This window comes from Salminus brasiliensis, chromosome 7 (genome assembly GCF_030463535.1).
Source record: "Salminus brasiliensis chromosome 7, fSalBra1.hap2, whole genome shotgun sequence".
In the NCBI taxonomy this organism is placed as follows: domain Eukaryota; kingdom Metazoa; phylum Chordata; class Actinopteri; order Characiformes; family Bryconidae; genus Salminus; species Salminus brasiliensis.
In genome coordinates, this window is record NC_132884.1 from 3,057,253 (window position 1) to 3,291,329 (window position 234,077).

At 43.4% G+C, this 234,077-nt stretch overlaps 14 protein-coding genes and 3 long non-coding RNA genes across 36 annotated transcripts; 12 read left to right on the forward strand and 5 right to left on the reverse strand.

Annotated features, from left to right (window-relative positions):
* Window positions 1–25,500: 25,500 nt before the first annotated feature.
* psmd12 (proteasome 26S subunit, non-ATPase 12) lies at window positions 25,501–32,605 on the reverse strand. The gene is made up of 11 exons (XM_072683441.1): window positions 32,178–32,605; window positions 31,160–31,219; window positions 30,937–31,065; window positions 29,663–29,770; window positions 29,318–29,422; window positions 28,693–28,842; window positions 28,238–28,372; window positions 27,573–27,685; window positions 27,078–27,252; window positions 26,442–26,519; window positions 25,501–26,345 (listed from the first exon to the last, which is right to left on the reverse strand). Exons 1-11 carry the CDS (start codon window positions 32,283–32,285, stop codon window positions 26,136–26,138), a joined length of 1,371 nt encoding a protein of 456 aa, XP_072539542.1. The 5' UTR covers window positions 32,286–32,605; the 3' UTR covers window positions 25,501–26,135.
* A 970-nt stretch (window positions 32,606–33,575) lies between these two features.
* Window positions 33,576–55,604, forward strand: ppp1r12c (protein phosphatase 1, regulatory subunit 12C). Its single transcript, XM_072683440.1, has 20 exons — window positions 33,576–34,170; window positions 36,874–37,048; window positions 38,074–38,204; window positions 38,851–38,969; window positions 40,836–40,995; window positions 42,263–42,407; window positions 44,164–44,238; window positions 44,953–45,032; window positions 45,874–45,986; window positions 46,565–46,632; window positions 46,810–46,940; window positions 47,539–47,626; window positions 48,114–48,228; window positions 50,261–50,373; window positions 50,883–50,932; window positions 51,051–51,102; window positions 51,654–51,758; window positions 52,627–52,677; window positions 53,101–53,151; window positions 53,912–55,604. The coding sequence occupies exons 1-20, from the start codon at window positions 33,965–33,967 to the stop codon at window positions 53,996–53,998; spliced, it is 2,115 nt and encodes a 704-aa protein (XP_072539541.1). The 5' UTR covers window positions 33,576–33,964; the 3' UTR covers window positions 53,999–55,604.
* Window positions 55,605–56,638: 1,034 nt separating this feature from the next.
* Window positions 56,639–60,249, forward strand: c7h22orf23 (chromosome 7 C22orf23 homolog). The gene is made up of 6 exons (XM_072683444.1): window positions 56,639–56,849; window positions 56,968–57,030; window positions 57,414–57,593; window positions 58,306–58,437; window positions 58,601–58,701; window positions 59,262–60,249. Exons 1-6 carry the CDS (start codon window positions 56,756–56,758, stop codon window positions 59,391–59,393), a joined length of 702 nt encoding a protein of 233 aa, XP_072539545.1. The 5' UTR covers window positions 56,639–56,755; the 3' UTR covers window positions 59,394–60,249.
* Window positions 59,510–85,914, reverse strand: micall1a (MICAL-like 1a). 2 transcript variants are annotated; one of them, XM_072683443.1, is made up of 16 exons: window positions 85,177–85,914; window positions 76,830–76,878; window positions 74,369–74,510; window positions 73,287–73,387; window positions 71,773–71,897; window positions 69,985–70,598; window positions 68,838–68,901; window positions 68,278–68,687; window positions 66,747–67,117; window positions 65,717–65,851; window positions 64,510–64,636; window positions 63,919–64,009; window positions 63,331–63,404; window positions 62,600–62,714; window positions 62,428–62,474; window positions 59,510–62,337 (listed from the first exon to the last, which is right to left on the reverse strand). In XM_072683443.1, the coding sequence occupies exons 1-16, from the start codon at window positions 85,317–85,319 to the stop codon at window positions 62,198–62,200; spliced, it is 2,748 nt and encodes a 915-aa protein (XP_072539544.1). In that variant the 5' UTR covers window positions 85,320–85,914; the 3' UTR covers window positions 59,510–62,197. The 2 variants fall into 2 exon arrangements, with proteins under 2 accessions (XP_072539544.1, XP_072539543.1); XM_072683442.1 differs by having other exon boundaries at window positions 66,747–67,159.
* A 3,060-nt stretch (window positions 85,915–88,974) lies between these two features.
* gga1 (golgi-associated, gamma adaptin ear containing, ARF binding protein 1) lies at window positions 88,975–100,705 on the forward strand. Its single transcript, XM_072683447.1, has 17 exons — window positions 88,975–89,057; window positions 90,338–90,422; window positions 90,823–90,898; window positions 91,743–91,841; window positions 92,662–92,785; window positions 93,051–93,151; window positions 94,213–94,293; window positions 94,573–94,710; window positions 94,821–94,902; window positions 95,692–95,802; window positions 95,920–96,057; window positions 96,192–96,268; window positions 96,719–96,903; window positions 96,992–97,224; window positions 97,321–97,490; window positions 98,576–98,686; window positions 98,796–100,705. The coding sequence occupies exons 1-17, from the start codon at window positions 89,015–89,017 to the stop codon at window positions 98,904–98,906; spliced, it is 1,965 nt and encodes a 654-aa protein (XP_072539548.1). The 5' UTR covers window positions 88,975–89,014; the 3' UTR covers window positions 98,907–100,705.
* Window positions 100,706–100,793: 88 nt separating this feature from the next.
* On the reverse strand, window positions 100,794–112,646 carry ddx17 (DEAD-box helicase 17). The gene is made up of 13 exons (XM_072683445.1): window positions 112,184–112,646; window positions 110,456–110,612; window positions 109,844–109,940; window positions 109,451–109,584; window positions 109,197–109,262; window positions 108,671–108,812; window positions 108,432–108,592; window positions 108,098–108,270; window positions 107,027–107,137; window positions 106,331–106,392; window positions 106,012–106,071; window positions 102,198–102,428; window positions 100,794–102,011 (listed from the first exon to the last, which is right to left on the reverse strand). The coding sequence occupies exons 1-13, from the start codon at window positions 112,237–112,239 to the stop codon at window positions 101,464–101,466; spliced, it is 1,998 nt and encodes a 665-aa protein (XP_072539546.1). The 5' UTR covers window positions 112,240–112,646; the 3' UTR covers window positions 100,794–101,463.
* Window positions 112,647–113,881: 1,235 nt separating this feature from the next.
* Window positions 113,882–120,080, forward strand: ntan1 (N-terminal asparagine amidase). 4 transcript variants are annotated; one of them, XM_072683450.1, is made up of 10 exons: window positions 113,882–114,099; window positions 114,184–114,286; window positions 114,378–114,443; window positions 115,777–115,885; window positions 116,789–116,862; window positions 116,960–117,013; window positions 117,114–117,167; window positions 117,669–117,766; window positions 117,912–118,025; window positions 119,479–120,080. In XM_072683450.1, exons 1-10 carry the CDS (start codon window positions 114,019–114,021, stop codon window positions 119,647–119,649), a joined length of 924 nt encoding a protein of 307 aa, XP_072539551.1. In that variant the 5' UTR covers window positions 113,882–114,018; the 3' UTR covers window positions 119,650–120,080. The 4 variants fall into 4 exon arrangements, with proteins under 4 accessions (XP_072539551.1, XP_072539552.1, XP_072539549.1 ...); XM_072683451.1 differs by lacking the exon at window positions 114,378–114,443; XM_072683449.1 differs by lacking the exon at window positions 113,882–114,099 and having other exon boundaries at window positions 114,255–114,286; window positions 114,378–115,885.
* A 1,385-nt stretch (window positions 120,081–121,465) lies between these two features.
* On the forward strand, window positions 121,466–123,980 carry LOC140559325 (uncharacterized). The gene is made up of 3 exons (XR_011979881.1): window positions 121,466–121,517; window positions 122,312–122,516; window positions 122,983–123,980. It is a non-coding gene; the product is annotated as an uncharacterized lncRNA (long non-coding RNA).
* Window positions 123,981–126,076: 2,096 nt separating this feature from the next.
* Window positions 126,077–130,453, forward strand: LOC140559326 (uncharacterized). The gene is made up of 3 exons (XR_011979882.1): window positions 126,077–126,128; window positions 128,382–128,607; window positions 128,791–130,453. It is a non-coding gene; the product is annotated as an uncharacterized lncRNA (long non-coding RNA).
* A 371-nt stretch (window positions 130,454–130,824) lies between these two features.
* Window positions 130,825–138,202, forward strand: LOC140559804 (GTPase IMAP family member 9-like). 8 transcript variants are annotated; one of them, XR_011979914.1, is made up of 5 exons: window positions 130,825–131,130; window positions 132,169–132,284; window positions 132,396–133,151; window positions 133,351–135,261; window positions 136,691–138,202. XR_011979914.1 is itself a non-coding variant. In XM_072683452.1 (4 exons), exons 2-4 carry the CDS (start codon window positions 132,254–132,256, stop codon window positions 133,638–133,640), a joined length of 1,077 nt encoding a protein of 358 aa, XP_072539553.1. In that variant the 5' UTR covers window positions 130,825–131,130; window positions 132,169–132,253; the 3' UTR covers window positions 133,641–135,600. The 8 variants fall into 8 exon arrangements, 2 of the variants coding, with proteins under 2 accessions (XP_072539553.1, XP_072539555.1); XR_011979918.1 differs by having other exon boundaries at window positions 133,351–134,721; XR_011979919.1 differs by having other exon boundaries at window positions 133,351–134,117.
* A 1,197-nt stretch (window positions 138,203–139,399) lies between these two features.
* On the forward strand, window positions 139,400–141,371 carry LOC140559327 (uncharacterized). The gene is made up of 2 exons (XR_011979883.1): window positions 139,400–139,758; window positions 139,860–141,371. It is a non-coding gene; the product is annotated as an uncharacterized lncRNA (long non-coding RNA).
* A 2,113-nt stretch (window positions 141,372–143,484) lies between these two features.
* LOC140559329 (GTPase IMAP family member 9-like) lies at window positions 143,485–146,859 on the forward strand. 3 transcript variants are annotated; one of them, XM_072682807.1, is made up of 4 exons: window positions 143,485–143,555; window positions 144,087–144,209; window positions 145,166–145,915; window positions 146,115–146,859. In XM_072682807.1, the coding sequence occupies exons 2-4, from the start codon at window positions 144,173–144,175 to the stop codon at window positions 146,402–146,404; spliced, it is 1,077 nt and encodes a 358-aa protein (XP_072538908.1). In that variant the 5' UTR covers window positions 143,485–143,555; window positions 144,087–144,172; the 3' UTR covers window positions 146,405–146,859. The 3 variants fall into 3 exon arrangements, with proteins under 3 accessions (XP_072538908.1, XP_072538906.1, XP_072538907.1); XM_072682805.1 differs by lacking the exons at window positions 143,485–143,555; window positions 144,087–144,209 and adding an exon at window positions 144,373–144,544; XM_072682806.1 differs by lacking the exons at window positions 143,485–143,555; window positions 144,087–144,209 and adding an exon at window positions 144,373–144,544 and having other exon boundaries at window positions 145,166–145,903.
* Window positions 146,860–147,618: 759 nt separating this feature from the next.
* On the forward strand, window positions 147,619–151,466 carry LOC140559812 (mpv17-like protein). The gene is made up of 4 exons (XM_072683467.1): window positions 147,619–148,151; window positions 149,765–149,835; window positions 150,015–150,044; window positions 150,368–151,466. The coding sequence occupies exons 1-4, from the start codon at window positions 147,845–147,847 to the stop codon at window positions 150,551–150,553; spliced, it is 594 nt and encodes a 197-aa protein (XP_072539568.1). The 5' UTR covers window positions 147,619–147,844; the 3' UTR covers window positions 150,554–151,466.
* Window positions 151,467–152,336: 870 nt separating this feature from the next.
* On the forward strand, window positions 152,337–176,796 carry bmerb1 (bMERB domain containing 1). 2 transcript variants are annotated; one of them, XM_072683464.1, is made up of 6 exons: window positions 152,337–152,582; window positions 162,862–162,985; window positions 167,831–167,904; window positions 170,059–170,173; window positions 171,180–171,262; window positions 172,882–176,796. In XM_072683464.1, the coding sequence occupies exons 1-6, from the start codon at window positions 152,495–152,497 to the stop codon at window positions 172,998–173,000; spliced, it is 603 nt and encodes a 200-aa protein (XP_072539565.1). In that variant the 5' UTR covers window positions 152,337–152,494; the 3' UTR covers window positions 173,001–176,796. The 2 variants fall into 2 exon arrangements, with proteins under 2 accessions (XP_072539565.1, XP_072539566.1); XM_072683465.1 differs by having other exon boundaries at window positions 162,865–162,985.
* LOC140559808 (meiosis regulator and mRNA stability factor 1) lies at window positions 174,741–197,887 on the reverse strand. 2 transcript variants are annotated; one of them, XM_072683462.1, is made up of 27 exons: window positions 197,701–197,887; window positions 195,493–195,704; window positions 195,016–195,210; window positions 194,416–194,841; window positions 193,814–193,985; window positions 193,259–193,473; window positions 193,042–193,159; window positions 192,233–192,405; window positions 191,334–191,807; window positions 190,203–190,354; window positions 189,817–189,957; window positions 189,294–189,483; window positions 188,719–188,897; window positions 188,183–188,263; window positions 187,457–187,693; window positions 187,241–187,360; window positions 186,918–187,099; window positions 185,255–185,475; window positions 185,000–185,142; window positions 184,607–184,740; window positions 184,230–184,432; window positions 183,643–183,870; window positions 183,194–183,427; window positions 182,594–182,818; window positions 182,210–182,270; window positions 181,405–181,503; window positions 174,741–181,079 (listed from the first exon to the last, which is right to left on the reverse strand). In XM_072683462.1, the coding sequence occupies exons 2-27, from the start codon at window positions 195,643–195,645 to the stop codon at window positions 180,583–180,585; spliced, it is 5,253 nt and encodes a 1,750-aa protein (XP_072539563.1). In that variant the 5' UTR covers window positions 195,646–195,704; window positions 197,701–197,887; the 3' UTR covers window positions 174,741–180,582. The 2 variants fall into 2 exon arrangements, with proteins under 2 accessions (XP_072539563.1, XP_072539562.1); XM_072683461.1 differs by having other exon boundaries at window positions 194,416–195,210.
* A 1,533-nt stretch (window positions 197,888–199,420) lies between these two features.
* Window positions 199,421–208,622, reverse strand: LOC140559807 (uncharacterized). 2 transcript variants are annotated; one of them, XM_072683459.1, is made up of 3 exons: window positions 208,503–208,622; window positions 203,745–203,846; window positions 199,421–202,901 (listed from the first exon to the last, which is right to left on the reverse strand). In XM_072683459.1, exons 1-3 carry the CDS (start codon window positions 208,615–208,617, stop codon window positions 201,985–201,987), a joined length of 1,134 nt encoding a protein of 377 aa, XP_072539560.1. In that variant the 5' UTR covers window positions 208,618–208,622; the 3' UTR covers window positions 199,421–201,984. The 2 variants fall into 2 exon arrangements, with proteins under 2 accessions (XP_072539560.1, XP_072539561.1); XM_072683460.1 differs by lacking the exon at window positions 208,503–208,622 and adding an exon at window positions 204,374–204,468 and having other exon boundaries at window positions 203,745–203,904.
* On the forward strand, window positions 208,059–229,910 carry smarca4b (SWI/SNF related BAF chromatin remodeling complex subunit ATPase 4b). 4 transcript variants are annotated; one of them, XM_072683455.1, is made up of 33 exons: window positions 208,059–208,303; window positions 211,023–211,258; window positions 211,353–211,485; window positions 211,931–212,359; window positions 212,620–212,739; window positions 213,969–214,236; window positions 214,334–214,460; window positions 215,136–215,309; window positions 215,446–215,619; window positions 216,480–216,701; window positions 217,029–217,159; window positions 217,527–217,581; window positions 217,838–217,947; window positions 219,039–219,186; window positions 219,397–219,560; window positions 219,853–219,919; window positions 220,206–220,316; window positions 221,000–221,242; window positions 221,356–221,469; window positions 221,567–221,674; window positions 221,897–221,983; window positions 222,364–222,410; window positions 222,500–222,666; window positions 222,923–223,086; window positions 223,243–223,470; window positions 224,234–224,311; window positions 224,456–224,674; window positions 224,805–225,061; window positions 225,743–225,851; window positions 226,438–226,539; window positions 226,648–226,780; window positions 227,040–227,176; window positions 227,995–229,910. In XM_072683455.1, exons 2-33 carry the CDS (start codon window positions 211,037–211,039, stop codon window positions 228,031–228,033), a joined length of 4,887 nt encoding a protein of 1,628 aa, XP_072539556.1. In that variant the 5' UTR covers window positions 208,059–208,303; window positions 211,023–211,036; the 3' UTR covers window positions 228,034–229,910. The 4 variants fall into 4 exon arrangements, with proteins under 4 accessions (XP_072539556.1, XP_072539557.1, XP_072539558.1 ...); XM_072683456.1 differs by having other exon boundaries at window positions 225,746–225,851; XM_072683457.1 differs by having other exon boundaries at window positions 212,641–212,739.
* The last annotated feature ends 4,167 nt before the right edge of the window (window positions 229,911–234,077 follow it).

Below are 234,077 nucleotides of genomic sequence, written 5' to 3' on the forward strand. Positions count from 1 at the left end.
TTAAACAGTAAAATATCAAGACATAAAGAAAAGTTGGAATAAAAAATATTTAAAAAGCATTTTGAAAAGCAGATTAATTTAAATACAAAATAAAAATAATAATAGTTACCACTGTCCCACTGGAGGGCAGCCATTACTGAACAAAATTGTACTTTACCATGATAAAAAGCCCCTAGGTGTAAGTATTGTGTGTGGATACCCTGTGATGGACTGGCCCCCTGTTAAGGGGTATGCCAGCCTTGTGCCCAGTGATTCTGGGTATAGGCTCCAGACCCACAGTTACCAGAAAGCAGTGGATGAGAGGACGGATGGATGGTGTATAAATAAAGCACTGAAGAGGCATCATATGGCTGCAGCATTAAATTTGATGATTTTGCAACAACACCATGGCGTGTGTTCGAATCCCAAAGGACAGCTACACGGTACTTCTCTCATGAGGCCGAGCAGTCCTGAAGACGAGGTCTCACATGGGGCTTTACTGGAGAGAGACTGTTAATCTGCTGCTTTCCAGGAAAGCAAGCACATGTTTAATTTTGTGCATCCTTTTTAGCTTGGTGTCCCCAGATCCTTAGAAGCTGAGATCTGTCATTTTTCTTATTGACATGTGTCATTAAATAGAGACTTAGTCTAGAGGTGATGGACTACATTTACACTGGACATGGCCTGACCTTTTCTGTAGCTCATAAAACTAAAATGTGGGTCATTTCAATGGGCTGCAAAGCAAAACTGGGAAGTTTATGGTTTTATGTAACACACCGACCCACCGCCACATAAGAGCCTATTTTCCTCATCATTTGTAACACTTTCTAATTGTATCAGACACAGACGTAAGATGGTTCAGGTTGATTCATACGCCACCCACTGTGTATTTTACAGCACATACGATGGCTAATTCTAGTTGAGGGTGTTGCCTGCTGCTCACATCTTCCCTGACACTCATCAAGGAGAAGCACTCACACAAATATACTGCATGTGCTACATATGGATATAGATTTACAGTGGATTTTGCCCCTTGCATATTTTCTCTATTATTGCATATTTGCCACACTGTTGAATGATTATTAATAATAATGATTGTAATACTGTGGGGGAGACTTCAAGAATTCATGGTTCAATCCATAACAGTGCATTGCCAAGGTCCCAAGGCAGCATCCCCACACTATTGCACTACCACCACAATGTTTGAATGCTGGAATCGGGTTATGCAGCAGGACAATGATCCACAACAGAAAAGCAAATCCATATGCTTACAGCTGAAAAGAAGGTAAATGAGTGTTTTTGAGTTCCAGCCAAAGGACAGATGAACAGATGGTGCATTTTAGAATGATCTGATACAGAAAAACAATCATATTTTCTTTAATAATAGATGTCAAGGACCAGATCCAGCAAACCCCACAGCATGGCACTACCACCACCATGTTTGAATGTTGGTATGGAGGTACTGCCACTGCTGGTAGACCCGTATGACCGTATGCTTCCATCCACCTGCAGATTCAGCTACTTCCTTCACACTACAGCCCTTGGCCACGGCCAAATGCAATCCCTCCTTTAGCCAATCATTAACATCAGCTTTGCAACCCATTTTCCATGCATCCAACGAGACACTCACTGCACTGTACCACCTCTTCTTAATCTATAAATCCCATCACACACCCCACAGGTATTCATAGCCTGATCATCCTTGTGCAGCACCATCTGCAGGAGCCTGAAGTTACCACCACCTCAAACAGGCAACTCCTTTTTTTCGTCCAGGTATTTAAGAAAATGTTACAAAAAGTACATTTCTAATTCTAACCCTAATCTTAAGATTTGCCAGCTTCCTGCTATTGCAGATGGAAAGATATTTGGCTGGAATCTGCAAACCAAGAATCTGCAAACTTCTAATGAAAACACAGACACACTATAGCCGACTAGGCCTGGTGTCCCCAATCCTAGAACAAGAGATCGAGGACGCAAAGAGCAGACACTGACTCAAGTGACATTTAGCATCTTCATTTACAGCTGTGTTTGTGTGTGTATGATGGGGGAGGGTGTGGTAAGGGGGTAATTGATTCGTAGTGACATGGAAAATGCTATTTTTAGTTCCTTTAGACCCCAGTTTGAGCACAATCACCCGTCAACATGGCTACGTCCTAGAATACCTTGGGGAAAATGTTCAATAGCGCTAACTCGCCCCAATTAAACCTGTGCTTGTGCAAGTGTCTGGCCACGCTAGTCCTAAAATAAACGGCCTTACAGCCTACGCACCACCTCTTATCTCCATCACGTCGCCCCTGTGCGGGAGAAAATGGTGGACGACGGTGCAGTTATCTGTTTAATATGATCATAACACACCCTGTTCCCTGTCATTAGCGAGTCGGCGAAGGGTGAAATCAGCGAGACTCCACCACAAAAAGCATCCCACGACGTGACACGAGGAGACAGGGAAAGGGGGGAAGGGAAAAGATGCAAGAAAACAAGCTGGGATTTACATGATGGTGCTGCTGCCGAGGAATTTGCGTTTTAGCACAGTTAACACAAATGCTGTTCTCACCCTTTCTAGACACTCTGAACACAGGGTGTTGACTTGCAGATCAGCTGCTGCAGTGAAAGTAGTAGAAACTAACTTACTTTTGGAGCTGAGGAGCTGAAAAAAGGGAGGGGCTACCATACCAATATAAGCTCAGTAAGGATGCCAGGAACTGTTGTCATCTTTTAATAACTTTGAGCCAAACAATCTGACCATGCATTGCTGCTCCAGAGTTAATATACCTGTGAACAGACATTTCATGGGTGTAGAACTTGCTTCCTGTGACCAATAGGCTACTAAGAATGAGTCCTACCTGGGGCCTGCCCTACCTCGGTTGCAGCCTAGGCTTTGGAATGCAGCTAATGTGTGACGAACGTCGGAATAAACGCTGACATGATCAGGACTAATTTTTCACATCCCAAAAAGAGGACCGAAGACTTGAGCAAAGTACAAATATCCCAGGGTAATCCTTAATTTATAAAGTTCAAACACTCTTGGTGATTTGCATATTACAATCAGAATCAGGTTTATTGGCCAAGTATGTTGGCCAATTCCACACACAAGGAATTGGTTCCGGCTGTTAGTGACTCTCAAGTGTTAACAATATAAAGCTACATATAATTTATAGGCAATACACAATACACAATATACAGAGAACAAATGAACAGATTCATTAACGGCCACATTAATGGCACCACAACCCCACCCCCTAGCCCACCGTCCTCCGTGTGTAGACACCCTCAGGCATTGACCAGCCTGAAAAATGCAAATTGTTTTGGAAATTTCATTTTGATTTTCAGGTATATGACAGATAGGGGTCTGGTCTCCATGGTGACAGAGAATGTGATGTTTAGTTCACATGATTTAGTAGTCTATACCATTTATATTTTAATTATTTATACATTTCTTGTATGACAGGAAACAACTGTCTAAGGCTATTGGCAAGTTGATGGATCTGCTTATAAAGGCTTTGAATCGGCGCCCTAAATATACGTATATACACATAATATGTGTAGAGAGTGAACAAACAGTGCAGGCTGATCTGTTGTACACACGGATGTTCCAGTCCCTTCTCTGGGATTTGCTCATGGCGTCTGTCTTTAGCCCCAAACTTCCATAAGTAGCCTGGTTGGGGTCTCTTTGGGCCTGGACCACACCGAGCGCTCTGCACATAATCCAAGGGCTGAGACAGACTGCCGTCTCCATGGCTACCACCAAGTTGCAGTTAGGATAAGTGAGTGTTGATGTATGTGTGTGTGTGTGTGTGTGTATGTGTGTGTGTGTGCATTTGTGGCTCACAAGAACTCAGTGACTCTTACCACTCTCTCTTTTTGAGAGAGATTTGAGATTAGCCGTTTGAGGCGCTAGAGGATTCTTGTTCTTCTGTTGCCAAGAAATATCCTGGCTCCAAATCCTCCCCTGCCAAAAAGCTATGCCAAAAAGCTACAGGTTGTCACAGGAATACAGCAACATGACAAAAATGATGAATGAAAGCCAGTTGGAATTGGTTAGCATGATGGAATTTGCATAATGCAGCATTATTTGCATTTTGCTGCTAATTGCTAATTGACTGCGAATAGCTTTTAGATTACCTGAATGTTTCCGGGGTTATTACATATTGTGTTGTATTATCATACCATCATCTCCAAATATCCACAGTATTTTAGCTGAGTGGGTGAAAAGGGTTCTTGGGGTTGAAATGTGCAGTTTGAAGGGACGACATGTGACAAAAAGGCTACAGGCAGTAGTTTAAGGATAGCCCTTCAGCCTAAAAGCCTAAAATGATCCACAAAAACCGTCTGGATCCAGTTAGTACGAATTCCACCATGCTAACGTGTTACAACAGTGATAACTTGTGTTGTAAAGTTGTTTGGCAACAAATTAGCATACTTTGTCCTTAATTGGGGCCTTTAAAAGGGCCCAATCCACGGTTCTTGCAGAGCATTGTTGTCTTTGTGGCCCAAAAACAGTCAAAACCAACCATAACTCATTTCATATGATTATTTTCCAACCTCTCTTGATGCCTTAGAACAGTGCTTCCCATTCCTGGTCCTGGTGGACCCCCTGTCTTGCATATTGTAGCGGGTTCCTGCTCCAACACACTGTCTACAACTTAGGAAGGGCTTGTTAATTAGCTAGATCAGGTGTTTAGGGGTCCTCCAGGACCAGGGCTGGGTATCACTGCCTTAGAATACAACACACTATTTATGTTTATGTGCCTTTAAAGCAGAATTATAAGACAATTAGCTTCTGAGCTTGTCGCTGAATGCAATCAAATCCTCATAGCACTACTCCGTTACGCCAAAATCGAGTAAAAAGTCTTAATTCCTGGACAATAGTTACTTCAACAAAAGCAGGATAAACACTTTATTAATTGTGTTTGTTTTTAGAAGAAATGAAGAATGAGCAGGTGCCCCAATACTTTTGTCTATATAGTGTATATTTTCATCATATGGGCCCTTTGAGTTGACAATATGGGCTATGTGACATTACAAGTGTGTTATTTCTTTATGGAAAGCAGCTTCAAATGCATAAAGACATACAGAATGGAGGCACTTTCAACAAAGAGAAGAAGAGGAAGATGGGGGGCATAAGAGGGGGGTGGTCTCACACAGTGCCCTGAGCAGTGTGTATGTGTGTGTGTTTGTGAATCCAATGAAGGAGGAGGGATAAGACATTTCAGTGAGTGTGTGTATCTCTCTGTGTGTGTGAGAGAGAGTGTGGCTAGCCTGTGGCTTAAGCTAGGCCTGGCAGGGAAGATCCTCCCCCACTGGGTCACTTCCTCTGTACAGCTGGCACGCTGACTGAGTGCCCTCCTTAACACACACACACACTCACACACACACACACACACTCACACACACACACACACATACATACATATTCATACATACACACACATACATACTAACAAAGAAGCCTGATGATAATCTGACACATTAGCTTGAGATCACACACTGCCATTAGCAGCTAATGAACTCGTGAGCGGCTGCATATGGTCAGAGCAAGTGCGAGGTGATGAAGCAGGGATTAAGGGTATTAACGATGCTTTTCCCATAAGTATGATATTTCACAAGTACAATAAAATGTTGTACAAACACTTGTTAGCTTCATTAGTATTACACTGGAGCCACAAGGCTAATGCGGCTGTAAACCTGATATGAGTTCCCTGTTAAAAAAAAAGAAAAGTTGGTCAAGCTGGTTAAGATGGTTGACCAGCTTGGCCTGATTAAGTATGTTATCATTGGAGTTTAATGGTTTAGCTGGTCTACCAGCATGAACAACATAAGGTGGCGTAAACGTCCACTACTCAACAGAGCAGGCTCTTATTATTGGTCATGAAACATTCTCTCTGTGTACTGCACAAGGGCAACTGCACCATCTGCTACCCAGTTTCCTCCACAGTAGTTGGAGCAGTAGTCTGAGGGCAGTCCTGCGTCCAATAGAACCAGCTAAATCAGTAGCCATCCTTCGGCCCGGTTGTTTAGCGTTCCTGCTCACTGGCTAGCAATGACGTAATCTTCAGAGCACCTAATTAATAAAGAAGAGCTGTTGTCATTGCAGTTGAGGTAGAGAGGAGCCAGGAACTGAACATGTGAACTGAACCCTGTGTTCCTAATTTCCCATTGTGGAGGTTGTCTACCCTAGAACATCTTCACCAAGCTGGTCAACCATTATTACCAAGCTTAATGACTAGCATGACCATGCATGAGCACCATGACCACACTGGTGGACCAGCTTGACAACCAGCTTGGAGAACTTGGAGAAGCTGTTTTACCAGTAAGAGGTAGGTTCTTTTGAATGACCAGCTTTTCAACCACCTTGGCCATCACAGACCAGCTTAGTTCTTCGAAAGCAACTCTGAATCTCGGACCGGGCACCAGTTCATCACAGGTTACAGCACACACCCATTCGCTCACACACTCACAGCTAGGCGTGATTTAGCATAGCCAATTCACCTAGCATGTGAAACCAGAGCATCCAGAGGAGCATCCAGATGAAAGCTCCCATGGACATGAGAAGAACACACCAAGGCCCTCACAGACTGGAGCGAGGATCGAACCCATAACCCCAGGTCATTGGCGCTAGGTGGTTTTACCCAGTTGATACCCTTCAAGCTAACAGCATGCCTAAACCATCCCACACTTGCCTCAAAAAAACAGATCAGCATGGATTTTGTGCCTATTTTTATAAACAACAGGATGGCTCAATCTCAAATGGCTCTCTAGTCTCTACGAGTGTCCTACAGTCTCACAAGTCTCACACTGTCCCTCAGTAGGTGGTCTTTTTCGAGGATGAAACAAGGTTCTGTAAAAAACACAGCCTTCAAAAATCACAAACACACAAACAGTGGTCTTGCACCAGCATTAAGACATTTCGAGTCTGGGAGCAACAGTGAGGCCATACAGATCCCGTATGGTTGAATGGCTTAGTTAATGGGAAGTTAATGAGAAGGCCATAAGTACAGCTCACTGTGAGGCTACCGCATTACCCTCTGTGGTTCCGAGGCTCCTGAACGCAGCACACTTGGTGTTCATTAGTAAGGCAGGTTTTCTTCATTAGTCAAGCTACGATGTGGTTTAAAGGACCTGTATTGCGACCCTAGCTTATATTGAATAAAATAGCATGATATGTGCAGTATGGATTGTTACAATTGTCAAATGTACAATTCAATTCATTTAGTCTATGTTTGAAAAGTAAATGTCCACATGAAAACCCTAGTGGGAGCCTGCCAGCACAGCAGGGGGCGCTAACAGATCGCAAAGTTTGACATCAGATTGTCTGGGTCTGGGTCCAGGTGTCTGGAATGATGATGGGGCTCCATCCAATACTTTTGATGAGCAGGTATCCCAACCTATTGTTCATGTAGTGTATGATCACCTATACAGCTCACAATTTGGTACCGCCAATTAACCTCACCCATTCATAACGCTTCCTAGCACTGGCAGAGCTCCCGACACTAGGTAGGGTAAGGACTTAACACGTGTCTCCTCTAATACATGTGAAGCCAGCCACCGCTTCTTTTCGAACTGCCACTATTGCGGCATCCTTGGACCGTCGACACGTTCAGAGGAAATCGCCAGGTCCCCAGTTCCACCACAGCAGCCATAAGACGCCTGTGCCGGCCAACATTGCTTAAGAGTAATGAGGGCTGTGCTCTCTCTGACTCCGGATGCTGATGGCAAGGCAGCATGCTACTAATATTGCCAAGGTTGCTGGTTTGATCCCTATGAGTGCCTATGAGGGCTTTTGGGCAGCTGTGGCCTAAACCTCGGCATTGGAAGGTTGCTGGTTCAACCCCTAAACCAGCAGGAAGTGAGGGCAAGGGGATTGAGGGAACAGTGCATTCTCCTCCCTCAATTGTTATGGCTGAGGTGCCCTTGAGTAAGGCGCTGGGCGCTGAGGTGGATGCCACACTTGTGTGTGTGTGTGTGTGTATTGCCATGGATGGAAAAAATGCAGACGCTAAATTCCATTGTACTGCTGTGCAGTGGCAAATGATGCTTGACATGATATATGCTCCACTGCTATAATGAGAAGGTCAGATGGTGGATGTTGAGAGACTGGCCTCCCACTGGTCATTGTTTGAGGACCCATTTGGACATGTTAAGGGTTTAACCTGTATGTGTCTTTATGGCATTTTGAGCACGTTAGCAGTAGGCGTGATCTTGTTAGGGGTTTAGGAGCATAGCTCTGTTGCCGTGTTGCTTATGGGGTACAGACAAGAGCCATAAATGATGCCTATATTGAGGTGAGAGGACATAAAATACACAAATACCTGTTTAAGGGGAGAACAAAAGGAAGAACTGTAGGTCATAGCATGACATGACATGACTGATATATTCTACAGCCATGATGTGCCTCATATGACCATATGTCATATGAGATGTTATATATGAGCTTATATATGAGCGAACAGCAGAGTCACAGTAAGACACTGTTCAGTAAACATGGAGATTGATTCATCAAACTTTTTAAGCTCACTTTTTGAGAAGTGTTCTGTCTAACTAACCTAAATTGGATGGGACGTAATTAGGCCTTAAAATCTTGGAACAACATTAGTCACTGTCACTCTCTCACAGCAAATAGTGTTTGGTAAGGTTCACTTTCAGGTTGAGCTAAGATTTCCCTGGGGAAAGTCAGAAATAGGTGTTTCTCTTAATGAGCAGATCAGTCAGAAATGCGGGACTGGCCAGAAGAAGCCGAGGCCAGAAGTCAATGACCATCTTAACATCTAGCGGAGGCTGCTTTTAAAGGTATCTGCTCTTCAAAGCTTAAACCAAAAGCATGCACATTGTCATTCTTCAGGGAAATGAAGTCTTACAGGGAAGAGGTGTGGCCAGGTCCCAGGTGGTCCCAGGTGTGGCCAGGTGTGGGTTAGAGGGTTAAAAAGCCCCCCAGCGTTGAGCTGTGGAGCAGTGGAAACTGTGTTCTCCAGAAGGATGGTGATTATCCAGGCCTGTTCACCCCTGGAGTTAATGATAAGTTATGAGAGTGAAGAATGGAAACTTGGACCCCCAGCTGCTCCTAGTCATTTAGAGGGTTAAATTTTTATTACCATATTTTTTATGCTTATGAAACTGAAGAGATTTACTTCTGACTTTTGAAATGATTAGCAATTTACTGTTATTTAAGCTTTGATTCGAGCCAGCAATGTTAGGCCTCAGGCGGTGGTTCTACGAGCCTATTTATCCTGTTATTGTTCTGAGCCCTCCACGGCAAAATCATCACTGACTTCATTTGAGTCATATTTCATGGAGTAGATGTGACAGATTTCCCTGTAGGACTTCATTTAACACTGGCTTGTATTAGTCAGTAATCCAGTCAATTACTCTATTCATTTTCCAGTCTATGAACATGTATTGTAACATAGAAACGTCATTATATTTGTTTTGATATTTCAGTGTATTTAATGAAGACATTAAGGCATTGCATTATGGACTACTGAAGCCAAGTAACCAAGCTGAGTGAGTATCAGAACACAGCCGAGCTAACACACAAAGCAGCAAACATTGCAGACCACATTTAACCATGCCCACAAGTACAGCAGTCGGAAAGCTAAGGGAATACCGTCCAACGTGATGGAGCTTTCAGCCCTAGATAAGCAGCTCTTTCCCGATGGGTTTCCACTTTGAGCTTCACAGTGCACTTCTGTACAGGAATTCAAGGCTCTCTCAGCTGGTGCTAGTGCAGAAGCTACCTACACAATGATGGCAAGGTTAATGTGGAATTCAGCCCACCAACCAGAATGATGGTTGGTGCTCCATCCAGTACTTTTGGGGTGAGTTGGTTGGGGATGAGGTGTGGCGGTGATTATGCAGCATCCATCATCCAACATCATGACCTCAATAACGCTCTTGTCATTGACTGCACTCAAGCCTTCTTCTCTGGACAGTAGAGACAGTTACTCCAACAAAAGCAGGATCAGCTCTTTTCAATACCCTTGATTTCAGAAGAAACAATGAATTAGCATGCGTCTCAATACTTTTGTCCATTAAGTGTAGCTTTGAAAGAACAGTTTCAAACATGGGAATAAAAGTTAATGACCTCTTGGCACTATAATCTGTTTAGAAATATCATAATATCATGAATTTTGAAAAAATATATATATATTGTAGTAATAATGCGTTGTTGTTTCAAGCCACTTCTCTTCAGACTGCGTGTCTTGCCCTTGAAGCAAGCTCTCATTATGTCTTCTCCCTGTGGCCCTGGTGCTTCGATGGCACAGCTAAACAATGGCCCTTAATGAGTAAGAGAAAAGAGAGGGAGAGATCTGGAAAATGTGACTTATGGGAAAATAAACAATGATAATGAAAATCAGTAATTGTGTGTCAGAGGCTTCCTTCCAGCAACCTTGGGAGATTCTGTCCGGGAACACAGCAATAAAAAACACACTCCTAGATGATTTAACGGCTACTGGATAATCACTGTACGACAGGCAGTTCCAGCCATGTTTCTACCTGTTGTAAAAATTACCTTCCTGCTTGCTTTGAGAAGCAAATGGGTCCACTTGTTCACATGTAGCGCGTAGTTTGTGCTTTACCTTTGCATACTGCAGTTGGCTGATCATTCTCAAAAGGCCCTAGTACGGAGCCCTGATGCACTACTATACCACAAATTACTTAATAGGCCTGTACCTAAAGAACCCTTGTTCCTGAAGAATGCTTTATTTGAGAAGAAATTGGGTCCACTTGATCACATAAAGCATGTGGTTTCCAGATTCAATTGGCTGATAGTTCTCAGGAGGCCCTAGTTATATTATATTATCATACACACACACACACATCACTCACTAGGCTTAAAAACAATGTTCCTGCCTGCTTTTTCTCAGAAGGCCCTAGCATGGAGCCCTGATGCACTATTAGACCACACACCACTCAATAGGCCTGTTCCTAAATAACACATAACAATAATGCTGCTGCTTGCTATGAAAAGCAAACGGGCCCACCTGTTTACATGTAGCATGTGGTTTGCATCACATACTGTGCAAAAAAGATCATTCTTGGAAGGCCTTAGCATGGAGCCCTGATGCACTATTATTATGCACATTTCTCTCACTAGGCCTGTTCCTAAAGAAAGCCAAGGCCTATAAATAATGTTCCTGCTTGCTTTGAGAAGCAAATGGGTCCATTTGATCACATGTAGTGGGTACTTTGCATTACATGCCATATGTTTCACATATTCATAAGATGAACTGGGACAGGAGCGAGGAAGTGCTTTTTGATTTGAGTCAAAATCAATTATTAATCAAATCACCAAGCAAAGGAATCACATTTTTTCAGGTTCTTTTCCACAGGTAGCACAGGAAGTGACTGTATACACTGTGTAAAGTCTGTAATGACAAAAGAGTTTAATCTAACTTTTATAAGAATTTAAGAAATGAAGACCCAAAATTTCCATTAGTCTCTTGCTTTTTTGTTTGTCCTTGAAACTGTTGCAGTCATTTTTTCAGTTGGGGCGGAATTGGATTTGCGGTTTAATTCCCCCCACCCCCACCCCCCTCCTCATTTCCCACCTCAGCCTCCAGCTTGCGCCCACATTTCCTATGCCCTTTCATCCTTCCCAATGTTCAGTGCAGCGCTTCAGCTTTTTTTTTTACATTTGATATAGAGCGGGGCATTTTAGCGGCTTCACGCCAGCAGCTGAGAGGAGCTACTGCTGTGATCGTGAAAGAGAGAGAGAGATCGGGGGGTGGGAGGAACGAGTTTTCAGCTGGAGAGAAGCCTCCAAAGATATCTGTGTAATCTCAATATGAGACGTTGAGATATCTGTGTTTATTTGGGGTCTTGTCGAGGAAAATGCGTTCTAGCACTCTGCAATCGCATCTGCACTTTCCAATAGATCCGAACGGATGAAAAGCTAAAAGACCAGATGGTATGGGATAGTAGTCTGTTCACCATGCGTACTTTTGAAGTGCATGGCACCGCAGAGTCCGTGGAGAGCATAAGAATTCAGAAATGCGCTCTCTTCGTCTGGCTCTGTGTCCTGGGGCTTCTCCTTTCTATGCTGTTGGATGAAGCTGCTTTGACTGGACAGAAGTGGGGCACCTTTAGGTGTTACAAAGGGTTCTTGGAGGGACGCCATAGAAGAACCACCTTTGGTTCCATGAAGAACCATGTTTGGAGGAATTGTTGGTGGACCTTTATTCACTGGACTCCATACATGTCACTTGAACTTTGCAGCTACTGTTTTTTGGTTGTTTTTTTGCAGCTACCTAGGTGCTAGATAGCGTGTCAGTGAGGTGGAGTGATACTTGCAGAGATTTGCTTGGAGTACCATTAGTGGGAAATCTTGGCACCTCTGCAATCAGATCTAACTGTGGTAGATTAGTGCATCAAGGGTCCATACTAGGCCCTTCAGTCTTCAGAATGATCAACCAATTGTGTCCACTCCGAACACAATACGTACGTACAGATACTTTATGTAATGCTAATGCTAAATGCTACATGTGGGCTCATTTGCTTCTCAAAGGAAGCAGAACGCATTAGCCTTCTATAAAAGACAGGGCAGCCGCCGCGACGGAAATGTGTATAATAGTAGCGCATCAGGGATCCATGCTAGGGCCTCTTTTTTTTTGGCATATTTAATTGGCATATTTAATGAGGTATATATAACATAGCACCTAGTTTCCATCCAATGATTAGCCATATGCTGTGTGTAATGCCAAACACACACTACTTCTCAAAGCTTCTGAAAGGAAGCAGGAACATCATTTTTTGGGGGCTTTTTGCCAAAGTGAGAGCAGGCATATTGAGTTAGGTGCGTGTAATGGTGCCTCAGGGATCCATCCTAGGCCCTTCTGAGAATTATCGGCCAATTGTTTCTCATCCGTATCTGCTGTCAGTCATTTGCCTAATGGCTGGTAAGTGCTTGGGAGGTAGAGAGAGTAGGAAGGACAGGAGCTATTTAGTTGCAGAGCAAATCAAAAGCGCACACACACTTTTGCTCACACACACACACACACACACACACAGAGTGACTTCAGAAAGCACATCACCACCAGACATAAAGACAACAGAAGTGAAACGGGAACGTGAGGCGTGCATGATAAGCAATTGGCTTCTCGCTGCAAACAAGATCGGCGGGCTCCCAGAAGCCTTGTTTAAAGCGGGTTTTCATCAGCGCAGAGTGCGGAGATGAAACAGGGCCTAACGATGTAAAGTGCAGTGGAGAAACAGATGGTGTTCCTAAGCAACAGACAAACCTCTCCGTCGACACATTAAAGCCGGTTATTAGTACACGCTGACAAATTGTTTTGTTTTCACTGTCTCTTTATGGGGCTGAAATGAGCTCTTCCCCGACAGGGCGTCCCGCACTCCCGCTACGAAAAGCATGGGAAAAGTTTCAGCCTGATCAAAGCAGGATTAAGCTCACAACAGTCAACGAATAAATGAGAAGAAAAGCATGCCATTGTTTTACACTCAGCATGACCTACAAGTGCGTTGCCTTACCAATCACCGGATATCTCGATTTGAGTGAAATCGGCTAAATGGAACACCGACCAGCCATAACATTAAAACCACCTGCTTAATTGCACATGGTCCCCTTTGTGTCGTCAAAACAGCTCTGATTCGTCGAGGTATGGACTCCACAAGGTATGTTCTGTGGGATCTGGCACCAAAATGTGGTTAGCAGCAGATCCATGAGGTGGGACCGCCATTAGCATCAATGAGCCATGGCCGCCCCCGGCCCTATCGCTGCAGCAATTTTGATAGGTACTGACCATTGCATTGCTTTGATGTTTAGCCATCGTCTAGCCATCACAATTATGGCTCTCAGATTCTTACGCTTGTTCATTTTTCCTGCTTTCAAGAACTGACTGTTCACTTGCTGCCTTATACAGTATGTAGCTGCCACCCCACTGACACCAGATAATCAATAATGTTCTTCACCTCACAGCATCAGTGGTTTTAATGTTATGGCTGATATGGTGTATGAAGGCAACATCAATGAGCAGCAGAAGCATGGGGATATTCCTCCTCCTCCTCCTTCTTCTTCTTTCTCTATCATACCCGGTCTGGTTGGGCTTTGTACCTGAGATGAAACGGTTGGTCTCGTGGTTTTAACCCAGCAGGCCTTGCTGCTAGGAAACAGTCTGCTGGAACAGGGAGAGAGAGAGAGAGACAGAGAGAGAGAGAAAGAGAGAGAGAGAGAGAGAGATGAAAAGGGGTTTGAATGTTCATCTGTAAGAAAAACAAACCAAAGAGCATGAAACAAACCCAGAACCGACTGTGCTTTGATCTCTCAGACAAAGACAGTTTAACATACCTCACACTCTTTAAGATTAAGAAGAACAACTTCTGGTGTCCTAAAGAACCGTTTAATTAATGTGAGAATGAAAAATGGGGCAGTGGTGGCTCAGCGGTTAGAGCTCTGGGCTATTGATGAAAGGGTTGTGGGTTCGATACCCCGGCTCTGCAAACTGCCACTGTTGGGCCCTTGAGCAAAGCCCTTCACCTTCTCTGCTCCCCAGGTGCTGGAGTTGGCTGCCCACCACTTTGGGTGTGTGTGTTCACTGCCTCTAGTTCACGTGTGTGTGCAAGCGTGGCCTGTGTGTATGTGTGTGAGCGTTCACCCTGAGGTACCCAGCTGGCGCACAGCTCCCACTTGCTTACTGCCTACTTTTCCCAAGAGAACGGTCATGTTAGCAAGGGACAAAAGACAGCCTAACACAGCGAGATTCCTTATTTTACAGTAGCCCTGTACTGTTTTCGAGGCTGACTGCTTTCCCACTGTGACATTTTGGGTCATCTGGCATGACGTCCTTCACCACCAGAGAACTACTGAGCCAACTGGCCCGACTGGGTGAGAAGTGAATCATTCGACTCTCTCGAATCGCTTGATCCGTCTCATTTGAGAGTGCAGCTTATTGTGTGACACTGGCTTCAGCAGAGCGCCGAGAGGGTGTTATTGTCAGGCAAGGCGTCAAATTGGGTAAACTTTAATATAAAAAAAAGAAAGAAAAGAAATGGCATTCGGGACGCCTGATAAGACGCAGATTAAATCGGACAGGCTGGAGTCAAAGAAAACAACAACCCCTGTGGCCCACGCCCATGTCGGCTGACACCATTTGAATGTTAACCCACGCTGCAATATGAGGAGATAAAAGATTGGGGGCTGAGATGATCGCTCCTGATTGGCTGGATCCTCGCCCATAGAGTGACTCCCCTCATTTATTATAAACCGAGGCTGCTTTCAACATTACATTACATGCATCGAAAGCTATAACTCAATTACATTTATTTTTGGGGGGTTGGCATTCGAGGCTGCTTCAGATTGCATCTGCTTTTAAAACAAATTCATTATTTAATTCTCCCGTCTGTTTAATATTTAACACTCGTATTAGGAAAAGCAATGTTTCAATGCAATTAATATTGCATCCGTCTGCATTTTTCGCCATAGTTTCACTTCATCATGTATAGCCATTCATTGCATGAACAATACACATTTTTAAAAGGCCTGTAAGGAGGCTGAGCTTTTGCATATTTAATGCCTTGAAAGCTTTGAATGTTCCATCATTACTTTATTGTCACCCACCATATAGGAACACACTTCCACTGCTCCACAGCTCAATGCTGGGGGGGGTTGGCCCGAGTGGTCCAGCAGACTAAGGCTCCATGACTATTATCAGAGGATCGACTATGATCAGAGGATCGAGTGGACCAGCAGACTAAGGCTCCATGACTATGATCAGAGGGTTGCTGGTTCAAATCCCCAGTCATGCAAGTAGCCATTGGCAGCCAAGGCCCTTGGGTAGATGGTAGATGGTGCTCTTTCCCCAAATCGCTTCACTGTGGTGCTGGTGCATTGGAGCTGGGTATGCGGTGCTTCCCTCCAGGTGTGTTGGTTGATTCAGCAGGAGTTTGGAAAATGAGCGACTTGTTGGTCCGCCCTCAATACAGTGTCGGGGGCATTGTGTGCGATGGGAGGTGTACATATGGGTTGGGTAATTGGTGGTCAAAACTGGGGAGAAAATGGGAGGAAAATCTGCTAAAAATGGAGTTATGTAATAATAAAAGTTTGGGAGAAGGACCACGCCCAAACTCCTCCCCTCCATTTCTACACACTATAAAACCGTTCCTCTCCCTTCTCGTTCTCATGACGAAAACTTGCACCCCTGCTCCTCCTGATCATCCAATCATACTCAACCTCTACCTGGCAAGGGGGGTCTGGGTTCGGGTCCCATCAGCTCAAAGCCCCCCAGCCCCCCAGAACTCCAGCCCAAATTTCTCGAGTTCTCCTCCTTGCCTCAGTTAGCGTGGTCTGCATTCGCAAATTTGTATTTAAAAAATGATGTCAGCAAAGGGTGCAACATAAAGTAGCTGAATGCAATAATAAGGGGTGTCCATAAACATTTGGACATGGTGTACGATATATTGCCTACCTCCACACCCCACCATTTTCTCCAATCCTTCCTTTCTGGTGCCCAATGCTCTTCAATATCTAAACCCAATCCATGTAATATATGAATTTATTCGTTTACTTACTGAAAATGCATAGCAGTTGAAGTCAGTGCAAGTGTGAACCTGTTCCATGAGAGCAGCTTCGGGAATTCAGGAATTCAAATTCAGGACACGACGTCAGTGCTGCGCCACCCTGGTGGCATTTCCTTCCCCATTTCTGCTGTGTGTAACCTGACCTTAACCTTTCGGCAGCATCATCTCACCATCTAACCTGCTGCCTCCAAGTTTTTATGCCTTTCCTAGAGTCCTTCGCCAGGCCGCGGCCCCCCGCTCCTGGCAAGGCCAGGCTAAAGGTCAGGTCTGTGCCGCAGGGCAGTAAAAGCCAAGCCTGGGATACCCTGGGGCTGTGGAGCTGGGACAGCATGGCATTTGTCCATCTAACACTTAAACAGACATGCTGTAAGAAAGACATCTTCACTAACTGGCCACTTTATTAGAAACACTCCAGCGCCTCGTAGCTCCGCCATGTTGGTGTTCAGTAATAGTTGTCACCACCCGAATAATATCTAGTCAACAGCAGACCTGTGGTCAGAACCTGACCAGTGATGAATGGATTAGACGGGAGACCATGAATAGACAATGTCCTTCAGAATGTCCTTCAGGAACCAGGTGTCGCCATGACAACACCACAAATATAGCCATTTTTACTATCCAAAAAAAATCCTGAGTGAACATGCACATATCTTTTAGGGACTACTTTTTGCCACATAACACGCCGTGTGACACACAGTGTCCCTGAGCCAAGAACAGGCCACATTTTAGGCCGAGACTTTCTCAGATTGATTGGAAAGTAATATCTCAACCATCGGACAGCACCCTCAGAACCTTCTGTGACATCTCTGTAGCTTTTAGAGGCAATAAACAGCTTCAGACGTTCTATTCACCACCATATTGAACAATTCTGACTCGGAAAGATCCTCTAGAACAGGGCCTTTATCACCAAACCCGCCTGAATGTACATGTGAAATATTTAACGATCCAGAAATGAGACGTTTCAGATCCACATTGACACAAAACCGGCCAGCGTTTCTGAATCTGTGTGGACCGTTGGGTTTAGTTAGCAAGCTGCAGTGCTCCAATTCAATTTTCTTTTGATTTTCCTCACCTGATTGGATTTTCCGTTTGAGCTATTATCGTGTAATCCAATAGGTGAACATGTTCTAAGATGAGATTGAAAACATCAGACATCAGTAATGTGAAAAGAATTAGATTTGGCTGCCTGTTTAGGTTTCCGAGGGTCCAGCGAACACCTGTGGGAAGCGGCTGAAGAATGTTAGCTATCTGCCGGGGCACGTCGCCGAGGGCAATCCGAGGTTTTGGGGGGGGGGTGTACGTGTGGGTAGATGGCAGTTTATCCTTGCACACTTGCAGAGAATAACAAGTCTGCCAGCATCAGAATCCTCATTAGAGCTTTGGTCGGAATCGAGGCGAATCAATTCGTCTCCGGCGGGGTGGAGGAAACCAGCCTGGCTCCGTTATTTCTTTATTTCTGCCTGCTTTGTTGTCTCTATTTGCTCAGAGAGTGTAAGGGATCAATGAGACGCTGGCGGCTGACTTAGAGAGGGTTGCAGCTCCAGTCAGGGAAATAAATTCCTTACCACACTAGCATAGCAATAAGCTAGCATGGCTAGCATCTCTGATCAGGTGCTTTGCTTCTTTCTCCAGGATACGAGAGGCCAAAGGGAGGGATCTGTGCGTTTGGCTCAAACCTACAGCAATTGATTATTCGTCTGCGTGGAAACTGGAGGTCGCTATAGCCCAATGATCCACGTAATAGCTTTGATTTTAGATCTGCTCGGAGATCGCTCAGAATGACTGATGATTAAAATGAACATCATTGTGTTCTAGCTCATTAAGCCAACAGCCATTATTGACCATTAATGACATATTGCAATACGTGTTACGACCTCAAACAAACAGTAATATTAACTTATTTGAGTCTTTATTGGATCAAGGCCCCTTAACAGTGCTGGATCAATGAACCCAGCTCTGTGCTATGGCTTCTATGGCCATACTTGTATGACTGTCCTCCCCTCTTATATATTCTCAGGCCTAGCTCCTCAGCTGCTGCTCTGCAGACTGTTACTGAAGTCTAATTCATCCCACAATGCCAGTGGGGTAGAACACACCAATTCATTAATTTCTCATCCGACAGCAGCTGCTCTCATTGGCTTGCAGTGGATTAGCATTGAGTCGATCAGCCATGGGTTCCAACCTCAGCTGGGAAGAAAACAACACTAACCTGCTACCACATGCTACAATGTCTACAAAAGTCACAGAAGCTATAATATGCTATGATTTTTATTTACTATTTAACCCTTTTTTATTAGAAACCGTGGTTCTGATTCTGAGAATTTTGGTCCATTTTTGCACTTAAACAAGAGGGGCGCTGTCATTAATACACATGAACTCATTAGCACATTATCATTTAGCATAATACAGTTGAATAATGATTTTATTTTTACTGAAAACATAGTAATTCAGTTTCACCTGAGAATTTTTGTGCACCTTTAAGACTGACATATGTAAATGACTTCGGTTCTGATTGGCCGATCTGTATTGAGAGCAATGTGAATGGGCGAAGCTGGGCTGTTGGAGGCTGAATAGGGTGGATATACTAGGTAAATATGTTGGGGCAGTTTTGTGACATTACAAAAATGATGAATTCAGAACAAGCTTAGCTGTAGATTTTTACGTTGACATTGTCAAAACGTTAGATCAACCCCCATGACGTTTCCTAGAATATGGGCCCTTCAGAAAAGTGATACCTGCACAAACATGGAAACAACAGTCCGCAGGTTGCTGCTGATCCTCTGCTCTGTTCTGACGTCCGAATCCTGAGCAGATTAAAAAATTTCAAGGTTGCGTCCGTAATTTTCAGCGGCCTGATTAAGACGGACGTTTAGAGGCGGCAGGATTAACCTTGACTTCTGCTGCTTGTCTATAAAGATTAGCGCCTGACCACGGCCACGTGTCAGCCTGCAAAAGTGACATCCATCCAGACGAGGTAATTACAAACCTGGCTCCGAACTGCTTTGAAGTCGCAGAGAGGGAATGAGCAGGCCGCCTTCCAACACACACACACACACACACACACTAACCTTACAAACTTCCAGACTGCTGGCGCAAGCAAAAGAGCCGAAGAGTTTAGTTTAAAAAGACAGAGAAGCGAACAGTTAGGCCAGAAGTGGTGGAGGAAAGTGAAGGAGAAGAAACCTCTACCTGAAAAACAAACACAGCGTCATTAGAGCTTATTAAGGTCATTGACCTACTGTAAGGCCAAATGCCCTGCTCATCCCGTGTCCCCACTTTACCCTATACACTGGAACAATGTTATGAGGATTTGATTGCATTCAGCCCAAGAGAGACAGTCAGTAAGGTCAGGTCCTGATGTGAGATGATCAGTTCGCAACCCAACCCAAAAGCATTGGATGGAGCTCCATCATCAGTCCAGAGAACACTGGACTCCACTGCTCCACAGCCCAATGCGGCAGGGGCCCTCCAACCCACATTATGGTGACCTTAGCATCATGTGTTGCACCCTAGAGCCTGTTTACAACTGGCCACTTCATGGGACTAGTATCTGGATTGTTTCCTGGTAGGATTGTAAGCCACATGCGTTCACACTGGGTAGTCAAATGCATCTCTGATTGGTCAGAATCTGATCTGAAATCTGATCACTGTGTGGGACAAAATATGCACCGTCTCAGATCGGAAGTGGTTCGAGTGATCGGATTTGGATCTGGTTTAAATGAGTCTTGGGTGAGTTTACACCTGCATGTTTATGAGGATTGGCCTTGAATTAGAGTGGTTTGATGAGAAATGCTCAGTTCTAGGGACATTTATAGAGTCAGAATTGGTTGAAGGTTTAAGTAGGCTGAAAGTAGAGCTTTAGGGTGGACAGAGGAACGTTCTGATGGTGATATCAAACCTGACAGAGGAAAGAAAGAGGCCAGAACACTGGCCATGCCAGACACAAGGGGCTAGAAGGGAGAGAGAAAGAAAGAGAGAGCGAGAGAGGGGGGGGGGGCAGCAGGTGGCTCTCCTATAAACCACAACAACACAAAAAAAAAAGAAAAAAAGATTTCAATTCTAAAACACATTTCCATCCCAGGCGTTCCCCCGGGTCTCCTCCACATGATGCATTATTAAGCGGAGATAAGCGTGTCCCCACCAGGACCACTCCTTTTAGCCTTTCTCCCAGCCAGTCACACACACACCCTCCCTTACACACACACTCAGAGAGACACAGAGGGAGAGAGAGAAGGGACTAGACTGAAAGAGAGAGACATGGTGAGAGATAGAGAGACATAGAGACACAGAAAGACAGACTAGACTGAAAGAGAGAGACACGGTGAGAGATAGAGAGACATAGAGACACAGAAAGACAGACTAGACTGAAAGAGAGAGACACTGAGACAGAGAAAAAGACAGCGAGAGACATACAGGCAGAGAAAGAGAAAACACTGAGGCATGGATAGAAAGACATTGCGAAACAGAGAGGGAGAGAGACAGGGAGAGAGACATACAGGTAGAAAGAGGCTAGACTGGAAAAGAGAGAGAGACAGAGAAAGAGACTATACTAAGAGAAAGAGAGAGACTGAGTGAGAGACAGAAAGAGACAGAGAGACAGAGAGACATAAAGAGGAGCGAGGGATGGAGACAGAAACAGTGAAAGGGAGACTAGACTGAAAAACATATAGAGAGAGACAGAGAGAGAGACATAAAGGCAGAGAGAGGCTAGATTGAAAGAGAGAGAGAGAGAGAGAGGGTGAGAGAGAGAGAGTGAGAGAGAGAGAGACAGAGAGAGAGGGTGAGAGAGAGAGAGAGAGAGAGGGTGAGAGTGAGAGAGAGAGAGGGTAAGAGTGAGACAGAGTGAGAGAGGGTGAGAGAGAGAGAGAGAGAGAGAGAGGGTGAGAGTGAGAAAGAGACAGAGAGAGAGGGTGAGAGAGAGAGAGAGAGAGAGAGAGAGAGAGGGTGAGAGTGAGAGAGACAGAGAGAGAGGGTAAGAGTGAGACAGAGAGAGAAAGAGGGTGAGAGTGAGTGAGTGAGAGAGAGAGAGAGAGAGAGAGAGGGTGAGAGAGGGTGAGAGTGAGAGAGACAGAGAGAGAGGGTGAGAGAGAGAGAGAGAGAGAGAGAGGGTGAGAGAGACAGAGAGAGAGGGTAAGAGTGAGACAGAGAGAGAAAGAGGGTGAGAGTGAGTGAGTGAGTGAGAGAGAGAGAGAGGGTGAGAGAGAGGGTGAGAGAGGGTGAGAGTGAGAGAGACAGAGAGAGAGGGTAAGAGTGAGACAGAGAGAGAAAGAGGGTGAGAGTGAGTGAGTGTGAGAGAGAGAGAGAGAGAGAGAGAGAGGGTGAGAGAGAGAGAGAGAGTGAGAGAGAGAGAGAGTGAGAGAGAGAGAGAGAGAGAGGGTGAGAGTGTGAGAGAGAGAGAGAGAGAGAGAGAGTGAGACAGAGTGAGAGGGTGAGAGTGTGAGAGAGAGAGAGAGAGAGAGGGTGAGAGTGAGAGAGAGAGAGAGTGAGAGAGAGAGAGAGGGTCACAGATTGAATCCAGCGGTTAAAACACGTCACTTAGTGCAAAACCAAACACACAGAAAACCACTTATTTCACGAATCGAGACGAGCAAATCAGGGCGAAGTGGAGCTGAAGAGCACTAAAGCCCCCCGATGAAAGACTAAATTAAGACACTAATGTATTTGCACAGATAGAAAATCGCTTGTTGAAATGAAGAAGCTCAATTTCATGTTTCAAGCCTTTTCTGTTACTGCGTTTAGAAAGGCTGTTTAATTGACATACATAATTATTAAATACAGAGCGTCACAACCATGACATCTAGTGGCCAACCAACGACATGACAAGCAAACTGTCTTACATATGAACAACAGAGGCCTATATATATATAATATATCACAAAAAACCTCTGACACTCTCACAGGTTGCACAAAACAACATGACCTGGTCATTTTAAGGGCTGGATGTCCTTTATCTCACGCACTGATGCATAAAGCACCTTAATGCACCATAAAGGAGCATTCAGGCCACAATTAAGAAATGAACCATCGCCACATCTGTGCTAACCATGCCTGCTCACCTCCTACAGTGGTGTGATGATCTCCTGAACATGCCTTCCCAGTTTAACGGCTAAACCCCTTCTGATGATGTATGTTGATGGTGGGAGGAGCTTTTGGATGCAATGTTTTTTGGGGGGGGGGGTCTGTTTGATCTGGTTTAGCTGTACAATACAGATATTAGCCATAAAGCACTTTATTAGGAACATTATTCTAATACTGGGTAGGGCCTCATTTTGCTCTCAGCCTCATTTCTTGATGGCAAGGATGGCACGAGATGTTTCCGACGTTCCTTTGAGTTCTACTCGATTCTGATCCAGTGGGTGGGAAGAACCAGCACTGAAGAGCACTGAAGAGCTCATTGAGGCATGTTCATAAAAGCCAGTTTAAGGCTGGTTTTGCTTTGGGACATAGTGCATCATCATGAAGATGGGTGGGTAAACTGGTCATGAAGGGATGCACCTCACCATTACACCACCACCACCTCCCCCAGACGATTCTAAGGACCTGTGACTGACCCAGTGTAATATCTTTTCATAGGGCCCTAATTCTCTGGCAGGGCCCCTGGACAGAGACATCTGTTAGCTGGTGTGGTGGAGCCGGGAGCCTTTACATGTATCGCAGGTATGTACCCTTCTAGTGTCGTGAGCATTGCTAGTGCCAGGGGGAGTTGGAGAATGGGTGGGTTAATTGGCAAAACCTGATTGGGAGGAAAAAAAAGGGAAAAATGTGACAATAAATAAATATATGGACGTTGCTGTCCAATGAAAACCATGTATCTCCAAAAAGGTGACAACTTTGAGTTTTGAATGGATGGATGTAAAATAAGAGCCTATTCCAAGTAATTTAGAGCATTTCTATTGGATAATTCATCCAGATGTATTTACATATTACACAGGGCTGCAGCTACAGTTCAAATGATGGAGAAACTAAAAACGACAAAAAAAAGAGATTACATGGTTTTCATTGCACAATCTATATATATATATATATATATATATATATATATATATATATATATATATATATATATATAATCAATTTCAGCCTTCCAGCTTTCCATTGTCCACTTTTGTCCACACCTGTGCCCACTGCACCCCCACTGTAAAGAAAGCTAAACAAGTGAGGAGTGTTTGAGGGGCGAATCTTTTGCATAGAGCCTCAAAAAGTCCATCAAAGCTGCAAAAAGCAAAAGTACCACAGTCTGGGTGTGACCCAGTGTTCCTGTCTTTCTGTACTAGTAGAGCGAGACTCAGTTTTATTACAAACACGTCTGTTCGCAGCACAAGAGGTGTTACAGGGCTTGTTTAATAAAGCGAGAGAGTGCAGACGCACTTCATCAGCACCTTTGGGGCTCAGACATGCTGCGCTTCTTCGCTAAGACTCAGTAAATTAAACACATTTTCTTTTATCACCTGCTGGATTTGAAGAATCTGTGCAAGGCAGCACATTCCTGCAGCTGGACTGAACAGCAGGTGACCCTAATTCTAATCTACAGGGCTGCCTCTTGCTATAAGCAGCAGGAGCAACCACACGGGGTCCCTGAGCCAGCAGAAGGACAGGTTGGAGCCGACAGAACGGCTACAGTAACTCAGATATCCACTCTGTACACCTGCAGTGAGCGGAAAAGCATCTCAGACTGCACAAGACCACCTCCATCCTTGAGGAGGGTGGGCTACAACAGCAGAAGGCTACTTCAGGATCCACTTCTTTCATCCAAGAACAGAAAGCTGAGGCTGCAGTGGAGATCGGTGGAGATCAGCACAGCCTCACCAACACTGGACAGTTAAAGACTGGAGAATCGGGGCGTGCTCTGGTGAATCCCAATTCCTGCAGTCCAGGCTGGTGGAGGTGGTGGTGTGACGGTGTGGGGAACGTTGTCTTGGCACACTCTGGGTCTATTAATACAGATCAGTGGCCGCCTGAATGCCACCGATATTTGAGTATTGTTGCTGACCATGTGCGTTTTTCCATAACCACAGCTTTCCCACCCATCTTCCAACGGCTACGTCCAGCATGATGATGTCAAACTGGTTTCATGACCATGACAATGAGCTCAGTGCTCTTCAGAGCTGGTTCGTCCCTGGATCTGATTCCAGTAGTACACCTGTGGGATGTGGAAGGACTGGAGATTTGCAGTATTAAAGAAAAAAGTGCAGGTCAGCATGGTCCAGAAATTTTTCCAACATCTTGTGGAACCCATGCCATGAAGACAATGTTCGGTGTCCTGGCATCAAGGTGGTGGCACAAACGTCCTCTGGTATTCGCTCACTGTCTTCAGATGCATATAACAGCAAAAAATGTAAAGGCACCTAAAAAGTGATCCATCACCACCCTCTAGTGGTCATTTCTGGAAAAGCTCTGATGTGATTTATGTGACTGACAATAATCCAGAATGAAAAATGAACAAAATTATTATTGTTTTTTTTTTTATATTATCAAGCATAACGCAACTACTACATATACTCCGATCAGCTGTAACCACATTAAAACCACATACCTAATGTGTTGATACCCCTCGTGCTGCTGAGACAACTCTGACCAGTCCAGGCATGGACTCCACAAGACCTCTGAAGGCATCCTGTGGTATCTTACACCTTACACATCTTACAAGATCCTTTAAGTCCTGTATGTTGTGAGGTGGGGCCTCCGTATGCATCAGTGAGCCTTGGGCACCCATGACCCGCTCAAAGGTCTGTGGTTGTCCTTCCTTTTGGGAGCACTTTCGATACTTCAGGTACTGACCACTGCTTACCCAGGGATGATGTGTTGGAGATGTTCTGACCCAGTCGTCTAGCCACCGCCCAGCTTCCAACTCATCAAGAATTGAAGTTTCCTCACTTGCCAGTGGTTTTAATGTTACGACTGATGTATGAACAAAAAGCCATGTCTATTTAAATAGGTCATTTTCCAGCCTATGTGAAGAATTTGTAGTGGAATATTAAATGACAGACACTGATCTCTTCAAAAAAAAAATTTTATGTGTACATTGCAAAAAGACTCTGAACATGTTACCAAGCATGAAGCAACAGTTGCATACAGCGATAGTAATAATTTTCCATTTATATACCAAGGCCATGAACCTGCACGTGAGGTGAACACTGAAATGAACTCCCTACCTATACAGTGCTGTCAGAGGCTCCATCCTGGAACATGGACTGAAAAGGAGAACCACTTTAAACAATTCAGCTCACTCCCAGGCCTAATTTGCACCCAGTGTGGTGTTTATGAAGTATCCAATACCTCAGCACTGATTTAAGATTCTGCTAATAAAGATCCTGGTCTCACCGACTGATCCTAGACCCACTATCAATTTAGTCCAAGTCCAAAGCTCAGTTCTGTTCAATAACAGCCAAAAGATCTACGAAAGAACACCTGACACCTGGTCCCAGGTACAGCTTACTGTCTGAAACCATGGGAGGGACTGTTATTTTTTTTATTTGTCGGGGCATCTACCAAAGACAAGACAAATTTGCTTATTCCACCCCGGGATGATGAAGTGGAGAGAAAAAAAAACAAAAAACAAAAACAAAAATATGTAAATTATTCAATCAGTGAAATCCCAAGCTAAAGACCAACCCCTGCAAGCGTCTTAGCTACTGCAGGTTGTGGATCATCTCCTCTTTGGCGATGAGGTGGGTGGTTTTGTTGACCAGGGACATGAGAGAGTTCAGTTTGTGGGACCAGTCGTTCAGCAGATCGTTGGGGTCCTTGGGCCTCTGGAAGTTGATGATGCCCGCCAGGCGGTCCACTTTAGCGTAGATGGTCTTGTTCACCACTAGGTTGGACAGAAACTCCTCAGACTCCTAAGGAGCGCAAACGAACAGGAGTGTAAGCACTTAACACCAACACTGGGGTATTCACACACAGAACAGCTCCCTATAAACCAAACATGAACTCACATCAATGGAAAGGTCCAGAAGTCCAGCCATCCTCTTCATCGTGATTCTTGTGTAATACTTGGCCATAATCCTTATGTTCTATGAAGCACAAGACAGGAGACGTGTGTTCAGTTCCTACAGCTATAGGTAGACTTACAGATGCACTGTGTGTACAAAAGTTTGTGGACACCGCTTCTAATGAATGCATTTAGCTGCTTTAAGTTGCACCCATTGCTGACAGCTTGTCTAATCCATGTAGAGAAGTACTGTCAATAGAATAGGACTATCTGGAGCAGATAAATATGAAGCTATTGGCTGCCTAGTGCCAGGTGTGGGCTAGAGGGGTATAAAGCCCCCCACCACTGAGCTGTGGAGCAGTGGAAGAACTGTGTTCTCTGGAATGATGGTTGGTGGAGCTCCATCCAGTACTTTTGGTAATGATCATCGAACATCCTGACCCCACTAACGCTCTCGCTGATCCAAAATCTAGTAAAAAGCCTTCTTCCCTGGACAGTATAGATCGTTACACTCCAACAAACGTGATTTAGGAAGAAACGATGAATGAGCAGGTGTCCCAATACTTTTGGCCACATAGTGCAAGTGTATTAAAAAAGGTGCACTGCAAAAAAGAAAAGCATATATCATATAAAAACCCACATGTTCTACTACTCTGTTTTTGAGATCCTGCCACCTCTTCTCTCCCTCCTCTGTGTAGGTGAAGACGTCAGTGGCAGGGCTGTCTGGAGAACCTTCACGAAGCTCCTTCCCGTAATCGTCCACCAGAGAGGACCAGCGCATCAGTTCCATAGTGGTGAACTGCTTCAGGAGGTCCCTATTGGGGGGAAAAAAGAGAGAAGGTTGGGGAGGTGGGACTGCTCTTCTACAAGGGTTACCAATTCAAGTCAATGCTTCAAGAAGTCTCTAAGGGAGAGAAAATAGGGTGCGGTGAGATTGCTTTTCAGGGAGCAATTCAGGGAGGGCCAATTTTGCTCTGTCTGACAAATGCTGGAAATGTGCCCATAAATGCAGCTTGAACTGAACAAAAATATGAACTGGTCCTGGATCCTCAAGGACTAGATGGAAGGACTTGATTAATAAATCAAAACACATCAGCGGACTGTCTGATTACTAATGCAACTGATGGTCACTTACTTGTATTTAGGGATTTCTTCCAGTTTCTTGTCTGTGCTGATCCGATGAACCAGATCAGACTGTTCATTGTCATATGGAGACAGAACTACGTACAGAACCACACTCTTCAGGGCCTGGAGCAGAAAAACACAGACAGACAGACAGATGAAAAGGCTGGGGGGGTTGAATTAGTCCCAAGTTGTATGTTGATCTGAAAGAAGCTGATTGGATCATAAAGGCTCTTAAGGCTATTTATCTGTCTTTTGCTAAATCAGTAAAGGTATATGTATTAATGCACATTATCATACTGTAGCTGCATGGTTTGAGAGATATTTCCACCCTCACTCACCGCACACATACAATTTAGGCATACTTTAACCCCTCCACCCCACCCTGACATCATAATTAAAGTGGGTACTCGTGTGTCCCCAGTGTCCCCTTTTTTGAAAACAAAAATATAGCATTTGGATCCAATGTTGTTTTTTAAGATGAAGCTCAGCACACATTAACCAGTTATGTCCAAACTTTTGACTGGTACTGTATATTATAAACAATGAAGCTTTCCATGTGCATCAAAATGACTTGAAGTGAGAAAGCTTTGATGCACCATGTAATGTTAATGTTTCTCCCAAGCTGTTGATTCTATGCTGAAAACCTCAGGTTCTCTGGTTTATGCCATGACCTACCTGCTGCCATTTGGAGCTGTCCTCCAGGATGCAGGGAGTGTCGTAAATGGCCCGGTAGTGTTTGCAAATAGACAGGTAAGAGCCTTCATGCTGGTCCACTTGAATCATTAGATTGTAGTACTTCAACTTCGACTCCTAGGAGCAACCAAGAAAAGTAGAAAGATCAGTGATGGGAATAATTGTAGGTAAATAACAGCATAAATGGTATGAGACTAGGGGGTCTAGCAAATTCTAAAGTGGCCATATTCTACTTTTACACCCTCTGTGTGGTTTTGTGAAACACAGAAATTGCATCCCACCGTCAGTTTTCTCCCTTTAACGATATGGGCCCTTTAAGGGCTGACGTCAAGACCACTGTGCAGTCTTCAGCATGCAACGCGTTACTGGGAAATCGGACCCCTGTCTCATCATGGCATATTTAAAACCATTACTCAGTCTGAACCTAATGGACTCACCTCAGTGCCCTCCTCCTGGAAGAACTTAGTGTTGATCTTCTTGCTGATGATCTGAGTGCGGATGTAGTCTTTAACGGCTATGCACAGCCTCATCTGCTCCAAAATGAACTCCACCTTCTCCTTCTTCTCCATGGAGCCATACGTTTCCACCTACAGGAGAACACATATGCCATTCATTGCAGACAATAAAGAGCACACATAATGGTCTCAGAAAGGAACCCAGCAACTAGACCGGTGTGGTGCAATGGATACCACCATTGCCTGCCAGTGAGCTACCACACCATGTGAGAAACTGGGGTTCAAATCCCAGTCTGGGTAACTGTGCTACACTACACCAATGAGAATCTTTGGGCAAGACTCCCAAACCTACATTGGCTCAGGTTCAAAATAACTCAATCATACCACAGTTATCCAATCAAATCTAGACTTTGTGATGCATCATCCTTTCCTACATCTAATTATAGTGTTGCATGACCCATCTGCTCTAACAAATACAATTATAGGCCCTGTTAGGTGTGTTTCCATCCCAGGTTTGATAAGCACTTGGCCGGTTTTTCTCCTTTCACTTACAATTTAAATGATGTGATGGTGGTACTTAGCACCATAAACTCAGGCGTCAGCTCACCTGCAGCTCTTGAAGAATGGACGCAGCCTCTTTGACCTCTCCACTCTGTTCTTTAATGTTGGCCAGTGTCTTAGTGAGTCTGGCACGCTCAATCTCCACATAGATCTATGTCAGACAAACAAGCGGTCAAAGAAATCAGCAGGAAATCATCATGCAAACATGGTAAAGAAAGTGTGGCAAGACTATTTTTTTGCGTGTGTTTATATTTGTAGAAGAAGAGCAGCTTTGGTGAGAGTGCTCTGGTTTGGACCAAAAGAACTGAACTACAAGTATAAACACACTCTTTAAGCCATTAGCACAGCGACGTCTCTTCAAAAGCAGCTGAGGGAAAGAACCAGAACAGACCTTTCCAGCGGTGACGGTTCTGAGAGTGTCGATGAGCCTCAGTTTGATGGGCAGGTCAGTAACAGCATCCACATATTTGTAACACTCCTGCACCATCTTGGCAACAGCCTACAAGAAGACAGAGCAGACCTGCTGAAAAATCCAGCCCAGGATAAATGGTTCAGATGGTCAAGGTGGTTGAGAAGGTGGCCATCTAGGAGAAAACGTTCCCTACGCTGGTAAGCCAGCTGGTTAACCTGGCAGACAGGCTTAGTTCTTGGCCAGGAGCTTGATGGACTAGCTGGTTAAAAAGCATGAGGAACTTGACCAAGCTGAACATACTGGCTGACTATTTTAATAAAGCAGGTAGACCAGCTAAACCATCAAACTCTGCTGATCAAGAGCTAAGCTGGCCACTAAAAGCGCTGCCACTATGACCCTGAGGACTGTTGAGTCGACGAATCCCAGGTCATGCTGCTTGCCATCAGCAGCCAGAGGCAGAGAGAGCACAACTGGCCTTGCTCTCTCAGGGGTGGGTCGATGGTGCTTAATCCCAACATCACTCCCAGCGTGATGTTGGTCAGCACAGGCGTCTGTTGGCTGTGGGATCAGAGCTGCATCAGCAGCAGTTCGAAAAGAGACAGTGTCAGTGAGGCCATGTGCTAGTCTCCTCACACTAGGGGCATTGCTAGTGATTGGGGAGTTCACATGAATGGGGATTGGGTAGTTGGCCTTTTGAAATTGGGTAGAAAATAGAAGAAAAAGAATATATATGAATTCATTATTAAAGAGCTAAGCTGGCAAATCTAATTAATCAGCTTGACCATCTTGAGCTGTCCAGACTGTTTCTCCACCCCTCAGCAGGGTTCATACACACACACACACACACACACACACACACAATACAAAGTATGCTAAGCAGAGGTGTACTATGGATAGTGACTCAAGGGCATTACGGATGAATAATTAATTATATTATGCTAACATTTTTGACCACAATACAATAATTCTTGTTTTGATACAAAAGGACGTGGGGGAAAAGCTAGTTTACATTTTCTATATTTCATTACTGTAAACATTTGTGTATTTTTATAAAAAAATAAAGAATATATAATTAGAACAGTTATATATAAATTCTGCTAAATTGTCCCAAAATAAAATTAGGACATCCCATAAAGCCTAATTGTCTCAGTCATTACCAAACTAAATCCATAAACAATGGCAAGCACATCAGCCTCATCTCTTACTACACTGGGTTTCAGTCAAGCAGCAACCCTAAATGTGTGCATGCCCACCTGTTTCAGCTGACTCCTCCTCTTTGACAGCAGCATGATGTTCTCGTTCAGGGAGTCCCAGTCTTTAGCCTCGTAACACATCTGCACTATGGCCACCAAGATCCTGGACGTGGACACCATGTCTGAAGCCTGGATGTGAGAAGAGCAGGTACATTATCGAACCGCCTATTCGAGACTTTGAACTGTCTGATGAGGCACAGAGTCACACAACAGGCTTACTGACCGTCCTCGTTTGCTTCTCCAGAGACAGCAGGCTCTCCACAGCTTCCTGAAGTCTCCCTTCCTGAACAGATGACAACAAATAATAATAATAATAATAATAATCAACCACTGAACTGAGGTGTGTTCCTATACCGCAAGCTCCTTCCTGCCACTGGGCTGCTCAAAAGAGGCTCAGACCCGGATCTCTGAGAACGTTCGGACTGAATTCACTTAAGACGAGGAGCATTAGAGCTCCGGGCTATTGATGACAGGGTTGTGGGTTCGATACCCGGCTCAGCAAGCTGCCACTGCTGGGACCACAGAAGGGAAACACACAGCTGTCAACATCAGGATAGCTTTGTCATGGAGTCACAGGATGGTTTCATCCCAATTCTGTGTTGATGATCAGTGGGAGGCGGATATTTGGAGTGAGGAAGGGACCGCTGTGCAAGTCCGGTGCTTCTCTATCCTCCTACCTGTACAAATACAAGACCCAACCCATGCTCTCCACTAAAATAAGAGAACCAGTAGCAGTAGTTGAAAGGCTTTTAGCTTAGAAGTCAGGGGGTTCAGCCCATTTTTGCCCATTTTTACCCATTTTAGGCAAATCTGATCATCAGTGCTGGTGGATATTTGTAGTTAGTAAGTAGGTAAGTAAGGTGGTTCTCCATCCAGCCAGATATTTACACACATACAAGAACCCAACCCACTAAAATGATGTCTTATAGCTAATATAACCCGTTTTTACCTTATTTTAGCCATTTTTAGTTCTCTAGAAAGACTGTAAACGTGAAGACAGCAGGTCTAGTTAGTTAGTTAGTATCTCACCCAAACACTTTGCTCACATTTATGTTTTATGTTGGTTAAATATTTTGTTGTTCAGCGTTTAAGTGAATATTTGGGGAGGAGAAAATTAAAAGTTATTTGGTCAGTAAGAGTAAAAACAGCTAAACTATGCTAAGCTATGCTAAGCTAAGCTAGGCTAGGCTAGGCTAACTCCCCGCACCGTGACTCAGCCGCTCCGCTCTCATTCAACTCACTTTTGCCATTTTCTCGCAGTCCGGGAGCCGCTGATCTACAGTCGAGCTGTAGTCGATTTCCATCTTCACAATCTTCCCATCCGATCTCTCGGACCTGTCGTCGGACATGGCGGTAGATTTCGAGCCGTCGGTAATAAAGATATCGACAATTTCAGCGCTGCTGTCGGGCTGGCTGCTGAGCTGCTACACCGCTAACTGCTGCAGGCGGATTTCTTCTGTGGTCGCCGCTGCGGAAGCACATCGAGCTGCAGCTGCAGCCACTAGGGGGTGGTGTGCTGCCGCAGGTTTTCCCGCACATTCTGCATCCCTTGGTTTCCGGTGGCCTGTCGGTAACAAAAATAAAAGTCTCTGGCGGTACAATATCTAAAACTGTTTTTTTGGTTTTAAAGGAGCAATAGAGCTAATTGGATAGTTATTAAAATAATAATTAGATAGTTATTAAAATTAAAATAGTTATTTTATATGTATTTTAATTAGTAAGGGTATGACTTTGGTTGGGGGGGAACTCTGCACCCTGCACTTACTGGAGCTGTTCCCGTACTCAGTCACACTGCACCCACAGGACGTCTCCCCACCCACACTACACCTGTATTCACACCTGTCCAGTGTTTTTTTTTTTTTTGTAAATAGTAATGTAAACATTTAATTATTATTATTATTATTATTATTATTATATTATAATTATTATATTGTTGTATATGTCTGTATATTTTAATTGCTTTAAACCAGTGCAATATTGTACATAGAGAGTATGTATAGTGTGTGTATAATCTATGTATGTTAATGTGTGTGACGGATTTTTTCAATCACCATTACACCTGTGTTTGATTTGATTTTGATTTTGTACTACCCTTAACAATATTTATTTATTTATTTATTTATTTATTTATTTACAACCCTGTTATTTTGCCTCAGAGTGAAACACGCTGGTTTCCTCTTTATGGTGGGCTTGTAGAAATAATTATGAGCTCTGCTCTGCTTTAATTGGTTGGTTTAGGTCATCAGCATTGCCCACAGTCGCACAGCATTGGCTAGCTGAAGAGATTGTAGAGCCTGGTGGGATTAAGGTCCAACACTTTTCCACCATGTTAGAACAATAAAAGCACTGGGTTTCACCACAAATATTCATTAGTGTACATTAGTGCACATAGTGAACATTGACATTGTGACAAAATAAATAACTTTTAGATTTTCTCAATATGTATTAATGTGATGTAGTATAAAATATAATTCGTTTTTTATAATATATCAAAATATATATAATTTTCAGATCAGGCGGTCAGGACACGCTACTAAAAGGTCCTAAGGGTGCAGAGTTGTCCGGGGAGCGCAGTGTGATGCACCGCTCGTCAAACGGTCAAATCTCGGAGCGCCCTCTAGCGCTCAAAGCGTGAAGTGTAGTTTTTTTATATTTTGACAAGCGGCGCTGAGCTAATGACAGAAGCGGAGTACTGGGGGCGACAGTGCTGTATTTATGTCTTTCCCTGCGCGGTCAAACCTCTGCCTTCTTGTTAAAGCGTCGTCGAGTCGGTGAACACGGCAGATGCTCAGGAAGCATCGGAGGTTTGGTCGGACTGGTTGTAGTTCGCGTCCAGCGCGCCAGCTAGCCTAGCCTAGCCTAGCCTAGCCTAGCCACCCCTCAAACTTCCTCCGAGGGCGTTTGAATAAGGAAGCAGCCTGTTAGCTTAGCCAGCCTCTGCTAGGCGCGTAAACACAGCTCGCCATGGAGGGTGTGTCCGAGTGAGCGCATATTTCTGCCCCAGATAAAGCTCCTTGGCTTGGGAGAAATGGGCGACGGAGCGAAGGCTCAGCGCCGGGAGCAGCTGAAGCGCTGGTCCGGCTCCTATACGGACAGAGAACCGGCGGTTCCGAGGAGGCGCTGGAGGGGCGAGGAAGAGGAGGAGGAGGGCGACGATGATGAAGGCGAGGCTGTTCTGGAGGGGAGATTTCGGGATGGAAACGGACCGGTCCGGGAGAAGAAAGCTAAGCGAAGGTTTTTAAACTGATCCGAATCTGTCTGAATCCGCTCGGCCTCGTTTTCGGTACCGACTCGGTTCACGGGCCTCGGCTCTTAGGCAGCACTAACGCCAGAGGTTGAGCAACCCGTGTCCCTCAGGCCAGGTGTCTAAAGCATCACCCCTCACCTGATTCAGTGAGATATCTCGGTTGGCTCGGTTGTCTCTGGCATGCAGAGGCTCCTCACTCAGCTCTTACAGCCTGGGCGAGCTCTGAACTGTGGGAGCCGACTCTTCCTGCCTGCAGCAGAATGACACACAACTGAATCATTATGTATTCATTATTATAATGTGACATAGCTAATATAAATAATCTTTGATGTACTAAGCCGGTGTTGTGAGATTTTGAGCCAGTGTCATGAGATACTTTGTCCTGTCTGGGAGATGTTGAGATACTAAGCCATTATCATGAGATACTGTGTCATTTCTGGGAGATGTTGAGATGCTGTAATGTTATTATGAGATATTAAAGCCATTATTGTGAGATACTAAGCAGTACATGGTGAGGTTCCAATCAAGCCAGTGTCATGAGATACTGTGTCATTTCTGGGAGATGTTGAGATGCTATAATGTTATTATGAGATATTAAATCTTCATTGTGAGATACTAAGCCAGTATTGTGAGATACTAAGCCAGTATTGTGAGATACTAAGCCAGTATTTTGAGATATTAAGCCAGTATTGTGAGATATTAAGCCAGTGTCATGAGATACTAAGTAATTTCTGGGAGATGTTGAGATACTAAGCCATTATCATGAGATACTAAGCCAGTATTTTGAGATATTAAGCCTGTGTCATGAGATACTGTGTCATTTCTGGGAGATGTTGAGATACTACGCCACTATTGTGAGATACTACGCCATTAGCATGAGATGATACGCGATTATTGTGAGATACTACGCCATTATTGTGAGATACTACGCCATTATTGTGAGATACTACGCCATTATTGTGAGATACTACGCCATTATTGTGAGATACTACGCCACTATTGTGAGATATTGTGCCGTTATTGTGAGATATTGTGCCGTTATTGTGAGATACTACGCCGTTATTGTGAGATACTACGCCATTAGCATGAGATGATACGCGATTATTGTGAGATATTGTGCCGTTATTGTGAGATACTACGCTGTTATTGTGAGATATTGTGCCGTTATTGTGAGATATTGTGCCATTATTGTGAGATACTACACCACTATTGTGAGATACTACGCCACTATTGTGAGATATTGTGCCATTATTGTGAGATACTACGCCACTATTGTGAGATATTGTGCCATTATTGTGAGATACTACACCACTATTGTGAGATACTACGCCGTTATTGTGAGATATTGTGCCGTTATTGTGAGATATTGTGCCGTTATTGTGAGATATTGTGCCGTTATTGTGAGATACTACGCCATTATTGTGAGATACTACGCCATTATTGTGAGATATTGTGCCGTTATTGTGAGATACTACGCCGTTATTGTGAGATATTGTGCCGTTATTGTGAGATACTACGCCAGTGTCATGAGGTACTATGTCATTTCTGGAACATGTAGAGCTGCTACGCTGTTGTCATGAGATATTAAATCTTTTTCGTGAGATTCTAAACCATGATCCTGAGATACAAAGCCATTTTTGTGGGCGACTAAACAACAAAGTCATTATTTTGAGAAAATAAGTAAAGGTGCTGCAGTTTTGCTGCACTGCTGGTAGAAATCATGAAGGAGAGAGAGAACACGGGTGGGTTTTTCCCATCTGTTGAGAGTGGGCTTTCATACTGAAAGATTGGAACCTCACCATGTACTGTCCTAAAATACATTTAGTGTGATGGGAAAACATCTAACAGTCCCAATTTGAATCCTCCCACATTTATTCATCAGGACCTTTGAAATAAATTTTTTCTAACCATGTGGTATAATTGATTTGGACCAAAGCAGATTTAGCTTGGTCAGATAGAGACATTAGTGCACTGGATGGGTCTGAGTTCTGGGTCCTGTTTAAAACCCGAGCGGGACGTTTCGAAATACTAAAAGAAGGGAATGGGGGCTCAGAACCGTGCAGAACGAGCCATGACAAGCTTGGAACTTAAGATAGAGCGGCCGGTGAGATAAAGAACAACAGACACTCCACATGGTTTCGCTTTGCTGCAGCGCCTGGCCAACATGAAGTGGAGAGAAACGCAGGGCTCAGGACTGCAAATGCACATTTTAAGATCACTAAGATACTAATTATTATTATCATGAGATGTTAAATCTTAATTGTGAGATATTAAGATGTCTCCGTCATTCCCACTCCGGGTGGTGAAGAACTGCTGCTGTGTAACGTTTCTTAACCCATAGAGTCATATTAGTGTCAAACCCTGTAGTATTACTCTACCGCCTCAGCCCACATGCTTCTACACCTTCAGATCAAGCTTCTGCATCTCTCAGCTTGTCCAGAAGTGCATGTGTACATCTGTCCACGAGGGGGCGCTCAAAGCGTGATTTTGTTATTACTGCAGTGATGGGAAAGTGAATTACACTGTAGGGGGAGCCCCGGAGCAGAAAACACCAGTTCTCGCATACTGCTGCTTTAATAGTGACGTTTCTAACCGCGGTTAGATGTTCAGGTGCAACGTCGTGTAGCAGGAGGCCCAGAAAACACTAATCGACCTCTGTTTGTGTGTGTGTGTGTGTGTTTGTGTATCAGGCGGCGTGTTCGCTTTGAGAGAACAGCGGAGTTCCTGGCGGTGTGCGCCAGCGGAGACACTGAGGAGGCAAAGGAGATGCTGAGGGAAGCCCGGGAGAAGAGCGGTGGAGAAGAGGCTTCAGAAGAGAATGTGGTCAACTGTGCCAACGCAGACGGAATCACAGCTTTGCACCAGGTGGACAGCACCATGTGTTGGTTTTGGTACACTGTATGTCCAAATGTTTGTGGACACCTCTTCTAATGAGTTTAGCATTCATCTACTTTAAGTTGCACCCATTGCTGACTCAGTAGATGTGCAAATGCACACACACACAGCTTGTTAAGTCCCTATAGAGAAGTACTGCCAATAGAATTGGACTCTCTGGAGCAGATCAACCGCAACCTATTGGCACCATGCTGCCTAATACCAGGCGTTGACTAGAGGGGCATAAAGCCCCCCAGCATTGAGCTGTGTTCTCTGGAGTGATGGGTGGTGCTCTATCCAATACGTTGGGGATGATGAGGTGGGGTGGTGATCATCCAACATCCTGACCTCCATCCTGACCAAACTAACATTCTTGTTGCTGAATGCAATCAAATCCTCACAGCAATGCTGCTCCAGAATCTGGTAGAAAGTCTTCTTCCCTGGACAGTAGAGACAGTTACTCCAACAAAAGCAGCATCAACATTTTTAATGTTCTTGATTTTGGAAGAAAGAAAAAAAAAAACATTGAATAAGCAGGTGTCCCAATACTTTTGTCCATGTAGTGTATCAAAAGCAGTCGGATATGTATCCTCTGAATGTGATCATTAAATGCAATGCAAAAAACACAGTTTGTGTGACACGTGTGTGTGTGTGTGTGTGTGTGTGTGTGTGTGTGTGTGTGTGTGTGTGAGAGAGAGAGAGAGAGAGAGAGAGAGAGAGAGAGAGAGAAAGTGAGAGAGAGAAAGTGAGAGAGACGTGCTGTTTGTACAGTGCAAGGTGGTGGGCTATAGGCCTCCGTTAGTCCTAAAGTTCCATAGCAAAACTAAAGACTTCATATACATGCCGTGACTGATCGACTGTATATGCTGGGGAACCGTATATATGCTGGGGAACCGTATATATGCTGGGGAACCGTATATATGCTGGGGAACCGTATATATGCTGGGGAACCGTATATATGCTGGGGAATCGTATATACGTCAGATAATTACCGGGATGTTTTGTGTGTCCCTCAGGCGTGCATCGATGGCAGCATGGAGGTGGTGTCCTTCCTGCTGTCTCAGGGCGCTAACGTGAACCAGGTGGACAGCGAGGGCTGGACCCCGCTACATGTGGCAGCTTCCTGCGGGAACATGGAGATTACTGAGTATGTTCTTCACTTCTCATGATCTAGAATGGAGTGTGTGAATAGATGTAGTGCCATCGAAGGTTTTGCTAAGACATTAATTTTTACATGTATACACTATATGGACAAAAGTATTGGGACACCTGCTCATGCTTTGTTCTTTTCCTGAAATCAACGTCTAAAAATAAATAAATAAATAAATAAAAGGTTGAAGTAACTGTCTCCACTGGGGGCAGAAGGCTTTCCACTAGATTTTTGGATCCTGTAGAAACATTGCTGTAAGGAGTTGATCACCACCCCACCTCATCCAGAACCCCCAACTCATCCCACTCACAGTTCTCCACTGCTCCACAGCTCAATGCTGGGGGGGCTTTATCATAGTGCCAGTGTTATCTGCTTCAGAGGGTCCTATTCTATTGGTAATACTTTACTACAGGAACTAGTCAAGCTGTGTGTGTGCATTTGCACATCTGTGTCAGCAATGGGTGTAACTTACAGTAACCGGATGCGTCCGTTGGATGAAGCCGTGTCCACAAACTTTTGGACGTATAGTATAGGTAGTAAATGTCGTATTTGGCTGCATGTGTATTTGTGTGACGTGTGTGTGTGTGTGTGTGTGTGTGTGTGTGTGTGTGTGTGTGTGTGTGTGTGTGTGTGTGTGTCTCAGATACTTGCTGCAGCAAGGCGCATCTCTGAGTTTGGTGAACTGTGATGGTGACGTACCGTTAGACATCGCTGAAGACGAGACCATGGAGGCACTACTGCAGCAACACACTCGGAAACAGGGTGAGTCACTGCTCAAGGAGGGAGAGAGATGGACAGAGAGAGAGAGAGAGAGAGAGAGAGAGAGAGAGAGAGAGACATAGAGGTCTATTATTCCCCTCAGTGAAGCGACTCCCACTCACGCTGTCCTGCAGGGGCATGAACGTCATGATGCGCTGCTGACACAACGGCCCAGCTGTCACAGAGCACTGCTCGGGTCACGTGCTGGTTAGTCAACTTGGGATGAAGAAAGACTGCAGTGGACGTTTTTACGTAACCGTTTACAACACCTAGATTTGCTCCCAAATACGTGCAGCCTTATCTAGCCTCAAGAAAGAGGCATATAACAAGAAAAGAGATGCAGAACGATATGAGAGGATGAAAAGGAAAAGCATTAGAATGTTAGAATAGAAATGTTTGTTGTTATTTTGGCTATTTTAATGAATATTTGCACTATTTTGGAGTCTTTTGTGGTTTGTAACTGTTACGATGTTTATTTTCTTATTTATATGATATATTGTAAGATAAGATAAGGACCTTTATTAGTCCCAGCTCCTTTATATGTCACAGCAGCAAAGGGCTAGGAAGACATTCAGATGCAAACGTAGATAAATTACCAATATATATACAATTAAATAATAGAAGAATAAAATATTATTTACAAATAATTGCAAATTAATTGCACATGTGGGAGGGACAGGGGGGGGGGTGAGAAAAATATTGCACATTGTATTGTTACACATACTAACATATACCAACACATACATATTGTAACACATACTAGATGCTTTTTACAGTAAAACAGAACTGGCTGTGTCCCAATTGCTGCCATGCACTAATATAGTATAGACTGTATACTAAACATAAAAACTTAGTTAGTATTTTACTAATTACTAAGTAGTACGCAATTGGGACACACCCAATTACTCACTTTTCAGTCTTAAAGCAGCATTATGTGAGTATTGGTATTTTTCTGGGCTCCGGGGCTCCCCCTACAATTGTGGAGTGTAATTAACTTTTTTTTAAGTCATGGTTTGAGCGCCCCCTCATGGACAGCTGTACACATACAGTTGTTGACAAGCTGAATTGAAAGAAGCATGAGGATTTTACACAAACGTGACTCGGGATACGCAGTTCTGGAGAGTGGTTCTCCTGCCGCTCCACCAAAGCTCCACCATAGTGCAGTAGCAGAGACGCCATCTTCTGTATTACAGTCCGTGTAGCATTGCTGCATAATGCTGCTTTAGGTCTTCTGTTCGTGTGAATACTATTAATAGTTCAGTAACTACATTACATAACACATACAGTACACTTGGGACACACAGAGGCCCTTATTTATGTATATATAATAATAATAATAATAAATAAAAAAATCTGCTTCTCTGGGCAGTAAGTGTTATGCCCTCAGTAAAACACTGATATTTAAATAAACACTAATAAAAGTGGTGGTGGTTCTCCATCACTGTGTTCATCATTAGAACATCTCCAAAGTTCTCCTCTCTCATGGAGTCTAGTATTATTTAGAGTTCTCCTCAGATCAACACCTGGTTTGGTTAGGTGGGGAATCAGGGCTTAATGATGGTAAATAAGATGAGCTGCTGCTGCTGCTGCTACTGCTGATGGAGTTGAACACATCCTCCACGCTGTGCTGGCTGGACTGGGGGGCGTCCAGGAGAAACCTGGAGGAACCGAGCTCTGTTCTTCAGACTAGCTCACAAGATCTTACCTACTTTCTGTCTTCAGAATGAGAAGCTCTTGCTCCTTTTTACTGGATTCATGTTTACCTGCATATGTTCTGATGAGATCTAGAGTCCCAGTACTACATATGTGTAGCACTCTTTTGACTCCCCTTTTTAAAACCTGTCCTGTAATTCTCTGTGTAATGTCCAGGTGTGGACCTGGAGGCAGCTAAGCGGTTGGAGGAGGAGCTTATTATGTGCGACGCTCGCAGTTGGCTCATTGACGGACTACCCGCTGACCTGTGCCACCCCAGGACCGGAGCCACTCCGCTACACGTTGCTGCCGCCAAGGGCTACCTGGAGGCCATCAAGTAATGCGGCTGAGAGAAAGCCAACTTGTTTAACTGTTAGGGGTGTTAAGATATTATCACAAAAACAAGCTGAATAAGCAGAAAACACAACAGAATCATGTGCATAGTAGTACATTATAGACAGTAAAAAATACACACTAGACTTTATTAGATTTATACATTTAAAAATGTAATTTTGGACAAATAAAATACATTTTATTAAATATTAATGTATTTTATTAAGCTGCCAGTTTTCTATTTTACCGCATCCATTAAATTGATACGTCACTTATGATTTGCACTAAGCTTTTGGGGAAAGCTTGCTGGCATGATCTCTAGTTTGGCAAGGCCTGCAGCATTCTTTCATCATTTCATCAAGTTATCCCTTAATTCAGCCTGGCTTATTCAGCTGCCATTAATCTATTAGATCTGTCTCTTGGGTGGGGTGCTCTCAGCACGGCCTAGGCAGCACGTGGTCGGACAGCTCTCTGATCTCTCTAAGAATAGCTGCTGTTTATTTCCTGTCTCCTGTGAGAGACTTCCTGTGGAAATGGCCACATTCCTCCAACCGTCCTTCTGCTGCTTTAGCTGACCCAGGATCAGTTTTCTGTCACATTGCATTGTGAGCTCAGCCTGGAAGCAAGGGAATTTGGCTGTTCTGAGAGCAGTGGGCTGAGGACGGGGGGTAAAAATGACTCGACCGGGGTCTTTTTCATTGGCGTAGGCAGATTATAGGCAGGGCTTGTTTGGAGAGGTGCATTACGTAATAGCTGATAGGCTCCTCAGTGTATAGAGCGCTAGCATGTTGTAGTGTAATGTTGCTATCATGGATACTATATAATGGATAATATAACTAATATATAAATTAATAAAAAATACTTTTTTAAATTTTATTTAATATATATATCTTTTTTTTTTTACCTTAGAACTGCAGTTTTTTTATTCATGCAGATATTATACATTTATTTACACATATTTATGTAGGATCCTGTAGTATTACTCTACCACCTCAATCCACATGCTTCTTTACCTTTCGATGCTGCTTCTGTGTCTCTGCTCTCTGTAGCTTGTCAACAAATGCATGTGAACAGCTGTCTATGAGGGAGTATGATATGTATTTATGTCTGTGGTGTGAAAGTTAAAGACACTCCCCAACTGTAGAGGCAGCCGAGGACAAAAAAAAGCCTAATTTTAGCCTAATGCTGCCTTAATGTACATTAGAATTAGCTATGTATGTTCGAAGGTCTTTCATTGGTTTAGTTGCTTCCCTCTTTGTTTCTATTGTCAGGTTGCTGTGTCAGTGCGGGCTGGACGTGTCCGCTAAAGACTGGGACGGCTGGACTCCGCTCCACGCTGCAGCACACTGGGGCCAGAGAGAGGCCTGCAACCTCCTTGCAGAGCAACTGTGTGACATGGAGGCCCGCAGCAATGGGGTGAGCGAGCGAGACTGGTCCGTTTATTCATGCAGTAGTGCAGTCTGTAAAGTCAGCTATGCATATGTGGTCCAGCAGCTTCAGGTAAAGTTCAGTGATGGACCTAAATAAAGAATTGAGGCTGTTTTGCGAGCAAATCGGAGGCCTGACCCAGTATTAGCATAGGGTTCCCACTTAAGTGCTTGGTAAGCGTATACAGTCTGTCTCCATAATTTGTGCCTTGAAATGTTATCGGCACCCTTGAAATATGAGGTATTTGGGATATTCTGAATGTAACTGCTTCTTACTAATGATTTGAATCCTGTGTTGTTGTGTGAAGCACTTGCATCATGTATCTGCAGCCAAATTGGGCTTATATCATTAGTAGCACATCAGTAGAACAGCATACAGGAGAGAGCAAGAGACACCTGAATGGAAAGGGAAAGGGAAAGAGAAATGGACACACTCCGATAGAGAGAAGTGAGATGGGGAATGAGGCATCTGAATAGTAGACCAAGAAAGAGAGGTATGTGGTAGTGTTCGGAGACAAAGACAGACAGAGAGAGGATTAAAAGACTGCACAGGCCAGTACAGTCGTCTGCAAGAGCACACAGTTTCTTCTCGGTCTGAAAGCAGCAGATATTAGTCAGCTCTGTGAAAGTAGGTTGAGTGGGCTTGGAGCACAGCACCTTGTGCAACTGAGCAGCAGCGGAGCGGATGTGTGTAGGTGCCCTACTGTGCCAAAGAGCTCACCACACTTAAGCTAATGCAGGCTACACTTGCAGACGCTCTCGCGCACACACACAGCGCCTCTTTGTGAGTAGTAACCACATGAGCGGGAACTGGGAGAGGGTTACATGTGCAATGACTGTGTAGCAAATACACAGTCCATTTGTGCTGAGATTTGTGTGTGTGTATATGTGAGAGAATATTATGACCACCCCTGGTTTGGAGTGAAGCCCAGTATATCGGCTCCACTGACCATATAGGAGCACTGTGTAGTTCTATAACTCCAGGCTGTAGCCCTGATATCTATTTCTTTGCATATTTAGTTAATCAATGGTCAGGACCTCACAGGACTGACCTCCACGAGCAGCTATTATTTGGTGGCTCATTCCCAGCACTGCAGTGACATGACCTGAGTCACATGGTGTTGGTGTGTTAGTAGTGTGTGCTGCGCTGGTGGTACGAGTGGATCAGACACAGCAGTGCTGCTGGACTGAGAATAGTCCACCAACCAGAAATACCCAGCCAACAGCGTCCCCTGAGCACTGATGAAGGGCAAGATGATGACCGGTACAGACACAAATAAAAATAATGGTCTCAAACCTGTTTTAATACAGATGGAGAGAAATGATGCTGATCTGCAATCAGTACCCCTGTCTGATTGACTCTCGAAGTATGAATGTGGCCTACTGACTATAACCTCTATGGGTATGTCACCGCATTAACTACCACAGGCCACTGTCAGGGTGCGGGACAGATTCTGTCAGGATGTGGGAGAGTTGACAGGGTCACGCCTGTGTCTGTTTATCTCCTGCCTATCTGTCATAGTGGTCTTGCGTTGCACGTAAATAGCCAGATGCACTCATTAAAGAATTCCCTTTCTACAGCAACGACACCGTGTGCAGTCAGTAAAAGTCTTGGAGTGGTTTTAATTGTCATGAGAGGCGTGTAAGTGACTGACTGTTGACTCCACATAGTCGTGGTGAATGGTGATATTTGCTGGTGGTAAATGTAATAACTCTAAATGTGTGTGTGTGTGTGTGTGTTGCAGGGTCAGACTCCATTTGATGTGGCTGATGAAAGTCTGGTGACCTTTCTGGAGGAGCTATCTCTTAGACAAGCTAATGTAAGACGACACACTGTCAACATAGACGCATGTCCATCTGCACAAATCTAAACCAATAGAAGCTATACCATAGGCCACAGAATACTGAGCATTAGAACACAGTAGTAGTGAGCGTTGTTATAAGGAAAATACACTGCATGGACAAAAATATTGGGACACCTGCTCATTATTTGTTTCTGGAAATCAAATTTAAAAAAATCTAGTCTACAATCCTGTGAGGGTCTGGTTGCATTAGTGAGGTCAGGATGTTGGAGAATGATCACCACCCCACCTCGTCATCCCCAACTCCCCAACTCATTCCAGAAGTATTGGATGGAGCACCACCATCCATCATTCCAAAGGACACAGTTCTCCCACTGCTCCACAGCAGTGCTCAATGCTGGGGGCTTTATACCCCTCTAGTCCACACCTGGTATTAGGCAGCATGGTGCCAGTAGGTTCAGTACTAGTATTAGTGCTTCTCTACAGGGACTAAACAAGCTATGTGTGTGTGTGTGCGCGCATTTGCACATCTGTGTCAGCATTAGGTGCAACCTAAAGTAGCTAAATGCTTTCATTAGAAGGGTTGTCCACAAATATTTGGACATGTAGTGTATGTGTTCAAGGAAAAAGGTCCTGCGAACCCATTACATTATACGATATAAGACTGAGGCTAGAAGTTATGATTGCAGATTCTTCTGTGTGTGGTGTGAGTACTTTGTGTTTGTTTTGCAGTGGCGGACTGAACAGGCCATCAACGATAAACAGAACGCACAGGCGGCCAGTAACGGCAACGCCGCAAACAAAAGGCGCAGGTTAGAAATCGGCCTCTGGCTGTATTTCCTGTTTGTGTTTGTCTTTTGTTACTTCTGCGCAGGTTCTGCTTCTTTACTGATGCTGCAACTCTTGTTTCTAACACCCCTTGAAAACTTTTGCGTTTTTGAACATATTTCAACATCTGGACATTTAGTCTTCATTAAACAGTATTAAGAGACAGAGGTAATATAACTAAACACACAAGACATCATTTATAAAATGTAAATAATTAGAAATAATTAATTAGGATACCCTATCCCTGAATAGCTGGTGTTATCCCCCTTTGAAATGACCTCAGTTAGATCAGTCTCTAACATCGACGGGGAAAAAGATTTTCCTACTCCTCCATGCAGAATTCCTGCAGCTGTGGGATGGTTCAGGGATTTTCTTGCAAATCCACCCCACAGCATCTCAGTAGGATTAGATTCAGGCTTTGACTTTGCCATTCCTGAACTACTCTAAACCAATAGAAAAGGTATACCATGGGCAACAGAGGTCACACATTAGGAGTGAAAAGTATTACAAGGAAAATGCACTCTATGGACAAAAGTATTGGGACATCTGCTCATTCATTGTTTCTTCTGAATTCAAGGGTATTAAAAAGAATTCATTACCTCCATCTCTCAATGTTGTTTGAATGAAGATCACATGTCCTGATGTTTACATATGTTAAAGTAAAAGATTTTCATGCGGTGTCATGATGTTATTATTTTTTTAACATCACTGTATGTGAATAAACCATTACAGTATATTATCTGTCTCTCTCTCTCTCTCTCTCTCTCTCTCTCTCTCTCTGTCTCTGTCTCTGTCTCTGTCTCTGTCTCTCCCTCTTCCTCTCAGGAGTTCGGTGTGTAGGATGAGCAGCCGAGATAAGATTAGTGTACAGGATCAGTCAAAGGAAAGAGGGGTCTCTGGAGGGCTGGAGCTGAGCGAGGAGAAAGAAAGCAGTCCTGGTAAAGCTCTCTCGACCAGGCAGTTTTACATAAGTGCACCATTAGTGCCTATAATATATATATATATATATATATATATATATATATATATATATATATATATATATATATATATATATAAAAATGTAAATAAATAAATTTTTTTATGTAAATATATATATATATATATATATATATATATATATATATATAAATGTAAATAAATAAATTTTTTTATGTAAATATATATATATATATATATATATATATATATATATATATATATATATATATATTTTTTTTTTTTTTTTTTTTTTTTTATGTAGACCTTTGCCATTGTCAGTGGTCAGTGTCTCTCTTATGTAGAGCCATGTGTCCCACCTCCCGTCCTGTAATTTCACATAGAATACACAGTTTAGAGATGGCTCTTTAAATTCAGATCAATTCCTTTATCAGTTGGACCCTCAATGATATCTCCGTACTGTCTAATACACTCGTACAACAAGATGCTACAAATGATTATGTAATGCCACAGAAGAGCCACTTTTGGTTCTGCAACAGTCTATAATATCGTCTCTCTCTCTCTGTCTTTGTTGTAGAAGGTTCCACAATATCGAGTCCAGACACGGAAAGCATCACTACCTCCACAGTCAGCCCAGCTGACAAGGTCAGATGCCTAATTTGCTGTATGATGTGTCAAACTGTGTACAGAAACATGTATTTCCTGTTAATACATGCTGCTACAGCGTCTTGTGCAACTATGTGCAACTGTGTGTGTGTGTGTGTGTGTGTGTGTGTGTGTGTGTGTGTGTGTGTGTGTGTGTGTGTGTGTGTGTGTGTCCAGACTCCTGAAGAGAAAGAAGCAGAGGAAAAAGAGCAAGAGCGAGAGAGCCGTACTGCACGCGTTCCTCCCACCCTGCAGAGACTCGACTCGGCCGGGGAAAGCCCCAGCAGCGCCTCCGGTGACGGCAAAAAGTAAGATCACCCACCCCCTCCACTCACTACCTAGTTTAATGTGGGCCATTATGCCAGGAAGTCAACCTGAGTGGGTCTGGAACATCTTGGCCCTATAAACAGACCTGCAGCAGGATGTGGTCATCTTTTTAAATCAATATTGTACCATAGAGGTTCCTCAACCTCACATGCATACCTGGAAACAATCAATATCATCTGCATACACTGTTCAAATGAAATAAAATAAAATGGAAAGGGAAGAAAATTCAGCAGATCTGAGGTCAGCATGGCTCCAGAATGTCCTTGACTGGACAAGTTTTGTGTTTTTTAGATTTGGTGGATGTTTAAAATACACAAAAAATGTAGGATGTACAGCCCCGTAGACCCGTTAAGATTAGTACATCATAGACACTTTATAGCAGTGGTGATCACCTAGCCCCCCCTCCTTAGTGACCAAAGCCTTTATAGTGTTAGTATAAGTGTACAGTATACAGTAGTAGTCTCATCTCTCTCTCTCTCTCTCTCTCTCTCTCTCTCTCTCTCTCGCTCTCTCTCTCTCTCTCGCTCTCTCTCGCTCTCTCTCTTTTTCTTTCTTTCTTTCTTTCTTTCTTTCACCCAGGTTCCAGGCTCCAGTTAGAGATGAGGAGTCAGAGTCTCAGAGGAAAGCTCGCTCTCGCCTCATGCGTCAGTCACGTCGCTCCACTCAGGTGAACACCTCTCATATCGTCTCGCAAAAAAAAACAAAAACAAAAAAAAACTTAAATCTCAATTTTTGCCATTTTTTAATCTGCTGGTTGTTCTTTACATTGTGTCAACCAATAGAAACGCTCCGAGAAGACTTTTTACATTGACTTCCATTAGAAAGGTTTCCCTTTTCCTGTAAAGTTACGGTTTCTGAAATACAACCTCCGTCATACGGTCTGGCAGCCCTGGATTAGTCTGCAGTATATTTGCAAGGGTTGATTATTTTACTCTTAGGCATGTGTTTGTTTGTTTGTTTGTTTGTTTGTTTGTTTGTTTGTTCCCCTCCTCCTCGTGTTTTCAGATGCTTTTAGCTGTAAACTTCATTCACATGCTCTGCAGTTCTTGTTTGCTATAAAGGAGCATAGATTCTTGTTTGTTAAACATCGGTTTAAATTTGCTACGTATTACTGATTAGTACTGATGCCTTTTTTATGCTGTTTTGATTAACAGGGTGTGACCTTGACAGACCTGAAGGAGGCAGAGCGAAGCATTAGCAAGAACACTGAGCCTCAACGCAGTCTTCAGCCTGTGAGCCCTGTTGTCACGATAACGCCAGCAGAGAGAGGTAATCAGATTTACAAATCAAATCAAACTACAAACATGCACATCTTCAACTGAAAACATGTTTCTGGGCCAAGAGTGCACAGTTTAGTATTTTCCCTGCTTTGCCACACCTGAGCTGTGTGGGTTATATATAAAAAATAGCTTAATCCATTTCAAATTCCTACTTATTTTAATCCACCAATAATAAATGAATTACTCCAGTGTAGGGATGTCCCGATCTAGTCCAGCGACTCTGGATTAGGGCAGATCCAGGCATTTTTAATGGATATTTAATGCTTTTAGGTCTCTGCTACAGCAAACCTAAGGATTGGAAGTGGATCAGAGTGTTATGTAGTGCCCTCTAGGCACCATTAATAGACATGATCCTCAGCTGCTTGGTTTTTTTCTAAAATTACCCCAGACAGAGTTAATCTGTGACATTATTTTAGTAAGGGAAACAAACAGAACAGAACAGAGCAGAATGTTAGCAGCCAAAATAAAAGATAAGTTTGGTTCTAATGCTAACTCTCCATTCCACCTTAAATAGTGCCGCAGTTAGTGTGTACCTTTCAACAGCAGAGCATCACTGCTGCATTATTTAAGGTGGATCAGAGAGTTCGGGAAAGGGGGAAAAAACGTTATTTTAGCGTTAGCTCGGAGCCTGGTTGTAAACGTAACGCAGCAACAGCATCCGGCTCCCTTTATCCATTATCTCCACGTTCTTCCCATTTCGTCTTTTCTCGGGAATTACACCTGTTTAGAAACCAAAAATGTGGTGGAAATGCTCTAATGTTCTACCAGTGAGAGAACGTGGGGCATTCAGAACCGGGGAGAAGATGCTAATGCTAATGCTAATTCTCACACACTAACTGATTAGACTGCAGAGCTGTAAAGGAGCTGGGAGCTGAAGGGTCAGACTGGACTGTAAGATATTAAACACTGCAGTTTAAAATAAAATTAAAATGAAAATTTTGTTCCAAACAAAGCAAATCAGTTTAGAATTTAGTCTGACTAAATTAAAACTGTTGAGGTGGTGAATTATTTATAGAAACGCAAAGATCGGATCAGTATCAGATAGTCAGCATTAAGAGACTCGGATTGGATCGAGAGGGGTGAAAAACCTTGAGATATCCCTACTCCAGTGTATTTATGTGCAAACTAGCTCATAGTAAAGCAGCCGAGGCCATTCTGCTGTAGGAGCTGCACTGTCTGATGCATGTGCAGACAGCTTCAGCACTAGAAACTGTGGCTTAGCACTTAAATAGAACAGCTGCTATTTTTGGGTGCTGTGTCTTGCAACCTGAAACTGAAACAAGCTGCAGTTTTTCTTTGTTGTGCAGTAATCACAATAATTATGGTCAGTCTTAGCAGGGTAGTGTGTAAAAGCAACATCCATCCAAACATTTAGCATGCACTCAGAGAAATCCAATAGCATCTACGTAAGTGTTTACCGTATGTTCAATGCACTGATGCCCTAATGTTTATGTATGCACTTTTACCTTATGAGTGATTTCCTGAGCTTCCAGTATTGAGCATAGCATTTAGTACTGAATGCACTGTTAAGTGCTGGGCGTATCTTTAATACCTACACTACATGTCAAAAAGTTTGTGGACACCCCTTTTAATGGATGCATTTAGCTGCTTTTAGTTTTCCCTCATTGCTGACACGGATATGCAAATGCACTCACACACATACACAGCTTATCTAGACTAGAGGGGTATAAAGCTCCCCAACATTGAGCTGTGGAGCAGTGGAAGAACTGTGTTCTCTGGAATGATGATGGTTCTCCATTCAATCAGTACTTTTGGGATGAGGTGGAGTGGTGATCATCCAACATCCTGACCTCACTATTGCTTTTGTCACTGAATGCAATCAAATGCTCACAACAATGCTCCAACAAAATCCAGTAGAAAGTCTTCCTCCCTGGACAGTAGAGAGAAGTTACTTCAACAGAGGCCGGATAAACTCTTTCTTTTTTTGAATTCCCTTGATTTTGGAATAAATTGTGGATGAACAGGTGTCTCAATACTTTTGTCCATATCTTTCTTTGCAGATACAGAGCCTGTGAAGCTGTCTGGCTCAGAGGGGGACGCCAAACTGGCTGTGAGGGATCGGCGCAGAGCGAGAAAAGAGAGGCGATCAACTGGCATCGCTTCGTTAGGAGAGGTGAGAGAAACACACGCAGTCTACTCCAGATGCAGTCAGTAAGCCATGACATGTTCGGTATCTGACATTTTATTGTTCCGTTTAAAACCGGAGATGCTAGGCTAACGGTGCTAACAAACACTGGACTTAGACTGTTACCAACCACCAATCTCTGTAAATGCACAGTCAGCCTGATGTGCAAAGTGGCTGCCACACCATTAAGCTTTGCACGGAAATGTGTGTGTGTGTGTGTGTGTGTGTATATATATATATATATATATATATATATATATATATATATATCCTGCCTGCTGAGCCTGGCGTGGCAGTGACCGAGATGCTAATCTTCCAATTACAAATCAGTGGAGCATCAGCATGATTTTTAAAGGTTATTTTAAGGTGAAATTCTACATAATGATGCTTTAAACATCGAGTAGATCATCTAGAGTAGTGTCTCCGTCTCACATGTTCTGAATTTAATATCAGATCTAGAAATGGCTTTGAATGACTTCTGCTTGTTTTCTTTTCAGACTGAGGACCTGGTTGTGAATGTTCCTGCACAGGGAGACGGCACCGCAAGGTTTGTGTCTTTATGTATTTTTGTGGTTCTGTGGCAAATATTCTAATATTAAACATTCAGAACTGTTAATGTGATCCGTACTGACTCTGCTGTGTTGTCTTCCCTGTCATTTCTGTAGTAATCCTCAGCCAGAAGATGCAAAACTGTCATTATCACTGGATTTTAGAAAGGTATGACTAGCCAAAAGAATGAACCTCTTAAAAATCAAACCTAACACACTGTCCGTCATTAAAGTCATTAGAATCTGACCATAGAACAGGGTTGTTTCTCATCCCTGGTCCTGGAGGCACCCTACCCTGCACATTTCAGTGCTTTACCTGCTCCCAACACACCAGATGTTGCAATTGCAATGAGTCCACTAAAATGTGCAGGGTAGGGTGCCTCCAGGACCAGAGAAGAGTCACTGTGCTGCATTTCTGCACTAGTCCTAATAAAACTGTATAAAAGAAGCTCCTGCTGCCTTTACTGTTGGAGGCACAGCGATAGTTTCTGAGCAGACCTGCTCATTATTGATCAGTTTCATCAGAGTAACAATAAAAAGTGACCTCTGTACACTCAACATTCCTGGATCTGAATTTGTGATGCAAACTTTGAAAAGTCATGTTTTTAATAGAGATGAGGAGCTGTATGAGAATTAGCCTCTTTTTTGTCTCACTCCTGTGCTCTCTTTTATCTGTCCTCTCGCTCTCTCTTTGTCCTCTGTGTGTCTCTCTCTCTGCAGTTGTATGTGGACGTGCTGAAGGAGAACGCAACGCTGAAGGAGAAGCTCCAGGAGACACAGTTGCAGCTCAGTGAGAGCAAGGTGGAACTGGAGCGGCTCAGACAGGTAACACTGTGTGTGTGTGTGTGTGTGTGTGTGTGTGTGAGGAGAGAGTCTGCCGATGGGAGGGTTTGGGGAAGTTGTAAATATGTAAGGTCTGAAATGCAGAACTTGCTGCTTGTCATTGTCTGCTTTATACAGTCCAAACGTTCATACCTTCATCATTTCTCTGTAAATTTGTGGACACCCCTTCTAATGAAGGCATTCAGCTACTTTGTGGCACCTATTGCTGACAAAGACACAGAAATGCTCACACACACACAGCTTGTCTAGTCCCAGTAGAGAAGTACTGCCAATAGAATACTACTCTCTGGAGCAGATAAACAACATGACCCTATTGGCACCATGCTGCCAAATGCCGGGCGTGGGCTAGAGGGGTATAAAGCCCCCCAGCAGCATTGAGGAGCTGTGGAGCAGTGGAAGAACGGTGTTCTCTGGAATGATAGATGGTTCTCCATTTAATCTGTACGTTTGGGGTGAGGTGGAGTGGTGATCACCCAACATCCTGACCTCACTAACTCTTTTGCCTCTGAATGCAATCAAATCCTCACAGCAATGCTCCAACAAAATCTAGTAGAAAGCCTTCTTCCCTGGTCAGTAGAGACAGTTACTCCAACAAAAGCAGGAGAAACTCTTTTTAATTCCCCTTGATTTCAAAAGAAACTATGAATACTGTCCCAATACTTTTGTCAATTAAGTGTATGTGATGTGAAATGTTTATTATATAATTTATTATTCATTAATTGATGATATTGCATTTTTGTTTTGTTTCATTCAGCTAAGTGAGAATGTACAGCTGGGAACAGCAGAACAGTGTTAGTGTTTACCCTCATAACATCTGCATGTCTGTCTGTCTCTCTCTCCCTGCACTCAGAATCAGGAAAATGGCTGTGAGCGACCTGCCCTGCTGGAACTGGAGAGATTTGTGAGTGTTTTTGTTCTCGTATGTCTGACACCCACTGTTCCTATCTGACAGTGCGTCCTCCTTCTCTTTGTGCCACGCATGCGGTTTAAACCAGCTCGACTCAGTGGTCAGCCGTCAACTCTCTCACACTCACACATCTCTCTCTGTCTCTGTCTTTCACTTTTCCTCTGGTAAGAGAATTCATGCAAGCTTTCACTGATGCAGTCTGTCATTACCTCAGCTGGGAGCCCAGCTATTTATAATCACACCAGTCAGATCAGGGACCAGTTCACATGCCAATAAATACAGGACATGGAAATCAAAGAAGCAGCATGACCCTGGTCAGATCTCTAGAGATGCTATGGTCATACACTGGGGTGGTTTACTAGAGGAGCGCTAGTGTAGCGTGTATAATGCTTGCTCATGTCTTTGTGTGCGCCACAGGAGAAGAAAGCACTTCAGAGGAAAGCATCCGAGCTGGAGGACGAGCTTAAGGTAATCTGTGTTTGTAGAGCTGCTGATCTTCACACCAAGCTGTTCTAGAAATCCGCCTGTTCAGCCTACAGCAGCTTACTCACAATTAACAGCAGCTATTGTAGACTATTGCATTGTGGAAATCTATCTATCTATCTATCTATCTATCTATCTATCTATTTATTTATTTATTTATTTATTTATTATTTTGGTGCTTAATGATCTGATGATCTTAAGCCTTTAGTCTGTAATCACTTGCCCAGGGACTACAGATGAAAATGAGCTTATTAGCTTATTATTAACTCTAGCACATTTACATTGATGTGGAAATTGAAATGTTGGTTATTGTGCATTGTCCCAAATCAATCAATCAATTAATCAGGCTCATGTAAACAGACATGCTCAGGTGTTGCAAGTTCACTCTGTGTGGATCCCAGGACAGCATATCTGAATATCTGAACCTCCCTCTCCCACCATTACTTAATCACAGTCACAGATATATATTAAAAACAATGAATGAGCAGGCGTCCAAATACTTTTATTTATTTATAGAGCATTGCTGTAAGGATTTAATCGCATTCAGTGACCAGCATTAATGAGGTCCGTCTCATCCCAAAAGTATTGGATTGAGCTCCAACCATCCTTCCAGAGAACACAGTCCTCCACAGCTCAATGCTGGGGGGCTTTATACCCCTTTAGCCCTCTAGCTTAATCCACAGGAGGTCTCTCTCTCTCTCTCTCACTCCTCATTCCCGATGTTTCCCTCTCTTTATCTCTGCAGATTCTTGTTGATCTACGCGCCGACAACCAGAGGCTGAAAGACGAGAACGCTGCGCTCATCCGCGTCATCAGCAAGCTCTCCAGATGAGCCCCTATACCCCTGTGTGCCACTGTCGTCCCAAAACCACTAGGTGGCAGCACTGGTCCCCTCTCTGCCCATCTCTGCCCAGAATAAACTGGAATGATGCATTTCTCTTTCCTGCACAGCCATAACACACAGCACCTGTGTGTGTGTGTGTGTGTGTGTGTTTATGTATGTATGTGAGTGTGTGTGTGTGAGTCTGGGTCTGGCCTTTCTCACCCTTGGGTGGATTATAAACTGCTGATGCACATTTTAATGGTGAAGCCCAAACATCAAAGCTAGACTCAGCGTAACCAGGGTTCAACAAGCTTCACCTCCATTGTGCACAACTGTTAGGAAATTGGAAACTCCATAGGGTCTAGTTTTGTCGAGTCTAGGACCCGTAAAGCTGCAGTTCTAGTAGAGCTGTTGTAGATCTTTCAGTGCTTTTGTGCAAACTCTAGCTGCATGTAGTTTAGCAAACCCGAAATCTCGACCCAGCTCTGCTGTACTTCTCAAACCTCAACCTGGCGCAGGATCGTAGACGTCGAGTCTAGTTTGGCTAATTCTAAGGCGAGAAGTACATACTTGAAGTACGGTGGGACGGAGAGGAACTTGCAGGGTGCTTTTTTTTTCTGTATATTTAAATCTGATTAATTCTTTCTCGTGCACTGTGCTTGATTTAGTTTTTTTTTTTAATAATTATTATTATTTTACCTTGTAGTTTAACACGAAACTAAGCCAGTACAAGGTTAACCCTTTCCGTTTGTTTCGTTTATTTTCTTTGTTTTTTACTTTGCTTGTAAGCCAGCCGTGGGTTCTTCGCTGTTTAACCGGTAGTTTCTGCTCCGACAGTGCAGAGAAAGCACATCAGGTGTTTTTCAGCTTCAAGGGCATGACCTAAAGAAGTGCTTGTATCGTCACACACCACAGAGAAGAAAACGTGCCAAAACCTGAACCTCCACCCACTCCTGTGCATCCAGCTCGCTGGTTGGCGGCACGCCGGGACGGACGAGGGATGTTTTTCCTCTCTATTTCTCTCTCTCTCTCTCTCTCTCTTTTTCTTTCTCTCAGGACAAGCCTAGATCAACACTGTACTCGAGCAGACTGCTACTGTATGTCGGACCAAACAGGCATTTGCATTGTTGCTGTTTCTCAGTGAGCGAGTATTTATGAGTGTAAGTGTATTACATGGCCTGTGCCAATGGTGGTGTTTATTCATATAGGTTTTGTTTTTGTTTGTTTTTTTTAAGAGGAGGAACAGAACGTTTATACTGTGAGTCCTGCTCTCAAAGGAACAGGCACTTTATAAGGTCAAAGCTTTTGAAAGTTTACCACTTTTTTTTTTTTTGTTTCGCTTCTGATTTTATTGATTGTTTTTAATTTGTAAGCCAATGCATGCCAAAATTGTATTTTGACAAAAAAATATGTGCCTTTCTACATATCTATTTTAATATTTCTATGTTGCTTGGTTGAAAAGTACTGGGCTGGCTGGCCCACTAGCGCTATAACAAGACTCTTCTAACACTCCACCATCCTCCAAACCCACCCCCACTGGCTCTGCCATCGTTCGATAAGAGGACGTTTTTGAAACAACCAATAAAAACTCAGTAAATAAAACAGTTCAGTACCAGAGCTTTGTCCAGCCTGCTTTTTGTCTTCGAACTCTTCTAGCTTTTCATCAAGGTTGTGGTGGGCCTAGAGTCTCCCTGGAATCATTGGGCACAAGGCAGGCATGTACAGGGTACGAGGCCATTGCACAGATTCATTCAAGTGTAGGGGCCAGTCCATCTACCATGCGGTTGATGAAAGATGGACTCACTTATGAACCCAGACCCATGGAGCAATGTGGCTTACACACACACTACCTGCTGCACCACCATGCCACCCAACTCGCACTTTAATGAATACTAAATAGTACATTTACAAGAAGTTAATATCAGGGCATTTTCTGGGAGCAGAGGATTCTGAGCATAATCATCAAATAAGAAATATTACTTTCCATAAGGAATACAGATTTTATGCAGCTTTTCATTGTAATTTTATGTTCGTTTTAAATTGTGCTTTACAATCAAATATGACTCGTTACATAATTACCTTAAATACTATAATAAAAATAAATGTTAATTATAATGTGTAATAAAGAGATAATTAATTACAGATAAGAAAACATGTTTTCTGCCCCCTGGTGGATTATCCGTGCACTGCATGCACCAGAAAAATACACCTAGTTTTTAGCTACGTCTCTGAATGACCTGAGTAAAGTTACAAGGGCATCTCAGACTATTCTTGATGTAGATAATATAATACCAAAAATTAAAAAATATACCATTCATTTATTTATTTATTTATTTTATATAATTGGTCAGGAGGTGAAATAAACACTTTAGCTGTTTGGCAATTCTTTGATGGTTCAAGCTTTAAATTTGAGCATTTCCCCACTGTGGGACTAATAAAGGATTATCTTAGCTTATCTTAATGGAATAAAAATAAAAATGTTTTTAGTGAAGTTATTAGTTTTTAGGAGGTCTTCATTCACAGGTTGGCTGTGTGCTGGATAAAGAATGGAGCATTCTGGCGACTCCTGCTGGCGAGCAGTGGCATTACAACTCGCTTGTTTTTGGGTAACCATGGCAACTGGCCCCCTCCCTCGCAGACTAAGCGAAACAGAAGGTCGTGCTGGTGTAATTGGGGTATTTGGTATCGGCTGTGTGTAAATAGCCCTGCCAGCAGCCTGGAGGCTGGGAGAGGAGCTCTGTGCTGCGGGGGTCTCAGACACAGAGGATGGACGGAGGGTCTGCACCAGAAGCCAGCAGCAAGGGGCTGTGGAACTGTCCCAGAATGGGATACAGCGCCGAGACCAGGGGATTAATGCAGTGTGTGTGTTCATCGGTATCTGCAGCTAGCTATAGCTATCCTCTCTATGTGTGTCTATATATATATAGCTATATCTGCATGTGTGTGTGTGTGTGTGTGTGTGTGTGTGTTCTCCGCAGTGATGATGCGAGAATCGAGACTCACCAACTTTCAGCAGCGACAGATCAACAACCAGCTGAAGAGTAAGATAATCACCATGAGGTTATCTAGAACCTTCTTATTCATCACTATATGTCCAAATATTTGTGGACACCCCTTCTAATGTATGCATTCCCCTACTTTTTTAAGTTGCACCAATTGGGCTAGAGGGGTAAGGGGTAAGACGCCCCCCAGCACTGAGCTGTGGAGCAGTGGTGTGCTCCATCCAGTACTTTTGGGTGGTGATCATCAACCAAATCCTCACAGCAGTTCCTCAAAGCCTTCTTCCCTGGACAGTAGAGACAGTTACTCCAGCAGAAGCAGCTGTCCCAATACTTTTGTCCATTTAGTGTATATGAGGTTCACAGGTGGGACTTTTGTGGGACTGTTCGACTGTAACGCAGGTGTTTTTTGTGTGGTGTACCAGAAGGGGGCGCTCTACCGCTGCTCTGTAACCCAACCTCATCTGCCCCGCCGCCGCAGACCCAGCCTCAGCCCGGGGGCAGGAAGGGCTCGGCTCTGGCAGCCAGGCCGCAGAGGCGCAGCGCTGAGCAGTGCAGGGCTGGAGGCAACTACACCCGGGAGAGATTCCGGCCCAGTGCAGCACGTCTGTATCCAGTACCTCCTCCCACTGTACAGCTTCTGACAAACTGTGAAGATTTCATTTGTAATAATTTATTTAAAAAATATTTATGTAATTATAAAGATTAATATCAGAATAATTCATATTTTAAATGTTAATTATTAAAATAAAAATATTACATTTCTAAATTATGTGAGGCTGCCCACAAAAGTCAGGGTCATGCTTTAGCCCTCTATTGAGCCTGAGCCACCAAATAATTGCCAGAAAATCTTAATTCTTTAAAACTAGTATTTATTTGACTTAATTATAAATTATAAATATGGAGATAACTTATTTTTTTTAATTAACAAGATAATAAATAAATAAATCACATGTGCATGTAGGACTTTAATTATGTATCATATTTAATACAGCAGGTTTTTACACTTAGATATCTGTATATATTTTACGGTGCATGCAAGGCACGGATAATCCACCAGGGGGCAGAACACTCAATTAAATATATTCTGTATTATCGTTGTTTCAATATTATTTATTTTTAATACTTTTTTATAATCGATGACTTCGTTATTACACTAAATTGGCAAAGGTTTAAAAATACACTCAAATTAAAAAAATTATTTATAAAAAATAATAATTTAGCTTTAAAAGACAGTTAAGACCTTTTTCAGCCTGTTACTCCACCTGATCTGCAGCGTATTCATTAACACGTCTCCCTTCAACCCTCTGGCTGAAGGAGATCCGGAGAAGGAGAAGCGCAGACTGCAGAGCATCCTCGCCACAGGCCAGGAGGAGCCACAGCCCTCTCTCCCACACCCTCAGCCCAGCAAAAGAGCAGGGGAGACTCAGACAGACAGATTCCAGGAGGGTGAGACAACTACTGGCACAAGACTCATACACACAATTGGAGGGAAATTTTATTTGTAAAATTTAGAGAAAGTGCTTGTTTTAGTAAATATGACCACAGACAGCAGTGACCATCATTTAGTCACAATCATTATGGATATAAAGGCCTGACTTGTTTCTCACAGTTCTGGAAGAGATTGAGGAGAGGAGGCAGTTTCTGGAGGAGATGAGTGCTCTTGGAAGAGGACACCACTACCACCACATCATCAACAGTGAGATATCTCAGGTAAAGAGACTGACGACGTCCTAATAGGACTGATTTAGGGCCTAAATATCAGGAGGTACTTAGATACTGGGAGGAAACTGGGAGGAGGGCTAGGTCCTAGTTGGTGAGTGGGAAAAGGGAGCGGGGGGTGAGGTGGGAGGGTTCTAGGTAGTGGGAGGGAATTGGTAGTGGGGTAGGTACTCCCTCTCCCCACCACTCTACGCAATGTGCAATGCTAGTTCCTTTGTAATGAGAATTAATTAGGAGGGGGGTAGGTCCTAGAAAAAAGGAGAGAACTGGGAGGGGGGTAGGTTCTAGATAATACGAGGAAACTGGGAGAGGGGTAGGTCCTATGTAGTGGGAGGGAATTGAGAGGGCCGTAGGTCCAAGATAATAGGAGAGAACTGGGAGAGGGGTAGGTCCTAGGTAGTGGGTAGTAATAGGGAGGGGGGTGGGTCCTAGATAATGGGAATGAGGGTAGAGGGTTTCCCAGGTAGTGGGTGGCAACTATACAGGTGGTCCACCAGAAGTTGGGCTAGGTATCAAAACAACCTAAGATGTTCTCTGCCTCCATCCTGCAGAAAATCAGAGAACTGGAGCTGATTGACAGGAAACGCAGCGAGGAGCTGAGGACCCTCACTATGACCGAGAGGGGAAAGGACAAGCATGGGAAGACTGAAGAGCAGGAGAGCCTATTTCTTGCTAGCCTTTAAGGGTTTTAGACTTTTTAGATCATCCTGTTCATGCTTCATTCACTCCCTGACCTGAACCAACATGAATATCGTTCTGAGGGGGAAAAAAACAAAAACAGCAGCATCATTAACTGTGATTTAGTTACATTAATCTGTTTTATTCATTTTATCATTCAAACCAATGTGCACTGCCTTTTTAACACATTATTGCATTTCTATGCAACAAAAGCCCTTGGTTTGAGATATTAGAGGCACAAAGACTCAAAAACATGAACAGCGACGACATAAGGGCTATAATATTAACACAGACACAAGAGCTTGGTTCCAGACGAGACAAAATACAAAAAGAAAGGGTCAACAGATACCCAGACACAGATTTACACTTTTCTACAACAGATTTGTTTCATAAATACAATAAAATAATGGCACTCTTTTAGACACCTTCTCATTTCTCATCTCTTGCTTAAAATTAAGGCCCAACACAGAATGAGATGCACAGATTCCACAAAAAAACAATGAAAGGCATTTAGAGAACATAAATGAATTACTATTATATTGCAAATTTGCATACAGGGCTTTTTCTGTTAATACCTCGTGTTAATAAAATATTCCTACATTTAAAATGGGTTCTTTCATTTGGCTTGCAGTATGTGAAGATTCAGGGGATTCTCAGTTTCATCAATGACGCTGCCTGTACAGGTCTTTAAACTGTGGTCTATTTAAATAAGAAAAGAAAAGAACTTGTGAGCTTCCACCAGAGCATCCCAGATGAATGATGCTACTTAAAGGCCTCACATGTAATTTGCAGGGCCTAGCTTGCAGAACCTTAAGCATTCCTTCTCAAACTACAAACACTGTAATAGTATGATTATTATATTAAAGGAATACTTCAACATGTTTCCAACCCGGTCTCTACCTGCTGCACCTGTACTGAAATATTGCCACCGATGATCATATTGACTATCTGGCTCATATGATGAAAATACATTGATTTAAAGCTCAAAACTTAGAATAGAAGCCATTGGGCAGCTGCTGAATTCCAAGATTATATATATATATATATATATATATATATATATATATATATATATACACACACACACACACACACACACACACACAATTTATAGGTCAACACACATGCGGTTGGTAGCAGTGGATAACAACACCGCATTCCCAATGAAATCCAGACTAGGGTTTGATTCTCTGGCTGGGCAAGTACACCACATTACACCAGTAAGAGTCCAGGCTACGTTCAGCTACAAGTGCAGCAGGATTCTATTGTAAGTCGCTGTGGATGAAATGGTAATGCATGGTAAGGTGGAAATAGCCTCTAAAGGTTTCTGGTATCTACAGCAATCACCACAAGTATGACAACTTCTTCCATCTAAAAAAGTAGTTCCACCTCTGAAATGATGGTGCGTTTCCCATTACCACACAACCTACTTCAGCAACTATCCAATGGCGTCTGGCGTAGACGTGTTTTGAGTCAATGGGTTGTCTGTTCTTGACCAAATACAGGTAAATGTGCATAATTGGTGCCCATTATAATCAATATGATAAATGATACACACGTTAAAAATAGGGGTAAATTTAATAATTAATTCATCACTAGCTGTAACTCCCAGTGAAAACCACAGTATAGCCAAGCACCTCTTTAGTTAGTTAACCTTTGAATGCAGCTGCTTGTTTGTATTGCTAACACGCCCCACTATTACATTGAGCTTTTTATTTCCGTGACTGTGACACTAGGGGTGGGCGATATGGCAATAATATTGCAACACAATATTTTTTAAGACATTTTACAACTGTGATATTGGACTACTTCCAATTATACAGGAGTATTTATGCTCTTTGTAATGAAACGTGCAGCTGGTCATTCTTTAAGCACTGACGAAATAATCACCACATGCTTGGAAAAGCAAAAACTCTGAATTAATGACTATACAATAAAAGTGTCATATTGCCAACCTCTGTGTGAGGCCTATTACAAAGAGATGCTCCGATTAAAAAAATAGAGCTAGGTGCTTTTCTGTTTTTAGTAGTCATGATGGGACTGTCACTTAGATTTTATCATCAAATGTGAAATTTTAGCGCCATTTATGCCTATATACAGCTTCTGTGACTGCACCATGTTGCTGAGAAACCACAGACAGGAACCACAGCGCAGTATGGAAGAGTCAGAGCTTTGCATAAGAGTCTGCAGCCTTTGCATCAGTAAGGTTAACAACCTCATCTCCCATAAAGCACCAGGATGTACACAAGTACCCCTTTTTCCAAAGGTCATAAGCATGATCACAGGGTCACAGAGACCCTGAACATCTAAGAGACAAAGCAAACTTAGGATAAATGTCTTTGGAAGTTGGTGCTTTCGCTCAATGGTAAATAATGTCTGTTATTTTAGTCCTTACAGCTAGTCTGAACTATTTCTGCGACGAGAGCTTGAACATGAACTCAACAGTTTAACTGTCCCTGCGTTCCTGCATCTCAAACAGAAAGTAAAGTACTCAAAGTTACAATCTATCATTATTAGTGAGACCCTATGGGGTATAGACAATCTCAGTCTTCTATGTTCTTCATTACTTCATGTGATACTGCATCTATTCACAAACGTTAAAGTTAAAACTCTGAAAACAGATGAATTTGGGATGAATTCAAAGAGAAGAGCAGGCGAGGAGGTAAGAAGTCCAGGTTTGTCAGTTTTCCCCCAGCCATTTCCACCGACAGTTTTTTTTTTACTGGGACCAGTATAAATAGGGTTAGAGATCTATCAACTATCTAGCTTCAGTTTTGTCCGTTTCTCCACCTCTCTGTATCCCGCCTCCTCAGCTTTTCTCCTTCCGTGGGCTCTCTTTGCGTGGGCTCAAGCTCTTCGCCACGTCGCTTTTTGTGCTCAGCCTCCTCAACACTTTCATGGGTTTAAATTTCTGCTGCTTCTTTTTCTGCTCGCTCTCGCCATGGAACTCTGGAAGAAGAGGCAAGGGCAGGCTTTTTAACTCCGAGACACTAAGACAGCTAAGAGAAAAACGATGAGGAGAAACTGCGTAGCCCCTACCTTTCTTCTTCAACATCGCAGCCACAAGCTTGTCCTCCTCCTCTTCCCTAAAGAAAGAGAAAAATGATGACCTGAAGGGCTTATTTGTGCCCCCCTAAAACATAACCGTAAGCCAGGTCTGAGTGGCAGGGAGTGCTTATTAAGAGCACGAGTGTGAGGTGTAATCGGTTACCTCTGCCTGTCCTGGTCCATGCTGTTGATGATCTGGTTCCTCTGCTCGATGATGGTGACCAGTTCAGCCATCAACTGCTTCTCCCGATCTCGGTCATCATCGCTCCACTCTTTTTCTGCCAGGGAGAGAGAGAGTCAGTGGTAAGAGCAAAAATGTTCTCAGCCTAAGAGCCTTGCTCAAGGGCCCAACAGTGGCAGCTTAACAGATATGGGCATTGAACCCACAACCCTGTAATCAATTGAACTCAGCACTCAAACTCCTTTATCCCTTTGTGAAAACCATCATAAAAAGCTCAGACTCTGTGAGGAGGGATTTCTTCTTTTAGGGTGTGGTGAAATTTTTAAGTGTGGCCTAAAGGTTAGGGACGTGGGCTTGAGACCGGAGGGTCACTAGCCTCATTCCCAAGACTGCCATTCACAGCTCATGTGCTCTTAAGCAAGGCACGCAACCCCCCAATTGCTGCCTAATTGTGAGACAACTGCCCACCAATCTGGGCGTGTGCTCACAGCCTGAATCACTAGTGAATGCTGAATGATCACTGCCACAGATGGGTTAAATACGGAGGCTGAACTCCGCTGTACTGCAATCTGGTGGTAAAGACATATGACCTCATGCACTTCCCATAATGCACTGCAAAATGTGTGACGTATGTATTAGTGAGAAAGTCTGAGACACACTAGACAGTATCCACGTCTGTGTTGGGAGTGTGTTTGGGTGTTTTCCTCCAATACCTGGCTTGTTGAGGAGACATCGAAGCTCATATTCCACATCTGCTTGCCTCTCTTCCAGATGTTGCTGCTTCGCCCTGAAAAACAAACAAATTACAGGCTTGAGATTTCACCCACAGTGAGTATTTTCCCCCCCAGACTGAAGCAGTGAGCAGATTTAGTTTATTTTCCCCACTCTAAACAACCCCTCTGAATCACAAACCTGCCGACTGTTTATGTACACCCCTTCTAATGAATGCACTTGAACTTCAGCTACTTGAAGTTCAACCCATTGCAGATACAGACATGCTAATGCACACATACAGCTTGTCTAGTCCCTGCAGAGAAGTATTACCAAGGGGGTACAGAGGGGTATAAATAAAGCCCCCCAGCATTGAGCTGTGGAGCAGTGGAAGATCTGTGTTCTCTGGGATGACGGATGGTGCTCCATCCAGTACTTTTGGGATGATGAGGTGGGGTGGTGATCATCCAACATCCTGACCTCACTCAGGCTCTTGTCACTGAATGTAATCAAATCCTCACAGCAATGCGCTGATATCTAGTAGAAAAGGGAATGGGCGTCCCAATATTGATCCTATAATGATAGCTTACGTGTAGACCAGCTCTGCCTCTCTGCGCACCAGCAGGTGTTTCTCGTGAATCAGAGTGAACCAGTCCACCAGCATCCGCTCTTCATGCTCCTCTGAAATACACAGAGAATCACACACACCACAGTTCAACCAGCTACATCATTTCCAGAGGAAGTGCTGGGTGGTGCAGTGCAGTGCAGGATATTTCATTTAAATGGTGACTTTTTTATATGATGATGATTTTGATTTCCTAAGATTTCTGGACCAATGAGCTTCTCTGTGCTTAAGCCGCTCGTCAGTGTCTTCTTGGGTTTCATGTATTTATCCCCTACTCCAGGAGAACCCATAAGTGACACAACAGAACCTCATCTTTATACATCATCATGTGTGTGTGTGTGTATATATGTGTATATGTTAGAGTTTTGAATGAGGAAAACCCACCATAACAAGGTTATTTTCAGAGCCTATTCACAATCAAACCATTCCAATAACAAATAAATAAATAAATAACAAATCTCTTTTTACTTATTTTAAATTAATATACTGTTAGAAAATACAGGAATTATAAATAATTCATACATTCATACAAGTCTATTTTTCCTGTTTTCCTCACCATTAGAGCAGTCCCTAAGTTTCTGCTCCAGCTCCACTCCTCTATGTTCCAGCTCATCAAGCTGTCTTTCTAGTGCCCCCATCTCCACATGGATGTCCTCTACGGGGATGTACTGATCAGACTGCACCTGCACAACCAGAGAGTATTGCAAGCATTGGATCATCTGCATCTTCTAAAACAGTGTTTTCCATTCTTAGTGGGCTACTTTACTCAAATTACAGCACATTCTAGACCACATAATATAAGTTAAAAAAAACACCAAGACAACACTAAGAGAACAGTAAAAATAACCAATTTTAAAAGGTCCATATTCTCCAGATTTCTTGTATTTTATATTTTTCCTTGATGTTTGTGTGGTCTTATGGTTCAAAAACAGTCATCATAAATTTTCTACCACCTTTTTCCCACCTCTCCTTAAGACATGTATTATATAACTGAGCTCTGTTCTGATTGGCCGTCTTGCATCATGCCTCACTGAAAAAGCACTCACAGCTAAAACTCTCATGAGAACTGCAGGTATGAGTGGGTGGAGCTAAACGGTGGAACGGAATGGGCGGAGATATGTAAACGAGCTGAGTTTTCCATGATGAGGGGAGGTGTTTTCCATGATACGGCCCAATATGTATGCTTATTGGAAGCTTTGCAGATCATAACTATCCAGGCACTTCATGATTGGTTACTATGTCCAAATGTTTGTGGACACCCTTTCTGAAAGTTAAACTCATTGCTGGCACAGATGTGCAAAAGCGCACACAGTGTTTATCTAGTCCCTGTAGAGAAGTACTGCCAAGCTGATAAACATGAACCTACTGGCACCTTGCCTAAATGCCCCAGCATTGAATTGTGGAGGAGTGAAACTGTGTTCTCTGGAATGATGGATGATGCTCCAACCAATACTTTTGTGATGAGTTGGGGAGGTGATCATTCAACATCCAGATCTTACTAATGCCCTTGATGCTGAATGCAATCAAATCTTCACAGCAATGCTAGTAATAAGCCTTCTTCCCTGGACAGTAGAGACAGTTACTCCAACAAAAGCAAAAGAGACCCCTTAATACCCTTAATTTCAAAAGAAACAATGCATGAGCAGGTGTCCCAATACTTTTGTCCAGAAAAATTCTGGTCAGACTCATTCGGATGATGCACAATATTGTAAAGTATTTGGACACCCCGGTCTGTCTTTTTCAAAAAGAGTAAGATACAGTACCTTGCGTTTAATGAGGGGGAAGCCGTGACCAGGTGCAGGCGGGCGAGCAGGCCGAGGTCCTTTAGGAGGTCTGGACTGGGGTGAGGTGACCGTGGGGGAGGCTTTCCGATTGAATGGGTTCTCCTTACAGATCCGCTAGAGAGAGAAAGGAGAGAAAGTAGAGAAAGAAGGAAGGGAGGGGGGTAGAGTTTAAGAGAGACACAACAGGAAGGAGGCGAGGGAGTAAGAGTGTGAGCAAGAGAGAGACAGAGGATGAAGGATTGGAGAAGCAGAGGAGAGAAAAACGTCTGTGGTCGGCCAAAAAGCAATACTTCACAAATCCCACAGTCACTCCCACGTCTGCCCACATTATCCATCACGGTCACCTTGAATCTGTTTGCAGGAATGAGGTCACTGCAGTAACGCCAACAACTAATTCATCTCCTGACACAACCAGCGTTTTAGCAACGTAATCCTTCTGAGGGAATCTAATGATAAGCCACTAAATATTTCAGACAGGCTGAAGGTTTTCCCTACAGAACTACAGAACAGAGAGGCTGAGGACCTAAACGTGCTTCAGTCTTTCACCTTTTAACCTCAGGACATCCTAACACCCTAACCGTTAATTAATGCACTGGACATTTGGACGTCCAGGATCTCAGTATTTAAAGTACCATTATGGAACAAACGACTGCACCAGGATAATGTTAAAGGATGCTCAGCTGACTGTAAAAAGGGAGAATGGGGTCTTGGTCAATGCAACTCTGGGACAGAACCAAGACGTGTGTGTGCACGCGCGCGCGACTGTGTGTGTGTGTGTGTTAAATCTTGTAACAGGAGTGGGTGATGTGGTAAAAATATTCCCCCATCACATGATGCTAGCAGACAGACATCTACATTAGCTAGCATCACTTTGAGTGATGGGGGAGAGGGAGGGCCATCCTACCAACCATGCTCTCTGGGAGTCCTGGCCACAGATGGCTATGGTATCACCGGGCCAACGAGACAAAGAGACTGACCAAAGAAGACCGCAAACCATAGTTTCGCTCACCTTACTGGGTGTATTTTGTGGCTGTGAGGAAGGAGACCCAATCAGTGGACTAGGACCGGCTGGGGGGCGTGGAGGGGGCGGCCTCATTCGCTTACTTTCAGCGCTCCTGTTGGTCTCTGGAGTGGCCGGCGCTGAACAGGTATTGGTGTGAGGTGGCAAGGGGGAGGGACTCGGCGAGAGGCGGGACTGAAGCTCAGCTGAAGGCGGTGAGTCGCCGGAGCCGGGACTGTTGATTGACGGTTCCGACACGCTCTTGGTGAACGTCTGTTCCTGCTCGTTCGCGGAGGGCCGCCGGGGGGAGACGGAGGCACCGGTGCTTCGGCACAGGCCGTGGTCCGAAGAAGAGGAAGACAGACTCTCTGTGCTCAGAGCTGGAGAGGGACAGGCAGAAGACGACTGAGAAGAAGGAAGAGCTGAAGAAACCGAGAGCAGAAAACAAGTTGGAAAATGGAACAGAGGGGACGAGAGGAAAATGGATGGCAAATGGAGAGAGAGGGAGTGAGTGACGAGGAGAACAGCCTTGGACATTTTTTATTTTTATTTTTATTAATTAATATATTCCTATATATAGTTAATACAATTATATGATCTAATAATTACTATTTTATCTAGTCTAAGGGTGCAACGATTCACAAATATCAGAACTCAGTTTAATACAATGGTGTTTTGATGTAGTACAGCAATAATTATATATATTAAAAAGTGGCTAAATTAATAAATTAAAATTAAATCTATAAATCTGATTAAAAGAATCGTTAAATAAATCAAGTAACACCCCCAAAACAACCCCCTATATTTCCTGTAGTGTGCTGCAATCTGTCTGAACGACCACAAGTATCACATAAACCATAAAAAATTGATATTTTTAATATTGTAGATAACTGCTTTAATAACTGCCCTAGAACAACAGAATGTGTAGGAAACTGCACTATTTATTATACTGCATTCAGAAACATCATTTCTCTGTAATGCTAATCTAAATCTCAACGCCCACCTTCACAAATGTTTATGTATGCATCTGCAGATATGCCATGAAAAAAAAACATTCTGGCACAGTCCCATAATTCCCATATTTTTGCATAATTTTTCCACCTCAGAACATTTTAACTGTACTGTTAATTAATGCGCTCAGTATTTAAAGCACCATTTTGTAACAATTGTACCTTAAAACATAAATTACCTGCAATTTATTAATTTTACTGCATTTAGAAATGTCATAATTCTCCAGGCAAACTTAATCCCAACTTCTACCTTCATAAATGCTCATGTATGCATTCGCAGATATGAAAAATATTAAATACTGGCACAGTTTCATAACTCCCATATATTTGCATCCTTTTTCCATAAATGACCAGAACTGTAAAAAAAAAAATAATAATAATAATAATATAGATTAACTGGATTTGTATCTGTTTTGAACTCTTAATTGCTGAGATTCTGTCATTAATGGGTCACTGTAACCAGCAAAACCTGCAGTAAAGAATCCCTGACTTCAGCACGTTGGTCTTTCCTGTCAGTAAGATAAACTGACCTGTAGGGGAGGATTTTGGGGCTTTGGGCGCTAGCCGTTTTTTGCTTCTGCCACTTCCTGGGCTGCCCGAAGGGGCGGGGCTCCCTTTTGTGGGAGGCATGTCTGCTCCAGTGGCATCAGCCGCCTGCGTAATCCCGTACCACGGATGTACAGCGACCACAGAAGGCAGGGCCGTCAGCTCTGCAGTCTCCACCTCTGGCTCCTCCTCGTCATCATCGAAGGGATTAGGGGGCGTTGCTGGGCGGGATTCCTCCACCTTTGCAGAGGGAGCAGCCCCAGCATGTGGAGGTGTGGCTGTACCGGAGGAGGAGGGAGGAGGAGGAGGAGCTGACTTTTTCTTTGGCTCTGATTTGACAAGAGCCAGCCAAGGCGGGTCTTTGGGTTTAGGAGTGTCGATGGATCGGCTGGAGCTGAGCGAGTTGTACGAGCAATGGCAGAGAGGGGTGGGAGAACACAGTGACAAACAAAGACGTTAACAAACAACCAAACGAACAGGACAGGAAATGTGCGTCTGAATAAACGAGGTAATGGGAGGAAAAGCTTTAGAACTGTGGTCTCACCTAGCAGGGGAAGATGATCTTTCGCGGGGTACAGGGGTGGACAGTCTGCCCTGAATTTCTTCTCCTGTTCAAATTGCACAAGTTTATTTCACCTTTTAGAAGATTATGGACACCCTGTCGTCTTCTGCATATTACAACTAGTCGAAACTAAACAGATCTTGACTTCTGCATTAATAAATTCTGACCTGTACAAATACTGCTCTTGGTACCTGGTATCCTGCTCTTAGCTATACTATGGTATAAAAATAATTGGGTATATGTGCTTAATACAGGTTTTTTTTTTATTCATCACCGCCACAGAGATTCCAACAAAATCCTTAATATTTATAGTTTTAAAAACCACTTAACTGATTAATGAAGAAAATCATCAGCAGATTAATTTATAATGGAAATAATCAATAACTTGATACAAAATATTACATGTGTAGCGGTCTTGCTTATTGTCAAATAAGACACTTCTGTTATTATCTGTTATAAAAACCATTTTATCTATAATAAAGCATTTGATCAATAAAAAAAAACTTGTTTTGAAGAAAACAAAGAAGACAACAAAGACAAATATAAATACTATAAAACCATATTTTCGGTTATTATATCGTTAAAATCTCATACCCTAATGTGGACCTGGACTTTTTACTAGTTAGAATTACAAGGTGTGGAATTTCAATTTCTACTGAAAGAAAAAAAATAATTAACTGTAGATATCTGTAATTGGGTTTTTACTAGTAAAATGTGAAACTCCATGTAATTCAATGGTAACATCTGACCAGTCAAAATTACCTTATTGTCGTCTTGGCAATATGACTAGCCAGTAGGGCTTCATAGATCTAATATTATTACTAATACAAATGTCAGTGGATGCCTGAAATGAGAATTTTCACTAATTAATCCTTACAGAGATCTCAAATTTGAGTTTTTATTACTAAAATGTGAGTTCCAGTTTGTGTCACTTAGGTCATTTGAAGTAATACATCTTGGGGCTGGGCCTTCATTTACAGTAACAGGGAGGTGTTGCTGTCATTGAGGGCTACTTTTAAAAATTCAGAGAACTTAATTCATGTGCAGAAGTGAAACCCTGCTAGCTCAGCACAATATGACTCACTGGCATCATAAAAAAAACCCCCATAAATAGAAATAAAGAACTCACCATTGACCGCAGAACTCTGCGAGGTTCTGGCAGGACGCGGCCTGGGTACAGGACGAGCTGGAGGGGAGTGGTCAAACACCCTTCGAGGGGCTGGCACCGGCCGACTATCTTCTCCTGCACTACCTAGCGGGGTTGAGGAAATGGCACCATTGGCGGCGTCTGTGTTTGGCTTTGCCTGCTCTTCCTCCTTCTTTTTTAAACTCTCATCTTCCTCTTCCTCAGACTCGTCGAAAGGATTTGGAGGACTGGAGGGACGGGGCTCTGTCTCTTTTCTCGAGCTGTCCTCAGTTTCCTCCCTGTTCTCCGCCACTCCCTCGTCATTCTGTCCGTGCTCATTTTCTCGCTCTTGAGCTTTCGTTTCTTGACCGTTGGAAGATGGAGCAAGTTCACCCACCTCGGCATCAACGGGAAGTGCTTTTTCCAAAATCCCCCCACTGGGAGGGGTCTCAAGGCTTGCGTTTGACGCCATCGGGCCAACCTGCCTGCTAAGGTCCGGTCGACCATTCTGTCTGACTGAGGAAGTCCTGCTAAAGTGGTGCGTGCACACCAGGGATCCAGCATCTCCCACCAGTTTGTAAGAGCCAGGCAGTAAAGTGCTGCTACATTCCCTGCACCTGGAATTGAAACACGGGCATGGATGTATAGCATGGTATGGGACTGATACACATCTTTAATAACTGTGTAGTTACATATTAATAATCCAGACAACAATAATGCAACTACTGCTGATCTAGTGACTGTTACTGATGGATTACAGTAGTACAGCTTACTGTACTCTAGGCGACGAGGCCCAGAGTCCAGCACAGTTTACTGATTTTCTTGCTCTGACAGGTTTAGTAGGCAAGTAATATCAGGTGTGTTGGAACAGGAAAATCACAAAACTGTGCAAGAACTGCCCATCCCTGTCCCATCCCTCTTACAGAGCATACTCTCAACAACTCTCAATCTGTTTATACATGTAATTCAGGATGAGGGTAATTGTATTTAAATAAACTGCTGCTGTTCCTGTTACAGCTGTTGAGATTAATCTATGTAATGACCTACAACTGTACTAGTGGAATGCATCTGTAACAGTGAACACATCACTAATAGTTACATTGTTATTACTGTGCAATTAGTTATTAAAGACACTTAATATGAAGTGGAACCAATAAATAAAAATATTTATTTATAACATACTACTACTACTACTAATAATAAAGCAATTACTGTAAATATATTACAAGGGTATAAACAGGGGTATAAATAAAGGTTTTTGTTTATCTAAATTAATATAATAAATTCAACCTTTGATCTGAAATCAATAATTACACTTATAGTCATTGTTATAAACATGGTATATAAAATTATTATTATTATTATTATTACTATATTATAACTATACAACACTTTTGGAACAAAAAAAACCAAGCCATTATTTTTTTAATTATCTATTCATTTTTAAGAGCTTATATTATATATTGTCAAACTTTTTTTGTATAAGAAACAAAGGACAACCAATGTACATATATCAGTTTATACAGAGGTTAGAAAATGATGATGTGGAAATGAATTTGGTTTATGGTACATAATCTATAATCAGATAAAATACAAGCATTATATATAGCCCCTTTAAAGTCTATTTTCCATTACCAGCTCCACTGTACTTGTGCACTCAGTGTATTTGAATGTTAAACAGTTAAACAGTTAAATAGTTACACAGCCCAACTGCATCTCAAATCAGCACAAGGTCAAAGCTTCCCAGCCCGATCTGTCTGGGGGTTCAGCTGTCAGGTTGGGTGGTCTTACCTGAAACAGTTGCGGTGATAAAGTTTGCCATCGACGAGGAACCTTTGCACCAGGTGAACATGTTTCCCACAGGCCGCACAGGTGCTGCTCAGGGTGCTGCGTTTCAACTGTCCGTCTGCATTCGACTGCGCAGGCCGGGCCAGGAACCAGGACGGGGCATGAGTGAGGGCAGGGGTGGAGGGAGAGGAAAAGGAGCGGGGGGGTGGGGGGGGGGGGGGGTGGGGGGAGATCATATGGAGAGTCACGATCATGAATGGATTGGTCCTTTTTCTGTTGCCATGGTGATTACATCTATCCGATTGGCTATTCGCTGGCTTGACAGAAATATATATGATATGATATGATATGTGTGCATAGAAAATACATTAGCACCATCTTAACAGTGATCAGGGGTGTAAAAGGCAGTGCTGTACCACACCAGTAATGCAATGCAATGCAATGAATGAGGATGTACAGTTCTAATCAAATACATAAATATTTATGACGTGCTCATTTTTGGCCAAATCTGCTGCTTCCAAATCATCGCGTGATGAGAGATTTACACCCCTAATAGTAATAACGACTAACTTGTGCCTTTGGCCAACCTGACGTAGTATCTTACGGAGCATGTTAACCTTACGTTGGAAGATGAGGAGTTAAAATGAGGGGTGAATGTCTGACAGGCTTAAAAGGTTAAAAGACTGACCTAACTGATTTGACCACCACCCCCCCAACCAGCCCCACCAATCCTACTGTCTAGGCACAGGGTCAGCTGGGGGGAGGGAGGTCAAAGATGAACAGGAAGAGGAGGAAGAGGAAGAAGGAGAAGAGCAGAGATCCGTCTGAAGAAGGGCAAGGAAGGAATGAAGGAGAGGGGGGAGAAAAAAAAAAAAAAAAAAAAAAAAAAAAAAAAAAAAGCAGAGAGAGGATATACAAGCTCTCTTTATGGGCTATATATGTATATGTATGTCTGCTCTATATACTCTGACTTATATAGAGCTGTACTGAACAAGATTACTGAGATATGTTCCTGTCATGCCCCTGTCAGGCAGCAAACGAACAGGCAGTTCTCGAAGGTGATGTGTTGGAAGCAGGAAAAATAGTCAAGCGTGAGCCACTTTGACAAGAACCAGATCGGTAGGTCCCCAATTCACGGGAGGATTACCTGACCAGTGCTTACCCTAATCCAAAGTTAACTGACAAAGCTATGGAAAAGGTCCTGCTCTCATCTCCTTCCCTAAGGGCCCTGATATTTCATTAATGAGTAGAGCTTCTGCAGAGGCTTTCAGGCCGCATTAGTCCTCATACCGAGTGCATGGACTTGGGCCAGATTGAGACCCACTAGGACTCTTTAAATCTTTGCTGGGATGTGTTCCAATAAACTGCTTGTAGAGCATTATACCATGCAGTATTGCACACATCAATCAAACGCATCAATCCATCTCTGTTAAATACAAATATCATCTGTGCATGCAAGCATTTGTGAAAGAGCCTTCCGGTAGACTCCATGTAGAAGCTCACACAAGTCTCCTTACCTCGGCCTGGGTGGTTCTGTTCTCTAAAGGAGTAGGAGGTCTCTTCATTGCGGGTTCGATGTGGCCGGTACCTCCTGGTCTCTTCATCGAGGGTGGATTAGCTGAAGAAGAGAAGCAACATTTCCACTTGTTTAACTTACTTTCATTATACATTAAATGGGCAAAAGTATTGAGACACCTACACATTAATACATGCATGGTTTATCCTGCCTTTGTTGGAGTAACTGTCTCTGCAGTCCAGGGAGAAAGGCTCACTGCTAGATTTTGGAGGAGCATTGCTGTAAGGTTTGGATTGCCTCATCATCCCCAGCTCCCCAACTAATGGTAAAAGTACTGGATGGAGCTCCACCAACCATCATTCCAGAGAGCACAGTTCCTTCACTGCTCCACAGCTCAATGCTGGGGGGGTTGTACACCTCTCTAGCCCATGCCTGGCTTTAGGCAGCATGGTGCCACTAGGTTCATATTAATCTGCTCTGGCCCCTACTGAGAGTCCTATTATACTGGCTGTACTTCTCTTCAGGCACTAGCCAAGCTGTGTGTGTGTGCATTTGCACATCTGTCTCATCTGTGTATGTATCATTTTATAAAGCTGTATATTTGAGTTGTCCCAAGAGAGTCTCAGGCACTTCACCTGTTTGATACTAATGTAATCCTAATGTAAGGTAATCAATACGATTTTAATTTGCCTGCACATTTGGCTTTTGGCAAAAATCCCATCCTGCTCTTGGGTTCTCTGATCGCTGGAGCTGCTAGATCAATACTGATAATACAAATGCAAGTGAATGTCTTCTAATGCCATTTAATATCAACACCGGAGTCAGACCACATCAGAGCCACTGTCGTTATTTAGGCCAAGGTGACTCAGAGATAACTAATTAGGTTTATAGGTACCAATTTACACAGGCCTAACTCTGCTTGGTCCTCCCTCCCCCCCCACCTCCTCACAGGTCACAGTTTTGAAAATAAGGGCCCTATTGTAGCAATGCTGTTTAAACCACACAGGCGGAAGCTGTAAAAATAGACTGTTGGTGGGTTGTGAGATAGCAATGAGCATCGCAATGCGTCTTTAGGTCACTCACCATGAGATTTGTTGGTGAAGTAGTTGTAGTACTGTGAGACGTAGGTGATGATGCTAAGGCGATCAGGCACTTTCATGTTCTCCATGTCCTCCGGGTCCAACAGGGCTGGTATACCCAGCTCTGTCTCCGCCACCTCAAACGCCTGGGGGAGGGAGAGAGAGAGAGGGAGAGAGAGAGAGAGATGGAGAGAGGAGATAAGAGGAAGACACCACAACAAAAATTAATTCAACTACTTTTAGTTGCACCTATTGTTGACACAGATGTGCAAATGCACACACACAGCTTGTCTAGTCCCTGTAGAGAAGCACTGCCAATAGAATAGGACTCTCTGAGACATATAAACATGAACCTATTGGCACCATGCTGCCTAATGCCAGGCGTGGGCTAGAGGGGTATAAAGAAGAACTGTGCGCTCTGGAATGATGGTTGGTGCTCCATCCAGTACTTTTGGGATAAATTGACCTCACTAACGCTCGTCACTGAATGCAATCAAATCCTTGCAGCAATGCTCTTCCAAAAACTAGTAGAAAGCCTTCTTCTCTAGACAATAGAGACAGTTACTCCAACAAAAGCAGGATCAACTTTTTTTTTTTTAATAAGAAACAATGAATGAGCAGGTGTCCCAATACTTTTGTCCATATCGTGTATTTTAATGTCACATTCATTTGTTATCTAATTAGCCGAATCAGGATTCTTTCAAGGGAGCCATCACAGCCTGGTCCATGTTTATGCTCCTCCTTCTTCCCTCAGCCGTGGCTGACTGTGCTCTCCTTTATCAGCGTAACTAATGTTTATCTGGAAAAGTGCAAAAGCTTTCAGGAGAGACGATAAGAAAGAAAGGTGAGCCATGGCGATGTTATTTAACCCTGATAATGACACACAGTCACATGCTGCACCCGCTGGTCAGAGGGTTCAGCCTTAGCCTGAGGCTACCTGTGACTTACACAGTAGAACAAACGGAGCTTACCTAACTGAACTGTTTGTTCCCCTTTAGGAACGTCAGGAAATCTACTGAACAGGATTAACACTTCATGGAACAGAGCAGATGTCTCTTATATAACATGTAAAGCAAACGGAAGCAAACTGCGAGCTCAGCAGTCACACCTTTCTATACAGTTTCTAAGTGTTTCTGAGGGAAATTGAGGAGTTGAACTGTAAGGTGGGCGGCCTGTCAAATATCATAATACTGAAAATGTAAAATTTTATTATATTTAGTTTTTCTGTGGTTTACACATGCAAAAACACTGTAGCATCATTTTTAAATAAATAAATAAATGAAGAGGAAGCTAATTAAATAAAAAACTACTTACATTTTTACTAAAATAATAATAATAATAATAATAAACTTCAATAAAATTCTAAATAATAATGAACGATTAAAATATGATCTTGGTAATGAATTAGCTTTTGATATTATGTAGGTTATCCAGTAACTGTACCCTTTGCTGTCTGCTCTCTCTATCATTCTAAATTTGTGATTACTAAGGTTTAGAAAGTAGTCAATAACAATTACATACATAATAAACTGTATTGTGAATTATTACAATAATAATATAAACTACTTATATATAATAATGCAACATTTGATGGACATTAAAATTTCTCAGTCATGTTTGCTAGAGCCACAACTATTTAATCAAACATTTACTACATCAGTCCTATTTAATAATTACCTTTATATTATACAGACATTTATTTACAGCAGTATTTATTATTACAAGAACAACAATATATATTACTATTAATTTTTACCATAAAAGTTTCTAAAATTCTAGTGGTGGGGGGTTGTGTAGTTTTGTGAGTTTTAATGATAATAATTCATAATGCTAAATAAATAATCCACAGTAGATACTGAATAATTCATACTGGACACTAAATAATCCACAGCAGACTCTGGAAAAAATTATAGGAGATTCTCAATAATTCCTAGTGGTGACTAAATCATTTCTATTGGTTAATAATATAGCAGATATTGAAGAATACTAGACACTAAATAATTCATGGTGGTTATTATATAACGTACTGAATACACTGAATACATTTTAGGGTCTATTATTTATTAACCACTATGAATTAATCTCAACCTTAAGTCCAGGTTTAAAGTGGTTAAATATGGAAATATAATATCTCTACAATATACAGACACCCCTCATGACCTTATCCTCTTATCCTCCTGTCGTGTCACACGAGCTAATTTCCAGTTGAGAGGTTTTTCATAACAGTGTTTTCACAACAGTGCCTTTGTCTGTAACGATGTAACTCTGTAAGAAAGCACGACATTACTGCTTTAAATTGCAGACTTTCAGCCGAGCTGAGAGCAGCAAAACCGTGACAGAATCGCGAGACATGGACAACAACATAAACCCTAAGGATTAGCTGTGATGTCACTCTGCAGCAACCTCTAATTTTCACATCGTTTATGGTCAGCGCTGCAGAATGAGTAGCTGAAGGCGATACTCACCAGCCGGTTGTTTTCATAGACATTTTCTTTGGAGAGGGAGTCGAAGTCTCTACAGCACAACAAAACAGAGGGGATAAAAAGAGAAGTTAGAATCATGAGAAAGAGTGAAACCGATATTTAAGCCTCTCTACCTGGTCTTCATCTGGACTCCTGTAACTGGAGCCCTCTAAACACTCAGGATAAACGACCCTGGCTGCATGTGGACGGAATATATTATACTGTGGTTAATACTGGCTCAGAAAGTAAGAGCGATTTCGCTTGGAACTTCAGGAGAGGAGGGTTTTTTTCCCCCTCCTAAGAGAAATCACCACCACTACAGAAATAATGAGATAATTTGTCTGTACTGAGAAGGAGAATCCAGCATGTTTCCATGTATAAATCCTACACACTTAACAGTGGGTTGATGTGAAACCCACACAGATGCCGTCAGGAAAGCAACAAGACAAACAACCAGCAATAAGTAGCATCAGCTACAGCGGCCCACTCTGAATTGATGACCATTGGGTTGCCAAGTCTAGCTGCATTGTTCCTCAGTGCACTGTTTTATCTAGATTAAGCTTTTTAACCTAAACACACCAGCCCACATTTTCCACCCAAAATGTCATATACTCAAATCTTAAGGCTTTCTACTCAAGCCTTACATAAACTAAAGGCAATTTTGCAAAGAAATGCTACTGTAAAGCAATCAAAACATAAAAAAAACTTCTTAAAAGATATTAAAATAAATCTGCAATGGTCCAAAAATCCTATTTTTTCCTACATTTCAATTTATCATCTAGATTTAAGTGACTACAAACTGAAGATTTCATGTCAGCATGGGTCTACTTTCACTACATCAAATTTGAAGTCGATTCCTGCTTCTGATTTGATGTTATTTAAGCTGGAGTATGCAGTGAACAGGCAGCTGTAGAGTATCATATAGAGTATAACAGCTTACATTATCAGAATCTTGAGAGTCAGCCCATTCAATCGATGTATAATTATGTCCACACTGGCTGCAAATACCTTTATGCATATTTTTTTTCCAGAAAAGCTTTTCTGAATTAGAACAATAATTAAAGATAAAATGGCAAAACCAATGAAAAGCACTATATCACGATATTTATCACTCCAAGCATTGTCATTAATAATCTCACGACATATAATGTCGGATTATTGACTTCTGGTGAAATCTTGTGAATATTGCTGTATTTTTTAAACATCAAAACTTAAATCGCAGAACAACTAAATATCGCAATGTCAGCTTTTTGCAATATCGTGCAGCCCTACACTGTATTTTAGTATTTGGATAGTTTTTTTTTAACTGTTATTTTTTGTATAAAAGTCAAAATGCTGCACCAAATATTGTGCCGTATCAGGAAAACATCTTTAAATATCGTGATGCAACATTTGTATCATATCGCCCAGACCTAGGGTCAGAAATAGTGTCAGTAGCCGCCAAGGTAGGCATTGGGGTTATGTTCCCACCCAACACTGGATAAAGTTTTTAATCCTCCAGAGGCGTATTTGAACAATGCTGCTTGCGTAGCAGACGTCCACAGTGCTTAACATCAAGTACACCGCAGCCCTATGGAATGACACACCAATGGAATATTCTGAATCAGCCCTAAACTAGAAGTCCATAAACATGCTGTGTGGGTTGTTGGCAAACCAACCCAGTCAATAAATCTGAAACTCCTTGTTTTCACACTTGCGGCCTCGTTTGTTGCTGTGGTCAGGTCCGGTTACTGATATTTATTTATTTATTTATAACTTATTTTAAAGCCCTGGGCCACAGCAACGCCGAACCCGTTTTACAATGTAATAACTCAGCGCTTCAGAGCCAGCCTCTCACTGCAGCAGATGGGAGGAAGCCCTGTGCTTGGGTCAGAGGCCCGGCCTAAACAATGGCCTCTCTGTGTGGCTAATGGAACGCACGAGTGTGCTAAGAGCTAAGCCGATGCACAGCCGGCAGCAGCAGGCTGCTATTTCCTACAGCAGCCACCGCCTCAAAGCTGCCCGGCTGCTGCCATGACGCCACATTGGGCTCAGTGGCCTCGTCCTTAAAAGGAAGCGGGATCCACCGTGCTGTCTGAAACAGAGCTGGCCCAAAAGTGTCGGACACAAAACATCTGCACAAGACTCGTCTGACGTTTGCCAGAGAGCACCCAGACAAAGGCCAGGACGTTTTCTCCTGTCACACCTCCGATGGAGATCAGATTTGAGCAGTCTCCTCTTCGGATGGTAGATGCTGTAATTTGACACCAACTGTAGTGAGAGCTACCTGTAGGTCCTACGGTGAAATTGTAGGACTGTTGGAGGCTTCTTTACTCTTACTCTTTACTGAACTTGCTTGGACGGCCTGATCTGGCCATGTTGGTCAGCTGTTTTCCACTTGTAAAGGATTTACTGGACAGTGGAGATCTTTATAGACTCCTCTGCCTCTCCACCCTTCTTTCTGAAGGCCTCAGAGAGCTCTCTGGATCTGGCCATGATGATCTTCTTCACCCCTCACTTCAACCATCGATCAAGATCAGACCAGACTAAACATCTGAGGTTTAAATAAGATTCCAGACTCCTCCAGAAGAATCCTCTCCAACCATGTTCTGATCATCTGCAGCTGATGTTCTGCACCTGATTCTATTCCTATTAATTACGTTTTATAAACAATTATTAAAGATTTCATGGGGTGTGCTGATTCTGTACATGACCGTACTGAAAAGCACTGAGCACTACATACTCAAAGCCTAGTTAGTATTACTAATTAGTCCACAATCAGGACACGGTCAATATGATCTACTGAAGAACCGCAAGCTTCTTCTTCTTCTTGGCTCAGAGTTTCAGAACTTGAGTCAAACAGCTTCCAGATTCCTCAACCCTGGTGAAGAAGAACTGCAGCAGTGTCCAGTGGGTGACTGCAGTTGCCCGATACAGCTGCCTGGTCTAATTATGGAGAGCAGGTTTCATCCTGTTCCAGAGCCGTGAGTGAAACTCTACTCAGACATGATTCAGCGGGACTGTCGCACATGCTCCCTTCAGTCAGAGCAGCCAAAACGGTGACTACATCGGGCAGGAGCTCACGTCACATCTAAAACATAGGCAAAGCAAACTGCTCAAGCAGAGGAGAGTAACAAAGTTTAAACAGGAGGAGAACCAAACAAATGAAGGAGGGGAGGAACTGGACAGCCAACAGTGAGCAACGGCCGTCTATGAGAGAACGCTGTGGAAGGAGGAAGAACGGAAACCAATGCGAAAAAAGGAACCTGGATCAAGCGAAAGAGAAAAACAAAGTAAAAACAAGCACATCATATCTGAGCGGAGATCTGGTGTAACCTTGAGATGGCGCCAGTGATGTAATCACCTTAATATCTACAGCAAAAATATGCCCTCGATTTTAGGCTGGAGGATGAGATAACGGGTGAAGGAACCAGGAACTGATACCATCTCCAGAAGATCCAGACCAACACAAAAACGCCTCTAAAATATGGATTTACAACTTCTCAATTTCACATTCAAGAGACACTAACCACTCTTTTACAAGTCTTATACTGGTTCAGGCTGGAAATGCCATATAATAACGCCATAAAGGTGGTCTGCATAGACCCCACTGAAGACAAAGCCAGCATGGCTTTAACTTCAGGAGCTCTTCTGTGGGATCAGATCAGTCAGGCTAGCCTTCACTGCTTAAGAGCTTCAATAAGCCCCGGGCACCCAAGAGCTTGTTGCCAGTTCACCAGTTGCCCCCTTCATGGAGCACTTTTGGCAGGGCACACACCCAACAAGACCTCCCTGATGCTGTTTAGGAGTCTGTCAAGAGCCTAGCCATCAAACTCTGGCTCCAAGACCCCATTTACACCTGGTCACTTCACCCATCTTGAGTATCAGGATAATATCTGGGTGGGTTGACCAGGTATAAACAGGGTTCTTCTACTTCCAACACATCAACTTCAAGAACTGACCGTTCACTTGCTGCCTAATATGTAGATCCCACCCCTTGACCCCTTGCCACTGGTCCCAGATCATCAGATCATATTGTGTAGGACCCCTTCAAGCCGCCCAAACAGCTCTGATCCGTCAAGGCAGGAACTCCGCAAGACCTCTGAAGGTGTCCTGTGGTTTCCAGCACCAAGATGTTCACAGCAGATGTCCTGCAGAAGTCCTGCAAGTTGTGAGGCGTGGACTCCACGAGCATCAATGAGCCTTGGAGCACTTTTGGTAGGGTAGGGACTGACCAGTGCATACTTGCAAAATCCTACAAGACCTGCCTGATGTTTTGGAGAAGTGTTCTGACCCGGTTGTCTAGAACATCACAGTTTGGTTCTTGTCAAAGCTTCAAGAAATGCTGGGTTCACTTGCTGCCTAATATGAAGATTCCACCCCTGGTGGATCAGTTGGACTAAATCTGGAACTTTAAAGCAGCATTATAGGTAAATTGCTATTTTTCCCCTACAGTACTTTTAGCCACCCCTCAAGGACAGGCTTTACACCTGCATTTCTGGACAATGAGATACAGAACCTCCACATAAACACAAGGACTGAGGCATTGATTAAAGTCAGCCTGACCAATCCCCACTTGCACTGGTGGCAACAGGACAGGGGGCCAACTCAAGGGTGTGTTAATTAAGACGCTTACTGCGCTGAGACTCTGTGAGTGTGTGTGTGTGCACTCTTGTCTTGATCACGCCGCTTGATCCAGATCGACGGTCCGTCAAGTTAATCTGCAGCCAAGGTTAGAGTCTGTCACAGTGGATTTAGCAGCGGCAGCAAAGTTGGAAGGATCACACACTCACAGAGAGCTGTACTGTACCAGAGTTTGCTGGCTTACATAAGTGCGAGCACACACACACTTGAACAGAGCAAAGACTGTCTTCTCTCTCTCTCTCACTGCACTGAAGTGGAGCTAGCAACACACCCATCCCTGTATGAAAACAGTCTCGTCATTGCAGTACACTTTTCTGGTCCCTGGGCTCAGATTTGTTGCTGTAAACACCGTGAGGACACTGACGACACACACACAAGCATTCAAAAGCTGTGAATCTCTCGTCACCTCTCTAATATGCTGCTGGACGTCTATGCGCCTTCCTACACTACACTACAAGAGCTCTGCGATATTTGGGTCTGAGGCGTTCCAGCAGATGCTGCACGTCCTGTAAGCTGGAGGTGGAGCCTTTGTGGACTGGACCGGCCGTTTGTGAGGGAGAATACAAGGCCTGGTCATCGGCCACCTTCTTCCAGAGCACCAAGGCTGAATCCAGATGCTTGTGTGCGCATTGCAGGCTCTTTCGATGTCGGACAGGGGTCTGCATGGCCACTCTCAGGCTGTGTTTTGGCCAGAACCTGTCGATACGATGCGCATTACAATATGAGGTTTATGAATTAATAATTTTAATTAAACTTTAGGGGGAAAAATATATGATATGAAGAGATGAGGTTTTTGAATGACAACAACAATATACACCCACAAGTCTTCCTAGCCAATACAGTTATTCAGATTTTGTCTAGCCTCGCCACTCTGCCTTTTTTTAGACAGACACACACACACACACACTTGACATCGCAGATTCACAGCAAACCACAACCTCCCCCACACGCTAAGCTGAGGAAGCACTGGCACCAATAATAACAAACGCAACTGAAAACAGCCCACCAAACCTTTACTCATGCTTACTCCATGAACGCGCCTACTGACATGCAGCGGTCCGTCCCCATGACACACAACTGCTAACACTGGGCTATGATTAAAGATGAGACAGCCCGTCTAAAGGCATCCTTGCTACAAAGCAAACCCACACGGTGCATTTTCACAGGTCTGCATTGCTGTTCGTAGCTATTCATCAGCTTTGCAGTCTCCCTGCTCCTCCGGCCACACGGTTGCTGCACTGTTGACGCAGGACCTTTTTGCAGCGTTGCAAAAGCACGGTGTCTCTATAGCACCTATATAGCATTCAGTTTCATCTCATTAAAGGATTCATATTCGACATATTCTGGATATTTTAGATGTTGGCATCCTTTATATGATGTTTAGGGTCTGTTCTGTTCTGATTGGAACCTATACACTCTGCCAACTGTGCTATTTAATGCTATGTACCATAACCAAAAAAAAGAAGAGTATCTGCGTCTATGGATGAAGGTGCTAACTGGCTTGGTTATGAAGCATCTAAGTGCTACTACCTATCCAAGAGCCTGAGCTTCGTAACCCAGACATTTCTCTGGCTGAGGATGTTCTGGTGTGGGTTTCCCCTCCATAGAATGGTAAGAGCAGACGTGCAGAATCTGAGACTCTTGCACAAAGACGACTGGGTCAGATCATCTCCAAAACATCAGGCACTGTGGTCTTGTGGGGTGTCCCTGGTATGCAGTGGTCAGCACCTACCAAAAAGTGCTCCAAGAAAGGATCATCTGTGAACTGGCGACAAGGTCATGAGCTTCCAAGGCTCAGTGATGCTCACGAAGGCCTCACGTCACAACTTACAGGACTTAAAGAGGAGCTGCTGCTTATGTCTTGGAGCCAGATACCACAGGACACCTACAGAGGTCTCGTGGAGTCCGTGCCTCAACAGGAAGAGATGTTTTGGTGGCACAAGGAGGACAAATTTACATTTCACCTTCATATCAGATCACTTTAGGTAAATGTGTTCACAGCCTACGCCTCTGACTGACTGACTGGAGTGAACAGGAATTGATAGAGAGACAGATATGAGAGAGAGAGAGCGAGAGAGAGACATGCACAAAGCGAGGCTGTGAGTGTTGTTAGAGTTCAGGCCTGTGCTGTCAACCCACATCAGCCAAGCTGCACTGACCCCCACGCCTCACAGCAAAACCAGGACACAGCACTAAAGTGGCCAGTTATTATACAGGGGAGAGAGAGAGTGTGAAGGAATGTCCAAATGTTTGTGGACACCCCTTCTAATGAATGCATTCAGCTTTTTTAAGCTGAAACCATTGCTGATAGATATGCAAATACTCACTCCTTCTCTCTCACACACTCACACACAGGTTCTAGGTCTAGGTCCTGTAGAGAAGTTCTACAGCACAATAGCATAGAAGATCATGAACCTATTGAACCGTGCCTAATGCCAGGCGTGGGCTAGAGGGGTATACAGACACCCAGCATTAAGCTGTGGAGCAGTGGAAGAACGGTGTTCTCTGGAATGATGGATTTTAAGGGGGATGTGAGGTGGCCTGACCAGGCCTGACCTCATCAACGCTCTTGTCGCTGAATGCAATAAAATCCTCACAGAAATCCTTCCTCCCTGGACAGTAGAGACAGTTACTACAACAAAAGCAGGATCAACTACTTTTGATACCCTTGATTTTTATAGAAACAACGAATAAGCAGATGTCCCAATACTTCTGTCAACATAGTGTATATTAGAATACAGTATAAATGTTCTAACATTTTCCCCCTTTGGCTCTGACGGTCAAGGCATGGACTCCAGAAGACCTCTGAAGGTCTCCTGTGGTATCTGGCACCAAGCAGTCCTGTAAGTTGTGAGGTGGGGCCTCCATGGATCACATCAGTGAGAAGTCTTGGGCATCCATGACCCCTCCGACTGTTTTTCCTTGGGCGACTTTTGGTAGGCACTGACCACTGCATACTGGGAACACCACACCATTCCTGCCTGATGTTTTGGAGATGTTCTGGCCCAAAACGGCTCGTCAGAGTGTCTCAGATACTTACGCTCGTCCAGTTTTCCCTGCTTCCAACACCATCAGAGTCAAGAACTGCCTGTTGACTTGCTGCCTAATCTGTAGCTCCATCCCTTGAAAGGTGCCATAATGCTGTTCACTTCATGCATCATACTTCCCAACTGTAGTCGACGTAGATTACAGTTACAAGAACCTGGTGCAATCTCATTAAACCCATCCAACCTGATCCGAGCATGGGTGTATCCCCAAACATGGGGAGTACAAACATGGCCCGGAACACCTAGATGGAGACTAATCCAGAATAAACCAGAATCAAAACAGGACTGTCTACTGCGAATCACGTCTGACTGACCGGGCCAGAACATCTCCGAAATGTTGATCAGGGATTGTGTGGTGGTCCCAGAATGCAGTGGTTAGTACCTACCAAAAGTGCTCCAAGGAAGGACAACTGTGGGGGTCCTGATGTGATCCATGGAGACCCCACCTCACAACTCGCAGGACTTAAAGGACTGTCTTGTCCAGCACCTTCAGGGGTCTTGTGGAGTCCATGCCTCGACGGTCAGAGCCGTTCTGGCTGGTGGCACCCGAACATGTCCTGGTTAGGGGACATGTTGTGCAAGCTTGAGCCACTGAAGCCAGAGAAGGAAGGAAGGAGGGATGAATGAATGGATGAATGGATGGATGGAGGGATGGAGGGAGGAAAGGGGGGAGTACTTACATGAGGTCTGGTCTGTGTCTGTGTATTATAGCACAGAAGGCCAGTCCATCTCTGAAAGATGAGGACATGTTCTTTATGTCCACATCACTGTAGCTCTCACACTGGAGCCTACACCACTCCTGAAGGGCTTTCAAGGAGCCCATGGTCCAAAACACAGGACTCCAGAGAGTCCAGAGACTTTCCTCTGGGCCGTTTCAGTCTGAGAACAGCCAGGACAGCCTCACACCACCCAGCCTCACACCACCCAGCTCCAGCTCAGCCTCGAGACGTGGCGGGTGTCAGTGGATCTCAGGCTGCTTCAGCTTCACGGCCACTGCAGGCGAGTTCAGCTAGCTAGCTAGCTACTAGCTACATTCAGCAGGTAGCTGGCTAATCTTCTCCGAAGAGGGCGAGGGGACATTAGGACATTTGGAGACAACACAGAGACATACACCCGTCTTATAATGACATAGATATCCAGATTTCTTGATCTCGAGGCTGGTGGGGGTCTCCACTGTCTCAACAGTACCGCACGTTAGCGCTAGCTAGCTAATAGCTCTCCCCGGCTGCTGCCGCTGCTGCCGCCGCCGCCGCCTCCAAACAAACACAGCTGGGAGTTCCGGACGTGTCCTCACGACGAATTCCCGCACACACGCCTTCCATACCCCTTCTCGTCTGACTTTGTGAGCTGTTCCAGGCTTGAAGAGGCAGCCTGCAGCCCGGCCACACTCGTACCGCACTCGAAATTCAACATGACTCACTAATCCTCCTCCCCTTTGGGGCGCAGAGCCTCCTGCGCCTCCTGCGCCTCCTGCGCCTCCTGCGCCCCCTGCTGGCCGGCAGTGAAAACAGCGCCTCGCATTTCAAAAGCACTAGGTCAACAGTCCAGAGGTGAGAGGTACACACAGTGTTCCTCCTGTGAAGTGATTTTCTTTAGATTATTTGTGATATTAATCATTTTTAAATCAGTATTTCAATTTTATACATGACAGTTTCCCTTTCGAGACCCATTGCCATAATGTCCCAGCAGCTGACCCTCACGTCTGTGGCCTTCTGGTTTCTGAGTCAAAGTCAAAGTAATACTGCTACTCTTAGATAACTGGACATGACCTAACGGTTGGTCATCGCCTTGACCCACCTGCTCTTTTCATCAATTTCCTGCAACTTGGTAAAACAATCCCCTATAAATAGTAGTCTCTAAACACACAAACACACTCACACACACACACACACACACACATACGCTCTCTTATCTCATGCACCCGCACATCATCATGTGGCAATCCAACGTCCTCATGTGAGTCATAGGCCAAAATCCTGACTTTAAAGACAACAAATCATCACATGGGAAGTATCTTTTCCTTCCTTCCCTAAAACAAAGGAAAAAAGGTCTGTTAACATTAGACGTAATAGCCGGAGCTAAAGGGCAAGTCCACCCAAATTTCACACACACAACGTGGTTAAGATTTACACACGGTCATTCAGAGTGGTTTGGTGTGAAAAACTCAATTTTAGAGAAAATTAAAGAGTTTAATGCCTCTAAACGCTCCCTCACAGAAAGTGATCACACCAGATGATAACCTGGTGGCATCGATTTACGAGTGGTTACAAGGTTTTGGCCTAAAACATATCTTTTTAAAGGGCGGCTACATGCACGGTTGTATGGCAAAATAGTCTAACAATTTTTTTCTAACAATTTCTATTTTTGTTCTGATTTGCCACCATTTCACTACCATTTTTTACATATTTTACTTTCATATAAACTGATAATAAAACATAGAATTTTTAATATGTAATATTTAATATAAAAATATCAGAAAGCACATGTAGGTTACCTAGTGGGTTTGGATGGTAAATAAAATCTATGTGTTTGTATTTGTATTTATATTTGTAAGTGTGTCTCCCCGTTCCACTCATCGCCACTGTAAAAAAAATCCAAGTTTCTCTCCAATAAACCATTTCACACTTAATCTCTCTGAATAATTTTATTTATATATCATTGAATCATGTAGAAGGTTTAAAAAATCTATGTAAAAATGTGTGGAATTGCCTTTTAAATAAAATGTTACAGAATGATTATAGGGATATTATTTTATTTAGGGAATACGTCTTCTGTTTTATTATTTTAATATTATTATCTTAATATATAATACATTTAGAAATACAAACAGTGTCTAAAATATGCATATAGTTGTTATATTGTTATATTTTATGTAAATATTTACACTTTTGCATAAAATTGAATGGAAAGATGAACAAATGAAACAGGAAAACTAATAAAGATAAAGCAAGTCGATCTGTCTGTGTTTGTGTGCACAGCTTAGTAAAACCTCTGTATGAAGGTAGATGCTTTTATGTGCTTGAGACTGAGAAGAAAACACACCCTGGACGAATGACTCACACTCGACTCGCCAGAAACACGTCAGAGTATGCCAGCTCAGTCGGGGTGTAACAATACTTTGACTGTGAAAGATGTGTCTATTGAAGTTACTATGGGATTATATTGTCCCAGTGTTCATACATCAAGTCATACAGCAAACCCAAAATGTTGTTTTTTATTAAGAAAAATGCATTGTATTGTCAGCACTGGAAGATGACTGTGATCATTGATGTACTTTCATTGTTAAGGAAACTTAAGTGAGGAAAAAGTGTAGAAAATTGAAATATTGACAAAAAACAAATGGTCATATTGTAGTAAAATGTGAAAAATATTGAAGATTTTGAAAAATATGGATTGGTTCCCTTGTGCTGCTTTCATTGGATAATCATTAGAAGACATACCGGATAATAAACTAGTAAATCGGCTCCAAAAATGCTTTTACTCTTCATAATTATTAATGAGTTCAATAAAAAAAAAATATTCTGGAACATTTCTATTGGTCCATTAATCATGAAATTTGTAAAAGACAACTGGCAGATTCAAACTGTGCTACACTGCTAAAAAAATAAGTTGCTAAGTAATGAAAAATCCATGTATCACACAAAAGCGCATCAGGTACATCCACCACCATGTTTACAATCTTTCTTTTTTTCCAGATTCAAAAGGCTAAAAATTTTGTTTATAGATTTGGTACACATGTTTATTATCTAGAATTTGGGGGATTCTGTGTGGATATGCACACATAACATGTTTAACATGTTTCTAGCTATTGGGGAGGGTTTCAGCTAATAAACTGGATGGATATACTGTCATATCTGGCCCATAGAGGTTAGCCCTGGAGCTATGTTAGCTGCCAAAAGTTTCCCCAAGAAGATAATTCATCCATTTATTTCAGATTCAAAATGTGCTACACTGCTCAGTAATATTAATGTGCTACACTGCTAAAAAATTAAATAAGTTGCTAAGTAATATTAAAAAGTCCATGTATCACACAAAAGTGCATCGGGTACATCCACCACCATGTTTACAGTTTTTCTTTTTTTCCAGATTGAAAAGGCTAAAAACAATTGTATATATTTGGTATGCTTGTTTATTATCTAGGATTTGGGGGATCCTATGTGGAGATACACTTCATTTGCTGTTGGAAAATTGTATTTATTGTATTGTTTTTAACAGCAGCATTACTTGATTAACTTAATTTTTTTTTTTTTTACTAGCTATTTGTTTTTATTTTTCTCAACTGAAATATTGATGCATCGTCGAATAATTACATGACATTACATAACATTTTACTAATAAAAATCATCGCGATAAAAACACACACTAACACGCCGCTTTACCGCACGAAATCGCCGCCGTGCTGTTGCTATAGCGACAGACGTTCGACAGCCACACACGCAAAAGCACTCGTGACGTTCCTTCATCACGCGGTGTATCGCGAGAGCACGCGACTCCACTTTGGAAGGAATCACCGTAAAGATGGCGGCTCCGCCTGACGAGGGGAGCTTGGAGTCCCGCATCAGTGAGTCGCGCCCGGCTCGAGCTAGCACGCGCTTCGACGGCACGGCTGACATGTCGTCGTTCGGACCGTCCGCAAGCGTGCCGATTACACGCGGCCGCTCTTTTCTGCTCACTTCCGCTCTGCGCGAGCTTTAGGAGCTAGCTAGCGAAGGCTCACGGCTAACTAGCCTTAGCCTTAGCTTTAGCGTTAGCCTAGCGTATTAGTTGGTGACTAAGCTGAGCTAACGGCCGCTGTGTTGACTCACTAAACGTACGTGCTTATTAGTGACAGCGGGTTTAGGCTAATGAGCAGCGATTCTGGTGATGGCACGTCTTTTTAAATGAACGGCGGGGTTTGATAACTAAACACTGCCGCTTTAGGTACGGCTGAACTTGGTTAGCTTGATGCTAACTAGCTAGCTAGATGCTAACTGGGAGGCAGCAGCAGCAGCTGCAGCAGCAGCCTATAGCTATAGCTACCTGGTTTCATCACCACTGGTAACCCTAATGGGAGTATTGTAAGGAGTATTATTCATATTTAATACTGATTAATCAAGTGCAATGTGTTTCCAGCCATTGTGGAGGGTTTCAGCTGCTAAACTGGATGGATATAGCTACTGTCATATATCTGGCCCCTAGATGTTAGCTAGCCCTGCAGCTGGATAACTAGCTATGTTAGCTGCCAAAAGTTTCCCCAAGAAGATGATTCATTCATTTATTTCCTAATGGGCTGGAAGATGTGCACACTAAGCATGATTATTATTATTATTAGTACTTATGAGATGATTTTTAGCTGAACTAGGAGCAAAGCTACAAGGAACTTGAGCAATATGAGAGAGTCTTGGTTTGGTCGTTTATGAAAATGACAGCTGAAATGAAAGTGCTATAATTGCTCACCATGTCTCTGTAAGACTGGGGAACTGTGTTGTGTGTGATTGAGAGGCTATATATATATATATGCATGGTTTTCAAGTTTTAATCATACTTGAACTGATGTGTTAAAATAGATAAATAATATTTATCAAATGAATGAATGGATCTCCTCTGTTTATAGGGAGTACATTATTTATTAAACTAATGGATCGATGTATTAATCAATGGAGTGGTTTAATTAATAGAGAGGGCTTAATACTGTTTTATACAGTTTTCCTGCCTTGATTCTTTACAGGCTCACTGTAACGGTTAGTGAATGCGACGAAGGTTCATCATCATCATCATCAGCATCAGCAGCAGCATCATGTTTCTGTGGTATTGTTCGCTTGATACCGAGTTCTGATTTTTCTGTATGCTTGTCAACTGCAGACAAAGCGACCAACCCGCTTAACAGAGAGACAGACTGGGATAGCATTCAGGCCTTCTGTGAGCAGCTCAGCAATGAGCCTGAAGGGTGAGTGCCAGTTTACATGAATTTGATCACTGTGTGTGGTGCTTGGTACTCAAATGGGAACCCAAGGACAAAGCCGTTTCAAAGGGCCGCTGGGGAACTTGAGTCAACGTTGGTATTGACATATAGGATGCCCTGAGGGGGACATAGTAGCAGGAATTTCACTGTACGTCAGATTTAGAGCACAATTTCTCTCATATTAGGTTGGCATAAATAATGGGACAATAGGCAGGACTGTTCAGTTGTGCTGAATGGAGTAATAAAACATGTTTATGTGCAATTTGGTGTGTTTTTCCCAGTTATATTTAATATTCCATGTGTAATGCTCCACTCCACAGACTGGTCGTTCTTTTTTAACAAATTGGTGATTCATTTTTAATCGGATTCTCTTTTCCCCCTGCAGCCCCCAGCTGGCCACTAGGCTTTTGGCCCACAAGATTCAATCGCCGCAGGAATGGGAGGCCATGCAGGCACTCATGGTAGGATGAGATGGTGCCTAGTTCTGTAGAGTTGAGTTCATTTTGTGGGTGTTTCCTATTATTAAGAAACACATGTAAAGCCTCCCAGCATTGAGCTGTGGAATGAATGATGGATGGATGGTGCTCCATTCAATACTTGATGAGTTGGAGATGGCAGTGCTCCTCCAAAATCTACTAGAAAGCTTTCTTCCCTGCATAGTAGAGACAGTTACTCCAATAAAAGCAGGATCAGCTCTTTTATTGTTATTGTAAACATAAATACGCTTGATTTGGGAATAAACAATGTGGGGGGAAAAAAGCAGGTGACCAAATACTTTTGCCCATATAGTGTATGTTAATGCACATGTAACTGTCAAGTTCTAACTGTTATCCAAGCTACTGACAGGACAGGAGACACAGCTAACAGAGCGACCTCTTCAAGTAGTCTTAGTTGGCAATTGAGGTGGCAACCACTGAGGCCCAGTGATTTCCTCACACAGTACAAAGAGTTTAAGCCACTGGTTTGCTGATCATTAACTGAAAGTCACTACACTCCTCTCCTCCACCACCGTAAGCTACAGTGAGGTGTTCCAGTCTCGCTCATGTTTATGTCAGACAGAATGTAAATATGCACTGTAAGCTTATTTATAAGAGACATCCTCGAGGCTTTAGACGGTATCATATCCTCTTCCTTCGTTAATCCCACCCACTCTCAGGGATGAGCTTTCGTTGATAATCCTCCTGTTAGCTGGGGAAACAGATTGACAGTAATTAATAATAGCCTGGAGCGGAGAAGAGGGATCTTTTAGGATTGACGTTTGAAGGCTGGTATTTAATGACTGTGTGATTTTGTGGGTTTGAAAAGGTCCTGGAGACGTGTATGAAAAACTGTGGGAAGAGGTTCCATAACGAGGTGGGAAAATTCCGCTTCCTTAATGAGCTCATCAAGGTGGTTTCTCCTAAGGTAAGGCTTCGACTGCTGTTATCTCGCAAGTGGGTCCTAACCCTGGTCCTGAAGGACTTCCTGCCCTGCACATTTGAACCCTCTGGAGTCTATATAAACGTGCTGGCGTGTCAAATTTCAATATAACTTGATGTTTTAATTAATATCACTGTGAAAATACAGCTCTGAAATACAGTTCAGGCATTCCCTAAATCTCTGAGACTCCACCCTTCCATTACATCTCATTGTCAGATTGTTGGTGACTCTCATCCAGAGTTAGGAGGCTGAGGAAACAGGTTGAGATACTCTCATATGCCTCTCGCCGTGTCAACCAGGTGGTTTCGTGTGTCTGTCATCTGCCCCTCATCTGTAATTGGTGGATTTTTTGCATTCGTATATGGTTTTGTGTGACACCGGACATTCAGACACTCTGAGCTAAGACTCTGGTAGAGCTAAGACTCTAGTAAACCCGTTTAAAGCACCAAAACACTTCGTCCACATGAGTAAAGGTGTGTTTTCACAAGAAATAGGAAGAATTTCTAGAACCTGACCATTTTTCAGGTTTAGGGTCAGAGTATACCTTCAGCCCTCAGATTCCAGAGGGTTAATATTTACTCTGCTCCCAATACACCTGTTCTAGCTAATCTGCTTGTTAACAAGCCCGTCTTGTGTTGAAGCTGGGGTGTCAGAGCAAAAACCACTTAAATGTGCAGGGCAGAAGGTTCTCCAGGACCATGGTTGGGCACCTTTGCTTTAAGCCACCATGCAGGCCCTAGTTTGTATCCGTAGATGTTTTATAATGAAGTATAATTGTCTTACACTGATCTGTGCTTTGTTACAGTACCTGGGCACTAGAGCTCCAGAACCAGTTAAGAAGAAAGTTCTAGAAATGATGTATAGCTGGACTGTGGGTCTTCCTGAAGAGAGCAAAATTTCTGATGCCTATCAGATGCTGAAAAAACAAGGTAACCCATCATTATTACATGATTCTAGAACATCTGTCTTATGCTGAGGTGCTATACTCATGTTCCTAATGTTTCGCTCGGTTCTTGGGCTCATTATTTAGCCTTCCTGCTATCCTGTTGGAAATGTGTTCTGTACTGTGAGTTGTTTGTGGTGTTGAGTACTGACATTAATGCCTCGGGAAGTCCCGGGAAGTGTATATGCTCTTTGTGGTGGATAACTTATGCCCTCATGGAACAGTGATGGAGTTCCTTGCTTCTCTTCCAGGTATTGTGAAACAGGACCCTGCTCTTCCTGATGACAAGCCCCTCCCCCCTCCTCCACCCAGGCCCAAGAATGCAATTTTTGAGGATGAGGAGAAGTCCAAGGTAAAGAACAACAGCAATGCAACCTTCCAAACACCTTAGCATTAGAGATTAACTATATTGTTATTCCACTTCTATTTGATTGATTTATTTATTTATTTATGTATTTTGGAAATTTGTTGTTAACTTGTCCCGCAGTTTTTGAAAAATCAAGATTGTGATCTGATTGTGTCAATAGCAATGAACAGTGTGATAAAGGGTGTGCACAGATACACTGGTAACACCCAACCAACCACATGGGGAACCACAGCAACCACTTGGCAACCCCCATAACCCCCAGCATCCCCAGAAACTCCAGCAGCTGCCTAGTTGCTAAGGCATTACCACCCAACCCTAGCAGCCACCTGGAATACCATCACAACCACCTAGCAACTAGCAAAAACTTTTTCGTTTGTGTGTGTGTGTGTGTGTGTGTATATATATATATATATATATATATATATAAAATTATTATTTATTTTTTTTCTTATCTTTTTAAATATATCATATGTTCCTTGTAGTGGCTATCGGTCCATGGACTAACTCCAACTCCTAACTTGATCAGATTAAGCAGCACAGCTCCTCCTGTGGTTTGATAAGCTGGGTCAAGTGTATTGAATTAGGGCTGGAGCTAAGCTGTGCAGGCTCTGCAGGCAGGCTCTGGAGGCAGACTCTGGAGAACTACCCTAATGAATAAGATTATATTATGCACAACAGTGCTGTCCATGACACGACAGCGCCTGCCATCACTACCGTGGAATATCACTTCTCATGTTAAAGTCCCAGTCCTGAATTCCTGCAGCGTGCTAAACGATGCCGTTGCACACATTATCGCAGTCCTGCTGCACTGCTCGGTGGCGTGTGTTGCTAGAATGCTAAAAGCAGTGCTGTCACTGGGGCTTCAGCTGCATTCTTCTCAGCAGCAGGGGGGGATTATGAAGCTTGGCAAGGGAATTCAGATTACCTGTTCTTGTGCAAACAACTGGCAGTACCTAAAATACTGTAGAATTGAAAACAGCAGTGAACAGTACTAAATACCTTTATCTTTCCTCTCTCGCTCTCTTTCACGCTTTGTTGTTTGGCAGATGCTGTCGCGCCTGCTCAATAGCACTCACCCTGAGGACCTGAGAGCGGCAAACAAACTCATTAAGGAAATGGTTCAGGAGGTAGGTTAGTGTTTGTGCATGTGTGTACGCATGTGCATGTGGTGGTGGTTCAAATTACTATAACCTTTGCCCCCCAAAAAGGCTGTTTAACAGGGGCTTCAGCAAGAGGTTCACACCTTCCATACCTTCAGTGCACAAAGGACCAGATTCTAGCCTAAAAACAATCTTAATTATGTCTTAACCCAAAACTGACAGTAATCTACATTATTTAATAAGTTTGGTATTCTTTGTTAGCAGTCTAATAAAACACTGTGTGTGTGTGATTGTTTGTGTGCTCAGGACCAGAAGCGCATGGAGAAGGTGTCCAAGAGAGTAAATGCTATTCAGGAGGTGAAGGAAAGTGTCGGGCTGCTGACACAGCTACTGGGTGACTACAGCAAAGATAACAGCTCGCACAGCAATGAGGAGCTCATCAAGGTGCTGTAATCATCTTTGTGCTTATTTCATTAGAAAAACCTGCCCTTTGATTTGGATACATTAGGGATTATATAAACCTCTGGTTTTAATAGCATGTTTGTAACTGGTAGGATCTGTACCAGCGCTGTGAGAAGATGAGACCTACCCTCTTTAGGCTGGCCAGTGACACTGAAGACAATGATGAAGCCCTAGGTAAGAGGCCGGAGAAGCTTGCATTACCTGGCTGGAGGTGGAGGCTTAGATTTTTTTTAAGCTATTTTCCGCAAGTTAACACAGAAGCCTCTGAAATTAATGCCATGACAGTGACATGCTTTGGCTGAATTACCTCAAGGGTCAAATACCACAGCTTGGGCACCCAGGGAGCCGAGAGGGTTAGGGACCCAGCAGTGTCAGCTTAGCTAAACATGCGTATCAAACCCACAACCTTGTCATCAATAACCCAGTGCTCTCACCACTGTTCAGAATGTCTGGATTGAGCGCCTGTTCTTTTTAATGATAATGGACCCCCACACCCCTCATTACTCATCAGTGCTACACAAATTCTTACACTTTTAAGTGTATCCTTATATGTGCCCGTTTGCTCTACCGAGCTAAAATTGACTTCACCTTGAGTTCATATTTCCCTCTTTTGCTCATACAATAACAGCTCAATAGACATTTATCATCCTGCTGTCTGCAGTGTAATGGTTACCTCATGAAACTGCCTACAGAAAAAGGTAGTGGGTGGAGCTACTTAGTAGTTCCAGTGCTCTGTATAATTCTAATGAAACAGCTAGGAACTTTAGATCCCCAAATGTATGTGATATGTCCCCTTTTAACATTTGCACATATCCAGTGTTATTCACAGATCATGTTTCTGACTTCCAGACCTACGTTCACCTACCTTCATCTTTTCCTTTTTTTTAATCTCGGGTCAGGGTAAAGGTAGTATCAACCAGATGCACTGGTTTGACTCTTAACCCTGCCTGTGTTTCTCCACAGCGGAGATTTTGCAGGCAAACGACAGCCTGACCCAGGTGATAAACCTGTACAGACAGCTGGTCAAGGGAGAAGAGGTGAATGGAGACAGCGCCACCACGCCCAGACTTACAGGTAACTGCACCACTGAACTACACACACTCTTCAACACTAATTGCACTGTCCATACTTGCTACTGCCAGATACCTGCTGTCTTATGTTTCCCAATGCTGTGGCTTTTTTTGTCGGTAGGCAGCAGCACAGCTCTTTTGGATCTCAGTGGGCTGGACACTTCACCTTCAGCTCCAACCTTCCCAGAATTCCCTTCCCAGCCTACACCATCAAATGAGCTTGGAATCAGCCTCCTAGATGACGAGCTCATGTCTCTGGGTAAGAGTTGACCTTGGATGGTGTTCCTCCTGTAAAATAACTACAGCCCAGGTCTCCAACATTATATAAAGTTTAGCCCATTTTGAAAAGCAAACCAGATACTGAACCAGTTTGTGTCGATCTGTTTGTTGCAGGACTAACTGATGTCACTCCCAGTTCTAATCTGGCCTCCTCCCAGTCTGGGGATGCTACAACTTGGAACTCATTTCAGGTTAGAGATCAAGACAATAGAAATCATGTCAAAATGTTTATGGACACCCCTTTAAATGAAGGCATTCAGCTACTTTAGGCTGCACCCATTCAACATCAACCTATTGGCACCATGCTGCCTACTGCCCCCTAGCATTGAGCTGTGGAGCAGTGGAAGAACTGTGTTCTCTGAAATGATGGTTGGTTCTTATTCTAATACTTTTGGGATGAGTTGGGATTGATGAGGTGGGGTGGTGATCATCCAACATCCTCACAAATCTAACAAAGCTTTCTTCCCTGGACAGTAGCGACAGTTACCCCAACCAAAGCAGGATCAACTCTTGTTTTAATACCCTCAATTTCCAAAAAAACAGTTATTGAGCAGGTGTCCCAATACTTTTGTCCACATAGCGTTTGACCACCAAATGATTCTAGATGTGCTTCTGACTATGACCTTGTCTAACTTCATCAGTCATCAGATACCGTAGAGACGCCTGTCCCAGCAGTACCAGCCGTGGTCCTGTTGCCATCGGTTACCACCCCCCAGGCCCCTGCCACTGCTCCCCCTCCAGCCGCTAAAGCCCTGGATGAGCTGGACCTGCTGGGAAAGACCCTACTGCAGCAGTCCCTGCCCCCAGAGAGCCTGCAGGTCAAATGGTATGACCGCATTTAGCCTAGACTGCTGCTGTTGGTTTTCCCCAAACCGTTCAAAAGCATGAACGCAGACTTATGGTTTGTTTTGTAGGGATAAACTTCAGCCTCAGTCCAAGCCCACACTAAGAGATCTCCAGAGCAAGTCCAACACCAATCCTGCCACGAGTCCCAGCCCTGTATTGACCTTCCCCTCAGAGCCTGGGAACCTGCTAAACTCTCAGCCCAGTCACGAGGTTCCTGCACTGGGCATCACTCCAGCTTCCACCCCCCAAGATGAAATCTCTTTGGCCAATGTGACTGTGCCCTTGGAATCCATCAAACCTAGTAAGAAACTCTACTTCCAGTTTTTAATGTACCGACAGGATTTAATCAATCAATTAATCAATTAATTAATCTCCTCTCTCTGCCCTCTCCTTGCAGGTAGCATGCTGCCGGTGACAATCTTTGACAAACACAGTTTGCGTGTTCTGTTCCACTTTGCGCGGGACTCCCCTCCAGCCCGGCCTGACGTTCTGGTGGTGATCATCTCCATGCTGTCCTCTGCCCCAGTGCCCGTCACAAACATCCGCTTCCAGTCCGCCGTGCCCAAGGTAGCCTGACTGTCTTTAACACTAACGCTCCGATGAAATGCTCATTCTCACCCTCCTGGGCTGGCGTTCCCCAAACGCATCTTACCTCGAAGATGACTCTTAAATGGTTAAGTGAGCATCACTCTGAGCACTCTCTCTACTGGTTAAGGAGACCTCGACACGAAGACATTCCTGTTGTAGACATGCATTAACAGTCTCTTGGCTTCAGCAAACTGCACATTTTCTCAGTGATTTCATGGGAAATAAAACATTGATTAAAGGTTAACCCTGGAGCAGCAAGGGCACCAAGTGTCAGCTCAGCAGACGCAGGAGTCAAACAGGGTTTCTGCAGAGAATATGTTTAAGACATGAAAACTCACTAAGCAGTGAAAAGGGTCAAATGTCAAAATTGAGTCCAGTGGACTTAAGCACTGCTACTATGATCCATGGATCGCTGGTTCAAATCCCGGGTCATGCTCCCTGCCATCAGCCATCAGAGCACAATTGGCCTAGTGTGATGGCATTTCCTCCCCACATCACTCCTAGTGTGATGTTGGTAAGGGTACTATATACAGCGAAATGTGTCCTCCGCATTTGACCTGTCTGTGGTAGTGAATACACACACACTAGTAAACTAGGGACAGTAAGCGCGCGCACACGCACACACCTAGAGTGGTGGGCAGCCAACTCCAGCGTCCGGGGAGCAGAGAGGGTGAAGGGCCTTGCTCAAGGACCCAACAGTGGCAGGTTGCCGAGCCTGGGTATCGAACCCACAACCCTGTAATCAATAGCTTGCAGTTCTAACCGCTGAGCCTCCACTGCCCCTGAAACTAAATCCCTCGTAACCTCCAGCGACACACCCCGCCGTTTGGTCAGCACAGGCATCTGTTAGCTGTTGTATCAGAGCTGGGGAACCACGTTTTCCCCTGAGCGCTAGCAACCTAGCGATGCTGCGGCAGTGCGAAAGGAAGCGGTGGCTGGCTTAATTGGTCGTCCAAATTTGACACCTCAAACAACTTCAACTGTGAAGAACCACTTTTACTGTGTTAATTTTTGGAAACTTGCTGATGTTTATTTACATTGCAGTGCTTTGTTTGTTCATCTAGACAATGAGAGTCAAACTGCAGCCCCCGTCTGGAACAGATCTACCAGCCTTCAACCCCATACTCCCACCTGCTGCGATTACGCAAGTCCTGCTACTGGCCAACCCGCACAAGGTCTCGGACGCATTCGAGAACTTCCAGAACTTTGTAATCTAGTAAGAATCTCTATTTCTCCTGATTGCACCGACACTCACTGTGCCTGTTCTCTCGTTTCCCCCTGTAGGAAAAAGTCCGGTTGAGATACAAGCTGACGTTCGATTTAGCCGAAGAATCCCACGACGAGAGCGGAGACGTAGAACAGTTCCCACCTCCAGAGTCCTGGGGGAACCTTTAGGAACAGACGTACTGACTTTCTGCTGCTTTATCCTTCTGCTTCCTGTTGGTCTCGCCTAAAGGCAGTGGCTCTCACTGTATGCGGTTCAGATCTAATCCTAAGAAAAATGAGCCTCTGCACACTTCCCCTAGAGTTGGCAGTTGGAGTGGAAGCATGTTGTAGAGAAGGCAGGTTGAAGTGAGGGAGGGTCTCATTTTTCCGAATTGGAGTCAGGCCTCTGTCAAATGATCTGCCTTGGACCCCCTATACTGTTGTTTCCATCTCTTGCTTTTCTCTCCTCTATTACTCGTCTTTTCATTCCAACGAACGATTTTAAACTTCTTCTTCTTCGTCATCTAACCCTCATCTTCCTCTGCTGCCGCTCTGGCTCTGGCTTTGTCTTCGTTTCGTGAAACTGTTAACGATACGGCATCAGGCCTTCCCGACGTGGAAGGGATGCGCGTGCTTGTCCCTCATAAATACTTCATCGTGCTGTCTATAGTAGAGAGAGGAAGAAAAAAAAAAAAACGGATCGTCCGTATTTTATTATTCGCAGCTCTTGACCGCAGTGGTTCGAATAACGGGGCGTCGAAACTTCGGATGGGACTCAACTGTGTCTTAACTGTGATTTAAGATGTATGTGGTTGATCTTCTCTGATGGAAGTCCAATCTATTCCCTGGTTGCATTTGCTTTATATTTAGCACTATCTTTGTTCTTTGTCACTTCCTTAATTAAGTTATATTGAGTTTGATTTTTTTTTATTTTATAGGCATATCTTTATTAGGGCTTTTTTGTCATTCACTGAAGTTGCACATTGTTGCGTTTTATGCGTTTCCTTTGATCATAAATGTGTTCAGTGTCGATTCAGGAGCTTGCATGTCATTTTGCTTTGCTCAAGACTGACCACAAGTACTGGTCCACTTCATAATGGCAACCTTTTCCATTCACAGTCAGATCTAAAATGGTCAGTGTTGGTGAAAGTGCTTACTGAATGAGATCTTTCGCACTTAATGAATGTGTCCACACTCCGTTTTTTCCTGTTACGTACGTCTGTCCATCCCCTGTCCAACAGAATTAGTTGAACATCAATGCTGATGTCTTGTTTAAATCTACCGTATGTGCCTGATCTGATGTTTTACATTCATCCTGTATTATTATTTTTTTTTATGCTGGCGTGTATGTACATATTTACGTTTCTGTGATCTTTGGTCTAGATTCAGGATTTAACACGTGTGTATGTGTGTGTGTGTGTGTGTGTGTGTGTTGGCACAAGCTCTAAATGAAATTCTGAAATGGTCATTGGTCATATTTGCTGTGAGTGCACCTCAGTCTGCTGTTTAATTTGCCCTCGCGACTTCTAAACGAGACACTTCAGCCCTTGCGAAACACAACTTGCCTAAGTGATCACTGAACACTGTACCGGTTTTAGATGAGCTGTAGAATGAATGGGAAACTGCTGACTGCTGCGTCCATAAGGCTGAAAGAAGCCGAGCTCCAGAACCTGAGCTCAAGTTGTTTGGGTGTGTGTGTGTCTAGCTGTACGAGACAATGGGTAACGCTGCACTTTTCATGTCATATTGCGGCTGCAGCCACGTCCTCCGTCACATTCCAGGCCACACCCCCAACAGCCCAGAAAGCCCCTCCCGCCACCGTTTTCCTCCTGACTGTAAATAGCATTGGTATTGCAATTATGTACATTTGCCAAAAAAACAGTAAAACTACAGAGAGCAAATAACGAGGATGGAGGAGAACCAAGAATGTAGTGCAAATATGTATTTAATGGGAAATAAAGTTATTCTTTTTCTTGGGGGTTTAAAAATGGATTTTTCATTTGCTTGAGTGACTTGCCACATAAATTCAAATCTAATGCTCTTCATACGTACAGGAAAAACACTCGCAGCACTGGCTTATAGGTTAAAAACTTTTATTAAAAATGAAATCTTAAAAGTGAACCAGGATACAGAACTGAAATGAGCTCATTCCCATATCGAAACTGGTATGTTTACAAAAAAGGATGCTGATAAGATAGTCAAATTAATTGGCCTGCCCCCTTCTGTCCTGGGCCCAATAGAAATAGCAGGCCTAACAAAGAACTAGAACTACTGTGAGATAAAGCTCTACAACATGCAGTACACTGGAAAAGCAAGAAGAATTATAGCTACAAGCAAAAATCCCATGGCATGAGAAACCTGCACTGGTACCCAGGCATCCTGGTTATTAATTATAAGCACAATCCTGGTGTGGAAAAAAATAAATTCTGTGATTAACGAAACAAAATGCACGAATGATGAGGAGCTTCAAGAGAACGCTGTTTCCACAGACAACAGAAAAAAAAAAGCTTTCATCAAAGCAAAATTTTGCTTCTCATGGACATCGCATAGACACAGCCCTTACCTCCACAATCCCTGGACGGTTGGCCTGTTCAAAATATCAGGCTAAAAGCCTCTTCCAAACAGAGGTAACGGACAAGCCTACAGCTAAAGACGGACACTGCATTCTAGAGGACAGAGCTCCGTCGCTCTAGCAGTGGACAGCTACCACTAGACAACCAAGACACAACCTGGACCTGCCCAAGCCTTACTTTCTCTGTTGCGGAGGAGGTGGTGGAGGGGGGGCGAATGAGTACGGCCCCGGGCCCATGAATCCCATCATTGGCTGGGGAGGCGGAGGGAACTGCTGGGCCATCAGGGGCTGCGGACCAGCACCAGGCTGAGGAGGAGGGGGTGGGGGCTGTCCAAAAGGACCCGGTGAAGGTCCAGGCTGGTTCTGGCCCCCACCTCCGCCGCCTGACTGGGAGCCACCCCCTCTGGAGTTGTACTGGCCCCCTCCGCTACCACTGTAACCCTGATACTGGTCGGCCCCGCCTCCGCTGTACGATGAGCCGGAGTTGTAGTTGTTGCGTCCGTCCCTGCTGCGGTCCCTGTACGAGGAGGAGGAGGAGGAAGGCCGGTCGTCCCGAGTGCCCCCACCCGAGCGCCCGTCCCGGTTGTAGTTGTTGTTGCGGTTGTCTTTGTTGCCACCACCGCTGCCACCTACGGAGCGCATGCGTCGGTCACATTCCTCCTGGTACATCAGGTTGGGGTTGTTGGCGTTGGAGCCGCTGCCACGGTAACGCATCCTGCCACCTAAGGATGAGGAAATGCAGAATGACCTTCAGATAGCAATACAACAGTACGAGACAGCCCAGGTCAATTCATTTGTTTTAAGGAGTGATGCCACAGCCCTCCGTCAGGACCTCTACGGGTTCACTGCGAAAGTGTAGCACGACCATAAGGTAGCAAAACTGCACTGCATGTTTACGATGGTCCTACCTCCTCCCCCACGTCCAGTGTCAACCAGCTGCAAAAGCTTGGGGTTGATGGCCTGCCGGGCCTCTTCCAGAACCCGGACCAAATCCCGGGCCTGGCGCAGGTTTCCAGGCGTGAAGAAAGTGTAGGCCGTGCCTTTGTTTGTGCTGCGAGCTGTGCGCCCGATACGGTGCACGTAATCCTCCGAAGAGTTGGGATAGTCGTAGTTAATCACAAACTTCACGTCTTCCACGTCTTCAGGGCGTGTGGTGGGGTTCATCAGAGAGAAACACTAATTAGAAGCGGCACCAAACATTTGACAGAACTAGAAATATGACATTTTAATTTACAGCCATGCGTCCAAAGCTTTTTTACACTGCTGGTTATATGCATGTATATACACAGTCATATCCGAATATTATGACCAGCACCGGTTTGGAATTAGCTCAAGCCATTATATCAGCCCCACTGACCATATAGGAGCACTCTGTAGTCCCTCTGTTTCTCTACATACTTAGTCAGCCTCCTTTCACCCTGTTCTTTAAAGGTCAGAATCCCCCACAGCACTGACCACCACAGAGAAGGCAGGTAGGATTTGGGTGGTGGGTCATTCTCAGCACTGCAGTGACACTGAGTGACATGGTGGTGGCCTGGTGTTAGTGTGTGCTGCGCTGGTGGCGCGAGTGGATCAGATGCAGCAGTGCTGCTGGAGTGTTTAAACGCTGTGTCTGTCCACTCACTATCCACTCTATATGACCCTCTTACTTAGTTGGTCAGTCCACCTTGTAGATGTAGAACCAGAGACAGGTGTCGGTCATCCTCTAGTCCTTTATCGATGCTCCCAGGTTGCTGTTGGCTGGCTATTTTTTGGCTGTCAGGGTCAATGCAGTGCTGAGAATGATAGTACCTGCTATGTGGTGGTCAGTCCTGCGGGGTCCTGAGCACTGAAGAACAAACAGGGTGAAAGGAGGCTGATAACAGAGTCTGCTGAGAAACAGATGGATAAGGTCTGGAACTACAGAACTACTCCGTTTGCTCCTGTATGAGTCATGGAGCTGATATAATGGGCCAAATTCCTTCCAAAACAAGGGGTGGTCATAGTAGTAGTTCAAAAACTACCTACATGATGACTTACCTGTCCTCCTAAAACGATGACGATTAATAATTACAGCTACTTAATTAGTAAATGTACAGAAAGTATACTGTAGAAAGTTTAGAAATTCATAGTTAAGGTAAAAACAATTATACTGTACAATATACAGGCAAAAACCTTACAATTAGATCCTATTAAAAATAAAATTGAACATGGCAACCATTCAATCTCTGGTATCTGAAAAACTAACTCCCTCTCCAGGTATGCAAACACTTAAGCTCGGGACCAGTTGGGGCACTCTGACTGCCTATGAAGTACAAACTGCAGCCTTGTCTGATTTATTATAAAAAATATATATATCATAATATAATAATAATAAAAAAATACGAAAGGAATCATTATCATCAAACAGAATCTGCTGTGAATCAACGTCACAGTATTATTAAAGGCTTCTAGTTTAGTAACCCTTAATTGATTGAGGTGTTATTGCGAATCGAGATCCTCAATAGGAGGAAGATTCAACATTTCCATTTTGATCAAACCAATTAAATAAAAAAAACAAGTCTGTTTCTCATTACGAAGAGGGGGAGGGGAGGAGGCGGCTCCGACAACACTGTTATTGACCCTATCGAGTACAGTCTCCTTTTGGCTGAGGGCGATGATAGATGACAGCTTCGCACGAGGGTGGTGGGGAACAATGCAATATTTCTAAAAGCGAATAATGAATATTCATAAACAACATTGGGGCTTAAAACACATCAACACACCAGGCTTGACTGTTGTGAGGGACTCAGACTGACATTGGATTAGTTATTGTTATTGTTGTTGTTATTATTATTATTATTATTATTAATAATAATATAAAAAAGAAAGCAACAGATAGAAAGCCTGTGAAAGCGCTTGATAGGAGGTTTGAAGTTATTTGATGTAATTTGTTTTGTTTATTTTTTGTGGGTTTTTTTCTTTTCACCAAAGCCAGTCGTTATTAGGGGGCGTGGTCAGGTACTTACCCTATGTTAGGTTAGTCTCGGCTGAGATCAGTCCCAGGTCCCGTGGAGAGGCCCGAGAGGAAGAGGTTTTTGTGGGCTCACGCGCTCAGCTGCCCCCCCTTCACCCTCGGCACGACACCGGCAACGCCTGGCGGGAGCAGAACCGGCTCCCCTCCAGTTCTCTCTCTCTCGCCGGGTTGCAGGGCCTCCACAAACCGGACCGGACTGGATCCAGCACTCAACTCTCTCTCTTTCTCACTCTCTCTCTCTCTTTTCTTTCTGTCTTTCTCCCTCTTCATCTCTCCTGGAGCTAGACTTAACACAGGTTCCTGATGCTAACGTGTCCCGAGAGGCCATGGCATCATCTGAACAGTTACAATTTTTAACTGATCTTCACAGCTGATGGAAACTAGAATATGTGCTTGGAAAATTTAGGATGGATTCCAATCGTGCGAAACATTTCCAAGAGGATTTTTCCTTTTCTTTTCTTTCTTTCTTTCTTTTTTTTTTTTTTTTTTTAAACCAGTGATGCCACAGTCCTCCGTCAAGACCTCCACGGTTTAACTGCTGCAGTCCAGTTCTAAGACTCTGCAGTCTGGAAGAGGAGGCTGATGTTTGGAAGAAGCTGAGGAGTGGGTTTATCCACATCGGGCCCTGCGCTAGCGTCTCACAGAGTAGAGGGCAGCCGCTGTACCAAAATGAGCACAGCCTGCCTGAGTTGCCATTTAGTGAAGTTCAAAAAAGCCTGAAGGGAGGGGAGAGAGAACAATGATAGAGTGAGACGTACTGTGGATCTGGAAACCCAAACACAAACCCACTTCCTCTTCTTCAAATCAGGTTTTCTCCAGAAAAGAACAAAAGACAGACAAAAAAATATATATATATATTTAAAGAAAACACACCTGCTTCAAAGCTCTGGCCTCTCAAAAGCCATTAGCTAAAATAGTCCATAAAACAAATCATTAATCTTCTGCGGCATTCCGACTTCCTCTGTTAACTTGCGAAAGACCTTGCAGCATGACTGTACACAGTGTGGAAAAGAAGGAGACTGGTATTAAAGACCCAGGGAAGACCCAGCATCTCCCCCAGGTCCGTGCTAGGGTCAACAGTGAGCCGACGAGCCCCGTTTTTGAAGGACTTTGTTTTGTTTTGTTTGTTTGTTTGTTTGTTTGTTTTTTTTACAGCAGTAACAAGAAACAGACGGTAAGGCTTAACATGTAGACGGTGGCTTGGGAGGGAGGTTGGGTGTAAACTAAAGACCGATCCAGCAACCACTGTCTTCTTCAAGGCTGTTGGACATCCACAATTTACACAATGCCACACAAAGCAAAGATATGTCAGGAAGGTAGCAAATAGAGGGGACATAAAGACACAGACAACAGGAGCTGGACTGTTTCGGGGGTTTGGGTTGGGGAGGCGTTGGGAGGGTGGGAGAGAGACATATAGGAAAAAGGAAAGGCAGAGAGAGAGAGAGAGAGATTTCTTCTTGTTGACAAAGGAAGAAGCCAGTGACAAAAATAATCACATCAGAGGCACAAAAGGGGACACTTTGGAAATGTTCCTGAGGGACGACAGAGTTTTCCAGACATGGGAAGAGAAGGGGCGAGGGGACTTAGAAAATAAAGAAGTAAATAAAACAAAAAACAGTAAACAACAAATTCACAAATAAACACCAAGCTTGCATTTGAACTAGGTGTGTGTGTGGTGCTTGTGTGTGCAAGAGGTGGAGGGTGTGTGGAAACGTGTGAGCACATACCCAGCCCGCGGGAGGCGACGTCAGTAGCGATAAGGATGGGAGCTTTCCCGCTGCGGAACTCTGTAAAAGACAGCAGAGATAAAGAGCTAAGCCCAATATTTCCTGCTCGTTCCAGGGCTAGGATTTAGCACAGTTGCCAACGCGCTCATCCAGGATATGCAGCCAGTCTCTGATTACCTGTCTCAGGTGTGTTGTTGAGAGACGGTACAGCTGGAAGGCTGTGCTCAGGTGAGGGCCTTTCAGGGCTGGTTTGAGAACCCATGTACTGATAGAAAGCTTAATGTGAAGTGATGAATCCCTAAACGGATAAAGCATTTACCTGTAAGGACCCAGTCTCTCTCCGGCTGACTTTTATCACCGTGGATGCACATTGCCGGCCACCTGGACATAGAATGACAAAGTGGACAAAGTGGTGTCATGCTGGGTCGTAAGGGCAGGTTAAAGTGCTTTTTCAGTAGCCAAAATTCTTTACAGCTCCTGGGCACATATTCTGACATGCCCCATGGTCCCTCCCACCCACCACCCCACCACTTCAACGACTGGGTGCAGGTGGGCAGTGGGTGGTGGATACGGTGCTGCCCTAGGAACCTCCTGCCCGTGCCACGGTGAAGCGGGGAGAAGCGATGGGCACTGAACAGGAGAGACAAGGGGTCACACAGGGCAGCTGCTCCCCCAGTCGCGGCTCGAGCCTTAGCTCACCAGCTTTAGCTTTAGCTCTCCAGGTTGCTCAGACTCAAGAGAGGGCAGAGCCATGTTAGCCTTGTGATTGTTCAGGAGTGTGCTAATTGTTGCAGTCACTTAAAACCCTTGTATCTCCAATTTTGCTGTGTTTTTTTTACGTCTTTTTACACTGACTTCCATTAAAAGTTTGAGATTTTAGGACGGCAGGGACACTACTTATAGCCTATCAGGTCTAACTGGTATTGGTATCAGAAAACAACAAACGTGACACTGTGCCATCTCCACCTACTTTTCTTTAATCTCCCAGTCTACTGTATTTTAATCAGCCTCTTACCCGTCTCTCCTCATCCGGCGTGTCAGCTCATCACAGCGTTTCTTTGTCTCGACGAAGATGATGGTCTTGTTCTCTTTCTCGGCCATGATTTCCTCCATCAGTTGAATCAGTCTATGGAGAAGGGGAAGGATTAGACTTCCAGTGCACACTTACAGACCTACAGAGCTGCCAGAAAGTCTTCCCAATACTGAAGAAATTGAAAATGAGCAGGCCTTCGTCTTAAATGATCAAGAAGCCAATTAAACAATTCATTTATATCTAAGTACTGGTATTTCTCACTCCTGGGCATGCTGTACACATGCATTTGTGGACTTTTGAGAGATACAGAACAGGCACTGGAAGTGTCAGAAGTGTGTGGACTGAGGTGGTAGAGTAGTATTACAGGATTATACACTAATATGACACGGCTTACGCAGGTTTTCCTGCCTGCTTCTCCAAAGTTCCACAGAGCCATTAGCAGCCGGGGTACGAGTGATACACCATAATTAATATATTATGATTATGATCGGAGCAGTGCAACAGTTTAGGTGGTTTGGTAACTTTTCTCAGTAACTTGAATAGTTCTGACCAGAGGAGGACGGGTCGCGTCCCCCTTGTGAGTCTTGGTTCCTCCCAAGGTTTCTTCCTCCAGCTCTAAGGGAATTTTTCCTTGCCACTGGGGGTCTTGGATCCTTCATGTCTTCTTACGTTATTTCTTTTTTTCTGTCTTTTATTAATTATTCATTATGTAAAGCTGCTTTGTGACGACAACAGTTGTAAAAAGCTATACAAATTAATCTGACTTGACTTGATAGAATTGATAGAGCGCTGCAAGCAAAAGAGGGTTGACGTGCTAGATTCTCAATGTGGAGATTCTCAATGTGCAGTTCACAGAACAAGCCAAACAATAGTCACTAAAAATCTGTTGGGAGTCCTGTGTGACTGGAAATATCTGCCCGGTGACGTTGCTATGATGGCCGCTGAGTGAACAGACTTGCCCGTAAGGACCTTTGGTGTAACTGGTGACTGAAATCAGGTGTTTCAAAACCGGGGAGAGCAATCAGGTGTATCTGGCCTGAAATGTGTTCTCACTTGTTGTCCTTCTCATTCTCCATGCAGACGTCCACTATCTGCAGGATGTTGTGGTTGGCACTCAGCTCCAGGGCTCCGATGTTGATCTGGACGTACTCACGGAGGAAATCCTCGGCCAGCTGACGCACCTCTTTAGGCCAGGTAGCACTCCACATAAGCGTCTGTCGGTCTGGCTATGGTACAATAAATATGACAAAAAATACAATACGATAAAAATACGATTAAAAATCTGAAAATTATTGACAGGATGAGTTTGAGCTAATGACTATGATCATTTTAATACATTTTGATGTTTCGCTCAAGGACTAGCTGCACGGCAAAATGCCCAACTCACCCGAATCTGATCTACAATTTTGCGGATCTGTGGTTCGAAGCCCATGTCCAGCATGCGGTCAGCCTCGTCCAGCACTAGGTAAGTGCAGCGCCGCAGGTTGGTCTTTCCTGCCTCTAGGAAGTCGATCAGACGGCCAGGCGTGGCAATGCAGATCTCCACACCTGCAGAGAACATGACCATTCAAATTTGTACACTCACCAGGTTACAAGCCAATACCGCCGCCGGGGAGTCATGCTCACCTCTCTCTAAATCTCGGATCTGTGGACCCTTAGGGGCTCCTCCATATACGCAGGTGCTCTTGATTCGGGAGGACTTGCCGTAGTCATACGCCACCTGCTGGACTTGCTGAGCCAACTCACGTGTGGGAGCTAGAACCAGACACTGAGGAGTGCAGAGCGGGAACAAAAAAGTGTACACCATGTGGACAAAGGTAATGGGACACCTGCTCATTAACTGTTTCTTCAGAAATCAAAGGAATTAATAAGAAGAGTTGATCCTGCTTTTGTTGGAGTAACTTTCTCTACTGTCCAGGGAGGAAGGCTTTCTACTAGATTTTGGAGGAGCACTGCTGTGAGGATTTGATTGCATTTAGCAACAAAAGCATTAGGGAGAATAAAGTTGAACGTTGAAACTTTAAATAGCTGAATGCATTCATTAGAAGGAGTGTCCACAAACATTTGGACATATAATGTGTATATATAAGTTGGACATAAATATATATAAGTTTACACAGCTAACAAGTAAGCCACAGCTAAAGCCACTCACAATAGGTCCATCTCCTCTCTCCAGGTACGGCTGGTGGTTGATGTGGACAATGGCAGGAAGGAGGTACTGTGGGACAGAGGGGTCCAAAATGACTTCCAGTGACATAATACAAATAATCTATGTGATATTCTAAGCTAACATCCTTTCCTGATGCTGAGTTTCCACCCTACCCCACCCCAGTAACCCTAAAGACCATTTCCCTATCCTACATGTGTGTTTTCTCTGCTTGCAGCAGTGAGGGTGCAGGAGCTTACCGCGAGTGTTTTTCCGGATCCTGTCTGAGCAATGCCCACCATGTCCCTCCCGCTGAGGGCCAGAGGGAATCCCTGAGCCTGGATGGCTGTGGGCTCCTTAAAATTCTGCTGTATCAGCACATCCATCACATACTCTAGAGAGTTTGATTAACAACACGTGTCACAATGTAGAGCACACAACTGCAGCTGGGCTGCACAATATATCACTGGTTTATATATTATAATATTTATAATATAATAATATATGATTTTATGCAATATTGATGTACTAGAAGCCAATAATCACACTTGTTTTATCATATTAATGGATCAAACATCTCAAATGTGACCCACACTGTCTAGTACAGTCAAAAAGATGTCTCTTAGACTATCCCATGTGGTCAGTTTACTCACGAGGAAACTGCGCCTGGTGAAAGCTTGTGACAGGCTTTGGGCAGCCGGACCCTCTAACGGTGATCTCTTTCTTCTGTCGGAAATCTTCCACGTCATACTGGGAAACAAACAGGAGTGTCTTTCATTTATCCCATTAAGACCAGAGATACAAATCCTTAAGCTAATCTATATTGACAAAAGTATTGGGACACTTGCTCACTGGTTGCTTCTTCTGAAATCAAGGCTATTATAAAGAGTTTATGCTGCTTTTGTTGAAGTAACTGTCTCTACTGTCCAGGGAAGGCTTTGTACTTAATCTTGGAGCAGCATTGCTGTGAGGATCCGATTGTCTACATTCAGCGACAAGAGCGTTAGTGAGGTAAGGATGTTGGATGATCACCACCCCACCTCATCATCCCCAACTCATCCCAAACGTATTGGATGGAGCTCCACCAACCATCATTCCAGAGAGCACAGGTGCACTGCTCCACAGCTCAATGCTAGGGGGCTTTATACCCCTCTAGCCCACGCCTGGCATTAGGCACGAACACAATGGAAATTAAGGTAGGACGGGGTGCTGCTGTTCATCTGACCGCCTGTGGCGTATCTAGTCCAAACTTCATATGATCTCACCTGAGTCAGGCGCTGGACCTCCATGTGCTCGCTGTAGAAGTTTTTCTCAAACTTGGGCAACTCATCAAGATCCCATTTCTTCTTCCTCAGCCGATCTCCAGGATTTCCAAACTTCTTGGGAGGGGGCGGGCCTCCTCGGTTGGACCCAAAACGGGGCCTATTGGGAACAAAGGCAAGGATCAACAGTCATTATACAGTATGACCCAGCTTACAAAGCCAGGGTCACGGCACCAGGTCAGCCCCTGCCTATGGCACACTATGGCTTCTCTGAAGCACTTCTCAAAGAGTCCGAAAGTGGCAGCTTAGCAGATTCAGGAACTGAACCCACAATCCTGTGATCAGCATTTAATGGTACAATGTTCAGGCAAAGCATTTCCATTGTCACTGTGTTATGAATATGTTATAAACATGTTCAACACTACACATCTATATAATTTTACACTTTACACTGACTTATAGTATATACTAACAGTTTAGGCAGGGTGGCAATGGAATAGATGATGGTCTGTTCTTATACAGAGGGCAGTTATGAAGATTATAATTATTATAATACCAATGTATTTTATTGAACTGTACTTAATAAACAAACAAACAAACAAACAAACCCCTGTTTATTTGCAACACATCAGCCAACATTTAACTCCTTCATATCTTCCCTACAGCAGATCTTCAGCGTTGGCTTCAGGTTTATCATATTCTGCATCAGATCTGGTCTTAATGCAGCCCGATCTTCCATTACGTCCCCTGAAGTGTCCACCAATGCGTTTCAGTATACTTAAATGTCTTGAAATACAGCAGATCATGACCAAAACATGGCTACTTTTTTTTTTTTTTTTAAGTTTGGTGTCATGACAGTCTAGACCTTACAGCTGAAACTGTGCACGAGGGGGGTTTCCAGGTGCGTGACACACAAAGCTGGATAGCTTTCACCTTGGGTTATCTGGCTAGGGTATAATATTTCACTTTTATTGTAATGAATAAGATCAAAAATATGCTTTTCTGCTCATATTTCGGACACTCAGGACTTTATTACATACAGATCACCTGCAGGATTTATTACAAAGGGAGCATAATTAGTCTTGTTCGATTGGATGCAGTACATGCAAAAAATAACAGGATTATACTTAGGGCTGGGCGATATGTTTATATATACTAATAATATTTACATACCGAATACAGTGATTTTTATTCATCATCTAATTAAACTGCTGGTAATGAAACGTGCAGCTGATCAGTGTTCCTGAAGCACTGACGATATCCTCGATGCGCTTAGAAAAGCTTTTGTGCCTCACGATAACAAAATATCTAAATAAATCTCGATACGATCAAAATATCGTCATATTGCCCAGCCCTAATTATACTCATTTTTTAATAGACTTTCTATTCCATATATAGGAACTTCTGTTGTGCTGGTCTATGTTGTTTACCACATATTTTAAAATATCAGATAAACATGCTGATCAATATCTTACACCGTGGAAAAGGCGATACTACTTTTCTGCAATATCGCCCACCTCTTCAACCACAACAGGACAAACTGAGCTTCTCCTGATGGAGAGTCTAAACCTAACCCTTCATTATTTTTTTACTTTTTTTTTTATTTTATTTTTTAATTTTATTTACCTGCCCGGGGTTTTATTATTAAAAATAATAATAGATATTAATAATTTAATTTAAAAAGTGCAACTTGACATCATCTAGTTTAGCTATACATAAGCACGTCCTTACCCCCTGTCGCGTCCACGATCTCGGTCCCTATCTCCATACGAGGAACTCCCTCTCATCTTACACGACCAGACCCGCCTTATATTTACTACAGACTAATGCTTATTAAACCTGTCAATAAAGCACTTAGCAAATTCAAAAATATGACTTTATAATTGATAAAACTGTAAAAACAGCGGAAGCGACGGTCAGCTGGAGACTCAGCCCAGGGGTCAGTTTGTTGTTGTTTTGCTCGCAGAGAAATCCGCCAGCATGCAAGCGTCCACCCCAATATTTAACCGCCTCAAAACGCACGAACACGGATCCACAATCGACTAATTTACGAAAACAACCACAAAACCATGAGATAATTATAAACTCATCGAATAAATTTGCTCTAAAAGTGAACTTTCTTCGGTAAACAAGTCGTCGAATTCTCACAGTGCGCCGTTTCTGTGCAGGCCGTGGTTCCGCCCACCCAGCGACGTCCAGGGTGGCGCTGTATCAGGCATATCGCCACAATGTGCACCCCTAGGACCCCGTGATAGCGATGCTGTGTCCGCCTGATTCAACACTGTTGTGTCGATTTAATAAGTTATGGTCGCTGTCAAGCAAAACATTTGGCGATTTAATAATAGAATTAAATATTCACATTATTATTCTGATTCTAATATATCGAATAAATAATAATTATAATTATAATATAATAATAGCCATATACATAACACATTTTTAATGAAATAAATTTCAGTATCCTCAGGTATATTAGTTAGATTAGTTAAATCGATGGATAATTAATAAAATGTATTTAAACTGATTAAATAAATGAAATCAACATTTTACGAATATTTTTCTATCACGATACTTGTAACCTTTTGTTATTCCAAGTAATTTTAGAGCATTTCTATTGGTCTATTCAATATGAAATTCTGACTATTCTAATTATGCAAAAAAAAAAGTGCAGAAAAAAGGAGATTGTTTAGTAGAATTACGATGTAACTGGAAGGACATAAATAGTAAATAAACGTGTTTATATCGTAGCAGATTTGTTGACGGAATGTATTAAAAGCATTTGTAATTTATACACTTATATTTTATAAGAAATTATTCGGGATTTAAATATTATTACAGCAAACGATGCAATATATTTCATCAGAAAACTATTAAAAATGAGAAATTGGGGGAAAAAATAGAAACTCCCTGGTTTAAAAACAGAAATTTCATGAGATTGAGAAAGCAACCCTAAGGGATGCAGAATATGATGGGGGACGTAGCACAGCACACCACCTGCGGGTACTGCGCAGGAAATTCGTACGTATCCTTGCCTTGGTTGAATTCGAATACTGTACAAATCGGCGCAGTTGCGTTTCGTGAATTTGGAAAACGACGTAGCAAGAGACGTCAAAAATCACTCGTCAACAATTTTTACACCTCGTTGAAAAGCACAATTTACCCAAATAATCAGTTTTAATTCATATACAAATCATAATAACGATAATTTAGCGAATTCAATTAATTTAAATAAATGTTTAAAATGAAGAGCATTAACGTACGTAACTGTTTATGTTCATTTTTATCTTTATATTTGTGTTATTGTTGTTCTCCCTCTGCACCAATATCATATCTTTTATATATTGTGATCGGTATTTTTTAGAAAAACTAAAATAAAAATAAAATCTAAAAATAAACATTGGCATCACATCCTCGTGACGTTGCAGTGGGGAACACAGGAAGTGGGTCCGCTCACAGGCAGAGCCTCACTGTAAGGAACCACAACATCATCATAATAAAGTCATTCCGTTTATTTTAACGTGCCACTTTCTTTAGACCTTAATGTTTAGTTTTTGTCCTGATCGAAAATGCCCCTCCTGGTCCAAAATAAGCGAATCGATCGCGTAAGTTCAACGGCTGAATTCTTCTCCAGATATTCTCATTTAAAGGTGAGTAAGGCTACTCTCGCTTCCTGCAGTTCAGCTTGTGCACACTGGCAGATAGTGTCCAAATCGGGGTTTTGTTTCCTAAAGGAAAATGCCAAAGAGTTCCGATCCAAACCCCTCGTGACAGTCGACCCAAAGTGCCTCCTGTATGTCCAGCAGAGGGAATTTGCAGCCACGACACCAGCAGACAGTGAGTCCCTGTGTCTCCATCACTGGACCTTCATGTGGTTGAGTTCAGCCATGCTCCTGTTCACACCCAGATGTGCACACCTTTCCCACAGATTCTGTCTTAGTCATTGGCTCTGGGGATGCAACTACATGTCACCTGGTGGTGCTGAGGCATACAGGTAGGAACCCGATCTACATCTACATAGAAGGCATCTAGCAGAAAATACCCTTAGCTAGATCCCTCTAAGCTTAGATACTACTACATACAGAAGTCAGTATGGAGACCACCATACTCTACACACTCTACACACAACAGATAACACCACTACCTGCCAGTGAGCTGCCACACCACGTGGGAGACTCGAGGGGTTCGATTCCTGGTCTGGGTGACGTCAGGTCTGGTCTGTGTCCTCCGCATTTAACCCATCTGGTAGTGAACACACACTCACACACACACACATGTGTTAGGGGCAGTGAGTACACACACACACACAGAGCGGTGGGCAGCCAACTCCAGCGCCCGGGGAGCAGAGAGGGTAAAGGGCCTTGCTCAAGGGCCCAACAGCGGCAGCTTGCTGAGCCCGGGAAGCTGCCACTGTCACTCGTCACTCATCAACAATTTTTACACTTCGTTGAAAAGCACAATTAATCAGTAATAATTTATATAAAAATCATAATAACGATAATTTAGCAAATTCAATTAATTTAAATAAATGTTTAAAATGAAGAGCAGTAACGTACGTAACTGTTTATGTTCATTTTTATCTTTATATTTTATTGTGTGTGTGTATAGTGTGCTACACCAGTAAGAGTCCTTGGGCAAGACTCCTAACACTACATTGGCCCGCCCCTGTAATACGAGGAACCTTGTAAGTCGCTCTGGATAAGAGCGTCAGCTAAATGCCATTAATGTAATTAATGTAATGTAACACACTACACTCTGCACACTAAGTACTCTTGGAAGAGGGGGGGCCGGTCTTCAGTCTGCGTATGACTACAGTGAGCGACTCTAACGTTTGGACACCCAGGGAAAGTCTGTCTCACCACTTCAGGGATTGGTCAGAAAAGAGCCTGGCCGCTCGTCTTCCAAGGATCTTGAAGGATGGCGGGTCGATCCGAGCCGTACTTGAAGCTCGAAGGGCTCTTGGGTCTGAAGGGCGGGGAACATATACTACGTTTCCTTGCGAAATGATCTTCCATGAGTGTCCATGTTTGATGTTTGTGAGCATCCAGATCTCCTAAGACTGATATATGTAAATGAGTATGGTTCTTATTGGCTGACCTGTAATGCGCCTCCTTCAAGAAGCAATCTGAGACATCCTCATAACATCAACATGAACAGGTGTGTACGTGTGATTACACTGGTCCTCGGTTGCTTATTGGGCAACTGTGGGCTGAAGGGTCTCGGTATGAATGCCTGCTTGGTGGTGGTGTCGTCTATGGTATGGAACGCTCACATGATCTCCTACAACATCAGGTTTACTTTCCTGTTTCCTCCATGTCTCCTTGAAGGCAGTGGAGCAACTTGTCTGGCTCACTGCGATGGTTCGAGCACTCTGACTGAAGTTCCTCTCCTTGTGAACGCCACCGCGTCCTTAAGCAACCCTGCAAAGGAGGGCAGGTAGGCTTTTCTGGATGTTCTGGGTGATATCATGTCTCTTATTTACTTGATATTATGTTCCATCTGCCTGTCTATCTAGCTGTGCATCTATCTACACTATAGGTCCAAATGTTTGTGGACACCCCTTCTAATGAATGCATTCAGCAAATAAACACACACACCCACACATACAGCTTATCTAGTCCCTGTAGAAATGTACTGCCAGTAGAATAGGACTCTCTGGAGCAGATAAATGGACATGAGCCTATTAGCACCATGCTGTCTAATGCCAGGCGTGGGCTAGAGTGGGATAAAGCCCCCCAGCATTGAGCTGTGGAGCAGTGGAGGAACTGTGTTCTCTGGAATGATGGGTGGATGGTGCCCTTTCCAATACTTTTGGGATGAGTTGGGGACGATGTGGTGGGGTGGTAAACATCATCCAACATCCTGACCTTACTAACACTCTTGTTGCTGAATGCAATCAAATCCTCACAGCAGTGCTGCTCCAAAATCTAGTAGAAACCTTTTTCCCTGAACAGTAGAGACGGTTACTCCAACAAAAGCAGGATAAACTCTTGATTTTGGAAGAAACAATGAATGAGCAGGTGTCCCAATACTTTTGTCTATTTATCTGTCTATCTGATGCCATTTCTTAAAATGTAAAAAATATATATGTACATAATAATATGGCTCTGATTGGCTGACCTGTATTGTTCCTCGTTCAGAAAGGTGGTCCGGGCGGCAACACTCTGTATAACTTCAGCATGAGTGGGCGGGGCTGTGGGCTGAACAGATGTGTCAGTCAATTTAAAATGGGCTTGTTTTTATCTTATTGTCCAACTTACGACTGTATGTATGCTTAGAAACTGCAGCATCTGGTTTTGGCCCCTTAAATAACATGTCTCACATGTTATTATGTCTCAGGTTAGAGCTTCATCTCGTCGGAGGGTTTGATGATGACTCCAAGACGTCCCACAAACTCAGCCTTACTATCCTGGGTAGGTACAGTTATAGCCGCTACACTACTATTGTGCTACTATTCTGTGGGACGCTGTTTAGCCTGAGTGTGTGAGTGCTGTGTGCTTTGTTTTGCAGCGGCCTTTCAGAAGCAGAAGGAAGAAATTCACTTAGAGACATGCTGTATAACCGGTGGGTTCATGGTACCTCTGCATTTGTGAGCATGTGCAGCTTTTCCCCCCTTTCCTGTTAATTCTCTTGATCCACTGCTGTGCTGTTCTGTGTGTTGCAGATATGAATGATGTTGTGACAGACGGGATTCACAGACCAGTTGTGTATGGAATAGGTACTGTACAACATCCAACATCTACAAACCTACGAACTCATCCAGATGAATATTATTATGAGAAAATATTCAGACACTCATTGAAAACCATAGTCTGGAAAAGCCTGACATTAGAATCAGCCTGGAGGTCCTGTGATGACATGTGAGGATTGTTGGAGTCTTCTTTACACGTCTTGTAGTTCTGCTCTGCTGTTGGGCTGAACTTGCTAGGACGTCCTGATCTGCCCATATCGCCACTTGTTCTCCACTTGTAAATGATTTAGCAGACAGTGGAACAGTGGCAGGTTTCTAATGGTTCAGAGATCTTTATTAACCCCTTCCCAGACTCCTCTGCATCTCCACCCTTCTTTCTGAAGGCCTCAGAGAGCTCTGTGGATCTGGCCATGATGGTGATCTTCTTCACCTCTCACTTCAACTTCAATCAAGAGCAGACCAGACTAAACATCTGAGGTTTAAATAAGACTCCAGACTCCCCCAGAATAAACTGCCTCTGTTCTGTAGGCGTGAACGTTAAAACAGGCGAGGTGTTCCCCGCCTCATTTCCAGAGAGAGGCCCTGCAGAGGACCTGCGGTCTGCTCGCACCTTCACTGGTGGACAGGTATGTCAGAATATGACGTCACCTTTAGGTTTTTATAGCTGTGTAATTCACTGCACTTAATTCCTAAAAAACAGGATTATAATCAATCATTACATACATTTATCAAATCAGGGGTAGACAATTCTTGACGTTTATTTTGTACCAGATGGCTGAGGTGTATGACTCCAGTAAAGAACAGATGAAGATTGGCCCATGCCGGTGGGCCCCCAGCAGGGACATCGCCTTCTGGCTGTCTGAAGATGATAACACCATCTTACAGGTAACTGAATTACACTCATAGAGTCATGGAGGTGCACAGGCCAGCCCAACTGCTGTCTTGAGGGGCTGCTTGCCATGGTTACATGGTTTTGATTAAGCGTGATTACCATAAAAAGGTTCATATAGATACATGTCTATCTGTCTATCTACATTATATGTCCAAAAGTTTGTGGACATCCCTTCTTATAAATGCATTCAGCTACTTTAAGTCAAGTCAAGTGGGTTTTATTGTCATTTCAGCTACATACAGAGTACACAGTGAAACGAAACAACGTTCCTTCAGGACCATGGTGCAACATAGACAGTGCATACAAAACACAAGTGCAACACAATACAAGTGCGGACAGACAACACAACACAGTACAGACAGAGAATAATAAATAATTGGCGGTAGTGTGCAAATTATGCAGTGTGTAATAAATATTCAGTGAGTCCAGTGAGGTAGTAATGTTATTAGTGCAAATGCTTTGTGCAAAAATGCTTCCCATATTATCTGGGGTAAATGGTTGGAGAGAGAGAGAGAGTGAGCATGTAACAGAAAAGACATCAGTTCAGAAGTTGAGTTGAGTTGAGAAGTCTGATGGCTTGGGGGAAGAAACTATTGCAGAGTCTGGTCGTGTTGGAGTCTGTTTAAGTTGCACCCATTGCTGATACAGATCTGCAGATGCACATACACATACACACACAGCTTGTCTAGTGTGTCACACAGCTTGTCTAGCTTGTCTAGAGAAGTACTGACAGTAGAATTGGAATGTCTGGAGCAGGTAAGCATGGCTCCATGCCTAATGACAGGAGTGGGCTAGAGGGGTATAAAGCTGTGGATCAGTGGAGAGGTGTGTTATCTGGAATGAAGGTCGGTGCTCTTTCCAATACCTTTGGGATGAGTTGGCAAGTTGGGGGATGTTGAGGTAGGGTGGCGATCATGCAATCAAATCCTCACAGCAGTGTTCCTCTAAAATCTAGTAGAAAGCCTTCTTCCCAGCAGCAGAGATCGTTACTCCAACAAAAGCAGTATACAGTCTTTTTAATACCCTTGATAGTGTGTGAGTGTTAATTAGGGGTCTAATATTTTTTTTAAATCCATAACTATTGACATACTATTCACATTATGGTCAAATGCAAAGGTTTTGGCACCCTTGGACAATTGGCATGTATTATTGATTTCTGAAGTGAAAGTAATGCACATTTTATTGATCTGTATTGCTCAATTACAGTTTATGTGCTGGAATTAAAATGATCTAATATGTATAATGTTTCCAATTTCTTTAAATTCAGCAAATCAATTGGAATCATGTCTAAAATGTGCAGAAAAATGCCATATTTAACATCTGTACACTTATTATAACCTTTGACACCCTTGGTCTCTAGCTTGCTGGACTGTACTGACTATACTTTATCTGAGTGTAACCTTTGTTCCATGCATCTTCCTCCCCCCCACCAACCTGTCCCACCAGTACCTGTCCACATCTCCTTATGCTGAGCCGCCGCACTTTGTCCAGCACATCAAGTCCACCATCCAGTTCCTGCTGGACCACCCCAGCGCAGACAGCCTGTTCCCTGGAGGCCAGCCCCAGCTGTTCCAGCGAACGGAGCAGGGAGAGTGGGAGAGAGTGTCCCAGCAGTAGTCCACCTGCAACCCTGCAACCTGCGCACTGCCCTTAACTCTGAACTACACTGTGACCCAACCCAACGCCTTCGGGGGAACAATCTGCTGGCAGTAGAGGTTTTTTTATGCTGATCTGTGACCAGTTTTCTGCAGTCTTAGGATGCTCAGGTCAAGCGGAGGGGGTTGGTGGAGGAAGCTGGAAGAGAAACTTCTACGTGGAGGAAAATGTGGCAAAGCTTTTCATTTATGCACTGACTTTTGTGTTGAGACTGTACAGAGCAGTACAGCTGTAATCAGACCCTCTTTTCTGGATTCTCGAAGCTGGACTTGGATTTATTTGTATTGTGTGTGCTGAATATCATGTGTGCAGTTTGTGTATGTTATGATGTATTCTCCAACACCATTTCTGTTTGGCCCATTGCAGTGAATCATAAACATGGCATGATTGGAGTCGGACTGGAGTGTGTTGATTTCTTGCTGAGTGATGAAAGTTAAGGGATGATCAGACACTCTTTGAGTGAAAAATCTAAAAGGAGAAACATGCAAAAGTTTGGAAACCCCCTAAAAAATAGATTTTAGCTTCCAGATAACTGTTACCAATGTCCTTAATTGTTACCTCAGACCTTAATTAGCTTGTTAGGAGCAAAGCAAAATACTCTGAAATCTTGTCCCATCAGTTGTAGGGTTGCAAGAAGGGCAAATCAGAACTGCAATAGGCCTTTAGGAAAATTAGAAAATTGAGCAGACTCTGGAGTGGTGGTGCAGCAGCACCTGTGCACATGCAAGCTTAATGGAAGAGTCATCAGACAAAACCGCATCAGAAGTTTTTAAAGGAACTGCGAAACAATGCTGATACATTTTGTAAACACGTTCTGTGGACTGTTGAAGTTAAAGTACAACTCCTTGGCAGCAATGTTTGGAGTAAAAAGGGTGCAGAATTTTACAAAAAGAACCCCTCTCCAACTGTTAAGAATGAGGGTGGAGCCGTCATGCTTGCGGTGCAGCCAGTGACACAGGGAATGTTTTACTGGTAAAAGAAATTAATGAAATATTCAATGAAATGTCATCAAATTCTAGAAGCAAGAATCACACTGTGCTTAGAAAAAAACTGAAGATGTAAAGAGGAGAAGCTTCTACAGAGAGATAATGATCCTAAACACCTCGAAATCTGCAGTGGACTCCCTCAACTCTCACAAATTTTAAACATCTTGCCTAATAAATGTTTGATGCGGACCTATATGCCTTTGGAAACACAGTTACAGATATTTTGCCCAGGGGTGAATAAACCTTTGTATGCTACTGCACCTTTCAGTGCTGCAATGATTCATGCAGGTCACTGCATTCAGATGCAGTAGAGCTGGTGCTGTTTTCCATACGTCTCCTCTTACATTTTTGCAGTTCTAAAGATAAGACATATGATTAGGATCAGGAGGTGTGCAAGGTGTGTGATTGTAAACAGGAGGAGACTCATTTGCTCATTTGCACTCATTTGCATGTACTATGGTGCTTAAATGTTTGTGAACGCTTCAGAATTTCCCTTTATTTCTGCATGCAATTAAAAAAAACGAAGGTTAGCGAAGTCTTGGGTCAGATTTATGCAGGAATATAAAAAAGGGGTTCACAAATTTGCAAGCACACCTGTAGTTTTCACATTTGCATACCCCTAAAGCACAGTCACAAAGGAAACAGTCACACACTGTAAACGGTCACACACCTTGTCAGAACACACCTTGTCAAGAAAGGTGGGCGTATCAGGCGAATCAGAAAAGGTGGGCGTATCATTTCTCGATGTTCCAGGTAGAAACGTCCATCGTCCTCCATTTTAGGCACAGAGGAGCAGCACGAGGCAAAGAGCTGTGGAGGGATTCCACAAGTCTTTATTGTGAGGTAATCTTTTACTGCATGCAAAACTGTTGTTGGGGATAGTAAGCATATGAGCCAATGAATGATCTGTACATTAATTACGTACATCTAGAAGAAGTGTTCTGTTTTTCATGTGAATGTCCAAGTTAACACACTATTAGCGAGGTTCAGTGGCTGTACAGTTTAGTATGTAGTTGTACAACCAAGTTTTAGGGTTGGGCAATCCTTAACGTTCTATTAGTTGAGTTAACTTTCAAACCTACCTCCTTTTGCATTGATTGGTTTGGATTGGTCAGTGCGCTGTACTAATACTGAGTATTTAGGGTTGCTGTGGGTATTTTACCCTTTCCATCCACTCATTTGCATGCACTACGGTGCTTAAATGTTTTAGAATTTCCCTTTATTTCTGCATGCAATTAAAAAAAGCGAAGTCTTAAGTCACATTTATGCAGAAATATAAAAAAGGGGTTCACAAATTTGCAAGCACACCTGTAGTTTTCACATTTGCATACCCCTTTAAAGCACAGTCACAAAGGAACCTTTCTTAAGAACAAAGAAATCTGTGAAATAAGGTGAGGATGGTTCTGTCTCAAACTAATAAGCTTGCTTATCATGTGTATCTACATTTCGGTTGCATTTATGTTGCTTTCATTCATTTGTGCTGTCAGCCTTCAGCTGCTGTCCACAGGCCCTCAAATCCCCTACTCACCTGTCGCTCACCAAGGCTGGATGTCTTGCAAACCGTAGCATCCCTTTGTGCATAGTGCTCACAGTTAAAGAGCAAGCTGAGGTGACTGTTTCTGTCTGTCCCTGAAAAGAGGCTGAAGAACATGCCGCAACACAGTCTGAAGAAGGTTCTGTCACCGTGTCCTTTAGAGGAAAACCCAGCGAGATATGATGGGCACACCAAGACAGAAGAGCAGGAGGCTCAGAAAAGTGAGCATAAAGCACAACTGGTGAAGACTGAGCCGGAAAACAGGCCAAGGCCCAGACTCGGGAGCAATTCTTGGAAACGTCCTGGTTGTGAGTATAAGTTTTCACTGTAGACACAGGCGGGTTCTTACCCCTCAGTAGTACCTGATGTCTAGATATCTAGACAATGTAGCTATGAACACTGTCATGGGTTCAGACAGAAGTGGTGTCTCACAAGGCATGTATCCTGGTGATGCCACAGCCATCTATTTCTGGTAGTCCCAGAGGGAATAAAGAGGGAATAATTGGTCTCGGTAGGATGGTACTGCCTCTCCACCATTACTCAGTGCTGTGCTAACCAGCATGGGTGATTTATGCCAATTGGCAGAAAATAGCAAAACTGGGGAGAAACAATTGGATTAAAAAACTAAAAAAAAAAGAAATTAATTCAAATTTCAAATATTATAGGTATAATATTCAAATTCCAAATTCGCATATTCATTGTTATATTGCTGTCTGTTTATATTGTACATATCATATGTATTGATATTTTTGTTATTTTGTTTTTTTTTCATAGTCAGAAAGCAGACACAGGATTCTGATGAGCTGAAGAATACGGACTCTGGAGAATTAAATTCAGCAGGTTAAATGTTATTTTGTTAATTTCCAGTAGTATTACAGTTCCTATACAGTGTTTTAGTATGAATAGCAGTTACTGTATCGTGACTGAAAATAATTTAACAACATTAAAAAAAAAATGTTGTTATATCTAAAGTAGAACAGTCATGTTTAGCTATTAAGTGACTGGTTACCTTTTGTGTCATTACCTCATGGCAACAGTCTGGCTGCCATTCTGCACTTTCTGTTTTCAGTTGCATTAGCATGCAAAAATTTGGACACCCCAAACAAAATATCTGGTACAGATACCCGAGTTCTAGTTACAGAGGAAACACTTCTTTAATAGTAATAATATTAATAACAATAATAATAATACCAAGATTACTTTTTTATTTCCAACTTTTACAATTGGAATAAAATAAGAAACAATAATTATACAAAAGACAAAGTTGGGACGCCCTGCATGGTCAGTAGTTAGCAACAGCCCTTTTGATGAGTTTTGCACATACTGCCTTGTAAAAGGCTTCTAGTTCTGTGAGATTCTTGGGCTGTCTTGCATGTACTTTTGAAGTTTAGCCTCAGATACTGTGAAATTGTACATGAGGAAAAATAATATTTTTAATAATGTTTAGTCTTTAACTCTGTTCATGTTCTACTGATTTATTTACAGTAATAGATATTTTGACCTCGGGTGCCCAAACTCTTTCATGCTACTGAACATACCTCACTTTCTGCTTTTTTTTAAATGAAGACTGATATAGTGTTTATTTGATAAATTATTAGTAATAAAAAGTAATTAATACATTTTATTAATTAATTTATAAATTAATAATTTATAGATAGTTCTGACCAGAAGAGGTCAGGTGGGCCCCCTTTGTGAGTCTTGGTTCCTCCCAAGGTTTCTTCCTCCAGAGGGAGGGGGTCTTAAGTTTTCATGTCTTCTTATGTTGTTGATCTCTTGTCTTTTTACTGATTCTGTAAAGCTGTTCTGTAATAAGACCAAATAAATATACAAATATTTTTTGGCACTTATTTTATTGTAAATTCTGTTTCTGAATGCTCAGAATGGGTTGGTTCTGTTCTTTGTCCAAGAGCACCACCGACTTGCAGTGTTCCAGCTGTATAATTGCACTATAAAGCAGCATACTAGATAAGAGTGATGTTGTTTTGAAAAATGCATTATGTCTATTTATCTATATATATATATAGCAGATATAGCAGATATATATATATATATATATTAATCTATTATTTATGTAACCTATATAAGTGCATCTTTTCCCTCATGAAGTGTATTGTGTGTTATTTACATTAATTGTATTTTTATTGTGTGATATTATTTAATTCAGCCTCAAGCATCTAAATAATACACCCATGATTACAATTATGTCAGAAGTTTGAAACACTGTGTCTACATCTCTAGAGGCTGTCATGCAAAAAAAAAAAAAAAAAACATTTCTCCAACATCTCTAAACGGCAACTTATAGAAGATGGAAAAATGTATAATAACTTTCAGTGGAAGTCAGTGTATTAATATGTTATTGCAGGTCATTTAGAGCATTTCTATTGGTCCATTCATTATGAAATTCTGATACAATGTACAGAAAAACTGTGATAGAAGGTTTATGTCTGACATAACTAAATAATCTTGCATATCACTGCTGTCCAATGAAAAACATGTATCTCAATTTCTGTCCATTTTTAGTTTTCTCTCCTATGTAGCCGCTTCTGTACACTGTGTAAATAATTCTGGATGAATGGACCAATAGAAATGCTCTAAATGACGTCCATTCAAAGCCAAGAGCATTTTCCCCTTCTCCTGTAAAGTCACCGTTTTGGAGATAAATGTTTTTCATTGGACAGAGGTGATATGCATTAACAAATGGTACAAGTTATGGCACCAGCAGTAACTATGCATTAAGGTAATGTTCATAGCATCGCAAAATAGATATAGATAATTAAACTATAATAAACTACTATTTATTCATTTGTTGCTAACTAAATGTTTAATCATTTAAACCAGCCTTTATTAATGTAAATATGACAGTTTCATAGGTATTCAGAAGTATTGATAAGACCATGATCACAATGATCAATCTGCTTTTTATAAAAGGTCATAGACACAAGACAAAGGCCAGATTTCACCAGTACAGCATGACCTCGAGTGTGATTTATGTTATTGTGAGTTATGTCTCTGACACCATTGCCATTACAGCCCATTTAGACATGCAAGGCTCTACCTTTAGTCGCCAACCGGTGGCTTCAACTCCCATATTTGCTAACCTGCCCGTGTTGGGCCCTCGAGCAAGGCCCTAACCCCTCTGTGCTCCAGGGGTGCTGTAGCATCTGCACTCTGACCTCTGCTTTCTAAGCTGGAAAATATGAAGAGAAGAATTTCATTGAACTGTAAAAGCATAGTATATAAGCAGGTACACTATGTGGGCAAAAGTATTGGGACACCTGCTCAATCATTGTATCCCCCAAAATTAAGGCTATTTAAAAAGAGCTAATCCTGCTTTTGTTGGGAGTAACTGTCTCTACTGTCCAGGAAGGAAGAAGGCTATCTACTAGATTTTGGAGAGCTGTGCTGTGAGGATTTGATTGCATTAGCAAGGTCAAGATGTTGGATGATCACCACCCCACCTCAAGCACCATCCATCATTCCAGAGAACACAGTTCTTCCACTGCTCTATAGCTCAATGCCTCTTGGGGCTTTATACCCCTCATCCCACATAGCCCACGTCTGGCATTAGGCAGCATGGTGCCAACAGCCTCATGTTTATCTGCTCCAGAGAGTCCTATTCTATTGCCAGTACCTCTCTACAGGGACTAGATGCAACCCTCTGTTGCAGGGTTTCTCCAAGTCTTGTCTCTTTCCTCGACATGCAGCTTCATGCCACACATGAATCTGGTTTAGGGTGGTGTAGGAAATAAGACTACACCTGCCATGACCTCCTTTTACATTTGACTTGTAGGCAGTTGTGACTCTTTAGGACCTGGAGGTGGTGAAACAAGAGGTGGGAGTCTCTCCTGAAATCCTGAGAAGAAAGTGGAAACACCCCTTTGACTCCATTTTAGGCAGAGCAAGCCAGGAGATCTGACCTTGTGAGTAGTCTTCTTTTTTTTGTTTTAAGAACATGCATGCAAAAGACATTACTGCTGCTTGTTTGCTTGGTTGTTTCTGTTGTTGGATTTTGTCATTTGAAGCTGGGTCGGAAAGTTGGCATGCCCATCACCCCAGCAGTTTCCATGCCAAGAAGCATTGCAGGGCATGCTAAAGCAGGCAGAGCTGTAGTCTAAGGAACATTCAAGGAACATTCTTGTCTATACGTCACGATAACTCTCTCTAATTGAGCGCTGATTTGCTTGTAGGGTCAAATTGAAAAATTTCAGGTTGGAAATTTTAGATCATTTTTCTGATTTGGTTCATTTGGCCAAATAACAGCAAACTTTCTGCAGTCTTTTCTTCGATGGGTTCATGTGAGAAGGGAAGCTTGCCAACCTTTGAGTTCACTGCTCACAGCCAAAGCCTAGTGTACCAAGGGGGACCCAAAGACATTCGTACAAAATGTACAGTGGGTTTCAGTTTCCTTTGTGGTGGTGTAGCAACATGTTGTAGAAGCAGTAATCCTCAGACCAGTGAACCTTAAATATTACCTGCTCTTATGTTTCTTTAAGGTCAATTATGGGTTTATTATGGGCTCATTTGTATCAGATGTGGTACCACACCACAAATTTCACACTGCCTGAACCAGGTTTCATCTTCAACAGGTGAAGTGAAAGGCATTAATGATCTTCATCTGCTGTAGCTCCTGTCCAGGGTGGGTATATTAGGTAGCAAGTGAACAGGCCGCTTATGAAGGTGATGTGTTGAATGAATCTGAGCCACTTTGACAAGAGCTAAACTGCGATTGGCTAGATGACTTGGTCAGAACATCTCCCAAAAAAAACCCCAAAAGGGTCTTGTTGAGTGTTCCTGGTATGCAGTGGTCAGAACCTACCAAAAGTGGTCCAAGAAAGGACAACCGATGATGCTCATGGAGGCCTTAACTCACAACTTACAGGACTTAAAGGATCTGCTGCTAACGTCTTGTGGCATCACTGGGGGCACCTGCAATCTCCCAATGATAGGGTCAATGCATAGACAGCCACTCGGAAGTCCTGACTGTTACTGGTTTTAAATGACCCCTATATGTGACCTCTTAACCTCTGTTTGGTCATCATGAAACAGGCCTGGATAATCAGATTGAACAAGCTTTTACTGAAAATGCCTAGCTTGATATATATATAGGCAGTACACTATATGGACAAAAGTATTGGGACATCTGCTCATTCTTGGTTTCTTCTTAAACCAAGTGTAAATAATAAAAAGAGCTTATCTTGCTTCTGTTGGAGTAACTATTGCCTCTACTGTCAATGCAAAGCTTTCTGCAGGATTTTGGAGTATTGCTGTGAGGATTTGATAGCATTAGTGAGGTCATGGCCACCACTCCACCTTATCCTCAACTCCCACTCAAGTCCTATTCTGTTTGTAGGTAGTTATAGTCCATCATTAGGAACAGATGTGAATAGTTTATTGGACTAAAGACTAAAGACTCTTTCTAAAACATAGATGAGAAGCTTGTCCTGAGCGCTGGAGACTAATTATATACAATCAGGTTCTGCCAGTCATCGCCACTTGGTCTCAATGCATGTATTCCTGAGTAACCACTGGGTTTCTGGGTTGGTATTCCACACAGAAGCCTTCCAAACCCATATTTTTACATATGCCTTGGCTACATTAGCATTACACATCGATCAGCCAAAACATTAATACCACCTGCCTAATATTGCGTAGTGCCCCTTGTGTTACCAAAACAGCTCAGACCCATCAAGACATGTACTCTACAAGACCTCTACAAGTGTCCTGTGGTATCTGTCTCTAAGACATTAGTAGCAGGTTCTTTAAGGCCTGTAAGTTGTAAGGTGGGGCCTACAGGAGCATCAGTGAGCCTTGGGCCTCCATGCCTTCCATGGTTGTCTTTCCTTGAGAATCCCTGTCATCTAGAACATCACAGTTTGGTTCTTGACAATGTGTCTAATTTTTCCGGCTTCCAGCACCTTCATCACCTTCAAGAACTGACTGTTCACTTGCTGCCTAATATAGCAGGAGCCACTGGAACCAGATCATCAATAGTACCCACTTCACCTGTCGGTGGTTTTAATGTTTTGATGGGTGTGTATGTGTGTCTGGGAGGCCTAGCGATGACGTTTCTTTCGAGCAGAACATTCACAGTACGAAAATCCAAGGTGAAGGTATGAAGCTACACAGTGCTTCTTCTATAACATCCACATGTCATCTCATGTGTCGTTCTTAAGGACGCCTGTGAAGCTCTGCAGACCATGCGTCCAGATCTGAATGAGGGCATTCCACAGTGCCCTCTACAGGAAAGCCCAGAGAGACCTGGAAAAGTGACTGTGGGAATGGAGGAGCAGCAGAAACACATACTACAGAAAAGTGACCTCAAAATTCACCCGGAGGAGACAGAGGAGGAGGATGACATAAGACACAGACTGGAAAGTATGGATGGGAATCGTCCTAAGAGTAAGTACGATTTGACTGGTTCTTGTACCAGTGCAGGAGGTATTACCCATATTTGTAAATATCATTGCCATCATGAACCAAGTCATCATCAACTTTGATTAACTATAAATCTGCAGTGGTTAAATGTTGATGTAGTCTAATTCTGCTTCATACTTATGCTGTTTTTATTTGATGTTTTTACAGTGCATGAAGCAGTGAGGGATTCTAGTGGTTTGAAGAAGGTTTGAGTAAAACAAACAACAAACAAACACTTTTCAAAGGAAGATATTTTTTATTATATTTTTAAGATATTTTTTCTCATGTCTAGTAAAAGTGACATAGCATTTTTTTTATCATTAATTGAACAAACTTTATTAATCACAAGCCATGCTGCTTTGCCATCAGCAACCGGAGTCTAAGAGAGCACAATTACCCATGCCCTACGCATGGGTGGAATGACTGGAAGTACCAAATTAGGATTTATTGATATTTGTATTTTCAAGCGTAAAGTAGCCACACAATTTAGACAATTTCATGCCTGTCTGCTATTTAATATAGCAGTTTATTTTAAAATGAATTTTTGGATATTTATTATGACCAACATACTTCGGCTACTAGTTGCTTCTGCTAATTCTGCTTATACAGCTAATTCTGCATCAAATTGTTATTTTCAATATTTTGAAACACTCTGAGCAGCCATCCAGAGTGGTGGGCAGACACCTCACCGAGGGAACAGCTGTGATTGGGGTAGGGGTATGGTGGGGTGAGGGGGGTGTAGGTGTCTTGCTCTATGATTTGATTTATGTAAAAGATTCACGTTTTTTCTAACACGTGGATAAGCTGTAATTGGGTGTCCTGGGGCAGCATGGGAAAAGTTCTCGTTTTAGTCGACTCTCAGTTAAAGCTGCTCCTGTTGCATCAAGGGCATTTTAAACTGCAAGTGTAGGTTGGTGTAGTGTAATGGGTACGAACACCACCTTCCCGTGTGGCCAATTAGGATTCAGTTTTCTGGCTCTGCAAACACACCACACTACTCTAGTCCTTGGAAAAGACTACTTACGCTACACCAGCCTGCCTGTGTAATGTTTCACCCAAGCTACTGGGGTAGTTCCGTTATTTATAGGTTTAAATTTACTGTACATTTTATTTGAAATTGAATAGGTATAGGATTTACAGTTTATAGTACTAACATGTACTAGTTTATGAAAGCAGAAGCGGGTATTTAGCCGATATGTGAATTTGGAATATGTTCATTTCTGTCTGTTAGACTGCAGCTGGCTGTGCTCTGACAAGATGGAGACGACAATAGCACATCATTCAGTGCTTAAAAGAAATATGGCACACAATCTTCATTCATGATATACACTACATCGCCAAACCATCATGTCCATGTGTACCTACTGAACATCTCACAGGGGGGCACAGTCATGTCAGCTGAAATAGAAAAGGTCCTTGGTTACACGGTTGCCACAGAATTGGAAGCACTTGACTGTCTCGAAAGTCGGAAGTGTGCGCTATAACATTAGGATTTCCTTTCATTGGAACTGAGGAACCTGAAAAACAAACCAAGACCATACCAAACTTTACAGCTGGCACGGTACAGTTCTCCTTCATTTGTCGACCCACGGATAGCGTACAGTTGAACGGGGCAGCTCTAGCTGTTGCTCAGTGTTTCATTTCAGGCACAATAAATGTGGCTAAACCTAAAGCTAATTAAAAGGGATGCCTGCACGTTTACTTGGCCATGTAGTGTTTATTGTTTGTTTTTATTTGCCTGTGTCATGTGAATGCTAAATGTACACTGCTAAATTCATTACATGTGCATAATGTGGAACATTGTGACCGATATGTAATAAAAATTTATTAAAATAAAAGAAAATAATAAGTGTTTTGTATTGTCATAATTTGTTTTAACATTGGGATATAACCTCATATCTCTAATATGACTATATATATATATATATATATATATATATATATATATATATATATATATATATATATATGATATTTGTTTATCTGTTCCAGACAACCTATGCTATTGACATAACGTCTCCACAGGGACAAGTGAGCCTGTGTGTGTGTGTTTATGTATCTGTGTATGTGTGTTTGTGTGTGTGTGTGTGTGTGTGTATGTGTGTGTATTTGCACACAGATCTATTTCAGCAATGGGTTTAACTTAAAGAATGCCTTGATTAGGATGAGGGTGTTCACAAACATTTGGACATAGTGTAAATGCATGTATGGCCATATATCAGATTTTTAATATGGTAATAATGCTTACATTGTAACTATAGAAATATGAATATTAGTTTGGTTTTCATAAACTGTATTCAAACCCTGATCCAGAACAGACCACCCCCCCCCCCCCCATCCCCAGAGCCAAACATGGCTCCGCCCCCTGCCCCGCCCTGCCCGTGTTGTTCCAGAAGCCGTTGGCTCCTTGTGCCCTGTCGAAATGCGGTGCAGCGCCATTTTAACGAGTTAATACGAGTTAATATGTGGTGCAAACGACATAATCTAAAGAAGGACGAGTCGTGGGAAGTAAGTGAGCTCTTTAATACTGCTTGGGGAACATTGTGGTAAAAATGACAGTAATGAATAGTCTGTAAATGGTTTGTAGGACTCTGCTGTATCAGTTTGTGACGCAGGAGTTTCACAAACTTTAGTTTTGCTTTCGTTTTTTTACCTGTCATTTTATTTTATTTATTTGATTTCATAAATAAGGATTTTCATGGTTTACACAACGCTGAATATGAACTGTTTAGTACAGTAAACAGTAGAGGACATTAAAAGCAGTGCGTCACTGCGCCACGAAAACGAAACTAAAACCCTAAGACATTTGGCTTCACTATACGGCAAAGGTTCCTGATATTATTATTATTTTTATAAATGCACAAAATAAAATTACAAGTTTTATTCAAATCTAAGAACAATTACACATGCCCCACACAGTTGGAAGTACCAAATTAGGATAGAAAAAATGGAAAATTGTTTTTTCCCCATTTCTTTTTTATATTTGTATTTTCAAGCGTAAAGTAGCCACACAATTTATTTTATGTCAGACATGCCTGTCTGCTAATTAATATAGCAGTTTATTTCAAATTAATTTTGGAATATTTATTATGACCAACATACTTCGGCTACCAGTTGCTTCTGCTAATTCTGCTTATACAGCTAATTCTGCATCACATTTTTTAATTGTTATTTTCAAATATTAATTATTTTGAAAATATGCACACAGATCTATTTCAGCAATGGGTTCAAGTAAAAGAATACTTTGATTAGGATAAGGTGTCCACAAACATTTGGACATAGTGTAAGTGCATGTATGGCCATATATCAGATTTTCATATGGTAATAATACATACATTGTAACAATATTCTAAAATAATATTTTTGATATCACGTGATCCAGTGTTGGGTTTGACATGTGCAGACCAAGAGTACTCTAGAACCAGGGTTGGGAACCACTGATTTATAGCATATGTGAGTTAAGTGTGTTTACATTGCTCTGTACAATTTCATTGGCTGCTTTTGTCCTGAAAAGTGTTTTATTTTTCTTTCTCTCTCACTTCTCAGTTTCCAAATAAGAGCATTTCAAGTGGACATTTAAAGTGAACATCACAAGACCTTCATACCAGCATCACTGCCAGTCAGCACCATTATGACTAGCAGGTTCTCACCAGCAACAGAAGGTTGGACAACATTTTGATTCCTTTTCTGAATGTGTGCAAGATATAAGAGCACTGTGCTTATTCCATTACGCCCAAAGATCATTATTCTGTCTCTGTTACCTCCTATTACAGAGTTGAGGATCGTGCTGCTGGGGGAAGTTGGAGCTGGAAAGAGCAAAGTGGCCAGATTCCTGTTAGGCAGCAAGGAGCCAAAGAGTGAGATAGGATCATGCATTATACGAGAGGGAGAAGCTGCAGGAAGAAGGATCTGCCTGGTGGACACTCCAGGATGGGGTCGAAAAATACACAACACACCCGAGAAGATTAAGAATGAAATAGTCAGAAGTACGACCCTCTGTCCTCCAGGACCCCACGCTCTGATCCTGGTGTTGCGTGTTGAAAGCCAAACTGCTGTCCCTTCTACAAATGAACTGAAATCCATAAGTCGGCACATGCAGCTGCTGTCCCAGGATGTGAGGGTCTGGAAACACACGATGGTCCTGTTCTTATGTGATAAGGAATTGGGGGATCTGCCAATCCAGGATCACATTCAGAAAGCAAGTAAACTACTGGAGAAATGTGGCAATAGACACTACACTCTTCGCTCTGAGACTCAGGTTCCTGAGGTTCTTGAGGAAATAGAGAGGATGGTGGAGGGAAACTGTGGCGATTTCTTCTTGCCACAGATTTACTATGAATATATGCAGAAGAAAATTCCAGCAAACATCGCAGAGATGAAAAAAATGTATGAAGACAGGGAAGCACAGCTGAAGAGGGGGTATCAGACAAGAATACAGAGTACAGAGTACAAAAAACAGGCTGAGGAAGATGTGCCCAGACAACGGCGTGGCAGTTTCTCAAAGGATCGTCCTAGCAGTGAGTATAATTGTACGGACGTCCATTCCTCTTAAAAGGCAGTAGTTCTCAACCTATTTAAATTGTGACCACCCTCTTAGATTAGCCTGCATTCCCCCAAAGGTTGAGAAGCACTGCTTTAGTAAACCTACATAGTTCAAGCTTTTTCCTTTGGGTTATTACATCTAATATCACTAATTTGCTTTATTTCTTTCCTCTTCCTTTTATGCAGTGAGTGAAGATGACCAGACAGTGGACATTGGGGCTATCAAAAGCAAATATCGAGATGACATGCTAGCACTTGCACGCTATTACCTCAAACCAGCAGCAGTGCTAGTGATGGCGATCATTGGTGCTCTGGTTGGGTCTGTGGTTGGATCTGCACATGGAGTAATGGGGTCGGGTTTGGGAATTGTGGTTGGAGCCGCAGTAACAATTCCACTCACTTTATGGATGATTGGCGCTGCAAGTCTGGCAAGAGACAGTTCAAATATTCTACAACAGACTAAACAAAAAAGCTAGTGGTTTGTGTAGGGTAGTGGGTAACAACACAAGCACAAGGCCTGGACAAGCCCACCACACTACACCAAAATAGCCGTTTTTTACGTATGTACTCCTCCAGTTTGGAAAATCAAGTCCGGACATTATCCAGAGTTGCCTATTCACACGTGTCACGTACAGCCGGAGACGCACTCTCTCAACAGGAGACACTGTTCCGTGATGTTTAGGCAAGGGGTGGCATCTGTGTAGCTCGTGCAGGAGGAACGGCATGACCCACTGTGAATTATTTCAAGAAAATGACCTGCTGTATTCACATATGGGCTTACTTGGACGTTACCTGGACTTACCTGCTGGGGGTAAAGTCTGGGTAATATCCCTTACAACTGATCTGGACATTTGCGTTCACACATACAGCTCATCTGGACTCAAACAGACTTGAGAGTCCTTGTTCAAGACTTCTAACCCTGCTTTCCTCTACCTCTGTTACATGATTCAAAGGTAAGAGCTCAGAATAAGGGTCAGCTACATTCTGTGAATGTAAATGTAAATTTCACACAAGTAAAATTGTGTAAAAAGATATGTGTAATTCTGCTTTCACACCTGGACAGAATTGAATCTTGAAAATATTTATTGTGAAATCTAGACTGATTGTCTGCCCATGCTTGTATGTACGGGTGTATTTAATTCATTATTTGAAGTTCTTTCTTTTTTTAACATTAGTTGGTCATGAATTGTAGCATTTCCTGTGCCTTTGATGTAGACATAGCCTCACTTCTTTTATGTAAAAATTCAGATATGCAAAAATAACATTTTATGATCAACCTAATTCCATCACCCATCAAAAGTTCTTATTTTGACATTGTAGCAAAGACTCTCAATGACTTACTATCAAACCTGCAGCGCCATGACTTCTCTTCACAGCTGAAACTGAGACCTGCTCCAGGGTTGAGCTGCTGAGCTACAGGGTGTTGTTATATGAGCTGTCTATTACACAAGCAGCTGCTGACTCCCAGAAACCTCTCTTCTGAAACTGTTGGGGATTTGACTCTGTGAGGAAACGGTACTCGCATTTCTCTAAAGGACAGAGCTCCACTTATAAGAGGTATACTGCTATAATGCTCTATAAGTGTGATCATTTTCTAGTTAAGGAGCAGTCTGAGCAATCTGTAGTGTTGCGTAAATCCTGCAACAGGATACACAGTATTTCCTGTCAGTTGTTAACTAATCACCTAATCTCTAAAAGGGCCCTTTTTTACAATTTACATGATGTCTTTGTTTTTTTTTTTTTATGGACATTTCACTGCTTACATTTGTACCAGGTAAGGTCACTGAACTTTGTACTTTGGGCTGTGGGCACTGATGAGGGCCAACTGTTCAGCAACAGATGAGCTTTTGTCTCTGACTCTACATCTACAAGCTGGAGCAACTTGGTAGGAGTGTCTAACAGAGTGGACAGTGAGTGGACAGACACAGTGTTTAAACACTCCAGCAGCCCACGCTCTGATTCTGGTGTCCCGCAAAGGAAGCCTCTCTGATGTGCCTACTGCAAGTGACCTTAAATGGAGCCGCTGTCCCAGAGGGTCTGGAAACACACTATGGTTCTGTCCTATGTGATGAAGAAGTGAAGGATGTCCAGATCCATGTAAGAGTTGCTCTGGATAAGAGTGTCAGGCAAATGCTGTAAGGTTAAATACAGCAGCAGTAGATTGTAAATAGAAAAGTGTCATTTTGGTTAAACTGTTTAAATTGTGAAATCTAGATTTCTTTGTCATTTATTGTATTGGCCTTTTTATATGTAGGTGCACATTTCAGTTATAAAAAAGCAATTGTACTGTTTTCAAGACCTAAGGAAGAAACATAACAGCTACCAGAACTGTGGTGTGTCCAATGCAAAAGTTATTGTACTATGTACACTATATTTATTCTCTATGTTTTTAATATTACTGGCACTTTTGACACATAATAAAAATCTGTATTTTTACTCAGTGGTAGTTTTTCAGGGAGGTCCGGTAGAGAAAGGGCCGTCACTAGTAAAGTGAAGGTTGTGGAAGGGGGGGTGGGGTGTATGAATAGATTTATTTTCTTTATGTTAACATCAATACTTTTTATGTTAACATTGATCCTCTGCTAGACTGTAGATGGCAGGCCTGTCCAGATCCCACAGATGACATAAGAAATGTAGTGGGCTGGGTTCAGATGTTGTGCTTAATACTTATTTATTTTGCAGTACATACGGGTACAATTGTTTTATTTTTTATTATTTAATTTTAATGTCATTATTACGATATTAAAAGGGTTTAAAAGGGATTTTAGCCTGGTAGGAGAAAACGTGGTGCTGCCCTATCCTATCAGTTTCGTTTGTTTTCCCACCCGTTTTCCGCTCAAGCAGCTTGCTTGTGAATAGGACCCAGTCGACTCCAGAGCAGAAGGGCGGGGCTTGTCTGAATACGAGTGGGTTTCAGACAAGCCCCGCTCTCCTCCGCTCGGATTGGCTAGTGACTATGGGCTAGCCAATCCGAGCGGCGGGGGGGGGCGGGTCTAGTCTGAAAACGAGTGGGAAAAGAACACATTAAACCCGCAGTCTGCTGGTTTCAGACAAGCCCCGCTCTCCTCCGCTCGGATTGGCTAGTGACTGTGGGCTAGCCAATCCGAGCGGAGGGGGGGGCGGGTCTAGCCTGAAAACGAGTGGGAAAACAACAGGACAGCACAGGCGAGGCTTCTCCCAACGCTGAATGAGGAAGAAGCGCCCCGTCACCTGAAGCCGTCGTCTTATTTCCTTCTTAACTAATCTAATTTACACTCATTGTCTAACTCGGAAACCCAGCTTTTAAACCAACTCTTTTTTCGCTGTTGTTTTCGCCATTATGCCACAAACGCTTCTAAAACACCTACAAACTCCTGAGGAGGAGTCAGAAAGGGGAGGGGGGAGGATTCACAGATGTGGAAGTCTCCCACTAATCCGTCCAAAAAGTAATAGTATAAGTATAGTCTGGGAATTGAGAGATTATTTGCATACAGATTAATGAGCTTCTTGGCAGTAATTCATTATTCCTCTTCGTTGTATTTTACAGTGGCTAACAAAGCAGAGGATTCTGAGTCACCTTTAGAGAAGATCAAGGTCATGGAGAAAAGTGATGAGGACGAGTCACTGGCCCAGCTACTCTATTACCTGGATACTGCAGCTACGATATTCATGGCATTCAGCAGTGCACTTCGATAAGCCCAGTGGTTGCAGATACTCTGGGCTGTTTCTGGATTATGGTACTAATCCAACTAGTAGTTGGTTTGTTGCAGTTCTGAACACGTCAATATGTGATGTGTAGTTCACATAAAGAGGCAAATGGGAGTTCGCTCTGCTATCTGTGAACAGTGCAAAGACAACAGTGCCACTCAGACACATGTCTAGCTGGCCTGTATCTGGACCTGGTGCGGCTAGGAGCTTCAGGCGAACCGGGAAACCCGGAGGAGGAGCTGCAGAACATCGGCAAGGATGGCTAGAAGGGACGTCCGTGGCCTGCTGGGCATTCCTCCTGGTGACAGACCTGTCATTTGTGACCCCCTGTCGCTGAAAAATACTTTTTTCTGCCTCAGATAAAAAAAATATATACAATTATTATGCTAACAATAATACGAAACAACATCTTTTATTTTTTTAAGCCCACTTAAAACCATTTCTTTCAAAAATCTTGTAGACTGTAGATGGCAGGGCTGTCCAGTTCCAAAAATACTGGGTTGATCAGACACCCTTAAAATGATCCATCAACCAGAAATAGCCAGCCACAGCAGCCAACAGTGTGCTGTGGGCACTGATGAGGGCCTAGAGGATGACCAACACCAACAAACTGTTCTTAAGTTGTCAAGCAACTTATTTTATTGGCCTTTTTATGTGTACATGCACATTTCAGTTATAAAAAAGCAATTTTACTGTTTTCAAGACCTACGGAAGAAATGCAAAGACAACAATGCCACTCAGACACATATCTAGCAGGCCTGTATCTGGACCTGGTGCGGCTATGAGCTGCAGCCGAACTGGGAAACCCGGAGGAGGAGCTGCAGAACATCGGCAAGGATGGCTACAAAGGGACGTACCGTGGCCTGCTGGGCATTCCTCCTGGTGACAGACCTGCCATTTAAATAAATTAATTTAGATTAAAAAACAAAACAAAACGCAGTTTTAAGTTTTAGTTTGAGCCAATTTGATCTCAAAGCAAATTCATTCATCATTTGTAAGCAAATCTATTTAAAGAAATTCAATATCCACCCTTGTTGTACTACATATTTAAATGTAAAATAAATAAAAACATGTAAAGCCACAAGAGGGAGGCAGACATGTAGATATATGTGTCTATAGAACAGCACACTTCCTCTAGAAGTAATGAATGGTAGTCAGGTTAGAAGTCATTGTAGAAACACATTGGACATGCTTCCTAAATGTTCCTACTTGTGTAATGTATGATTCAAATGACCTTTGACATCATGTAGGAGGACAGTAGCTTTGGGCTATAATCACCTCCACAGTAACACACCATATCTGAATTCCTTGTCTATGAAATGCTTTTTAATTTAATAAAGGTGAAAATGAAGACTTGGATCTTTGAATTTTTAGTCTATTCAAACTAGCTGAGGTTCTTCTTGGGTAAATAGTAAAGCACTTCTGTAAGTCGCTCTGGAGAAGAACGTCTGCTAAATGCCTTAAATGTAAATAACACTTGAATCTGTAATTAAGTCTCTGATTAAGTCTATAAAATTCATATTTAATATGTTGGAATTAAAGTGTATATATTAAGAGGCTAAATTAGGTTGACATGGATGATAAACATACTTAACATTATAAATATATATATATATATATATATATATATATATATATATATATATATATATATATATATATATATATACAGTGAGTCCAAGAAGTATTTGATCCCTTGCTGATTTTCTTCGTTGGCCCACTAATAAAGACATGATCATTCTATACTTTTAATGGTAGATGTATTCTTACATGGAGAGACAGAATATTAAAAAGAAAATCCAGAAAATAAATCTAAGGAATATATATTAATTGATTTGTATTTCATGGAGTGAAATAAGTATTTGATCCCTTAGTATTCATTAGCAGTTCTGGCTTTTACAGACCAGTTAGACACTCCCAATCAACTTGTTACCTGACCTGAAGCCACCTGTTCTCACTAATCACTTGTGTGAAAAACACCTGTCCACAGAATCAGACAGATCAGACAATAGATTTATTTTCTTTATGTTAACATCAATACTTTTTATGTTAACATTGATCCTCTGCTAGACTGTAGATGGCAGGCCTGTCCAGATCCCACAGATGACATAAGAAATGTAGTGGGCTGGGTTCAGATGTTGTGCTTAATACTTATTTATTTTGCAGTACATACGGGTACAATTGTTTTATTTTTTATGATTTAATTTTAATGTCATTATTACGATATTAAAAGGGTTTAAAAGGGATTTTAGCCTGGTAGGAGAAAACGTGGTGCTGCCCTATCCTATCAGTTTCGTTTGTTTTCCCACCCGTTTTCCGCTCAAGCAGCTTGCTTGTGAATAGGACCCAGTCGACTCGAGAGCAGAAGGGCGGGGCTTGTCTGAATACGAGTGGGTTTCAGACAAGCTCCGTTCTCCTTCGCTCGGATTGGCTAGTGACTATGGGCTAGCCAATCCGAGCGGCGGGGGGGCGGGTCTAGCCTGAAAACTAGTGGGAAAAGAACACATTAAACCCGCAGTCTGCTGGTTTCAGACAAGCCCCGCTCTCCTCCGCTCGGATTGGCTAGTGGCTGTGGGCTAGCCAATCCGAGCGGAGGGGGGGGCGGGTCTAGCCTGAAAACGAGTGGGAAAACAACAGGACAGCACAGGCGAGGCTTCTCCCAACGCTGAATGAGGAAGAAGCGCCCCGTCACCTGAAGCCGTCGTCTTATTTCCTTCTTAACTAATCTAATTTACACTCATTGTCTAACTCGGAAACCCAGCTTTTAAACCAAGTCTTTTTTCGCTGTTGTTTTCGCCATTATGCCACAAACGCTTCTAAAACACCTACAAACTCCTGAGGAGGAGTCAGAAAGGGGAGGGGGGAGGATTCACAGATGTGGAAGTCTCCCACTAATCCGTCCAAAAAGTAATAGTATAAGTATAGTCTGGGAATTGAGAGATTATTTGCATACAGATTAATGAGCTTCTTGGCAGTAATTCATTATTCCTCTTCGTTGTATTTTACAGTGGCTAACAAAGCAGAGGATTCTGAGTCACCTTTAGAGAAGATCAAGGTCATGGAGAAAAGTGATGAGGACGAGTCACTGGCCCAGCTACTCTATTACCTGGATACTGCAGCTACGATATTCATGGCATTCAGCAGTGCACTTCGATAAGCCCAGTGGTTGCAGATACTCTGGGCTGTTTCTGGATTATGGTACTAATCCAACTAGTAGTTGGTTTGTTGCAGTTCTGAACACGTCAATATGTGATGTGTAGTTCACATACAGAGGCAAATGGGAGTTCGCTCTGCTATCTGTGAACAGTGCAAAGACAACAGTGCCACTCAGACACATGTCTAGCTGGCCTGTATCTGGACCTGGTGCGGCTAGGAGCTTCAGGCGAACCGGGAAACCCGGAGGAGGAGCTGCAGAACATCGGCAAGGATGGCTAGAAGGGACGTCCGTGGCCTGCTGGGCATTCCTCCTGGTGACAGACCTGTCATTTGTGACCCCCTGTCGCTGAAAAATACTTTTTTCTGCCTCAGATAAAAAAAATATATACAATTATTATGCTAACAATAATACGAAACAACATCTTTTATTTTTTTAAGCCCACTTAAAACCATTTCTTTCAAAAATCTTGTAGACTGTAGATGGCAGGGCTGTCCAGTTCCAAAAATACTGGGTTGATCAGACACCCTTAAAATGATCCATCAACCAGAAATAGCCAGCCACAGCAGCCAACAGTGTGCTGTGGGCACTGATGAGGGCCTAGAGGATGACCAACACCAACAAACTGTTCTTAAGTTGTCAAGCAACTTATTTTATTGGCCTTTTTATGTGTACATGCACATTTCAGTTATAAAAAAGCAATTTTACTGTTTTCAAGACCTACGGAAGAAATGCAAAGACAACAATGCCACTCAGACACATATCTAGCAGGCCTGTATCTGGACCTGGTGCGGCTATGAGCTGCAGCCGAACTGGGAAACCCGGAGGAGGAGCTGCAGAACATCGGCAAGGATGGCTACAAAGGGACGTACCGTGGCCTGCTGGGCATTCCTCCTGGTGACAGACCTGCCATTTAAATAAATTAATTTAGATTAAAAAACAAAACAAAACGCAGTTTTAAGTTTTAGTTTGAGCCAATTTGATCTCAAAGCAAATTCATTCATCATTTGTAAGCAAATCTATTTAAAGAAATTCAATATCCACCCTTGTTGTACTACATATTTAAATGTAAAATAAATAAAAACATGTAAAGCCACAAGAGGGAGGCAGACATGTAGATATATGTGTCTATAGAACAGCACACTTCCTCTAGAAGTAATGAATGGTAGTCAGGTTAGAAGTCATTGTAGAAACACATTGGACATGCTTCCTAAATGTTCCTACTTGTGTAATGTATGATTCAAATGACCTTTGACATCATGTAGGAGGACAGTAGCTTTGGGCTATAATCACCTCCACAGTAACACACCATATCTGAATTCCTTGTCTATGAAATGCTTTTTAATTTAATAAAGGTGAAAATGAAGACTTGGATCTTTGAATTTTTAGTCTATTCAAACTAGCTGAGGTTCTTCTTGGGTAAATAGTAAAGCACTTCTGTAAGTCGCTCTGGAGAAGAACGTCTGCTAAATGCCTTAAATGTAAATAACACTTGAATCTGTAATTAAGTCTCTGATTAAGTCTATAAAATTCATATTTAATATGTTGGAATTAAAGTGTATATATTAAGAGGCTAAATTAGGTTGACATGGATGATAAACATACTTAACATTATAAATATATATATATATGTATATATATATATATATATATATATATATATATATATATATATATATATATATACAGTGAGTCCAAGAAGTATTTGATCCCTTGCTGATTTTCTTCGTTGGCCCACTAATAAAGACATGATCATTCTATACTTTTAATGGTAGATGTATTCTTACATGGAGAGACAGAATATTAAAAAGAAAATCCAGAAAATAAATCTAAGGAATATATATTAATTGATTTGTATTTCATGGAGTGAAATAAGTATTTGATCCCTTAGTATTCATTAGCAGTTCTGGCTTTTACAGACCAGTTAGACACTCCCAATCAACTTGTTACCTGACCTGAAGCCACCTGTTCTCACTAATCACTTGTGTGAAAAACACCTGTCCACAGAATCAGACAGATCACACAGATTTCAAGTCTCCAACATGGGTAAACCAAAGAGCTGTCACAGGACCTCAGAGTCAGAATTGTTGACCTTCACAAAGCTGGAATGGGCTACAAAAAGATTAGTAAGGTGTTGGATGTGAAAGTAACAACTATTGGTGCAATTATCAGAAAGTTTAAAGAGTATAACATGACAATCAACAGACCTCGGCCCGGTGCTCCAAAGAAGATTTCGCCTCGTGGGGTGGCAATGATGCTGAGAACAGTCAGAAATCGTCCTGCAACCACTCGGCAGGAGTTAGCAAATGACCTGAAGGCAGCTGGGACCACAGTTTGCAAGGAAACAATTGGCAACACTTTGCGCAACAATGGATTCACATCCTGCAGTGCCCGAAAGGTACCCCTGCTGAAGAGAGCACATGTGGAGGCGCGCCTCAAGTATGCCAATGATCATTTGAAAGATAAACCAAGTTATTGGGAGAAGGTTTTGTGGTCAGACGAGACCAAAATTGAACTTTTTGGCCTCAACTCCACCCGCCATGTGTGGAGGAAGAAAAATGCTGCCTATGACCCCAAGAACACTGTGCCCACCGTCAAGCATGGAGGTGGAAGCATAATGTTTTGGGGGTGTTTCTCTGCCAAGGGTACAGGGCTACTTCACCGCATCACTGGGAAGATGGATGGAGCCATGTACCGCACAATCCTGAGGGACAACCTCCTCCCCTCTGCCAGGGATCTGAAAATGGGCCGTGGTTGGGTCTTCCAACATGATAACGACCCTAAACATACAGCAAAGGCAACAAAGGATTGGCTCAAGAAAAATCACATTAAGGTCATGGAGTGGCCCAGCCAGTCGCCAGACCTCAATCCGATCGAAAATCTATGGAGGGAGCTGAAGGTCAGAGTTGCCAAGCGACAGCCCACCAACCTTCATGATTTAGAGAGGATCTGCAAAGAAGAGTGGGCCAAAATTCCCCCTGGTGTGTGTGCTAAACTTGTGGTTAACTACAACAAACGTCTCACCGCTGTGCTTGCAAACAAAGGCTTTGCCACTAAGTATTGAGTGTGTTTGGCAAGAGGGATCAAATACTTATTTTCCTCATTGAAATACAAATTAATTAAAATATATTCTTTAGAATTATATTCTGGATTTTTGTCTTGATATTCTGTCTCTCAATGTTAGAATATATCTACCATTAAAAGTGCAGAAGGATAGTGTCTTTATTAGTGGGCAAACAAAGAAAATCAGCAAGGGATCAAATACTTCTTGGACTCACTGTATATATATATGAATGTGAAGATGCCACAACTTTTAAAGTAATGGTAAACTACAATGGCAGTAAAAGTTTACTCATTAAACAAAGGAGTGAACTGTTGTTACCTTTACCTTCAGTCACATCATACGACACACCGTCCTATTCGTCCTGCTCTGTAAACACAGATCACACCCCTTTAATCACAAGGTTCATTCCTCTAAACCTGCTTTACCAGAACTAAAGAAACACATCCAGCACAAGGAAATCACCTGTTGGAGGACGCATCACCAAAAGTAAGTGGCTAAATCTTTCTTTAGGAAAGGAAGCAAAATAATTTGTCTTAATAAAAGTGAAAAAATAATAAATGTTTTTAGAACGGTTGCTCTTTTTTACGAATGCAGTTCCTGGTAGAGTGCGTGCCAACAGTGCCAGGTGCTGATGCCAGTCATTTTAGGAGTGTGTTCCTTCCTTCTTATACCTGCGATTAATTATTTTAATTTTAACGATTTTTATATTTTACGAAAAGCTGGAAACAAAAAGTAAATAATAGTCAATAAATAATAATGTAAGACTATATCTCAGCATGTGAGGGAAAATGAAAGTAAAGGTGCACCTGACAAGTCTTAAACCTGGAGTTATTTTTTTTGTAGTTGATGTTTCTGCCAAATTGGTTCTCTAAATAGTGTCTGTACAAATGATATACAGCTCAACTTTAACGAGGGTGTTTTCAGTGTATTCAGTGGTTTCAGTTTTCTTGTACCGTGACTTTCTTTGTACATTTGTCCTGGTTAAACCTGCTGTGACTCGTTTTATACGCTTTATAGAACGTCATCCACTTTCACTTCACAACGTCCAAATGAGAAAACGTGGGAGAAAGGAAATTTAAGGTGAAGATCAGCAGGCCTTCAGGATGGCCACGGCAAGTGGATCCTCACCAACTACAGAAGGTTAGACTTTGCTTTTCACAATAAACCTGTTTATTTCTTGTTTATGAAACAAGAAAGATGAGTTTCCTAATTGTTTCCCTGCTTCTTGTGCTGTACTGAAAGATCCGGTGGTAAGCTGTACTTTAAGCTGGGAAGCTCTCGCTTTGCTTCCAAATGGTGCTCTATTACTGCCACCAAACTGAAGATTCAGCTAATACAGGAGTGAATTCTGTGTTTTAAACAGGACTCATTTACCCATACACACTCAATGCAGCATTATGGGAGAACTTGTATTCAACCTACACTCTTAAAAACCACTTTGTTATTCCATGAAGAACCATGCATAAATAAGAGACGTGAGTGTGATTAACCTTTAAATTGGCAAAGAACCTTTACATCAAGTTATGGTTCTTTATGTAATAAAGTGCTGGTATTGTCATATACACCCCTGTATGGGAAAATAAGTATAAATTTGAAATGCATTGAATATAATTCCAAAATACATTCACACACTAAAATGTACTACAGAAAGTATTGCCTATATACTAAAATATCTTATAATACATTTATGTTAAAATATATGGACAACTATTAGACACAGAGATATGTATCTACAAAGATATGTAGCTTATCTTATCACTAATTACTAAGTAAAGTACTATACAATGAACATGGCAAAAAAACGAGTTTCATCAAGGTACAGATACATAGCAATAATGCAGCTGGATCATTTGATATATGTAGTTTTTTAAACTGAGAACTAAAACAAATGTATGTTAAAATATATTTAATAAAAATATATTAATTGACCAATTTCATATATGCTAAATATATGCTTTTATACGTATACATACAGATTTTTGCCACTGCTGGTAGACCCGTATGACCATATGCTTCGATACACCTGCATACTGACCATGCTCTATAATAACTCTCTCAGATCATATTTTTTCTGTCTACATTCTGTCCTCCCGTAGAGCTCAGGATCGTGCTGCTGGGGAAAGTTGGAGCTGGAAAGAGCAAAGTGGCCAGATTCCTGTTAGGCAGCAAGGAGCCAAAGGGTGAGATAGGATCATGCATTATACGAGAGGGAGAAGCTGCAGGAAGGAGGATCTGCCTGGTGGACACTCCAGGATGGGATCGAAATATACACAACACACCCGAGAAGATTAAGAATGAAATAGTCAGAAGTACGACCCTCTGTCCTCCAGGACCCCACACTCTGATCCTGGTGTTGCGTGTTGAAAGCCAAACTGCTGTCCCTTCTACAAATGAACTGAAATCCATAAGTCGGCACATGCAGCTGCTGTCCCAGGATGTGAGGGTCTGGAAACACACGATGGTCCTGTTCTTATGTGATAAGGAATTGGGGGATCTGCCAATCCAGGATCACATTCAGAAAGCAAGTAAACTACTGGATAAATGTGACAACAGATACTACACTCTTCGCTCTGAGACTCAGGTTCCTGAGGTTCTTGAGGAAATAGAGAAGATGGTGGAGGGAAACTGTGGCGATTTCTTCTTGCCACAGATTTACTATGAATATATGCAGAAGAAAATTCCAGCAAACATCGCAGAGATGAAAAAAATGTATGAAGACAGGGAAGCACAGCTGAAGAGGGGGTATCAGACAAGAATCAGTGAGTACAAAAAACAGGCTGAGGAAGATGTGCCCAGACAACGGCGTGGCAGTTTCTCAAAGGATCGTCCTAGCAGTGAGTATAATTGTACGGACGTCCATTCCTCTTAAAAGGCAGTAGTTCTCAACCTATTTCAATTGTGACCACCCTCTTAGATTAGCCTGCATTCCCCCAAAGGTTGAGAAGCACTGCTTTAGTAAACCTACATAGTTCAAGCTTTTTCCTTTGAGTTATTACATCTAATATCACTAATTTGCTTTATTTCTTTCCTCTTCCTTTTATGCAGTGAGTGAAGATGACCAGACAGTGGACATTGGGGCTATCAAAAGCAAATATCGAGATGACATGCAAGCACTTGCACGCTATTACCTCAAACCAGCAGCAGTGCTAGTGATGGCGATCATTGGTGCTCTGGTTGGGTCTGTGGTTGGATCTGCACATGGAGTAATGGGGTCGGGTTTGGGAATTGTGGTTGGAGCCGCAGTAACAATTCCACTCACTTTATGGATGATTGGCGCTGCAAGTCTGGCAAGAGACAGTTCAAATATTCTACAACAGACTAAACAAAAAAGCTAGTGGTTTGTGTAGCGGTCTTACTGATGGCTGACTAGGTTCTGATTCCCTGGCTGGAGCAGGCCCACCACACTACACCATTAAAAAAGCCCTAACTCTACATCCTCTTGCCTGCGGACATGATTGATATGTAAGAGATGCTCTGGATAAGAGTGTCAGGTAAATGCTGTAAAGGTAAATACAGCAGCAGTAGATTGTAAATAGAAAAGTGAAATCTAGATTTCTTTGTCAAACAACTTATTTTATTGGCTTTTTATAAGTACATGCACATTTCAGTTATAAAAAAGCAGTTTTACTGATTTCCGGACCTAAAGAAGGAATGCCACAGCTACCAGAACTGTGGTGTGTCCAATGCAAAAGTTATTGTATAAAGTCTATGTACACTATATTTATTCTCTATGTTTTTAATATTACTGGCACTTTTGACACATAATAAAAATCTGTATTTTTACTCTGTACTACTGTGGTAGTTTTTCAGGGAGGTTTGGTAGAGTAAGGGCCCGTCACTAATAAGGTGACAGGTGGTGAAGGTTGTGGAAGGGGGGGGGGGGGGGGGGGGGGTGTATGAATACATTTATTTTTATGCTAACATCAATACAAAACCACATTTTGTTAAAAAATAAATACATAAAACCACACTCCCTTCAATAATGCTTTAGTTTGGTCCTCTGCTACACCTTGTAGACAGTAGATGGCAGGCCTGTCCAGATAAAAAAAAAAAACATGCCAAGAAATCCTAAGCCTAGTGGGCCTAATTCTCATACATTTTTGCTGTAGAAAATGAAAATTGTGTTTGTTATGATTTCATTTGAAATGATATCAATTAGAATTTAAGCCTTGGTAGGAGAAAAAATGACTGGTGTGTTTTGTTTTCCCACCCGTTTTCCGCTCAGGCAGCTTGCTTGTGAATAGGACCCAGTCGACTCCAGAGCAGAAGGGCGGGGCTTGTCTGAATACGAGTGGGTTTCAGACAAGCTCCGTTCTCCTTCGCTCGGATTGGCTAGTGACTATGGGCTAGCCAATCCGAGCGGCGGGGGGGCGGGTCTAGTCTGAAAACGAGTGGGAAAAGAACACATTAAACCCGCAGTCTGCTGGTTTCAGACAAGCCCCGCTCTCCTCCGCTCGGATTGGCTAGTGGCTGTGGGCTAGCCAATCCGAGCGGAGAGGGGGGGCGGGTCTAGCCTGAAAACGAGTGGGAAAACAACAGGACAGCACAGGCGAGGCTTCTCCCAACGCTGAATGAGGAAGAAGCGCCCCGTCACCTGAAGCCGTCGTCTTATTTCCTTCCTAATTTAATAAACACTCACTGTTTAACTCAGAAAACCCTTTTTTTTTTACATTAAAACGTTTAAAGGATGTGGGTGTTTCTTTCACCAGTTTATCGGACCGCCTCACCCTTCTTAACTCGTCAGTTTTAGTCTGTTTTTCTGTGTTTTTTTCGCCATGATGCGCCGAGCGCTTCTAAAACACATTAAAACGTTTCCGTGGGTGACTAATGTGACCGTGTACGGCTGCCTGTTCGCCGGCGGAGACCTTGCCCAGCAGCGCCTCTCGGGCTCAGAAGAGCTGGACTGGAGCCGCACCAGAAATGTGGCCATAGTGGCTTTCGGTTTCCATGGCAACTTCAGCTTCCTGTGGCTGCGCTTTTTGGAGCGGAGGTTTCCCGGGAAGTCCATCAGCATGGTGCTGAGGAAGCTGCTGCTGGACCAGACGGTGGCGGCCCCTTTAGCAACGAGTGTGTTTTACACAGGTCAGTAGGAGCAGGGGGGGGGGGGCAAGTTCTCAGGACCCCCCTGGCCAATCCACAGTTTTATTAGTTAGATAGATTCATATATATATATATAGATAGATAGATAGTTAGAATGATGGCCAAGGTGGTTGAACAGCTAGTCATCCAGGCACAGACATACCATGTGCTGGGAAGCCAGTTGATTCAGATAGTGTATATTTTAATTTGAGCTGGATGGACTTACCTTACTGGTCTATGATAGAGATGCACCGATCCGATATTAGGATCGGATATCGGCCCCGATATTAGCAAAATTAGCTGGATCAGGTATCGGATAAGTAGGCTGATCCATGGGACCGATCCTTTCACTTTAATTTGTTGGTGTGAGACGGCACTACATTTTTAGATGTTTGCAATTTTTGATTACTTCTTGTATATCAAAGTGGCAGTGGTGGCTCATTGATATCAATAACATCGATAACAGGGTTGTGGGTTCGATTCCCGGGCTCGGCAAGCTGCCACTCTTGGGCCCTTGAGCAAGGCCCTTTACCTTCTCTGCTCCCCGGGCGCTGGAGTTGGCTGCTCACTGCTCTGGGTGTGTGTGTGTGTTCCCCTAGCTCCTAGCTCACTAGTGTGTGTGTGTGTGTGTGAGTGTGTGTTCACTACCACAGATGGGTTAAATGCGGAGGACACATTTCGCTGTACAGTGTACACTGCACAGTGACAAATACGTGCACCTTTACCTTTATTTGACCAAGTTCTTATTTATTCTCAGGTTCAGCTGCTAGATTTTATTTTGAATTACGCAAAAAATTTTATTAAAAATAAAATTGATTACTGTTTGTGTGTTTGACACACAAAGTGACGCTACTTATTTTCAGTTTTGGCTGATACATTTTATTTATTTTAATAGATTTTAAGAAGTTTGATTCCTTTTTTAATTAAATTTGACTGTTGTGTCAAGGTCCTGTGCCATTGTTTATTTTATTGACAAGAAATAGCAATTTAGTACATTAATATCATATGTAATTTGTTATTATTTGTTAATATCAATGTTAATTTGTTATATTTAGTTTTACAAAGTTAGTAAATTAAAGTTTAAGTCGATCCTGATGCCTTAAGTCTCTCTCACATGGTGAAGTATACGGTTTATTGAATCAACAGTGGTATTTGATCTGTATCGGGTATCGACCGATATGCAAAGTTTATGTATCTGTATCGGTATCGGAACTGAAAAACCCGGATCGGTGCATCCCTTGTCTATGAGCATGACTGGTCGCCCAGCTGATCATACTGGTTAACTAGTTTGGTCATGCTGATTATTGTGGTCAGCTAGCTTGGTCAAACTGGCTAAACCATCAAACCAAATCCTGATCTGGTCAAGAGCTAATCTGGTCAACCCAGATTTTTCAACAGGGTGATGGTTAAAAAAAATCCTTGTGTAACTTGTGGTAAATCCTGTGGTGCATTTTATCATTTTGGCCTCTGGTCTACCGATGAGGAAATGTAGGCTTTACAGGTGGGCTTTCTAGAATCCTCCCATTTTAAATATGTCAGAAGCAAAATGCAGTGGATGCACAGTGGAGACGATTATGCATTATCATTGATCTGCTTGTCTAACTGATCTTTTACAGGGGTGAGCTTTTTAGAAGGAAAGAAAGACATACTGGAGGACTGGAGGAAGAAGTTTCTCAACACTTACAAGGTCATTTTTGACAGTCGACAGTTTTTTACACACAGTTTAGCATCACTTTTCCAGTAGCAGGGTGTTGATGTCAAAGTTATGTTGTCTATTTAAAATGTATAAGTATTTAAAGTAATAAGTGATAATAATGTAATAATAATAATACATTTCTCTTGTTTTTGTTGTGTTCTGTGTTGCAGACAGGACTCATGTACTGGCCATTCATGCAGGTGAAATGTAATCTTGATCACTTCTCTACAAACCCTGTTCAGATATCAGTGTTGGTAGATGTCAAGAACTTCCTCAATGCCTTAATTCACTTTCTCTATATACAAAATGATATGCACTAATCAGCTATAACATTAAAATCACCTGCCTAATATTGTGTAGGTTCCCCATGTAGGTTCCCTAATATGGTGCCACTGGAATCAGATAATCGCTGTTTCTCACTTCACTTCACCTGTCAGTGGTTTTAATGTTATGGCTGGTACTGGACAAACAATGCATTCTCAATAACACTGGACTCCTCTCTCTTGTTCTTTCTCACTCTCAGTTCCTGAACTTCTCTCTGGTGCCCCTATACCTGCGCACTAGCTTCACAGGCTGCTGTGCTTTTGTCTGGGCCACGTTCCTCTGCTTCTCCCTGCAGAAGGGAGACGGCACTATGGCGGCGGCTCTGGACTGGATACACCAGCTGAACAGAGATGTGAAGGCTCAGGAGACCAGCAAGAGCAAGTGATTCGGGAAGTCCTGATCCAGAACACATGGACAAGCATGTATGATTAAAATAAGAACAATTTCATGTGGCCATCAGTATCAGAATAGAGGTCAGTGTGTTCCATGAATGTAACAAATGGTACTGTGGCCTGCCAATATGAGCCCTTTGGCATTTCCAGGAGGAACCCGCCTGCCTCCTGTCAATGCCTGCTTTCAAAGAACACTCAGTATTTGGATTGTTATATTTGTAGTCATGCCATTTTAAGACCATCCATGTGGGCTGTGCCCACACACAGTATTCCAGAAGCTAAAACATATACTACATGTCCAAATGTGTGTGGACACCTCTTCTAATGATTGCATTCAGCTACTTTAAGTAGCACCCACTGCTGATACAGATTTGCAGTTGCACACACACACACATGCAGCTTATCTAGTACTGCCAATAGAATAGGACTCTCTGGAGCAGATAAACATGAACCTATTGGTACTTATTGGTGCATTCCTCAAAGTGTATCGGCTGCCCGGCAATGAAATCAGAGGGGCCTAGCATTGCTAGTGCTGGGAGTTAGGAATGGGTGGGTTAAGTGGCAGTACCACGTTGGGAGATAAAGGGAAAATTCATGTTGTAACAGCTAAGAACTGAATGAGCTGTGCTGAACTGAACGGGACCAAATGATTTCACAGATCTCTCGCTGTCTCACTTTTTAACTTGTAACAGATGTTTTAGTGTTTATAATGTGTTAAATAATGTATTGGGAGAGTGTTGTATTAAGAATTTACCTCAATGACAGGAGAATGATGTTACTTGTGCTTCCCTGAAAGTTGCACTGTGTCTGTATTTGCTGCAGCACATATATAAAATCATGACTGAATAGTACCATAATATGACTTCCACCACTGAGAGGAGTCGCTACATTGTTTACTGTATTAAACGAACCGATTTGTTGTTGTCATAATAAATAATGATAATAATAATAAATCATGGTAATAATTCTATGTTTTATAAATATATGTATATATAATACATATAGCAGTGTGAGCAGAAGAAGTCAATGTATGACATTAGCATAAATATGTTCAGTAATCAGGTTAGTATGTGTCCAAATATTTGTGGACACCCCTTCTATTAAATGCATTTAGCTAATTGAAGTTGCACCCATTGCTGACACAAGTGCATGCACACACACACACACACACACACACACACACACACACACATACAGCTTGTCTAGTCCCTGTAGTGAAGTACTGCCAAAAGAATAGGACTATCTAGAGCAGATAAACATCAACCTATGGGCACCATGCTGCCTAATAATGCCAGGTGTGGGCTAGAGGAGGGATATAAAGCCCCCCAGCATTGAGCTGTGGAGCAGTGGAAGAACTGTGATCTCTGGAATGATGCTGGTGAAGCTCCATCCAGAACTTTTGTGATGAGTTGTGGAGTTGGGGATGATGAGGTGGGGTGGTGATCGCCCAACATCCTGGCCTCACTAACGCTCTCGTTGCTGAATGCAATCACATCCTCACAGCAGTGCTCCAAAATTTGGGATAAAGCCTTCTTCCCTGGACAGTCGAGGCAGTTACTCAAACAAAAGCAGGATAACATTTTTTTTTAAGTGTCCCAATACTTTTGTCCATAAAGCGTATAAGGCATCACTTTTGGTAGCTGTATTTATAATAGAAAATCTAAATAAAGAAATTAATGGGTGAAGAAACAAACAAATCAGTCTCCTCCATCCCCCCCTCATCCTCTGTGCGCATGCGCCCTGCATCCCTGCTCCACGGCAGCAGCGTGGCGGTGACGTCAGCAGCTCCGGGAGGGAGGATGAGGAGCAGGAGCAGCAGCAGCAGCAGCAGCGGGCTGAACACGCGAGCGAGGAAAAGGCAGCAGAGATAAAGAGCAGCGGTACAGAGTCTCCAACACGACCACCACCAACACCCCCACCCTCTCTCCACAGACATGGAGCTGAAGAAGTCCATCTCAGACGGAGAGAAGGCGCCCAGGAGCTACGGGGCCGTGCGCAACACGGACTGGAGCAGAGACAAAGGTGAGAGAGGGGCATGGTGGGATGGGACTGTATCCCAGTGCACGAGCTGAGCAGCCTGGAAAGGGAAAGGAGGCTGGAGTGTTATTGTGGTACTTTCCAGAACCACACTGGGACTGCCATGCTGGCGTTCAGGCTCATGCACTTCTCCAGGGATCTCTATGCTGGGGGGACACTGGCTTCTCCTGTGGCTAGACCTCACCTGGGTGCGTGTTATAACTGGAGCCCTGCAAAAATGATAGCTTAGCAAGTGCAAGCTTCATTAATGAGGGCAGTGCATGTCCTACTGGATCTGATAGAAGATATGTACTGCACTGTACTGCAGATAATGATGATGCTTACTGTGCAAAACAGTCCTTGGATGGTGTAAATGCATATGCCAGTACAGTAATTCCCCTTGATTTGGTCACTTTATAAGTCAAAATAAGTGGAATAGAGCCTATATTGTGATATACGTCTTTTTAATGGCAGCTAACTGCTGTTATGTTTGACGCTGTGGCTCGAAACACATTGAACGTAAAGACAACAGTCCTAGAAAGTGCACTGTGCTCTGTTATTATGGTAGAATCCACGTTGTACAGTTTGCACGGTCCCGGCTGCTCGTGCTGGGCGAGCCCAAATGGTTTTAGTCAGAAGTGAGAGAGAGAGAGCAGTTCGGTTGAATCCATTTGAAACCATTAATTCCCAGTAATCCTCAGTTCCCTTAGTAAGACGCATGCCATATGACTTCTTTCATTATTCAGCATCATCATCTTCGTATTTTTTATGGAAGTTAAGGTCAAGAACACTTATTTGTGCATGGCTGGGACAGCCTATACTTAAAGGGGCTCTCCGGTCAAGATGAAAAATGTGACCGTAGCTAAATCTGTTGTTGGCACACTTATTTACCTCGTATAACCATGCTGGAGTATGTCTGGAGCGCGATCTTTAGGTTTAAAGGCCAGGAAAACACTGGTCTGATGATGTATGTTCAAGGTGGGAGGAGCTTTAAGGTGTTGTGGAGACTTGAGGGCTAGTTGACAGCAGTTCCTGCTTTTCTAACTCGCTGACTAATGCTAATAGAGGTGGACAGCTTATGCCACTGCTAGGAAGCTGAATAGCATGTTTATATTTATAATATATTAATATATTTATTATATATTATTAGTTTGCTAGCAAGATTGGCTATATTATATATATATTGTGGCCAGTGGTGGCTCAGCGGTTAGAGTGCTGGGATATCGATAACAGGGTTGTGGGTTCGATTCCCGGGCTCGGCAAGCTGCCACTGTTGGGCCCTTGAGCAAGGCCCTTTACCCTCTCTGCTCCCTGGGCGCTGGAGTTGGCTGCCCACCGCTCTGGGTGTGTGTGTGTGTACTCACTGCCCCTAACACATGTGTGTGTGTGAGTGTGTGTTCACTACCAGTGTTCACTACCAGATGGGTTAAATGCGGAGGACACACAGGTGACAAATACGTGCACCTTTATCCTTTATTAGCAGAATTGCTTTACCATGGAGGGCTTCACAGTGGTTGTGGGTGTTGTAAAATGTTGTGGAACAAGCGAGGTTGAGGGACGCAATGCTGTGCTACAGAATATTACATAAACGGACGAATAGCAAGTTCAAGATTTTGCGATTTTTAGTGTAAAATAGCTCTTCAACTCAACACAGTACAGCCAGGAGGCTGATAGCATGTCCCAGGGGTCAAACGCATGTAGTGGAACAAATCTGACAATTGCTTTCTAATGATTAAATAATGCATTTATTCAACCAGTTCTGTCAGTATTGCTAACGCCCCGTCTCCGTCACCACAGACGCCTTGACACGTCTCACTCGACACATGAAAATGAGTTGGAAACCTTCTCAAATACGCAACTCTAAACTACGTGTTGCTGACCTGACTCACTAGGAGGCTCACTAGTATTTACCACCTCGTGAGGTACTAATAAGTGCATTAAATGACGCTCTCGGACGCTCACAGCAGTGGAGACTGCGAGACACTGTAGTTAAGTCTTCCAGTGAGAAGACAGAGAGGATGCTGGCTCTATTTATAGCTGTTAGCTAGCGCAGCAGCAGCAGCAGCAGCAGGAGCAGCAGTGGGGCTGGTATTCAGCTCATAGCACTGATTAAAGCTGCTGGGCCGAGCACTAACAGTGCATAGCACTGTTTTAAAGCCCTGCTGAGTATTATTCTAGTAATGTCCGGTTGCCTCTGTGGTCATAAATGAACCGAAAGAAGATGAAGATTGATGACTTGGCCTACATCTGTGCTCCTCTCCATCTTGGAAAGGAACCATTTCTTAATTTGTTGTAAACATGCTAAAACAGCTACATCTCTAGAACAAGATTTGACTTTTTTAAACGAGGAAAATCTCCTTCTGAGGGCGAAAGAAACGTTTGAGAAACTATAACTGCTTTAAGGCGTTTTTGAACGCTTTTGGTGCTGTTTCATTGGTGCTGGCTGGTGAAGGCAGAAGGATGCTATATTAACCTAATGCTGCTTGGAAGCTGAATATGTTTATGTAACCATGTAACCATGGTGTAAACGGTCCTAAAATCATCATAGAAATTATGAAAATGATTAGTCAAGTATCAGAAATGCCTTGTCAGGTGAGGAGGTCAAGCAGCTAGATGCTTTAGTTAGCATGACCAAGCAGTACCTCAGTTTGGTCTCAGTTTTACTATGGCATCAACTTCGCTAGCTGTTTTTTTTCATAATCTTCTCTTTGTTAAAAGTATATTACACGGTCAGTCTGGCTCATTGTGGATAAAGAAAGAAGCCATGGTGTTAAATGACTAGCTGCTAGCTGGTTGCGTTTTTCGGCCTACAGATCAGTGCTTAGGCTAGCAGTCAGAATTGTTCGAATACCATATGGACTGGTTGGATGACCATCACTACGGCACTCTATAAATCCGGTCAGAGGAGTCAGAAAGGAAACCACCAGTGAGCCGGCTCAAAGCGTATTTGAATTACACAGCCGTTTAGGGCCCCAGCACCACCAGGGGCCCCCCAAGAGCACTAAGGTATCATGATAAAAATAGCAATTTTTATATTAATTTAGGTTAATCAATTTCTGCTGTTGGCTGCAGACCACTGTTGGGCAAATTCAGGTATGTGCCGCTTGGGTAGTCGATAAAGGCCCGGGGTCTCTCCCTATGGAATGAAGAAGCATCTGGTGCTGAGGTGGTGGTATAGGGGGACCCCAAATGAAAATCTGCTGAGGGCCCCATAAAGGCTTGGGCCGATCCTGGATACCACTGTTACCAAGTTAAAGGCAGAACAGCGAGCACTACGTCTGGAAGACAGGCACTGCTCAGCACCTGAATAACACTATGTCTAGTGTGAAACATGGTGGTGGGAGTATCATGCTATGGGGTAGCTTTTCAGCAGCCTGGCCAGAAGCATGAGTCAAAACAGTTAAGGCAAGTCTTTGAATATGCTTGAGTTGCCAAGACAAAGCCCAGACCTAAACCCGATTGAACATCTGTGAAGCTACAGTACCTGAAGATGGCATTTTACCGACATTCTCCATCCGATCTGATGGAGCTTGAGAGGATCTGATATTAAGAATGGGATAAACTGTCCAAATCCTGGGGTGCAAAGCCTGTAGAGACGTGTCCAAGAAGACTAGAGGAGCTCCGTACTGTGTAAAGTACTGCATAAAGGATCTGACTGCTGATGATCATTTTAGCTGTAGAGTTCCTCCAAAGCCTGGAACTGCAGAACCAAAGCTTACATTCATCCTCCTGATGCCACTGACAGTTATCCGAGCGCAGTGGCTATTTCGCACAGCTTTGCATTCGTAACGAGGTTTATTTTTATCAGATGGTTATGTGAGGTCATTTTTATTCATAGTCGGATGTGAAGGAAAGCATCTCAGGCAATATTCATGCTCCGTAAAGCGGCGGCGGCTTGGCGAACATTGTGCCATGATCAGCTGGACTGAACAAATGAATCAGGCCGAGAGCCGGAATGGTGCTCTTGAGACACTTCTGACACATAACGGAGACACCAGCCCCTCATTACAGTTAATGAGAAGGGCCTGGGAATGGGCTGGCTGCTTTAACTTTATCAAGCCGTAAGGAATGGCGCGCCATATGAAATGCTGTCATTTCAGAGCATGAGTGGCCACAGCTGCAGGTACAGATTGGCATCTCTGATGTGTATCAAGCAAGCCTTGTTATCGGCGCGCTATTAGAAAGAGTCGCTCAGCTGGGAGCAGCTGGCAGATGCGGTGTCTTTTGTGCGAAATTCATTAAAGAACGCTGGCAATCTGCCACTTACAACTGTTTACCAGACTGTGGCTGACCAAACGAGCGGTCAACACAGTGGTTTACACTAAGCCCTGTGTACTATATTCTTACAGCATACAGTGCATACTATATTGTTATACACTATGTACTATATTATTATATTAATACACTATATACAATGTACAATATTATTACACTATATGTATGATATGTACTATATTTTACACTGTGCACAATGCACTATATTATTGCACTACATTACACTATTTGTACTGTATTATTATATTATACACTATGTAGTATAGAATTACACTATACAGTGTGCTATACAAGTACACTATAAAATGCACATATTGTATATGCTATATTAGTCTATATTAGTACAGTATACACTGCGTACTATTTTACCCTACACACTGTGTACTATATCATTACACTATATGCTATGTACTGTATTGTTACACTATACACTGTGTACTATTTTATGACACTACACACACACTATATTGTACTGTATGCGATGTACTATATTATTATGTTATCCACATGTAATATACTGTGTAAATTATTACACTATACTCTGTGTTGTTACACTATATGTTATATACTATAGAATTACACTATGTACTATTTTAGTACACTATGCGCTGTATACACTATGTGATGTACAGTGTTATTACACTATACACAATGCACTATATTATTACACTATACACTGGGTACTATTTCATTGCACCATACACATTGTACTATATTGCACTATACGCTGTGTACTATATTATAATATTATACACTGTGTACTGTATAATTATACTGCACACTATGCACTAGGTTATTAAATGCTCTGTAATATTTCACTATACACTGTGTAATATATCCGTGAACTATACACTATGTACTATATAATTAGGCCTTACTTCACTAAATGAGGCTAGTACCATAAAGTAGCTCCAGATTTGAGACGCAGAATCAGGGTGACAGACCAGTAGACACAGGGTGGGGACACAGGTTATTTATTTCCTGTCAGTCTTAGTGCAATAAAGTCTTGGCCCATTGGGTTATGGCATCAAAGTATTAATATCCTCAGGATAACTTGCAAGGCAACAAACAACTGAGCCCAAGAGGCCACTGTATGCTCAGTGTCGCATATCCTCTCCTGCTGTTTCATCACAGAGCTGAGGCTGATGCTTTATCCTACACTGGAAGAATTGCTCTCTTAGACTGCCTCTTAGTCCGGGCCCTTGATCTGATTGCTGCTGCACAAAGCCAGGCGTTTGCTGAGTGGCTCAGAACGAAGAGCCGCCGGCACGTCCAGCTCGCTGTGACGCACTGTATGAGTCATGCAGTGATGGGAAGGTCGCTGCTGGTGGTAAAATATTCATGCTGCAGTTCAGGGAGATTATTTACACTGTGTGCTGGAGGTTGTTCGATCTGATCCCGCTTGGGAAATCTAGGCTTGTTTTTGCTTTGGAGAAACGCATGTATTCCCGTTTTTACAGTCCTGTTACTCTTACGAGCCTGCAAAACTGCTTATTCGGGCAGTAGTGGTTTATCTCCTCAGTAAAACACTGATATTAGATATTACACTCCTACAGAAAGTGGTGGAGGTTCTCCATCACTGTGTTCATCATTAGAACATCTCCAAAGTTCTCCTCTTGGAGTCTAGTATTATTTAGAGTTCTCCTCATATCAACACCTGGTCTGCTGCTGCTGCTGCTGATGGAGTTGAACACCTCCACGCTGTGCTGGCTAGACTGGGGGGCGTCCAGGAGAAACCTGGAGGAACCGAGCTCCGGTCCTTTTTATTGGATTTATGTTCACCTGCATCTGTTTTAATGTAGATAATAATAGACAACCTGCCCATGTGGGACCAGTATGGGTAGCCTAACTAAGAACCAGAAAGTTTTGTCCTTGAGTTCCATATTGGCCCCACATATGGATGCCCACCAGGATCAGTGATGGGACCAGGAGGGGTTAAGCATGGGCCCTGGTTGGGTTGTGCACTGCACATGGGGACTAGATGTGAGATTAAGATGGGCTGTAATGATGGGGCCCATTTGTTCCAGTTCACAAGGTATGTACAAACCCACCTAGCCCAGCAGATCACATCTGCATATATATATATATATATATATATATATATATATATATATTTTTTTTTTTTTTTTTTTTTTTTTTTTTTTTTTTTTCCAACTTTCCCTCTCCCCTCCCCTGTTGGCTTACATTTGAAGCAAAGCTGTAAGTCAAGCCTGTTGGTTTTCATCAGGTGTCAGTGTGGTTTACCCCTGTAATTCACTTCTGCGGCTGGCCAGGCCACCTTAGTTCGCAGGAAAGTACCTCCTGTATTTCTCCCTTATGGCCAATTAAGAAGGTTCTGCTCCAGTACCTTGAGAAGCAAGATAACTGTAGCAGCAATATGGCTTCTGACAGCCAAGGCCAACAGCAACATTAAACTGTAAGATACAGAGTCATACCTAAGATCAGCCATTAAATTACGAGCTTGTCTGCAAAAGTGGTAGGCTTTGTTGGGGTATCGGTCCCAGTGCTGCTGAAGGAGGGGAATTAAAGAGTGTTATTGGGTGAAAGGAGACGGGAATTAGAAGATAGTGAGAACTTGTTTGTATCTTCATTTTGTCCAACGTTTTCCTAACTCACATTTTGTAGTTCTGAGTCTCGCTAAGGTCACCTCAAAAACCTCAGGTAATGTCCTACAGCTGAATATATTGGAAGAAATTTCCCAGATTGTCCCTGTGGCTTTGCTGGGAATCGAACTAATGACCTCCTGCCTCTTGATGAGCAGGCAGTTAGACAGTTGTGCCACCTCAGAGTAGCCCCTAATGTAAATTTACTACAGGACGTCTTTAAAAATTATGGTCAATTCGCATGGGATGAGGAAAAGATGGGAGCGGCTACTCTACGTACGCATGACCATCACCTCCAAGAAACGTGATGATGACCAATCTTATAAACCACTTACAGTAATGATGTATTTTTAAGCATGAAAATTAGCAGCAGTTTGTTCTTTATGATGTTTTTTTGTCCAGAGTAGGCTTTCTACTAGGAGCATTGCTGTGAGGATTTGATGGCATTCAGCGGCAAGAGCATTAGTAAGGTCATTTCTTCTTCTACATTGGATGATCACCACCCCAACTCATCCCAAAAGTACTGGATGGAGCTCCACCATCCATCATTCCAGAGTATACAGTTCTTGCACTGCTCCACAGCTCAATGCTGGGGGGCTTTATACCCCACTAGCTCACCCCTGGCATTAGACATGGTGCCAATAGGTCATAAATGTGGATATACAGTGTATATTGTACATCCAGTACATTTGGGATGAGTTGGGGAGTTGGGGATAATCTGGAACTGGGTGTACTGGGTGGTGATCATCCAACATCCTGACCTTACCAATGTTCTTCCACTGCTCCACAGCTCAGTGCCTGGGGGGCTTTATACCTCCTTTAGCCCACGCCTGGAATTATGCATGGTCCAAGGGCCTAGACTAGATGTGTATATGTGCCTTTGCACATCTGTGTCAGCAATGGGTGAAAGTAAAAGTAACATTTGGACGTGCATTTGGACATTTGGGCATGCGCTGTATGTGGGCTTAGTAAGTGGCACACTTTCGTGTCATCGTTGTTTGCATTGCATCATTCACAGCAAAATCATCAGTGTGAAAACTGCAGTGTTAACTGTGACTCACTCAGGATATTTTATTAGTGACACTAATGAGAGTTACCAAAAGGAGTCCAAACAACACCAGGAGTGTTGAATGTCTCAAAGGGTTGATTATCAACCACACCAGTTTGTGTAACTTGCTTTTTACGCTGCAAGCAGTTTCTCTTTAACACTGATATTGCTGTCAGCGGCGTGAACACTGTCATGCCTCCGTGATTTAGTCGGTATACGCTCAAGTCATTCTGAGTGGTTTGACATGAAAAGATATGGTGGTGGTCATAGGAACCATGCGTTGCTATGGCAACCACACAAATATAGCCATTTCATTTACCATCTGAAACCATCAGTGAACCTACACATGTCTTCTGGGTTCTATATGGAATGCCATTGATTGTAAAATAATGATTTTTATGGGACTATTTTTAGTTTTTGCCTTATCACACCCTAAATGTACCGGTCCAGAAAAATCTGTTCAAGGCCAAAATGTTCTCAAAAGTATTACAAGTAAAACAGTGTCTCCGGCTTCAGGGTGTGTATTCAAAACTATCTGGTGCAGTCACTTTCTGTGAGGGTGCTTTCAAAGGCATTAAAACATTCCAGACGTCTGGTTCCATTCACTACCATTGTGAATAGTTCTGTCTCTGGGATTCTCCAGAATGAAGCGTTTTACACCGAACCACTCTGATTGTCTGTATTTACCTCTTAACAATTTTATTATGCAGTAATTTTTTTTAAAGAGCAGGAATTTTCAGTTAGCAGAAAATGTGTGCATAAAGAATTCTGGGTAGCTCCGCCCCACTGCCACAGTGGCTGTTAAAAACTTTACAGGTAATTAATTAATTAAAAAAAAAACCAAAAAAATGAACCTACTGAGAAGTGAGTTCATATTAGTCAGTACGGCCTATTATGTGGACCTCAGTGAAATTCCCCTTTAACCCTGATGATGTACGTGGACAAAAAAGTATTCGGACACCTGCTCGTTCACTGTTTCTTCCGAAATTAAGTCTATTTAAAAGAGTTGATCCTGGTTTTGTTGGAGTAACTGTCTCTACTATCCAGGGAGGAAGGTTAAATACTAGATTTTGAAGTAGCATTGCTGTGAGAATTTGATTGTAATCAGCAACATAAGTGTTAGTGAGTTCAGGATATTAGATGGAGCCCCAACCATCATTCCAGAGAACACAGTTCTTCCACTGCTCCACAGCTCAATTCTGGGGGGGCTTTATACCCCTCTAGCCCACACCTGGCATCAGGCAGCATGGTGCAAACAAGGTCATCTTTATCTGCTCCAGGTACTCCTCTACAACATTCGGCAAGCTGTGTGTGTGGGTGTGTGCATTTGCACATCTGTGTCAGCAATGGGTGCAACATAAAGTAGCTGACTGCATTCATTAGAAGGGGTGTCCACAAACGTTTGGACACTACGGTGTAGTTTGTAAGCTGCTCTGCCACACCCACACAGTTACACAGGCTCTGCGGATGGGGTGGGTTTCTGCTCTTGAGGGTGTGTTGTGTGTTTGCTGCTATTCCTTATGGCCCTCACACACACACACACACACAGGCCCACACAGGTCAGTGCTTTCGCTGCTCCGACAACATCTGATTAAAGTCTTCAGCTAATGAACTGATGATTAATCCACTGATTCAACTCCTCGGCTGAATCAGATGTGTTGGATCAGGGTAAAAAAATGCCTCAGTTCATGTATCTGTCTGACAGTGGTGATTCACCAGAATCAATATTGGAAAGTTGGAATCAGTCTGAATCATAAACATATAAACATATATTAAACATATTTCTTGTTGATATTCATGTTCGTGTGGTTTTAGAGTGACTCAGTCACACTGAATTGTACTGAATCATTGTGAGATTAGAGAGTTTATGATTTACTGAACCATTTCCTACACAATTGTACTGAATCATTGCGAGATTGGAGAGTTTATGATTCACTGAACCATTTCCTACACAATCGTACTGAATCATTGCGAGATTGGAGAGTTTATGATTCACTGAACCATTTCCTACACAATCGTACTGAATCATTGTGAGATTGGAGAGTTTATGATTCACTGAATCATTTCCTACACAATCCTACTGAATCATTGTGAGATTGGAGAGTTTGTGATTCACTGAACCATTTCCTACACAATCGTACTGAATCATTGTGAGATTGGAGAGTTTATGATTCACTGAACCATTTCCTACACAATTGTAATTGAATCAATGTGTTGGAGGGTCAGATATTTGCACACGTTCACACTGAGACACTCAGCCTCTCTCTCTCTCTCTCTCTCTCTCTCTCTCTCTCTCTCTCTCTCTCACACTCACACACATAAACACACACTGTCACACTCACTGTCTCTGTCTCCTCAGCAGGTCAGATGGATGTGTCCATGGCCGAGAGCTCCATGTCTCCAGACGAGATTGAGGTGGAGATGGCCCGGATCCAGCGGCTCAGGGAGGTGCTGGTCAGGCGAGAGTCCGAGCTGCGCTTCATGTGAGGAAAACAAATCACTGCCTGAGTGTGTGTGTGTGTGTGTGGGTGTGTAATTCCAATTTGCTCTACCCAATTGAAGGGAGGATTCAAACAGAAGCTTATTATTTCCATTTCCTTCAAACATCAAAGAGGCGTGACTGGAAATATAGAGCTGGACACACACTGGCCCTTAGTGCTGGACACAGATTAAGGACGAAGGCTCTCCACATTATAGATATATGGACAAAAGTATTGGGACATCTAATACCCTTCTGAAATCAAGGGTATTAAAAAGAGCTGATCCTGCTTTTGTTGGAGTAACTGTCTCTACTGTCCAGAGAAGAAGACTTTCTATTAGATTTTGAAGGAGCACTGCTGTGAGATTTGATTGCATTTATCGAGAAGAGCGTCAGTGAGGTCAGGATGTCAGATGATCACCACCCAACCTCATCATCCCCAGCTCCCCAACTCATCCCAAAAGTATTGGATGGAGCTCCACCACCATCATTCCAGAGAACACAGTTCTCCCTCTGCTCCACAGCTCCTCAATGCTGGGGGGCTTTATACCCCTCTAGCCCACACCTGACATTAGGCAGCATAGTGCCAACAGGTTCACGTCAGAAATGTGGATATAACAGTGCATATTGTACATCCAATACTTTTGGGATAAGTTGGGGAGTTAGGGATGGTGAGGTGGCATGGTGATCATCATCCAACATCCTGACCTCACTAACGTTCTCGTGCTAAATTTCAATCAAATCCTCACAGCTATGCCCCTCCTACAATCTACTGGAAAGCCTTCTTCCCTGGACAGTAGAGACAGTTACTCCAACAAAAGCAGGATAAACATTTTTAATACCTTTGATTTCAGAAGAAACAATGAATGATTGGTGTCCCAATACTTATGTCCATATAGTTAATTACATTATATTCGGGATAATGTTGATTAATCATAAAAAAAAAAAACAACAGTGCGCAGGCTTTTGAGCCGGTGGTCCAGCGCTACTGTAAAATCGCTGTGTTCAGAGGACAGTTCTGAGTGTGATTTAATCTGTGTATGGAAAATTGGACCTGGTTGGTAGATTGTTCAGTCATTATGCAACATGTTTAAAATTCAGTTCACACAGAAGCACAAAGCTGATTGCATGTATGTATGCATGTGCGTATTTGTGTGTGTGTGTGTGTGTGTGTGTGCACAATGACATAAAGGACCCCAGTCTTTGGCTCCAGCTCCAGTTGACATTCTGCTTGTTTGCTAGACTGAATGTAGACTGGAAGCTGCGGTAATTAAGAACCTTGGTGAATATGAAACTAAGAAAGGTATGAGCTAAATAAAGAATTCAGACAGACCCAACTCCCTTTGTTTATTATTTATTAGGAATGCTATTCTAATACTGGATAGGGCCCCCTTTTGCTCTCAAAAGAGCCACAATTCTTCATGGCATGGATTCTACAAGATCTTCCCAACATTGCTTTAAGATTTTGGTCCACGTTGACATGATTGCATGATCCCAATTCGGTTCTGCCAATTAACCCACCTGTTCTTAGCCCCTTCTTGTACTAGCAATGCTCCGACACTAGTAGGATGAGAAGTTAAGGAGGTCAGCCAGCACCTCTTATTTCAAACTGCATGGTGCACAGCTCCACCACACCAGCTAGCAGACGCCTAAGAGTGATGAGAGAGCGCCGTCTAGCCACCCGGAAAGAGCACAGCATATTGTGCTGTATCTGACTCCGGCTGCTGATGGCAACGATGCACGGCTCAGGCGCATTCAAACATCATGCCGGATGGAAGATGAGGGGGTAAACTGTGGTCATGAAGGGAGTCACATGAGCCATACTCAAACAGTCCGTGAAATTCAAGCGATGGTTGATTGGTATTACCGACCCAAAGCGTGCCAAGACAATATACCCCACACCATTGCACCATCACCTCCACCAGCCTGGACTGTTGACTCAAGGCAGGTTGGGTCCATGCTTTCCATGGCTTCATCCTGTTGGTGCTGAATTCAGACCATCTACCATCTGTGCACCACTGAACTGTAAACACTGCAGCCTCAGCTTTCTGTTCTTGGCTGAAAGAAGTGGAAGCTGTCGTGGTCTTCAGCTGTTGTCGCCCATCCTCCTCAAGGTTGGAGGTGGTGTTGTGCAGTCTGAGATGCTTTTCTGCTCACCACTATTGTATATCAGAGTGGATACCTGAGCTACGGTAGCCTTTCTATGAGTCTGACCATTCTCTGTTGACCTCTCTCATCAACAAGGCGTTTCCATCTGCAGAACTGAAGCTCACTGGCTGTGTTTTCTTCACTACATCATCTAGAATCATGCTGAAAATCTCAGGAGATCAGCAGCCGTTCTGACACCAAAGATCATTCTGCTGGTTGATGTGAACATTACCTAAAGCTGCTGGAGCATATCTGCATGATTTTATGTATTGCACTGCTGCCACATGATTGGCTGATTAGATAACTGCATGAACGAGTAGGTGTTTGCAACCCTTCCTCATAAATGATTGAGTTTCCTAACAGCATGCGAGTGTGTGTGTGTGTGTGTGCCTGTGCATAGTCTGAAGCGTATGATGTTATTCACGGGACACCCACAGCCTTCGGCTCGTATCCGAGACTTCGGCGGAATGCTTTCGCCGGAGTTTCCGACTCGATTAATTATCTCGTCCCGCAGAGCAGCGAGAGAGTCTAAACCGCATCAGTCTAATGTGATCAGTTTAATGCAGCTCTGCTGGGGAGCGCTGGGAGCTCGCACTGGCCTCCAGGACAGGACTCTGGAGGCTGCAGAGTAAATGTTACTCAGCAAGCAGTGCATTAGTGCCACACCAAACACTGCGAAAAAGCGCCAATACAGACACACCCTTACTCACACACACACACACACACACAGACAGCAGATGGACAAGCAGAACGTAGGGGGTACTGGACCCAGTGGGAGTGGACAAGAGAGATAAAGGGGAGAGAGAGAGTGTGTGACAGAGTAAAGATGAGAGAGAAATACTGAGAGAGAGAAAGAGAGAGAGAGAGAGAGAGAGAGAAGTGGGGGACAAGAGACAAAGTAAGACAGAGACTGGGGGAGATAGACAAATAAGGAGAGACAAGAGAGAGAGAGAGATAAATAGGGGGAGAGAGAGATAGACTAAAGATTGAGAATGGTAGAAGAAGAGAGAGAGAGGTAAAGGTAACAAAGAAGACGGAAGACTGGACGAGAGAGATTGAGAACGAGTGGAGAAAGATAGAGACAGATATTGTGAAAGTGCGCAAGAGAGAACAGGAAAGGTGGACGAGATGACGGACAGGCGAATAAGCAGTGAGGCAGAGAGAAGGTAGAAAGAAATGGAGAGACAGCAAGAGGGAGGGAGAGAGAAAGAGAAAGAGAGAGAGAGAGAGAGAGAGAGAGGTGGTGAGTGGATGAGTCATCTGCTGCTTTGGCTCAGAGGATTAAAGTGCCTGGTAGCTGTCACTGTGGAGCAGGAGAACGAGCGAGAGAAAGAGGGGGACAGACATGGAGGAGGGGGGATAGAGGGAAAGGAGAGAGAGAGAGAGGAGGGCGAGTGTCCAGATAAAGTAGAAAGGACTTCATTCTTTATTCATGCATTTACCTAATCAGCCAATCGTGTGGCAGCAGAGCAATGCATAAAATCATGCAGATGCAGGCCAGCAGCTTCAAGTAATGTCCACACCAACCATCACCAATGTGGAAAAATTGGATCTCAGCATCTCAGTAGCATCTCAGACTGCACAACACCACCTCCAACCTTGAGGAGGATGGGCAACAACAGCTGAAGACCACGACAGCTTCCACTTCTTTCAGCCAAGAACAGAAAGCTGAGGCTGCAGTGTTTACAGTTCAGTGGTGCACAGTCTCATCAGCACTGGACAGACTGGAGAAGACTGGAGGAACGTAGCCTGGTCTGATTAATCTCGTCTGGTCTGATTCCTGCTGAAGATCAAATCAAGGGAGCCACACAGACCGGCCCCTGGGGGTTAAGGGGTTAAATACAGTATAAGATCAGTCAGGATGGAGGTGGGGATGTGTAGCTAAGGCCTGGACACTCTGAGGGTTGTGAGTCACTGCTCTGACGTCCACCCACATCCTCCAGCCATGGCTCAAAGGATGATTACATAACAAACATCACCCCAACGTCTTATGAACTTGCTGCAGAATTCCTTATTTTTATAGAAATGGCTCAGATTATTGTTTATATAGATTTGTCCAATATGTCCAATAGGTGGTCCTCTGTACATTTTGGTAGTTGCCCTACTGCTGGAGACTGACCTCCCCGGACTGGAGTTGTGCACCCCTGTTATAGAGAGATATTGCCAATAGAATAAAACACCATGCCTAATGCCAAGTGTGGGCTAGAGGAGTATAAAGCCCCCCAGCATTGAGCTGTGAAGCTGTGATGGTTGGTGCTCTGTCCAGTACTTTTGGGTAGGGTAGGGTGGAGATCATCCAACATCCTGAGCTCACTAATGCTCTTGTTGCTGAATGCAATCAAATCCTCACAGCAATGCTTCTCCCAAATCTAGCAGAAAGCCTTCTTTCCTGGACAGCAGAGACAGCTACTCCAACAACAGCAGATCAAAACTTTTAATACGCTTGATTTCAGAAGAAACAGTGGATAAGCAGGTGTCCCAATATTTTTGTCCACATATTGTATTTTGAAATACTTTTTACTACTAATTCTTCATGCATATGCGATATACGTGCAGATGTGGCCATAGATCAGATTTCCATATGAGGGAATATTCTTTTTGAAGTGATGGCCCCTAGCCGGGCCTGTAGACATAGACGATAGCACGGCTAACTGTAGAACGGCGGGTCCTGACCTACTGCTTTTCTGCTTCATCTCTGCAGGATGGATGATATTCAGCTCTGTAAAGACATCATGGGCCTGAAGCAGGAACTCCGCAAGATCGTGGCAGTCCCAGGTAAGTGTTCTCCTCTGCAGCAGCACCTGCTAATATAGGCACTGGACTAAGGGGAGGGGAGCACTGGGTCGTTCACACCTCCAAGGGGTGGACAATGCCACTGCGACCCCAATCGCCAAGCAGGAGAAAAGCCTTGGTAGGAGAGGATGGAGATGGCATTGAAAACAGAAGGGTTTGTAAGCTGCAGGGTCGCTATGGCAACCAGAAACACTTCACTGTTTTCATCACTTCCTGGCGCTTTCCTCTGCAGGGTTGCCAGATATGCACTTTCCCCACCAAATGCTACTTTGGGAAGGGGTGTAAATGATCAATTCGGGGGTGATTATTTCAGGGCGCTTTCTAAACGAACCGCAGGTCTGAAAAGGTTTGAGATTTTGAATGTAGAAAACAGAAATTGATCACAGATCATCTGTTGAATATTGGGAATGTTGATTGCGATGTTGAATATCTGGCAACCAAAGGACAGATAAGCGCGTTTAGTGCCAGGAGGGACAGAATGACAGGCTTGGAGGCACATTGCAGATTTTTGATACTGCTCATATGTTCATGTCCATTTTCCAAGCCAGTTGTGTGTCATTCTGAGCCCCTCCAATGTTTAAGTGAAGCCGGAGCCCACCCAACACACCCAACAGAGAGAATAACCGAATAATTATTAGGTTATTCTCTCTCTTTTCTCTTTTCTTACCTTTTAGGTACATTTTTTCGGGCTCGGCAAACCAGAACTGAAGGCGAGGCACAGAAGTCGTTAGTGATCACAGTGCTCTGAAGCTTTGCTGTAAAGCAGCCAAACTGTGGCTAATTGTAATGATAGATGGAGACGGAGTCACAGATGGAGGACGTGGACGAGCTGTGAAATCAAGAGCTGCACCAGAGCAAAACGCTGTAGTTTTTGAAGGGAAAAGCTCCGTCAGATGCTGCTCCTAATGCTGCAAACACTTAGCGAAACTGGCTAAAGGCCAAAGTTTACTGTGTCTATCTAGTTAGCTCTCATTCATTGTTATCCATGTTAGCATATTGAGCCAGTCCTTTAAGGGCACTCTCCAGCCCGCCTGCCTGCGGCATTGACATTTATATGACCGCCAGTGAGGACTGAGGAGTGTGTGTGATGTGTTGGTGTGTGTGCTTGTCTGACGGAGGCTGACGGAGAAGAGTGGAGGCAGGGGGGTGGGGGAATATATAGAATACAAGACAGAACAGCATTAGTAAGTGTATGTATAGTGTGTATGCGAGTGTGTGTGTGAGTATGTGTGTGTGTGTGTGTTTCAAGGAAGCCTCCAGAGTCAGATTTCTATAGCAAGAAAAAATAGCTGACCTGGCACATCCTGCCCTCTAAAACCTCTCTTTCCACCTTCTTACATGTGTGTGTGAGAGAGAGAGAGAGTGTGTGTGTGTGTGTGAGAGAGAGAGAGAAGTGAATCAGCAGGGTGGGATGCATGGACACATTTCTAGTACCATCTCATTTCTTAACTAGAGCCAAAACCAAAAGCACAAGCCAGGAATTGGAGTGTTTTTTTTTTTGGGCAGCACGATGCTGAGAAAATCAGCCATAACATTAAAACCACGGAGAGATGAAGTAAAAAACATTGATTATGTTCATCTACAGTGGCTTCTCTAAAGCGATGGATAGATGTTAGGAGGCAGGTGAAGAAACAGGCAGTTCTTGAAGGTGACTCTGACAAGGGGGCAAATTGTGATGGCTAGACGTCTGGGTCAGAACATCTCCCAGACATCAGGCAGGTCTCGTGGGGTGTTCCTGGTAAGTAGTCGCTCAAAAAAAGGACAGCCAGTGAACCATCGACAGGGTTATGGGCACTTCATGCTCATGGAGGCCCCACTTCACAACTTACAGGACTTAAAGGATCTGCTGCTAACGTCTGAAGGTGTCCAGATACCACAGACTACCTACAGCGGTTTTGTGGCGTCCATCATCGGCGCCTCAAGTGGTCAGATTTGTCATAGCAGGACAATAATAGGCAGGTGTTAAAGTTATGGATGATAGTGTGAGCTGATATACAGTACATGCGCCTAGGCGGATAGGGGTCCCCAGAAAACCATTGTATCACAGGCATGGAGTTCCTGAAGGCCTCTGAACACTACCAGAGCTTAAGGTTACAGGCATGGGTTAACCTGTTTGCTGTGTTTCTGCCCACCCAGAAAAGGAGAAGAGCAAGAAGCAGCGGCAGAAGGAGGAAGAGTTGATTCAGAAGATCCACAAGCTGGTGGAAAAGAGGGATTTCCTGGTGGACGACGCGGAGGTGGAGAGACTGAGGTGTGTGTAAGGGAAAGCTAGAATAACAATAAATAAATAAATAAATAAAGGGGCGGACCGAGGGCGGTGATTTGCACCCGTTATTAACCTTCACCATCGAACCGCCCACCCCGCCCACGCGATGTGTTCCACTGATAATAAGGAGCTTGCTCTCGCACATGCCCACGCTTACACATATACACACACACTCTCTGATCTTTTATATCAGTTGGGGAACCCACATGGCTTAGCCTGTGTGTGTGTGTGTGGAATCCACAGTAAATTCCTCAATAAATTACGGAATATTTCTTATTTTGACAAATTTTGCTCTCAGTTCTCCGGCTCAGTGGAGATCAGTCTCCCCTCGTCCGTGTTTGGAGAGCTGAACTGTGTTTGCATTTGGATTTGATTGCATTAGGTCAGGATGTTGGATGATGATCACCACCCCACATCATCCTCCTCCAACTCCCCATCTCATCCCAAAAGTACAGGATGGAGCTCAAGCATCCATCAATCCAGAGAACACAGTTCTTCCACTGCTCCACGGCTCAGTGCTGGGGGGCTTTATACACCCCCCTATAGCTCACGCCTGGCATTAGGCAGCATGATGCCAATAGATTGATGATTTGCTGTTCCATGGAGTCCGATTCTATTCTGACGTTTTATCAGCTTGTACTTTACCCCTAACAGCCCTCTGCGTGGCCTCTGTCAGATAAGCCAGCCTTCAGTGAACTGTGGAGAAAGCCAGACGAGAAAAACACTTTTCCCTTCTCTGTGAGAATTGTGAAGCTCGTTAGTGTGTGTGAGAGAGAGAGCGCTCATCAACACCTCCGTGACCCAGCAGCAGTTCTCACGCTGCGTTATGACTCATTCTGCACTACTTCTACTCCAATTCCTCCCTCCCTCCCTCCCTCCCTCCATCCTCTTCCTCCCTCCCTCTTCCTCTTTTCATGTTTCTGTTTCTTTTCCGCCCAACTCCGACTCTCCAGCCCTCCTTCACCGCTTTCCTTCGCTCTGTCCTCCGCAGGGAGCAAGAGGAGGATAAGGAGATGGCGGAGTTCCTCAGACTGAAGCTCATGCCACTGGACAAGCTGGCCAGAGTCGCGCAGAGTGAGTTTTACTGACCGGAGGCCTCTCTTTTGTTTGCTAGTTTGTTGTCCATGGTTGTGATGTCACAACAGCAAAACCTTGACCACTGACCGCCTGTTCAGCCTCAAGCAACGGCCCCGGCCATTCCTGCTGAATGGCTGCAGCGCGTCAGTCCTGCATTCAGCATTATGGTTGCGAAGTCACAACAATAAAAAGGTTCAAATGAGGCGCGAGCTGAACAGAGCGCGAGAGCGAGAGCGAGAGAGAGAGAGAGAGAGAGAGAGAGAGAGCAAAAGAAAGCAAGAGGGCACGTAACCAGTGAGAGCGTGAATGCCAGAGCGAGCGAGAGCACAAAAACAAGAGCGCGAGAGCAAAAAAAAGTAACAGTGAGGCAAATAGAGGGCGCAAAAGGGTTAAAGCAAGAGCATGAAAGAGATTTATTTGACCATGGTGTTATTGTTCAAAAATCTGGCAAGCCCCTGACCAATCGAAAGTGACCACGTTAGACCCCTCTCCCCGAGCAGACCACCTTCAGCCACACTGTAAAACTTTAGAGAGAATCAGTTCTTACGGATTTACGAAGATAAACCTCGTTATTGAGGGTAACAGGAAGTGCAGCAATGCCTCATAAGGACCGGCAGTGTAGGAGAGTTTCACCAGATGAGTGCAAAAACAGAGTACTCTCCAATTAGTGTAGCGACCGTCCAAACACATGGTGGCCTCTTTTGCTTCTAGTAAAACTGCAGTTCCCAGGCTTGACAGGTCCTTTATTCCAGACTATTAGAGAAACCCTGGAGGTCAGTGATGTTTAGCAACCACTACCGCCCGAACTGAGTCAGACGGTGGCCTTCCATTCAAAGGGCAGGGTGACATTTCAAGTGTGCCACAACGGTGCTGTCCCTTCCTCACCCCATGTCCACTCCGTTTGACGAAAAAAGCAATTATGCCACTGAGGGCTTAATAACACACAGCAGAGAGGATTCCACAGGCTGATGGTTTAGTAGCCACTAGGGAATGAATAGAACAAGCGGTGGATATGTTAGGCAGCAAGTGAAGCGTCAGGTCTTGACATTAGCGTGCTGGAAGCACTGACTGCTAGACAACCAGGTCAGAGCATCAGGCAATACATCAGACTGGTCTTGTGGGGTGTCCTCGGTATGCAGTGGTCAGTACCTACCAGAAGTGCTTCAAGGAAGGACAACTGGTGAACTGGCAACAGTCCTGGGTGCCTAAGTTTCACTGATGCCTCACCTCACAGCTTACAAGACGAGACGGCTGCTAATGTCTAAAAGACCAACGTCTGTCTCCAGCTACCACAGGACACCTTTAGAGGCTCATGCCTCGATGGGTCAGAGCTGTTTTGGCAGCACATTGGGAGACCTACACAATATTCTTGACTAGGAGTGGCTCAGTGGTCTAATGCACTAGTACTGAGGTTCCAGGTAGATGGTGCTTTCCCCCCTCATCACTCTTAAAGCGATGTTGGCCGACCGGGTGAGGTGGAACTGGGGACCCGGTGCTTTCCTCTGAGCGTGACAGCTGACCAGGGACATCGGCTGCAGCTTAAAAAAAGGCAGTAGCTGGCTTTGAATTTGATCAGGTAGCTTTTGTGACTAAAACTCCCTCCTCTTTTTTTCCAGGTCCCGTCAAAGTGAAAAAGCCGACCCCAGAGCCGCCACCAAACAAGCCCTCAATCACCAAGACAAGCGTAGCCATCATAAAAGACTGCTGTGGAGCCACACAGTGTGCCATCATGTAAAGTCCTTCTGTTTCTCTTTAGGCTACAGTCAGTATGTTTCAGGAAAAGATCTTCTATTTGGGGTAATCAGGTCGCTGTAGACACCATTTTTGTTTTCTTCAGATTCAGCAGATTTGGAGTCTTTGAGTTGTCCAACACGACTTAGAAGTGCCGTTATTCACCTGAGAATGGATGGTCGTTTTCCACACTAGAACTTTTAAATGCACTGCATCCATCTAATACCTGATGAACATTAACATGTACACTCTTAAACAAAACAGACAAGATCCTCGAAGAACTTCTGGGGGTTCTTCCATTTGAAATTGTGGAGGAACCTATTCTTATTGAAAACAGCCTTAGCAAAGAGCTGGAGTTTAGATCAGTGAGATCCCTTCAGAAAGTCATAGTTGGATATCCAAGTACAGCTGCCTAAAGATCCTCTCGGAACCTTTGAGGAACCTGATTTCATATGAAGGAATCCCCAAAGTTCTTCCAGGTCCCTCTAAGAGCATTGACGAGCGCCTGCCATCAGCAGCCAGAGCCTGAGAAAGCAGAACAGGCCTTGCTTTCCCCCTCACATCACTTCAGTGTGATTCTGGCTGGCACTCAGAGCTGGGTACCCGGCCCTTTCCTAAAAGTGCGTTGCATGCCTGGTGGTGTTACATCAGCAGCAGTTAGAAAAGAGGAGGTGGCTGGAGGTTGAGGAGGCATGTGTCAGCCCTTACTCTCCCCCTGTCACAAGCATCACTGGCGATAAGGAGAAAGTGCTAATAAGGGGGTTGGGTAATTGGCTAGCTAAAACTGGGGAGGAAATTTTGGGGAAAAAAAAAACCCAAACAATTGAGGAATAATTGAATTCTTGGAGGAGCTCAAATGTTCTTGGAGTAACCTAGAGGTTCTTCTAGGAACTTCTCAATTTCCACAGTGTACTTCAGCTCTGAAGAAACTGGACTGATTGCAGGACCTTGATGAAACGTCCCAGTTGGGCCAGAGAACTCTAGACTCAAGTGCTGGATGTTAGAGGAAGTTGGAGGAACTTCAGACATGTCTGGCTTTCTGAGGAACCTTAATGAGGAGCAGCCGCAGCCATTCCAGTGTCAGCTATTAGTATCAGTAGCTTGAGTCAAAATGTTCAGAGGAAGCCTCTGAATTATAACATTCCAGTGAAAGTAAACCTCTCTTCTATTTTTGAATAAAAACATCAATACAGAGTCGACACGGTACACAAAATACAGACCATTCGATTGCGGCTGTGGTCAGTTCATGTGATCATTCTGAGCAAACCTGGAAGAACCACAGAGCACTTTCTGATTAGATGCATGTCTAATTCTGGTGGAACATCAAAAACATCAGGCCTACAGAGCAAAAGAGGGGGTTAGGAAGGCCAGTGCCAAAGTAGGACCGGTCCATTAGCCAGATAACTTAAGCTGAACGTTGGGAGTGGTAGACAGATGTGGGGCCAGACGCTGGGATGAAGTTAAGTTATCTGGCTAAACAGAGAAATCCTGCCTTGTGTACCCCCCACCCCCATTCCTCCACCCCTGGAGACCCATAAACTAAAGGGACAGCCACTGGAGCAACACTGCAAATCAGTACCTGTACAGGAATCAGTGGTTACCTGTGTGTTTGTTAATGAGATCGCTACAAGCACAATTTAGCATGACGCCACATTAGCTCTAAGCAACCGTTTCGTACCATCATATCTCGCTTCCTGGTTGCGTTGAAGTAAATAACGGGTATATACACACACACACACACACACATATATATGCATTTATTTCATCCCTTTAAGTGGAGAACTGGAGCTGTGTTATAGGTTTAATTTACAGGCCAGCATTTTCATTTTTTCTGTAAGGCTACACAGATGATTTGCTAATGCCCAATAGCATTTATGCAGATGTATTGCTGACAAGCAAAAATAAAAAAAAACCAACCTATCATGTTACAAGATGTCTATTATAAGAGACATCTCGTTATTAGAAAATACGATATATAAAAGATGCATAAAAATAGTCATAACTATGACAGAACATCTCATCGTAAAACACTTCAACATTCATCAATTTGTAATTAATTTGTAATTAAAAAATAAAATCAGTTTTTTAAGGGGAAAAAAGGCATGTCCTAACTATGATCTAAAACCTCCTGTATTTACATTGTTATTATGCAATGTCCTAAAAACCACGCAAACATGGGATATTGCCAGAAAGTATCTTGTGATTGTGAGAGTCGTAAAAACACAGAAAACATGGAACATCTGTTAAGTATCTGAATGTGAAATAAGCCATAAATCCAACACAGGCTTTTATTAATGCAGAAGATGAAGTATCTGTAGTGGTCAAGATGCTTGTTTTGGAATAAAGCCATGTCTGATTTTCCCATCGGTCTGAACATTATAGAGTAGGATCATAGAGGAGCGCTCATAATAAGATACTTTTGCATAATTACGGAATGCTTTAGGTCATATTCACAAGTTACCCACAAAAATAAATAAAGAAAAAGAACAAATCCCGTAAGAGCAAGAAGCTTCTCATTACTACAAGATGTTCTGTCATAATTATTACATCATTTTTTTATGACCTCAATGAAAACCTTATAACTACAAGATGTTGCATCACAATGATGACATGTTTACAACATCTTCCAATAACGAGGTCATAATAGTTACGACAGCTCATAAGAACCTTCTCATAACTGCAAGAAGTTCAGTCATAATTACTGTCATTTGTTACGACCTCTAATAATAACGAGAAACTTTGTGTAACTACAGATCGTGCGGTCAGAATTACTACATAACTTTTACCACCTCAATCAATTTCAATCAATTTCAGACCGCAAAGAAATCTTCTAACCACGAAGTTCTGTCATAATTAACTTTTTAATGCCATAGACCCATAACGAAAAACCTTTATATAACAATGTCATAATTTTTATGACATCCTTTTTACGATCTCATTATCGCGAGAACCTTCAGATAGTTCCAAAATGTTCCGTCAATTAAGAAATTCTCTAATAACGAATATGTGCTGCTCATAATTCCGATGCAACATATCGTAATTACAGTAATTGATTTTTTTTTTCTTGGCAGCAGTACACCTGCATATTGATCTCAGACAAACTGCCAATATCCATCTGCCTCCAGTTAGATAGTTTTATTTAGTTATTTATTTTTACCATTAAAGTTTGCTAAAAATTATGTTTTGTGCATCAGAAAGGATGAAATGACCAGTGAACCAAGATTAAAAGACAAGACAGAAACTAGTGATCAGTTGTACTATTGCCTGAGACTGGCTTTTCCTGCAGAGCATCATTTGAAGGAGCTGGAAGCATCAGACCCAAAAAGCTACACTTTGAGTTCATAAATACTTCACCGATGAAGAATCCGAAGGGAACTATAGCTCAGATTGCGTTGTTATAAATGTGAAGAGAGAGAAAAGGAACGCTCAGTTTCTCACAGATCCGCTTCTTTCACTCTTTTTATGGACTTTGTTTCAGACTTTCTGTTGCGGCTGTGTCGACACCAAGTTCACAATAACGTAAAAAAATTCTGTAAATAAATGCAGGGTAGACACCGAATTATTTGTGAGCTAGTTTTTCCCTTTTATGTTGTTGCTGTAAGTTAAGTATCTTAACTCGTTCAGTGTCTGTGAAGCTTTTCGGGGGCCAGAACGGCGGGGCTGCAAACTTCAGGAACACTGCGGTCGTTCCTGACTTTTGCAGTCAAACCTTAAGAACCCCACGTAGAGAGCGTGAATAAACGCACAACTCGCTAAATGTTTACTGTAAATATATGTTTAAATAAAAGCATCTTTCTGGAGCCTGGGTTTGTCTTGTGGTGGTGTGCTGGACCTTCTTTTTATTCTTTTTTTTTTTTTTAATGGTCACTTAAAGCCAGCATGTGCATTAAACCAGCTATGATACACATTTCCACCAATGAGACAAGGCTAGGACAGTGGATCGCTTCATCTGCAGCACCAGATCTACCATCTGAGGTCCAAATGAAGTACGAGTATTGAAATAGTGTCAGGTGATCACCAACCCACCTTATCCCCAACCCATCCCAAAGGTAGTGGAAAAAGCAGCATCCATCATTCCAGAGAACACTGCTCCACAGTTAAATGCTGGGAGGGCTTTATAACTCTCTAGCCCACACCTGGCATTAGGCATGATGCAAACATGCTGCTCCAGAGAGTCCTATTGTCTTGGCAGTGCGTCCCTACAGGGACTAGACAAGCCGTGTGGGCATTTGCACTTCTAGGTCAGCAACAAACATTCATTAGAAGAGGTGTCCACAAACATTTGGGCATGCAGGCATCAGGCTTAAACCTCCAAAACCAGTTCATAATCTAACCTGCTGGGGAACACCGAGGTCAGGTTGGTTAAGATAAGCCGGTTGACCAGCTTAGGTCTGGACCAGCATAGTCTAAACCTCTTAACTCCAAAAGGAACATACTCTGTTTACCAGCACGACCAACATTACCAAGCTACTCCACCAATATGATCGAGCTTGTTGACAAGCATGACCAAGGTGGTGGTCCAGCAAGGTTACGATGGTCAAAGAACTCAAACTGGCCCCATAAATAAAACCCAGGAGACTAAATTGATGCTTGTGAGATTTAATAACAGAAATGGTTCGGTCACTCCACGAAGGAGTGGAACTGCTACAGTGAGTTCATGACGGCGTAGGAGACGAAACAGAGGAACACTATGGTGAAGACCATGCAACTGAAGAAGTTCTGTCTGCAAGAGAACCAAAAAGACTGTACGGCACAGGGATAATTCTTCAGGTTAATGTGGCGACACTCTGCTGCAGATGGGAGAGCAACACTGCAGTGGTCTTGAGTCTCGGCATCATTTCATCTCATAGTTTCCAAATTAATGAAACTTTATTCATGAAAATATCTAATTTAATAAAGGGATAAATGAATCTTCAACAGTCCTGCTTAGGACATACGGAGATGGAGCTAGGTTAAATCCAGCCTGTCCAAGTTCTGACAAGAAGTAACTTTGCCGGTTTTAATTGCACTTACTGCACAGAGACAGTACGTAGAAACACACGGGCGGCTCAAATCACCAACACGACACGGTAGAAACGCTGGGACGAAACCACACTGCACCGAAACAGCAGTTATGACCACGCACAACAAACCTCAACCGAAATACTCAATACTACAGGAATCTATGCAAATGTGCATAAGCAAACAATGGTATAAGCAACAACAAAAATACATGTGTATTCCTATTCGTCCTCGGAGTGAGCTGTAACTGAGGTCTGAGCAGCTTTAGACTTAGGTTTAGGTTTCTCCTCAAATTGCCAAATGAAAGCTTACCTTAGGGCTCCTCGAAGCCAGCGTGACTCAGCAAATGTTGTTGCCTCTTAAAGAAATATCAGGCCTTTTGATAATCGTCTTAAAAAACAGCTCTAAAAAAATTCCAACGCCATCCTTTAAACAACCTGGATGAAAGGAAATCATTTGGGACGAAACGCAGCCACCCTGTGCTGGCGGGACAGTAAATTAGGAGCGTTTTGAGCTGAGAACTGAAAGCGCAGGGATATAATTAGACTGCACCAAACTATAATAAGCCTAAGAGTTGGGCCTTTCAAACTAAAAAACCTACACATAAAAAAAGGCAGCCAGCAGGTGTGAGGCCATAGCCCATTCTTTACGCTGCATATAACCATCATAAAAAAGGAAGTCATCTCGTCATGTGGACAAATGTCCCACAGGTAGCTTTTCTAAGTCCTATCCGCCCTACTCTCTAGATCCTAGTGGCAGCTCATCGGACGTTCAATCTAGGTTCTCTCCTGGCGGTAAACCCAGACAGCGTTGACACCATGCAGGATAAGTCTTCGGCACAAAGTCTATTTCAAGGAAACGCTAAATAAAACGACCACGCGTGGAAATAAAGGGACAAACTAGAACACAGTGAGGGTGCGTAAAGGGTGGAGAACGCTCCGGCGCTGCACTATTCATCTCCCGTGGTACCGAGGCTGATACAAGCCATTGTAAAAGCCCGGCTCAGTCCACAGAAAAACCTCAAAAGGGGCCTCTGTGCGTCCCCCTGACACCACGACGGTTCGCCTTCAGCGTCCCCCAACCCAAGCACTTTAAAACCCAACGCTAATCTCTATAAAGACTTTAAGTCACATGCCGAACTCTCCTGTCAAGAAGCCGACAGACCGACGCAAACAAACCCCAAACTGATCAAGGTTAAAGAAAACAACCTTGGCATTTCCTGAGGAACAGCTAAGATAGAGAACCTAAGCTCTTGTTAGCATGATCCAGCAGTGAAAACGCATGGAAGCAACCAATTTTAAAACGATACACAGTTTACTAAGCCAGTCACATCCTTTCAAACATCACACAGGAAATGATCTATGCACCATGTGCATATCAAATTTCATTCAAAAACCCCGTCCTACCAAAGCATAACCTGCAGACCACTTGGCTAAAAAGGAGCTCTTGTCTGGCCTCCAGCATATTAACCACCGCAACCAGCGCTCAGAGGTTCTGCTCCCGCCAGCCGGCCTTCTGCTTTGAAGGGCATGCTTCGAACTCGCTGAGGAGCTCCACAACAACCACCTTGACATTATCCTACATGAGTGTTCTGTACGGTCAGACACTCCAGCAAGCTTGGAGGCTGAAAACCTAGATTGAACCACCATCTAGAACTCACAGTCTGAGATGCTCAGACGCTGCCATTAAAAAGTGAAACCAACTGCACCATGTTTAACTAAACGCCGATCCTATTCGAAACTCAGGCTACCACAGAACTGTGCACCAAGGCATTGGGAAAATAGTGTTAAGGAGAAAAACAGGTGTAGATCTTAAACTCTAACCGATTCTAGAGTACGCAAAGAATTACAGATGCCCCACAAACACAAAGGAAGGCAAACTATTTTGGGTTAAATATACTATAAATATAAATCGAGTCCTTTTCCTGTAATCAAATACTACAATATTGTAAAACTGTCTGATGTAAGAGAACTCTCCTTTATAATCGTAATAACACAGTGTGCAAGCAAAGGAGGGTCAGAGGACTTAAAATAACCAAATTTTAACTTTACATTATTGCAAATTCGTCTAAATAAAATCATGATTTTCAAAGTAATGAGCGAGAAATGATATTTTGGGTGGGCCGGTCCTTTGATATTAAAGCTGATGCCTCAGTTACAGCTTACTCCGAGTTTTTCTTCATTTTGGAGGTTGTGATCGTGAAGGGGGAAGTGCTTAAAAGACGCACAATTCTGCCTGTTTGACGCAATTTGACTCAAAAAGCTACATACGTATAAAGTAAACACAAGCAAGCGGGTTTAACAGACGACTTCAACACACTAAAGAAGCTGCAGCAGAAACGGGACGAGGTTTCAACAGCGTGAACCTTAAGACTATTGCTACTCAGACCTATTCCTGCAGGACCACAGCACCACCAAGTTCAGCATTTCCCCTGCTCAAACCCATCGACTGATTTGATCGAGCTTCTGTCTATTCATTAGTCACTCAAGGACCTTTGGGAGCTGAACTGGGCGAACTTGAGCAGGATAAATGCTAAAGCTGAGTTGCACTGTGCCCTGCCAGGACCAGATGTGAGCAACAGTGCTTTAGACTGAAGGGGCTGGGGAGAAGGAGAAGTTAGCCGCTAGCCTGACTTTGTTGCGTATGTGTCTCTTGCTGGGGCTGTCCGTGGCTGGGGGTTTAAGGTTAGGAGGTTGAGGGGGCTTGGTCACAACCGAGACCGCTGTACCGGGTGCCTCGGCCACAGCAGTGTTTGACCCAGCGTCATCTTGAACGGAAGAACCGGAGGAGGTGTCCTGTGTTCCGTTCTCCGCGTCTGAAGCGGAGTGCCGGTCTGGGGTATAGCTGCCGGGTGTCAGAGCTGCCTGCGGCTGGCGGTCGTGGACTGTTTGGGGCTGCTCTGCGCTGCCTGTGGGTTGGGTGTGCAAATGCTCCTCAAAGCGGATGAGATCTCTATGCTGGAGCAGGACAGGGTCGGGGTGGAGCTGAGGAGAGGGCAGGCAGGATGGGACTGGCCCACACAGCAGGTCCACAGGCGAGGTGGAGTTCAGACACAGCAGCTCTGCATCGCCTGTGCTGCCACCTGAGAGGAGAAATTGGAGAGCTTTATGTGAGAAGCGGTACTTCTTGCTCCTGGGCTCCCTCTGCAGTCAGGTAGTGTAATTTGCACTTTGAGCAACATTTTAAAAGGACACACTTTACACATGCATTTGCAGACAAGCAGAGAGATACAGAACAGCCACTGAAAGGCATGTGGATTGAGGTGGTAGAGCAATATTACACAAATCTTATGCAGTTCCATTGAAGGTTGCGCACACACACCTAAACCCACTGCCATAAAGGCTGCCAGGAGATCTTTTTGATGATGCAGTATATTTCCATGCATGTGTGTGGGGGTGTGTTTTAACCTGGACTATGTGTGCCAGAATCTTGAGTGCTGGCAGGACTCTCGCTCTCTCGGACCTCCTCAGGCTGAGGGCTCTCTGTGTTAGCAGGACTGGCTCGCGCTGGGGACACACAGGCAAAGTACCAAACAAAGGTGATGATGAACAATCAACAATAAAAGCATAAATGGTACAACTAGTTCTGTCTGCTCATACAAAAACAAGATACACTTTTAGAAAAGTATTGGGACATCTGTGCAGTCATGGTTTCTTTTGAAATCAAGGGTAACTTAAATAATTAAATGAAAAGAAATAAATAAAGAATTAAATAAAAAAAAAAAATAAAAAGTATTGTGCTCCACAACAAGAGCATTTGTGAGGTTAGTATGTTGGATGATAACCATCCCACCTCATCCCTAAAGTATTGGATGGAGCACAATCATTCCAGAAAACACAGTTCTACATCTTAGCATTAGGCTTTGTGCCAATATGTTCATTCAATACTTCTCTACAAGGCTAGACTAGTTGTGCGTACACATCTGTGCCAGCAATGGGTGTCAAACATTTGGATGGGACAGAAAAATAGAAATATGTAGAGATACACAATTTAATATGTAGGAATTAAATGAAAAAAAACAAATAAAATAAATACAGCTTGACTGCTGTCCAAGTTGAGCTCAACGAACAGTGCTCTCTGATTTGTATCTAAATGCATGCTCATCAAATAATGATCTCCACTCAGGCATGCTGTACCTATGGGTACAGACAAGACCCAAAGTAAAGCCCACAGTGGTATTTCATACAGTGATATGAAGTGCTATGCCTTTACCCTTCATATCGTTCCTCAGCACTATGATCTTCTTGTGGCCATGGCCCTTGATCCAGACTACCTGTTTGAGAAGATACAAATACATACATGAACAAGCAGTACCCCCACCATCAAAAAGCCTACCTAGATGTTTCGAAATTTCACTCTACTGTCCATGCATAGCTTTTACTAGCTTACATCTGCCCTTCAAACAAACAATACGGCTACAGCCACAACAGGAGCAAAACAATTCCTTTATTAATTAACCACCAAAGATGATAATTGTAACAAAAATCACGTGCGCTGTAGGGCAAAGTTCTCGGTCTTAACAGCTAATTATCAAGTCTTGTGTATAGCTGGTTTTCTCTAGAGAGTGTTTCTAATGGGTATGAGTGCTGAACTGACCTGTGGTACAGCTGCAAGGAGCTCGTCCAGAGTGTTGTAGCCGTAGTCACGAGGCTGGAACTCGCGTCCAGTGTACTTGCCGAAGGCACCCCAGAACTCAGTCAGGAAAATCTGGTTATAGTGGTAAGTGTGCAGGAGCGCTCGAACATTTCGGGCGAACTGGTAGAGTCGAGTCAACCTTACTCGTTCTTCAGCCTTAGCATCATCACCCTCACCTTCAAACAACTGGGGAAGGAAGAAACAAACAGAGGAGATGCTCAATCTGGGTATATAAAGGACAATAACAACTGAGGTACAGGAAAGCAAACCTAATATTTCAGACTTCAGCTTTATTATTTGTAGATCATAGTCACTGCCATGCAAAAACCTTGAATCATCCAAATTGTCAACCTTACAGGAGCAGCAAAAAAAAACATTTTCAATGGAAGTCAATGTAGAAAAACCTAATTCCAGGACATTTTAGAGCATTTCTACTGTCCATCATAATGAAATTCTGATAAAATGTAAAGAAAAACTGTCAATATTAAAAATTAAGAAGCATAAAAATTTTTTTTGGCAGGACAGGGATGATATGCATGTGTATGCACACTGGAAACACACCTCGACCAGGTAAGGCAGGCTCTTTAGCAGTTCGGAGAGTGAGACGAACCCATATTCACAGGGGTTAAGTGGTGCATCGTACATCAACTCGTACTGCCTACGCAACGCCTCCACTCCCAGCCAATTATGTTCATCGGGAAGTGACATCATTACAGCCAGGAGCTGAGATGTCAGCGCACGCAGAGACTTCCTGTTGATGAGCTGTACCTCCTTCCCTTCAGCTCCGTCTACTACCTGTTAGAACAGACACGGGTGGAAACATCAGTTCCCACATTTTCTGCCAATACTGGCTCAATGAAAAGGCCCATTGATACAGATATACCATCTCGTCATAGCCGTTAACCTGCACAGGACTGCGCTATTCAAGACCATCATTTGTCTACAAGGTAGATATACGGCAGCGACATACACCCCAATGAGGCAGCAATAAAAACTGGATGGCAGTTTACCTTGACAACGTGACAGAGCTTAGCAAGCAGAGCCGGCAGAGTGCTGGCGTCATAGTCCTGCAGGCGGAGGCCATAACCAAAAGTCTTGCTGTACTCAGCCAGCAGTTGGGTGACTGGCAGGCTGCAATCTCTCTGAGCACGCAGGAGCTTCACCAGCTGAGCAGCCAGAGCCTTCACCCGTTCCACTTCTGTAAGAGCCAGTAGCTTCTCTTCCCCACACTCCAGAACCTGGACACAGACCAAATGAGAGAGTTTTTATCCAGTTTCGGTGAACTTGTGCCAACTGCAGCTTCAGCTTTCTGTTCTTGGCTGACAGAGATACAACCCAAGGTGGTCTTTTCCTGTTTTTGCTCATCGGACTCTAGGTCTTTTCCGCTCACCACAACTAAACAGATCGGTTATCCAAGTTATTATAGCCGTTCTGTCAGATCCATGCAGTCTGGCCATTCTCTGATGACCTCAAAGTCTGCATGTTTTTTTATATATTGAGCCTTTCTGCGTAAACTCTAGACACCGTTGTACTGAATCCCAGAGAATCAGCATTTCCAGAAACGTCTTATGAAATGAGCCATGACTGCAACACCTACCTGGAGCACATCAGGAATGGCTTCAAACAGCTCCACGAGCTTGGAGAAGCCATAGTATGTGAGCTTGCACTGGCGGCCAAAGTGGTGGTGGTAGGTGGGGATGAACTTGCTGAAGGGCATGCGGAAGTGCGGCTGGTGGCGCAACAGATCCACCACCTCCTTCCCAAACTGCTTTGTGCGCTCCACCTCTTCCGTTGTCCGCTCTGAGACCCAAATAGAGTGAAACCCAGTGGATCTTAGTAATTTATATGTTCAAATGTCCTGGTGTTATCAAAGAAGGCTTTGTTTTGGGTTTTCAAAAAACATTTCCTTAGAATCTTTCTTTGAAGAAATACACTATATGGACAAAAGTATTGGGACACTGCATGAGCCCTCACCTCTCTTGGGCACGGATATGATAGTGTCGGAGTCCTGCTGTGTGATGGAAATTGTAGTGTCTGGAATCTCCGTCAGCAGATCCATCAGGTCACACATACCATAGTCAACCACTCGCCAGTTTCTAGAGAAGCACCTGTTGCCATGGATACCGTGATGACAAAAATCATGATAATGGATAAACAATGCATCCAATATTGCCCTTGTCCCTCTTTTTAAGATCGCACAGAGAAACCAAGAGACAATTTTCACTCGGATTCAACTTGATGTCCATAAAACTACTTTCACTGTGTAGCAAAGGCACAAAACCAGACGTAGGGGCCCAAAAAAAAACCCAAAAGACAGTCAAAGTTTACAATAGCAGAGACAGCGAGAGTTAAGTAAGCATGACTCACCAGTGGTAGGCCTGCATAAAGTCCCTGATTACAACTTGCTTGCTGGCCTGAAACTTCAGCAGCTTGAGCAAATCCTGAGTGAATCGCTTCACCTGCGCCCTGTGTGTGAGGGTCAGCAATCGCTTAGAGCCCAGGCCCAAGATCTGTAATGTACACACACACACACACACACAAACGGAAATTAATAAAGGGTAGGAGGGGCGGGCAGGCAAGGAGAGAAAGAGAAAAGATCATATGATAGCGTTTGATTGCAACCTGTAGTACGTGCGGCACAGCCTCCAGCAGCTCTAGAAGTTTAGAGTAGCCGTAATCAGAGACTCGGCACTGCTTAGCAAAGTGATGGTGGTAGGCAGGGATGAATTTAGTGATGGGCATCAGGCAAGAGGGCTGGCTCTTCATCAGGTCCACGATCTCTCGACTGAACTGGATCAGCTGGGGGTTACCTACTGGACTCTTACAGCGCTGCAGCCATGGGTCTGAATAACACACAAACACATTTTAAATTAAAGCAACATTTTGTAGCAGTGTAGCTTAAAATAGAAGCTTAAGAACTGTGTTAATGCTTTTCTAACTCTAACAGGGTAAATGGTCTCTCTTCATTCCCACTCCAGGCCAGAGCGACGCTACTACACTAAGAAACTGTGGCAGAGCTGCAAGAGACCCCTCTCAAATTAGTGTAAAATCCTGTAACATTATTCAACCGCCTCAGTGCACATGCTTCTCTATTCTCAGCTGGGGCGCTCAAAGCATGATTTGGATTTACAGCAGTGGTGTAAAAGTAAACTACACTCCCCAACCATAGGGGGAGCCCAAGAGCAAAAACACTAATTCTTGCGTAATGCTGCTTTAAAATCTTACACAAGAACAATTACATTGATAATTGGGGAATAACGAGACTGGATTTTAGTCTGAGACATCACATGCAAGAGAAATTTGTCGTATTGTAGTCAAAATCTGACTAACAAAAGAAATAAAAAATAAAAAAAAACATCTATTGTCAAACTTTTTGCCCAAGGACTGATTAAAAGTAGCAGTTCGTACACGGCGTGAGAAAAGGCAGACAGACTTTTTGCTAATAAGGCATTCTCCATCCTTTGCGTTTGCCTTTTAGAAACAGCATGTGGTCCACCCACACTAGCTTCAGTCTTGCCATCTGCTCTGGGAGGGAAAACTCCAACAAGCAGCTATAGAGCGTTCAACTCAGAGATAAAGTAAAGCATTTGTCTGCTCTGATGTGACAGAGACAGGCTATTCCTCCTGAGAGTATAGACTACAGTGTTACAATGAAACTGGTATCAAAGCAAATGTCACGACATGACACGCATTTATAACTGTTAAACAAAAAGGGCAGAATAATTTAAAGGGCACAGAGGTCTTGATGTATTGACTCCTCTGTAATATAACACTTTATATAGACACATACAGTCATGTGTGCGCGTATGGGGGGTGGGGTGGGGGCAGGACAGTTATTAGAACATCTTGTTTCCATTAATTTATGACCGCTTAATATGTGTAGAATCAGAATCAGATGCAGAACATCAGCTGCAGATGATCAGAACATGGTTGGAGAGGATTATTCTGGAGGAATTATTTAAACAGCAGACGTTTAGTCTGGTCTGCTCTTGATAGTTGAAGTGAGTGGTGAAGATGATCACCAGAGCTCTCTGGGGCCTTCAGAAAGAAGGGTGTAGATGCAGAGGAGTCTGGGAAGAACTATTAGAAGTCAGCCACTGTTCCACTGTCTGCTAAATCATGGAGAACAAGTGCCAACGTGGCCGGACAAGGACAGCCTAGCAAGTTCAGGCCAAGAGCAGAACCACAAGATCAGTAAAGAAGTCTCCAACAACCCTAAAATGTCATTATTGAACCTACAGGAAGCCTAAAGCACAGCAGCTACCATCAGAGAGTCAACACCCACCTGCATTGGGTGGTGGGGGTTTGTTGTGAATCCACTTGATGACCTTGAACCCGTTCTGTGCGGTTACTATGGTGATGCCAGGTATACAAGTGATGAGGTGCTCCAGTGGAACGCTCCCTTCCAAGTTGCCCTCCTCCGCCACGGTCAGTGGACTGAACTCTGCTGCATAACACTCTGGGAAACTGAGTTAACAGACAAGGATGGAGGAGAGCACATTACACACACAGAAATAATGAAGTATACGTTGACACTGACATTCTAGCTTTAGATTCATGGTGCTTAATGACAACGCCCCAGCACGTACACAAGCACAGGGGAGTTACCTGAGCAAGGGGACCGTTCCCTCGTGAGACTGCAGCAGGCTGTGCACATGAGCAGACAAGGCCTTCAGAGATACCACAACAAACGGGATCTTGTACGTGTCCGGGTCATAGTCTGCCTCACTAGACACAACACACACAGTTTTACATTGAGAGGTGGTCCTGACTATGGCTGCACAACATGGACAAACTACTATGGCTTGAAGCTTGAAGTCTTACCTAAAGTCGTGCTGTGTGTAATGGCGTTTACAGACAGGCTCGTGATACTCCAGCTCCTCGAACACCACAGGGCTGCCGCTGGTGGACGAGCCGTCATGGGACTGGGAGGAGCTCAGGGGGCTGTGTCTGGCGAGGCTACTGGAAAGAAGGCACACCAAACGACTTCCACCCTGCTCCCGCACTGCCACCACGTCAGGCAGTCTGTACAACTCGCTTGCCACCAGCTTACGGCCAAACCTGTGGAGAAAACACGCACAATAATAAATAACTAATGAGTAAAGACTATACTAATAAAAAAAATAATAAAATCCACACAAACGCTGCTACAGGAATAAAGAGGTAGACACTTTTCCCCCCAGTTTGCCCTCATCCCCACTTGTGTCTTCTGATGCTTTCCAGGCTTTTTTCCAGCTCTGAGATGTGCTTAATTCTTAAGGCTGTGGTGATGATGCAGCATGGCAACACACAGTCCACAAGACCTAGCTACTGGAGTTCCTTAAATGACACCTGCGGTTATTCTTTGTACTGTTGTGTCCCAACGCATTTTGGAAAAAAAAAAAAAAAAAAAAAAAAAAAAAAAAAAAAAAATGAAGACCCTTACTGATTCAAGCCCCATTTCAACTAACCACTTTTAATAATCATATTACTTTATTAGAAAAATAAATAAATAAATAAATAAATAAATAAATAAAGTGTGTGTGTGTTCAAAGTGAAAAAGCAACTCACTTTCTCTCATAAATTTCAGTAAATTTGAAGAGCGGCAGACAGTTGGCTGGAGAATCCTGCAGAATGCTGATGATCTCTGAGCTGTAGTGAGGGTGAACGGAGAGAACAACATTAGTGCCTCCCTGTGGCATATGGCATTCACACAACTGTGAATAAATGCAGGCTGGCGGGTAGTTGCTGAGCAACTAGTAAGGATCTGTAAGGAGTACTGTGATTCTAGTCAGATATTAGGACCAGTCAAAAACACTGACTGCAAGTCATGTTAGCTAGACTTTTAGGTCGAGTTGTGATAACTTCATGCATTTATTTTAATTCATTTCACTGTTAGACACTACAGCTTCATGTTCTATTAAGTACTATTTAAAAAAAACATCCAAAATGTTACAGAAGGAAACAACCTTCATAACTTTAAATGGATGACAAAGAAAAAACCTTGTGTAATACAGCCATGGGACATGGTTAAAAATCGGCATGTATTTTGACCAAATTTTATGATTCACAGCACAATTAATTTAAGATATAATCTCTGCTAGTACCTGAGGCAAGCAAGGGACTTGCTATTTGCACCGGTGAGGAGGGAGACATGAATGCGCTTGTTGCCAATCTTGTACCGGTGAAGAATGCTGATTGCTCCTATAGCCTGCTGCAGAGAGCCCATCTGCACTTTAGCCTTTAGCTGATAGTCGGTGTGAGGACTGAGCTCGACATTCTTCACCTGAAGCAAAAAAAAAAACCCCAAAAGTTAAACAAATAAGACCTTCACCAGGACTATGGGTGTAAGAAAATCGATACATCAAAGCACTGCCATGTTTTACAATACTGTATTCCGATTCTCAAAATGAAGATTTTTAATGATTAGTTTACGTGCCAAGATTGGTTCCTTTTGTGTTGGGTTTAAACCCTGATTGCTAGATGGCAGTGTGAGTAGCTGCTCTTTATAAATCTTTATAATATGACGATATGATGATCTGTATTAATTCACAGAAACAGTCAAAGGCATCAAATTATTCTTGTCTGGTTAACCCCAATTGGTTTTGATGATGGTGTTAGTAACTGCAGTAGGGCATGCTCTTCAGAACAAGAGCTGGACAGGAAACGCAATCTCGCTCACCCTGCCATGCTTGGCAAACGTGTCTAGCAGGATCTGCTGGAGCTCCTTGCGGGACATCCTGTAGTCCAAATTGGCCACCTGGATGTCTGCACCATCTGAAAACGGGAGCTCAGGATGGGAGTCAGGACAGGGGCTACGAGATGCAACACTCAGCGGGGACGAACGGTTGGAGAGGCATGGAGAGGCACTCCTGAGAGTGAGAACAAAGAGTGGTTAAGGGTAAAACAATGCATTTACAACAAAGGAAGTCACCACCTAAGCTGGAAGGTTATAACCATGATAAGTGGTTATGTATTATTATAATAATAATAATAATAATAAGTAATATAGTATTTGCTCATTTTTGGGGCAAATGCATGAAATTCTCAGCCTGTAATTTCACTAGAGCAGATCATCTAGTCGCATTTTTTTCAATGAGAATTTATTAAATAAATAAAAAAAGTTTTTGATGCACTGAATCAAATAAGAGACTAACAGCCCCAGAAGTAATATTATAGGCATATTAAAGCATAATGACACTCACCTTGAGGAACAAGAGCCTTGGGATAATATCAGGGGGCTGAAGGAAGTGTGCAGGCTGAGTTTGCTGAAGGCTGATGGCGTGCTCACCTGAAACGGCTCCACAGGAGAGTCTGTAACACTGCGCAGGCTACAGGAGTCCCTCCTTAAACACAAACATACTTTTAAGGACAACATATCTGAAGAACATTAGTCATGACATCAAAACTCACTTAAAAATTAGCAATAGCAATGAAAAGCAGTGGTAGTGCAGTACCAACAAAAAAAAATCCACAATCTTTTTAGCCAAGTTTTTAATTGGTCTGTAGGTCACCAGGTCATACTTCCATACTGGAATGACGTTTCCAGCAAAGTTCTGTCAGCTGAGCAGGTGAGGAGGGTTAGGAGTACCTGCGGCTTCGGTGCAAGAGTTCAGTAGGAAAGCCAGGCTTGGCAGGCTGCATTTGTGAGGTCAGGCCGTTACTCTGAGGAGACGCAGATGCAGCGCGACTTTTCTCCAGAGCAAAACCCGTCCTAGGCCTGGACTCCACAGCACTCACATCCTGGGTTAAGCAAGTAAAGTGGTGAGAGAAGTCACTCAATCCATAAATATCACTGTCTAAGGATAGAAAGTTAAAAGTAGCAAGAAAAGCAATCTCCAGAATTACTTTCTGACACAGAGGCAGAAAAAATAAGTTAATTGACACCTAAGCATACGTTGATCTGTAACTCTTAACCAATCAAATTAAAAGCAGCTCATAGGCAAGCAACTGATTTCTGGAGATAGATTTTCTTACAACACAGGTGTCATGCTTTCCAAAACAGACAAGAACAGTATGCAACTAAATGTAGGTAGAGAGCATGAAAGGAATGAAGAATTAGTTTCAGGTCAGACAAGCTTAGGTTCTAAAGAGCTTTGAATTTTGGAAGTCATGCAACACTACTGATGTTAGGTAACACCAGCATGCACAGTAAGCAAGCAATCAATGTTCTGGTTAAAGCAGCAAGGCAGCATTAGAGAGATACAGAGTTCCTCTGGGACCTGCAGACAGGCATGCAGGCAGGGCTGGGTCAGGAGTAGGAGTAAGCAGGTTAACACAGGCACTGAGCACAGGAACGTTTACTCCCAGCACACTTTTCCAACATTCTCCAACAAAACACAATGAGTAGATAAAAGATATGGCAAGTCTAATTAGCTAACATCAATCAGACAGGTGTGTCTATAGCTAGATAGAATGGATAAATACATGGGTAGATAGACAGATGCAGATCTAGATAATCAGAGAGAATATTTTATATATGATACATATAGATAGACATATGCAAATATAGCTACAGATGGAAAAAAGACAGACGGATATATACACAGAGGGAAAGAATGTATATATGAATAGTGAGTGCAAGGTGAGTTTCATGGTTTGTTAGAGAATGTTGGATTGGTGAGCCCAAAGCTTTAAGAAGCTCGGAAGCATGCGGGCAATGGAGCGTCATAACAGCAGGAGGGTCGAGGAGGCGGCACAGGGGCACCTTCACGCTGCTGACCTGGGGAAGAAGCTTCATCACTGGGCTGCAGGAGGAGGCATGCCCCCCTTTCCTCGGGCTGTAGGGTCTTTCCGGAACATTCACCCCTGCATCTCTGCCGCTCTGGCAGGACCGGGACACCCGCCTGGGGCGGCGCGGCGATCGCGGCTTCTCCACTGGGAGGAAAAGGGCTGCGGAGGAGGACGAGGAGGAGACGGGGAGCCGAATGCGCTCCTCTTCCTCCTCCTGCTGCTGCTGCGGCCCGTCTGGGGAAAAGGAGACGGTGATACGGTTCCCCAGGACGTCCTCGTTCTCCATGCGCTTGGCGGCACGCTCCGCCGCTTCCGCGCTGGCGAAGCGGAGCACGGCAGTGCCGCCGGACACGCCCAGCACTTTCCCGCCGCAGTTATTGGACAGGCGCTGAAGCCTGCTACTGACAGCCTTGGCATCGCGGTGCGTGGGGAGGTTGTGCACAAAGAGGAGGTTGAAACAGGGCTGGGGGAAGCAAAGAAAGAGGGAGCAACTCTAGGTTTTATGGGACTGCTCTACTGGGGAAGTTTCTGCTTTTGAGAAGTTTAACTGTTGACTGTATCTATTCCAATCTTGAGGAATAAAAAGGGATACAAGCACCGAATGGTGTACAAGCTTATGGATGTAGCTTGGACCAACGCCATACTGCTGTGGTACAGTGCCATGCAGGCTTGGGATTTTGAAGGCTTGAGGAGGCTGAAGTCCATAACTATCAAGGATAAGCCTAGGCAGCCCCTCCGAATAACAAATGCCTTCTTGTCTCCACTTAAGACTTTGCAATGTCTGAGGATCTTTATTGCATTTAATGAAATCACAGAAACTAGTGTTAGGTGGCCTAAAGAATACTGACTCAGGTTTAAGGTGCTGAGGTGAGGAGCGGCAATCTGTACCTGCGATTTGATAAGCATCCTTGGAGGCAGCTCCAAAACAAAGTCCTCAAATGGGACATGTACGTGTGCATGCTGCAGCAGAGCAGGTGAGGCCTGGCTCTTGTGCACCAGGATGACCTGGAAACCATGGCGATGACGCAGGTCACTCAACTCACTGGCAAAGTTCACATCGGCTGCAAAGGGATGGGAAAATACATTAGTTTTTGCATTTTAACTCATTTGAAGCAGTTTCATGGCTTCATGTGCCAAAGACTCTTTGAACAGGTCAGAGCTAGATTAACTTTGGTACGGTGAAAAAAAGAAAGGGTTCATGATCCAAAACAATACCACAGCTGCCAAACATGAAGGAATTGGCATACGTGCTTCCAGCGGAGATGTGTAACTGATGTTTATTGATCATGTGCAATTGTTGCAGAGAAGCAGGACAAATGCTAGTGTACAGAAGTTTACTTTCTGCTCAGATACAGTCAAATCTTGCGAAAAACAATTATGGTGGTGCTTCACAGTACAGATGGATAAGACCCAAAACATGCCCAAGAAGTAAAAATAAAATAAAAATAAAAGAAATAAACAAAAAATAATACAAATATTCTGGGTTGTAATTCTAATTGGTAAAGCAATATTTTTGTAAAGACATCTTAATTGCTTCATTTCAAAGCCATTGAAGTGATGTACACAGTCAACATTACAAAATGTTTTACTGTCCAAATACTTATGGACATATACACATCCATCCATCTGTACATACATACAAAAAAACAAAAACAAACAAACAAAAAAAAGTACACAGACACTTAGGAGGAACTTACAAGAAACCACGATGACTGTGGCGGGAGCCGTGTGGGTCTCAGCGAAGCGTCGCAGGCTCTGCCGGAGTTTGTCGTCAGCAGCATTTTTTGCAGTGGCGTTTATATGAGCGACGGTCACCTGCGTAAACGGGAAAATAAACAAAACAAAAAACATTACACAAAGCCTTTCGAAACAGCTGCTGATGCCAGTCCTCTGCACCCCTGTCAGTCTGCGTACCTGGCAGTTGTTGAGTTCCTGAATGACAGCCTTGTTCTCTTTGCTGATGTCACACACGCAGATGAACTCTGCTTCACGGTGGCCCTGGAAAAAGCGTTCCCGAAGCCTCTGCACCACTGTAGCGGCTGATCGCCCACTGGGTACAGCGCAGTTCTCTATGTCCCAGAACACACCCACTGGGGGAAGCGACTCCTGCCCACTGCTCTCTGGAGTACCTAGCAAGACATACAAACACAAGGACATACAGATTCAGCCCAACCACATTTAATTTAACAGAAGCAGCTGAGAGATGGCCATGGCACGGTGTGGCCATTATTTGGAGTATTCCTTCATTCTGATCTGTAATAAAATGAATCTATTAATTAATCTAATAAACAAACAAGTCTGGTGAGCTGAAACAATCTGTAGTCCTATATTGCTTTAAACATCAAAAACATCTACTAAACATCGAGCTAACTTCTCAGGGTTGAGCATCGTTCTGGACTAAGACCTGGACAATCCCAATTCTACGGCATACTAAGCTATAAACTACTGCATATATTTATGTCTACTGACCGTATTTCTGGTTGATTTTGCTCAAGCTGGTGGTGTGCAGAAGAATGCCATCAGTGGAGGCTCCAGGCACTCCACAGCCATTACACACAGGCACAGGAGCAGATTGGGCCTGCGGAGGGGGGATGTTCGGCCAGACCTTCGCAGAGTTTGCAGCGTCCAAACTCGGCACGGGCTGCAGGGGAACATTTCACACCATTTTAACTCTGCAGCAAGTCAACACGGTGTCTGACTGTGTATGCAAACAACTCATGTGTAGATGTACGATGGTTAAGATCCTCCCATTACTTATCACATGGTTCCTAAACTAGCCCTAACAATCGTGTGATCTAGACAAACATGTACTACCAACATGAACAAACTCTGGAATATTAAATATTGCTCACTAAAACTACCAGCAATACACATCAATAGTTGCTCCTTGCCTCCAAGACCTTTATCTGAACAGGCTCGAGCCAGTAAATCATTGCAGAACTGTACTTGAACCATAAAGATTACGGACGGCCCCAACGCATCGCTAAAATATGCAGGGCAGCGTTTGCTCCAGGATCAGAGTTGGTCTTAAACATAAAAGCTATGCTGCTATGAGAGACGGTGCCACGAACCTTACTCAAACACTGGTGGCAGTAGTGTGCTCCCTTCAGACAGACCGCGTTGTGCTCAACACTGAAGTGCAAAGGGTTAGAGCAGAGGTGAGTGGAGGGTGGTGCGTCACTGTGTGAGTGGGAGTTCTGCTCCGCCCGGCGCTCCCCACTACAGTGACAGCACCCAGATGAGGTCATACTGGGCCCATGTATGGATGCAGAGCCGGGCACAAGACTGGACTGCACACAGCCCCCAGAAAGGGAGGGACAGCTATGGAGGTGCCTGAGGCCCGCGCAGCACGAAGGGTGGGAGCGGGCCGCCGTGGGCTGCGACGTGGCTACTGATGGCATCTGGAGACCGAAGCTCTGCGGGGTCTGCAGCTGGAGGGAGGGCAGGTACGGAGCGGAGGAAGAGGTGGCTGCAGGCTGGCCGGTGAGGGTGCTGCCCTGCGTGTGAGAAAAGTGAAGTGTAGGAAGGCCACCACCAATGTTAGCATTAGCACTGCTGCTGATGCTACATCCACCACCACCATCACCACCAAAGCTGTGAGCTCTGGCTTCAAGCGAGCCAGGGCTTTGCTGGAGGAGCAGGCTGGACTCACAGCGATAACATAGGCTTACTTTAGGGCTACCAGCCCGGGGTTTGGGTAGGGGCTGTCCCTGTGGGGCTCGGGGGTCTGGAGGAGGTGGGAGGTGGCAGGAGGGAGGCGCAGGGAGGGGAGCTAGAGGAAGAGGCTGCTGAGAGGCACTGTGGAGCGGAGGGGGAGGAACATCCTTCAGCTCCAGCACTGGCTTACGGACTTCCATGTAACTGCTCTGAAATCAGACACAGGACCATTTCAGTCAGCCACTGGAATTTATTACGTTACAACAGAGAGCATAAACCACATGTCCACAATAACGTCATGTGATATTGTAAATTTACAACAGATTTTTTTGGACGGTTCTGAAGCTACCCTGCTTTTAATATGAACTTTATTATGAAATGTATTTGAATAATAGGTGAAACTGTGTGTATTGTCATTAGAATAACAAATTGGCCCTCCTCAGACTCTGCTGCTTCAAATGAGACCCAGGAGCCAATGAAGGCTGCCTCACCTGGGGCTGCGAAGCTGGGGTAGCTTGCTTGGGGGAGGAGAAGCAGTCAGCTAGTTTCCAAACCCTGGATGGTGCTTCGCTGTCCAAGCGATTGAGCCATGGAAAGGAGCCGGAATTACAAATAGACCTTTCCTTTCCCAATCCTTCCATCATACCACCATCCCAAACATCTCACCGCTGGTTCCCAAAGTCTTCTCTCTCATGCTTCCCTTCTAAAGTAGGAGAGAATGGAGGTTATCAAGTACAGTAAGGTGACAGGAATTAAGAAACCAATTCAGAAAAACTGAAGACCAATATGGGTTTCCAGTCCAAGGCAGAAAAATAATATTTAGACTTAATGTTGCTTTGATTTATTAATTTGCGTCTTTATTTTAATAATTTATTCCTTCACTTCAATACATTATTCCCTCTGTTTAACAATTTGTTCTCTCAATTTGATGTAATCCCACAATTTAATACATTACCGTATTTAATATTTAATAAATATTAAAACATATTATATTAAACATATTCAGTTTAACAAACTGTTTGTTCAATTTAAAATGTATCTACATTTGATAAATCGATCCCTCAATAAATCTATCCATTGCCTCAATTTCTTAAGTCATTTCCTCAGTTCAACAATTTGTTGACTCAATTCCCTCAATTAATTAAACGGTCCGCTTCATTTAAACACCTTATTTACTCAGTTTAACCATTAATAACATAGTATTTGCTAGATTTAATAAATGACTCCCTCAATTTGACAGTCAATTCTCTCAATTTAATAAATCATACCCTCAGTTTATTAAATCTTTCCCTAAATTTGACAAATCATTCATAAACTGAAAAACTGAAAAAAGGAACAAATTTCACAATAATTCCCGCAATTTAATAAATACTTCTCTAAATGTACATTTGTGCTAAATTATTCAATTTATTCACAGTTAATTCATCAATTCTCATCTCATCAATTCAATTAATCATTTTCTAAATTTGATAAATCATTCCCTCAAAATCCGTCCACTGCCTCAAGTCATTCCCTCAGTTTAACAATTAATTTCCTTAAATTGACGAATCATTAATAAGGTCCTCTTAATGAATTAATAAATATATACATTTAACAATCTATTCCCTTAACATAATAAATCATTCTCTAAATCTGACAAATCATAAAATACCCTCAATACATCATCAATTACTCTTACTCTCAGTTTAACAAATTATTCCCTCAATTCAATTACTCTCAGTTTACCAATAAATCCTGCAATTTAATAAATACTTCTCTAAAATGTTAGTTTTGCTAAATTACTACCTCAATTTAACTCTCTTAACTTATTAAATCATATTTACTAACTTTAACAAACCTCTTTATCTACATTTCTTCTGCTAGTTAAATGTAATAATTCAATCCCTCTGTTCCCTCCAAGTAACAAGTCAAGTCAATCCTCAGTTTATCAAACAGTTCCTTCAATTTGACAAATCATTAATAAACTGTGCCCTTAATTATTCCCTCAACTTAATAAATCAACCTCTAAATATCAATATCTGACCATATCAAAACCCCTCAGCACTCCAGTCCATTCCCTCAGGCTGTCCTCTCAATTTAAACAGAATAACCCCCTTAATAATCACTTTGATGACAGCTGATATTAAACACATGTCCTGCTCTGTTTACAGGGGGTGGGTTATTAAACTGGGGGGGAAGGCTTCACCTCTCTGTGGACCTGGGGCTTGTGTACATGCTGGAGGTGACGGCCACACATTAGCTAGCTTGGTTGGTTGATTTACTACTATTATTTCACCTAGTCCCACATGTACCCTGTGTTAAGGTGGCAGGAGCGGTCAGTGGGTCAGCAAGTGTCCAAAATCTGTAAAGTAAACCTTTTTATTTAAACATTTAAGGAGGTAAATAAATGAGCCACTAAGCGACAGGGCAGCTGTTCCCAGAACGTGAGAGACTCAACACTCCGCCGCGCTGCGCTTTGTTTTTATTAGCTTAGCTGGCTAACGAGCTAGCATTAGCACCCTGCCCGCTGCTAGTAAACACGGGGGGGGGGGGGGGGGGGGGTCACTGCAGGGAAGGTCGGAATAAACCGAGGTTATTATTAATATTATTAATAATAATAATAATAATAATAATGAAACGGAGGTAGCCAGCCAGCTAGCTAAAGCACAGGAGCGCCTGCATTAACGCGGGCAGCGGGCTCGTTAGCTAGCGTAACCTACCTTCTACTTGGCGCCCATTCCCTCCTTTCTCCGTCTCACTCTTCCCACTTTCACTCCCTTCCTCTCTTCGGTCCTTCTCCTCTTTCTCAGCCTTTTCGCTCCCACCTTTCCCACCTTTCCCCCTCTTTCTTCCTTTCTTTCCTCCCTTCCTTCCTTCTCGCTCCCTTCTTTCCTCTCTCACCGCCACATGACGTCGCCTTCTAACGTAGTAACCCTGGAAACCGCAGTTTCTCACTCTCACGCCACCGTCAACGCCTCAGCAACTGTCGTAAACGACATCCTGGACCGCCGTCCTTCGTCACATGCTGGTGTTGATGGTTTACAACCGAGCACTTTATTAGGAACACCTGCACACCTGCCTAGATCCAATCAGCCAATCATGGGGCAGCAGTGCAATACACATCAGCAACCATCTGAGTGAAGAGCTTCACTGGTTGGAAAGGTCAACAACAGGTCCAGCTGTTGAGGAGGATGGGTTTCGCCAGCCGATGACCCTGTCAGGTTCCACTTGTGTCAGCCGAGAACAGAAAGCTGAGGCTGCAGTGGTCACAGGCCCACCAAAACTGGGCGACTGAAGGCCGGAGAAATGTCGCCTGGTCTGATGAGGCTCAACTTCTGTGGAGGCTCACAGAGCTCATGGACCCACCTGGTGGAGGTGGTGGTGTAATTAATGGGCACACTTTGGGTTGGTAACACCAGTCAATCGTATTTTGAAGGGCAGAGCCTGTTTGAGCATTGTTGCTGACCATGTGCATCCCTTCGTGACCACAAATGACCCATCTTCTAATGGTCACTTCCAACATGATCATGCACCACGTCGCAATCTCAAACTGGTTTCATTAGCATGACAATTGAGTTCCAGGAGAACACATTTGGGATGGGTTTAACGGGAGATTCACGGTATAGAAGTGCTCCTGAAAGACCTGCAGGAACGGTGTGATGTAATCCTGTCAAAACGGACCAGAATCTCAAAGAAATGCTAAAAAAAATAATAATCTTGTGATTATATCCATACCATGAAGAACTGAGGCTGTACTGAGAGCAAAGGAAGGCCCTGCTGGGTATTAGTGGAGCGTTACATACTCCCCAGCACTGTAATGGAGGAATCCTGGTAGTATAGTAGTATGTCATTAACTCAGGACGACTGTGATAAGTAGCTGATTAATTGGACCAGGTGTGTTATAAAAAGAGGGAAATGCACAGGGTTGCTACTCCTACAGGCCCAGAATTGGGGACCACTGGTTTGGAGGTTGAGCTTCCACTGGAAGCAGCACATTTTTATTAGCATGTAATCCCCCTATTTGTTGATTATTAACAATATTTCTCATTAGCATATTGCATTGCCAAGCCTGCTATTACTGCTCAGTAGCCTCAAATCTGCCCCTCCTCCCACACTTGTATACTACATATAATCGCTGTCCAAAGAAAAACATGCATCTCCAAAATGCGAAAAACGGAAACAAACCTGAGCTTTTAATGGAAGTCAATGTAAAATGATTTTATTCCAAGCCATTTTGCAGCATTTCTATTGGTCCAGTTATCCAGAATTTAACACGTAGTAGACAGAGCAGCTACAAGGTTCAAACGATGAGGAAATTTAGAAATGGACAAAAATGACGATGCATGTTTTTCTTGGGACAGCAGCGATTATGCTTCCGAAAAATAAACCTGTACAGTGTGCAGCACCATTACTGACAAAAGGAAACCATGTTTAAATATGTATAAAATAAATCTGTGAGTAGAGATTATGTATTTATTTTGTGCAAATAAGGGATAATTACATTAACATATGAAGAAAGCACTCATGCACAGGCAAAAAGGAAGGGGCAGCCCAGGGGTCAGAAAATACCACACCTACTCTAGAGCCTGGATTCAATCAGAAAGCTGCTTTAAGACCCTATTTACTCACTACCACTGTGTGTGGTAAACCCCCCCCCCCATTGTTTCCTCTTAGCAATAATACATAAAGTATTATTTAAAACGTCTGATTGAATCAAGGCCAGCAAAACTAAACACGTCCCATAAATGGTTAAATACATATGTTAAAAAAAACAAAAACAAAACAGCAATATGGTAATAAAAAATGTTTTGAACAAAAAAACAAAAAAAAAAACAAAGTAGTTAGTTAGACACTAAATCTAATTCATATGATCTGTGAACGAGTCGATTAATAAACAATTCTCCCAAAAGTGCAGACCCCAAACGTCTTCCAAAGCAAAAGGATCAGAAATTGTGGTTCCACAGTGGAGGACTTGCCCTCGCACTTGGTAAACTACTTTGAAACATAGTGGTGACTACATTTGAGGAGTGGACTGAGTGTCATTTCCGGCCGGACAAAAAGCTTGCATCTCCAATTCGGCAACTTCACAAGAAAATGGCCTTGGAAAACCTTAATGTTAACCTTAACTTACAATGGAAGTCGATGTCTGTGCTTTCCTCATAAAAAAACAAACAAAACAAAACCTGCAAAAATGGAGATGCAAGGTTTTTCCGCTTACAGCGACAATATTTTGCCCATGTATTCTCTACATGATGAGTACAGTAGCATTATACAGTGCCACATCAGTGGCTTAAGCAAGCACGAGATCATTGTGTGCTGTTACATACAGTGACACATCAAAGAAAATGAAAATGGAGGGAAAAATAATTGAGGGGGGGAAAAAAAAAAAAAAAAAGAAAAAGAAAAAGACAAGTCGGGGACACACATCTCCTCTGCTGAAGTCAGCCTTCAGAGGTGCCGAGCGGTCCGGCAAGCTAGCGCACTCCAGCACATCGTGATGAAGGGTTTAAAAAGTAATAAAGCCAAGTAACGCAATAGCAAATACAAGGAAAGTAAGCATACACATTAAGAATCTCCTTTACAATATACAGTTCTACAGAGTCTTTCACTTGACGATATACCTTGCTACAATATACAAACATTGTACTGTACTGTACACACACTTTAAACGCCACTTTTAAATGGATCAGGAATATGAGCGTCTATAGGGATCTCTACTGGAGAGAAATAACAGGTGGGTGTCACTTTAGCCTGAAGCCGAAGTTGCCAGTCAGTGTGTAACAGTGGACTCGTTTCGATAATGGAAGGCAACCCACCACAGGGCGTGCCCTAAAGGCAACTTTCCTGTAAATAAAGGCATGAAGAGGTAGCGGTTACAACGTGATCAGGAATACGTTCTAGTTTGGATGTGAGGAAGAAACACAGCTCTACAGTTTTGAAAAATCTCTGGTTAAAAAGAAAAAAAAAAAAAAAAATCCAAATGAGGAATGTCAAAAGGCCAGTCGAGTAACTGCCCTGTTCATTATAATCTGGGATAAATACATCAGCTAGCACAGGCATTGGCTGGCCCTCTTTCCACAAAGTTCGATAGGGACGCAGGTTTCTGCTTCTGCCCTTCAGTAACATGCTTTAAAGAAATGCTCCACTGTTTTTCCAACCATCAGATCTTCTGCATCTACAGAGTATGACAAAAAGAACAGAGAACCCGTGACCCGCATCTGTAGAATAGAAGCAACAGCCCACTGGAATCAATTCTTAATGTTTTCTACATGTTGTGTTTACCACATGCCATTGCTACAGCAAATAGCATTTTTTTTTTTTGCTCCACCCACACTATCTGCTGCTTCAGCATGCAGTAAATATGCAAACTCCACTGACTTAAAGGGCCCACAGCTACAGTTTTATGTTTAGAGCCAAAGTCCATCTATGATGTTTGTTTATGTGCTTTAAAACAGGAAGTATTATCTGGCCTTTCTTTTCCCCCTTGGAAGAACCGAGCTTGCTTTTGTTCTGGTGCCGTTAAACTGAATTACCATGTAAATGGCCTCTGCTGACCAGTGATTAGCTGCCCTGTGCTGCACCTCATTCAAAAAGCAGGGCTGAAACTCAGCACTAACGGGTGGGGTTAAACTGCTGTAGGCTATATGGGCGCACATATCTGGTAAGTGTCTTGTGTGACATCGCAGGATGGGCGCTTTCTTGCAAACTGATCTCTATATGAGGACTTAAAGGGCAGTTTTTGCTTGGAAACTTAGCGAGGACCTCTTTGTTAATTATTTAAAAAGTCCACCCTGTAACAGAAATGGTGCATTAGCCAGACATGAGGTTGAAAACCATCAGAGCACTCCTTCAATCCTAGAGCCTCTCTTGTGGCTCATGTTACCCAGAGCAGAAGGCGTCCTGCAGTTCAGCGACACTAGAAGTCAGATTGGCCACAAATAAAACAAAATAAAGCGAATGCCCTGCAAAACCGAGACCAAATACTAGCCCTAACGCCAGTGAATCTACGCTCTGTCCCCGTTATGTATCCTCTGATGCCTCTTCAGCTCTCCAGACCTGAAGAAGTTCTTGCCGCACTGGGCGCAGTGAAAGGGCCTCTCGCCCGTGTGGATGCTCTGGTGGCCCTTAAGCCGCTCCAGCCTGGAGAAGCTCTTGTCGCACTGGTTGCAGTGGTACGGCTTTTCGCCGGTGTGAATCCGCCTGTGCTCCTTCAGGTGTCCCGACTCGGAGAAGCTCTTCCCGCACTGGTAGCACTGGTACGGCCTCTCTCCGGTGTGCGTCCTGTGGTGCCTCTTCAGGTCGCCCGACCTGAAGAAGCTCTTCTCGCAGAGAGTGCAGCGGTGGGGCCTTTCCCCGGTGTGGATGCGCTGGTGCCCCCGCAAGTGTCCCGAATCGGAGAAGGTCTTTTCGCACTGGGGGCATTTGTAAGGCCGCTCCCCGCTGTGGATCCGGAGGTGTCTCTTCAGGTCCCCGGATCTGTAGAAGCGCTTGGCGCACTGCGGACACTGGTAAGGCCTCTCGCCCGTGTGCATCCTCTCGTGCTGCTTCAGGTGGCCCGAGTCGGAGAAGTTCTTGCCGCACTGCAGGCAGTGGTACGGCCGCTCTCCCGTGTGGATCCTCTCGTGCCTTTTCAGGTCTCCCGACGTGGGGAAGTTCTTCCCGCACTGAAAGCAGGGGAACGGCCTCTCGCCGCTGTGGATTCTCTGGTGCCGCTTAATGTCACTGATTCGGAAGTACTTGCCGCAGTCTTGGCAGTGGTACGGCCTCTCCGCCGAAGGCTGGAGGTTTGGTTTGGGCAGCGGGCTGGCGAGAGCGTTGGGGAGAGCGGTGGTCAGAGCCGAGGCGAGAGGCGTGGTTTTGGGATTCGCTCCGCCGCAGCAAGCTGTGAGGCACTCTCCTGTCTGCTGCTGAAGATGCTGGGCTATAGAAGAGAATTTGAAAACAGAAACGGTTACCAAAAAGGTCCAACACGACCAGACTCTGTAACAGCTTCTTCCCCCAAGCCATCAGACTCCTCAACACAACTCAACTTCTGAACTGATGTCCTTTCTGTTACATGTACACTCTCCCTCTCTCTCTCTCTCTCCAACCATTTACCCCAGATAACATGGGAAGCATTTTTTGCACAAGCATTTGCACTAATAACTTTACTTTACTACCTCACTGGACTCTATTTATCGCACATTGCACAACTTGCACACTACCGTCATTATTTATTATCCTCTGGTCTGTACTGTGTTGTGTTGTCTGTCCGCACTTGTTTGTTTGTGTTGCACTTGTGTTCTGTATGCACTGTGTCTATGTTGCACCATGGTCCTGGAGGAACGTTGTTTCGTTTCGCTGTGTACTCTGTATGTAGTTGACAATAAAATGACAATAAAACCCACTTGACTTGACATGACTTGAAAAGTTAATTATTATAAGTAAGTAATTAAGGTCTATTGTGGAACATGGCTTAAAGTGTGGCCTTCACATTACTGATGGAAGCAGGTTTCCAACACTTAAGCACTTAAGTGCTAGGTCATTAATTTGAGATGCCGGTCCTCTCATTATTATTATTATTTTGAGCTGAATTATGCTTTTGCAATGAATATATATATATATAGCTATAACTGATCGTTTGAGGGTCAGGTTTGGGCTTCCACACCAACTGATCAACCCCAGGCATGTTGTTTTTTTAACAGCAGCTAGTGAAAGCAGCATGGCTTCACGACGCAAAACGTTCAGCAGTGTCAAAAGCCAGTGACCTCTCCCCAAAACTCACCGAAATGGAAGAAATCCTCGACGCTCTCGTCCTCCTCTTTGACTTTCACGCCGTGCCCCACCGGACGGCCGTAGTGCTGAAACGGCGCACCCCTCGGTCCTGCTGTGGGTAGAAATTTAGAGCTAGAGGAGAGAGCCTGGTTCAGTTTGTTCCCGTAGTCCTAAAACAGAGGTGGGACAATCATTGCTCTACCGCGTTAGCTAGGTGGGCTCAAAACTCGCCAAGCTAGCTAACGTCGCTACACCAAACAGCCACGGACATTTTGTGCAACCGGCGGGATTCCCGAGTGCAGAAGGCGGGGAGGGGTGGAAAGGGGGCGAGGAAGAAATGGGGAGCTCGACAAAACACTCGAGAGGAGGATTACAGCCTTAACCGATGCTCAAATCGACATTTTCGCAAACATGCGTTAGCTGCGTAGCGCATTAGCCCGGTTCATTGAAGCGAGCGGGTCCCCGCTTGCGCGAGACTTAGCTTAGCTAATAGCTAATAACGCAGCTAAAGCTAAGCTACCTGCGTTAGCTCGCCGAGCCCTGCCAAAACAGGCGTCTTTGCCTTTATTTCAGTCACCCTTTTACTACGAAACCCGCCCAATTCGACAGATCAGACACTTGCAAATCACATCCACTCACCATATCCACTCTACTCGCCCATTTGTTTAAATTATCAACGAAATTCATCGGTTACCAGGCGAACAGGCAGAAAGTCGATATGCACCGGAAGCCTGTTGTGTTTACCAAAAAGCAGCGCAGCGGCGGCGGCGAGGGAAACTCAGCACAGCCGCCTTTCGGTCCGGAGCAGCGGGGACACGAAGCCGGAGAAAGTTGTGGTGGAAGAAAATGCCGAAGCAGCCGCTGTGTGTCGAGTTTTCATTAATAAGAATTATTTAACATGTCTAAAAATAATAATTCTGCAGTTATCTTTATATGGGTTATTCACGTGTCATTTCTAAGGGGTGCACCGATATGAGTCGACGCCGATGTTCGATAAATAAATACAGACAAAATAAATGATGACCATAATAATAATAACGATGATAATAATAATAATAATAAACATTTCCTAAATGTAGAAACAAATATCAAATATACCTGGATTAATACTACTGTAAAATGTATATTAATGTGGCTGTGGAATGCTTTTTTTTTGTATATTGTGTAATATTTATTCTAACAGTATGATGAATAATAATAAATCAACAAATCATAAAATATCAGTGTGCAATATGTACCAAATCTAATCAAATTCTAATAATTTTGATAAGCAAATATAAAAAAGTTGTTAAATGTTTGGCCTATATACCTATACACACTAAAAAGTGCAGCCATTCAATCTAGACCAAACTTGCGAGAAAGAATGGACGAAACTGACAGCCAAACTTTTGCTTTTCAGCTGTATCTTTATGCAAGACACTGTGTCAACTGTTAAGCATGGTGGTGGCAGCATCATGCTCTGGGCTGTTTTATTTCTGAGACAGTATGTATCATTTTAACCTGTGTTGATTTCAGAAGACCTCCAAAAAAAAAAAAAGATGTGTTGTTCACTTATTCTGCCCTTGGGAGGAAAACCCCCCAAAAAACATTGCTTTGATATTTATGTCCATGGTGAGTTTATGTAAACTTCTTCGATCTGTAGGACAATGACTATAAGCAAGTAATACTGAAAGCATGGGCAGGGCAGTCTGTCTCAAAACTGATGTGACCACAGGTCTAGCACCTCTGCTGGATGGTTGCAGAATGATGTGTAGCTCCACCCATCCCCATACTGTGTGTTTCAATGCCAAAACGACTCATTTTCCATCTAAATAGACCGTTATCACACCTCCATCTTTCATGTTTAGCGTGAATGGTAGTGTTAATTGGCTTGTAATCAATAGCTGAGGCTACTGCACTGTCCTAAATACACCCACACTGACCAGAGTTTAAACATGTTCAAGTCCAGCTGAAAAACTCAGCTTATCATGTGTCACCAATAAGGCGAGAGTTAATCGAGAGTGGACGCAGGGCTGTTCAAGCAATATTTATAGCCTGCAGTTCTCAGCAAGGTTGGGTTAAAACTAAGAAAAACAGAGGCCTCAGTGCCGGGTCTTGGTGAGGATGCTGTGGCTCTTTGCTAGTTGTGGTGTTCAGGGCACTCGCTAATGCTGCTAATGTTTACATGGACTGATTGGAAGGAGTTAAACCTGCCGGATTGATCATTTCTCCTCCAGAATGGCGTTCATGGCTCTCTGAACATGCCAAGCCTCCAGATGATCTGCCTGCTAGAGGACGTATGGTGAATATAGTGATGCTACCACCACCATGCTTAACACTGAGCTTCTTGGACTTTCCCATTATACTGTGAGTCAGTAAATCCAATAAATGCTGCCAAACAAAGCATTTTAATGTGACCAGCGAGAAACTACCAGCTGTAGCCAATCATGATCACTAACAGGAAGTTAGGAGGCCTTGGCCATGGCAAGTTCTTGCACCATTGGTTAGTCATTCAAGTATGTGTATGGATATTTTTGGACCTTGTATGCGTAATTTCCACCTTGTTTTGACTCCAGATGTTTTTATTATTATTATTATTATTATTAAAATTTATGCAGTATACATTCATATCCGCGATGAGCGCATGCCAATTACTTTCCAACCCCAACTGTGGGCTACATAATCCTCATCGTCATCTTCATCCCCCACCCTCCTCCTCTTCCAAAAACAGCATAAAAAAAAGAAAAACAGGCCACAGGTTTTTTTAGGGGGTGGTGGAAATTCCCTCCACCTCTCTCGCTCTCCGTACATGCCCAGCCTCCAGATGAGCTGCATGCTAGAGGACGTATGGTGAATATAGTGATGCTACCACCACCATGCTTAACACTGAGCTTCTTGGACTTTCCCATTATACTGTGAGTCAGTAAATCCAATAAATGCTGCCAAACAAAGCATTTTAATGTGACCAGCGAAACTACCAGCTGTAGCCAATCATGATCACTAACAGGAAGTTAGGAGGCCTTGCCCATGGCAAGTTCTTGCACCACTGTATGGATATTTTTGGAGCATGTATGCATAATTTCCACCTTGTTTTGACTCCAGATGTTTTTATTATTATTATTAGTAGTAGTAGTAGTAAAATGTATGCAGTACACATTCATGTCCGCGATGAGCGCATGCCAATTACTTAATTATGCCAATTACATAATCCTCATCGTCATCTTCATCCCCCCACCCTCCTCCTCCTCCAAAAACAGCATTAAAAAAAAGAAAAACAGGCCACAGGTTTTTTTAGGGGGTGGTGGAAATTCTCTCCACCTCTCTCGCCTTGAATTGAACCTCTCTCTTTGTCCTCCACGGCTGTCCGTACATGCCCAGCCTCCGGATGAGCTGCATGCTAGAGGACGTATGGTGAATATAGTGATGCTACCACCACCATGCTTAACACTGAGCTTCTTGGACGTTCCCATTATACTGTGAGTCAGTAAATCCAATAAATGCTGCCAAACAAACCATTTTAATGTGACCAGCGAGAAACTACCAGCTGTAGCCAATCATGATCACTAACAGGAAGTTAGGAGGCCTTCTTGCACCACTGTATGGATATTTTTGGAGCATGTATGCATAATTTCCAACTTGTTTTGACTCCAGATGTTTTTATTATTATTATTATTATTATTAGTAAAATGTATGCAGTACACATTCATGTCCGCGATGAGCGCATGCCAATTACTTAATTATGCCAATTACATAATCCTCATCGTCATCTTCATCCCCCCACCCTCCTCCTCCTCCAAAAACAGCATTAAAAAAAAGAAAAACAGGCCACAGGTTTTTTTAGGGGGTGGTGGAAATTCTCTCCACCTCTCTCGCCTTGAATTGAACCTCTCTCTTTGTCCTCCACGGCTGTCCGTACATGCCCAGCCTCCGGATGAGCTGCATGCTAGAGGACGTATGGTGAATATAGTGATGCTACCACCACCATGCTTAACACTGAGCTTCTTGGACGTTCCCATTATACTGTGAGTCAGTAAATCCAATAAATGCTGCCAAACAAACCATTTTAATGTGACCAGCGAGAAACTACCAGCTGTAGCCAATCATGATCACTAACAGGAAGTTAGGAGGCCTTCTTGCACCACTGTATGGATATTTTTGGAGCATGTATGCATAATTTCCAACTTGTTTTGACTCCAGATGTTTTTATTATTATTATTATTATTAGTAAAATGTATGCAGTACACATTCATGTCCGCGATGAGCGCATGCCAATTACTTAATTATGCCAATTACATAATCCTCATCGTCATCTTCATCCCCCCACCCTCCTCCTCCTCCAAAAACAGCATTAAAAAAAAGAAAAACAGGCCACAGGTTTTTTTAGGGGGTGGTGGAAATTCTCTCCACCTCTCTCGCCTTGAATTGAACCTCTCTCTTTGTCCTCCACGGCTCTCCGTACATGCCCAGCCTCCGGATGAGCTGCATGCTAGAGGGCTTACGGTAATTACGGCGAGAGCCGCCGCCTGCTGTAGATATGCAACAGCGAGGGCTGCGCTGACTCCGCTGCAACTCCAATTGCATTCACGCCTGGTAAGTCAGTCTTTGCACCAACACACGGATTACAACGCCCACCCTGCTTTCACGCTTGCCAGATGCAGCAGAGGCAGCAGCGCCATTTGGCTGATTTGCAAACGCCACAAAGAAAACATTTACACACACACACACACACGCAAGTGCAGTGCGTTACGCGAGCTTTCATTACGCGAGCTTATCACGCCATATTACGCACGGTGTCGTTTTGGTGCCCATATGGCTGGACCTGACGCGTCCACCCTGATGTGCTGCAGTCGCCCTCTTCCAGCCTCCACGCAGCACTGAGCCGAGAAGGACAAGCTGGAAGACATTTTCTTTCCCCTCTCTCTCTCTTTACTCACTCTCTCTCTCTCTCTCTCTCTCTCTCTCTCTCTCCTCCCAAACCCTAGACGCCTATGCGCAACCAGATGCTCTTCTTCTTCTTGTTGTTGTTGTTATTGTTGTTGTTTACATCCTTGTTTGATGTTCAGTCTATAAAAGGTTCAGGTGTTTAGGTGTGTGAATGAATCCAGGCTATGCTGGACACAACAACGCCTATGTCCACGTTTCCATCCTCCATCCACATGCCCATTGTTTGCAACCTGGTTCTGCCAGCCAGCTGCAACATCCAGCTGCAACATCCAGCAGCAGCAGCAGCAGCAGCATCACCTGCATTACTGGTGTTATTACTGTGTGTGGGGTGGTGATGGTGTGACCGTGAGGGTGGGGGATTAAGTTGCAGCTCAGTCTAATGAGGCTGTTTGAATGCCTGAATGTAGTCATGCTAATTTGGGCACCAGCATTCAGAAGTCAATGGGATTAGGGATTGACTCATGGTCTGAATCTGAATCTGTCAATCATAAGATTGTTATGACATATGAATAGCTAGCCCAGAATAATGTATACCAAAATATGAGGCCAGGTTTAGGTAAACATCTGAATGCATTAAGATGTATACAGTGCAGTGAGACAGTGAGAATAATGCATAATAAAATGTATTCATTCAGTGCTTTTATACAGTACATCGCTGTTGTCCAATAAAAACATGTCGTTTTCTTCATGGTTTGAACCCCTGTAGCCGCTTCTGTACACTGTGTAAATAACTCTGGATGAATGGACCAATAGAAATGCTCTAAATGACCTGGAATAAACTCTTGTTCTACATTGACTCCCATTCAAAGCTAAGAGCATTTTTGCATTGTGCTGTTTTTTTTATTGGACAGCGACGTTATGCTGTTTGTATGTAAGGTAATATGGGAATATTGGTGTGATTCCTCTCCCAGTTTAATAGACTGTACTAACAGAACTGACTTAACTGACATAATGTGGTTATTAAACCGTCGATTTCTGTAAGATCAAGCAGTGCTTGTGTGAAAGTTTGGAATTTTTTCATTTATGTGTCTAGAACTGGCTAACCAGGCTAATGAATTCATTTATTGCTAATAATTTTATTATTAAATTTATTCTTATAATCAGTTGAATTTAGAGAAGTAATTATATGAATATAATATCCTCAAAAAAGTCTTTAGAAAAAAAAAGAAGGGGGGGGAATCCCAACTTTCAATGGAAATCGATGTATAAAGATTTTGATTCAGGTCATTTTGGATTGATCTGTTAATCATATTAAAATAATAATAATAATAATAATAATAATAAAAATTCTGACACAGTGTAAAGAACAACTGCCAAATTGGATATTTTAGACTGGAAGGCTTTTACTTTCTGTAAATAATATTGTTATTGTTTGTTTGTATTATTTTTTTTAAACTTCTATTATTTATATTGTGTATATATTGGTAATTTATCTACATATTTGCATCTGAGTGTCCTGCTATCCCTTTTCTGCTGTGACACTGAGAATTTTCCCACTGTGGGACTAAATCATATCTTTACAAACTACTGGTGGCAAGGCCAGATATCCTAGTTTAGCAACGGAACTATGGGTCTGTTTACACCTGGTAATAACATGAGTTTAGTATCCGGATAGTATCTGGATCTACTTTGACCGGATTCTGTTTGCACCTGTCATTAAAATGCGTCAAACAACAGTTAATCTTCCAAAATGGGGGTTCTACGACGCAGCTCTAATGGCAGTGACACAAGGCGTGATGGACACATTATACTAAAGCTGTACTTTGTGCTGACCACGTACGATCAGATCCATGTCCACCATGTCCAGGACACATGTAAATGCCAGGTGTAAACGGGTGTAAACCTCTTCAGTGAGTTGGTTTTAATAGAGATGCCTTGATTTGGGAAATTCTGGACCAATATCCACTATCCTATGATTTTGATGTATGTTTATGATGATGCGTGACCTGCTGAGACATAAACGTTTGTAAAATGTAGGACTGTAGGGACTTAATTCACCTGGATCATCATAACAGAGACATATAGCATTTATTTCTGTAGTTAAACATGCAGTAAAACTAATTCCAGATATTTTCATTTAGTGTCATTTAAAGGTTCTGCACTTCTGGAGTTAAAAAAAGTCTAAACATCTGTCTGATACAGATGGAGATACTGATGTAATTCTATATCACCATTAATTTGTTTTTAGAGTTGAATGATAGAGATTTCAGCTTCATTTATGATATTTTGTTATTAGATTAGCATAGAGTGAAAACTCCAAACTGTAACAGCCCTATAAGCTGCTTTAGGAACATAACTAGAACATATAGCTCATTAAACACCCCCCCCCCCTCTCTCTCTCTCTTTTGCTTTGTCTATAATGCAGGAGGAAGCAGGAGGATGTCCACTCCAGATCCTCCATTAGGGGGTACCCCTCGGCCTGGGCCGTCTCCAGGTCCAGGGCCATCTCCTGGAGCGATGCTGGGCCCAGGGCCCTCCCCTGGATCGTCCCACAGCATGATGGGCCCAAGCCCAGGTCCCCCAACCACATCCGGACATTCTCTCCCTCAGCAAGGACCATCCGGATACACCCAGCAGGAGAGCATGCACCAAATGCACAAAGTAAAGCCACGGCATGGGGGTGTGGGGGTGTGGGGGTGAGTGTGTGCCCATGTGTGGTTTGCAGTTCGTTTCAAGGTCTTGTTTGTTTCTGCAGCCTCTGGAGGGCCTGCATGAGAAGAACATGGGAGAGGACTCTCGCTTTAGTCAGATGAAAGGGGTGCAAATGAGAGCAGGAGGACATGCTGGTATGGGACCCCCACCAAGCCCGATGGACCAGCACTCACAAGGTACGGCCACAGGCCCAGAATGCATTGTATGAAAACCGCCTCCTCGATACTGTGTTCGTCCCCCTCATGTCACCAAAACAGCTCTGACCCGTCAAGGAATGGACCCCACAAAGGTCTGGTTAAAGGTGTCCAGATACCACAGGTCACAATTAGATGTTAGCAGCAGATGCTTTAGGTGGGGAGGTGTGGCCTCTATTAGCATCAGTGAGCCTTGAGTGCCCATGATGAGCCAGATACTGACTACTGCATACCAGTGGTCAGCACCTGGAGATGTTTTGGAGATGCTCTGACCCAGTGGTCTAGCCAGAACAGTTTGGCTCTTGTCAAAGTGACCCAAGAACCTTCACTTTACCTGTCAGTGGTTTTAATGTTATGGCTGATCAGTGTAATTACCGTGTGGTTCAGTAAAGGACTAACCTGTAACCTCTCATTTCTCCATCTACAGGCTACCCCTCTCCTTTAGGCTCCTCTGATCACGTCTCCAGCCCTCTCCCGGCAGGCGCGCCGCCCTCCGGCCCCCTCCTGTCCTCCTCTGGACCCTCCTCTGCCCCGCTAGAGGGCGCTGACTCCCAGCAGAACCGCCCTGGGACGCAGGGAGCTGGGTCAGCTGCAGGAAGCAGCACCCCAGGCTCCTCCAACAACCCTACGCCCTTCAACCAGAACCAGCTGCACCAGCTTAGGGCACAGATCATGGCCTATAAGATGCTGGCGCGTGGGCAGCCCCTCCCAGACCACCTGCAGATGGCAGTGCAGGGCAAGCGGCCCATGCCAGGTATGCAGCAGGGCCAGTCCATGCCAAGCTTGCCGCCTGGTGGTGGAGGGGGGCCTAGCGCGGGCCCAGGACCTCTGGGCCCCAACTATAACAGAGGGCATGGTAAGCAGAGTTTTGATGCTGCAGTCGCACACTGTCCACTCCTGGTGATGGTCACCCCAAATGTCAATTCACTTCATTCTTTTATTAAATAATGAAGGTATTTATTATATTTATTAATATTTGTTATATATATGTGCAGAAGGCATGTTATAGACGTGTATTAACTGTGTAATAAATGAAGGTGTTTGGAAAAGGAGTGGAATTGTGTTTAACATTTTGGTCCACTGCGGTCCACTGTGGTAACTTAAGTAAAGGGTTAGTGTGTGCCGGCTGCTCTGCAGGGATGACTGGACCCAACATGCCTCCACCTGGCCCTTCCGGAGTCCCACCCGGTATGCAGGGTCCCCCTGCCAATGGACCCCCAAAAACCTGGCCCGAAGGTAAGACATCTTTACGATTCTCTCCTTATAAAGGTTATCATAACGTTAATTTGTTTATATTAAAGTTACATATAAAGTTTTTTAATAAAAGTTATAGTGCTTTAATGATATCATTAAATTTTATTTATTGGCAGATGCTTACTCTCTACTTGAAAAACTCTATTTGACCTGGTTTTACCTGTGAAGGATTATAGATGGAATGCATGATTTGAACTGCAGTGTGTAGTTTGAGAGTAATAATTGTGGAGCGATTTCAATCCAGTATGAATCTGCGATGGGTGTCATTTTTAAACTCTTGAGAAAAATACACCCACTGTGTTAATTATTAATAATTGTGGAGTGATTTGAATCCAGTATGAATCAGCAGTAGGTGGTCTTTTCAGTCTGACAGTAATGATGGTTGAGCGATTTCAATCCAGTATGAATCTGCAGTATGTTTAGATTTTACAGTCTAGTAATAACTGTGTAGTGGTTTTAATCCAGTATGAATCTGCAGTAGGAAGTCTTTTCAGTCTCACAGTAATGATGGTCGAACGATTTCAATCCAGTATGAATCTGAAGTGGGTGTAATTTTTACAGTTTGAGTGTAAATACCGTGAAGCAATTTTTATCCAGTATGAATCTGCAGTGGGTATGTTTTTTTTACAGTTTGAGTATAAAAAGCGATTTTATCCAGTATGAATCTGCAGTGTGTTTAGTTTTTGCACTATAACATTAATAATTGTGCAGCGATTTGAATCCAGTATGAATCTGCAGTGTGTTTAGTTTTTGCACTATAACATTAATAATTGTGCAGCGATTTGAATCCAGTATGAATCAGCAGTAGGTAGTCTTTTCAGTCTGACAGTAATGATTGTATAGATTTTACAGTCTAGTAATAACTGTGAAGTTGTTTTAATCCAGCATGAATCTGCCTCATGTCTAGTGTTTACAGTGTAAGAGTAATAATTATGGAGCGATTTCAATCCAGTATAAATCTGCAGTGGGTCTAATTTTTACAGTTTGAGTATAAATTACTATGAAGCAATTTATATCCAGTATGAATCTGCACTGTGTGTGGATTTTACAGTCTAACAGTTATAACTGTGTAGTGGTTTTAATCCAGTATGAATCTGCAGTGTGTCTAGTGTTCACAGTGTAAGAATAAGAATTGTGGAGGTATTTTATTCCGGTATCAATCTGTTGTTATTATTATTATTATTATTATTATTATTATTATTATTTTGAAGGTCCGATGGTGAACGCAGCCACTCCCTCCAATGCTCCTCAGAAGCTGATCCCCCCTCAGCCCACAGGCCGCCCATCCCCTGCGCCCCCCTCTGTTCCTTCGGCTGCCTCTCCAGTCATGCCCCCCCAGACCCAGTCGCCTGGACACCCTGGCCACCCGGCCCAGCCCATGCCCATGATCCCCCTGCATCAGAAACAAAACCGCATCACTCCTATCCAGAAACCCTGTGGACTGGACCCTGTGGAGATCCTGCAGGAGAGAGAGTACAGGTAGGGAAGAGCAAACTGCTAGTGTCACCCCAGTGTTCAGTGTACAGTAGTGCTATTGATGTCAAGTCTATGGTTGTGTGAAATTGTGGTTTTTCAGGCTTGAGGCACGCATTACACACCGCATTCAGGAGCTGGAGAATCTTCCAGGCTCGTTGGCGGGTGATCTACGCACAAAGGCTACGATAGAGCTCAAAGCCCTCAGACTGCTGAACTTCCAGAGACAGGTAGCTGCTGGTGGAAAACCCTGCAAGCCACCACTGATATAATCACTTATTTAAATTGCTCTAATTTATTGAGTGTTGGGTTTTATTTATGCCCTATTAATCACTTACACACATACACTGTATGGTCAAAAGTATTGGGACACCTACTTAAGGGAATTAAATAAGAGTTTATCCTGCTTTTGTGGGAAGAGGCCTTTCTGTAAAGAATTCAGGCACAAGAGCGTTAGTGAGGTCAGGATGTTGGATGATCACCACCTCAAATCACCCCTTACTCCCCAACTCATCCCAAAAGTATTTGATATAGCACAGTCCATTATTCCAGAGAACACAGGGAGGCTTAATACCCCTCTAGCCCACGCCTGGCATTAGGCATCTGTTTATCTGCTCCAGAGGGTCCTATTCTATTGGCAGTACTTCTCTACAGACACTAGACAAGCTGTGTGTGCGCATTTGCACATCTGTGTCAGCAAAAGTAGCTGAATGTATTCGTCAGGGGGTGTCCACAAACTTTTGTACATATAGTGTAGCTACAGCAATTTCACATTACACTCTCAAAATTAAAGGTGCTAAGGGGTTCTTTGAGCAAGACCATAGAAGAACCACTTTTGGTTCAATGGACAGTTGCATTGAGTGCAGTAATGTAGCAAGAGGACTGCTTGTGTATTTTTTGTGCAGCTGCGTCAGGAGGTGGTGGTGTGTATGCGGCGTGAGACGGCTCTGGAGACGGCCCTGGACGCTAAGGCCTATAAGCGAAGTAAGAGACAGTCACTCCGAGAGGCTCGCATCACCGAGAAACTGGAGAAGCAGCAGAAGATTGAACAGGAGCGCAAACGAAGACAGAAGCACCAGGTAAACAACAAACACACACAGACACACACACACACAGCAAACAAACACCAAGAGTCAGAAGGAAACCACAGTAAACTCAGAACGTCTCAGAAAGAGCCTGAAGGACCTGCCCTGATGAGCCTTTTTTTTCTTTCAGGAATACCTGAACAGCATCCTCCAGCATGCCAAGGACTTCAAGGAGTATCATCGTTCCATCACTGGAAAGATCCAAAAGCTGACCAAAGCTGTTGCAACATACCACGCCAACACTGAGAGGGAGCAGAAGAAGGAGAATGAACGCATCGAGAAAGAGAGAATGAGGAGACTGATGGTGAGGAGGCTGATTAAGAGTCAGATAGCTAGACATAGATACACTATATGTCCAAATGTTTGTGGACACTCCTTCTAAAGGATGCATTCAGCTACTTTAAGATGCACCTGGTGTGGGCCCCTAGTCCCTGTAGAGAAGTACTACAGCAAATAAACATGAGCCTATTGGTACCATGCTGCCTGGCGTGGGCTAGAGGCGTCTAAAGCCCCCCAGAATTGAGCTGTGGAGCAGTGGATTGATGGAATGATGGAGCTTCATCCAGTACTTTTGGGATGAGTAGAGGGGATGGGGATGATGAAGTGGGATGGTGATCATCATACAACATCACCTCACTAACGCTCTTGTGGTAAAGGTAAAGGTGCACATATTTGTCACTGTACACTGTACAGCGAAATGTGTCCTCCCATTTAACCCATCTGTGGTAGTGAACACACTCACACACACTAGTGAACTAGGGGCAGTGAGTACACACACACCCAGAGCAGTGGGCAGCCAACTCCAGCGCCCGGGGAGCAGAGAGGGTAAAGGGCCTTGCTCAAGGGCCCAACAGTGGCAGCTTGCCAGGCCCGGGTATCGAACCCACAACCCTGTTATCGATAGCCCGGCGCTCTAACCGCTGAGCCACCATTCAGCCCGGCTGAATGCAATTAGTCAAATCCTCACAGCAATGTTCCTCCATAATCTAGTAGAAAGACTTCTTCCCTGGACAGTACAGACAATAGTTACTCCAACAAAAGCAGGAGAGACTTAAAAGAAACAGTGAATGAGCAGGTGTCCCAATACTTTTGTCTATATAGGATAGATAGACAGACGGAGATTGTACTTACTCCAGAGGTCCTCTACTCTTTGTGTCACTGTAGGCGGAGGATGAGGAGGGCTACAGGAAGCTGATTGATCAGAAGAAGGACAAGCGCCTGGCCTACCTTCTGCAGCAGACCGACGAGTATGTGGCCAACCTCACTGAGCTGGTGCGCGCCCACAAGGCTGCGCAGGCCCTCAAGGAGAAGAAGAAGAAGAAGAAAAAGAAGAAGAAGCTGGAGAACGCAGAGGGGCAGCCGGTGGCCCTGGGACCAGATGGAGAGGTGGGTGTGGGGGGCGCAGTTTAACAGTAATTATGGCCATAATTCTACATTAACGAGATAAGAACAATCATAACATGTACAGTACACTGTACTGTGATTTACACTAATCAATACGTCCACTAGGGGGCAGTGAATGCACAGTCACAGTCTTAACTGTTCCCTGCCTGTTTTTTCTTGTTTGTTATTAAAATAACAACTGCAATATCATGTTGATGCTCCACTGACCAACATGCCAGAAGCTGCACTATGTAACTTTGGCGTAAAGCTGCGTAACTCGAGTCATATTTAATATTTCATCCCACCGTTTCTGTGTCCTCCCTCCTGTAGCCGCTGGATGAGACAAGTCAGATGAGTGACCTGCCAGTGAAGGTGATCCACGTGGACAGTGGGAAAATCCTTACCGGAGTGGACGCTCCCAAAGCTGGACAGCTGGAGACCTGGTTGGAGATGAACCCTGGGTGAGCACCTAGGAGCCTGGACAAGGTCGGGGGGTCCAGCAGATTAAGGCGCTGTTGCTATCATCATAGGATCGCTGGGTTAAATCCTGGTCATGCTGCCAGCCATCAGAAGCAGAGATCCTGAGAGGGCACAATTGGCCTTGCTCTCTCCCCACTGGCTGTCGCTGGTGCGTTGGAGCCGGAAATGCAGAGCTTGTGTCATTGGTTGCCCTGGAGGCTTGACTGTGTATGTTGGACTGCCTTTACTGGTGTCGGGGGCATCGCGAGCGAGGGGATTGCACATTTGGGTTGGGTACTAATTCTGTTTTTAAAGGGATGTTGTTCTATTTTTTCTTTTTTTAATTTCGTGTTTGTGTGTCCACTGCAGATATGAGGTGGCTCCGAGATCGGACAGTGAGGACACAGGGTCTGAGGAGGAAGAGGTGAAGTAGCGAGCGTATTTTACATAGAAAGGTTTAGCCCTAGTCTGCCACGAGGAGGGCAGTGTTATTTCCCACTACACCACACTACACTACACCAACCACTGTTTATGTCCTTACACTAATCCTTATAACATCTCACAGATTTGATAAACTACTACTACTAATACTAATAGGGTCTTCTCTAAATGTCTTCTATAACACATTACTCTACTGGTGGCACTTAATGAGGAAGATGACTACAATATTTAAATTGCAGGAGGAAGAGGAGGAGCTGCAGCCATCACAGGCTCCTGTGGAGGAGAAGAAGAAGATTCCAGATCCTGACAGTGAGGACGTATCAGAAGTGGACGCCCGCCACATCATTGAGTAAGACAGAGAGGAATAGATATCGGCAGTATGACAGTTTTACTGTTATCATGACAAATTTGACTATCGTGATCAAGCACTGTTTTCCGAATATATCATGGGACCCGTTCACACCTGCCATTAACATGCGTCCTGGGTGGTCCGATCATAAGTGGCCAGCACAAAGTACAGGTTATAACTAGGGCTGGGGATCACCACTGATTTCCCGGATTGATTTGATTCCGATTCACAAGGTTACGATTCAGTTCGATTTCCGATTCAATTTCTGATTCAATTTGATTCAATCCGATATTGATTCATTATGTGTTACGAGATTTTCAGAGAACTAATGTTGCAAAGGTACAAGAAACACTCAACCTACCGTTATTAAAAAAGTTGTGTTAAAATATAAAAATATAGTGTTTATATGAACTATGTGGCTTGTCGTAGTGCTACGATGAAAAAATGATCCAATGAGCCTCACTTGGAGAAGCAAACACACAACAGGTGGACTTTTGAGAGCTGCTTGTGAGGCTAAATTGAGTGTGTGGGTGAAACCTCCAATGTGCAACAGGTTGGTTAATTCCACAGCAGGGGTCATATGCACAGAGTTGTCTGTCATTATAGCTGGACCTTCAGCTGAATTCAACTGCCCTTGTCTGTAAAACATGAGACATTTGTCGTCGATATAGTGAGCCATAATTGTTAGGTTCGAATCCATTGCTCTGGATGTCCAGCTATCACAGGTATTGGCCACTCTCTCTGTCGACTTAAGTAAACTTGCGACGCTAGGGTGGTCTGGAGGGGGGCAGGTATGCTAATTTTAAAGATGAATTTCAGGCTAATACGAATCGATAGCGAATCATTCAAATGAAGATCGCTTTGAATCGAAAAATTGATTTTTCTAAATGCACCCCTAGTTTAAATGGGGGGCAGTGTGACTGAAGGACACGCTGTAATCCGATCACTCAAACCACATTCGGAGGAGCATTACGTCACAAAGTGGAAAAAAAAGCAAAAACAATGGAGATACAAGGTTTAAATGATATGATATTTGTATAATTTGAGGTTGTACTCAATTTTTCTTATGCTTGTGTGTGTGTTGTGTGTAGACATGCTAAGCAGGATGTGGATGACGAGTACGGAGGAGCCGCATTCGCGCGTGGTCTGCAGTCTTATTATGCAGTGGCGCATGCAGTCACAGAGAAAGTGGACAAGCAGTCGTCCCTGCTGGTCAACGGTCAGCTCAAACAGTATCAGGTAAAACACTTCTGCACCTTTCATCTCAAAGGACTGTTTACTATGGTTTTTACTAAAAGTTATGCTTTTATTTATACATTTTAAAAGAGGCTGATAATTGTGCATGTGTGTGTTTTGGACACTATTATTATTATTATTATTATTATTATTATTATATGCATGCATTTTTCCACCATTAGTAGTAAGGGTCCTCTGGTCCACTCTCCCCAGATCAAGGGTTTGGAGTGGCTGGTGTCTCTGTATAATAATAATCTAAACGGAATTCTAGCTGATGAGATGGGATTAGGGAAAACCATCCAGACGATCGCGCTCATCACCTACCTCATGGAGTACAAACGCCTCAACGGCCCCTATCTCATCATCGTGCCCCTCTCGTGAGTGAAGCTCCACTATTTAACAAGGAGGGTGGTAGGGTATTATAGATCAATGTGGTGAGGCCTAAGCTTTCGGCCTTTTTTTTTTTCCTTCTATTACTTTTACTTTTCTACTTGAAGTGGTTCTGAAACCAGTACTTTTACACTTTTACTGGAGTAAAAAGCTTCAGTTGATGCTTCAGCTTCTGTAGAAGTCTTTTAAACCCTAGTATATCCACTCACTTCTACCTGAGGAATGAATGTGAATACTTTTGACACCTTGGTGTGTGTGTGTGTGTGTTTCATTGGACAGAACCCTCTCTAACTGGGTGTATGAGTTCGACAAATGGGCGCCGTCTGTGGTCAAAGTCTCTTACAAGGTGGGTGAAGTTTGGTACGTTTTTACATAAATAATATGGGAGATCAGCATTGGCCCACAAGTTCTACACCAGTGCATCCCTATATATATATGTGTGTGTGTGTGTATGTGTATGTATATATATTATTTTTTTATATTTAGGGCTGTGTATTGGCAAGAACCTGGTGAAATGTATCACGGTACAGGGGTTACAGTTCCATGTGCACTGTATATTGCAATGTAAGCCTTATCAAATTTTAGGAGAAGTGTCGTCAGTCAGAACAGTGGGATCTGATTCATTTCCACAGGGGTCGCCTGCAGCTAGACGAGCATTCGTGCCTCAGCTCCGCAGCGGCAAGTTCAACGTTCTTCTCACCACTTACGAGTACATCATCAAAGACAAGCAAGTGCTGGCCAAGGTAACATGAGCCAGCAGGTTGTGTGTTCTAGACCAGACCAGGGGTTCCCAAACTCAGTCCTGGGTACCACAAGCTCAGCACTACTCTGTGTGCTTTCTCCTCTGCTCTAACACACCTGATCCAGCTCATAAGAAGCTTGTTTATGAGCTACTGGTTAAATTTAGGTGCTCCTTTACTCTGAGATCCCAGGACTGGTCAAATCTGGTCCCTTTAACCATTCTGTCCAAATGTTCCAGCCAAATCTGGACAGATGTTTATTCTGCGTGTTTGAATAGCCCTTAGCTTTTGTACTGGTTAAATAACCAGTCCAATAATGTGTGAATTTGGTCAAAAACTTTCAGCAGTCTCCCTCTCGAAGACGTTACCGAAGTACTAAATTGCCCTGTGTTGCGTCTCAGTGCTCTTCCGTAGGTGCTGTTGGCTAGCGTCGGATAAATTTCAGCAGCGGTCGTGGTCCACTGTCCCTTACATGTGTTTGTATGCGCTTTGGCCTCGGCCAGTTCCAGGTAGGTGCACATATACAGCACAGAAGTGGAGCAGTGATTCTGCAGACACAAGGCTCTCTCTAATCTCCCTCCAGAACCAGATTTGACCGCTGGTCCATGTTCTCGTTTTCCAGTTTTTTCCAGCTGCTCACCTGCTCAGACCACCTAGACTCACCGAGCTCCATTTACCTCTTGCAGATCCGCTGGAAGTACATGATCGTAGATGAGGGTCACCGGATGAAGAACCACCACTGTAAGTTGACCCAGGTGCTGAACACACACTACCTGGCCCCCAGGCGAGTCCTCCTGACCGGCACACCGCTGCAGAACAAGCTGCCTGAGCTGTGGGCCCTGCTCAACTTCCTGCTGCCCACCATCTTCAAAAGCTGCAGCACCTTTGAGCAGTGGTTCAATGCCCCCTTCGCCATGACTGGAGAAAAGGTCAGTGCAGTCGTGTCTGCTACACTGGGTTTGGCTGTAAATAAAGAAGGAGGGCCAGTGCTTCTCTCCTCCCGCTATGGCTTCTGACCCATGTTTTCCCCGTCTTCTTCCAGGTGGATCTGAACGAGGAGGAGACCATACTGATTATCCGGCGTCTGCACAAGGTGCTCCGGCCCTTCCTGTTGCGCAGGCTGAAGAAGGAGGTGGAAGCCCAGTTGCCTGAGAAGGTGGGGAAGCGTTTAGCACTGGCGTGAACCCTTTCCACAGCTGGGTTTTACTGCAAAGCTGTTCTTCATGTGATGCCTTGCTTGTGTGGTGCTGCAGGTGGAGTATGTAATAAAGTGTGACATGTCAGCGCTACAGAGGGTTCTCTACAGACACATGCAGGCCAAAGGAGTTCTGCTCACAGATGGATCTGAAAAAGACAAGAAGGTGAGGCCCAGCATGTGTGTGTGTGTGTGTGTGTGTATGTTCTGTAGACCTGTTGATGCCCTTGGTGTGAGCTGTCAGGACTACAGTTAAGATTATGAAGGCCTAAAGCTCAGATATGAGGGTTCTCTTCCGCTGTGCTTCTCAATAATGATACAATATACATATATTACATACATATATTTACAGTATGAGTGTATATATGTGAACATGTGTGTGTTTCAGGGTAAAGGTGGCACTAAAACTCTGATGAACACCATCATGCAGTTGAGGAAAATCTGCAATCATCCCTACATGTTCCAGCAGATCGAGGTATGATACCATAAGCGATCTAATTACTGAAGTACAATCTTAGAAAATAAAATAAATATAAAAATATATGTATAAATAATTAAGATCAGGTCCATCTGGCCTATTTGTTACTGTTGAATTACAGTAGAATTTCAAACTTGCATTATTCGGAGCTTCAGGTATCAACAAATTGAACTAAATGGGGAATTTGCTGTTACTGCTAGGCTGCTAGGCTGCTAGGTTGCTAGGCTGGACAGCCTAGACCTAGTTAATCAAAATCTAGGGATTTCTGCAGGAAATGGGAATGGCATTTTTATTCGTTGCACTTCTTTTTCCATACTGGTTTTGGTTTAGTAGCCTTTTTATGCTGCTTTTCATGAATTATGATTGATTTTTGACAGGAGTCGTTCTCAGAGCACCTGGGTTTCTCGGGTGGTATAGTTCAAGGGTGAGTATCTTGACAACTCCTAGACTAATCAGTATCCATATTTAAGCTAATATTTAAATAACAAAGTGACCTTTTTAACCTTTAACCAGTCCTGACCTCTATCGAGCATCAGGGAAGTTTGAGGTGCTGGACCGGATTCTGCCCAAACTCCGTGCGACCAATCACAAAGTGCTGCTCTTCTGCCAGATGACCTCGCTGATGACAATCATGGAGGACTACTTTGCTTACCGCAACTTTAAATACCTCCGTCTGGACGGTAGGACAAGGAGATTGCATTGTGTGCTCTGTCTCTCTATCTGCCCTAGTTCTTTCTGTCATTCCATCTGGCCCAGTTGTGGTAGAAAGCTCCAGTTCCACAGACTGACACATTTTACAGTGCCCACCGTGGACGTGGACATTTAAAAACTAGTCCTGAGGGAGATTTGACTGAGATAAAGGGGACAAGGTCTCAGAGTGTATCCCTGGCAGGGTGTGAGAGGACATAAGGTTAACCCGTCTTCTTCTGTTGGCAGGGACCACTAAAGCAGAGGACCGGGGCATGCTGCTGAAGACGTTTAATGACCCCGAGTCCCAGTATTTCATCTTCCTTCTGAGCACCAGGGCTGGGGGGCTGGGTCTCAACCTGCAGAGTGCTGACACGGTGGTCATCTTCGACAGCGACTGGAACCCTCACCAGGTAGCACATCAAATGTAGCATCACTAAAAAATAGAGCCCCCAAATTTACATACAGCCAGCCCACTAGCGAAGGCCTTTCAAGGTTAAAAGCAATGCTCATTCCCAAGAATGTAAAAGCAAGGCTGGCTCCTTCCTCTCTTCTCTTTCTGTGTTTAGGACCTGCAGGCGCAGGACCGCGCTCACCGCATTGGTCAGCAGAACGAGGTGCGGGTGTTGCGCTTGTGCACGGTAAACAGCGTGGAGGAGAAAATCCTGGCCGCTGCCAAATACAAGCTCAACGTGGATCAGAAGGTCATCCAGGCCGGCATGTTTGACCAGAAGTCGTCCAGCCACGAGCGCCGTGCCTTCCTACAGGCCATCCTGGAGCATGAGGAGCAGGATGAGGTCTCAGAGTTTTAAACTTACATACCTATCCACCCTAACACCACCCTACCTACCCGACTACCCATCCACCTGCCATACCTACCCACATACCCACATACCATCCTACCTACCCACCCTAACATCACCCTACCTACTCACCTACCTATCCACCTGCCATACCTACCCACATACTGTCCTACCTACCACCCTAACATCACCCTACCTACCCACCTACCTATCCACCTGCCATACCTACCCACATACTGTCCTACCTACCACCCTAACATCACCCTACCTACCCACCTACCTATCCACATACCATCCTACCTACCACCCTAACATCACCCTACCTACTCACCTACCTATCCACATACCATCCTACCTACCCACCCTAACACCACCCTACCTACCCGACTACCCATCCACCTGCCATACCTACCCACATACCCACATACCATCCTACCTACCCACCCTAACATCACCCTACCTACTCACCTACCTATCCACCTGCCATACCTACCCACATACTGTCCTACCTACCACCCTAACATCACCCTACCTACCCACCTACCTATCCACCTGCCATACCTACCCACATACTGTCCTACCTACCACCCTAACATCACCCTACCTACCCACCTACCTATCCACATACCATCCTACCTACCCACCCTAACATCACCCTACCTACCCACCTACCTATTCACCTGCCATATCTACTTACTTACCTACCCACCCACCCACCTTCCTAGGTATAATTCAATGTCTCCCCCCTTTCCGTCAGGAGGAGGATGAGGTTCCAGATGACGAGACTGTGAATCAGATGATTGCAAGGAGCGAGGAGGAGTTTGATCACTTCATGGTAGGACTTTCTCTCGCTTATTCACAAATGCGATATTCAGTTCATCCATCAGTATCAGAATTCAGCTCAACTTCAGTCCAGTCCTTCCGCCTCATTCAGCTCTAACTCAGCACAGTTAAGTTCACTTGAATTCTTTCACTGCAGAGGATGGATCTGGACCGGCGGCGAGAGGAGGCGAGGAACCCGAAGCGCAAGCCTCGTCTGATGGAGGAGGATGAGCTGCCCACCTGGATCATGAAGGACGACGCAGAGGTGGAGCGGCTGACCTGTGAGGAGGAGGAGGAGAAGATGTTTGGCCGCGGCTCTCGCCAAAGGAAGGAGGTGGACTACAGCGACTCACTCACGGAGAAACAGTGGCTCAAGGTCAGAGGTCACACAGTGTAGGACAGTGCTACATATATGTACACCCACCTGCCTATACCATACCTACTGTCCTACCCATACCCATGTACCCAAATATACGTACAATCTGTCCTCCTCTCCCTCTGTGTAGGCAATAGAGGAGGGCACCCTGGAGGAGATCGAGGAAGAAGTGCGCCATAAGAAGACCACGCGGAAGAGGAAGAGAGACCGTGACCTGGACGCAGGTCCGTCCACCTCTGGGACTCGCAGCGGGAGGGATAAAGATGAAGAGAGTAAAAGACAGAAGAAACGGGGGCGCCCCCCTGCGGAGAAGCTGACCCCAAACCCTCCAGCCCTCACCAAAAAGATGAAGAAGATTGTGGATGCCATGATCAAATACAAAGAGAGGTGAGAGGGTTACACTAAGCCAGATCATTCCAGTTATCTGACCGGATAGCGTCCCCGGCCGACCGTGCTTTTGCAGAACCAGAAATGTCCATCGAGGGGAGCTAAAGAGCAGCCTAGATGTCTCTGCTCTGTAACGTCCAATCTGTGGCTTAATAGGTGACATTGATTCTGTTAAAGCAACACTATGAAGAATTGTTACTGTGAAATAGCAGCTTCTTTTTTCATGCTCCACTGACTGTATTAAGCAGAATAGCGTTGCTGTCGTTGCTAACTGGCTAACTGCAGTCTGTACCTTTGGAGAAGCAGGCAGGAGAACGCTCATAAGAACTGCGTAGCACTGCATAACCCGGCTCATATTACTAATTCTACTGCACCACATCAGTCCACCTACTAATTTCACTTTCATTGACGGTTCTGTATCTCTCAGCTCATCCAGAAAAGCATGTCTTAATAATGGTTCGAAGCACAAATGACACTTCCAAACTATAGGGGGAGCCCAGGAGCAATAAATGCCAGTTTTCCATAGTGTTGCTTTAATTAAACGCAATCTAACATACTAATGCACGCTGTAATTTCGAGCTCTGTCTGACTGCCTGCAGAATAATAATGAGTTAATTAATGTCTCTAGTTAATTAGATCTTAAGTTTCTTAATGTTGCACCATGTTGATCTGGTCTCGTAGCAGTAATGGCCGCCAACTTAGCGAGGTGTTCATCCAGCTGCCCTCTCGCAAAGAGCTGCCGGAGTACTACGAGCTGATCCGCAAACCAGTCGACTTCCGCAAGATCAAGGTAAACATAGATTCTTACACACCTCCATACACCACATACAGTCTTCACTACCCACCCTAACACCATCCTACCTACCCACCCAACTACCTATCCACCTGCCATACCTACTTACCCACCCACCCACATACCATCTTAACTACCCACCCTAACACCACCTTACCTACCTATCCACCTGCTATATCTGCTTACCTCTCTATTCACATACTATTCTACGTACCCACCCTAACACCACCCTACCTACCCACCTACCTATCCACCTGCTATACCTACTTACCTACCTACCCACCCTAAAACCACCCTACCTACCCACCTACCTATCCACCTGCCATACCTACTTACCTACCCACATACCATCCTAACTACCCACCCTAACACCACCCTGCCTACCCACCTTCCTATCCACCTCCCATATCTGCTTACCTCCCTGTCCACATACCATCCTAACTACCCACCCTAACACCACCCTACCTACCCACCTACCTATCCACCTGCCATACCTACTTACCCACCCACCCACATTCTCCATCATACACACAAGCGTTAGATACACTCTATAGCTTGTAAAGCCCTGTTTTCTTCCGCGCAGGAGCGGATCCGTAGCCATCGCTACCGCAGTTTGAACGATTTGGAGAGGGATGTAATGCTGCTGTGTCAGAATGCTCAGACCTTCAACCTGGAGGGCTCTCTGGTGGGAAACCGCATACACACACACACACAAGGTCAGTTTATATACACATCCCACACACCACACAAGCACAAAAAATGACATGGTCTCCATCTCTTGTTTTGAGTTCAGATTTACGAGGACTCCATCGTGCTGCAGTCCGTGTTCACCAGCCTGCGGCAGAAGATCGAGAAGGAGGAGGAGAGCGAGGGAGAGGAGAGTGAGGAAGAGGAGGAGGAGCAGGATGAAGGCTCAGAGTCTGAGTGTAAGTGTGCACAGTGGGGAACTCAGAGCTGCTCTGTGTTATTTCAGGAGTCTTAGTCTTAGTATGTACTGACAGACCTGCTATGGTTTGTTCACAGTCATCGTTAGAAAAGGCCAGATGATGCAAATTTCAGATCTTTGAAAACACTTAAGCTGGGAGACTGGAGCTGAGTCATCAGTTATGTAATGTGCCAGTGATGCTGCTTTTTTCACTTGCTGTGTGTATTTTTCCTTATGTGTATGAATTCGCGGTGGTGCAGCTCGCTCCGTGAAGGTGAAAATCAAACTGGGCCGGAAGGAGCGCAGTGTGGAGAGGGGCAAGGGTAGGAGGAGGGGTGGGAGAACCAGAGCCAAGCCTGTGGTCAGTGATGACGATACTGAGGAGGAGCAAGAGGAGGTAAGATGCACATGCATAGCTTTTAAATATATATATTACAGCCAATTTCCCCTTTAATACATACCCTAAATATAATCAGCCGGCCAAGACATGTTTGGTGTGAGAGGTGTGCCTCCGTAGCTTTGCACAGTCGCTAATGTTGCTCTATCACTGCATAGGTCAATAATGCTCAATAAAGCCTAAATTAGAGCAATTCGAAACAGTTTATTCACTATACCTTAAGCTTTATTAATTATAATACCTTTATTAGTACATAATTGACGGCCTGTTATGTGAACATCACTAATTATTGCATTATTATTATTAAAAATGAACAATAAACCACCCTGTTATGCACATATTGAGCATGTATTATCACCCACATATACATGCTATTAGTGTGTGACCGGCAGTCCTTTGATTTACATGGGTTCTAGATAGTACTAGATAGCATTTCAGGTGCCATAGGTTAAATTAATTGCTAATTACAGACTAAAGAGCATTGAATTGTTTGCATAACAGGGTGGTAACAAAGTGTTTATTGTGCATTATTACAATTATTTATTCCATATTCGTGATTTTCGCATAATAAACCACTAATAATGTACTAATAAAGGTCATTAAGCATGAAGCTTAACGTTTCGTGAATAGATAGTCTAATTCAGGCTGTATGGAACAAAGACTAAGCTTCACACTATCACACTCACAGCTGTTGAGTCATTTCTACAGTAATAGACGTGCTTCTGTGTTTTTTTGGACAAACACTTTTTATTCTATTAGTTTTCAATCCTAAAAATAAATAAATGTATTAACAGAGTAGATGTTTCCATGTGTTTCAGGAGCGCTCTAACAGTGCCAGTGAGGAAGACCAGGGATGAAGACACTAGCCTGCAAAAAACTCACGTTCTGCCAGATACTACATGTTTAAAGCCTCAATCAGGACGTTTGAGGGTCTCCCAGCTCCCAAAGTGGACTGGAGAAGTGTGTACGAGGAGCGTGAGGAGAGGTGATTGATTGGTGGTTGATTTCAGTTCTCATTTTTTATTGTATTTTTTGACCCATTTTATCAATATTAGCATTGTTATAATGTGGTAGATCCAGAGCTGGGCGGTACATCTGTTTGCATTTCCAGGATCGTAAATATAAGGAGGATCTAAGTGTGCCTCACTCTGTGCCCTTTATGCACATTTCTGAAGACCCCAGGAGTCACACAGTGACTGTTGGCAAGAGGGCGGGGTCTATTTCCACGTTCAGGTGGGAATGCAGCTGTGTCTGTCTACCCCAATATTATTACCACCTGCTGTGGACAAGAGTGTCAGTTAAAAACATAGATCTACAGAAAGGTAGAATGGTAAAAATTGACCCTCAATTAGCGCCCCCTACAATACCAATTACATCTGACTGGATATCATTTGTCCTTTCATTTATTTTGGGGGAAAAAATAGACCTGCATTGGTTAATAAATTAGATTTTATTTTTTACATTTTGTCTTAATTATCAATTCTTTTCAGTTTTTATATTGTATTTAGCAATTGCATAAAGACGGTCTAGTCCAAATGACATCTCCTCTGAGCCAGTGCCGTGATCTGTGTGGATTATTGGCAACAAAAAAAAAGGAAAACTATGGTGGCAATTCTGCCTGTTAGTCTGCTAAAGATTACAGCGCATCCAACAACAAAGGTAGCCTCAAGCATATTTAATACACTGATAACATATATAAATATATATACACAAGGTTCTTGATTTAGATCCATATAGACAAGGTTCTCGATTCTGTACATTTCATTAATCGTATCGCCCACTCCTGCTTACAGCTTCATACATACACGTCCTGGTTGGAGCTTTATACAGGCTAGTCATTGGGACTGGACCTGGCTAGCCTACATACAGTACCTGAGCTTCCCTCGCAGTGTGGAATTAGGTGAACTAGGTTAGATAGCTATAACTAAATTATCTATACTGTTATATCTAATAAAAAAAGTGTCATCTAAAACCAAAACATGTACTGTTAGTGAAACGCCTGCATGTGCTTCGATGTGCAGCTTGTAGAATACTGCCACCTTGTGGACCCGCTTGTAGTTTTTTTTCGTTGTTTATTTTTTTACGCTAAAATGTCACTTTTGGCTACGTATTTGGGCGAAGTGACTGGTGCGTACTACCAGTTTGTGTGTGAGTGTGAATCATGTAGCACAGTCTTTAGTAGACAGTATTGTGCTGATGTACGTTTTGGATCTTTTTAAGTCATATGCTTGGTGTTCAACAGTGTAACGTCCAGCTGCATGTGTTTCAGTGCTTAGTGCTCAAGCTGTTAATATGTCGTATCAGACACCCCCCCCCCCCCCCAACTTGAGGTACTTTTAACTAAGATAGTGCCACCAAGATAGTGTGTAAGAACCATTGAGCTCCATGTATCTCAACCCGAGTCTTTAAAGAAAAGCGTATCTGACACACCACTGGTATAAAGGACAGTCTTGACGTGTAAGCTGCTCTGGATGAGAGCGTATTTTGGGTCAGTTATACAATATGGATGTTGTTTTTGAATGTGCACTGCTCTGTAACAGCATGCTGAAGCGCTGTAGCTTTACCTGTGAGTTTTACTTTTGTAGAAATATAACTGGATGTTCTGTAGATTTTGTCCACGTTTGTAAGAAATGGAGATGGAGTGACCTGCCGCTGCAGAGAGAGATTTTTCGGTATGGTTTTGTCGGCGATTGTCAGCGGACGCTCGGAAATAACAATAAAATACTGCAATACAGGTTCTGCGTCTGATTATCGTTACACACCTACTGTGTTTATCTCGGCATGGTTGAATAATGATAATAATGAGAGTTCAGTTAATGGAAGTGACAAACTGTGAACCTCGAAAACACTGCCGATCCAACTTCCTAACCCCCAGCATTTACATTCATACAGTAGTGTTGCACTAATACCGATACTATATTGATATCATAACCGATACTGGCACTTACACTTAGTATCGGTATCGGCAATAGAGAGCACCGATACCATAAAGCTTACTGACGCCGTACTTTTTTTTTTTTACTAAAGAAAATTTTGGTTTGCAGACTTTATGATCCAAACGTTTAAGCAACCAGTAAACAACCAGTTTCAAATAGTTATTACCATTAAACATTAATGGTAATAATGGTCATTAATTAACTTTAGGCACTTTTTCTTTTTCTTTTTTTTTTTTTGGGGGGGGGGGGGGGGGGGGTTCTAAAACTAAAAGTTTAAGAGTTTTAAAGCCACACACTGAAGTTTAGTAGCTTTTTACATAGAGACCTGTACTTCGAGCTTAGCAAGATTATGCTTCCCTACTTGCTTACTGAAATTGTGGCAATTTTTATTGTTTCAAAGCTCTGAAATTTCTGTGCCGTTACTCAACCAGTACCGTTACTCAATCAGAATTCTCTATTGAGAATTTAAGTTAGAGTTGGTATCGTTATCTGTGCTCGGTATCGGCAGATACTTGTAAATCTGGTATCGGTATCAGTATCGGAAAGGAAAAAGTATCGGTATCGGTGTATCCCTACTAAACACAACAGCTACTTCAGCAGAATATGCAGGCAAAAAAAGGCTGTAATAGCTAATCCCAGCTGACCAGGTGAAGCTGCCGCGACAGGACGTCCCCATGTGGCTAGCCTGATGATATAGCCGGCCAGATAGTCATAAAGCTAACCCTTCCGGATGGCTGCGAGGACATCTGTGAGGGGAGAGCCGATGAAATGAAGTGAGCAGGTTCTAGCTGGGTGCTGGGCGATGAAGCTAGCCCTGCCAGACCCTACTGCAATGTCTTTAGCTAGGCTAGCCGAACAGCACACTGGGCCGACTGGAAACCGAGAGGGCCGAGACAGGACACTAGAACTTGGGAATTTAACACCAGCTAGTTTCATTCTGAGGTAAAATAACAGGGTGGTAAATAGGCTTGTAAAACCGAATCTGGGCTTTTTTCACTCATAAAGTTACATATTTAGTATTTATGCAGCGAACAACAACATAAATACAGAATAAAATCATTCAATGTCGTATTTAAGTGAAGAGTTGATCAAAATTTAGAACCAGAAGAAAGCCTCCCAGTTCTCCAGCAATACAGTGCTTCACTTAGTGTCCTCCAGGGGGCAGTAAAGCCCCATCAAACTTAACACCTGGAGGGTTTTTGCTACTTAACTGGGCAGATGTTTGTAGTATTTACATTATTATTGTTATTGTTAATAAACAACAATAATAAAGTGTTTCAATAATTATATTGTATATGAGAATAATTATTAATTTATTAATGAATTATATAAATTATATAATACATATTTTTTGTTAAAATGTTTAAATAATGTTCTAAATAAATAATAATAATTATATTTAGTATACTAGTATATTTTTGTATATAATATATATATATATAATAATCATACATTAATTAAACATACAATCATACATAATCAATACATTTATACCTTAACAATAATAATGCTTAAATATAAAATATGAAACTCTGAGCTTAATTTGAACTATAAACCCTTTGTTAGGTGTAAGATCAGGTGTAGGTTAGTGTGTACTGATAGGTGAAAGTGTTGTTCGGATCTCAGGACGGCCACAGCGACATAGGAAGGGAGGTGCCTACAAGAGCTCGCGGTGTAGCGGGTGAGTAGTGTATAGGGGGAGTGAAAGGGCTCCGTCCTATATGTGACCCTTATTGTTAAGTGCAGGAGTTTCCTGTGATGAGTTACATAATAAAAAAGGAAATCTTAACAGCAGTCTCTGAATTCTTTAGTCCTCAGATGAAATAAGTGAGTGATGTGTGGCTAATTTCAGCTGGGCTGATTTTTGGGGTTTAGATTGGGCTGCTTCTCCTGAGATCACGGCTCTGTGTTTCCTGGAAGTTCCTGGAAGTTCCTGTCTCGGGTTTCAGCTTCAGAAAAAAAACAGACATAACCACCACTCACATTGTGGCTCTTGGTGGCGAGCTGTATGTATGTGTGTGTGTGTGTGTGTGTGTGTGTGTGTGTGTTTTGGCATGTGCTGTATAAATAGGGGTCAGTGGTGGGGCGCTGTGTTTGTGGGTGTGAATACAGAGCCGCTCTGTTCCCTGTAAAACTCTACTGGGCCTCAGGCTGGAAGCAAGATGGGCTTCTAGGAAAATCTGGAATGGTTCCGAGCGCCTGCCCGGAATCTGCTGACATCCGAGAGAGAGAGAGAGAGAGCGAGAGAGAGAGAGACCCTGAGAAAGAGGAGGAGAGCAACAGAGGAAATGACAGATAGAGAAGGACAGAGAGGGGAGAGAAGAAAAAAGCTTTTTGGAGAGAAGGCTGGAGAAAGAGAAAGACGGGAAGAGGGAGAGGAGAGAGAGAGAGAGAGAGAGGGAGAGAGAGAGGGAGAGAGGGAGGGGGAGAGAGAGAGAGAGAGAGAGAGAGAGAGAGGGAGAAAGAGAAAGACAGGAAGAGGGAGAGGAGAGAGAGAGAGAGAGAGAGGGAGAGAGAGAGAGGGAGAGAGGGAGAGAGAGAGAGAGAGAGAGGGAGAGAGGGAGGGGGAGAGAGAGAGAGAGAGGTAGAGAAAGAAAGATATAAAGATAGATGAAGGGAGCCTAGTTGTTGTTTCCCTATCTGCATCTGTCAGGTGTATGTGTGTGTGTGTGTGTTTTTGTGTGTGTGTGTGTGTGTGTGTTATCTGACCTTCTTAATCTGAGGACTTATCAGAAAGACAGCTATGGAAAAAACGTGAGGGAGTGTATATGAGATAACCGTGTAGTATAACCATGGAAATGAATGCAATACACTCTGTGTCCAAATGTTTGTGGACACCCCTTCTAATGAATGCATTCAGCTACTTTAAGTTGCACCCAGTGCTGAGACAGATGTGCAAATGCACACACACACCACACTCACACTTACTGGGTTAAAAAAGCTGGACACAAGAACACTATCCCAGATCAGGATGAAATAGTGTGATTGAGGTAGACACAATACTACTACTAATACTATTACTACTAATAATAATAATAACAGGGACAACAAAACCAATAATAATAATAATAATAATAGTAATAATAATAATAACAGGGGCAGCAAAACCAATAATAATAATAATAATAATAGTAATAATAATAATAACAGGGGCAGCAAAACCAATAATAATAATAATAGTAATAATAATAATAGGGACAACAAAACCAATAATAATAATAATAATAATAGTAATAATAATAATAACAGGGGCAGCAAAACCAATAATAATAATAATAATAGTAATGATAATAATAACAGGGGCAGCAAAAACAATAATAATAATAATAATAGTAATAATAATAATAGGGACAACAAAACCAATAATAATAGTAATAATAGTAATAATAATAATAACAGGGGCAGCAAAACCAATAATAATAATAATAATAGTAATGATAATAATAACAGGGGCAGCAAAACCAATAATAATAATAATAATAATAATAACAGGGGCAGCAAAACCAATAATAATAATAATAATAATAATAATAGTAATAATAATAATAACAGGGGCAGCAAAACCAATAATAATAATAATAATAATAATAATAATAATAACAGGGGCAACAAAACCAATAATAATAACAGGGGCAATAGAAACAACGATAATAATAATAAAAATAATTATTATTTGTTGTTATTATTATTATTATTAGATTCATAAACCCCAGTTTCAAAACTCAGAGCCATTCCTGGATCAGACACTTTGACCAGCATGTGTCGAAACTATGGCGGTAATCTGCACAAGTGTTTGCAATGAGGAGTGTCACACAGTGAATCATGTTGTAATGGCAGTGATTGACGACTGACCCACCATACACACACACACACACACACACACACACACACACACACACACATATACCCATCTACAATCATTAACAGAGCGCTAGCTAGATTAGATCTTGAGTCATACTCACATG

Excerpts from the sequence above, each read along its gene's own strand:
- ppp1r12c (XM_072683440.1), top strand. The coding sequence starts at position 33,965 with ATGGGCGACGGAGCGAAGGCTCAGCGCCGGGAGCAGCTGAAGCGCTGG. Across the intron at positions 37,049-38,073 it reads GAATCACAGCTTTGCACCAG|GCGTGCATCGATGGCAGCAT; the intron begins GTGGACAGCACC and ends TGTGTCCCTCAG. Across the intron at positions 38,970-40,835 it reads GCAACACACTCGGAAACAGG|GTGTGGACCTGGAGGCAGCT; the intron begins GTGAGTCACTGC and ends TGTAATGTCCAG.
- bmerb1 (XM_072683464.1), top strand. The coding sequence starts at position 152,495 with ATGGAGCTGAAGAAGTCCATCTCAGACGGAGAGAAGGCGCCCAGGAGC. Across the intron at positions 162,986-167,830 it reads GAGTCCGAGCTGCGCTTCAT|GATGGATGATATTCAGCTCT; the intron begins GTGAGGAAAACA and ends TCATCTCTGCAG. Across the intron at positions 167,905-170,058 it reads CAAGATCGTGGCAGTCCCAG|AAAAGGAGAAGAGCAAGAAG; the intron begins GTAAGTGTTCTC and ends CTGCCCACCCAG.
- LOC140559812 (XM_072683467.1), top strand. The coding sequence starts at position 147,845 with ATGATGCGCCGAGCGCTTCTAAAACACATTAAAACGTTTCCGTGGGTG. Across the intron at positions 148,152-149,764 it reads AACGAGTGTGTTTTACACAG|GGGTGAGCTTTTTAGAAGGA; the intron begins GTCAGTAGGAGC and ends GATCTTTTACAG. Across the intron at positions 149,836-150,014 it reads AGTTTCTCAACACTTACAAG|ACAGGACTCATGTACTGGCC; the intron begins GTCATTTTTGAC and ends TCTGTGTTGCAG.
- LOC140559329 (XM_072682805.1), top strand. The coding sequence starts at position 144,457 with ATGCAGCATTATGGGAGAACTTGTATTCAACCTACACTCTTAAAAACC. Across the intron at positions 144,545-145,165 it reads ACCATGCATAAATAAGAGAC|AGCTCAGGATCGTGCTGCTG; the intron begins GTGAGTGTGATT and ends GTCCTCCCGTAG. Across the intron at positions 145,916-146,114 it reads TCCTAGCAGTGAGTATAATT|TGAGTGAAGATGACCAGACA; the intron begins GTACGGACGTCC and ends CCTTTTATGCAG.
- gga1 (XM_072683447.1), top strand. The coding sequence starts at position 89,015 with ATGGCGGCTCCGCCTGACGAGGGGAGCTTGGAGTCCCGCATCA. Across the intron at positions 89,058-90,337 it reads GAGCTTGGAGTCCCGCATCA|ACAAAGCGACCAACCCGCTT; the intron begins GTGAGTCGCGCC and ends TGTCAACTGCAG. Across the intron at positions 96,904-96,991 it reads GAGAGCCTGCAGGTCAAATG|GGATAAACTTCAGCCTCAGT; the intron begins GTATGACCGCAT and ends TTTGTTTTGTAG.
- psmd12 (XM_072683441.1), bottom strand. The coding sequence starts at position 32,285 with ATGTCCGACGACAGGTCCGAGAGATCGGATGGGAAGATTGTGAAGATG. Across the intron at positions 29,423-29,662 it reads GAACCGTCACCGCTGGAAAG|ATCTATGTGGAGATTGAGCG; the intron begins GTCTGTTCTGGT and ends TGTCTGACATAG. Across the intron at positions 26,520-27,077 it reads AAAACAGAGTAGTAGAACAT|AACATAAGGATTATGGCCAA; the intron begins GTGGGTTTTTAT and ends TGTGCTTCATAG.
- LOC140559808 (XM_072683461.1), bottom strand. The coding sequence starts at position 195,645 with ATGATGGAAGGATTGGGAAAGGAAAGGTCTATTTGTAATTCCGGCTCC. Across the intron at positions 193,474-193,813 it reads CAAAATCAACCAGAAATACG|GTACTCCAGAGAGCAGTGGG; the intron begins GTCAGTAGACAT and ends ATGTCTTGCTAG. Across the intron at positions 192,406-193,041 it reads CACAGTCATCGTGGTTTCTT|CCGATGTGAACTTTGCCAGT; the intron begins GTAAGTTCCTCC and ends ATCCCTTTGCAG.
- LOC140559804 (XM_072683452.1), top strand. The coding sequence starts at position 132,254 with ATGACTAGCAGGTTCTCACCAGCAACAGAAG. Across the intron at positions 132,285-132,395 it reads GTTCTCACCAGCAACAGAAG|AGTTGAGGATCGTGCTGCTG; the intron begins GTTGGACAACAT and ends CTCCTATTACAG. Across the intron at positions 133,152-133,350 it reads TCCTAGCAGTGAGTATAATT|TGAGTGAAGATGACCAGACA; the intron begins GTACGGACGTCC and ends CCTTTTATGCAG.
- c7h22orf23 (XM_072683444.1), top strand. The coding sequence starts at position 56,756 with ATGGACGGAGGGTCTGCACCAGAAGCCAGCAGCAAGGGGCTGTGGAAC. Across the intron at positions 56,850-56,967 it reads GACCAGGGGATTAATGCAGT|TGATGATGCGAGAATCGAGA; the intron begins GTGTGTGTTCAT and ends TGTTCTCCGCAG. Across the intron at positions 58,438-58,600 it reads GACAGACAGATTCCAGGAGG|TTCTGGAAGAGATTGAGGAG; the intron begins GTGAGACAACTA and ends TGTTTCTCACAG.
- micall1a (XM_072683442.1), bottom strand. The coding sequence starts at position 85,319 with ATGGGCTCCTTGAAAGCCCTTCAGGAGTGGTGTAGGCTCCAGTGTGAG. Across the intron at positions 76,879-85,176 it reads AGACACAGACCAGACCTCAT|AGACTTCGACTCCCTCTCCA; the intron begins GTAAGTACTCCC and ends GTTGTGCTGTAG. Across the intron at positions 74,511-76,829 it reads TCTATGAAAACAACCGGCTG|GCGTTTGAGGTGGCGGAGAC; the intron begins GTGAGTATCGCC and ends TCCCTCCCCCAG.
- ddx17 (XM_072683445.1), bottom strand. The coding sequence starts at position 112,239 with ATGAGAGGGAGTTCCTCGTATGGAGATAGGGACCGAGATCGTGGACGC. Across the intron at positions 110,613-112,183 it reads GATCGTGGACGCGACAGGGG|GCCCCGTTTTGGGTCCAACC; the intron begins GTAAGGACGTGC and ends TGTTCCCAATAG. Across the intron at positions 109,585-109,843 it reads TCACCAGGCGCAGTTTCCTC|AGTATGTGATGGATGTGCTG; the intron begins GTGAGTAAACTG and ends CAAACTCTCTAG.
- smarca4b (XM_072683455.1), top strand. The coding sequence starts at position 211,037 with ATGTCCACTCCAGATCCTCCATTAGGGGGTACCCCTCGGCCTGGGCCG. Across the intron at positions 221,243-221,355 it reads TCGCCATGACTGGAGAAAAG|GTGGATCTGAACGAGGAGGA; the intron begins GTCAGTGCAGTC and ends GTCTTCTTCCAG. Across the intron at positions 224,312-224,455 it reads AGGAGTTTGATCACTTCATG|AGGATGGATCTGGACCGGCG; the intron begins GTAGGACTTTCT and ends CTTTCACTGCAG.
- LOC140559807 (XM_072683459.1), bottom strand. The coding sequence starts at position 208,617 with ATGTCTTCCAGCTTGTCCTTCTCGGCTCAGTGCTGCGTGGAGGCTGGA. Across the intron at positions 203,847-208,502 it reads ATGGGCACCAAAACGACACC|CAGGACCGAGGGGTGCGCCG; the intron begins GTGCGTAATATG and ends TTCTACCCACAG. Across the intron at positions 202,902-203,744 it reads CGAGGATTTCTTCCATTTCG|CCCAGCATCTTCAGCAGCAG; the intron begins GTGAGTTTTGGG and ends TCTCTTCTATAG.
- ntan1 (XM_072683448.1), top strand. The coding sequence starts at position 115,473 with ATGTTTGATGTTTGTGAGCATCCAGATCTCCTAAGACTGATATATGTA. Across the intron at positions 117,168-117,668 it reads ACCAGTTGTGTATGGAATAG|GCGTGAACGTTAAAACAGGC; the intron begins GTACTGTACAAC and ends TCTGTTCTGTAG. Across the intron at positions 117,767-117,911 it reads GCACCTTCACTGGTGGACAG|ATGGCTGAGGTGTATGACTC; the intron begins GTATGTCAGAAT and ends ATTTTGTACCAG.